Here is a 264629-nt window from a genome sequence, read left to right as displayed (position 1 = left end):
AAAAAAAAGTCTAATCAACAAAAGGAACACACAAAAAAAAAATCTAGATTCATGGAACATTGTTGAGCATATACATGTAACCAAGCTGTGTCAACCACACGAGCAGATATACAGTAGTAAGCAGACACCCATGGACAGTTCAAGCTATACAAAACAGAAATGCAGGTGAGGTAAAGAATATAGCTAAAGCTGATGCCCTATAGAGAAGCCTTATTTGACACATGGAGACCCAGCAAAGACAAACACTCTCCTAAGGGAAATAGATAGATGTTTTTATTATATACACACACAACTGGACAAATATGTAACACTATGCTTACCATCCAAATGTCTCTTAGCTAACAATATGCATATGCATAGTTTTGGCAAAAAAATGCCTGAGGATATCTTGGGTATCCTCTTTTTTTAAGACACTATATTTAAACACCCAAAGCCACGGAATCCTCAAGGTTCTGTCTTGCAATCCTGTAACTATGAAGGCCAGAAAACAAAATATGTACATGATCAAGCTGGTCAGCCTATTAAAACTAGATACAGATGATCCATGATGGTTTCATTTGAGTAGTTTTACAGTCAGAGCCACCTCTCCTGCTGTAAGTTCTTAATTATACTACAACATACATTGTACGGCCTTTGTGAACTAATCAGGGGTATCAATTTAAATGAGAAAACATTAAATACACAAGGAAATAATTTACACAGGAAAAATATTCAAGTATAAATAGTGCTAAGTAGTTCAAATCGTTAACAAAATAATTAAACTGACTATCTGCATTGACCGTTTTTGCACCAACTTTGATTCATCACATTTATTATCTATCTTGTTGCCTAGTCACTTTATTCCTAGTTATATGTACATATCTACCTCAATTGCCTCGTACCCCTGCACTTCGACTCGGTACTGGTACCCTGTGTACATAGCAAATTTATCGTTAATCACTGTGTACTTATTATTACTTTTCTTTTTTTTCCTCTTCATTGTTGGGAAGAGCCTGTAAGTAAGCTGTTAGTCTACACCTGTTGTTTATGAAGCATGCAATAACATTTTATTTATTACCCAGAGAAATGGCTGCAAAGTTTAAAAAAATAATTTTCTGCATCAACCAACCTATAATATATATTAGTGAGAGGAAACCAAATAAAATCCTTATAATAAAAACAGCCTCAAGTACTAAATAATGTTAAAAAAAGCCAATCATCTTAAACCATAAAAAAAACTTTTTTTTTTGCACGAGACTTTTGTCACAGCTAAGGCAACAGCACACAATCTCCAGAGAGGACAGTCCATAATGTCCATAGATGTATATTAAGTAATACTAAGGCTATGTTGAGCTTAAAGCTACCCATGAGCTATACGACCTTATATTTTCACTACCTACCTGGTCCATTGTACCCTCAGTCTGTAACTTGCTCCTCTCAGTTATAAAACAAAGTCTCCCTGTGCATAACAATGGTCATCACCATTATATTCACACGTTATTCAAGCACAGCTGAGATCTGGCGCTAACAGCCACAGACTGTCCTACTCTCATCTTCCCTGATTTCATACTGTGGTGTGATTTGTCATATTAACTATTTCTATGGGTCAACTCAACAGGAAAACATCAAAAGGACTAGAAAATAGTAATCCTTCAACCCAAAAGAGGCTTTTTATTTCTCTTGATTCTTTCTCCAACTTTACAGGTCCTGCTGAGTCAACAAAAATCAAACAAGCAAAATCACAAATCAAGTATTTTTTATCAGTGGATAGATAGATATGTATGGGCTAATGGGCATCGCTAGCAAAGCTAGGCTAATATCACATTTCCTCCTCAGGAGGGTAGGTAGCCTTATGACCTTTCACCCTGATCAGAGAGGGTAGAGTTGGCACAGGGGCAGTGCCCAGGACATCATGAAATGATAAGCAGCAGAGGGGCGCTGACTGAGGGGGAATCTTTAGCTCTTAGGAGCTGATCAGTGGTTGGCTGGCATGGCTAAGTGCTTGTGTGATACCCCCCCCCCCCTACTTCCCCCTCAGCAGTCCATCCTTTAATCACTCTCGGTCCAGTCCGAGGGAGTGTCCGTCCCAAAGTAACGGTCCCCGAAATTACCTGGAAGAGGGGAGAAGAGAGAGCCGTCAGTCATATTGTCATTGTGAATACACGAGTTGGACTAGCGTCAGTGAGAATTGTGTGATCAGTGGCAGTGCTGATGGAACATATGGGTTACCCCAGCTATCAACTGGCTCATTTACCCCCCCCCTCTCCCCTGTAACTATTCCCCAGGTTGTTGCTGTAAATGAGAATGTGTTCGCTGTCAACTTATGATAAAAAAAAGGGTTAAATCAAATTAAAAACAGTCAGTCTGGGGTGATTCATAACAAAGCCCATCCACTTGGGTCTGAGTGGCTGTGGCAGCAGCTACAGTGCATTCGGAAACTATTCGGACCTCTACTTTTTCCACTGTTATGTTACAGCCTTATTATACAAATAAGATTTAATAAAGATCCTCAGCAATCTACATGTAATACCCCATAATGACAAAGGGAAAACAGCTTTTTAGAAATGTGTACATATTTATTACAAAGAAAAGAAATACCTTATTTATATAAGTACTCAGACCCTTTGCTATGAGACTCGAAATTGAGCTCAGGTGCATCCTATTTCCATTGGTCGTCTTTGAGGTGTTTCTACAACTTGATTGGAGTCCACCTGTGGTAAATTCAATTAATTGGACATGATTTGGAAAAGCACACACCTGTCTATATAAGGTCCCACTGTTGACAGCGCATGTCAGAGCAAAAACCAAACCATGAGGTCGAAGGAATCGTCCGTAGAGCTCTGAGACGGGATTGTGTTGAGGCACAGATCTCGGGAAGGGGGCCAAAACATTTCTGCAGAATTGAAGATCCCCCAGTGGCCTGGAATAAGTTTGTAACCACCAAGACTCTCAGGGAGGTGACCAAGAACCCAATGGACACTCTCAATCATTCTTAAAATGGAAGAAGTTTGGAACCACCAAGACTCTTCCTAAAGCTGGCCGCCCGGCCAAATTGAGCAATCGGGGGAGAAGGGCCTTGGTCAAGGAGGTGAACAAGAACCTGATGGTCACTCTGACAGAGCTCTAGAGTTCCTCTGTGGAGATAGAACCTTCCAGGACAACCATCTCTGCAGCAGGCTTTTATGGTAGAGTGGCCAGACAAAAGACACTCCTCAGTAAAAGGCACATGACAGCCCGCTTGGAGTTTGCCAAAAGGCACCCAAAGATTCTCTGGTCTGATGAAGCCAAGATTGAACTCATTGGCCTTAATGCCAAGCATCACTACTGGAGGAAACCTGGCACCATCCCTACGGTGAAGGGTTGTGGCAGCATCATGGTGTGGGGATGTTTTTCAGTGGCAGGGCCTGGGAGACTGGTCAGGATTGAGGGAAAGATGAATGGAGCAACGTACAGAGAGAGCCTTGATGAAAACCCGCTGCAGCAATGCTCCCCATCCAACTTGACAGAGGATCTGCAGAGAAGAATGTGTGAAACTCCCCAAATACATAAGTGCCAAGATTACAGCGTCATACCCAAGAAAACTTAAGGCTGCAATCACTGTCAAAGGTGCTTCAACAAAGTACTGAGTAAAGGGTCTGAATACTTATGTAAATGCGAGCAGTTTAATTTTTATAAATGAGCAAAGATTTCTAAACATTTTTTGTTTCATCATTATAGGGTATTGTGTGTATATTGAAGTGGGAAAAAAACTAATACATTTTAGAATTAGGCTGTAACCTAACAAAATGTGGAAAAAGTCAAGGGGTCTGAATACTTTGCGAAGGCACAATCTGACAACCTGGATGTTTCTATCTTTTGACGGTCATATCACTAATGATCATTCACACCACAAACAGCAGACTCACTAGATCTGCATTAGGACACCACTTTGAAGGGAAACCCACATTAAGAGAGATTGACTGAGAACAATGTGTGTGAGAGAGCGAGACAGACCGACCCACCAATGCCAGGAATGATGTGAAACTCGTTGTTGACCTTCTTATCGACGGCGGTGGTGATAATGCGGACCTTAGGGAAGGCGTAGGCCACAGAGTGGACGCCCATCTCAGCCATCAGTAGAGACAACAGGAAGATTTTATCCTCCTGGACATCATGGTCCTACAAAAGGTGACAGACATACGCAAATGGTGGCCTTCAATCACGATTGAAGAAAGAGTGGTGGTTAGTGGGGAGTTTCTGTGACAGTAGCACAATATGTAAGGAGAGCGAGGCAGCCACTTCCAGACCGGTGGGGATCTCAAGCTCTTCCCATTCCCACTGCTACCTGTCAAAAGGGACTCCTTCGTCTGATAGGTCTTCTGCACTCATCACATACTTTAACCAATGCTTCCAGTAAAAACACACACCCCCGTGACGATCTGTTTAAAGCTACAATCCTTATTCGAAACATTAACAAAGCGGTCACCCCAACCTCTGTTTCGGTAAGAAGCGGAGGGATGGACCTGGAGAAATGTAACCATTCAAATCCAGAGACTGAGCTACGGATGCGAAGACTGACCAGCCATGATATAAATTGTAGTTTTAACCATGTTGTGAGGCTTTACAGTGTTTGTTTACGTTTACATTGTTTACAAACATTGGTGTAAAACAGGCTTATATATTTTGGGTTATGATGGGGTACGACAGTTGAACTAAACTCATTAGGCATTTATAGAAGTTAAATTCTTCAAGAATCAATGGGTATGTATAACTACTTTATAAGCCCAAAAATGTATGCAGTAACTAAGGACTCTAGTTTTAAAAAGAGATAGTCATGGAGGCAGTAAAGTTTGCTTTTGGAGGACAAACAAAAACCATAGTGGCGATAATTCTCCCCAGATGTTTACATTTCACAAGGGGCGAAGGCTAAAAGCACAGGACCTGTACATTTAGACCTCTAGTCTTATCACAATGAGGAAAAAGGACCTCAAACTCGCTGGACTCAAACTGTGTTTTATGACGGCAAACAAGCATCCCGATCTCTCCTGCTGCTCTGCCATCTCAACCACCAACTCTGCCATCTCAACCACCAACTCTGCCATCTCAACCACCAACCCTGCCATCTCAACCACCAACTCTGCCATCTCAACCACCAACCCTGCCACCTCAACCACCAACCCTGCCACCTCAACCACCAACCCTGCCACCTCAACCACCTCAACCACCAACCCTGCCACCTCAACCACCAACCCTGCCACCTCAACCACCAACCCTGCCACCTCAACCACCAACTCTGCCACCTCAACCACCAACTCTGCCACCTCAACCACCAACTCTGCCACCTCAACCACCAACTCTGCCACCTCAACCACCAACTCTGCCACCTCAACCACCAACTCTGCCACCTCAACCACCAACTCTGCCACCTCAACCACCAACTCTGCCACCTCAACCACCAACTCTGCCACCTCAACCACCAACTCTGCCACCTCAACCACCACCAACTCTGCCACCTCAACCACCACCAACTCTGCCACCTCAACCACCACCAACTCTGCCACCTCAACCACCACCAACTCTGCCACCTCAACCACCACCAACTCTGCCACCTCAACCACCACCAACTCTGCCACCTCAACCACCACCAACTCTGCCACCTCAACCACCACCAACTCTGCCATCTCAACCACCACCAACTCTGCCATCTCAACCACCACCAACTCTGCCATCTCAACCACCACCAACTCTGCCATCTCAACCACCACCAACTCTGCCATCTCAACCACCACCAACAAGGACAACTCTGCCATCTCAACCACCACCAACAAGGACAACTCTGCCATCTCAACCACCACCAACAAGGACAACTCTGCCATCTCAACCACCACCAACAAGGACAACTCTGCCATCTCAACCACCACCAACAAGGACAACTCTGCCATCTCAACCACCACCAACAAGGACAACTCTGCCATCTCAACCACCAACAAGGACAACTCTGCCATCTGTCATGTTCAGCCATGTCTCAGGGGTAAACAACATTATCTGGATGCAGAACCATAGATAAACCCCCCAAGCCCGAACGTCTCATCAGCATAGGTGTGTGGTGGAGAAGACAAACATGAGAATATTAGACTTCTACTAGAAACTACTATTATATTTCGATTGAACTATAATACCCAACTAATACTGAATAGACTAGACCAGAGGAGTAGAATGAGGTAGAACTGACCAGCAGCACTCGGACGGCCATGAGAGCAGCAGCCCCAGTGGACACAGTGCTGTCCATCAAGATGACATAGTCCTCACTGATGTCCTTAGGCAGACGCAGGTAGTGGAGCTGGACAGGGGCGATAGGAAATGTTAAATACAATGGGACGTTTTATACAATGGTTTTCATTTGGGCATTTCATGAACTTAAAATGTCACATTTTGAGCATAGCTTGAAGGCTACAGCTGACATAGACATCACACACACAGTATATCTCCCAAGTATGGCTGGTCTGCGATTCTGATGAGGCAGTGAACCTGAGGTCAATGAGGCCAGTGTGTATCAGTTAGCCCAGAGACTGACACCTTGCCTTGAATGAAGTCACTAAGCAAAAAAAGATGACCCCATCCACTCCTTGTTGATGATCTTCGCGTTGAAGAGTTCATGTCTGGGTGTGTATGCAGCCTTTCGGATAAGAGGGCCAAACACACACAGAATACTTTTTGAACCACATGACTGGTTTCTGTGTGTTACCTCAGGCTCTCCAGTGTCATGGTTGGTCTGGATGAGGATCTTCCCCAGCCTAATGTCTTTACACACATGCATCAGCGCCTGCTCCATGGTCTCCCCTGCTCTCAGTATGGACACACCTGTGATCTACACACACACACACACACACACACACACACACACACACACACACACACACACACACACACACACACACACACACACACACACACACACACACACACACACACACACACACACACACACACTCCTTCACAGTTTAGTTTATAAGTAAACTTCCATTGAGCAACCTGAAGGACCAGCATAGTGAGAGCTCAATGTTACCGAGCCTGATGGTAGGAGATATGACTCTATTACTCTACTGCAGATGTCTAACAACCCTGCTGCCTAACAGAGCTGCTCCCACTGAGAGCCACTCAAACACATCACCATAAAAAGACTGGAATGAACGATTCTCTCAGGCCTATCCACACACTTTATGACTCGAGGGTTTTCACTGCAGGCGTCTAGTAAAACGAATGTTAACAATGCCTATAGTGCTTTATGTATGGTGATGAATAAAAGGACTGGAGAGATAAACTAGTCTAATCACTGTACAATCTTCAGCCAATAGTTACAAGTAGCAATCAGAGTAATTGTGACAATGTAGCTGCAATGTAGTATCGGGGATGACATTGATACTTTATTGCAGTTTAGGGCCCAAAACCCTCTGTGAAAGTGGAGAGGTATCTGCATAGAGCCTTACCCTTTTACCACTGAGTCTCTTCCCTTCATAGATGGAACCTTGGGGAGTCTCCACTTGCACAGGCTAGAGAGGATGAGAGGAAAGGACGAGAGAAGAGACCAGTGTTCGTGTATGATTGTGCACAGGGCGTAGAAGGCAGTATAATATTGGTCATGCGTCTGCAGGCATGCAGGGCCACTCACCTTGAGGGGCAGAAAGGAGAGGGCATGTTCTATCAGGAGCCTCATTAACCTCTTAGAGTAGAAGATGAACTCATCACGATTAGTGTCCTTATTCCTGCAGGCAGGCAGGCAGGCACACACACCAGGATTAGGGGACAGGGAATGAGTGTGAGGTGTGTGTGTGTGTGTGTGTGTGTGTGTGTGTGTGTGTGTGTGTGTGTGTGTGTGTGTGTGTGTGTGTGTGTGTGTGTGTGTGTGTGTGTGTGTGTGTGTGTGTGTGTGTGTGTGTGTGTGTGTGTGTGTGTATATTCATTATAAACTTGTGGCAGTGCAGAGTCAGTGTTGAGAGGGTGAGAGACCGGCCCCCAGCGGTCAACCAGAGCTCTACGACCTTACCTGATGATGGTGTGCATGCCGCGGACCTGTGGGGTGCTCTCCAAGACGCTGAGGGTCTTGGGTAGGGGCTGTCCCTGGTGGGCCGAGGCCAGAGCAGACCTACACAACAGAGAGACAGTCAGACCACTGTCCACTGCTGGAGTGACCACAGTACAACAGACAACACTGCCCCCTGCTGGAGGGACCACAGTACAACAACACAGACATCACATCAAACCAGTGGGACAAAGGTAAGATACCACTGGGATATTTTACGTTCCTCCTCGTAAACATGTATTGCAGTATGGTGGTCACAGATGCACAGCCAGGCAAAGTTGGGTGGGGGAATAGTGTACAGGTACTGGCAACAGCAATGCTTTAACAGGCTCCTCTCGCACTGTCTGGAGCATATGGTGCTATACCGGCAGACAATTCAACGTGACATCACTAGGACCATTTCCAATCTAGAAAATAACTATTACATTGTACTGTTCTAAACAGTGGTTCTGTTGATAAATAGAAATGCCATAAAGCAATTGAGCATGTTGCTATGTGTTCTGCTTTGTTGTTGCCAATACTCAAAGCCAAGACAACTCACTCTCTAAATACTGTAGTACTGCACTGAAATTAGCCTTTTGAACATATATATCTGGTACCAAAATACAGGATAGTTAAGACTGTAGAAATCATAGCAAAAACTGAAAGAATCAGGCAAATTGGTTAAGAGGTAAATGAAAAACAATATCTTGGAAAAATAGCAATGACAGCAAACAAAGGTTGTTAGCTTTTTTTGTCAGGAGGCTATGTTACTAAATCATAAAAGAGGAGCAGATGAGAGGGGTGATAAAACTTAAGAGAAGGAGGAAGATGCAGGAGTTTATCCTCACATATCCCAGCGGAGCTTCCTCTGGAGAAGGTGACAAATATTCATTTTGCGAGAACAAGAGTGATGACAAAGAGGAAAGAAAGAGGAAAAGAAAGAAAATACATCCCAATTAGACAGCAACAGGACAGAGTAGGGGCCCTATGATATCTGTGGAGGAGAAGCTGAGAGGTGTGACGGCCAGGGGCCAGGCTGAGAGGGGCCCCTGTGAGGGGGAGGAGGGTCAGGGCCCCTGTTCAGCTCAGCGAGGGAACGGCTTCAAGACCAGACGACATCACCATGGTTATGAACTCTGACTGGGCGTAGTTAAAAAATAATCATCTTTGCAACGGCCTTAGCGAGAGGTCCTATGATAAACATGTAGGGCTAAACTCAAGGTCATACTCTGTCCTTGGTTAATGTGACGTCAGCTTTCTGATCTTTCGGTAAAAAGGAATTCATGACATCAGCGACTCCCAGCTGTCTTCTTTTTTTTTTTAGGCCTTAACCAGAGCTCAGTGGAACCATAGCGATGTCATCCTTCTGGTGTTAGCGATAGCTTTCATGACTGACGGTGTGGAAGAAAGAGAAAAGGAGCTGCACAGCCTCATTTAGCTTTACACAAAACATTTTCCTGGGCACCTTGATTAGTTGATCATGTCAACATCAGTGGGGGGAAAAAAAAAAAAGCCAAAATGGTCAAATAAATAGTAACATGAGTATTCTGTCAGACTGGGCATATCTCCTTTTGTCCTTCCTGTGCTCTCTGAGCTTCTGCTGAGAGGAAACAGAATGAAAAAGACAGAGGCAGCACACGACAGAGATCGGTAGAGATATGAGGGGTGTGGCAGTCATACCTCACTGTGATTTCACGCTGAGACGGTTAGAGTGCATTATTCGGTCAGGGTTTAGCAAGTATTTGATTACAAACACACACACAGGGAGGAGAGAAATAAAAACAAAACTCATGAAATGAGACAAGCCATTCCAACCCCCCAAACAGAGCCAAATGTCCCCAGTCCCCACCGCCCTTTTAAATAAACACAAACACCAGGCAATGATATACATTCCCCTCCATTTTGCCATGAATCAGACAGACAGTGTTCCATTAGATAAGCTCAGTGCCTAAACCGGTACCTCTTTCTCTGTACAGGTTCTACTCCTGCATTACATCAGGCTAAATTATGGTGCTCTGATCTCACAACAAGACCCAGTGCACAGCATGGGAATTTAATTTGAAATGTGAATTTTATGGGCAATAAAAATAAAATAAATAAAGTCAAGTGTTCTGCTCCTTTTCCATATGGAAACCCCATGGAGGTGCATCATATTTGATTTACTCGTTGTATCCATTAGTCTGATAAACTAAATCGTTCCCACATAGTATCTAGTCCATATCAAACAGAATGCCCCAAAGCTAATGGCAAAGTGTGGCATCCTAACCAAACCAGGGGGTTTCCTAACCAGAAGTACTATAGTGGGCCCTGTGGTAGTAATCTTGCCATATGGAGGGTGCGATGGTTCATTAGGCTACAACAGGCCCTGTCCTCATCAGTCACTCACTCTATGGAGGACGAGCTGCCGCTGTCTCCTCCCACTCGACACCATTCATTACTTGATCCACACAATGGCCTTTTATTAGAGATCCCTTAATCCACAAATCCTCACACACTATCTGCTTTTGCACACGCGGTGGCCTCTCTCAATCTCTCACACACACACCCCGACGGGTGAGACTCTGAACGGGAATGGCGTACCCTTTAGACAGAAGTCATATGATCACGTGTCACTCCCCACACAACCCTCTCCAAAAGAAATCAAAGTACAGCGAGTCTGTTAAATAGAGTGTAACTGAGCACCTTTGAGCTCGTCTTTGAAACCTTCCAACGTATCTCTCTCTGTGACAGATGGTTTGTCACATTACAGTGATGATGGATCAGGACACCACAGGGCCACACACACTGAGTGGGACAAACATGAAGAACACCTGCTCTTCCCATGACAGACCGACCAGGTCAATCCGGCTGAGCGCTATGATCCCTTATTGATGTCATTTGTTAAACCACTTCAAAATCAGTGTAGATGAAGGGGAGGAGACGGGTTAAAGAATTATTTTTAAGCCTCGAGACAATTGATACATGGATTGTGTATGTGTGCCATTCAGAGGGAGAATGGGCAAGGCAAAATATTTAAGTGCCATTGAGCGGGGTATGGTAGTAGGTGCCAGGCGCACCGGTGTCTGTCAAGAACTGCAACCCTGCTGGGGTTCAACAGTGTCCCGTATGTATCAAGACTGGTCCACCACCCAAAGGACATCCAGCCAACTTGATACAACTGTTGGAAGCATTGGAATCAACATGACACACTGGACACCGTGTAGAGTCTATGCCCTGACAAATTGAGAGTGTTCTGAGGGAAGAAAGGAGGCGGGGGGGGAGGTGCAACTCAATATTAAAAGGTGTACTTAATGTTTGGTGTACTCAGTGTAGATCATGATTTGTAGGGACTTAAAGGGGCCATCTGACAACAGAAAGCACAGTGTTAACGATGCCAGTGACAGATAGGTTGGGTGTCCTTGACGCATGCATGTCCACACACAGGTGTGCCTTTCAGTTATAAATCCTTTCTTGTTACACTCCCTTGGTGTACAGAGGGATGGGTTCAGCCTGATACCAGAGACAGGCAATGTACATGTCAAATTCATAACCTATGGTGCTAAATCCCAGCCACTAGATGGGAGAAGTGAGGTGGGCAACTGGTTGGGTCAACTTCTACGTGGAGACTAGGAATTCAGGATTACCTTGGAACTACCAGATTGAAACAGTGTAGATAAGATCAGCAGACTCCTATAGCTGTCCTAATAGGACATATAGTCTCGAGAGAACCTATGAGAATGAGACTCGTCGTTGATCATTAATCCAGTACTGACCCACCCATGTTGAGAGATAGGACAGGGTTCAGAGGTCATGGGTTCGGTCAGGAGTTTTTCCTGGTAGGGAAGGTGGTCAGGAAAAACTCCTGGCCCAAATCATGGGTCATGCGAAAACTGAGCATGGTGTGTGCCGAAGAGACGACACCATGTACAGAGATAGGTACATGCTTTTAGGTTAGGGTCTATGGGCAGAGGTATAGGAGATAAAAGCCTATTATTTACACATACCTTCTCAAGCTGACTGTGAACATGCTGCACAATCAGATCCAAGGCAACAAAGTTCTCGCCCCCTAAAATAATCAAACACACACATATCTTTTATAGCAGAATCACTACAGATATCATTTGTAAAAAGTTTTTAAATGTTCTGAATTGAATCTAAAGACATAGAAGCAGTGTTTCTAACACACTGGTAGTATGCATCTACCTACAAGCCACTCACCCCTGGGGACCACAATATCCGCCACCTGCACGGTGGGTTCGATGTACTGCTCAAAGGACGGCTTGACAAACTTGTTGTACTGCTTGATGACCCCGTTGATGTCCCGGCCGCGGTCCGATATGTCCCTCTTCAGCCGCCTGACCAGACGGATGTCCGAGTCGGTGTCCACAAACACCTTCATGTCCAGCAGCTGGGGGAGGAAGATGGACAGAGAGGGAAAGACAAAAGGGTTAAGAGAGGTCATGTACATAACCAATGGCAGAAGTTCTCAACATGACAGATCTGACTTTTAATTGGGCAGTATTTCCCGAAGATCATTTCAAGGACAGGGTGCTGGGTAAATGCCCCCACAGCAACATTCAGGGTGGTCCACCTACACTCAACGGAACAACTTGATTAGTGTAGTGTCAGCAACGCAGCCACTGCCAGCTAGCCTACAAAGTCAACAACGCAGCCACTGCCAGCTAGCCTACTTCAGCAGTACTGTATCATTTTAATCATTTTAGTCAATAAGATTCTTGCTACGTAAGCTTAACTTTCTGAACATTCGAGATGTGTAGTCCACTTGTCATTCATCTCCTTTGCATTAGCGTAGCCTCTTCTGTAGCCTGTCAACTATGTGTCTGTCTATCCCCGTTCTCTCTCTGCACAGACCATACAAACGCTCCACACCGAGTGGCCGCGGCCACCCTAATCTGGTGGTCCCAGCGCGCACGACCCACGTGGAGTTCCAGGTCTCCGGTAGCCTCTGGAACTGCCGATCTGCGGCCAACAAGGCAGTGTTCATCTCAGCCTATGCCTCCCTCCAGTCCCTCGACTTCTTGGCACTGACGGAAACATGGATCACCACAGATAACACTGCCACTCCTACTGCTCTCTCTTCGTCTGCCCACGTGCTCTCGCACACCCCGAGAGCTCCTCATCTCTCCCAAGTGGTCATTCTCTCTTTCTCCCCTTACCCATCTGTCTATCGCCTCCTTTGAATTCCATGCTGTCACAGTTACCAGCCCTTTCAAGCTTAACATCCTTATCATTTATCGCCCTCCAGGTTCCCTCGGAGAGTTCATCAATGAGCTTGATGCCTTGATAAGCTCCTTTCCTGAGGACGGCTCACCTCTCACAGTTCTGGGCGACTTTAACCTCCCCACGTCTACCTTTGACTCATTCCTCTCTGCCTCCTCCTTTCCACTCCTCTCCTCTTTTGACCTCACCCTCTCACCTTCCCCCCCTACTCACAAGGCAGGCAATACGCTCGACCTCATCTTTACTAGATGCTGTTCTTCCACTAACCTCATTGCAACTCCCCTCCAAGTCTCCGACCACTACCTTGTATCCTTTTCCCTCTCGCTCTCATCCAACACCTCCCACACTGACCCTACTCGGATGGTATCGCGCCGTCCCAACCTTCGCTCTCTCTCCCCCGCTACTCTCTCCTCTTCCATCCTATCATCTCTTCCCTCTGCTCAAACCTATCTCCTGATTCTGCCTCCTCAACCATCCTCTCCTCCCTTTCTGCATCCTTTGACTCTCTATGCCCCCTATCCTCCAGGCCGGCTCGGTCCTCCCCTCCCGCTCCGTGGCTCGACGACTCATTGCGAGCTCACAGAACAGGGCTCCGGGCAGCCGAGCGGAAATGGAGGAAAACTCGCCTCCCTGCGGACCTGGCATCCTTTCGCTCCCTCCTCTCTACATTTTCCTCTTCTGTCTCTGCTGCTAAAGCCACTTTCTACCACTCTAAATTCCAAGCTTCTGCCTCTAACCCTAGGAAGCTCTTTGCCACCTTCTCCTCCCTCCGGAACCCCCCTCCTCCCTCTCTGCAGATGACTTCGTCAACCATTTTGAAAAGAAGGTCGACGACATCCGATCCTCGTTTGCTAAGTCAAACGACACCGCTGGTTCTGCTCACACTGCCCTACCCTGTGCTCTGACCTCGTTCTCCCCTCTCTCTCCAGATGAAATCTCGCGTCTTGTGACGGCCGGCCGCCCAACAACCTGCCCGCTTGACCCTATCCCCTCTCTTCTCCAGACCATTTCCGGAGACCTTCTCCCTTACCTCACCTCGCTCATCAACTCATCCCTGACCACTGGCTACATCCCTTCCGTCTTCAAGAGAGCGAGAGTTGCACCCCTTCTGAAAAAACCTACACTCGATCCCTCCGATGTCAACAACTACAGACCAGTATCCCTTCTTTCTTTTCTCTCCAAAACTCTTGAACGTGCCGTCCTTGGCCAGCTCTCCCGCTATCTCTCTCAGAATGACCTTCTTGATCCAAATCAGTCAGGTTTCAAGACTAGTCATTCAACTGAGACTGCTCTTCTCTGTATCACGGAGGCGCTCCGCACCGCTAAAGCTAACTCTCTCTCCTCTGCTCTCATCCTTCTAGACCTATCGGCTGCCTTTGATACTGTGAACCATCAGATCCTCCTCTCCACCCTCTCCGAGTTGGGCATCTCCGGCGCGGCCCACGCTTGGATTGCGTCCTACCCGACAGGTCGCTCCTACCAGGTGGCGTGGCGAGAATCTGTCTCCTCACCACGCGCTCTCACCACTGGTGTCCCCCAGGGCTCTGTTCTAGGCCCTCTCCTATTCTCGCTATACACCAAGTCACTTGGCTCTGTCATAATCTCACATGGTCTCTCCTATCATTGCTATGCAGACGACACACAATTAATCTTCTCCTTTCCCCCTTCTGATGACCAGGTGGCGAATCGCATCTCTGCATGTCTGGCAGACATATCAGTGTGGATGACGGATCACCACCTCAAGCTGAACCTCGGCAAGACGGAGCTGCTCTTCCTCCCGGGGAAGGACTGCCCATTCCATGATCTCGCCATCACGGTTGACAACTCCATTGTGTCCTCCTCCCAGAGCGCTAAGAACCTTGGCGTGATCCTGGACAACACCCTGTCGTTCTCAACTAACATCAAGGCGGTGGCCCGTTCCTGTAGGTTCATGCTCTACAACATCCGCAGAGTACGATCCTGCCTCACACAGGAAGCAGCGCAGGTCCTAATCCAGGCACTTGTCATCTCCCGTCTGAATTACTGCAACTCGCTGTTGGCTGGGCTCCCTGCCTGTGCCATTAAACCCCTACAACTCATCCAGAACGCCGCAGCCCGTCTGGTGTTCAACCTTCCCAAGTTCTCTCACGTCACCCCGCTCCTCCGCTCTCTCCACTGGCTTCCAGTTGATGCTCGCATCCGCTACAAGACCATGGTGCTTGCCTACGGAGCTGTGAGGGAAACGGCACCTCAGTACCTCCAGGCTCTGATCAGGCCCTACACCCAAACAAGGGCACTGCGTTCATCCACCTCTGGCCTGCTCGCCTCCCTACCACTGAGGAAGTACAGTTCCCGCTCAGCCCAGTCAAAACTGTTCGCTGCTCTGGCCCCCCAATGGTGGAACAAACTCCCTCACGACGCCAGGACAGCGGAGTCAATCACCACCTTCCGGAGACACCTGAAACCCCACCTCTTTAAGGAATACCTAGGATAGGATAAGTAATCCTTCTCACCCCCCCCCCTTTAAGATTTAGATGCACTATTGTAAAGTGACTGTTCCACTGGATGTCATAAGGTGAATGCACCAATTTGTAAGTCGCTCTGGATAAGAGCGTCTGCTAAATGACTTAAATGTAAATGTAAATGAATCAATGTCCTAGGATCAAAATAAGTTCAATGGCAATCTGACGGCCTATTGGGTCTTTGAAGCTCTTTTCCTGAACACACATCAACAGAGATACAGCTAGCCAGCCAGTCAGGGGAAACTAAAGCAAGAACTCAAAGCTCTAACCTCAGCAAAAACTAAAGTGAGGAGGATTAATGGTCAAGCAGCACCACTGTATGTGACGGAAACACAAGAATAGGCAACAACTCAAAAACAAGAGCTATTGATGACTATCTGGCCATTGAGTGTTGGGAGCGTAAACTCAGAGAACCAATGAGACTGTCAGTCATTGGAAAAGTACATCTGCTTCCTGACCAACCGGGCCATCACAGCTGTCACCCTATAGGAGGAGGGGATGAGGAGTGGGGCTCCAGCCGCTCCCTATGATCAGACTCAGCCTTCCCCTTTATCGCTCTCTCTCTTACTGGAACCTCTGTCAGTGTGGGGAAAAACTAGAGCAGGGCAGTTTAGCAACGTTTTACACCACTGCAGCTTAAAGATGGCAGGTCATTGCCGTGCCAGAGAGGACCTGACTCTTGGTGCAGCCAGCACGGTAATGTTTGTTGGAGTCACGACAAAGGGTTGAGAGGGAGCCAATTTATAGGAAAGTAAATCAACCGGTGATAAGAACATTTAGTACTAAGTGAGCCAATGTTACAACAAAAATAATATGACACTTCTATTGAAAGAATGAAATTGAAAGTACATCCAATTACCTGCATTGTTTGTTTGGCTTATCATCCTAGCCCAGCCTCTCTGTATAATAGCCGAATTGATAAATCACCTTCCTGCAACACAAACTCAAAAAAGTTCTGGGAGTATAAGAATACCTCCTCCCAGCTGCCCACTGCACCGAGGATAGGAAACTGTCACCACCGATAAATCCACTATAATTGAGAATTTCAATAAGCATTTTTCTACGGCTGGCCATGCATTCCACCTGGCTACCCCTACCTCGGTCAACAGCACTGCACCCCCCAAAGCAACTCGCCCAAGCCTTCCCCTTCTCCCAAATCCAGTCAGCTGATGTTCTGAAAGAGCTGCAAAATCTGGACCCCTACAAATCAGACGGGTAAGACAATCTGGACCATTTATTTTTTAAACTATCAGCTGAAAATGTTGCAACCCCTATTTACTAGCCTGTTCAACCTCTCGTGTCGTCTGAGATTCCCAAAGATTGGAAAGCAGCCGCGGTCATCCCCCTCTTCAAAGGGGGGGGACACTCTAGACCCAAACTGATATAGGTCTGTATCTATCCTACCCTGCCTTTCTAAGGTGTTTATACTTCCGGCCATTCTTTGGACACTGTGTTAACAACCCTCCAGGCAAGCTTCAATGCCATACAACTCTCCTTCCGTGGCCTCCAATTTCTCTTAAATACAAGTAAAACTAAATGCATGCTCTTCAACCGATCGCTACCTGCACCTACCCGCCTGTCCAACATCACTACTCTGGACAGCTCTGACTTAGAATACGTGGACAACTACAAATACTTAGGTGTCTGGTTAGACTGTAAACTCTCCTTCCAGACCCATATCAAACATCTCCAATCCAAAGTTAAATCTAGAATTGGCTTCCTATTTCGCAACAAAGCATCCTTCACTCATGCTGCCAAACATACCCTTGTAAAACTGACCATCCTACCAATCCTCGACCTTGGCGATGTCATTTACAAAATAGCCTCTAATACCCTACTCAACAAATTGGATGCAGTCTATCACAGTGCTATCTGTTTTGTCACCAAAGCCTCATATACTACCCACCACTGCGACCTGTACGCTCTAGTTGGCTGGCCCTCGCTTCACTCGTCACCAAACCCACTGGCTCCAGGTCACATACAAGACCCTGCTAGGTAAAGTCCCCCCTTATCTCTGCTCGCTTGTCACCATAGCAGCACCCACCTGGTGCTCCAGCAGGTATATCTCTCTGGCCACCCCCAAAACCAATTCCTCCTTTGGCTGCCTCTCCTTCCAGTTCTCTGTTGCCAATGACTGGAACGAACTACAAAAATCTCTGAAACACGTATCTCCCTCACTAGCTTTAAGCACCAGCTGTCAGAGCAGCTCACAGATTACTGCACCTGTACATAGCCCATCTATAATTTAAGCCAAACAACTACCTCTCCCCCTAATGTATTTATTTTGCTCCTTTGCACGCCATTATCTCTACCTTGCACATTCTTCCACTGCAAATCTACCATTCCAGTGTTTTACTTGCTATATTGTATTTACTTCGCCACCATGGCCTTTTTTTGTTTGTTGCCTTTAACTCCCATTTATCACCTCATTTGCTCACATTGTATATAGACTTGTTTTTCTTCTGTATTATTGACTGTATGTTTGTTTTACTCCATGTGTAACTCTGTGTTGTTGTATGTGTCGAACTGCTTTGCTTTATCTTGGCCAGGTCGCAATTGTAAATGAGAACTTGTTCTCAACTTACCTACCTGGTTAAATAAAGGTGAAATAAAATAAAATAATAAATCACCCGGAACAGAAGTGCTTTCAACACGATTCTTAGTTGCTGATACTATATGCATTGCGATTCGATGTTCCAAACATATTGCTCACCATATGTCTGCTGCAGAGAGCCATGAGAAAACGAGTTTGCCAAAAACTAAATGGTCTCCCTATGTAAAAAGATGGAGAACAAGCTATGAAAGAAAAATACTGGAGTGTTGGTTCAGGTACAGCCAACTCACGCAAAAATAATATTGCGACATTGTCAAAGAGATACATCGGCAAAAATAATATCCTGATGTGTAACTATCGTTTTTTTTACCCCATCACTACCAGACACACACCCTCTAGTTCAGGGGTCTCCAACAGGTCCACCTATGAGTTGCTTGCCAAACAATTCAGAAAGTATATGTAATTTTTCCATTGCATGTGTTCGATTGCAAACTGTCATAAACAAATCTCACAAGTATCAGACACCGCAAGCTCCAAAGTACTATGTAATCAACGCAACATAGACATTATACCAACCCTGGTTAACCACTATTGGCTTAAAATGCCAAACCTAACAATATCTCCCAATTAATTTCCAGCAATATTGCCCGTCTGTCTGTGTGGTGCACCCGTTTGTCTATTGCTCCATGTAGCCGTTGATATGATAACAGTCTTCTGGGTATGATAACAGTCTTCTGGGTTGACAGAAATGCTTTCCTCAAATCCTTCATTTAAATGTTAACTGCAAAGTAGGCTTACCTGGCAGAAGTCTATCATGAGTAAGTATACTGTATCATTTGCATCTATTATTTGCTAACTTTTCCATGAAATGAGCAGCAGCAGTACAAAACCGTCGCTAGACCGAGATATTAGACACATTCCTTGCGCTCTAGATGTGCAATTAAAAGGGGGAATTACACTCAAATCAATTTGTTTTCCATTTTCCAAATTGTCTTCTGATGGGATTTAACCATTGACATGGACCCAAAACATCTAATGTGGTTGTTTCCTTATGAACAATTGTAATTTTGATAGTGAAAAACTAAAAAGAAATGAAATTATGAAAAATAAAAATGAGAAAATATAATTTTGGAATATATGCAAATATTTTATATACCCCCCTTTATTAACCATTATTTTACCAGGTATATTGACACAAAACATAGTATAGATAAAGTAGTGCACGGTGGACCTGGGGAAGAGTTGCAGGGAAGAGAAGAATGTACCTATTTGAAAGCTAGAATATATATTTTTTTAATTGTGCTTAGCTACTTTAAAAAAAAGCTAAGTCCCACTCATGCTAGAGAAGGTTGGAAACCCCCTGCTCTAGTTATAATGAAGAGGCAAGGAGAGTCCAAGGCAGGCCACAAGTTCAGGACAAATGTGATTGGGTCTATCTGGTCACCTCATGGGATCATACTTGTCTAGATAGTTCATTAGATGAGCCAACATGGTCTTTGTGAAAAGTTGTTTACCTACGTTGTAATAAAGAGGACCAAGATAATCAAAGCTGACAAGGGCTACCTGAAGAACTGCCTACTACAACAGTACTAGTAGTATTGTTGCTTTGTTCTAAAGATAAATGATTCATGCATTCTTCTCTGAAGAGCTGGGCTTCAGGTTAGTTATGTTTTACTCTAGCCAAGACTGCTGCAGCACTGGGTTCCCAACAACACCCCACCCCCCAGCCCCTCCATTTCTATCAGTCATTCTCCAGCCCAGTCACCCATAGCCAGCCCCTGCCTGAAACCTAATCATAGCAGATAGCTGTGAGCAGGGGAAAGTAGAACAGTGAATACAGAGCCATCCAGCAGAGAGAATCCATCTAATTTCCCTGAATCTGCTTCAGGATGGCAGCGGCACTCCATTAATCAGCCTGGCTGACATCTCTGCAGCATGGCAGAGTAATTCATCAGGTCTGCTTGGCTGGTGGGGTAAGAGGGAGGGAGAAGAGAGGAGCAGGAAAAAGAGAGCAGGGAGCAGGGGATGACTGGAGACCAGAGAGAAGACCAAGTACTGTAGAAAGGAAAAGTGGGCATTTCATCTTCTTACACTCACCTTAAAAGCAGGTTAAAATAACACAGCCTCACCTTCAAAAGCTCCTTGTTGGCAAACGCCAGAATCCCCTCAAATATGACAACATTGGCACCGTAGACAGTTTTCTGAAGAAGAAAAAAGAACACCATAAAAAAAAAGAGTTTCTCACCACACAAAGCGGATTATTATGGACAGTGTACATAATTAGACAGACAGACAGACAGCATATGGCAGAACGGGGACTGGGCCTTATGATAGATGTGCCCACCAGGTGTGCCAGGTAAATGTGTGGGCAAATGTCTGGCAGAGGGAGACCGGTGGGTTGACGAGGTGTGAGGGGCACAGCGCCTTGGCAGCACCCGTCTGCTGTCCTGTCAGCACCACATTCACAGCTAATCTAAAACGTTTGTGCGCCGCTCCAAACCCCCCCTCCCATTCCTCCGGCCTATCCCCCTCTGATTAACAGCCCTTTGTGTGCTGTAATTACCACTGCAGCTATCTGATGTGATTTTGTTTTTTGCACCACAGAAAGTAGTCCCCGAGGTGGCAGAGCAGAGCAGGTCCAACTGACTCGTCAAGATCTGATGTTAAAAATTAAGATGTCCAAAACAAGAGATGGACTGTCAGTGACTCAAAAGGCCCAGATTTAACCGTGTGTGTGTGTCGGATACGGAGCATAGACATGTATCACTCAGGTAGTACTGCCTAGTCAGGGAGCTACAGACTGTCACGATCCCATTCCAGGAGTCTGACGAGTTCGGAGCTGCAGTGAATGACCAGGCTACGTCTGTATTGATCAGAGAAAGAGGATCTCATACAGAGAGAGAGGTTTAGTGTTCATGTTTCATTCATGTATCACATTATTACCCCCTGGTGATAAAAAAAACTGTTTTTATATTACAAGTAATGTTATTGTTTTCCTGGATAGATGTACTTCTTTCAGGCGTGAAATTACATTGAGTCTTGAAAGTAAACATTAAAAAGCAAAATGTAATTCTCATAACAACATACTCATTGTTGATAGTCAATACATGCAGTGGTTTAAAATTCATACAAGCATTTTCTTTGAGATTACTGCCGAGACACAAAAGACAATCATTGAAAGTGTCTTGACACACCTACTCATTCCAGGGTTTCTCTTTATTTAAAAAAAACTATTTTCCACATTGTAGAATAATAGTGAAGACATCAAAACTATGAAATAACACATATGGAATCATGTAGTAACCAAAAAACAAATCTAAATATATGTTATATTTGAGATTCTTCAAAGTAGCCACCCTTTGCCTTGATGATAGCTTTGCACTATTGGCATTCTCACAACCAGCTTCATGAGGTAGTCCACTGGAAATGCATTTTAATTAACTGGTGTGGCTTGTTAAAAGTTCATTTGTGGAATGTCTTTCCTTCTTAATGCCATTGAGCCAATCAGTTGTGTTGTGACAAGGTAGGGGTGGTAAACAGAAGATAGCCCTATGTGGTAAAAGACAAAGTGCATATTATGGCAAGAACAGCTCAAATAAGCAAAGAGAAATTACAGTCCATCATTACTTTACGACATGAAGGTCAGTCAATGAGGAACATTTCAAAAACTTTCTTCAAAAATTTTCTTCAAGTGCATCGCAAAAACCATCAAGCGCTATGATGTAACTGGCTCATGAGGACCGCCACGGGGAAGCAAGACCCAGAGTTACCTCTGAGGATAAGTTCATTGGAATAATCAGCCTCAGAAATTGCAGTCCAAATAAATGCTTCAGAGTTCAAGTAACAGACACATCAACTGTTCAGAGGAGACTGCGTGAATCAGGCCTTCATGGTTGAATTGCTGCAAAGAAACCACTAATAAAGAACAGCAATAAGAGACTTGCGTAGGCCAAGAAACACGAGCAATGGACATTAGACCGGTGGAAATCTGTCTTTTGAGATCAAATGTAAGATTTCTGGTTCCAACCGCTGTGTCTTTGTGAGACGCAGAGTAGGTGAACAGATGATCTCTGCATGTGTGGTTCTACCGTGAAGCATAGAGTAGGAGGTGATGGTGCTTTTGCTGGTGACACTGTCAGTGATTTATTCTGTAGCAATACACCTCCAGACTGTGTAAGGGCTATTTTATCAAGGAGAGTGATGGAGTGCTGCATCAGATAACCTGGCCTCCACAATATCCCGACCTCAACCCAATTGAGATGGTTTGAGATGAGCTGGACCGCAGAGTGAGGGAAAAGCAGCCAACAAGTGCTCAGCATATGCGGGGACTCCTTCAAGACTGTTGGAAAAGCATTCCTCATGAAGCTGGTTGTGAGAATGCCAAGAGTGTGCAAAGCTGTGATCAAGGAAAAGGGGGGCTACTTTGAAGAACCTAAAATATATTTTGATTTGTTTAACACTTTTATTTTTTTACTCCAGCAAGAGCACAGAATTGAACCCCATCGAACATCTCTGGAGAGTCCTGAAAAAAGCTGTGCAGCAACGCTTCCCATCCAACCTGAGAGTTGGAGAATCTGCGGAGAAGAATGGGAGAATCTCCCCAAATACGGGTGTGCCAAACTTGTAGAGTCATACCCAACTCAATTTAGTAATCGCTGCCAAAGGTGCTTCAACAAAGTACTGGGTCTGAAAACTTAAATAAATGCGATTTCATTTTTTTATTATTAGTAATTCATTTGCAAAAATGTATAAAAACCTGTTTTTGCTTTGTCATTATGGGGTATAGTGTTTAGATTGATGAGGGAAAAAATAATTTAATCAATGTTATAATAACGCTGTAATGTAACGAAATGTGGGAAAAGTCAAGGGGTCTGAATACTTTCCGAAGGCACTGTATTGCATAGCAATGTCTGAATGCACACAGACAAATAGCAGGATCAACTTGGTGAGATTGTAGACTCCTACATTGATAGTGCAGTTTGTTTAGGCTATTTTACAGCTAGCCAGCTACTTCATATGCTGATATTGACTTTGGCATTATTGTGTGTAGCTACTTTTGCTAGCTACTTAGCTAGCCAGCCAGCCCAGAGAGAGAGCATTGCATTGTGGCTTTTGTAGTCAACTTGAGTATCAATAGATTTCCAGTGGCGTAAAGTACTTAAGTAAAAATACTTTAAAGTACTACTTAAGTAGTTTTTGGGGGTATCTGTACTTTATTTTATTACATTCCTAAAGAAAATAATGTACTTTTCACTCGACATTTCCCCCCCGACAAAAAGCACTTGTTACGTTTTGACAGGAAAATTGTCAAATTCACACACTTCTCAAAATAACATCCCTGGTCATCCCTACTGCTTCTGATTTGATGGACTTAAACACAAACGCTTCATTTGTAAATTGTGTTGGAGTGTGCCGCTGGCAATCAGTCAATAAAAAATGTTTAAAAAATTGTGCCACCTGGTTTGCTTAATATAAGCAAATTGAACTGATGTATACTTTTACTTTCGATACTTAAGTACATTTGATCAATTCCATTTACTTTTGATACTTATGTATATTTAAAACCAAACACTTTGACTTTTACTCAAGTAGTATATTATTGGGTGACGCACTTTTACTTGAGTAAAAGTAAAGATACCTAAATAGAAAATGACTCAAGTATGACAATTGACTACTTATCCACCAATGTAGACTTCCACAACGTTTTTCACATTGCTAGCAAGGTTGTTATAACAACAAAATGAAATATTTGTTCCCAAAAAAATATTGTTCTCACATATTACAGTTATTTAACACTGTAAATCATAAGAATCATAAGTCATAAGTCATAGACCGTTCTACCTGCTACCGCATGGCAAGGTACCGGAGCGCAAAGTCTAGGTCTAAAAGGCTTCTTAACAGCTTCTACCCCCCAAGCCATATGATGCGTGAAAAGCTAATCAAATGGCTACCCAGACTATACTGCTGCTACTCTCTGTTTATTAGCCATGCATAGTCACTTTACCTCTACCTACATGTTAACTCGACTACCCGGTGCCCCTACACATTGACTCTGTACCGGTACCCCCTGTATATAGCATCACTACTGTTATTTTTTTGTTGCTCCTTAATTATTTGTCATTTTATTTACTTTCTCTCTTAAAACTGCATTGTTGGTTAAGGACTTGTAAGTAAGCATTTCACTGCAAGCTTATATTCTGCGCATTTGACAAATAACATTTGATTTGAATGCTTCGTTTTGGGTGGATTATTGCTTTAAGACAATTTACTGAGTCTGCCTTACCCACTCCTTGCGACGGCAGTGAGAAGTGAAGTCGTAGACGGGTACTTTGATGCTCTTGCCCTTCTTCAGCTTCCTCAGAACAGTCACCAGCAACTCAAAGTCAAAGGCCTCTGGGTGATCAAAGTTATACTCATTCTTAGCTGCCAGCTCCTGCTCATCTTTGGTCAAAACCTGGGGGGAAAACAAGGTCACAATTCAGGAATTCAATTACACTCTTGCCTGACCTGCACTTGTGTAGATCTGAGAGGATTGGATTGGTTGAAACAATATGGAAAACATTCCACCTAGCCTATCAAAGGGCAAGATGGAGCTATTTAAATACTCCTACTGTCCATGCCTTTGCGATGTGCACAGGTACCTAGGTGTGGGGGCCTATTTGGGCAACGAAGCATGAGTTGTTAGAGCCATTCCCTTGTCACATAAAAAAAAACATGGCCGCTACAGTAAAACGTACTTAAAAGCCATCGACTTTTGTTTCCAACACAGCTAGGGACATAATTGACATGAATGATTCCATTAGTTCCCTTATTGGTTAGGGGTTTAAAGCTAAATAAAAGCTAAAATCAGGGTTAATTACTGACCGTTTGGAGGGTTGAGGACAGAGCAGGGTACACACAACCACCAGGCTGTTGGTCTGCTTCACTGATCAAGTTAAGCAGAGGCAACTTTCTTTAACAACAGGGAACCAATTCAATCAATCTATTAGAGCAGCTGCAGTGGTCTCAGAATGCGATTGAGTTGAGTGGTTCTGTCTGGGTAGACTGAGGATGCCTCTAGAGGGTACTGATAGTTCTGTGCTCCCTAGGTGTTGCTGCCTCTATACTAAATCAGAGGGGGAGCCAATAAGGCATTCAGCATGAAGCGGGTCATGAAATGACATTCATTGGCTAGTTTACCTTCAACAGAAGGCCTTATAAGTATACCCAGGAGTTATTCCTGAACCTGTGACCTCACCAATGATAAACTCCAGGCCATACTTATAAATATAGCTTATTGTGCAAGTTTACCTTATAGAACGAGCCCTATAGTTTACCTTATAGAAAGAGTCCATGGAGAGGAGGACCACCCAGGGAACATCTAGAGCCTCGATGATCTTATTGGCCACCGTGGTTTTTCCAGAAGCACTTCCTCCACAGAGGCCTCCAGGAAGAAACATGAGGGGGTAAGACAGGGCTCCTGACAAACGTACACTAGGAACCCAAAACAACAACCCTGGGAGTAAATCCAACAATACATGCTGTGGTTGTGAAAATCTGAATGCAGTGCTTGTCGTGTTTGCTCCTGCACAAGCAGTGGAACCCCTATCATAATGTACTGAATACATAAACCAGAGAGGTGCACATAACACAGGTGTGCAGTTCAAAACTGCAGAGTTAGGCTATAAACTTGCACAGACAAAATATTCAAGATAACAAAATGGAACTGAAAACTGTCTGGATAAGCTGTTTTTCAAAATATTTTACTTCGAATTGAGCCATGTTGACACAACAAATGAAACTCGGTCATCAGACTAACTGAACAGAACATGAAGCAACCCATCCAGCAAATTAAATTAAATCCGTCTGGAATTGTTGCCTAGAGACAATAACAAACAGCTCTGGCTCTGATGATTCAGGGCTCCTTTTATGTCCTTACCATCTCTCCTCTCCCTCAGACCTCTGAGGCAGGTTGGTTATTCTACATGAGCAGACTTTCTAACCTTCAATCAACAGAAGCAGAGTGCTGGCCAGAGCAGAACAGCAGGATGGCCTTTTTACAGGAATCATCAACCAAAGCACATCCATGTGTGAAACGTAACCAGTCAAGTCCGGCTCATTGAAAGTAACAGATTGCGTATTGAAGATAGCCTTGTCTCGGTCAGCAGCACTCAAGCCAATCAGATGTGTTTAAACAAAGTATGGTTCGGCTGGGTAATTCATACACATGGTTCATTTCATTATGGTGTGTAAAGCGTACAGGGGTGCCTTACTGGGATGACCAGAAGGACCCCGGCCAAATGTAGAATATAAGCTACAACCTAAGCTAGCGTGGAGGTTGCCCTGAGCACTGATGATGAGATCCTATTATTTTAGGATTTCTGAAAACCTTTTTCAAAATGTCTCTTCAATTTCCACACTGCCTATCAACTCTCTAGGACAATGTCTGGTGACTGACCATTGCCGTGCATGTCATTTATGTTCATTAAGTTGAGTTTGAGGTTGCAGGTAATGAGTCATGACAATTAGAGCCCTGCACAGACATGAATTTTCAGCAACTACAGTACTACCCATGCCTACCACTTTCAGGCTCTGCCCTACCTAAGCCTGATTTCTTCTGTTAAATTTTAGGCCCTAGCCAAAACAACTTTCTCCATTTGTAAAACCATTAACTGCTCCTCTCTGTCTGTCACTTGCTCCATGTGCAGGCAGCTCGCTCTTCATGCGCACTGCAAATGGAGGCACTGAGTCTGAGTAACCATAGCAATGGATGCTTGGGCTGCTCTGCCAGAGATATTAGAGAAAGGAGATATGAATCCCATTGGGCAATGTATGGAGAAACGTATAACACCACACCCAGCAGACTGTCAACCAATCGTGTTCACGGTGCCATGTGGTTGTTAAGCTAATCGTCACGCAACCCCTTCTCAAAGTTAGGGTATGAGTCAAGAAACCTGCCTACTTTCCTCAAAAGTACGTAATGTCACAATTCGAAAGCTCACAGATAAGTTACTTCTCACACTTCGGAAAAGATTTCTAATGTTGTACTTACTGTTGACAAAATTCATGCTAATATTGGGTTATCCTTGAGAGCTCTCCTTGTCCCAGAGTCACCTAGAATGCACCGTGCAGCCCATTGCCGTACCATGGGCAACGTACACAATGGGCGTTGATACGATTTCAATGGAGTTTCCCCATCTCCTCAAAAGTATCTCTGGCTCATGGCGCAGTGGTCTAAGGCACTGCTATCTGTGCCACTAGAGATCCTGGCCGCACAATTGGCCCAGCGTCGTCCGGGTTGGGGGAGGGTTTGGCCGGCAGGAATGTCCTTGACCCATCGCACACTAGCAACTTCTGTGCTGACACGGTCGCCAGGTGTACGATGTTTCCTCTGACACGTCGGTGTGGCTGGCTTCCGGGTTAAGTGGGCATTGTGTCAAGAAGCAGTTGGGTTGAGTTTTGGAGGACGCACGGCTCTCGACCTTCGTACGGGAGTTGCAGCGATAAGACTAGACTGTAACTACCAATTGGATACCATGAAATTGGGTAAAAAATAGTATATATTATTATATATATATAAAAAGATATATATATAAAAATAATATATATATAATTTTATTTTTTAAGTATCTCTGGCTCTGCTCAACAATCAAAGAGATTTGATTTAGCTGTTAGCTTCTTTTGGTCACTCTAAACTCCGACAAAACTCAAGGAACATTATAATTTGAAAAAAAGAATTTATCCTGTCTTATCTTTGACGAGATTGAAGCACTTCCGACACCATGTTATGATCTTAGTCATATAGGACTGTAATGCGCAAGAGCAAATGGCTCAGCTTCAAAATGTTAGTGATCAATTTAGTGATACCCGAGCCCTACATATACCCTGGTTATTGTTGAAAAGAAAAACAGGCCCTACCCGACCCTAACTCAAAGTATAATGTTGGGGCCTTCCGGGCTCGGGTAGCCGAGCACTAATAACAATGTCAAATGACAGCTCTCTTACCAATAACGAAAGCCTCTTTGAAGGTGGTCCCAGTGACATTGTACCAGGGGGGCCTTCCTGCAGTGTAGATTGTCCTCTTGTTGGTCCTCAAGAGAGGTGGCTCAGTCTTGCTCTGGCTGGTGGTCCGTTTCCGTGGAGACAGTGAGGGGGTCAGAGGGCAGCGGGGGTGTTTCGGAAGACTGCCCAGAGAATCATCTCCACTGCCACTGGTGAACAACAATAACACAAGGGACAAAAAGGTTAGTTCCGCTCAAATTCTGCCTAGTCATTATTTAGCGCTCTTCACTGGATAACCCATAACCCAGATTTTCCATTGAAGAGGATTGTATTATAGCTATTAACTTTGATTAATCTGTGACATGAATCACTTCAAACATCCACTCATAGAAGCCATCATATCCATATATACCATCAGAGATGCCGTTTAAGCTCATAGCTGCCCCATGATTATGATCAGGACAATGATCTGGGCAATTTGATTACAATGCGTCTGTCCTGTGGAGAGAAAAGAGAGGGGGTCCATACACTCAAGGAACCCTCATCAGTAGCGCTCCGCAGTTCTGTACTGTCTGTGTAGGTGAGGGAGAATGGGGGAAAACTTGACCACCCTCTCCAGGAAATCACACAGTTGCTGGGGGGCATGGGGCAGGCACTCGCATGAGTAAGGCTGTCATCATTTGGACAAAGAGAGTAGAAAATCGAAATGTGTGACAACAGCTGGACTGTATGTCTAAAAGTGATTTCCTTACCTACTTTTCCTCTTCACCTGCAGTGATCTGAAAACACAGGACAAGTGAAAAAATGTTGGTAATTCAAATAGGCAAAAGAGAGAAATACACTGTTGCTACTCTGTTATAAAGCCAACCCGGCATCTGAGATCTGAATCATTGCACCCACATTCACTGCCACGTCTATGTGACTGTGCATTAGCTAACGTTTGCTAATGTAGCATTAATGAAGCGTTATTCTAGCCGGCTTGCTAGCTAATTCATTGAGTACATACACCATAACTAAGCAACATACTTAGCTTGCTTCCATCGTTGTAGCTGAGATATTGAGTATAAGCTACCAGAAATAATTTATTTCAAATAAATATTAGCTTTGCCTGGCTAATGATAGCTGACTGGTTAGCATGCCAACCCACACGGCACACTCTGTATTGCTATCTTTGTTAGCCTGAAACATATAAATTATTTATACATACCTGTCAGATCTAGACATCGACCGGTCTTCTTCTTTCTCCCCCTCTTCTTGTTGTGGCATCTGGACATCGTTTTGGTTAATTTTCATTGCCATGTTTCCATCTCGTACACACCGGAGACGCGCGTAAACAAACACCGGATGAAGCGTCCTGACGTCACCTTTTGTGTACATGTGCGTGCGTGGAGTGCGCTCCATCCTCACTTCACCGTGGTAAAACCAGCTTCTAGTTAGATATTCGCGCATTCAAACCTCAATAGCTTTCAAACCACTTGATTTGTAGTTTTACATCTCTACTTTGACGCTAAATAGCATTTTCGAATATGAGAGTAAATAGAGCCAAGACACCTTGTCCGAGAGAGATTTACATGGTTATCAAAACGTCACATCAGGGCAAGCCTACACGAAACACAGCCCTTATTTGAAGTTTTTCTAAAATACCTTTTGGAAAAAACTATTGGGACAGTTTCCCTGTTTGACTGCTAGGTTTTATGGGTATTATGACACCTACACTGTGGGGCTCTGTCGTCTGTTTGTGTTGTTGGTCTTGGCTAGTTTAATATTCCTGTTGGTTGTTGCAAACCTGTCGCTCAAATTGCGTGTATACAGTGCAGAAATACTTTTCAAACATCCTGGAATACACACGCCAAAGTCACATTTCACGTGCCCATAGTACTCCCCACCCACTACAACAGGATAGTAAAAAGCCTGTCTAAACTGCATTGGGGACGTCGATGCCCAAACAAAGATTTTACAGAGGAGTTCCGAAATTTAACGAAGACTGGATTACTATCAAGGTAAAGTTAGCCTAGCACAAACGAGCAAATGCTTAATTTACAGTTTATCTCCCTATATGTTCACTATTTGAATTGCAGCATGAGTTGAACGTTTCTCAAAATGTTTCACTGGTTCCGCTTGGTTACAACTTTATTTACCAATAGAAAGCAGATCAGCTAAAATTAACGAGGAAAAACATGAAATAATGGCAATAGGATAAATAACTCATGATCTACAGCAATTCTTTAAGTGGACCACAAAAAAGAAATACTTAGGCAGCTTAATAAGTGACAAAAAATACAGTTGAAGTCAGAAGTTTACATACACCTTAGCCAAATACATTTCCTGACATAATCCTAGTAAAAGTTCCCTGTTTTAGGTCAGTTAGGATCACCACTTTATTTTAAGAATGTGAAATGTCAATAATAGTAGAGTGATTTTATTTCATCTTTTATTTCTTTCATCACATTCCCAGTGGGTCAGAAGTTTACATAAACAATTCTACCAAATACTAGTTGAGTGTAACTTGGGTCAAACGTTTTGGGTAGCTTTCCACAAGCTTCCCACAATAAGTTGCGTGAATTTTGGCCCATTCTTCCTGACAGAGCTGGTGTAACCAAGTCAGGTTTGTAGGCCTCCTCGCTCGCACATGCTTTTTCAGTTCTGCCCATACATTTTTATATAGGAATTAGGTCAGGGGTTTGTGATGGCCACTCCAATACCTGGACTTTGTTGTCCTGAAGCCATTTTGCCACAACTTTGGAAGTATGCTTGGGGTCATTGTCCATTTGAAAGACCCATTTGCGACCAAGCTTTAACTTCCTGACTGATGTCTTCAGATGTTGCTTCAATATATCCACATAATTTTCCTACCTCATGATGCCATCTATTTTGTGAAGTGCACCAGTCCATACTGCAGCAAAGCACACCCAAAACATGATGCTGCCACCCCCGTGCTTCACGGTTGGGATGGTGTTCTTCGGCTTGCAAGCTTCCCCCTTTTCCTCCAAACATAACGATGGTCATTATGGCCAAACGGTTCTATTTTTGTTTCATCAGACCAGAGGACATTTCTCCAAAAAGTACGATCTTTGTCCCCATGTGCAGTTGCAAACCGTAGTCTGGCTTTTTTTGGCGGTTTTGGAGCAGTGGCTTCTTCCTTGCTGAGCGGCCTTTCAGGTTATGTCGATATAGGACTTGTTTTACTGTGGATATAGATACTTTTGTACCTGTTTCCTCCAGCATCTTCACAAGGTCCTTTGCTGCTGTTCTGTGATTGATTTGCACTTTTCGCACCAAAGTACATTCATCTCTAGGAGACAGAACGCATCTCCTTCCTGAGCGGTATGACTGCTAAGTGGTCCCATGGTGTTTATACTTGCGTGCTATTGTTTGTAGAGATGAACGTGGTACCTTCAGTTATTTGGAAATTACTCCCAAGGATGAACCAGAGTTGTGGAGGTCTACAATTTTTTTCTGAGGTCTTAACTGATTTCTTTTGATTTTCCCATGATGTCAAGCAAAGAGGCACTGCATTTGAAGGTAGGCCTTGAAATACATCCACAGGTACACCTCCAATTGACTCAAATGATGGCAATTAGCCTATCAGAAGCTTCTATAGCCATGACATAATTTTCTGGAATTTTCCAAGTTGTTTAAAGGCACAGTCAACATAGTCTATTCAACTTCTGACCCACTGGAATGTGATACAATGAATTATAAGTGAAATAATCTGTCTGTAAACAATTGTTGGATGACATTACTTGTCATGCACAAAGTAGATGTCCTAACTGACTTGCCAAAACTATAGTTTGTTAAGAAGAAATTTGTGGAGTGGTTGAAAAACGACTTTGAATGACTCCAACCTAAGTGTACGTAAACTTGTGACTTCAATTGTATTTTGAAAAGTTGATTCTTCTTGGCTTGACTATATGTCCTTTCAACTTGCCATAGACCAGCTGGGAGAGACAACTCTACCAATGGCCCAAGTAGCCTATGGCAATATTTTTTTATTAGAAAAAAATCTTTATCGAAGTAGGCAAGTTGGAACAAATTCTTATTTACAATGACGGCCTACCAAAAGGCTAAAGTCCTTCTGCGGGGATGTGGCCCTGGGATTAATTTATTTTTATTTTTAAATACAATATAAATATAGGACAAAACACACATTGCAACAAGAGAGACACAACACTACATAAAGAGGGACCTAAGACAACAACATGCCAGAAATACTCATCATAAACTTTGATGAAAGATACAAGTGATATGCAAAGAATTAAAGATAAACTTCTCCTTAAAGCAACCGCTGTGTCAGATTTTTAAAAAGCTTTACAGCGAAAGCACACCATACAATAATCTGAGTACAGTGCTCAGCCACCAAAACAAGCCATACAGATACCTGCCATGTTGTGGAGTCAATAAAAGTCAGACATAGCATCATAAATATCCACGTACCTTTGATTTTCATCGGAATGCACTCCCAGGAATCCCAGTTCCACAATAAAGGTTTGTTTTGTTCGATAAAGTTAATCTTTATGTCCAAATACCTCCTTTTTGTTTGCGCATTAGGTTCACCAATCCAAATGCACATGGCGCAGGCACTAAGTCCAGTCGAAAAGTTTCACTGTAAGTTCCATTACAGTTCGTAGAAACATGTCAAACGATGTATATGTAGCTCCCTCCAGTAACCACAAGCACAACCGTTCCTTGATTTTAACTGGCGGAATTATTCTGTAGATTTAGTCAGAATTATCACCTTCCGTGAGAACTATAAAGTAAATTAAAATACAGTTAAGCACACTCTTACAACCTTATCTTACGAGTGACTTATTAGCTTGGTATAACTCTGAAGTGCTTACATACATGAACAGTTTAGCCGGCGCTATAACAGTATCAAATTAAACGCATGAATAAAGGAAAAATACCTCATTGGCTGCTTATTACAGAAGGGAGGAAATCAAACTTCACACTTATTATTCCTGGCATGAATTCACACTTCATCCTTAATTATTATAACTTTACCATCCTAACATACACACTTCAACCTTTACGAACTACACCCGATGACATGAAAACTTAGCTAACACAGCGCGGGATTGCCTTCCCTCCAAAAGTGTGTTGCTACAATAAGGATCCCCGTTACAACAGTTATCAGCTACGTAGTTCCGCTTGTCTTATCATTTCCCCCGTACATCAAACACGTAAACAATTTCAAAAAACAACAACGACATAGACTTACAGGTTAACTGTCAGTTACAGTATACAATCAATCTTTAGGATATTTTTATCATAAATCTTCAATAATATTCCAACCGGACCATTCCTTTGTCCGGTTGGAACGGAGCTCGTGCTCACGGCCGCACGCGATAAACAACTCAAGGCTTTCTGCCAGATCCCTGGTTCAAACAGCTCTCGTTCGCTCCCCTTTCACAGTAGAAGCCTCAAACAACATTCTAAAGACTGTTTACATCGAGTGTTTTCTATCCAAATCTACTAATATTATGCATATCCTACCTTCTGAGTAGCAGGCAGTTTACTCTGGGCACGCTTTTCATCCGGATGTGATAAATACTGCCCCCTATCCCAATGAAGTTGTTTAACAGAATGTGACTGGCAGAACGGGTGTTGTATGTGGAGAATGAGGGCTGCAGTAGATATCTCAGATAGGGGGGAGTGAGGCCTAAGAGGGGTTTATAAATAAGCATCAACCAGTGGGTCTTGTGACGGGAATACAGAAATGACAAGTTTACAGAAGAGCATAGAGTGCAGTGATGTGTCCTATTTTTTTTTATTTTTTTTTCACCTTTATTTATCCAGGTAGGCAAGTTGAGAACAAGTTCTCATTTACAATTGCGACCTGGCAATTAGGGAGCATTAGTGGCAAATCTGATGGCCGAATGGTAAAGAACATCTAGATTTAGATTTAACTTTAGCCTACAGCTTTGATATGTGCTGAGAGAAGGACAGTGTACTGTCTAACCACATTCCCAAGTACTTGTATGAGGTGACTACCTCAAGCTTTAAACCGTCCGAGGTAGTAATAACACCTGAGAAGAGGGGCATTATTCTTACCAAACCACATGACCTTTGTTTTGGATGTGTTCAGAACAAGGTTAAGGGTAGAGAACTTGTTGGACACTAAGAAAGTTTTGTTGTAGAGCATATAAGACACACAATCCGGGGAGGGGCCAGCTGAGTATAAGACTATCGTCTGCATATAAATGGATGAGAGAGATTCATACTGCCTGAGCTATGTTGTTGATGTAAATTGAGAAGAGCGTGGGGCCCAAGATTGAGCTTTGGGGTACTCCCTTGGTGACAGGCAGTGGCTGAGAGAGCAGATTTTCTGACTTTATACACTGAACTCTTTGAGAGAGGTAGTTAGCAAACCAGGCCAAAGACACCTCAGAGACACCAATACTCCTTAGCCGCCCCACAAGAATGGAAAGGTCTACCGTATTAAAAGCTTTGGCCAAGTCAATAAAAATAGCAGCACAATATTGCTTAGAATCAAGGGCAATGGTACATAATTGAAGACCTTTAAGGTTGCAGTGACACATCCATAACCTGAGCGGAAACCAGATTGCATACCTGAAAGAATACTATATTCATCAAGAAAGCCAGTCAGTTGATTTCAGACAAGTTTTTCCAACACTTTTGATAAACAGGGCACAATAGAAATAGGCCTATAACAGTTAGGATCAGCCTGATCTCCCCCTTTAAATAAAGGACGAACTGTGGCTGCCTTCCAAGCAATTGGGAACCTCCCCAGAAAGGAGAGACAGGCTTTGTGATGATAGGGGCAGGAACCTTAAAGAAGAAAGGGTCTAAACCATCTGACCCAGATGTTTTTAGGGTCAAGTTTAAGATGCTCCTTTATTGACTGCCTGCAGGGAGGAACTTTGTAGCGGAGCAGGGGGAAAAGAGGGAGAAGCATCGGGGATAGTCACATTAGAAGGGGTGGGACATGAGGAAATGTTGGACGGGCAAGGAGGCATAGCTGAGTCAAATAGGAATCTGCCCAAGGACCAGGTTAGAAGAACCTCATGGTTTAAGGCTATTATGCCACACTGGTGGAATCTCCAGGTTTGCATAAATATCCAAATGCAGAAGAATATCATAGCTGTTATTTGGACGGACACAGCTCACTAGTCCTTACTACAAGCGAACTAGCAAGCTTTGTGCAATATACATAACTAGCGACTTACCGGTGATGAAGTGCTTAAAATACACAAATATATTGAGTAACCAGAGCCCACAGCTTTCAGTGCTGCTCAATAGCCTGAAACCATGAGGTTCTTCTAACCTGGTCCTTGGGCAGTTGATTACACTTAATTTGGTGGTATTTTTCTCCTACCATTGTTACAACAAAATGGTACACAACAACAAATCGGCATCTTAAAAGCAGGGTTAGCTAGCTAGCTAGTTAAGAAAGTCAGTTGGAATCGTCTTTTTGGCTGATAATCTTGCGGAACATTCTGTACAACCGTCTATCTGTTCATGCAAACATTTTTACGTTTAGAATTTGTGTTTTTAAGTATGATGTTATTTGTTGTTAAGACAGCATAGAAGTATGTTAAAAATGTCCAAGCAAGTATATCTAAAATATTTATAGAATGATTTTTTTTTAAATACAGCCATTGTCGGTTATGAGTAAAGTAGGCAATTTAACATAAGAGTAACGAGAGTACCCTACTTTGGGGCATGGTCACGTTAAGCCCTGCTTTGCCAAGCCCTGCTTCTCTTCTTCCAAGATGGCATAGCAGTCAGATGTCTTTGTCTTCGTCTTGTCGTGTCCCCATGCATATATCTTTTTATATATTTTTTCTTCACATATATTTAAAAATATATATATATTTTTTCTTAACCTCAACTTCAACATATTCTCCTGCAATCCACCTCACCCATTGTGCTTATGGATCTGTTATTTTCTTTACTTTTTAACCAGAACCCCCAACAGAAGCCAGTCTGCACAGCGCGATTCAAACCAGAGCATATCGGACTTATTTATCTCCAAATTTTTCTTCTGATTCCTTACCACATGCTCTGAACAGTTTCACCTGGATCATAGCAGCTAGCTAGCTGCTATCTGAGTGGCCACTCCTGGCTAACATCTATGTCCCGAAGCAAGAACCAATTAGCCTGGAGCTAGCCTTTGCTAGGCCCATCTCCCGGATAGCCGAAGAGGTCCATCAGCCACTACTTGGGATACAATACCTATTTTTCCAATTGGACTGGACCTCTTTAACTGCCGAGACGGAGCCCCGCCGATCCATCACGACTGGTCTACCGAAGTAATCTGCCCGAGGGGGTTTTTCAACTGGCTCCTCCATCGTGATGTCCCTTGAATGCCCATCTACTTGCCTGCTAGCCGTCTAGAGCATATCAGATTGTTAGCTGAAAAGGCCCATCGGACAATTCCTTTGGCCACTATACCTATTTTGCCAATTGGCCTGGACCCTTTTACCACACGTAGCCCTGCTGATCCATCACGACTGGTCTGCCGACGTAACCGAACGAGGGGCTACAACAGCCTTCTTCTGTCATGACGTTCCTTTAAGGCCCTTTTGCTAGCCCCGGCCTGCTAGCTGTCTGAATCGCTGTGTCTCCAGCCCGCCGAGCTACTCACTGGATTCCTATGATCACTCGGCTACGCATGCCTCTCCCTAATGTCAATATGCCTTGTCCATTGCTGTTTTGGTTAGTGATTATTGCCTTATTTCCCCGTAGAGCCTCTAGCCCTGCTCAATACACCTTAGCTAACCCCTTAGTTTCACCTCCCACACATGCAGTAACCTCAGCTGGTTTAAATGATGTTTCTAGAGAAAATATATCTCTCATTGTCACTCAATGCATATGTTTACCTCCACTGTATTCACATCCTACCATACCTTGTCTGTACATTATGCCTTGAATCTATTATACCGTGCCCAGAAACCTTCTCCTTTTACTCTCTGCTCTGAACGTACTAGACTACCAGTTCTTATAGTCTTTAGCCATACCCTTACCCTACTCCTCCTCTGTTTCTCTGGTGATGTAGAGGTTAATCCAGGCCCTGCGGTGCCTAGCTCCACTCCCATTCCCCAGGCACTCTCATTTGTTGACTTCTGTAACTGAAAAAGCCTTAGTTTCATGCATGTTAACATTAGAAGCCTCCTCCCTAAATTTGTTTTATTCACTGCTTTAGCACACTCTGCCAACCCGGATGTTGTAGCCGTGTCTGATTCCTTGATTAGGAAGACCACCAAAAACCCTGAAATTTCCATCCCTAACTATAAAATGTTCTGACAAGATAGAACTGCCAAAGGGGGCAGAGTTGCAATCTACTGCAGAGAAAGCTTGCAGAGTTCTGTCCTACTATCCAGGTCTGTGCCCAAACAATTCGAGCTTCTACTTTTAAAAATCCACCTTTCCAGAAACAAGTCTCTCACTGTTTATCATTACAAACATTACAGACAAACAACATGAAGAACTACAAGTAATCTAGTAAAAACCATAGAATTCACAAGAGTATAACAAAATCAAAAGCAGCTAATTTAAAAACATTGACAGGTCAGGGAATCAGTCTCAAGATCATTCATCAGTGATTTAAAAATACCAATCGGGACAAGTTCTTCCAGTTGAAAAGTATTTTGTAAGACGTTCCAAGATGATGGTGCAGAGTACATAAAAGCCATTTTACCACATTCAATTCGGACATTTGGAACAGTTAGCAGGATAAAGTCCAGCGAACGAAGAGAGTACCCACCACATTTCTGAACAATAAAAATGCCCAAAATAAAAAGGTAGTAAACCCAAAATGGCTTTAAAAATAAAAGTATACCAGTGCCTGAGCCTACGAGTGACTAGAGAAGGCCAGCCAACCCATGGTAAAGGGTGTCAATTGATCTCAAACACTGAGCGGAATCATTCATATATAAAATATCCCCATAGTCTAGTAAAGGTATAAATATAGCTGATACTAGCCTCCTGGTTTCAAAAGAAAAACAGGCCTTATTCCTAAAATAAAATCCCAATTTCAGCTAAAATCCCAATTTCAGTTTCAATTTTGTAAGTTGTTGAATATGCAATTTAAGAGAGGCAGTCATCAATTAAAATTCCAATATATTTATATTTATGAGATAACATTCTTATCGGCAGACTTAACAGCCTTGGTTTCTCAAATGACTGCCTCGGCCGGTTCACCAACTACTTCTCAGACAGAGTTCAGTGTGTCAAATCGGAGGGGCCTGTTGTCCGGACCTCTGGCAGTCCCTATGGGGGTGCCACAGGGTTCAATTCTCAGGCTGACTCTTTTCTCTGTATACATCAATGATGTCGTTCTTGCTGCTGGTGATTCTCTGATCCACCTCTAAGCAGACGACACCATTCTGTATACTTCTGGCCCTTCTTTGGACACTGTGTTAACTAACCTCCAGACAAGTTTCAATGCCATACAACTCTCCTTCTGTGGCCTCCAACTGCTCTTACATGCTAGTAAAACTAAATGCATGCTCTTCAACCAATCACTGCCCACACCTACCCGCCCGTCCAGCATCACTACTCTGGACGGTTCTGACTTAGAATATGTGGACAACTAAAAATACCTAGGTGTCTGGTTAGACTGTAAACTCTCCTTCCCAACTCACATTAAGCATCTCCAATCCAAAATTAAATCTAGAATTGTCTTCCTATTTCACAACAAAGCATCCTTCACTCATGCTGCCAAACATACCCTCATAAAACGGACTATCCTACCGATCCTTGACTTCGGCGATGTCATTTACAAAATAGCCTCCAACACTCTACTCAGATAATTGGATGCAATCTATCACAGTGCCCTCCGTTGTGTCACCAAAACCCCATATACTACCCATCACTGCGACCTGTACGCTCTCGTTGGCTGGCCCTCGCTTCAAATTCGTTGCCAAACTCGCTGGCTCCAGGTCATCTATAAGTCTTTGCTAGGTAAAGCCCTGCCTTATCTCAGCTCACTGGTCACCATAGCAGCACCCACCTGTAGTACGCACTCCATCAGGTATATTTCACTGGTCACCCCCAAAGCCAATTCCTACTTTGGCCACCTTTCCCTTCCAGTTCTCTGCTGCCAATGACTGGAACGTACTGCAAAAATCACTGAAGCTGGAGACTCATATCTCCCTCACTAACTTTAAGCACCAGCTGAAAGAGCAGCTCACAGATCACTGCACCTGTACATAGCCCATCTGTATAATAGCCCATCCAACTACCTCATCCCCATACTGTTATTTACTTGATTTATTTTGCTCCTTTGCACCCCAGTATCTCTACTTGCACATTCATCTTCTGCACATCTATCACTCCAATGTTTAATTGCTATATTGTAATTATTTCACCACTATGGCCTATTTATTGCCTTACCTCCCTTATCCTTCGTCATTTGCACACACTGTAAATACACTTTTTCTATTGTATTATTGACTGTATGTTTGTTTATTCCATGTGTAACTCTGTGTTGTTGTTTGTGTCGCTTTGCTTTATCTAGGCCAGGTCACAGTTGTAAATGAAAACTTGTTTTAAATGAGCCTACCTGGTTAAAGAAAGGTGAAATATTTTTTTTATTAAAAACGTGTATCTCTACCAACTCTGTTTATCCTCACTGCTTGATGTGCGCCAAAGTTATAGTGGATATGACCAATGACGTATATAAACCCTGGATTGCTGATGCTATGTATTTGCCATTGAGAGGCTTTGAAGTCCCAGTCCAGCCATATTGGCACTCCCTAGTAGGAGCAATCCTCCATAGGAATTAATTGAATTCTACAGTATTTCAATTAAATGTAATACAAAAACAAACATTAGTGCTTTCAACAACAACAAAAATACTTCAATCTCTATGGGACGGTTGTTGCTAACACGCTGATGTGACTAGAGTGACATTGTATACAACAGCCAACTTTCTGGGACATAGACATGTCTTATTTGGGCAAAAGCTTAAATTCCGGTTAATCTAACTGCAGTGTCCAATTTACAGTAGCTATTACAGTGAAAAAAATACCATGCTATTGTTTGAGGAGAGTGCACAACACAACTTTTATTGACAACTGGTTTGATACATTCAGCTCTGAATGTCAGCTCTCAGGTCCTGAGCTACAGGCAGTTACATTTGGGTATGTCATTTTAGGCGAAAATTGGAGAGAAAAAAGGGTACGATCCTCGATGGAAAATGTTTTTTATTTTTTATTTGTATGTTTAGCTCACATAATATAATTAAAAACTATGCATTAAGGTGTATGTAATAGAATAAACGTGTCAAAAACGAATGCAGACATTAACAAATGCATTTCTATAGCTTCCAACATACAATTGAGGAGTACCAAGGTGGCTGCGTGGTGGCTTCAATACAGCGCCACTTGTCAGTCATCCAGAGTTTATACACGTCATTGGATATGACTCAGAATCATTTTCTGGACACAGCATTAGAAGAAAATGTCGCATGGTTTTACTGTGGTGTGCTCCTGTCACTGGCCTAGTTGCAACTTGAAATTGAATTATCCTTTGAATGTCTTATGCTATTTGCATGTCATGACAATGTCGTTTAATTTGGAAATCGTTGTTGAATAAACTATAGGCTATGGTCAATATCCACGACGTTAATTGAGCTTTCAATAATAGGTAGCCTACTTGTAGCTACAGGCCGTTGCACCGCACCGAAGGACCCAATCACAATTCTGAACGTGCTGTTCCTCTCAATTAGCATAGTCTAGCTGCAGAAACATCTTGAACATTTTTTGACGTCGACACGTGCTGTCGATACCTTTATGGGCTTGGCTGTTTCCAGACAGCTGTTACTTGTAGCTGCACCAAAGCAAAGCCTGCACATTCAAAGCCAAGTTTATCATAGCCTATACTACAGCAGTAGAATTGAGAGCAGACTACTTACTAGTCCGTATCGGATTCCACATTTGCAAACGGTGATACTTATTGCCATGAATAATTTAATTCGTTTTATTAGCACAGTTGGAATGGTTTGGACGAATTTTATCCGTGTCATTTAAGGTAAAGTAAGACTGATCTCCCTGAAACTCGTGCGCATCTTCAGATTCTGTTTCATTTGCCAGATACAACCGTGACAAGACACAGCCATGGATACCACTGTGAATTCAGAAATAAATTCAGAGAAGTCTCACCTCGTTAGCGAGAAGAATGGCAAAATGTATTCACTGAAAAGGTAATGCAATTTTTTTCCCATGTTTGAGCAGTGATCATTTTATATCAAACTAAATAATCTTCAGTAGATGTTATATCTTATAGGTTTTAGGTTTATTGTAGATGACATGCTGATAGGTTGTGCATTCTATCAGCATTCTTCAGAGGGAGTATTTCATTTTAATTTATAAATACAATTATACAGCCATAATTGTGTAGACCTCTCTCTATATATTTTTAAAATGCAGACAAGGGTTTATTAAACTGAAAGCATGTATAGGCTAAGGTGTAGGGCAGTTGGTGTAAACTATGTATCTTGTGCTGCTAGTGAAGCGTTTTGTAATTGTTGTAGATCTATATGTAGGCTACCAAAATCAAACCGATAGAATGAGTACATAGAATGAAACAATCGGTATTGCAACGAAAATGTATCTTACCATGAAGTAACATGCTGGGCAAAGCTCATGCAAATAGAAGACATTCACATAACCTACAATTTCCAAGGACTCATAATTTAACTGTATATATCTATAGTAGCCTAACGTTGCTTTATTCACGCCGAGTCTTTTATTATGGTGTCCGTGTGTGGAATGTTTTATGGGAATGAACAAATGCATTTCCATGCTTGGCTTCGTTTTGGACAGTAGGCTATTTGACGGATGGCCCGAGGGAAGTTCATTGAGCACTGGCAAAAACTCATCTTTCATTACGAGATCTGATGGGGGGAATGGTGAAACACCCCTGAATAGCTACAGACTATTTTATTGGCTATATTATTCGAATGAAAAAACGCATAGGCATTACCATGTGCTGCCAAAGAGAACATAAACTTGATTTAAGAACGTCAAGTTTAAAAAATAAATAAATGTTAATTGTAATACTACTTATCTAATTATCTAATCGTCTTTTCATATTTATTTAATGGGAGGAAAAGTCCGGTGTAGTTAGTTATATTCAACATTTAGGCCTATATTGAAAATAACAAAGCACCATACATTACATTAGCTATTATTATTATTATTTATTATATTACTATTATAATGAGTCACATTTGTTTAATTTAATCTAAAACTACCAGTCTATTCTTTGAGTATATCGTGTTTGATAATCGATTCCCTAAATCAAGGCAAATTAATTGTAAAGGCGAAAACACAAATGAGTGAAGGGTATTCGATTTCGGCATGGACAGGGAAGAAGAACATTTCTTTGACAAATGCTCGTGTTTTGTGGCACTCAAGTTCACTATTTTACGTGAAATTAAAAAATGCACCCCTGTCACAGCAAGTCATATAGAATCCTTGATGTTTTATTGATTTTGGAAATGTATTACAATACAATGAATACTAACATTAGGCGTACGTTATGGAAGTTCATGTGGCACCCGGATCATCACAAGGGTTATTACGGACTATCCTGGATTGGGCGAGACCTGACTATGTCCAATTAGATGTGTTAAACACTAGCCAAAATAGATATCTTAATCATATCATAAATATCTTAAATGCCCCCGATATTAATATATTTTCCTTGTGTGAATGCTGTGTAGCCTACATAGTTAAATTGCAGTAAAGAATGGCAATATGCCTGCGCTTAATTAACCCCGTAGATGCACCCATCATGTTCTCGCCTACAGTATTTCATTTCCAATAATGTAAAAATAGCCAATAATAGCCTTATAGTCCTAGGTCGCAGATTTGATATAACCTAATAACGATTTCAATGTCTGCAATTACTTCAAAATACGTGTAATGACCCGAGACCGAAACTATTTGGAAATACGACATTTTAATAACATGAATTTCATTTTAATTGTTTTAATGGTCAAAGTTATTGATTTCGACCCTCCATATGCACCAGCACATGTGCCATTCTGCTCGCTCTTACTAAACAAGTGTCAAAAACTGTGCAGATGATTATACTAATTGGGTCCTGTTAGGAAAACTACCAGTGAGCGCAGTGTGCATTCAACATTGACAAGAGGACTTTGAAACAATCTTTCTGAGCTTTGATTCAATTATTTGCAAGACAGGAGCACAAATTAAAGTTAGGTTGTTTGTCAACGCAATGCATGCCATGTCTGATGTAATAGCTATGAGAGAGACTGATGATTCAGGAACCAACAACCCCTGGAAAGCATTGCAGCATGAACTGGAGAATGTTTATGGCATGTTTGAGTGTGCAGACCCTATCATCTCATTCTAGTTATTTGGTGCAGACATTATGTGGGGTGGGATGGGTTTGTTGCAGTGTCACCATGACTTCATGCCAGATCAGCAAAGCAGGATGGTCGGTCTACAGCCACAGAGCCACCCATGCATTGGAAATCATTGCTGCAAGCTGTGCATGTAGTCTATTCTTGAAACCAAGAAGACCATTTGGAAGAGGATGGAACTGGAGTCAATAATCTGTTTTTAAATGGACGAATTAACACGATATTCGAATAAATCGAATTAGGAGAGAACAATTTTAGCCTATAAAATGTTGAAATCAACAGCAGATGCTTGTTGCAGTGAAGGCTATACTGGCTGGGATCCAGCATCAGACTCGGGTTTGTAGGCAGGCTGAACCGGGCAGTATTGTGTGTGAGAAATGGTAGATTATAACTATTCTTGATTAATCACTCATGAAAATGGGCCTCGCTAGTCTGTCTAACAGTAATGCTAATTGGCCTTATGATGATAGACCTATTTCGAACATCCCTCTCAATAGAAGGCACTACGGTTACATGAAGCCTATATAGAGGGCTGGTTAGGTTACTTTTGAAATGTAATCCGTTACTAGTTACCTGTCTAAAATTGTAATAGTAACGCTACTTTTTGAATAGCTAAACTCAGTAACGTAATCTAGTTACTTTTGGATTACTTCACCGTAAAACACAAAAGAGGAAAAAGGATAATTACTAATTTAACAACATTTATTGCACGACACATCACAAAACATTACGACAAAAATGTATTTAAGCCCTGTATACAGTACCTGCCTCTAACATGCGTCCTTCATCCCGATCTGGTCCATTTACACCTATAAGATCTGATCACAGTCAGACCTTTGGCTCCCAAGGCACTGCATCTCAGTGCTAGATGTGTCACTACAGAACCTGGTTCGATTCCAGGCTGAATAGGAGTCCCATAGGGCGGTGCACAATTGGCCCAGTGTCGATCGGGGTAGGGTTTGGCCTGGGTAGACTGTCATTGTAAATAAGAATTTGTTCTTAACTGACTTGCCAAGTTAAATAAAGGTGAAATATATATATTTATGTCAGATATGTGTTTACATCCCAATATTCATAATCATAATATACATTATGAAACGTATAACATGAGACCTGAAGAGGGCGATTTGGTCACTTGACTGCAGGAAATGGGGTACTCCTATTCTGACCACCACTGTGAACAACACGGCACCATCTGATATATTACACAATGTAGTAGATCACATTTATTGATTTAATAAAACATGTATATTCCCTAACCTAACCTATATTCCCTAACCTGTGATGTGCCAAAGCATCTAGTGTCGTTGATCTAGTGGCAACAGCTCTCCAGAATGAACAAAGCAAACATAATTTTGTTAATTATCCAGCTGATTAAACGTTTGCTAACTAATAATCTAAACAAGTAAAAACGGTTTGTCTTATAGTCTGTTGTAAATGTATTTAGTTCATTGTGCTCACATGATCTTAACGCATTTGGTAGGGTGTCCACCCACTCTGCCCAGACTAGTGAAAACCCTCCTTTGGTGATGACATTTCAAATAAAAAGTTTTAAGTACGTTGACATTTCACAGATATACTCCTGTTTTTGTGAACATTATTTGAAAAAGAACAGGAACTTCCCATTAATATGAAAACCATATACTAAAATACTACATGTATTGTGTCACAATCATTATGTATATATCTAATCTCCATAGCGTTTTATGAGAAGAAAGATGACGAATTGTAAAACCTGTCCGGAGCTTTAATTCTCTCACAGCATCCAGCCTAGATTACGAGATGCTATTTTCCTGATTTATGACAAAACATTTTTGTCTGGCCTCCATGGATTTAGTCGCTCTAATTTTGACCAACCTACAAAGGTAAAAACTCAATCCAATTCATGAACGGATTATGATAGAGACATGAGGTTTGGACCATTGGTTGTTTTTAGAGGATTACACAATGAACATATTATTAACCCATTGGTAAATATAAAAATTTAAAAAAGATGCGTTTTTGATTAGACATCCTCATTTTTTGGACTTATTTATTTCACCTGTATTTAACCAGGTTTATTTGGCTGAATAAATTATAATGAAAGTCAACATAAATATTTTTTCCTTGCTCATAGCCAATTGCCAACTCTGTAATAATGTAATGTTTTTGAAGAATGCTCATACATTAAGGATAATTTCATGCACTGCGGAGTCTCCTCAGGCAGGCCCTTTAGTCTGCTTGTCTTGAGCACAGAAACCTGGAGATACATTTGCTCACGTTATTCTACACCAAATACATAATATTTTTATCTTTACTTAAAAAACTATTGCATGATGATTTAAAGGAGCAAGAACATTTATTGAATTGAGCCAGGGAACGTTTATGTAGAACTCTATACAGTGTGAAAGTTACTATTTAAGAGGAACAAGATACCAATGTTGTACAAGACATTGCTTTATAACCCTTGAGGACTACATTGAACCCACTTGCATTCATTCTAAATCTTTGTTATAAAATGGTTCCAGATAGGACAAGATGTAAATATTGATTGTGTATATAAGACCATCCACGTTTTAAACAGTAATGAGCCAGTGATGCTGATTTGTCAAATGTTTATTTTCTTTGTAGGACAAAGCGGTTTTGTAAATGGACGAGTTCACATGGCTGTGAAAATGGACAGGTCTCATAGGATTTATCCTGATTTACGTAAACCGTTTTATTTATGACCTGGGCAAGGACACGCCAACTGATTGAAATTGGAAAGGTTTAACCTGACATAGATCCCTTCTTTGAGAACTGCTGTATAGAAATTCCCAAAACATATTCATTCAAGACAAGCCCTCCATTTGTTCAATTGAATGGAGTCGATCCTGAGGTTAACCAATCATGTTTGCTCTGCAGTGTTAGGCTATGTGTTGATGTAATGTGTGTGTGTGTATGTTCACAGCGAGGGTTTATGTTATGTTTGTATATATTCTCTCTCTGTGTGTGTGTGTGTGTGTGTGTGTGACAGACGGACATTTTGAATAGCCCCTGCGTTGGGTTAGGATGGGGGGGGGGGGGGGGGGAGGGGGTGTATTTGCTCTCGTCTCCCCATGGTGTGATTAAACAGAAGCAGTTTTCCACTCGGCCGACTCCTTTCAGCCTTCGTGTCCCTGGGCTCTGGACTGATGGAGTCGCGGCCCAAAGCTGGGTTATCTCCTAGAAGCCAAAATTGCGTTTTTTTCCACCTCATTAGTCTCATCATCCTGCTTATCCTCATTACACATGGCGAGAGAGAGCGAGAGAGAGAGAGAGAGAGAGAGGGGGGGGGGGGGGGGGCTACCCTACCCAGCATTTGTTATACTGGTTTAATTTGAATCTGATCTCTTACGGTGACGTGGGAGTGTGCTATTTATGTAATTCTCAGGTGATACAAACACAGTTGGGGAATATCAAACCTACTTCATAAAAAACGTTATGTTGATGAATTTATTCATACTGTAATGACCCGACTAGATCATAAAGGAACAATTGTCCAGACAGAGGCTTGAGTTTACGAATCGACGGTTTATTACACCAACTTTACACAGGCTACTGTTTGGGCCGTAGCACACGCCAAATAGATGACACAAGCCAATCGTGACCTTCTCTTGTGAAGCCCAGACGTAAGAGAGAGAGAACAAAAGCTGAACCTGGTCTTAACTTCCAATGCTCCACCCCCCTGCCCAACCCCCCTCCACGCCACTCCGCCAACCACCAGGATGCCCGGCATCAGAACATTCCAGGCATTCCCGTGATTGGCAGATAGCAGGTTGATTGACAGGTTGGACCCCGCGAACACCGGGTACTGGTCAGTACAACACAACCACCTCCTAGCCTAACACATAACACACAGCTGTCTGTGCGGGTCGCTACAATACTATTTCATCCTTCCACAACATACAGTCCCGACACAAGTCTAGGGTTGCTACCCAAGTCGCCTGGTCGTTCGCTCTATCGGTTCTGACAGAGACAGGACCCATTAGTTCAGTCTTTTTGTTCTGTATCTATGGACGCGACCCAATCGTTCGTTCAAAATGTTCCATTGCCATACTGGCTGACAACGTTATTATCCCTTTCTTGCTAGCCAACCACGGCTAACTTAGTCATGTCAAAAAGTGCAGCCAAAATAATAGCAAAGTAGCAGCATTTGTTTAAGCTGTTTTCTAGTGACATTTATTTGGATACATCCATAACAATAAGTTAATGAGGTTCGATTTCGCCTTGCATAGAAAATGCCTCACTCTTCAGGACACTGTTGTTCAGAGGAGCTAGCCAACAACGCAGCTAACACAATCACTTCAAACTGAAGCTGGAAAGACTGCAAACTAGCTGCACTTCGTTGCGTTTGACCTTTTTTCACTTGCCATTTCTTTTGTATATATCCATGAAAATGATGACAACTGATTCATGATTTCAACTGTCTGAGAAACGCTGCCTGCTTGTCTGTCTCGTCCCAACTCGTTCATTACTATGGGGCAGTTGGAGATTGAATTTGAATATTTAAACAATGTTGCAAATGTTGGCAGACAATAAGGTTTATACAAATCTCCACTGTTGAAAACAAAATGTTAGTCTAAAAGAAATGTAAGATAATGTCTAGATGCTTTTTATAGTGGAGATGAGGTGTATAAATTGTCTGGCTGGGCTGATGAGACAGTGAATTGCACAGTCAGATGGAGGAGAGTAAATAGACGTTTTAACATAATTGATTTAGCTGGTGGTAATTAGTGAAGTAGACACCAGCTGGAAGATTTTTAACCAATCACCATTCAGGATTAGACCCACCCATTGTATAATACATATATATTAAAAAAGCCAGTTCCACTGCAAGTCCATTCTATAGCGTATAGTCTACATGTTGTTATGCAGCATCATCTTTTATGAAAATAGGATTCTATGACGGGGCAGTAGACTTACTGTAAGTATGCTATATAAATGCTATATACAGTGCATTCGGAAAGTATTCAGACGCCTTGACTTTTTCCACATTCTGTTATGTTACAGCCTTATTCTAAAATGTATGACATTTGTTTTTCATCTTCAATCTACAAACAATACCCCAAAGCGAAAACTGGGTTTTAGACATTTTGCAAACGTGTTACAAATAAAAAACTTAAATAAATTATTTACAAAAGTAATCAGACCCTTTGCTATGAGACTTGAAATTGAGCTCAGGTGCATCCTGTTTCCATTGATCATCCTTGAGATATTTCTACAACTTGATTGGAGTCCACCTGTTGTAAATTCAATTGATTGGACATGATTTGGAAAGGCACACACCTGTCTATATAAGGTCCACAGTTGACAGTGAATGTCAGAGCAAAAACCAAGCCATGAGGTCGAAGGAACTGTCCATAGAGCTCCGAGACAGGATTGTGTCGAGGCACAGATCTGGGGAAGGGTACCAAAACATTTCTGCATCATTGAAGGTCCCCAAGAACAATGGCCTACGTCATTCTTAAATGGAAGAAGTTTGGAACCACGAGACTCTTTCTAGAACTGGCCGCTCGGCCAAACCAAGCAATCGGGGGAGAAGGGCCCTGGTCAGGGAGGTGACCAAGAACCCGATGGTCACTCTGACAGAGCTCCAGAGTTCTTTTGTGGAGATGGGAGAACATTCCAGAAGGACAACCATCTCTGCAGCACTCCACCAATCAGGCCTTTATGGTAGAGTGGCCAGATGTAAGCCACTCCTCAGTAAAAGGCACATGACAGCCCACTTGGAGTTTGCCAAAAGGCACCTAAAGGACTCTCAGACCATGAGAAAAAAAATTATCTGGTCTGATGAAACCAATATTGAACTCTAGCCTGAATGCCAAGTGTCACCCTTGGAGCAAACCTGGCACCATCCGTATGGTGGTGGCAGCATCATGCTGTTGGGATGATTTTCAGAGGCAGGGACTGGGAGATTAGTCAGGATCGAGGGAAAGATGAACAGAGCAATGTACAGAAAGAACATTGATGAAAACCTGCTCCAGAGCGCTCAGGACCTCAGACTGGGGCGAAGGTTCACCTTCCAACAGGACAAAGACCCTAAGCACACAGCCAAGATAACGCAGGAGTGGCTTCAGGACAAGTCTTTGAATGTCCTTCAGTGGCCCAGCCAGAGTCCGGACTTGAACCCGAACAAACATCTCTGGAGAGACCTGGAAATAGCTGTGCAGCAACTCTCCCTATCCAACCTGACAGAGCTTGAGAGGATCTGCAGAGAAGAATGGGAGAAACTACCCAAATACAGGTGTGCCAAGCGTCTAGCGTCATACCCAAGAAGACTTGAGGCTGTAATCGCTGCCGAAGGTGCTTTATCAAAGTACTGAGTAAAGGGTCTGAATACTTATGTAAATGTGATATTCATTTTAAAAAATTGTAAATTTCTTAAAACCTTTCCTACGAGTATTATTTATTGACTGACCAATGCTTTCCAAATCACCCAACACTGCTATTTGTAAGGTTCATTTTAAGTGCACGTTGTGATTTTATAAAATCATTCCTGAACCTGTGACCAGAAACAAGCTACATAGGGGCAATACCAGAATAAATTATCTATTGATTCTGTTTCATCGCAAACAAAATCTACAGAGCTGAGATTGTTGTATGCCCCATATATATATATATATATATATATCTATCACTACGTTGGTGGCAAGAATGTTATATAATAATTTAAATTGAAAAACTCTTTTGAATCAAGTGTAGTTTTTTGTACCAGTTCATAAACCATGTGCCATGCAATTGGTACATCGAAAATCTCCCATTTATTTTGCAACCTGTATGGCACAGCTGTCAACATTTTTGTTCTCAGAGGAAACTGGTATATTTTTCTTCAAGTTCCTTTCAGCCAATTTGTATCTTTAATATATGGCAGGCAAACAAGTTCCCAACCTTCTCCCTTTTCCACTTGCCTCCTCTATTTTGTGGTTGTGCTGCAATCAGTTGGTTGTAAATTTGTATTGAGCAGATATTACCATATATTTTCAATAACTGCATATGTGACAACTCCTCAATTTCTATCCATAAAATCATTAAGAAATATAATACAATTTTAATAAATTTTTTTCCATAAAGAATGTTTTTATTTATTTTTATGAATCAGTATATTTGAATTTAACTATAGAACAAATGTTATCTTTTCTGGAGGATAAAACGGAAATTGTAACTGCTGTGTATGGCTTGTTTAAGAAAGGGCGAAACTTTAAACAAATGTTCAATTAGTCGGAAATGAGAAGTTGTCATCTGTATAAAGGCAATTTTTGAACATTTCTTTAACTAGGCAAGTCAGTTAAGAACAAATTCTTATTTACAATGACGGCCTAGGAACAGTGGGTTAACTGCCTTGTTCAGGGACAGAACGATCGATTTTTACCTTGTCAGCTCAGGGAGTCTATCTAGCAACCTTTCAGTTACTGGCCCAATGCTCTAACCACTAGGCTAACACTAGGCAACCTACTGGAGAACCAGTTTGGGATTAAGTATAACTTATGAGTGAAGCTTTTAGTGAGAGGTTTAAAGCTTTAATATTTAATAATTTTAGCCCCTGAAACTCCTATTCAATATATAAATAGGCACGTTTAATTTCGCCTGGCTTAGCATTCCAAATAAAATGATATATGATTTAAAAACGAGTTATCTGGTGTAGGCAGTGCCATTAGTAAGTACAGTGCCTTGCGAAAGTATTCGGCCTTCTTGAACTTTGCGACCTTTTGCCACATTTCAGGCTTCAAACATAAAGATATAAAACTGTATTTTTTTTGTGAAGAATCAACAACAAGTGGGACACAATCATGAAGTCGAACGACATTGGATATTTCAAACTTTTTTAACAAATCAAAAACTGAAAAATTGGGCGTGCAAAATTATTCAGCCCCTTTACCTTCAGTGCAGCAAACTCTCTCCAGAAGTTCAATGAGGATCTTTGAATGATCCAATCTTGACCTAAATGACTAATGATGATAAATACAATCCCCCTGTGTGTAATCAAGTCTCCGTATAAATGCACCTGCACTGTGATAGTCTCAGAGGTCCGTTAAATACTTTTGAATACTTTTGCAAGGCACTGTAAGTAGACTGTGATAGGACCAAAGAGTTAATCAATGTAATTTTTCCATAAATAGACAAGTATTTTTCTCTCCGTGGTTGCAGAATCACATCTATTTTTGCTAACTTTCTATGGAAATTAATTGTCATAAATTCATTTAGATTTTTTGAGATGTGAATACCAAGTATGTCTACTTCGTCATCCGCCCATTTTATTGGTAAACTACAAGGTACTGTAAACACTGTATTATTTTAGCGATCCAATACATACTATAGTACACATGTCATAATTAGATTTTAATCCAGAGAGGCTAGAAAAGTGATCAAGATATTCGACGAGACTGCATGGTTCCAGTTTGCAGATTTAAGAGAACTAGAGTCATCAGCATACATTGACCCTTTTATTTTTGTCCCCTGGATTTCTAACCCCTTGATCTTCTTGTTGGATCTCATTTTAATAGCTAACATTTCAATGGCCATAATAAATAGGTGTGGAGACAACGGACAGCCTTGTTTTACTCCTCTTAAAAGCTCAATAGTTTCTGAGAAGTAACCACTATTTACTATTTTACATCTGGGGTTGCTGTACATAACCTTAACCCGTTATTGTATAAGAGATTCACCAAAATGTTAAGTAATCCAGGCATTTATAAATAAATTCTAGTCGTACTTTATCAAATGCCTTTTCAAAATCTGCTATGAAGACTAGACATCTTCGATGTTTCATAATGTTAAATTGTTTCAAGTAATTGTCATATATTATCTCCAATCCATGTTTTTAAAAATGGTCTGATCAGGATGAACAATATCTGGTAAAACCTTTTTTATTCTATGTGCTATGTGATGTTAAAATCCTGGCGAAATACAACATTGAAGTGTTAGAGGCCTCCAGTTTTTTTAAAAGACTGGATATTTATACTTATCACCTGGGTCCTGTTTTAGTTGTAATGAAATCAGACCTTCCTGTTGAGTACCTGAGTCTACTAGTTGTATAATAGTAATTAAAACATGCTAATAATGTATCTTTGAGTACATAAAAAGGTCTGATATACCTCTACTGGTATACCATTAAGCCCTGGTGTTTTTGCAGACTGAAAATATTTTATTGCCTTAAAGTCCCTCTTCTGTAAGTTGGCCTTCGCACAGGTCTTTTTGTAAATGTGTTAATTTTGCATTATTATTATTATTATTATTATTATTATTATTATTAGGAAAGAAATCCTTACAATTAACATAATTCTGTGGAAATGGAGGAGACTGAGAAAAAAACACATGCTTAAAATATTTTGCTTCCTATTTCAAACTATTATTTGGTGAATCATGGATAACTCCTTTTGTAATGAGGTTCTGTCAATTATTTTTGGTAGAATTTCTATGTTGAAGATTCAAGAAACATTTTGTGCATTTTTTACAATTTTCCATTCAATTCGTTTTATTTTTGTCATACATTACACTTAATCGTCCTTGAATAAGTACCTCCATTTCTTTTTGTTTTTCCTCTAACCTATTTTGTGCCTCTATAGTACAGTTTCCAATACCATCTCCCTGCATTACATTACATTTACATTTAAGTAATTTAGCAAACGCTTACTTCCTCTATTTCCTTTATTAGTCTCTCTTTAGACCTAAACTACTTTAGTTTTAATGATGAGCATTGTATTGAATGGTCTCTCTAAAAGTACATTTGAAAATGTCCCATACAATAAGGGGATCTACTGTACCTATGTTGTACAAAAAAAGTAAATGATGAATTATTTCATCTTAGTTAAGAACAAATTATCATCCAATAGGTTTAGATTAAATTTCCTATATTCCCGTCCACGTGGAAATTCTGTAAGAGTTATATGGAGGCCAATTAGATGGTGGTCCGATCGCATTCAGTCTCCTATGAATACTTTTTATACTTTTGATGCCAGCAAGAACGAGACTAGGAAGTAATCAAGACGGCTAGCTTGGTTAAGCCTCATCTATGTAGATCTCACTAGGTCAGGGTTTTTCAACCTCGATATATACACTAGTTCTGATGTATTCATAATCTTTGATCTTTTTCAGTTCCTTTCCAGACTCCAAAGAAGACTATCCCAACTTTCCGTTTGAAAACGGAGATGCGACTGGTGCCACCAAGCTGAAGAAGCAGCCTGTTGGTGCCCATTGTCATGGTAACAAAGCAGTGAGTGAGGAGAACCATGACAAGCTTCTGGCTAAGAAGAAGCTGTACGTCGCCTCCATTGTGTGCCTCATCTTCATGATTGGAGAGGTCATAGGTAAGGCTGGAAGATAGAATTTTAGACTGATTAATACTATTTCATACCTAGGGCCAGGAGCTTTTCCTGACCATGTGACGTGGCCACCAACTATAAATTGAAATAATGTATATACAAATATAGAAAGCATTTAATGAGAACTTAGAGGTGTGCAACATGAAAATATTGTCTCATTTACATTCCGCAATTTATTGACAACCCCTAACTAACCCTGGAGATAGGAAATCCAAAGCCAAACCAATTTTGCCATAGTCACCAGCCAGTTAATTTACGAACACACAAGACACCAACATCAAGCCACCAAACCAACTCACGTTTGAATTCAGACATGGTCGCTAGCATTTCTTAATGAAATAAATGTAAAATTAGGCCAAATCAGGAAGTTCAGCCGCCCTTTAAGTGAAATTCTATTTAGCTGTCATTGTAATCAAAATATAATAAGTTAGTTGTTCAAAAACACAGTCTGTATTTTCCATTCATGAGACCTAGTCATCATCAATAGCATCTAAAACATGGACCTGATGTGTGCCTGCCTCTGAGACATCTTCATTGTTTCAATATGTCTATAGGTGGCTACCTGGCCCACAGTTTGGCGATCATGACAGATGCAGCTCACCTCCTGACTGACTTTGGCAGCATGATGGTCAGTCTCTTCTCCCTGTGGATCTCCTCCAGACCGCCCACCAAAACCATGACCTTTGGATGGCACCGCTCAGGTTAGGCCCATGACATATCACCTTAAAACATCTGTGAATGTACTTTCTCTTTTACCATTTAAACTCCAGATTACATGGCAAATGTTGAAATAGCTGAATGATAATAGCCACGGTCACAATGCTCTAAAATAACCTTTCCAGGGGTCATTGGATGTGTGATACTGATCGCCACCTTCTCCAACCCCCACAGAGATCCTAGGAGCCCTGGTGTCAGTGATGTCCATCTGGATAGTGACTGGGGTGCTGGTGTACCTGGCCATCGAGAGGATAGTCAAGAACGACTATGAGATCAACAGTCAAGCGATGCTCATCACCTCCGGCTGTGCCGTCATAGTAAACATCATGTGAGGGGTTCATTATCACGGCTTGATCTGGAAAAACTACACAAAGTGATGCAAATAACAGCTGAAGTCAGACATATATTGCATTCAACTATGCTGTCTTTTCGCCCCCAAAGCATATGAATTTAAGAAAAACTAAAAGGAGGAACTTTAGACTATTGACATGTAGCATTCTCTATTCCCTCTGTCCTGTAGCATGGCGTACATCCTCCACCACTCTACCACCTTCCACGCCCAAGGCTCAGGCTACCAGCAGATAGACGAGAACGGGCAGAGCCCTGTGGGTCACAGCCACTCCCATATGAGTCACAGCCACTCCCATGTGGGTCACGGCCACTCCCATGCTCTTCTGGGTCATGGCCATGGCAACACCAGTGTGAGAGCAGCCTTCATTCACGTGTTGGGAGACCTCCTACAGAGTGTTGGGGTCCTAGTGGCTGCCATCGTCATCTTCTTCAGGGTCAGTAACAAATACTAGTGTTTATATACATCTTACAGTACAAATTACATTATGGCATATTGTTATACTGTATTTATTTACAGTGCAACAAGTGTATCCCTTATATATTTATATTTACAGTCTCAATAGGAAGGGGTTTAACTCATCTCATCACCCTGCTGGGTAAGACAGAATTGGCTGGGTATATATTGCTCTTCTGTTAAAAACCCTCCCTGTGATCTGACTGGCCTAATGTGTTATGACATCAGTAGAGCAGCACCCCATCACCACCTGATACCACTCCCCTCTGCTCTCCTCATACTCTCTCCTGTGGACCTTCTATTGCAGCCTGAATACAAAGTAGCAGATCCCATTTGTACCTTCCTCTTCTCCGTGTTTGTCCTGGGGACCACGATCACCATCCTCAGGGATGTCTTCAGGGTACTCATGGAAGGTAAACTCAACTCAACAGCCTTTTCTGTTTCTCTTGCTCTGACCTGAGTCCAGGTGAATTCAAACAATAAAATGTTTACCCAGACATTTTCCTCAGTTTGTAAAAATCATTTATTTAAGGAGAAATACATCAGTAGAACATGCCCGTGAGTTCCATGAAGTGAATGAACTATTGATGCAATACTCATCTGTCCTCAAATCTTTTACAGGGGCTCCTAGGGGAATAGAGTTTGACTCCGTGAAGGAGGTGTTGCTGTCTCTGAAGATGGTGAAGTCTATGCACAACCTGCGCGTGTGGGCCCTGACCGCAGGACAGACCCTGGTCTCTGTCCACGTAGCCATTGGTCAGAAACCAACTTTACTCAATCTGGCACATCCATTTAGATTGTGCACATACAGTCTAGCATGTTCATTCACACACATTGCCAAAATAAATAAAAATATCATACATAACTTCACAGTTAGACATTACGGTATGGGGCAGCAGGTAGCCTAGTGGTTAGAGCGTTGGGCCAGTAACTGAAAGGTTGCTGGATCGAATCTCTGAGCTGGTAAGGTAAAAAAAAAATTTGTCGTTTTGCCCCTGAACAAGGCAGTTAACTCACCGTTCCTAGGCTGTCATTGTAAATAAGAATATGTTCTTCACTGACTTGCCTAGTTAAATAAAGGTTAAATAAAATAGATGATTGTTGACATCTGTTTTGGTCATTGTTGTTTTCCAGAGAAGAATGCTGATCCCCAGAGTGTCCTTAAGGAGGCTACAGAGATCCTCCAAACCAAGTTTGGTTTCTATAGCACCACCATCCAGGTGGAGTTGTACTGTGACGACATGGCCTACTGCACACACTGCCAGGACCCTATGGGCTAAGACACACACAGTCACCATGGGGACAGGAGAGTTTGAAAGGGAGTGGGCCGGGTTTGGCTTCTCGAAAACGTTGCCAGTCAATATAAAGAACATACAGCACACATACACAAGCATCATTGAGGACGTAAGGAATGGAAACACTGTGGAAAAGCCTCACCATGAAACCAAGAAACACTTTTGATCCATCGTCAGCTTTAAAGGACCCAAACAAATGTACGACTGTACCGTGTGTATATTTACCATATCATGCCAAAGATTCCCACATTAACACCATTCATTCAGAAGATATTGATACTTAAAAAAAGTTTCCATGCCCTAAGAGGGCTGCCAATTATCATAAAACTATCACAAGAAACTGCATTTTAGGGAGACAGACAGACATGAAAATACAATGGTACATGTATCAGGACATGTTTTTAGTACTGTATTCAACCACTTCACCAGTTGGTGCTGATGTACTGCAATGTTCGACAGCCGTTTGGCTTTGTTTGACTTTAACACTCCCTCACTGGCACTGTGCATTAGGGCAGCAGCACCGTGTAATGGCTTGTCTTTGGCGTAATACATTGATATTGACGTGAGAACCTTAAAACCAATTCTGTCTTACCCAGCCTTTTATATGTGCTTCAGCGAGGGTGTCTGCCAAATGGAAGCATTGTATTGTTCACAACTGAAAAGAGTTCGGGTGCAAATAATGGATTATGTCAGTGTGAGAAAGCATCCTACAAGCTCACTCATCTCACTCAGAGGAAGCCTCAAGACAGGCCAATTTACAAAAGGAGTTGGTCGATTAATTTCAGCATTGTGGGCTGTATTAATCTATGCCCCATGATATGCCCTAAGCGGAGCTGGCAGATAGACTGGCTAAGACTCAGACAGTGCTCTGTCCCTAATTTGAAACTCACTGACGATAGGCTATAGTGGAACGTGTTGTTAAGTTACGCTTCGAGTCATAGGCCCAGGCCGGACGTTTTCTTGCACTGTTATGGGTTTTCAGAAGAGAGAGGTCAGATAAATGAACCCCCTCTCTATACTCTCACCTATCCACACTCTCCAAAAGCACATCCATACACCCTCCTCACCCACTCCCACGCTGTCATAGGCCTACATGCCGTGGAGCTTTGCACAGGGTTTCTGTTTGTTGTACCAGTAGTTTGTTAGTTCCATCCAGTTCCTCCACACGGCCTCCAAACAACCTTCCTAAATTCTGGGGAGGCTCAGTCGGTCAGCTTTCTACTCCATAACTGTCCCCCAACACCACACGCATGCTCACACACCTGTCAGCTTCATCAAAAGAAATGCACCAACAAATAAATGTAGTGGAAAATCTCCTCAAATGTATAGTGATAAGTGTATTGTACAAAAAAAAGTCAGTGTGAGATGCTGACACAATGAAATCTAAAAGGCACTCGTCCTGCTTGTCGTACTTTGATGCCTACAGTGAAGTCTCAATGTTGTAACCTGCACAGAGAATGAGCCGAAATTGACACATTCTTTATCAAACACTTGCATGAGTATTGTTTATAATTCAGATGACGTAATAAGGATATCTTCATATGCTGCCAATACAAATATTTGAGACGAATTCTACTTCATAATGTCACCAAAATCCTCATTTAAACAAATCTATATTTTGATCACTTTTGATAACTTTGGAAAGTATATATTAAATGTAAATATATTGTCATTTGTAAACCATATGGAAATTGAACAAAGAAAGATCCCACTGTAAGGACTTAAAATAACAGGAATGTTACAGCCAATGTATTACAGGCAAGAGTCTACTCAAATTTTTGTTCACCAGCTAAGTGTAGTGTTTCAGAGTGCTGTCTTGTACTGTATGAAAATTGTAAATATGCCAAATATCAGTATTTCCTGTAGATTTTGTGTAAACGTGTAAATACATTTGATTTATTGTATAAAATAAGTAAAGTGTGTAAATGTTTGTTTGATATTTAATTTCTACGTATGGTACGTTTTTTGTAAAACTGAAATAAAAGTATGCAGATAACTGGTGGATTATTTAATTATTTTCAGAGGTCTAAACTTGTACAATATTTCAAGGCTTTGCGTTGAAATCTCGCTTTACCAATAATACTCAATTCTCAGTGATTCCAGATAATGCAGAGACAATCTCATGGGCTGTTAATCTCCAGTCCCAATCAGAGAGAACTAATTACAGCCGCAGTAGTGCACAAGGCAGCAGCAGGAAATATGGCACAACAGTTCTAGGGCACATCCATTTGACTGCAAAAATGATCAGCAACCACAAAAAACGGATAAAGCCAAGTAATGTAGGTGCAAAGTATTCGGAAAGTATTCAGACACCTTCACATCTTCACATTTTGTTACGTTACAGCCTTATTCTAAAATGGATTCAATTGTTTTCCCCCCTCATACACAGTGTAAAAAATACAAAATTATCACATTTACATAAGTATTCAGACCCTTTACTCAGTACTTTGATGAAGCCCCTTTGGCAGCGATTACAGCCTCGAGTCTTCTTGGGTATGACGCTACAAACTTGGCAATCCTGTATTTGGGTAGTTTCTCCCATTCTTCTTTGCAGATCCTCTCAAGCGCTGTCAGTTTGGATGGGGAACATCGCTGCAAAGCTATTTCAGGTCTTTCCAGAGATGCCTGATCGGGTTCAAGTCCGGGCTCTGGCTGGGCCACCCAAGGACATTCAGAGACTTGGATGGTGCCAGGTAGGGATGGTGCCAGGTTTCCTCCAGGCGTGACGCTTGGCTTTCAGGCCAAAGAGATCAATCCTGTATCCCCAAATACAGGATTGCCAACTCTTGTTTCTCAAGGTCTGAGAGTCCTTTAGGTGCCATTTGGCAAACAAGCGGGCTGTCATGTGCCTTTTACTGAGGAGTGGCTTCCGTCTGGCCACTCTACCAAAAACGGCTTGATTGGTGGAGTGCTGCAGAGATGGTTGTCCTTCTGAAAGGTTCTCCCATTTCCATAGAGGATATCTGGAGCTCTGCAGAGTGACCATCAGGTTCTTGGTCACCTCCCTGACCAAGGACCTTCTCCTCGATTGCTCAGTTTGGCCGGGCGGCCAGTACTAGGAAGAATCTTGGTGGTTCCAAAATTCTTTCACAGTAGAGGTCACTGTGTTCTTGGGGACCTTCAATGCTGCAGAAATGTTTTGGTATCCTTCCCCAGCTCTGTGCCGCGACACAATCCTGTCTTGGAGCTCTACGGACAATTCCTTCGACCTCATGGCTTGGTTTTTGCTCTGCCAAATGTGAGACCTTAAATAGACAGGTGTGTGCCTTTTCATGGCCAATCAAGTTGTAGAAACATCTCAAGGATGATCAATGGAAACAGGATGCACCGGAGCTCAATTTCGAGTCTCATAGCAAAAGGGTCTGAATACTTATATAAATGTACGTAATACATTTGCAAAAATTTCCTGATCGTTGGTGCCAGATCCAGTATCTTAAAAACCATCCGCCTTCCTGGGCTTCACACACAAGTGTCTAGGGTTTACTGAGAATGGTGCAACAAACAAAAAACATCGTATCAGTGGCAGTCCTGTGGGTGAAAACGGAGAATGGCAAGACTCATGCAAGCTAACAGGCGGGCCACAAACAGACAAATAACGACCCAGTACAACAGGGGTGTGCAGAATGGCATTTCAGAATGCACAACTCGTCAATCCTTGTCACAGATGGGCTATTGCAGCAGATGACCACACGGAATCACATTCCACAATCAGATAAAAACAAGAAGTGGCTCCAGTGGGCATGCGATCACCAACACTGAACTAATGAGGACTGGAAAAACACTGCCTGGTCCGACAAATCCCAGGATTTGGCGTAAGCAGCATGAGTCCATGGAACCATCCTGCCTGGTACAGGCTGGTGGCGGTGGTATAATGTTGTGGGGAATGTTTTTTCTGGCACACGTTAGGTCCCTTCATACCAATCGAGCAAAACAAACTTTTCTCTCACCTTGTAGAATCCATGCCCCGGAGGATTCAGGCTGTTTTGGAGGCAAAGACGGAGTTCGAGCCGGTACTAGATGGATGTACCTAAAAAACTGACTGGTGAGTGTATCTATGAATAACCATACAAAATGTGGTGAATGCAGATGATTCTGAAGCTAAAAAAATGAGTTGGCGTGTGGGAAGTGACTTTCAGGAAATGGCAATTAAAGACAGAATTTAGACCACCAAATGCCAATTTATACCCAATCACCATCTCTCCAAAGAAAGTTACTAAATATAGTTCAGTTTGTAGCTTCATGAAATGGGTTTTTCAATTGTAATTCATGTAGTGACTTTGAAATCATTGATGCAGGTCCACTTTAAAAGTGGTCAAATTCATCAACATTTTCACAACACTAGTATGGTAAACTAAAGAACATTGAGTCTCCATTCTATCCGCTGAGAACAGATCAATGCTTCACCGCTGCTATGCTGCAGTCGATAAGGCAGTACTGCTAATAGTCTTTTACTGCTGCTGCTTTCTTACCGCCGGGTCCCATCCTCTCTGGACTATTTTCCACCATCATCAGCTCTTAAATAAGGTATAAGTCACATAGAATGGAGCCTCTATCACACAGGGATGGATCACCGCAGCGATAACCCACGATTAGTTACACACATCAGGCTTTTATCACAGGAACCAAGTCCACGCTTAACAGACTTTCAGTACATTTACTAACTACAGGAGGCCTTGAGACTTGGGGGGAAAAAAAACAGGGAATATGAGATTTAGAAAAGACTGAAATTATAATTTTAATAAACAGACATTGACAGACAAAATACTTAGAGACTCATTGGCTCAGAGACAAATACATCTAAAACATGGTTTATACCTGATATACAGAAGTCATGGACCTGAAAGTGTGTGATAGAAAAGGAACAGCGCCAAGAAAGGCAGAATATAATCAGAATGAATGAACAGAAAAACCCTAAAGTGCTATAGCTTTGCAATGACGCCAAGTCTGGGTTCTATAAGAACCCTTCAAGTCAGTCCTCAGTTCACAATGTATTCACACCAACAACAACAAAAATGTTTATATCAAAATAATAGTGAAACATTTACAAGTTCTAGCAAAATAGCATGGATTTTTTCCGTCTTGAAATAAGTTAAATATAAAAACATTGTGGTCTTGCAGAAGATAAAAACACAGTGGGCTTACTGTCCAAACAAAGCAGCCAATCACATTCCTTGGGGCTGGATCCTACCATGACATCCACTCCTGTAACTCAAACTTCCATGAAAATCTCATTTTGACATAGATGTTCTATGGGTGGATCCAAAGTTAGAACAAAGCCCTAATTTGAGTCTTTAGGAAGTTGGGAGTGGTGTACACTGCAGTACACTGAGGGAGCGCTACAGGGAGCAGACCTCCAGGAACCTACACCTACAGCTTTTCTGTGGTGTGTCTGACGGCACTGGCATCCACCTGGCTGTCTGTCGTGTCCTGGGGGAACATGGTGCTGAACTGGGCCTGGCTCTCCTGCACCATCTTGTTAATGTGAGAGCTGTTCATGGCCCTGAGGCAGTGGGCTCTTACCAGGCCCGCCTGGCCCCCAGACAACACCCAGCTCTGGGCACACAGGTTGGGGTTGAAACGGACCTACAAAGAAGAGTAGGAGAACAAGGTGGGAACAGTCAGAGAACACAGATGATGGTTTAGGATTATTTACAGATGGCTCAGATGTTTGAAGCATGGTGTTTGAGACACCAGACATAGGTTTGATTCCTGCATGTGCAACTAACTGGATACAAATGAACATGTTTATGTTTTATGTTCATGTCCTCAACTCAACAGTCACACATCCAAAACTAGAAACATCCCTTTCCCAATAAAACATACATGACATGATTAAAGGGAATCGGCAAGGATGAGGGAATAAGGTGAGCCTGTCAACCAATAAATAACAGTGCTTGTACTTGAGACAGTGGAGATTGAGCCTGTCAACCAATAAATAACCGTGCTTGTACTTGAGACAGTGGAGATTGAGCCTGTCAACCAATAAATAACAGTGCTTGTACTTGAGACAGTGGAGATTGAGCCTGTCAACCAATAAATAACAGTGCTTGTACTTGAGACAGTGGAGATTGAGCCTGTCAACCAATAAATAACCGTGCTTGTACTTGAGACAGTGGAGATTGAGCCTGTCAACCAATAAATAACCGTGCTTGTACTTGAGACAGTGGAGATTGAGCCTGTCAACCAATAAATAACCGTGCTTGTACTTGAGACAGTGGAGATTGAGCCTGTCAACCAATAAATAACAGTGCTTGTACTTGAGACAGTGGAGATTGAGCCTGTCAACCAATAAATAACAGTGCTTGTACTTGAGACAGTGGAGATTGAGCCTGTCAACCAATAAATAACCGTGCTTGTACTTGAGACAGTGGAGATTGAGCCTGTCAACCAATAAATAACAGTGCTTGTACTTGAGACAGTGGAGATTGAGCCTGTCAACCAATAAATAACCGTGCTTGTACTTGAGACAGTGGAGATTGAGCCTGTCAACCAATAAATAACAGTGCTTGTACTTGAGACAGTGGAGATTGAGCCTGTCAACCAATAAATAACAGTGCTTGTACTAGAGACAGTGGAGATTGAGCCTGTCAACCAATAAATAACCGTGCTTGTACTTGAGACAGTGGAGATTGAGCCTGTCAACCAATAAATAACAGTGCTTGTACTTGAGACAGTGGAGATTGAGCCTGTCAACCAATAAATAACCGTGCTTGTACTTGAGACAGTGGAGATTGAGCCTGTCAACCAATAAATAACCGTGCTTGTACTTGAGACAGTGGAGATTGAGCCTGTCAACCAATAAATAACCGTGCTTGTACTTGAGACAGTGGAGATTGAGCCTGTCAACCAATAAATAACCGTGCTTGTACTTGAGACAGTGGAGATTGAGCCTGTCAACCAATAAATAACAGTGCTTGTACTTGAGACAGTGGAGATTGAGCCTGTCAACCAATAAATAACCGTGCTTGTACTTGAGACAGTGGAGATTGAGCCTGTCAACCAATAAATAACAGTGCTTGTACTTGAGACAGTGGAGATTGAGCCTGTCAACCAATAAATAACAGTGCTTGTACTAGAGACAGTGGAGATTGAGCCTGTCAACCAATAAATAACCGTGCTTGTACTTGAGACAGTGGAGATTGAGCCTGTCAACCAATAAATAACAGTGCTTGTACTTGAGACAGTGGAGATTGAGCCTGTCAACCAATAAATAACCGTGCTTGTACTTGAGACAGTGGAGATTGAGCCTGTCAACCAATAAATAACCGTGCTTGTACTTGAGACAGTGGAGATTGAGCCTGTCAACCAATAAATAACAGTGCTTGTACTTGAGACAGTGGAGATTGAGCCTGTCAACCAATAAATAACCGTGCTTGTACTTGAGACAGTGGAGATTGAGCCTGTCAACTAATAAATAACAGTGCTTGTACTTGAGACAGTGGAGATTGAGCCTGTCAACCAATAAATAACCGTGCTTGTACTTGAGACAGTGGAGATTGAGCCTGTCAACCAATAAATAACAGTGCTTGTACTTGAGACAGTGGAGATTGAGCCTGTCAACCAATAAATAACCGTGCTTGTACTTGAGACAGTGGAGATTGAGCCTGTCAACCAATAAATAACCGTGCTTGTACTTGAGACAGTGGAGATTGAGCCTGTCAACCAATAAATAACCGTGCTTGTACTTGAGACAGTGGAGATTGAGCCTGTCAACCAATAAATAACCGTGCTTGTACTTGAGACAGTGGAGATTGAGCCTGTCAACCAATAAATAACCGTGCTTGTACTTGAGACAGTGGAGATTGAGCCTGTCAACCAATAAATAACCGTGCTTGTACTTGAGACAGTGGAGATTGAGTAAGTCTGCTGTTAAAACAACTGTCCAGTGAAAAACTGTCCAGTGAAAATCTGTCCAGTGAAAATTGTCATACTGTGTTAACTCATACCCATATTATGTTGTGGACTCATCCTATGCTGTTTTTGTAGCCCATAAATTGGAGTACACTTGACAAATTAAAAAACACCTCAAAATTAGGATATCATCCTACTGAGGAGAATGAGCTGGCCAATCAGCGGTATACTCATTAATATTTCTTTATGACCAGTATACGCACACACCATTCCAACACAGAAAGTATGCTTTTTAACATACTTATTAATCACAATTTTGGGAATGGAAAACTATTTAACTCATAAAGTAATTAAATTATAGGTTATATTTCATAGAAATCAGAGACACTGGACAGCTACTTTAACTCGACCAAATCCACAGCTCTGCTCTCTGAAGCCATGGCTGCCATTACTTACTTAACTAAGCAAGTCAGTGAAGAACAAATTCTTATTTTACAATGACGGCCTACCCTGGCCAAACCCTCCCCTAACCCGGACGACGCCCGGGATCGAACCAGGATCTGTAATGACACCTCTGGCACCGAGATGCAGCGCCTTAGATCGCAGCGCTATTCAGGAGCCCTGTTAAGAGAGGGCTAATGTTAAGACAGGGCTAATGCACTCTGACACCAGCGTTGAGCTCCAATGCAACTCTTTACCCAGCTAATCAATTCCCAAAACAGGAGATCTGCTCAATCCACAGCTTAATCCTGCCTGGCCAGCATCATTAGACTAGATAACAACACTACTGATATTTCTATTAGCACTAATCTAGAGTCACTGCCTGGCTCCATGACCAATCCATGGGTTGCTATCACTGTTATAGCATAGTGCCTCAATTGGAAATGTTTGTCAACGAGTCCCTGTGGCCCTCGAAAAGCGATTTCTGTGAATAACCAATGAGCTCTGCAATAGTTCTAAGTTCAAATAGTTGCCTAAAACTTTTACTTTACTGAACATACAAGAAAGGCACAAGAAAATGCATTTGAAATAAGACTAAAGGCTCAGTGGTACAACAGGCTGGTTTAAGAAGTGACTTTGCCATGATGAATAGTGGCCTCCGGTTCTCCTCCGTGTCACCTGGGAGAATCCCACCCGTTTCCATCACTCCATAGTGAGACGACAGATCATCCCTATGGCACTCTTCTCCTAGCATCCCTCCTATCAAACCCGGGGTGACACATTCCTCATTTTACAGCTCATTACTTTCTGTCTTTATCGCTGCCTGGCCATCAGAGTCTCTCCCTCTATCCCAGCTGGGCCTAATCTCAGCTTGGCTGCTCCAGCAAGTAAAAACATTAACTATGGAAGAGCTGTTGAAGGTGGAATGCAGTCAGAGAATCATGTTTTTTTACTCTTAGACATACCTTAGTTAGTGAAGCCAAAGGCATTAGGTCCAGACACGGTCCCCCTTTGGCCTCTGCAACCTGCATGTGCTTCCACGGAGCTCGGCTCTGGGCATTCTTAAACGTTCTCTGGAAGAGAAAGAGTTCAATCGTCTGATTACAAGCTAAAACACCACAAAACGGGCACACCCAAATACAGAGCTATCAAGCAATAGTCACTGTATCACAAATTAAGATGAATTTAGAAATGCATTTTTTTTTGGACCATTTCTTCTATCTCTGGGTTGATGTTCTTTTTATACGAAACATTAATGTGTTGAAAATCCCAAATTGTTTGCATAGTCACTTACACACAGCTCTGACACACACACTTACCCCACCAGACATGCCACCAGGGGTCTTTTCTCAGTCCCCAAATCCAGAACAAAATCAAGAAAGCGTACAGTATTATATAGAGCCCTTATTGCATGGAACTCCCAACTCATATGGATCAAATGACCAGCAAACCTGGTTTCAAAAAACAGATAAAGTAACACCTCGTGGCACAACGCCTATCCCCTATTGGACCTAGATAGTTTGTGTGTATGCATTGATATGTAGGCTAAGTGTGCCTTTACATTTTTTTTTATGTAGTTCTGTCCTTGTCTATTGATGTTCTGTATTATGTCATTCTGTATTATGTTTCATGTTTTGTGTGGAACCCAGGAAGAGTAGCTGCTGCTTTTGCAACAGCCAATGGGGATCCTAATAAAATACCAAATGCTCCTCATCTCTACTGACCTATGCTGTAGCAGTGGCCCATGGTAAAATGCCACAGCCCTCTGAACCCTCAAAGAGTCAACCCTAGCATGTTGTTTCCCACACTGGACAGCCGGGGAGACAGATTGAGGCCAAGAGAGCGCTTCTCTCAGGGGTCGAGTAAGTGGAGCGTTATGTCAAGCAGCAAGAATAAACTCCACTGCCCTGGCCATGACATCCCCCGCCCCTCCCTCCCTAACAAAAGGCCCTAGTCAGGTGACATACTTCAAAGGTAAGTGGGGCGTGGCGCGATGGGTTGTGGGTAATGGACGTGCTTAGGCCACGGCGACTCGGGGTGGTGTGTGCAGGGCAGTGACAGGGCCGGTGGAGCGGAAGGCAGGGGAACAGATGGAGAAGCCCTAGAGAGGAGCGGTGGCGAGGGAGGGGGAAGGAGGGTGCGGTATAAATTAATGAAGGGTGCAACACTTAATCAAGTCCTAACCCAAGAGTCGGCCGTCGCTAAGGGCCACGGCTAGGTGCACTTCTGGGTTGTTGTGGAAACCGACGGCACCAGCGTGTGAGCAGGGATGGCGTTTTGCAGATGCGCCCTGGGCCCTTCGGTTCCCCCAGGTGTGTCAGATACAACTCATCTAGTAAATATATTGGGTCTAGCAGACCACATGTGCTCTGTGCATAAACACACCGGGCAGGTTTATGTCATCAGCTGCTCATAGACTGCAGTCTGGTCCTGACACACAAACACACAATCCCCTACAATGCAGAGCTCAGGCAGTCTTGTGCTTAGAGAGAGCACAACCGGTATCCCATAATTTAACACACACTCAAACAGCCGAATGTGTTTGTGCGTAGACATCTCCTTCCTCTGTATTAACCCTAACCCACCATGTCCATGTCGTGGTAGTGGAGGTAGTACTTCTGGGCTGTCTCTCTGTAGGTCTGAGGTGTATGATGGGATGTTCCGTTACTGGTGGAACCACTTCCTTCCTCTCCAACTCCTCCCTCATTCTCCTCAACTTCTTCTTTCAATTGGACCATTTCGGTTCTGAACACCGGCTGAAAGAATAGAACAAATGTGATTGAAGAGAAAAGATGGACCCATTTAACATTCATACTGCATTCTTTAATGTGTAAGTCAATGTCATGAAATATGTGTATAATTAAGTAATACGGCACCTCGGGGTTTACGGTGTATGACCAATATACTATGGCACGACATAACGCGGAATGCCTGATACAGCCCATAGACCCCCGAGGTGCCTTATTGCTATTATAAACTGGTTACCAACGTAATTAGAACAGTAAAAATATATGTTTGGTCATACCTGTGGTATGTATACTGTCTGATATAAAACGGCTTTCAGCCAATCAGCATTCAGGGCTAGAACAACCCGGTTGGAAATGGCAACTTTAGAATTTCTAATTTTGGAGATATCTGTGTGTGGTGCGAGGCCGGCCTGGACAGGGTACTCACGAATCTGCGATCGATGGATCGTTTGAGGTAGCAGGGGTTGTTGAACAGGTTGGGTATTAGGACCATGATTACGTCTCCCACCGAGTCCGCCGTCACAGCTGTGTTCAGCCAATCAGAGATCGACAGGCTCTGCAGAAATACCAAGATGGACCAATCAACACAAGGAAGGGGGTTGGACCAAGAAATGGTGTGCAGCCCAAAATCAGCTCAACCCCTCGTCCCTCTACACTAAAACAGATATGGAAGGATTTGAGAGGTATCAGCAGTCTACAGAAGTGAATAGTGGTAGGGACTACAGTGGAATTGGTAGTGTTTCTGTCCCAGTTTCCCCACCTACCCACATGGTCCCTTTCCGTGGCACCAGAAAGAGTGGCTTGAAGCCCAGATATCCTGAGTCAAAGTAATTGAGTCCATGTTGGCCAAACCTGAAGGAGGACACGAAAAATTAAACAGGTCCCCTGACAAAACAGACCGAGAACAAAGCGCGATACAATAGAACACCCTTCACAAGCACAAGGTATCGATTACACAAGACACACGGAGGGGAATGAGGGGTGGGAGACGACAATGGAGAGGTAAGATGTCGATTGAATTGGAAGGAGGAGAGGAGAGAGGGACTCACGTGGCGTAGGTGCTCTCCTGAGAGATGAAGACCCCAGCCCAGTGCAGGGGCCAGGCCGCCTCGGTGGAGAGGAAGCGCTTGAAGGACTGGCAGGGCTCCCAGGTCCTCCTCAGGTCCCACATCTTCACCAGCCTGTCATCACCCGCCGTCACCATGAGGTCTCTAGGAGGAGAAAGGGCAGAGGAGAGGGAGGAGAGAGGAGACGAGATGAGAGGAGGGGATAAGGAGAGGAAAGAACAGCAGGAGGGAGGACAGGGAAGACAGCGGAGCTGATGGAGAGTAGAAAAGGCAGAGAGAAGATGGCAGACAGTCTCACCACAAAAGAGAGGGAAATGGAGGTGGAAGAAACGTGGGAGGGGACAGCTCCAGTCAGCCAGCCCAGTGTCCTGTACAGTAGCTCTTCATTATCCCTCATTAAAACCCAGCCAGCCGGCCAGATAAGATGGATGCCTGCAGTCTGTCCCCTACCAAACAACCCAGCGGGGCCCCCCCGAGTGTCTCCATAACGCCAGCCCATAGACTGGAGAATAACCCGCTGCTACGGTTGCACTCTAACCCGTGACTCATGATACTGCTGCAGATCTTTACAGCTTTCTAATAAACCTGGTTTAGAAGCCGCTGGTGGTTTTTCAGTATGCAGCCGACTGAGGAGTGAAATAAGAGGAGGAATACCTTGCCTTCATACTCTACTAGCTAGCCAATTTGATTTCTCTGCTCTGTTACACAGGAGATGCATGGCCTGGGAGGCTACGCTTCTTCTACACCTTACTACAGGGCGGTGCTAATGAGAGGGAGGGGTAGGCACTGCGCACTAGCCAGTAAACTGAGTGGTATTGTTTGGGACCAGACCAGGGGTAGATCCCATCCCTTTCGTCCATGATAGGTGTGAAACTTCCAGAGGCTGTCTTGTATGGCGGATTTCTGGAGCTCAGTTTGTGTGCTGCCACTGCCTTCATGAGACTATATGACCAGGATGGTAGGCCCCTGGCCAAAAGGACGTACCCTCTAGAGTCTGTACCCGACAGAGCATCTGGAGTGGGGCAGGATTGACAGCTGTGTGCCCCTCTCCCCTCCCTACCTCCACCCTCACACGTCGACATGTTTACACGAGTCGCGACATCACAGAGCGTAACATCTTCCTTCCCCTCCTCTCTGCCCGCAGATCCACCATCTGTGTACCTCTCCGCTCCCCCTCCATCCTCCAATAATGGGAATGTGTTTTAGCATTAGTTTATTAGAAATCCGGAGAGGTAGCGAGATGCGACGTGAGCTTTCTACTTGGCTTCATCCACCACCCACTGTTCCTGCTCTCCCTTCCTCTCTCCCCCTCTGACCCAGCCAGCTAGGAAAACCAACTTTGCTGCTTACCTTCCAGAGGACTCAGGCAGCCGCATGGCGCAGCGCGGAGCTCACTGCCAAAAGGTCACTGCTTATTACATCCTACATGCTCAGAATGGTAATGGTGGCTCTGGTCTCTGAGCTTGATGCAGTCTCATACTACGGATTGAAGTCATACTGCATGGTGTTTTTTCCTATAGCTTTGGTGCAATTGGTCGTGATGCTGGGCAGGCTTTCAGAACCTAGTGGTTGGAGACGGGCCCTTGAATCCTCCGCTCTGATCGGCTGCTTACCTGGATGCGTGGCAGAAACTGAGGGCGCGGGTGGCGTTGTCGTGGGCGATGAAGCAGTGGTAGGGGTAGAGGGTGAAGGAGCGGTCTGGAGCACGCACCCGCTGCAGAATAGACTTACTGGACAGGTTCCACAGGGCCACCGTACCTGCAGGGGGAAGACAGCAGGACATGGATACGAGTCTGTAGGCTCAAGAACAAGGGCAACGGTGACAGTCACACCACAGGTCGCCCGTTTCACAGGTGACACCTCATTGGCATCCTGGACTATGATGTGTTGTCGTCATACCGTCATAGAAGCCAGCAGCCAGGATATTGTGAGGTTTGACAGGCAGCCAGTCCATGGAGAGAACCTGGTTATTCTTTTCATCGTGGTTGGTCTTGAAGGAGCCCCGCTTCAGAGTGATCACACCCTGTACCTACACACACACACACACGGACAAATGACAATTAGATTTGTACACACCAGCAGGACAAGCATCTCAAAAGAGTTCAAATAAAACATTTTGTGTGTGGACAGTGATTTTTTTCTCTTTCTTTCTCATAATTGCTGAGAGTTGAAGATGACACTTTGGCTAAATTAAAAACGCACGAAGAGGTGAGATCAGATATTAGCCTACCTGGCAGATCATCAGTGTTGGGCAGGCTCCACCTATTGGGAAACACATGAATATTATTTATAAACTCTATGATTATTAATGGAACTCAATACATGAACACAGATTTATGTATTTATTATTTATTTATTAGATTGTAATTTAACAAACTGGGCTGTGGAGTGTGAACACACACTTAAATCAACCAGCTCATTCACCCTGCGATCAGTGCAGTCAGACAACACAGACAGAGACAAGGAGGTGAGCAATCACAGTCCCTCTCCAAAGACAGTCTGGTGTTAAAAACTGTCTAGCCGTCAGAATCCCAGGCCATGTCTATCTGCTCTGCGAGATTTATTTGACCTTTATTTAACTAGGCAAGTCAGTTAAGAACAAATTCTTATTTTCAATGACAGCCTAGGAACAGTGGGTGTTCAGTGGCAGAACGACAGATTTGTACCTTGTCAGCTCAGGGATATGAACTTGCAACCTTTCAGTTACTAGTCCAATGCTCTAACCACCCTGCCGCCCCAGGTGGATGTGTCCCGGGGCCATTCAATCACTGACTGGACATGGCACTGTCTGTCCATCTGACTACTGTTTTTCAATAGAAGCAGTCACTCAAGAGTGTGAACCTTCTTCTCCTGGCATTACACCAGATCTGACTGGCCACTCTGCTGGCCCAGACCCAGAGAACCAGTCTCCTTCCCTGGATGTGTCCAGAGATCTGGCTACTGTTAGGATCCTGCGTCTGTCGGTCTATTAGCTTTATTTATTTATTACAAAAGGGTGTAATAACAACATGGCGTTGGAATATGTACAATACTGGAATGTTCACGACACTTTATATCTAACAGGAGGCATACAGCAAAGGTTGGGTGTCTGACAGAGTAGTGTTAGTCTGTGGAGGATTTCAGATCCAGCTACCTCTCCTGTGGTCTCATCCCTCTCTACCCCACCTCTTCCACCCCCTACAGGCCGATGGGGGTCGATACAGCATCACGCCTCACTGCCCCTCCACCCAAACACAGCAGCCTCCCTTCCCCATAGGCTGATTGAGGCCTGTGTGAGTGACAGGTTTGGGGGAGAAAGGTGTCGGGTACTAGGCTGAAATTCATGGCTTCCAACACTAACAACTGCGTAGCGATGCATCTTCTTTGTCATTTCAATTATAGATCCTTGTCTGATGGAACGAGCTAGTAAATTATCTTCATTGAGCAAGGAGGAGATAGGCCCTTCTTGTTTTACCCGGCAGGTTTTTTACAGGCACTCTCACGCACACCAAAAGCTATTTGTAATTATCTGCCCCAAACAGTCTCGCAGATAGTGAGCGCACACGCACAAGCATCTGATCCCTTAACCCTGTCACTTCTGAACAGAGACTAGGCTGGCTCACATTAATGCTAAATTACAGCGACGGCATTACAGAATGGATATTTGATGATCTAATTTGCATTTCATCCAGCCGATGTGGCGCGTTTTCTATCAGTCCCATCTCTCTAGCTCCATGGCTAAATGTAGACAACTCACTACATTCCCTCTCCTAGCCTCACACCTGGCCCTCCAGAAAGGCAGCACAAGGTGCCCTAAATGTCACTCGTCACAGGTGTGGCTGTCCCGTCCTGCTGTGACTCTGAGGGTTTCATAGGTCAGTGTAGTGACCCAGCTCTCCCAGACTAGCTCTTGGCAGGACATGAAGGACGACTAGCCAGGGCCCAGCGTTCCCTCTCAACAGTCCAAAAAACGAAATGTAACTTCTCAGGGCACTGACCATAAACTGTAACCTTTCATCCCCCAGCTCGGAAACCTGGGGGATGGGGAGAGGCTGCTGTGGAACTGTGTACAATGGGGCATGACAACAATTAACTGATAGAAAGGGCACTAAAAGAGGAAAAGAACAGTCAGTGATTTTGGGCACGAAAAAAAAAAAAAACCTATGCTGCATCCACAAACTGCTCAAAAGGAGCACCGTAAAATTTGGCACCAACCTGATATACTGAAGGGAGCATTCTGACCTTATAGTGAATGACTACAGCTTTCTGAACTGCCTGTATAGGACCGACAGACACTTACAAGCTGTGACTCTATAAATATAAAACCTTTGAGGCAGAGTGATAAATTAAGACCGGTGCTATAGAAAGAACAAGGCTAAAAATGCAAGGTCCTGACGCTATACAGGTCCATGAATCAGACCCTCTCTGCAGTGCTGCTCTTATCTCCTGGAGTGAGCCCTGCCTTGCCTGGCTGGCTACCCTGTGTCATATATATATATATAAATATTCAAGTTAACTTCAAATTGGCACAACTATGAGGGATGCAGCAGGTATTTTCTAGTGTAAATGATGGATGGGCCAGATAAACATCATCAACCTAATGACCATAGTCTTTATCACATCACCCCCAAGGCTGTTGAGCCTCATAGCGGAGGAGACTGTATGGCAGGTAGCCAAGTGGTTAGAGAAGCAAGTCAGCAACTGGAGGGTAGCCAGTTCGAATCCCGGGTCACATGGGAAAACTCTGTTGGGGAATGAGCTGTCGACCGGAGGGTTGCTGCTATCAAATCATGACAGTGCCCAGCATGGCAGCCTCCCGCACCTCTCCAAAACAACTTGTATCTGTATGCATGTGCATTTGACCAATGTTGTGAGCTTAATCTTAACAGGACAGTGCAGTGTCATCTGTAAGAGATACAGCAAAACACTCAGCGACATTTACCTCTCCAATGCTACATCAAGTCACTCCTTACAGTCTATGGTATACAATAAACTGGGTGGCTCGAGCCCTGAATGCTGATTGGCTGACAGCCGTGATATATTAGACTGTATACCACGGGTATGAGAAAACATGTATATTAACTGTTCTAATTACATTGGTAAACAGTTTATAATAGCAAAAAGTTACTGGTCTAATTACATTGTTAAACCATTTAGAATATAAATAAGGCACCTTATCGGCTTATATATATATATATTTTTTTTTAAATTTAACTAGGCAAGTCAGTTAAGAACAAATTCTTATTTACAATGACGGCCTACCAGGGAACAGTGGGTTACCTGCCTTGTTCAGGGGCAGAACGACAGATTTTTACCGTGTCAACTCGGGGATTCGATCCAGCACCCTTTTGGTTACCGGCCCAATGCGCTAACCACTAGGCTACCTGCTGGTTACCGGCCCAATGCTCTAACCACTAGGCTACCTACCTGCTGGTTACTGGCCCAATGCTCTAACCACTAGGCCACCTGCTGGTTACTGGCCCAATGCTCTAACCACTAGGCTACCTGCTGGTTACTGGACCAATGCTCTAACCACTAGGCTACCTGCTGGTTACTGGCCCAATGCTCTAACCACTAGGTTACCTGCCGCCTCTTATGGCCAATATACCACAGCTAAGGGCTGTATCCAGGCACTCCGCCTTGCGTTAGCTGTGGTATATTATTGCTTAGTTATACATTGTAACCATATTATACAGCTGATCTATCGGTATCTGTTGTAACTGCCAAGCGCTCACTGTTGCTACACACTACTAAAACGTCTACAGCTCCAGTCACTGAGGTGTAAAAGTCTTCAGAATTAGAATGTTGTGGGTTAAGTCCTTTCATCTTTAAAACTCTGAATCCATTATGATGGGAGTGGATATCGATGTCTCATTAAAAGTATGCCTCATGATAAACCAGAGAAAGACTGCCTCTCTCATTGAAGCCACGGAAGGTCATGGCAGACCGCAGTACTGCAGGTATTGTTATCAGAAAACAGGATCCCTGTCCTCCCGGGTGGCGCAGTGGTTAAGGGCGCTTGCGGCAGCTGTGCCACTAGAGACTCTGGGTTCGCGCCCAGGCTCTGTCGTAACCGGCCGCGACCGGGAGGTCCGTGGGACGACGCACAATTGGCCTAGCGTCATCCGGGTTAGGGCCGGTAGGGATATCCTTGTCTCATTGCGCACCAGTGACTCCTGTGGCCGGCCGGGCGCGGTGCGCGCTAACCAAGGTTGCCAGGTGCACGGTGTTTCCTCTGACACATTGGTGTGGCTGGCTTCCGGGTTGGATGCGCGCTGTGTTAAGAAGCAGTGCGACTTGGTTGGGTTGTGTATCGGAGGATGCATGACTTTCAACCTTTGTCTCTCCCGAGCCGTACGGGAGTTGTAGCATTGAGACAAGATAGTAGCTACTAAAAACAATTGGATACCATGAAATTGGGGAGTCAAATTCAACAAAAGATATTTAAAAAAATGTAAAGAAAACAAGATCCCCTAGCTTTAGGACACAACATTGGGAGTCTGTGTATTGGTTGGGCATTGTTCTGGTGGTTGGCGACGGAAAAGAACCATATAGCCGGCTTCACATACAAAAAACGTTTCCTACAAATAAAAGCACATGTGGAACGTCAGAATACAACTTTTGTCTGAACCGCAACATATTGCTGCTAAATTAGACAGCTGGCTGCTATTAGAACACGCACTTCAAGCGAGACTTCCTACAACGAAATCTACCACTGTTTACACAGAAGGACTATGGTGTGCCCCCCACATTTAAGCAAACGAGAAAAGTGCCATTTTTATGCTGAATCTTCGTGTAAATAAAACAATAATCGTACAGTTCAAATGGCAGCCTGCAGTACCCCAGTCAACTCAAGTTACTCAATGAGGGGGCATCCCTGAGCTAGCCTGCCACGTCACTTCCTGGAGTTCAAACTGCCTGGATTTCGTTTGGCTTTAATTCGCTATGGAGTCTTCACAATGAATGGTGTCACGTGATCCATGGCTTTGTCCATTCATATATAGGTTACTGTGATAAACGCACTGTAATGCAGAGTTTGATACTGCTATGTCGATGGCACGTTGGAGTGCATTACCTTGTAGACAGATTTGTACACTCCAGTAAAATGTGAAAGAGGGGGAAATGGGAGCACTAACTGCCAGACTGTAAGAGAGCTGAATCCGTGAAGGATGACTCCAGGCAAGCAACTCTCTCTTTTTTCTCTCACCCTCTGTCTGCCCCTATACACCCTACCATCTCCTCCATTCCTTTTATCACCTCCCTCCATCTCTCTCTCTCTCTCTCTCTCTCAACCTACTGCAGAGATGAATAGAAGGATGAGCACACGCTCACACAAACATACGGAAGCAAAAGGACACACAGTGTTAGTTGTCTGAGGACGCAGTGTTCGTGGTGTGGACAGTCCATGCATCAGCAGAACAATGGGAGAATAATGCAGTGTGTGTGTGTGTGTGGGGGAGGGACTATTAACAGAGGGACTATTAACTTGGTCAAAGATCATGTGATCCCAAGGGAGATTTGGAGAGGCAGGAAGAGGGGGACAGAAATGTGTAGGGCCATACAAGGAAAATTAAAACATGCACACAGACACGAAAACATATACACACACACGCACACTTATTACGGAAGATGTCAATAGATTTTTATGGTAAATATCCTAAGGCATATGATTTAATAATAACATGATGTTTATGTGCCCTTACATAAAAAAATATAAAAAAAGAAGTGAATATGTACTTATGTGACTTGGCAACAAAATAAATGGCCACTTCAATGAGCAGCATGAAAACAGATTTTATGAAGACTTTTCTGCAGGACCAAGTTCAGGCTGTTGAATGACAATACTGCTCCCTTCTGGAACAGCACATACAACCACAACACCAGAGTAGGTTCGATTCCGACACGGATTACTGTTATAATATATCTATCACAAATCACTAGTATATGTCTTAATTGTCAGTTGCTTTGGTCCTATCGTGTGTTCATGTGGAACTGACAGCGTTTTAGCAACATTTTCACATTTTCATAGAATGTTTGGGAATGACAGAGTAAGTCATTAGTGAAAAATCTATAGCAATATATATATATATATATATATATATATATATATATATATATATATATATATATATATATAGTGACTATGGATAGATAATAAACAGCGAGTAGCAGCAGTGTGGAAACAAAGGGGGGGGTCAATGTAAATAGTCTGGGTAGCCATTTGGTTAAATGTTCAGGAGTCTTACGGCTTGGGGATAGAACCTGTTAAGGAGCCTTTTGGACCTCGACTTGGAGCTCCGGTACCGCTTGCCGCGTGGTAGTAGAGAGAGCAGTCTATGACTTGGGTGACTGGAGTCGTTGACTCATTTTTGGGCCTTCCTCTGACAACGCCTAGTATATACAGTACCAGTCAAAAGTTTGGACACACCTACTCATTCAAGGGTTTTTCATTAGTGTTAAACAAATCAAAATATATTTTAGATTCTTCAAAGTAGCCACCCTTTGCCTTGATGACAGCTTTGCACGTTCCGTGCCAAATCTTTTCAGTCTCCTGAGGGGGAAAAGGTGTTGGCGTGCCCTCTTCATGACTGTCTTGGTATGTTTGGACCATGATAGTTTGTTGGTGATGTGGACATCAAAGAACTTGAAACTCTCAACTCACTCCACTACAGCCCGTAGATGTTAATGGGGCATGTTCAGCCCTCCTTTTCCTGTAGTCCACAATCAGCTCCTTTGTCTTGTTCACATTGAACGAGAGGTTGTTGTCATGGCACCACACTGCCAGGTCTCTGACCTCCTCCCTATAGGCTGTCTCATCGTTGTCGGTGATCAGGCCTACCACTGTTGTGTCGTCTGCAAACTTAATGATGGTGTTGGAGTCATGCTTGGCCACACAGTCAGACTAAACAAACACCCCTAAGGGGCAAGAATACGCATGGCAGATGTGTTGTGCCTACCCTTACCACCTGGGGTGGCCCATCAGGAAGTCCAGGATCCAGTTGCAGAGGGAGGTGTTTAGTCCCAGGGTCCTTAGCTTAATGATGAGCTTTGTGGGTACTATGGTATTGAACACTGAGCTGTAGTCAAAGAACAGCATTCTCACATAGGTGTTCCTTTTGTGCAGGTGGGAAAGGGAAGTGTGGAGTGCGATTAAGATTGCGTCATCTGTGGATCTGTTGGGGTGGTATGTGAATTTGAGTGGGTCTAGGGTTTACAGGATGATGGTGTTGATGTGAGTCATGACCAGCCTTTAAAAACACTTCATGGCTACAGATTTAGGCAGGTTAACTTCGCTTTCTTGGGCACAGGGACTATGGTGGTCTGCATAAAACATTTGGTATTACAGACTCGGTCAAGGAGAGGTTGAAAATGTCAGTGAAGACACTTGCCAGCTGGTCTGCACATGCTCAGTACACGTCCTGGTAATCTGTCTGGCCCCGTGGCCTTGTGAATGTTGACCTGTTTAAAGGTCATGCTCACATCGGCTATGGAGAGCTTGATCACACAATCGTCCAGAGTGGGAAAGCAGACATGCGTTTGGACAAATTAGTAGACACTGAAGTATATAAAAACCTAAGAAAAACATGACCGGACTCTACACAGACCGGTGCACCATAGCCAATCAGAGCTACAGTAGGCCTTTATGCCAATAAGCCATTTGCCACAAGGCAGTGTTGCCAAAAATATTTTGTGAGTATTCAGACTCTTCCAGTGACTTTTTTGGTAAACGATTCTAGTGACAAATTCAGCTGCTTACACAGGCCCCACTGTGTGTTTACAGGCACCGTGCTTCACCGTAGGGATAGAAAGCATTTTCCAAAAGGCACAAATAAAACTGAATGCAAATATTTAAATACCGTGTTTTGGGAACTTTACAGTCCTATTGATCAAATCCAAGTTTATTTGTCACATGTGTCGAATACAACAGGTATAACAGGTACACCTTACAGTGAAATGCTTACTTACAGACTCTAACCAATAGTGCAAAAAAGGTATTAGGTAAACAATAGGTAAGTAAAGAAATAAAACAACAGTAAAAAGACAGGCTATATATAGTAGCGATGCTATAAAAGTAGCAAGACTACATACAGACACCGGTTAGTCAGGCTGATTGAGGTAGTATGTACATGTAGATATGGTTAAAGTGACTATGCATATATGATGAACAGAGATTAGCAGTACCGTAAAGGGGGACACACACAATGCAAATAGTCCGGGTAGCCATTTGATTACCTGTTCAGGAGTCTTATGGCTTGGGGGTAAAAGCTGTTGAGAAGCCTTTTTGTCCTAGACTTGGCACTCCGGTACCGCTTGCCATGCGGTAGTAGAGAGAACAGTCTATGACTGGGGTGGCTGGGGTCTTTGACAATTTTTAGGGCCTTCCTCTGACACCGCCTGGTGTAGTGGTCCTGGATGGCAGGCAGCTTAGCTCCAGTGATGTACTGGGCCGTACGCACTACCCTTCTGTAGTGCCTTGCAGTCGGAGGCCAAGCTATTGCTGTACCAGGCAGTGAAGCAACCAGTCAGGATGCTCTCGATGTTGGAGCTGTAAAACCTTTTGTGGATCTGAGGACCCATGCCAAATATTTTTAGTTTCCTGAGGGGGAATGGCCCTCTTCACGACTGTCTTGGTGTGTTTGGACCATGCTAGTTTGTTGGTGATGTGGACATCAAGGAACTTGAAGCTCTCAATTACAGCCCCGTCGATGAGAATGGGGGCGTACTCAGTCCTCCTTTTCCTGTAGTCCACAATCATATCCTTAGTCTTGGTTACTTTAAGGGATAGGTTGTTATTCTGGTACCACCCGGCCAGGCCTCTGACCTCCTGCCTATAGGCTGTCTCTTCGTTGTCAGTGATCAGGCCTACCACTGTTGTGTCATCTGCAAACTTAATGATGGTGTTGGAGTCGTGCCTGGTCATGCAGTCGTGGGTGAACAGGGTGTACAGGAGGGCACGGAGCACGCAGCCCTGGGGGGCTCCAGTGTTGAGGATCAGCGTGGCAGATATGTTGCTACCTACCCTCACCACCTGGGGGCGACCTGTCAGGAAGTCCAGGATCCAGTTGCAGAGGGAGGTGTTTAGTTCCAGGATCCTTAGCTTAGTGATGAGCTTTGAGGGTACTATGGTGTTGTACACTGAGCTGTAGTCAATGAATAGCATTCTTACATAAGTGTTCCTTTTTTCCAGGTGGGAAAGGGCAGTGTGGAGTGCAATAGAGATTGCATCATCTGTTGATCTGTTTGGGCGGTATGCAAATTGGAGTGGGTCTAAGGGTTTCTGGGATAATGGTGTCGATGTGAGCCATTACCAGCCTTTCAAAGCACTTCATGGCTACGGACGTGAGTGCTACGGGTCTGTTGACATTTAGGCAGGTTGCCATTGTGTTCTTAGGCACAGGGACTATGGTGGTCTGCTTTAAACATGTTGGTATTACATACTAAATCAGGGACATGTTGAAAATGTCAGTGAAGACACCTGCCAGTTGGTCAGCACATGCCCGGAGCACACGTCCTGGTAATCCGTCTGGCCCTGCAGCCTTGTGTATGTTGACCTGTTTCAAGGTCTTACTCACGTCGGCTACAGAGAGCGTGATCCCAAAGTCGTTCGGAACAGCGGATGCTCTCATGCATGCCTCAGTGTTGCTTGCCTCGAAGTGAGCATAGAAGTGATTTAGTTCGTGCTGTGCTTCCCTTTGTAGTCTGTAATAGTTTGCAAGCCCTGCCACATAAGACAGGCGTCGGAGCCGGTGTAGTATGACTCAATCTTAGCCCTGTATTGACGCTTTGCTTGTTTGATGGTTCGTCGCAGGCATAGACAACCATGAAAAGGTAGGCTCTCTCCCTCAGTTGCCTATGCACAAGATCAACAACTAATGCTAACCAGAGCGAGATGAGCTAAAATCTAACAAGGGAACAGTAGATGAACCCTCAAACATTTTCAGCTTGTAGTTGGTCGTACAAATTCCACTGATAAACGATGGGGAGTAGTATCCTGCTCGTCCTTCTGCAGCTTGCCTGCCAATGCATGCTTGTCCCAACCCACGTTTTGACAACTGAATGGGAACTTGCCTGCCTGTCCACCCATTTGATCGATGCCAAATAGAATAAACTGGGAATTTGATATTTTTTAAAACTTATAGTATGATTGTCTGTTTGTTTCATATCTGCAAAGTAGTTAAAACGCTGTCAGTTCCACTTTAAACGAGCATGCTAACCTTTAGCGGTGTGTTTCCTGCGGGCCATTAGTGTGTCGGGGTGAGGCAGGCTGTAGATAGTGATGTGACCATCTGATGTGGATGCAGCCAGGAGACCCAGTCTGGGCATATGAGGGGCCTGCCAGAGAGAGAGAGAGGAGACAGAGGGAAAGAGAGAGACAAAGAGAGAGGGACAGAGGGAGTCGTACATTTTTCTATTTTTTTTGCATGTGTTTTATACAGTTCTCTTTTACAGTCATGTGGAGCCATTATGCATTACTGACATTACTGATGTTGATTTAACACATCAGTTCTTTGTGTATTTCTGTGTGCTGCTGTTCCTACCTTCCTGTTAGTGGTGGGCAGCTCCCAGGCTCCTCCTGGACACCACTTCAGGTTCCACACAAAGCCTTTATCCTGGGCAATACCATAGGCCACCCGTGGAGAGGACTGGGGACTGGGGAGAGATGAGGAGGGTGAGAGTGAAGGGATGGAGCAGAGAGATGTTGGGGGGGAAATAGCCCAGAGAAAGGTAGAAAGATCAAGACGATTGTAGCAGTAGATAGAGAACGACTGATATTACACTGATCCCCATTAGCTGGCCATTGCCATGGTTCCTACCTGGTGTTGTACTGGAGTTGTCCCAGGTCCCAAATCTGGATGAGTCCAGGTTTGGTGTACAACTCGTTCATCCTGTGTTGGTCGTCCAGGTTCCTGTGGCAGTAGATGGCAGCGTACTGGCTGGCAGGGGCGCCATCGGGGGAGGGGCACCAGTCCATGGCCCACACTGGGCCGCCCGTATAGAATAGCATGTCCCAGCGCTCAGGGTGGGGTGGCAGGCACTCAAACCTGGACAATAAACAACAGTAAGATACTTATATATATATATATCTCAAGGCCTTGATCAAGACCTTGGTGTTGCAAGCACAATTGCTAATTGCGCTACAAAGGATCTACCTCTTCATTCTGTGCAGAGGAGTCTCCTCCCTGATGCCCTCTCTTGAGAAGGTGAAGGCTGTTGACATCATCTCCTGCGGTAGATACTTCTCAGCCTCACTGGGAGGGGAAACGCATAGCAAACATTTGATGTATTCCTGGGTTACTCGGTATGTGAGATGCATGTAATATTTTCCCCTGGGAGATCAAGTATAATGTAATACTCAAATTTGTAATGATATTTCTACCTGTCCGACAAGCAATGCCAATCCTTCTCTGAAGGCATCCACTCAGCAAAGACCCATTCGTTACAGTGTTCATCACGGCTGTCAAACACACAGAAAGAGCCAGGACCAAAGACCCAGGAGTGAATAATGTAATGCATTGAGCACCCCCTACTGGCAGTGAGCAGTAAAACATATATTTTTGTTTTATTGCTACATAGAAGACAGGTGAGCAACTTACAAGGTCTTGGTGGTTTTGGTGCACATCCAGATGGGTCCCATCATGTTATTGGACAGTCCATTAGGGGAATTACCATGGTATCGAACTTGACTTGACTGAGTGACAAAAAATAGAACATGACAACAGTAATACAAAAGTCTTCATTTAGCTTGTCATTGGTCTCAGCCTGTGGTCGCCTAGTGGGCAAAATCCCTCACAATATCTCTCTGTCTGCTAGTCCATTTATCACAATCTACTGTAAAAAAATAAAAATAAAAAATGCCACTCACAAGACCTCTGGAAATGCGTCTGGATCTAAGGTCTTTCAGTGGTGTGTGCCTCTTCTCCAAGTCTAAGTCTTCTTGAGTATCTTCAGCCTCACTTTCCTCCTCAGTGTCTTGATTTTCTGGAACAAAGTCCACATCCTCTGCGGCATTGTCACTGTCCAAATCAGGGGCCTTCCTCTTCTTGCCCTTGCCTCTGGTTCGTTTCTGGGGCTGGGTTGAGCTAGGGCTGGGGACTGGTCTAGACTCCCAGTCGTTCTTAGTACCATTGTCAGGTTGGTTGTATACCTCCTTGGCCAGGGTATGGAGGTACTGCAATGCACTGAGATGGAACAGAAACATACAACAATGGGTCAATTGAGCATGACCTTTTCCAAACTGAAATTGTCTTTGATGTGAAGAGATAAAGTTTGATTTGATGGCCATTTCTGATTGTTTTATAATCATGACAATCAAACGTGAATGAGATATTGAAAAAGCATAGGGAGTCAAAGGTAGCTGTATAAAACACAGGCCAAACAAGAATAATACTACTGCTCATTCACTTAAATCCCCACTAATAGGCATACTGTATAGGATCATCTCGTTACCATCAAAGACTGCTTACTTCCTGTAACAGAATCAAAATGATGGGGGACTAGATGATGTCACATACGCTTTTGCTGCCCTCCGCTTGGGTCTGCCACTAGGGGTGGTTTCAGGCTCCTCTGGGGTCTCCCTCAGTTCCGGGACTGCAGGGGCGGGCGTGGAGTTGACCTGTGGTGTTTCCTTTTGTATCTTCATGGCAGAGGTCTTCTTGGCAGGGGTCTGTTTGATAAGCCCCTTGTCACTGTCTATGCTCGAGACCACTGGCTTTTTCTGTGGTGCCTTTTTCTGTGGTGTCTTTTTGGCAGGTGTCTTTTTGGGGGTTTTTGGGGTCTTTTTGTCAGGCTCCTGCTGGTCAGTTTCTGTGTTAGAGACTATGGATATTTTCAGGCCCATCTTTTTCCTTGGCTTTTTTGTTGAGTCAGGACATTTTACTATGCAGAAAGAAATTACCAAAATATAAAATCAGAGCAACAAAAGAGGCAAGTTGGTTTACGCTATCATCTAGGCATATATTAGGCTACTGCTAGTACACAATATTAATAACCAGTTTATTTAAGTTCAGACACTCACGGTTGGTCGTGTCTGGTTCTCTCTGATATTTTGGATTAGGGACTCTTTTTCTCTGTAGACGATTTCCCGGGGTGGAAGATGGTACAGGAAGCTCTTCTGGAGGCACATCCTGGCCTGCGGAAAACATAGGAACATGGTGGGGTCTGTACTCCACTACATGTAGTATGGAATGCAAAATTCCCTAAAAACACACCACTTCGATACAAATATGACAGGAAGTGACTGTTTTTGTAGTAGGTTAGGAGAATTTGCACAGCAGGTTCGGTGGATTATCGTTGCAGGTTAAGAGAATTAGGTCAAGGTTAGTTAAAGGGTTAGTGAAACGTCACTTCTGCTCATAGCTGTATTGAAGTGGCATGTTTTTAGGGAGTCCTGGGACACTTCACTTTATTAAACAGTGTCACTCTCTCTCTGCTGCTTACCTTGTTCAGATGAAACACCGACAGCCTCCCCATTGGTGTCCTGAGGTTTTTCATGTGGATTGGTCTGCGCCTCTGCCTGAGGTTTTTCGTGTGGATCAGTCTGCTGATCTGTCTCCTCTCCATGGGGTAAGCCCATGGATTCGCTACCCTGTTTGCCCAACTTCTGGGCAATGGTTGCCATCAACAGCCTAGACAACCTTACTGAGCAACGCTTTTGCGTCACAGGCAGAGTAGATAACTTTACTGAGCACCACTTTGTCACAGGTAGCCTACACAACCTTACGGAGCACCAATTATCTGTCACAAGAAGCCTTGACAGCCTTACTGAGCACCTCTTCTTTATCACAGAAAGCCTAGACAAGTTTACTAAGCAACTCTTCTTGGTGAGAGGCAGCTTCAACAGCCTAACTGTGCAACTCTCTGTCACAGGCATACGTCCTACAGTATACCTGAGAGAGAGAGAGAGAGGGAGGGAGAGAGACTTCACCAGTTGAAACATGTGACAGTAGATACCGTAGTTTATTTGCAAATTTCACAGAATGACTGCAGTGTATATTGCATGATACAATTTCTTGCTAGTTAGCTAAACTGGCTATTGGCTAGTTAATCACACCACTCATATTTGGCAGATGACTCGAGGGCACATGTAGTAGCCAACTAGCCTACCCAAATGTGGGAAAATGGGCCACTGACTGATTTGCATTGACTGATTGATTCAAACCGATAATCGACTAAAAGTAGTAAAAAAACGGACAAATTGTTAGTGATGACAAAGCTAACGTTAGCGAACTGGACTCTTATGGCATAACTAGCTACAGTTGCTACTTACACACTTGCTACAGCAAGTTTATGTAGGAAGTGTCCGGCGTTAGCTAGTTAGCTAGCTAATGTCAATATGCTACACGATAGCTAGCTATGTAGCTACCTACTGTACATAGATTTTCTTGAGACGTCTGTCATAATACCGACTAAAACAGCGTCTGTGGTAAAAATGAGCTAACCGCGCAGACTCATACAACACAAAAGACATCGGACATTTCTTCCAAGGGTCTATACTATCCCGTGGCTCATGGTTTGTAGACCTCGTTTCCCAGTTGGCCTGACTCGCGCCTCTACTCTAACCCCCGGTTCGAATCCCCATGTCCGTGCCAATATGGTTAGGTTACGATGGAATACAGATATACGGTGACATAAATTAGAAACTATAGTTACCGATTAAACCTTCTTCAAAGTCCTTATCGCCGCTAACAGCAATAATAACGTATTTCATCTGTAATATTCTCAATCCGTATTCTGTAGAGCGTGGATCTAGCTGGAGACCGCCTTATTTGTTGTGACGATATTGGCCGGTAGACTGCTGCCCCCTTCTGTTCGAAACTAAATATTGCCTTAGTGCATGGCTGCGGTACACCTTTCCTGCCACAGGTGGGGCCCGAAGTGGATACAACCAGAGCTCATTCAACACATGCAGGCATTAGTAGAACACTGTTTACTGTGTAAGGCAAGAAGGGCGAAAATGAGTAGCATTATGTTAATATTTTATTTCACCTGTTGATATAGCGAACACTCCTGGTAGTTAAAAATAGCAGCGAATTAGGCCTACAGTACTTCTAAAAAAAAAGTATAATGCATTTTGTTTTCTAAAACTTGAAACAATAGATTTTCCATGAATAAAAATGTACACAAATGTGGAATTGAAGTGTAATACTTTTCATTTTTTGACAAACAACAGTTGGTTCAAAACAGTGAAGACTGAACACAATATTGGCCGGTAGACTCAAGAAGCAGTCTAATGCCAGACAACAAATTAGGGCACACTTGTCACCCTTCACAAGGTTGGGTTATGGGAATGCCTATCGTTCAACTGAGCACTTAATTTCATTCAATATAAAAGTGCATGCGTAATGCCTCTTGTTTTGGTCACAGGAATCATGGACCTGAGCAGAGCCTTTGAACGTCTTACGTCGATTTGAAAAGGCATCAAATAGATAAAACCTATCGTTAACATCATGTGTTAGGGATCACTTAAAATGTCCATGGGCCAGTTCATTATTCAATACTAAATAAAATAGAAATGAATCTACTCAAAACCTAACTTGAACAGAAGTGCGTGCACTGACAGAAATATCAACAGAAGAATAAACTAAATACATTCATACATCTGCAGAAACAGTACAGGGCCACACAGGAAGTAAATGAAATGACAACTGCACCTATTTCCATCTGGACTGTGTACATCAACAAACAATGCAGTGTTAAAAACATCACGGACAACTATAACCGACAACCACTGTATCTCAAATGTATCCTGTGTTATCATATCACTATCCAATATATAAAATACACACTACATTAACACCACATGCTATTGGTTAAATATGCATTGTAAAGAAGAGGTCTGATAACAAGTAAGGTATAATAAAGGAGTCGTATGAAATAATAGATCCATACACTAGGCACAGTCTGAATCGAGGAGCACAAGCCAACACATAAGCACTTGTCAAAATAGGGGTTAAAAGATTAGTCTAAGTAAGCATGTCAGAAAACAAAGAGTTATCAAACTTATTAAAATAATAAAACACATTAAACGTTGGCTAAGATGACCTCATAGTTACAGTTGAAACACAGACTACACATCCCAGGACCAATGCACTTCTATCTGAATGTTCTGTAACGTTGCACCCTCCTGACCAGACCCCTGATCTGAAGTCAGGTGATTGGACGAACTAGGGGTTGCTTCTGTGTTGCTTGGCGACATCGGGGTGGGTCTCGATGATACTGGGTCTCTGCAGTGCCCATTGGTCAACGTCGTGTCTCTGGCCATCAAGCTCCTCTGTCTCTGAATCGCTGCTGGAGCTGCCGCTGCTGCTACTGCTGGAGTGGTCACTGCCAGTGAAGTCATAGCAGTCCTTCTCCTTCCCTCTCCCCTTCCCCCTCCTCTTTCCTTCTGCTGCCTCAGGGTTGGTCTGCAGGGCTGGCTCGGGCACCGCTGGTGGAGGTCCAATCGGCATGTCCTGCCAGGGCTCCAGGACAGGGGTGAAGACATGGAGGGTCTGGTGCTGAACAATGGGGTCGTCCACGGTGCTGTTCTCCTTGGTCTTGGCCTTCAGAACCTTAAAGTTCTTGGATTTTGAGGTCACCGCAAACCAGTCCTAAGAAAACACAGGACAAAGGAAATGAGCATTGTGTGCCACCAAAACTCACTACAATGTATTTGTGCAATACTGTATTCATATGGCAAGCAATTATAAATTCATAAGATAGAGTAGGTCATCAAGGTGGTGAAAAGTCCTAAATACATTTCTGACCTGGGAGTGGACAGAGTTGATGTGGTACTTCACCCCACTCTCAGAGTTAAACTCTTTCTTACAGATCAGGCATTTATATTTCCCTGCTTCAAAGTCCCCCTGCATTGAGAGAGACAACATTTGGTTGAATTAGATGCTTAATAATGGGTTACATTTCTGCTAAAATTAGGTTTGAATGCTAAAATAAAATGTTTCAGCTGAATAATTTTCACAGTATTCTGGATACGTTGCAGTACTTGGAAGTGAAAGAGAGGGGAGCAGTGTGGGGAAATCTATTCCGTTACCCTTCCGCAGAGCCCAAGGTGAGCCTTCAGTCCAGACACGCTGGTGTACACCGAGCCACAGCCCTGAGGGAAACCAGAAAGCTTCCCAGTCACAATATAAGCAAAGTATAGTACAGAGAGTAAAATCTCTACTGTAGGCAATATGGGATGAAAGATCATTTAGAGACGTATGGTTCGTACCAGGTTTGGGCACTGCACTTTCTTTTGCAGCTTCACTTCATTTTTCCACTTTCGAAGGACCTCCTGACTGAAGGCAGGCAGCCCTGGGCGTGCATATCTCAGCTGTGGAACCCAACAGAAATAATGGTTAATCTGGAGGTCAATGTTCACACAGGAATAGATACATGAGCACAGCTCTAAGACCATCTTAGTGTTGAAGATCCCTCGCCTTCTTATCGTCGGGGACCAGGTCCCCGATGACCTTCCTCTTGGGCCACTCCTTGGCCAGCTCGTCATTAGCAATCTCTTGTAGGTGGAAAACAGCCACCTGGGCTGACATGCGTTTGACCCGGCCGCTGGGTGTCCTCTCAGGGTTGGGCTCTCTCTGGGCCTTCACCTCATCCTCCTCCACATTCTGGGGCACCTGCGGGGGAGAAGGAGACAACTGTCTATCATCTCCCACTCAAGCAAAGTTCAAATAAATGAGACTAAAAAGAGACTCAAAGGAATGGGGTCTTCTGGGAGAATGAGAGGGTGGATATACTGAGAAAAATGTGTGACATTGAAGTTGCAAGGATGTAACTGCTACAGATTGTATGCACAATGGCATGTTGTGTGATGGAACGTCTCCCAGTGAATTGTAACCTTGAAAGACCAGCTGTCTTACTAGTGGAGAAGTGTATACTGTAAACGCAGTGCAATGGAAACTCACTGGTGCGTGCTCTGACTTGAGGTGGTACTCCAGGCCTGCCTTAGACTTGTAGACCTTGCCACAGTGTTGGCAGTTGAGAAGCAGCTTCTCCAGCTCAGACTCCTCCTTCCCACACTTCTTCATGTGGTACAGGTAACCCATGATGCTGGTGAAACTACCAGTACAGCCCTGTAATGTAACATACAGTCTTTAGAATGGAACAAAATCTTTAGTTCCCCTGCACCAACAATGTAGTCTCAGAAATCCCTGGCCTGTCAGAACATTGCGGGAGGCAACCCATCTGCCTAGGAAGACTACAAACAATGGGTTAAGGTGAAATCTGTACTACAATTTCAGATACAGATGCCAGCAAGGAATCATACCTCTTTCGAGCATTTTAATTTGCCCATCCGTTTCAGCACCTTCCTCAGTTTTTCCTTCATGGATTGGTCATCCAGGCCATTTATGTCATCTGGCGAGGGCTGGAAAAACAAGACAGTTAACACCAATGTCAACATGAAACACACCAAAACCAGCTTCAGATGGGAGAATGGCCTTACCAGGTTATTGTGGTCTGCCATGATGTGGTACTTCATTCCAGTGGAAGATTTCAGTTGTTTCCCGCATTGCTGACACGTGAAGGGATTCTACAAAAAACATATTAGTTTAGTTTTTGAAATTCAGTTGAACCAATGTGAGTGCAACATGAGAGGCTGTTATTGTGAGGATGGTGCAGATTCACCACTCGGCAGTTCTCCATATGTTTCTTCAGTCCCTCCACAGTCTTCCTGCTCACACTTTTACACTTGGGGCACGTGACTCGCCCTTTCCCCAGGATCATCAGCTGCCACCTCTCCTCTTGACTTCCTGTTCCACACAGGAAGTAGTTTAAAAAAATAAATAAACATAGGATAAGGAACAATCCCTACTCCATTACTATGCAATTCTCAAAGAAAAACGTAACATCATGCTAAAACAAAATTTTTACTAGAGTAATTACAGTGTTATTACACAAGCATATGATCAACAACTAAAGTGTTGCCAGAGATTATATCTATGGTGACATTGCATTTGCTAATCCTTTGTCCTCTCACCTGGGGGGTAGACAGGAGGTTCTTTCTTGGTTGTGAAGGTGAAGACTTTAGATTTCTCTTCCTCGGACGGCTCTGCTGGGTGACTGTGACTGCTCTGGATAGCTACACCTCCAATAGAGTGACTGCTATGGACATGTCCACCTACAACAGAGTAACTGCTCTGGACAAGTCCACCTCCAATAGGGTAACTGCTCTGGAGATGTCCACATCCAATTGAGTGATTGCACTGGACATGTCCACCTCCAATCGAGTGACCGCTTTGGACATGTCCACCTCCAACCGAGTGATCGCTTTGGACATAGCTATGGACATGTCCACCTCCATGCAAGTGACCGCTGTGGATGTGGCTATGGACATGTCCACCTCCAACCGAGTGACCACTTTGGACATGGCTATGGACATGTCCACCTCCATGCAAGTGACCACTTTGGATATGGCTATGGACATGTCCACCTCCAACAGAGTGACCACTTTGAACATGGCTATGGACATGTCCACCTCCAACCGAGTGACCACTTTGGACATGGCTATGGACATGTCCACCTCCGACTGAGTGACCACTTTGGACATGGCTATGGACATGTCCACCTCCGACTGAGTGACCGCTATGGACATGGCTATGGACATGTCCACCTCCAACAGGAACTGGAACTGCATCAAAGGAAACATTCAGCATGAACTAAAACTTGAATACCTGTATGTAAGAGAAAGAGTCATAAAAGAAGAGATTGATGGTTGCAAGATACAATAACTACCTGTGTGTCTCACTTCCGGAGGGAAATTTGTAACAGAAGGTGCTCCGTTGTCCACCTCCACTCTCCGCATTTTCTTCATGGCAAAATCGGAGGGTGGAGGTGGTTCCTGACCCCGGCCCTGGGCCCTGCCTGTGTCTGGAGCCTGGTTGGGCCAACAGTCTTTAGCCACCAGCCTGTGAGGCAGTCTGGCAGAGGGAGGTGGAGGGGGAGGCAGCTCCCCGTTGGCTACAGCCAGGCTGGAAGACACCACGGAGCAGCAGGACGTCTCGCTGGTTGAATCCTCCACACCAGAGCCCAGGGAGACATTCTGCAGATCCTCGTACCTAGAGGATTGAAAAGGTAGGAGTTGATTTCATTACACTGATGGGTGTGACAATTGATAGAAATGGACAATAAAAAATAAAAAAGGAAACTCATTTACCTTTTTCTGCCATATGTTCTTTTCATTTTTTGAGCCACCTGGGCATGGGGGTCATCATTCTAGAATATTCAATTAGAGAACTGTAAAGCAGATACCCAGTGTCCTACAGTACCTTACATGGTTGTATTGTGAAAACTGCAATAAGGACCATCGTACTGGAAATTAATGTAGAAGTGCTTAAAGCTCAATCATTTGTCGATCATCATATGATTGTCGTTATTTCAGTTTCATATTGAGGACTGGAATAGTGCACCCATTCTTTGGCCAGAACACCCATAATGGCCAAGTAGAACTGAAACAAAATACTGTATTATCCTAGTCAAAAAAATCCTACAGGGTTCCAATAAATAAATCCTTTTAGAATCCAATAGAAAATACTATCAGATTTTGGAACGAATCCTATAGGATTTCAATAGGACTGGTTCCAAAATCTGATAGGATTTATTTATTGGAACCCTGTAGGATTGTTTGACTAGGGTACATTTTTTATTTTATTATTATTTTTATAGGACAGATGCATGTACATATATGGAGATAGATATAGAGAGGGGTAGAGAGTGGTTGAGGACACAGTCGACGGAGGACATAATCCTATAGGAGTTCAATAGAACTGGTTCCAACATCTGATAGGATTTTTCTATTAGATTCTAATTTGATCCTTGCATTAGAATCCTATAGGATATAAATGTTTTTGTCTCCTATAGGATTTCTATACATTTTGTAGAAGGAATTGTATAGATATGTACATTACATTCTAAAGGATTATCCTCAAAACTTGGCTATATATTTGATTTACACTATAGCTAACTTGGCTGCTTAACATATGGAGCACCGACCCTCCAACTCATTCATAGCTTGTTCTCCATCTTCCTTTTAAATAGGGAGCCAATTTGTTTTCAGCACTTTTATTTCCATGACTGATCTAAACTCATTTTCTCATGGCTCGGTCTCTCTGCAGCAGACATATGGTGAGCAATATATTGGGACTATGGAGTCGCAATAAAAGGTACAACCCTGGGAGCGAAGGAGTTGGGGGGGGGGGGGGGTCCCCTTTAATGTTGGTTCTTCTTTTCATTTCCCAACATAAAGATGTCAAGGGAACATTCTCTGTTTTGTATGCATAGCTGACTATTATATATCAAAGTAAAGAAATGCTCATATATTTGTGCCCCGTGTAAAGCGTGGCACTTGCAAAGCCAGGGTTGTGGGTTTGATTCCCACGAGGTACCAGTATAACTACTGTAAGTCACTCTGGATAAGAGCGTCTGCTAAATGACTAAAATGTAAATGTTACTGTACCTAAAAATGTATTTTCCTTCTACTTTTTAATTGCATATAAGCAATGTAAAGATGCTGTGCATTCTAAGGGGGAAACTCCCTAAAATCTTGTGTTATTGTAAAACTGTATATAGCATTGTATGTCATATTGTAATGTCAAATTCAAAGACAGGAAGTTGAATGAATAAGTGTGAGTTATGAGTTTTTTTTTTTAAGGTGTACTTTACTGGTGGTCTTACTGCAAATGAACACGCAACCTTGAATCACTCCCATATTGTGGTGGTGAATAAAACCAAAATGAATATAGAATTGCTGTTTCCGATCAACGAAAATGTTGTACTTAATGTTGTAGTATAGTACTGGAACAAATTACATCAAACTATAATTTAATGGGTTCAATTAAGATTTTTTTTAAAATAATAGGCTTCTGATTGGGTTGACAAAACCCTACAATACTCATCAAAAACCTATAGGATCATATATGATTGATTTTGTTTTCCAAAAGGGAAAAAGTAGTCCAATTACATTCTGATAGAGGGGACACAAAATCCTATAGGATTCTGTTGGAAAAATGACTCATCCAAAAGGATTTTTTGACTAGGGTATTTATTCTTACCTTAGGTGGAGCACCAATCATACTCATCACACTCATATCTGACATCCTCTGGATAGCTGTTGGATGGGCACATTTTCATTAGTTAATCTCTTTTCAGACAAAACACTATTAAAAAGAGAGTTTCCGAGACAATTTGCATGGAATACATAAATGGAGACTACACAGGCAATAATAATCTAGATTAAAGACATTTGAAATTGCAACTGGCCAGAGACAGACTTGGACAGAATGTCATTTAGCATGTCATTTAGCTCTAAAGTTTGCTCAGTAAACTGACAATTTGTCAAACATCTAGTGATAATTTGGTGACATTTACCTGGTAGTGGAACACCACTTTTTTGTTTTGGCTGTGAAGCCTTCCTCTTCCTTGGAACATATGATGGTGACATGCTTCCCTGTGTGTGATGATGAAGTTGATGATGATGATGGTGATGATGATGATCATCCATAATTGCAGCAGACCTCGCCGATCAGTACTGCAACACATAACACAACACCAGGCCTGAATTATTCAGACATATAGTGCATGCAAAATGCATCATCCCTATCACATCATTGTCAAAAGGGCTTCAATATTATTTAGTCTGGAGAACATCTATTCTGGTAGTAGGCCACTGTATTTTGACGTGCATAGAATAAAAAAAATGACGTGGCATACCAACCCTTATGAACACAGGATTAGCCCGTGTGTTAATCCAAAGGTAATATGAGCTCCTTGATTCTGTTTGATTCAGCTCAGCAGTGCAACATTGTAGCCTACTCGAGCAGTGTAGCAGTAACAGTGTGTGATCGGAGTCCCAGCCACCATCATTGTCCACCACGGATAGCCACACAAAAAAAGGGAAACGCTTGCCTTGCAGCAAATCTACACTCTGGATGCTGATACAATGTAAGCATTATAACCGTGCACTAAATGCGCACAAACAACTTGGCTACAATGGCTTGCTACTGATTTTGTTTGATACACTCACATTGTGAAATGTCTACCCGTACAGTACACTCCCATTAGCAAGGTTAGCTGCCATTCCTCCCTGTTTTAGTCCCCCCCTGTCATTTTCCCCGACAACGACCCGCCTAACAAGTCTTTGCATCGACTCGGTTATTCGAATAGATGGCTATGCTGAAAATTTCAATAGGCTATCTACTTGTGAAAAATATTGACTAGACAAACAGTACAGTATCAATTATCTATATTCCATACCCTACACGAGATTACTTCATTCCCGAAACGCCCTCTTTGCGGAGACAACAAATGAGATTCCCATCTTATTCACCACGACTGGAGCAAAGATTTTTTTTATAACTAACCCAAGATAGACCACAGCCTGTCGTTTCCACCGGGAGCAAATTGATCATAGTGGGTAGAACAAGCAATGAGGTGGGCAGTGACAAGCACGAGCTAGCGAGATCCTATTGGCGCGTTTTAGCACGTGGTTGCATATTTCCGTTAGGGAACATTTGTTATTTGAAGTGCGCATGTGCAATACGTTAACTCGCCCTTGCACTCCGAAACAAAGCATTTTAAAAAACTTTGACAAAGGGTCGAGTCTACAAAACTTTGTCCATTCTGTTCGTAAGGGATTCTAGTTTTGAAAACAGAAAACTGTATTGAAGAATACTGTATTGAGATAAAATGTTTCATCAATGAGAAAATGAGCTAAATCCATCTCGCTCCATCTTCTCCCACTGCCGGCTACTGAGCTTCCTCTTATCACCATATTTGGTGATGAGTGGAAACGCCAACCGGATGCTTCAGCATTATATATAAAATTAAACATCTGGCTCATTGTTATGTCTGTGACTATAGCCTCTGCGGAGTCGGGCCGAGTCCACAACAACCGTATGTTCCGGTTTTCAGGGGAAATGGAAAGAAAGCCTGTGACGCGACTTCCGGGTTTGGACGTCTTTGAGAGGCTCAAAACCCCAATGTATCATGTGTAAATTGTGACTGACTGACTGATCTACAAATAATAAAGAGTCTTTATTTATGATGCTAGGTGATTTGTATATCAGTCAGTCAGCAGTTGCCTGCAGTTGATTTTATTCTCTCGAACACGACCAAGGCAACATCCATCTTAAATCCTCCTCCACATTTACTGGATTGGTTGAACAGCCAGAAGAGAACCTCCCCCAGCATTTCCCCCTTCTCATCAAGTCCAGTATCTCTAAGACATGGTTCCCCAACTGGCGACCTGCAGGACGAATTTGGCCCAGGGGCAGTGGCGACCTGTCATTCAGGGCAGGTGCAGCAGAGCCCCACATTTTTTGCTTGCCTGTTTTGCATGTTATTTTGGCATTAAACGTGTCACATATCACTTTGCAAACAATGTAAAAAAAATATATATAACTGAGTTAATAAAGTTGAATACAAACATGGTCTCTTTTTTGTTTTCTTGAGTAAGGGAGCTCCAAAATGCAGATGTTACAGCCTAGCTCACATTTCTGTGGTGGTGGGGCAAGCCAGCAGAGAATACGGAGCGTTGCGCCGTGATCGGCTCAGTGTTCTGTTACTCATGGGGACACTACGTCAATGCCAAGTCTAATGGTAGAGCTCGAAGATTCAAGCCCCCTGGGTGCTGCCATAGGTTTACATTAGAAGTGCCCATCCAAGAAGGCTCAAGGTCAATGGCCACAGATAAAATTACATCAAATCACGTTATATCTACAGTAGCTTTGATTGGACTGATCATGTCAACATCATACTTTCAAAATCATAGGTAGCAGTCATCATCATGAATAAAGTTGACAATCTACTGGCAAATCCTTTTAAATCCTTGTTATATGAAGAGAAATAATGAAGAGAAATTCTAGATAAAACGTATCAGTGCTCATCTGCCATTGAACATAAACATTACAAGTTGGAAATCGCAAATTCAACAATTTGGGCTCCTGAGTGGCATAGCGGTCTAAGGCACTGCATCTCGGTGCAAGAGGCGACACTATAGTACCTAATTTGAAACCAGGCTGTATCACATCTGGCCATGATTGGGAGTCCCATAAGGCAGTGCACAATTGGCCCAGCGTTGTCTGGGTTTGACCGGAGTAGGCCGTCAAATGTAAATAAGAATTTGTTCTGAACAGACTTGCTTAGTTAAATAAATAAAAAATATATAATTAAAACAATGAGTGGTTTGGAAGGAATCATTGGCTAACTGCAAACATTGAAGGAAATCATTCAGTGGAGTGGCTGTGCAGTCCCAAGTCTATAATTAAGGGTCTCTTTTCCTAGTTTAAAATGATAAACATTCAACATTGGCCATGCAGTCAGTGAAGCATGATTTGTGCCGCGCTCAAAACAACTGTTAACTTGGAACGGCAAAATCTGACTTTAGTGAGTTTAAGACAACTGGGAACTCGGGAAAAATGAGTTACAACTCGGAAAATATGTTTTGAACTTTCATCCTACTTTAAATTGTAAATCGGGAACTCAGGCCTCTTTCTAAAGCTACGACCTGAAGATCACTGACGTCATCATGATTCAACTTTTTTTTCAGAGTGCCCAGTTGTCTTGAATGCACCATAAATTCAGGGAATGCCAGACTTTGATGAGAAAGTTTGATGACACAATTTTTCAACGAAGGACCGCCACGCCACCTTCCTGTTAAATTGAGGTGAGTCCAAAAATGTCTTGTATGCTGCTGCATAAATGATGTAATATTGCAGGGAGATATGTATTCTGTAGCTAAGAAAGTAATACTAAGTGTATGTTGTGTAGTAAGCTGTTAGTAGCCCATGTGCCTCACCCTAATAATTTGATCCATTTTCACCTCTTATTAATTTCACCTACTGTTCATGTAGCCTATAACCTGTTTTTTAAATTTAATTTAATTTCACCTTTATTTAACCAGGGAGGCCAGTTGAGAACACGTTCTCATTTACAACTGCGACCTGGCCAAGATAAAGCAAAGCAATGTAACACAAACAACAATACAGAGTTGCATATGGAATAAACAAATGTACAGTCAATAACACAATATAAAAAGTCTATATACAGTGTGTCCAAATGGCGTAAGGGGGTAAGCAATAAATAGGCCATAGCAGCATAGTAATTACAAGTTAGCAAATTAACACTGGGGTGATAGATGTGCAGATGATGATGTGCAAGTAGAAATACTGGTGTGCAAAAGAGCAAAAAGTAAATAAAAACAATATGGTGATGAGGTAGGTAGTTGGATGGGCTATTGACAGATGGGCTGTGTACTGCTGCAGCGATCAGTAAACTGCTCAGATAGCTGATGCTTAAAGTCAGCGATTTTTGCAATTCATTCCAGTCATTGGCAGCAGAGAACTGGAAGGAAAGGCGGCAAAAGAGGAGTTGGCTTTGGGGATGACCAGTGAGATATACCTTCTAGAGCGCGTGCTACGGATGGGTGTTGTTATGGTGACCAGTGAGCTGAGATAAGGCAGAGCTTTACCTAGCAAAGACTTATAGATGACCTGGAGATAGTGAGTCTGGCGACAAATAAGTAGCGAGGGCCAGCCAACGAGAGCATACAGGTCGCAGTGGTGGGTGGTATATGGGGCTTTGGTGACAAAACGGATGGCACTGTGATAGACTGCATCCAGTTTGCTGAGTAGAGTGTTGGAGGCTTTTGTAAAGGACATCGCCAAAGTTTTACGAGGGTATTTTTGGCAGCATGAGTGAAGGATGCATTGTTGCGAAATAGGAAGCTGATTCTGGATTTAATTTTGGAACGATGTTTAATATGAGTCTGGAAGGAGAGTTTACAGTCTATCCAAACACCTAGGTATTTGTAGTTGTCCACATATTCTAAGTCAGAACCATCCAGAGTGATGCTAGTTGGGTGGGCGGGTGCGGGCAGCGATCGGTTGAAGAGCATGCATTTAGTTTTACTAGCGTTTAAGAGCGGGGCGAGGCAGTCATTTGAGAAACCAAGGCTGTTGAGTCTACCGACAAGAATACGGTGATTGACAGTGTCGAAAGCCTTGGCCGGGTCGATGAATACAGCTGCACAGTACTGTCTTTTATCGATGGCGGTTATGATATTATTTAGTACCTTGAGCGTGGCTGAGGTGCACCCGTGACGAGCTCGGAAACCGGATTGCACAGCGTAAAGGTACGGTGGGATTCAAAATGGTCAGTGATCTGTTTGTTAACTTGGCTTTCGAAGACTTTAGAAAGGCAGGGCAGGATGGATATAAGTCTGTAACAGTTTGGGTCTAGAGTGTCACCCCCTCTTCCGCGGTAGCTTTCCAATCTTTAGGAATCTCGGACATACGAAAGAGAGGTTGAACAGACTGGTAATAGGGGTTGCAACAATGGCGGCAGATCATTTTAGAAATAGAGGGTCCAGATTGTCTAGCCCAGCTGATTTGTACGTGTCCAGGGTTTGCAGCTCTTTCAGAACATCTGCTATCTGTATTTGGGTGAAGGAGAAGCTGGGGAGGCTTGGGCAGGAAATTGCAGGGCAAGTAGCTACAGGGGGTGCGGAGCTGTTGGCCGAGGTTGGGCTAGCCAGGAGGAAAGCATGGCCAGCCGTAGAAAAATGCTTATTGAAATTCTGGATTATCGTGGATTTATCGGTGGTGACAGTGTTTCCTAGCCTCATTGCAGTGGGCAGCTGGGAGGAGGCGCTCTTATTCTCCATGGACTTTACAGTGTCCCAAAACCTTTTGGAGTTAGAGCTACAAGAGGCAAATTTCTGTTTGAAAAAGCTAGCCTTTGCTTTCCTAACTGACTTTGTGTATTGGTTCCTGACTTCCCTGAAAAGTTGCATATCGCGGGGACTAATCGATGCTAGTGCAGTCTGCCACAGGATGTTTTTGTGCTGGTCGAGGGCAGTCAGGTCTGAAGTGAATCAAGGGCTCTATCTGTTCTTAGTCCTACATTTTTTGAAAGGGGCATGCTTATTTAAGATGGTGAGGAAATTACTTTTAAAGAACAACCAGGCAACCTCTACTGACGGGATGAGGTCAATATCCTTCCAGGATACCCGGGCCAGGTCGATTAGGAAGGCCTGCTCACAGAAGTGTTTTAGGGAACGTTTGACAGTGATGAGGGGTGGTCATTTGACCGCGGACCCATAGCGGCTGCAGGCAATGAGGCAGTGACCACAGAGATCCTGATTGAAAACAGCAGAGGTGAATTTGGAGGGCAGGTTGGTCAGGATAATATCTATGAGGGTGCCAATGTTTATGGATTTAGGGTTGTACCTGGAGTGTTCCTTGATCATTTGTGTGAGATTGAGGGAATCTATCTTAGATTGTAGGACTGCCGGGGTGTTATATCCCAGTTTAGGTCACCTAACAGAACAAACTGAACATAGATGGGGGGCGATCAATTCACATATGGTGTCCAGGGCACAGCTGGGAGCTGAGTGGGGTCTGTAACAGTTGGCAACAGTGAGAGACTTATTTCTGGAGAGATTCATTTTTAAAATTAGAAACTCTAACTGTTTGGGCATAGACCTGGAAAATATGACAGAACTTTGCAGGCTCTCTCTGCAGTAGATTGCAACTCCTCCCCCTTTGGCAGTTCTATCTTGACGGAAAAATGTTGTAGTCGGGGATGGAAGTCTCAACAGTTTTGGTGGCCTTCCAAAGTCAGGATTCAGACACGGCTAGGACATTAGGGTTGGCGGAGTGTGCTAAAGCAGTGAGTAAAACAAACTTCGGGAGGAGGTTTCTGATGTTAACGTCTGTCCAAGGCTTTTACGGTTACAGAAGTCACAAATGAGAGCACCTTGGGACACACAGGGCCTGGGTTAACCTCTACATCACCTGAGGAACAGAGGAGGAGTAGGATGAGGGTATGGCTAAAGGCTATTAAATCTGGTCGTCTAGTGCGTTGGAGACAGAGAATAAAAGGAGCAGATTTCTGGGCATGGTAGATTCATGGCATAATGTACAGACATGGGTATGGTAGGGTGCGGGTACAGTGGAGATAAACCCATGCATTGAGTGACAATAAGAGAGGTTGCATCTCTGGACGCACTACACTAGTTATGCTGGGTGAGGTCACCACATGTGTGGGAGGTGGGACAAAATAGGAATCTGAGGCATGTTGAGTGGGACTACGGGCTCCACAGTAAACTAAAACAATGATAGCTATCCTAAACAACAGTATGTAAGGCACATTGACATTAGAGTCATAACGCCAGGCATAAACCAATCACAGGTGTTGATTGGAAGAGCTAGCTAAGACAACATCGGGTAAGACAACAACAGCTAATCAGCTAAGACAACAACAACAGGTAAAATGGCGATGAATGGGCAGAGGGTCAGTTAACTTCACACAGGGCCTGAGTTCGAGGCTGGGGCCGACAGATAAACAAAATAAACAAAATGGAGTACAGTGATTCATTTACAGTCCAGCAGGCATCAGCTATGTAGCCAAGTGATCATAGGGTCGAGCGAACAGCAATATATGAAACAGGGAAGCCGCTAGGTAGTCATTACTATGCTAGTAAGCGGGAGAAATGGCGTTCAAGAAAGTTAGCAGGCCGGGGCTAGTAGAAGTGTCTTCACTGAGGTCCGGCTAAGGCCGGTTGAGGGCACAACAGATGGGGTTATGTTGGCAGATCATTCGTGATGGAATCGGCGGGTCTCCGTGTCGACAAAGGGACCAGGCCAGTTGGTAAAAGAGGTATTGTAGCTTGAGTCATTTTGTTTGATAGCCGGGAGATGTGCCGGTCAACTAGCTAGCTGCGATGATCCAGAGTAATGGTCCAGGGCTTACGGCAGGTATCCTGTGTTGTAGTGGAGAAAAACCAGGCAGAAATTGGCAGTAGTCTGTGCTAAAGGTAAAGGCCGCTAGCAGTGGCTAACAATGACTAAATAGCTGGTATCTAGTTAGCTTCTGATGGCTAGCTTTTGATGTTCTGGCTATAAGGTCTAAAAATATCAGATCCATATCACGTTGGGTGACGGTGGGTGTACATGGGAGAACGACAAACAACGTCTGCACTGCTATGCCATTTTGGATTTTATTTTATTTTGAGAAATGTTGTAATCATCAAATATTGTACGAGCTTTCATTGTCTGCTTATATGCCCCCTTTATTTATTATACGGTTCTGACTTGGTGTACAGGGAGAACACTGTAACAACGGCCCCTGTTCTGAATTCTGTCACTGTACAGTGCAGAACAAATAGTCATATTGACTACGTCTGTCCTAGCTCGCTCATTAATATCTTAATCAAAATTACGGGTTGCCTCTTATCGTCCCCTTATGCCATAGTTTGTACATCTTAATTGTCAGTAGAAACCACATTTGTTTAAGCAAGTCAGCAATATCAGCTATGTTTTTTAAAAGGCAGTAAATGAGGCTGAATTAATAGTTTTGCTGCCAGACAAGGCTCCGCTGGTAGCCAGGTGTAGCAATGGTAAGATATTGGGACTGCTGTTGGGACAGTTTTATGTAGGCACTAACAGTTTAAGGGCACCGTTTGTCAACATTATAGTGCAATTAATGTATTGTTTAGTGTTGTGTTGTGTAGTGGCTTTGCTGGCATGCATCGCACCTGTAATTTGTTTTGCTCCACCAAGATTTACATGCTAAAGTTGCTGCTGCCCAGGGGTATATATAAAAAATTTGTTGGACATAAAAGACTGTAAAAACACCAGCAAATCAGCTCCCAGTGATTCTAATTTTGGAAAACTGTTCCAAAGTAATCCCAAGCATAATAGAGAGATTTATCCGTAACCAAATGTAGGCAAGGTTTGAAATGATTATGTTTTAGTCAAATATTATATATGTTTGGGCTTCTTATGGTCAATTTGCAGTCTACAAATCATTTGTAATTATGCTATGGCCCCCTGACCATTCAGTTAATAAAAAATTGGCCTGAGTGAGAGTGACTAACAAAGTCAATGGGAGCGCACCCGGTCGGTATTTTGACCATGATTACTACATGTTTAGATAGCTGGCCATTAGACTAACTTACCAATCAAACATTTATTTGCTGACATGGGCTAATTGAGTGACTATCAGTGACTGACATAACAAGAGAAAAACTGCTGATGGACAACCACATTTCAAAATTGCACCTTGTGTATTCTACTATTCTATTCAGAAAAGAGTTGACTGGGAAATTTCCCAACTGACTGAGAAATTCAACCAAGGGCCTTTAAAAGGGGGGCCAGATGCCAATCCCATATATACAGCTTATGTTCAATATCTACGGTACGTGTGGCAGGAAATCTAGCAGTTAGAAAGGCGAGTTCGAATCCCGGGTCTGATTGGGAAAAAATCAATCAAACCTGCCTGCCATTGTGCCCTTGAACAAGGCCCTTAACCCCCCCCCCCCCCACACACACAGCAATGTTACCCAGTGTGGCAGCCCCAGGCACCTCTCCAAGAATCTGTGTTCAGTACCAGTCAACATTTTGGACACACCTTCAAGGGCTTTTCTTTCTTTTGACTATTTGCTACACTGTAGCTATGAACTGTGAAATAACAAATATGGAATCATATAGTAACCAAAGAAAAGTGTTAAAAACATATCAATATATATTTATATTCTTCAAAGTAGCTACCCTGTGCCTTGATAAAAGCTTTGCACACTCTTGGCATTCTCTCAATCAGATTCAAGAGGCAGTCACTTGGAAGGCATTTCAATTAACAGGTGTACCTTGTTAATAGTTAGTTTGTGGAATTTCTTTCCTTCTGAATGCGTTTTAGCCAGTCAGTTGTGTGCAATTGACCAATGAAGGGATTTTAATCTTAATCTACATGCTCTTAAAATTGAATAAAACTGTTATAGGGGATCAATGTTGATGCTTCTAAGAAAAACACACTGTAAACAGAATATGTGTAAGCAGACTTTGACTTCAGTTGCAAAACCACATCAACCCCTTTCTCATTTCAAAAACTATTATGATATTACAAACACATGTTTTATTTACTTACTAAAGTCATAAAATACCCTCAGAAGTCTGTGGTAGAGTGAGCACTTATGGCCTTCTCTCCGCCTCCAGTGCCATTCGAAAGCAAATGGCAGGCTCCTTCTGGATAAGAGTTTGGGTTTCAATGATTTGGCAATGGCTAAAAAGCATAACCTGGTGAAAATAAGTAAGTTGTGGGTGGAAATATGTACACTATATATACATTATATATACAATAATATGTGGACACCCCTTCAAATTAGTGGATTCGGGCTCTTTTAGCCACAACCGTTGCTGATAGGTGTATAAAATCGAGCCCCCAGCCATGCAATCTTCATAGACAAACATTGGCACTAGAATGGCCTTACTGAAGAGCTCAGTGACTTTCAACATGGCACCGTCATAGGATGCCACCTTTCCAACAAGTCAGTTTGTCATATTTTTGCCCTGCTAGAGGTGCCCTGGTCAACTTTAAGGGCTGTTATTGTGAAGTGGAAACGTCTAGGAGCAACAACTGCTAAGCCGCGAAGTGGTAGGCCACACAAGCTCACAGAACGGGACTGCCAGTGCTGAAGTGCGTAAAAATAGTTTCTTCTCGCGCCCAGGCTCTGTCGTAACCGGCCGCGACCGGGAGGTCCGTGGGGCTATGCACAATTGGCCTAGCGTCGTCCGGGTTAGGGAGGGCTTGGCCAGTAGGGATGTCCTTGTCCCATCGCGCACCAGCGACTCCTGTGGCGGGCCGGGCGGCACGGTGTTTCCTCCGACACATTGGTGCGGCTGGCTTCCCGGTTGGATGCGTACTGTGGTTAAGAAGCAGTGCGGCTTGGTTGGGTTGTGTATCGGAGGACGCATGACTTTCAACCTTCGTCTCTCCCAAGCCCGTTGTAGCAATGAGAGAAGATAGTAGCTACTAAAACAGTTCGATACCACGAAATTAGGGAGAAAAAGGGGTAAACAAAAGGAACATATCAACTCCTAAGTTAGACAAAATACAGAAATAAAATGTTACAGCTCGACATCAGCAAATTCTTTACACGCAAATTGACTTCAAGTGCTACTTCAGTAAAGGTTTGGTCAGAGGAATACAAAGAGCTGTAATGGGTTCAGGGTTGTTTATATGAGTGACAGGTGTAGTGGACAACTAGCTGAACCAGCAAGGATGATGAGGAAAACTATGGCCTTTTTGTTTATCACCTTCTATCTACAAAGATCTATTATTGTGCAGCACTTCCCTTCTTTTTCACACAATAAAATCTCTTGCATAGTGGTTAAGAGTCATTTCGGGTTACAATCTCTATTCAGTCATCTCAAGTAATCATTTAATTGGACATTGGAAAATGTATCAATAACAAGATAGAATGAGACAAAGACAATTAATTTACAACTACTAATTTCAAATTTAAAGTCCACTGCCTTGGCCAGTATGTCTTCCAGTTGTTTGATTCCAAAAGATGGCGGTAACTTGATGGTCAACTCATGTCCCAGACATCTAATGATGATGGTTCCCTCCTGAAAAGAACAGTAGGGGAACCAACCCGTGGCACCAGATTCATCTAACAGGGAAGAGCGAGAGATCTTGGCATGGGACACCTAGTTAGTTGCACATTCAACTGAAATGTGTCTTCTGCATTTAACCCAACCCCTCTGAATCAGAGAGGTGCGGGAGGCTGCGGTAATCAACGTCCATGTCATCAGCACCCGGGGGTGCAATTACTGCACCTGTACATAGCCCACCTATAATTTAGCCCAAACAACTACCTCTTTCCCTACTGTATTTAATTTATTTATTTATTTTGCTCCTTTGCACCCCATTATTTTTATTTCTACTTTACACATGATTCCATTGCAAATCTACCATTCCAGTGTTTTACTTGCTATATCGTATTTACTTTGCCACCATGACCTTTTTTGCCTTTACCTCCCTTATCTCACCTCATTTGCTCACATCGTATATAGACTTGTTTATACTGTATTATTGACTGTATGTTTGTTTTACTCCATGTGTAACTCTGTTTCGTTGTATGTGTCGAACTGCTTTGCTTTATCTTGGCCAGGTCGCAATTGTAAATGAGAACTTGTTCTCAACTTGCCTACCTGGTTAAATAGTGAAGGTGAAATAAAAAATAAATAAAAAATAATTGGGGGTTAACTGCCTTGCCCAAGGGCAGAACAGCAGATTTTTCTACCTTGCTGGCTTCAGGATTTGAACCGGTGACCTTTCAGTTACTGGGCCAACACTCTTACCCACTAGGCTACCTATCGCCATACATACTGTATAAATCAAACGTTATGTACTACATTACAGGGAACACTAAACAACAAATGTACATTTAGTCTGTAATCTATTGATTGTGTATACATTTCTCTGCTGTTTGCTATTGTGAGAAAGGAAAAAACTTTAAACATATCAAATTGAGAATTGAAGACATCCTTAACCTCCTGAATTTGATCTGCTCAGCTCCTCCAACCCTCCTCTGGTCCAGTTGTGTTCACACCTATGAACATTTAAAAGAACATGGTGCAGAATGACATGCAACATAACATACATTAGAACAAGTATAAGCACCCACATTATTATTGGCATGTATGGAAAATATGCTTAGGAAAACAAGCAACACAGCAACCACATGGTCTTGCCAACATCTTGTGAAACATGCATTACAATGACTGGCTTGTAATATGCTTTACAATAACACTTTACCTGTTCTTTACCTAAACTGTTGCACTCCACTAGTGGCCAGATGCTGCACCTGCTTGTCTTCGCCATGTTTCTTCAAGATGTGGACAACAGCCTCCACCCCAGATCCTCGAATATTTGACAACTTAATAGGAAATGTATTAAACTACATAAGTAGGAACCAAACATTATTTATTTTATAATAAATAGTAAATTGTACACTTTTTATACTGAAAACAAATTACTAACATCTGTAACACATAATAATTCTGTCTAACTCATCTCTGAACCTTTATTTTACTATTCTCTTCTTTCATCCTTCCTGCCTTACCCCATGGGAATTTGTAAAACTTACACTTTATTTAAGCCCACACTTATCAGGCACTAATCTGTAGCCATAAGAGCAAGATCACTGGTTCAATCCCCGGCTGCCAGGCAATGGCAGGAGGGTTGCTGAATACATAACAAGGGTCCAATTAACTACCTATGAAACACTTATAAACTCAAAAGTAGTGCCTAAAAAGTGTGGGCTAAAATATAGTGTTCGGCTGCCATCCTAGCATCTGTTACTCTGACCTGGGCTTTCAATGACTTTATGTAGTCATCAACTCTTCTTGCCCTAACGCCTTCAGTCATCTGTCCTTTAACCCGTGACTCTCTGAACTCCTCAGCCATCTTCAGGAATCTCCTCCTCGCCATCTCACCTAAACTCCCCCAACTGCCACTGAGGGTTGTCAGGTCACCTGAGATGACAATATTGTATACTGATGTCAACCATAAAAGAGGATATTGTCGTGGTGACAAGTGTCGTGAGCTATTGGCTTACTTGATCAATACAGGATCACATTCAAACTGCTCATGCTCACCTGCAAAGCAGTCAATGGACTGGCGCCCACACGCCTTACACCTCCTGCACCCCTACATTCCGACCTGCTCACTGTACTCCTCTGACAATGGTCTCCTCAGCATCCGTTTCACCAGGCTCCACTCTATGGGAGACCGAGCTTTTAGCCGTGCAAGCCCCCCAAAATAGCACACAACAAGTAATATAAATTGTCAGATACTTTTAAGCGGCTTAGAAGATGCCCAGAAGATTCCCATTATTTGCTAAAGTTGGCATGGCTCGAGAGGACAAGAGCAGTGAATGTTCCTTATACCAGATTTCCAGTAATGGCAGCCTATAAGTGGAATCGTAAGTATGGCAAAAGTATGATGTCCAGCCAGGAACAGCTCTCGTTCTTCCTGGGCTCGTCTTCCTAAAGCTATGCACTTTGTATGTATTGCTGTTTCTATTTGAGACTGAATGGTAATACCTATATTGTGGCAATAGGGTCATTGTATGAGCGCTGAAGATTGTGTGATATTATTGCTGAGCGCTCCAATGGTGATTATTAATTTGTGAATCTCAAATAGTGGCATTGAAAAATATTGGTGCTTCAGAAAATAAATCAGCTCTACCTCTCCACCAAACCTACCACTCCCTCATCAGCTGCCTTCATGACATCCAGAGCTGAATGAGCATGAACATCCTCAAACTCAACAAGACAGAGGTCATGCTCATTGGCTCCAAATGCACTCCCTCCAAACAGCACAACCTCAGCATTATCATAGATGGTTTCCCAGTCCTTCTGTCAAGACAAGTCAAAAGCCTCGGTGTCAACCTGGACAGTTCCCTCTCATAAAAACCAGCACCCGGACAGCATTCTTCTACCTACGGAATATCTCCAGGCTCCGCCCCTTACTGTCACACTCCAGCACCGAAACCCTGATCCATGCCTTCGTCACTTCCAGACTTGACTAATGTAAGACTCATCAGATCCCCACAACTCATCAATAGATTCCAACTGGTCCAGAACCGTGCTGCCAGAATCCTCCCCTGCACCAGATCAACTGAACACATCACACCAATCCTCCTCAATCTACTCAATCTACACTGGCTCCCTGTGCAATCCCCTATTAACTTTAAGATACTGCTCCCCACCTAGAAAGCCCTCCACAACTTGGCCCCCACCTACCTCTCTGACTATGCCCCCTCACACTCCCCCTCTGCTGGTCTCCATATCACCCCTCATTCTGCCTCGTCACCATAGGTGCCCAGGCTTTTAGCTGCTTGGCACACAGGCTCTGGAATGCACTCCCCCCATACATACGACACCTTCTCACTCAAAAACCTGAAAACACACCTCTTCCAGGAAGCCTCAGTTTGGTGGTCCTAGTAGGCATACTCATAGGCATACTGTTCCCAGAATGCCTACGATCTATCCTATGTGTCCCCCCCAACCCAAACCCGGGTCTGTATCCTATTCCCAACCCCCTAAACAAAACCCTTACCCTAAACCCGGGTTTGTATCCTCTTTTTATCTGTCCTGTTTTGTCTGGTTCTTTTTATTTGTGATCGTTTAGATTTTTGCACTGTTGATTAATGCACTTGATTTTACTTTTAATGTAAGATGTCCTTCAGTGTCCTGAAAAGTGTCAGTCAACAAAACATGTTATAAGTTATAATTCAAGCAGGCTTTTATAAGAATCATGCTAAGACGTAATACTACAAAAATAGACTATACTTGCCAATGCCATATTTAAGTTGTTAGAATAACTTTCCTGGCCTGTAAATAGAACACGGTACACCGCCGATCAAAAGCTCAAAAATCTCTGCAGAAACACAGGAATTTGAACTAAAACCTCATGTGAAATACACTGCTCAAAAAGATAAAGGGAACACTAAAATAACACAACCTAGATCTGAATGAATTAAATATTCTTATTAAATACTTTTTTCTTTACATAGTTGAATGTGCTGACAACAAAATCATACAAAAATGATCAATGGAAATCTAATTTATCAACCCATGGAGGTCTGGATTTGAAGTCACACTCAAAATTAAAGTGGACAACCACACTACAGGCTGATCCAACTTTGATGTAATGTCCTTAAAACAAGTCCAAATGAGGCTCAGTAGTGTGTGTGGCCTCCACGTGCCTGTATGATCTCCCTACAACGCCTGGGCATGCTCCTGATGAGGTGACGGATGGTCTCCTGAAGGATCTCCTCCCAGACCTGGACTAAAGCATCCGCCAACTCCTGGACAGTCTGTGGTGCAATGTGGCGTTGGTGGATGGAGCGAGACATGATGTCCCAGATGTGCTCAATTGGATTCAGGTCTGGGGAACGGGCGGTCCATAGCATCAATGCCTTCCTCTTGTAGGAACTGCTGACACACTCCAGCCACATGAGGTCTAGCATTGTCTTGCATTAGGAGGAACCCAGGGCCAACCGCACCAGCATATGGTCTCACAAGGGGTCTGCAGGATCTCATCTCGGTACCTAATGGCAATCAGGCTCCCTCTGGCGAGCACATGGAGGGTTGTGCGGCCCCCCAAAGAAATGCCACCCCACACCATGACTGACCCACCCTCATGGGGCCCTCATACCACCCTCATGGAGTCTGTTTCTGACCGTTTGAGCAGACACATGCACATTTGTGGCCTGCTGGAGGTCATTTTGCAGGGCTCTGGCAGTGCTCCTCCTTGCACAAAGGCGGAGGTAGCGGTCCTGCAGCGGTCCTGCTGCTGTGTTGTTGCCCTCCTACGACCTCCTCCACGTCTCCTGATGTACTGGCCTGTCTCCTGGTAGCGCCTCCATGCTCTGGACACTACACTGACATACACAGCAAACCTTCTTGCCACAGCTCGCATTGATGTCTCATCCTGGATGAGCTGCACTACCTGAGCCACTTGTGTGGGTTGTAGACTCTGTCTCATGCTACCACTAGAGTGAAAGCACCGCCAGCATTCAAAAGTGACCAAAACATCAGCCAGGAAGCATAGGAACTGAGAAGTGGTCTGTGGTCACCACCTGCAGAACCACTCCTTAATTAATTGCTAATTGCCTATAATTTCCACCTGTTGTTCCATTTCAAATCAAATCAAATTGTATTTGTCACATACACATGGTTAGCAGATGTTAATGCGAGTGTAGCGAAATGCTTGTGCTTCTAGTTCCGACAATGCAGTAATAACCAACAAGTAATCTAACTAACAATTCCAAAACTACTGTCTTATACACAGTGTAAGGGGATAAAGAATATGTACATAAGGATATATGAATGAGTGATGGTACAGGGCAGCATACAGTAGATGGTATCGAGTACAGTATATACATATGAGATGAGTATGTAGACAAAGTAAACAAAATGGCATAGTTAAAGTGGCTAGTGATACATGTATTACATAAGGATGCAGTCGATGATATAGAGTACAGTATATACGTATGCATATGAGATTAATAATGTAGGGTAAGTAACATTATATAAGGTAGCATTGTTTAAAGTGGCTAGTGATATATTTACATCAATTCCCATCAATTCCCATTATTAAAGTGGCTGGAGTTGGGTCAGTGTCAATGTCAGTGTGTTGGCAGCAGCCACTCAATGTTAGTGGTGGCTGTTTAACAGTCTGATGGCCTTGGGATAGAAGCTGTTTTTCAGTCTCTCGGTCCCAGCTTTGATGCACCTGTACTGACCTTGCCTTCTGGATGATATCGGGGTGAACAGGCAGTGGCTCGGGTGGTTGATGTCCTTGATGATCTTTATGGCCTTCCTGTAACATCGGGTGGTGTAGGTGTCCTGGAGGGCAGGTAGTTTGCCCCCGGTGATGCGTTGTGCAGACCTCACTACCCTTTGGAGAGCCTTACGGTTGAGGGCGGAGCAGTTGCCGTACCAGGCAGTGATACAGCCCGCCAGGATGCTCTCGATTGTGCATCTGTAGAAGTTTGTGAGTGCTTTTGGTGACAAGCCGAATTTCTTCAGCCTCCTGAGGTTGAAGCATGTGAAATTTATTGTCAATCAGTGTTGCTTCCTCAGTGTTGCTTCCTAAGTGGACAGTTTGATTTCACAGAAGTGTGATTGACTTGGAGTTACATTGTGTTGTTTAAGTGTTCCCTTTATTTTTTTGAGCAGTGTATTTTGGTTTTGGCTTCTATGGTGAACATGCGCACTCAGTAAAAAAAAAATCACAGTATGGTGTGTGGTTCAGAATCGCCATTCAAAATGAATGACGTGCCATATATGCGGTGAGAGGAAGACCACACATATGAATGGTTTGATTGGTAAAATTATTTCCACCTTTTAATGGGTTGATTGTAGTCTAATCGTGTGTTTGAGATTACTCCGAATGCAATGAAATCAACGTCGCCCCGGCTACTCAGCTCCTCCCTCCTCACTCACGCTTGCTGTTGGTTTCGCTTATTATCAAACAGATCAACTGGCAAGAACAGCTGCAAGGCAAGTGATGTTCATTTTCTCAAACACTCCGCCAATTTATATTTAGCTAAGTGATTAATATAAAAGTTACAGCAATTATTAAACATTAGGCTGTGTCTATGGTTGTTGGCTGGTTATCCTGGCCCGGGAAATATCGATTCAATTAGACTATGGTTCAATTTTTATACATTTTTTTTAGCGGGTGGACATCCTTCCAACATTCATTTTTTTATTCGTGGAACTGTTCTATAAATTAAGCATTTGTAAAGAAGTAATGTTGAAGGTTGGCGTTGAAATATAAATACATTAATTCCTAGATAAGAGGCTAAATTGGATCTAAACTGATATTGCTTTTACGATTAGTCCTAAAAGTGAAAGTGAAAGATTCTAGTTGGAAACAGTCACACAGAAACAATCACTGGTTGTTATGCAAAAACGAACACTTTATTTCTATTTGTTTATTTTTCCCTACACGACCACAATGAAACAGAGGTAATTTAACAGTATATCATTTAATGTAATAATTCAGTCATTTATACTACTAACCAATACCGTTGAAGTCAGAAGTTTACATACACCTTAGCCAAATACATTTAAACTCAGTTTCACAATTCCTGACAATTAATCCTAGTAAAAATACCCTGTCCTAGGTCAGTTAGGATCACCACTTTATTTTAAGTATGTGACAGAATAATAGTAGAGAGAATTATCAGTTTTTCTTTCTTTCATCACATTCCCAGTGGGTCAGAAGTTTACATATACCAATTCAGTGTTTGGTAGCATTGCCTTTAAATTGTTTAACTTGGGTCAAACGATTTGGGGAGCCTTCCACAAGCTTCCCACAATGAGTTGGGTGAATTTTGGCCCATTCCTTCTGACCGAGCTGGTGTAACCAAGTCAGGTTTGTAGGCCTCCTTGCTCGCACACGCTTTTTCAGTTCTGCCCACAAATGTTCTATAGGATTGAGGTCAGGGCTTTGTGATGGCCACTCCAATACCTTGACTTTGTTGTCCTTAAGCCATTTTGCCACAACTTTGAAAGTATGCTTGTGGTCATTGTCCATTTGGAAGACCCATTTGCAACCAAGTTTATCTTCCTGACTGATATCTTGATGTTGCTTCAGTATATCCACACAATTTTCCATCCTCATGATGCCAGTGATTTTGTGAAGTGCACCAGTCCCTCCTGCAGCAAAGCAACCCCACAACATGATGCTGCCACCCCTGTGCTTCACGGTTGGGATGGTGTTCTTCAGCTTACAAGCTTCCCCCCTTTTTCCTCTAAACAACAATGGTCATTATGGCCAAACCGTTATATTTTTGTTTTATCAGACCAGAGGACATTTCTCCAAAAAGTACGATCTTTGTCACCATGTGCAGTTGCAAACCGTAGTCTGGCTTTTTATGTTGGTTTTGGAGCAGTGGCTTCTTCCTTGCTGAGCGGCCTTTCAGGTTGTGTCGATATAGGACTTGTTTTACTGTGGATATAGATACTTTTGCACCTGTTTCCTTCAACATCTTCACAAGGTCCTTTGCTGTTGTTCTGGGATTGATTTGCACTTTTCGCACCAAAGTATGTTCATGTCTAGGAGACAGAATGCTTCTCCTTCCTGAGCGGTATGACGGCTGTGCGGTCCTATGGTGTTTCTACTTGCGTATCATTGTTTGTACAGATGAACGTGGTACCTTCAGGCATTTGGAAATTGCTCCCAAGGATGAACCAGACTTGTGGAGGTCTACAATTGTTTTCTGCGGTCTTGGCTGATTTCTTTTGATTTTCCTGTGATGTCAAGCAAAGAGGCACTGAGTTTGAAAGTAGGCCTTGAAATACATCCACAGGTACACCTTCAATAGGCTAATTAACATAATTTGAGTCAATCAGAAGCTTCTAAAGACATGACAATTTTCTAGAATTTTCCAAGCTGTATAAAGGAATAGTCAATATAGTATGTAAACTTCTCACCCACTGGAATTATGATACAGTGAATAAGTGAAATGATCTGTCTAAACAATTGTTGGAAAAATTACTTGCGTCATGAACCAAGTAGATGGCCTAACCGACTTGCCAAAACTATAGTTTGTTAACAAGAAATTTGTGGAGTGGTTGAAAAATGAGTTTTAATGACTCCAACCTAAGTGTATGTAAACTTCCGTCTTCAACTGTACGTGTAATAGTATTGTAATGACCCAGTGTAATGAAACGGGTAGAGAACCCTCCACCTTCTGGCCTGTGGCCCCGTGGAAATCAACAGTGCCACCAAAGCATGCTCCAGTGGCAGATTCTATCTCCCCTCTTATAAACCAGGCCCGCTACAGTATGTAACATGTAGTACGTTGCCTAATGTTTGAGGTCAATGCCCAAGATAGTCTAACTAGGAAACAGATGGCTCGAATGTTATCTAAATATGTTTATTATAAAATCTGCACATCCCTTCTCATGCGGTATTGGTCAAGAAAGAACAGTATAATAATACCAGTTCAATGGCCTGCTACTCAAATACATAGTTTTTTAAAATTACATTAAAGTAGCCTATCAAGTGGGGTGTTCAGGAAACAAATCAAGAAAACAGAAATCATGTAACGTCTTTATCGTGATAGCCTAAGATAACCTTGCCAGATGTCCAAGCCTTATCTATGGGTGCTTCTCAACCTTTTTTTGCACCAGGGATCAGCTATGTTGTGGCTTCCCCCCCCCCCCAAAATTTCAACAATTTAAGGCAATGCTACGAAATACTAATTGAGTGTATGTCAACTTCTGACCCACTGGGAATGCGATGAAAGAAATAAAAACTGAAATAAATCATTCTGTCTACTCTTATTCTGACATTTCACATTAAAATAAAGCTGTGTTCCTAACTGACCTAAGACAGGGATTTTTTTACTAGGATTAAATGTCAGGAATTGTGAAACTGAGTTTAAATGTATTTGGCTAAGGTGTATGTAAACTTCAGAATTCAACTGTACATGTAGGTAGAGTTAACTTCTTGCGGATCAGTGGGACACGTCCCACCTGGCCAACATCCGGTGAAATTGCAGAGCACCAAATTCAAATTAAATTACTAGAAATATTAAACTTTCATGAAATCACAAGTGCAAAACATCAAAATAAAGCTTAACTTGATGTTAATCCAGCCGCCGTGTCAGATTTCAACAAGGCTTTATGGCGAAAGCAAGCCATGCGATTATCTGAGGACAGCGCCCAGCACACACATGCATAACAAATCATTTTCAACCAGGGAGTTGCGACACGAAAGTCAGAAATAGCTATATAATATATGCCTTAACTTTGAAGATCTTCTTCTGTTGGCACTCCAAAAGGTCCCAGTTACCTTACAAATGGTCCTTTTGTTCGATAAACTCCTCCTTTATATCCATAAAAACAAAGTTTAGCTGGCGCGCTTCAGTCAATAATCCACTCGTTTTACCTCCTTCAAAATGCATACAAAATGAATCCCAAACGTTACCAATAAACTTATCCAAACAAGTCAATCAACGTTTATAATCAAACCTTAGGTACCCTAATACGGAAATAAACAATAAAATTTAAGATGGAGAATCGTTGTCTTTACCGGAGAAAAATACCAGAGAATGCGCTCTCATTGACGCGCTTGGAAACACTACAACCAAAATGGGAGCCACATAGAAAAACTACAAATTTTGGCTCATTTTTCCAAAAACCAGCCCGACACTCTTTCTAAAGACTGTTGACATCTAGTGGAAGCCCTAGGAACTGCAATCGGGCACGAATTCGCCCTATTCTAAAAGTGCCAGCCATTGAAAGTGGTAGGATGGTAGGATTTTTTGGGGATGGTTTGTCTTTGGGATTTCGCCAGCCATTTCAGTTCTGTTATACTCACAGAGATTATTTTAATAGTTTTAGAAACTTTACAGTGTTCTATCCAAATCTACCAATTATATGTGTATCCTAGCTTCTGGACCTGAGTAGCAGGCAGTTTACTTTGGGCACACTTTTCATCCGGATGTCAAAATACCGTCCCCTATCCCAAAGAAGTTTTAATGTGACTGACTATGCATAGAGAATAAATAGAGAGTAGCAGCAACGTATCTAATGTTGTTATGGTCTAATGTTGTTATGGTCTAATGGTCTAATGTTGTTATGGTCTAATGGTCTAATGTTCTAATGGTCTAATGTTCTAATGGTCTAATGTTGTTATGTTCTAATGTTGTTATGTTCTAATGTTGTTATGGTCTAATGGTCTAATGTTGTTATGGTCTAATGTTATGGTCTAATGGTCTAATGTTGTTATGGTCTAATGTTGTTATGGTCTAATGTTGTTATGGTCTAATGGTCTAATGTTGTTATGGTCTAATGGTCTAATGTTGTTATGATCTAATGGTCTAATGTTGTTATGGTCTAATGGTCTAATGTTGTTATGGTCTAATGGTCTAATGTTGTTATGGTCTAATGGTCTAATGTTGTTATGGTCTAATGGTCTAATGTTGTTATGGTCTAATGGTCTAATGTTGTTATGGTCTAATGTTGTTATGGTCTAATGTTGTTATGGTCTAATGTTATGTTCTAATGTTGTTATGATCTAATGTTGTTATGGTCTAATGGTCTAATGTTGTTATGGTCTAATGGTCTAATGTTGTTATGGTCTAATGGTCTAATGTTGTTATGGTCTAATGTTGTTATGGTCTAATGGTCTAATGTTGTTATGGTCTAATGGTCTAATGTTGTTATGTTCTAATGTTGTTATGGTCTAATGGTCTAATGTTGTTATGGTCTAATGTTGTTATGATCTAATGGTCTAATGGTCTAATGTTGTTATGGTCTAATGTTGTTATGGTCTAATGTTGTTATGTTCTAATGTTGTTATGGTCTAATGGTCTAATGTTGTTATGATCTAATGGTCTAATGTTGTTATGATCTAATGGTCTAATGTTGTTATGGTCTAATGGTCTAATGTTGTTATGGTCTAATGGTCTAATGTTGTTATGGTCTAATGGTCTAATGTTGTTATGGTCTAATGGTCTAATGTTGTTATGGTCTAATGTTGTTATGATCTAATGGTCTAATGTTGTTATGGTCTAATGGTCTAATGTTGTTATGGTCTAATGGTCTAATGGTGTTATGGTCTAATGTTGTTATGGTCTAATGTTGTTATGGTCTAATGTTGTTATGGTCTAATGTTGTTATGGTCTAATGTTGTTATGATCTAATGTTGTTATGGTCTAATGGTCTAATGTTGTTATGATCTAATGTTGTTATGGTCTAATGGTCTAATGTTGTTATGGTCTAATGTTGTTATGGTCTAATGCTGTTATGATCTAATGGTCTAATGTTGTTATGATCTAATGTTGTTACGATCTAATGTTGTTATGATCTAATTGTCTAATGTTGTTATGGTCTAATGGTCTAATGTTGTTATGGTCTAATGTTGTTATGATCTAATGGTCTAATGTTGTTATGGTCTAATGTTGTTATGGTCTAATGTTGTTATGGTCTAATGTTGTTATGGTCTAATGTTGTTATGGTCTAATGTTGTTATGGTCTAATGTTGTTATGGTCTAATGGTCTAATGTTGTTATGATCTAATGTTGTTATGGTCTAATGGTCTAATGTTGTTATGGTCTAATGTTGTTATGATCTAATGGTCTAATGTTGTTATGGTCTAATGTTGTTATGGTCTAATGTTGTTATGGTCTAATGTTATGTTCTAATGTTGTTATGATCTAATGTTGTTATGGTCTAATGGTCTAATGTTGTTATGGTCTAATGGTCTAATGTTGTTATGGTCTAATGTTGTTATGGTCTAATGGTCTAATGTTGTTATGTTCTAATGTTGTTATGGTGTTATGGTCTAATGTTGTTATGATCTAATGGTCTAATGGTCTAATGTTGTTATGGTCTAATGTTGTTATGTTCTAATGTTGTTATGGTCTAATGGTCTAATGTTGTTATGATCTAATGGTCTAATGTTGTTATGGTCTAATGGTCTAATGTTGTTATGGTCTAATGGTCTAATGTTGTTATGGTCTAATGGTCTAATGTTGTTATGGTCTAATGGTCTAATGTTGTTATGGTCTAATGTTGTTATGATCTAATGGTCTAATGTTGTTATGGTCTAATGGTCTAATGTTGTTATGGTCTAATGGTCTAATGGTGTTATGGTCTAATGTTGTTATGGTCTAATGTTGTTATGGTCTAATGTTGTTATGGTCTAATGTTGTTATGATCTAATGTTGTTATGGTCTAATGTTGTTATGATCTAATGTTGTTATGGTCTAATGTTGTTATGGTCTAATGGTCTAATGTTGTTATGGTCTAATGTTGTTATGGTCTAATGTTGTTATGGTCTAATGGTCTAATGCTGTTATGATCTAATGGTCTAATGTTGTTATGGTCTAATGGTCTAATGTTGTTATGGTCTAATGGTCTAATGGTGTTATGGTCTAATGTTGTTATGGTCTAATGTTGTTATGGTCTAATGTTGTTATGGTCTAATGTTGTTATGGTCTAATGTTGTTATGATCTAATGTTGTTATGGTCTAATGGTCTAATGTTGTTATGATCTAATGTTGTTATGGTCTAATGGTCTAATGTTGTTATGGTCTAATGTTGTTATGGTCTAATGCTGTTATGATCTAATGGTCTAATGTTGTTATGATCTAATGTTGTTACGATCTAATGTTGTTATGATCTAATTGTCTAATGTTGTTATGGTCTAATGGTCTAATGTTGTTATGGTCTAATGTTGTTATGATCTAATGGTCTAATGTTGTTATGGTCTAATGTTGTTATGGTCTAATGTTGTTATGGTCTAATGTTGTTATGGTCTAATGTTGTTATGGTCTAATGTTGTTATGGTCTAATGTTGTTATGGTCTAATGGTCTAATGTTGTTATGATCTAATGTTGTTATGGTCTAATGGTCTAATGTTGTTATGGTCTAATGTTGTTATGATCTAATGGTCTAATGTTGTTATGGTCTAATGTTGTTATGGTCTAATGTTGTTATGGTCTAATGTTATGTTCTAATGTTGTTATGATCTAATGTTGTTATGGTCTAATGGTCTAATGTTGTTATGGTCTAATGGTCTAATGTTGTTATGGTCTAATGTTGTTATGGTCTAATGGTCTAATGTTGTTATGTTCTAATGTTGTTATGGTGTTATGGTCTAATGTTGTTATGATCTAATGGTCTAATGGTCTAATGTTGTTATGGTCTAATGTTGTTATGTTCTAATGTTGTTATGGTCTAATGGTCTAATGTTGTTATGATCTAATGGTCTAATGTTGTTATGGTCTAATGGTCTAATGTTGTTATGGTCTAATGGTCTAATGTTGTTATGGTCTAATGGTCTAATGTTGTTATGGTCTAATGGTCTAATGTTGTTATGGTCTAATGTTGTTATGATCTAATGGTCTAATGTTGTTATGGTCTAATGGTCTAATGTTGTTATGGTCTAATGGTCTAATGGTGTTATGGTCTAATGTTGTTATGGTCTAATGTTGTTATGGTCTAATGTTGTTATGGTCTAATGTTGTTATGATCTAATGTTGTTATGGTCTAATGTTGTTATGATCTAATGTTGTTATGGTCTAATGTTGTTATGGTCTAATGGTCTAATGTTGTTATGGTCTAATGTTGTTATGGTCTAATGTTGTTATGGTCTAATGGTCTAATGCTGTTATGATCTAATGGTCTAATGTTGTTATGATCTAATGTTGTTACGATCTAATGTTGTTATGATCTAATTGTCTAATGTTGTTATGGTCTAATGGTCTAATGTTGTTATGGTCTAATGTTGTTATGATCTAATGGTCTAATGTTGTTATGGTCTAATGTTGTTATGGTCTAATGTTGTTATGGTCTAATGTTGTTATGGTCTAATGTTGTTATGGTCTAATGTTGTTATGGTCTAATGTTGTTATGATCTAATGTTGTTATGGTCTAATGGTCTAATGTTGTTATGATCTAATGTTGTTATGGTCTAATGTTGTTATGGTCTAATGGTCTAATGTTGTTATGGTCTAATGTTGTTATGGTCTAATGGTCTAATGTTGTTATGGTCTAATGTTGTTATGGTCTAATGCTGTTATGATCTAATGGTCTAATGCTGTTATGATCTAATGTTGTTACGATCTAATGTTGTTATGATCTAATTGTCTAATGTTGTTATGGTCTAATGGTCTAATGTTGTTATGGTCTAATGTTGTTATGATCTAATGGTCTAATGTTGTTATGATCTAATGTTGTTATGATCTAATGGTCTAATGCTGTTATGGTCTAATGGTCTAATGTTGTTATGGTCTAATGTTGTTATGGTCTAATGGTCTAATGTTGTTATCGTAGAATGTATGCACACATGACTGTAAGTCGCTTTGGATAAAAGCGTCTGCTAAATGGCATATATTATTATTATTATTATTATTATTAAAAGATGGGGGGTGGTTGGACAATGCAAATAGTCTGGGTAGTCATTTTATCAGCTGTTCAGGAGTCTTATGGCTTGCGGGTAGAAGCTGTTCAGAAGCCATTTGGATCTAGACTTGGCGCTCCGGTGCTGCTTTCCGTGCGGTAGCAGAGAGAACAGTCACCGACTGTAGTCTGACAATTTTTAGGGCCTTCCTCTGACATGCCTAGTGTAGAGGTCCTGCGTGGCAGGAAGCTTGGTCCCATGGATGTACTGGTCCTTACGCACTACCCTCTGTAGTGCCTTGCGGACAGAGGCCGAGCAGTTGTAGAACTTTTTGAGGATCTGAGGACCCATTTCAAATAGGCTTTGTTGTGCCCTCTTCACGAGATTGTTAGTTTGTTGGTGATGTGGACACCAAAGAACTTGAAGCTCTCAACCTGCTCCACTACGGCCCCGTTGATGAGAATGGGGGCATGCTCTGTCCTCCTTTCCCCGTAGTCCACAATCATCTCCTTTGTCTTGATCACGTTGAGGGAGAGGTTATTATCCTGGCACCTCATGGCCAGGTCTCTGACCTCCCTGTAGGCTCTCTCATTGTTGTCGGTGAACACTATTGTGTCATCGGCAAACTTAATGATGGTGTTGGAGTCGTGCCTGGTCATGCAGTCATGAGTGAACAGCGAGTACAGGAGGGGACTGTGCACGCACCCCTGAGGGGGCCCCGTGTTGAGGATCAGCGTGGCGGATGTGTTGTCATCTACCCTTACCACCTGGGGACGGCCCGTCAGGAAGTTCAGGATCCAGTTGTTTAGTCCCAGGGTCCTTAGCTTAGTGATGAGCTTTGTGGGTACTATGGTGTTGAACGCTAGCTGTAGTCAATGAACAGCATTCTCACATAGGTGTGGGAAAGGGCAGTGTGGAGTGCAGTAGAGACTGCATCATCTGTGGCTCTGTTGAGGCGGTATGCAAATTGTAGTGGGTCTAGGGTTTCTGGGATAATGGTGTTGATGTGAGCCCTGACCAGCTTTTCAAATCACTTCATGGTTACAAATGTAAGTGCTATGGGTCGGTAGTCATTTAAGCAGGTTACCTTAATGTTCTTGGGCACAGGGACTATGGTGGTCTGCTTGAAACATGTTACTGTGAGGATCGACGCTGGAGACGAGAAACCGGTACAGGGAGTGAACATTTAATGAAACATGACAGGAACGGCATCTGGACAGGGGAAAAATAACGACATCATGCTGACACAGGGATCAAACGGGGGAGCAGACAGTAATAGATGGGGGCATACAACAAAGGGAAGGAGTCCAGGTGAGTCGAATGATGGCGACAGGTGTGCGTAATGAAGGGCAGCCTGGCACCAGCGAGGGAGAGCGGGAGTAGTTGTGAAAGTTCGTATTACAGACTCAGTCAGGGACAGGTTGAAAATGTCAGTGAAGACACTTGCCAGTTGGTCAGCACATGCTCGGAGTACACGTCCTGGTAATCCATCTGGCGCTGTAGCCTTGTGAATGTTGACTTGTTTAAAGGTCTTACTCACATCAGCTATGGAGAGCGCGATCACACAGTCGTCTGGAACAGCAGGTGTAGTACGATTCAATCTTAGCCCTGTATTGACGCTTTGTCTGTTGGATGGTTCGTCAGAGGGCATAGCGGGACTTCTTATAAGCTTCCGGGTTAGAGTCCCTCTCCTTGAAAGCGTCAGCTCTACCCTTTAGCTCAGTGCAGATGTGTCCTGTAATCCATGGCTTCTGGTAGGGGTTTGTACGTACAGTCACTGTGGGGACGACGTCATCGATGCACTTATTGATGAAGCCTGTGACTGATGTGGTGTACTCCTCAATGCCATCGGGAGAATCCCGTAACATATTCCAGTCTGCTAGCAAAACAGTCCTGCAGCTTAGCATCTGCGTCATCTGACCACTTCTTTATTGACAGAGTCACTGGTGCTTCCTGCTTTAGTTTTTGCTTGTAAGCACGAATCAGAAGGATAGAATTATGGTCAGATTTGCCAGATGGAAGGTGAGGGAGAGCTTTGTACACATCTCTGTGTGTGGAGTAAAGGTGGTCTAGTGTTTTTTCCCCCCTCTGGTTGCACATTTAACATGTTTTTCGAAATTAGGTAAAACTTATTTATTTCCATGCATTAAAGTCCCCGGCCTCTGGATGAGCGTTTTCCTGTTTGCTTATGGCTGTATACAGCTTATTGTGTGTGGTCTTAGTGCCAGCATTGGTTTGTGGTGGTAAATAGACAGCTAGAAACTCTTGGTAAATAGTGGTTTACAGCTTATCATGAGATACTCTACCTCAGGCAAGCAAAACCTCAAGACTTCCTTACTATTAGATTTCGTGCACCAGCTGTTGTTTACAAATATACACAGACCGCCACCCCTTGTCTTACCGGAGGCAGCTGTTCTATCATGCCAATGCAGCGTAAAACCTGCCAGCTGTATGTTATCCATGTCGTCATTCAGTCACGACTCGGTGAAACATAAGATATTACAGTTAACGTCCTGTTGGTAGGATATACGTGAAATTATTTCCAATTCAAAAGACAAAATCTCTAACCACAGTTACCGCTAGCTAGCTATAAAGTTGTGGTTCCACATGTTTTCTATCAAAACAGGCAGTTAGTATTCATAAAATGTTCAACCAAAATCTTGGACCAGGATTATGGAAAACTCAGAGTTAGAGATATGGCTGGGGCTAGAGTTCACGGGCCTGCCCACCAGCTCCAATACAACTGCATTAGTTTTGCATTTATATGCAAGAATGAAAGTTGCGTTATTGGTCTGAATGACTCGAGGAATCTTGCATAGTCAAACATAATTGTTTTTTCTCTTTACAATAACTTTGTTATTGCATAGTAATGGAGTTGAGGGGTTTATGTTGTTAAACAAGTGGCGTAAGGAACAATACTTGTGTAAGAACTCCCTTACAATGCAATTACTAAAGTACTAGTTATGTAACAACATAATACACTGTGAGGTCTTTAATTTCACTTTCTATGTGATTATACTTTTGAAATGTATACATTTGTTACCCAAGTTGACAAAAGTAATACAATTAGACAATTCAATACATGGCTTTGTGTGAGTGTCAGAGCTATAACGTTGCTATCGAGGGTCCCCGCCCCAAAATATCCAGTCTATGTTCATATTAGCTACTGAGCTAAAATATGGACATTTCCTTTATTTCTGTTGAACCAAGGATGAAGAAATTCTTCTCTGTTGTGACTGGGAATACCCTGGGGTCTCATGAGAAATTAATTCATCGTCTCGCTTCCAAAAGACACTTAACCGAAGTGACGTCACTAGAGGAGAGTGATGTCATCCTGGCTTTCTGTCCCATTGTCTCTCGTGCTGGGACTGATATTGAAGCAGCACTGCAGCAGATTTCAGGTAATCAATATCCACGAAGAACATTGTCAAAACGTTAATGATTCATTAATCAGGTATGTTTACGTGATTATTGTTACTGTTATCCCCTTTCTCTTGACAGCTGGTAAACCTGTCATTCTGGTAGTGCTGCATCATACCTTCGATCCAGACTACACTGTACCTAACAGTAGCAGACTAGTGACCAGAGGTGATGTCATACTCACAGTGGACTGTCTCTTCCATGAGAGCAAAGGGCTACTGGAGTGTCAACGCAATAGGAAAGCAATCAAAAAGATTCAAGAGAGGCTAAACAAATGGCCAAAGGTATTTTACTCTTAGTTTAATTATCATGTTTGGTCATAAATGTCGAGGCGGCAGGGTAGCCTAGTGGTTAGAGCATTGGACTAGTAACTGAAAGGTTGCAAGTTCAAATCCCCAAGCTGACAAGGTACAAAATCTGTCGTTCTGCCCCTGAACAGACAGTTAACCCACTGTTCCTAGGCTGTCATTGAAAATAAGAATTTGTTCTTAACTGACTTGCCTAGTAAAATAAAGTTTAAAAAAAATACATGCCTACAGTTGAAGTTAGTCTGTTTTGTCAACACAGAATGGAAACACTTATGGAAGCCCTATGTTTAACAGTCATACATGGCTGTGTTTTTATTCAAAATGCATTCACAGGTGAATGTCAAAAATGACAATATATGTATTTATATTTTACAACTTTACTTCTTATCAATCTGATGAGATGACCAACAATTCTACAATATCTACAGTGATAATTGGCATCTAAAGACTGGACCTCCATATGAACTTTCAATAGATTCTCTTATGAGCATGCTTTTTAGTCCAGAAGGCTTAATCTGGATGTGGGAAAACAGCCCGAAGGGTTTTTAATAACTTTCATAGGTAAATGATACCATGGAAACGGCTGAGCCAAGGACTTTTGGGATGGTACAGATGTAGGATCTTAATTTGAGCCAGTTTGCTACAGCAGGAAAATGATCCTGCAGCAACAGGAAATGTGAATTATTATTTGGATTATAATTAATGGACATTTTTGTAGGGGTTGATATGTTTTTTGTAAGGGAAAGTCTGAAAGCCTTTTTAAACCTAAAATACACTACACGTTCTCCTAGAACATGGTGATCCAATTAAGATCCTACATGTATGTGTATTCTCATTTTATATGGTTTACTTTAAATATACATAAATAATTGACTTCTTCTGGGCTTTGCAAAAAGAGACCGTGTAATCAACTAATATATATTTTTTGGTAGGAGACTGAAGGCGTACATGAGTGACATGACAGAATAGTCATGTACTATTAGTGTTTGTCAAAGTTGATTTCTGTTGGTCAATGAATGCTTTCCAAATAAGGTTGACCTATATCCTCTCTTCTAAGGTGAGACAAGAAACAGAGGGGAAGGTCAGTTGCTGCAGCATTTGCTGATGAAAGGCCCAAGAAACGAGGCAGTGCACACTCACACCTGAAGATGAAAAGAAGACGAGACCAACCTGTCTTTAGAAGTGTGTGATACAGTGTGATCAGCAGTAATACATTAACACCACTGTAATCATTGTATGATGCAATAATTCACACATTGGCTTTTTGGAAGAGATTCTGAATGAAATCAATGGTAGGAAGTACATTTTCCAGTAATTTCTTGTTTGAATGCATATTACTTTGTCTATGAACATATTAATCTCAAATAGCAGAAATTACCACAGTGATATTTTCCCAAGTTGTTTACTTTCAAGTAGTTTACTCACCGACGAAGCATTTATTAGACACATAATTTAATAAATGAGAGATGTACTGCGCCCTGGAGGTGACATTGACCGAGATGTTTTTTTTTAAACAAGCTCACAAATGATAAAATGTGCTCATGATTTATAAAACGAGCTCACAAATTATAAACCATGCTCACAAATTATGAATTGATATAAAACATCTGGGGAAGGGTATCAAAGAATTTATGCAGCATTGAAAGTCCCCAAGAACACATTGGACTCCATAGTTCTTAAATAAAATTAAGAAGTTAATAACCACCAAGGCTCTTCCTAGAGCTGGCCGCTCGGCCAAACTGAGCAATCGGGGGAGAAGGGCCTTGGTCAGGGAGGTGACCAAGAACCTGACGGTCACTCTGAGAGCTCTAAAGTTCCTCTGTAGTGATGGAAGAAACTTCCAGAAGGACAACCATATCTGCAGCACTCCACCAACCAGGTGTAACAGTGGTAAGGTGTTGGGACTGCTGTTGGGACACTGCTGTTGGGGCAGCTTTATGTAGGCTTGAACAGTTTGTGGGCACCATTTTTTAAAACCTTTTATAGTCCAATGAATGTATTGTTTAGTGTTGTGCAGTGTAGTGGCTTTGCTGGCATGCATCTAAAACATTTTTTTTTAAGTTTGCCCCACCAAGATTTACATGCTAAAATAGCCACTGTTGAGTTGTCTAGTGCTATTCAACTGGTAATTTTCCATGGCTGTCTTGTGTTCCTCTTCTCAGGGCGCACAAAGGAGTTATTTGGTGCAGGCTCCTTATCTCTTCGGGCACCAGAGGCCTAGCTCAAGGTTGAAATCTTCTTCCAGCTAAATAACTTTTTAGGAACTCATACCCCTTTCTTAGGCATATAGTCTGTGAGAACTGGTGTACAATGCTTTAAGGAAGTGGAGCCAAGTATCCATTATCTCTCATGTAAGCTTGCCACCCATTTAGGAGAAGCAAGCAGCTCTTTGTGTAAGAAGAAGTATATAATGACTGTGTACGACTCAAACTTTGAGTTTCCTCTCCGATTTATCCCGAGTGTGATCTCCCTTGCAATTGCTTGAACAAACTCTTATTAACTGGATAATGAGCTCTGCCTGGTCCTTGATACAAGATTTTCTCAACAATGTTTACTATGTTACGCCTGGTCTATGAGACCAGGCTGATTCATTTGTTCTACTAAGTTGAGTGTGGCAGCGCTGGCCCCTTTCCATCCTTCCCTGCTCCTTCAGTAATCAAGGTACAGGCCTAGTCCTACAAGCTAGCCACCTTGCTTTGTTTTGTGGTTGTGTCCAATGTGTGGCTCTCACTAACTCTGTTGTATCAAAGAAAATAAACATGTTATTGGTCACATGCACACATTTAGCAGATGCTATTGTGGGTGTAGAAAAATGCTTGTGTTCCTAGTTTCAACAGAGCAGTAGTATCTAACAATACAGAAACATCTAAAAGTAAAGGAAAATATAAGACATATATTAATATTAGATTGAGCAATGTTGGAGTGGCATTGACTAAAATACAGTAGAAAAGAATACAGTGTTAACATGAGATGAGTAAAGCAGTATGTAAACATTATTAAAGTGACTAGTATTCCATTATAAAAGTGGTCAGTGATTCCATGTCTATGTATATGGGGCAGGGTTGTGTATCCTGCTCCATCACTAGCCAATGCCGGTTAGTGATGGCTATTTAACAGTCGGATGGCCTTGAGATAGAAGCTATTTTTCAGTCTCTCGGTCCCAGCTTTCATGCACCTGTACTGACCTCGCCTTCTGGATGATAGTGTTTCCCAACTCCAGTTCTCAAGTATCCCCAACAGCACACATTTTTGGTGAAGCACCAGACAAACTCACTTGATTCAACACATTGAGGGCTTGATGATCAGTTGATCAGTTGAGTCAGGTGTGCTTGTCCGAGGAAACAAGAATGTGTGCTGTTGGGGGTACTGGAGGACTGGAGTTGGGCTGTTGTGAGTACTGGAGGACTGGAGTTGTTCTGTTCGGGATACTGGAGGACTGGAGTTGGGCTGTTGTGAGTACTGGAGGACTGGAGTTGGGCTGTTGTGAGTACTGGAGGACTGGAGTTGGGAGTCACTGCTCTAACATGAGAGGTTAGTCAAATAAATCAGTGATGTGACTGACGGGGAGTAGAAATTATTAATCTGGTCCGAAATATTTCCCCTGAGGGGCAAGAAGTTATGGCAACAAAGAGGAGAGATACCTTCCACTGTTCTGTTCTAGCCACAACATGCTCTTCCACACACATACACTCTCACACACATTCCTTGCTGCTGCAGACCTTAGCCTGACTCCCAGTCGGTTTGTGCCACCCTGCCAACTCCTTGTCACTCATGGTGATGCCAACGGTTTGGCTTGACCCAACTCACACTGCATTACGAACACACACATTAACTGCACTACGCCCCCCCCCCACCCCCCCTAAAATTGTCCACTCCTGATTAAGTTGTGTCGAGTTGGCTGGTGCACCATTCTCGATACACACAGGAAACTGTTGAGTGTGAAAAACCCAGAAGCGTTGCAGTTCTTGACACAAACCGGTGCACCTGGCACCTACTACCATACCCCGTTCACTTTATTTAAAACTATTTCAGGATCGGTGGCTCCCCATGTGATGGTTGAGCTAACGTAGGCTAATGTGATTAGCACGAGGTTGTAAGTAACAAGAACATTTCCCAGGACATAGACATATCTGAAATTATTGTTAATCTAACTGCACTGTCGAATTTATAGTAGCTATTAGAGTTGCCTCTGATCTGGCAAACTCAAACACATATTTTGTTTGTAAATGATGTCTGAGTGTTGGAGCGTGCCCTTGGCTATCTATAAATAAAACAAATAAGAACATGGTGCCGTTTGGTTTGCTTAATATAAGGAATTTTAATTGATTTATACTTTCACTTTTGATACTTAAGTATATTTTAGCAATTACATTTACTTTTGATACTTAAGTATATTTAAAACCAAATTCTTTTAGACTTTGACTCATGTAGGATTTTACTGTGTGACTTTCACTTATACTTGAGTCAATTTCTATTAATGTCTCTTTATTTTTGCTCAAGTATGACAATTGGGTACTTTTTTCAATACTGCACTTAGTTCCAGTAAAGGGAAATCGTAACGCTACAACATACAATGACATTCTAGACGATTCTGAGCTTCCAACTTTGTGGCAACAATTTGGGGAAGGCCCTTTCCTGTTTCAGCATGACAATGCCCCTGTGCACGAAGCGAAGTCCATACAGAAATGGTTTGTCAAGATCTGTGTGGGAGAACTTGACTGGCCCAAAGTTGTTCAACCCCATCGAACACCTTTGGGATGAAATGGAACACCAACTGCGAACCAGGTCTAATCGCCCAACATCAGGGCCCGACCTCACTAATACTCTTGTGGCTAAAGTGAAGAGTGTTCCCGCAGCAATGTTCCAACGTCTAGTGGAATCCTTCCCAGAAGAGTGGAGGCTGTTATTACAGTGTAGGGGGGGCGGGGGGACCAACTCCATATTAATGTCCATGATTTTGGAATGAGATGTTTGACGAGCAGGTGTCCACATACTTTTAGTAATGTAGTATATTTCAGCTTTAAATCTTTTGTCTTGCCCATTCACTCTCTGAATGGCACACACACAATCCATGTCTCAAGGATTAAAAATCCTTCTTTAACCTGTTTCCTCCCATTCATCTACACTGATTGAAGTAGTTTAACAAGTGACATCAATAAGGGATCATAGCTGTCACCTGGATTCCCCTAGTGAGTCTATGTCATGGAAAGAGCAGGTGTTTTTAAAGTGTAGTTCGATATGGCAAAAGTTTGCCAAAGGAGAGCTAAACTACCACTTCAACCCAGGCTCCAACAAGGAGCTTCACTGCAGTAAAACAAACACTGGCCAGACTCCAGCCTGGCATTGGCTGGACTTCTAACCAGTCCTGCAGGTCTCTAACTTCTCTGTGTACCATGATCCCTGGTGCTCTCTTAGTAATGATCTCATACACAGTGACTCTGTTCCTTGGCCAGTCAGTGTATAATGGCTAATCCCATACACACGCACAAAGAAACACCAATCCCAGGTAGCCATTTCCAATAATACAAAATCACTGACAAAGTGGCGTAATACTGGCAACATAATGTAATATATATTGAAATGGACTGGATTTATGTCTCTTTCTTCTGAGAGTGGGGGACTGCCGTACCTGAGTTGGAGATAGGGCCCCAGTAAGGAGAGTCAAACTCGTATTCATCCTTCAGAATCTGCTCAAAGAGCTTGTCGTCGTTCTTGTCATAGAATGGAGGGCATCCACACAAACTGTGGTAGGGCAAGAGCACAGAGGCATCCTATGAGATGTGACATGTGTTTGAATTATTTTGTACAAAATTAATCCCATCATTCTCCTTTTTGTTATGTAATCACTGATCTGACATGAGTTTACTGGTGGGTTTACTGGTGTAAGCCATGAAATGTACACCTTGCTCTGACCCTATCCAATTATGTTATATAGTACATACAGTACCAGTCAAAAGTTTGGACACACCTACTCGTTTTTCTTTCTTTTTACAATTTTCAATAAAATAATCCAAACCCAATGTATCGCTGCTTGGATTCAAGTGACACTGACAGAAGATCAACTAGGGGTATTTAATTGCCACTGGTTTAGACCTGCTGACACATTGGCTAAAATGACTGCTGACTACTGTAGTTTTACTGCAACATTTATGGACTATTGTAGTTTTACCTCCCTAATTTGTCTCTTTTTCCAAATGTTGCAATTGACTGGTTGGTATCTCTGCTTGGATTCAAACGTCCTGCTACAAACGGTTGAGATATGAAGGAGGGTATTGCACTGATGTGTATTTGTATTTTATTGACAGGCCAGGGCTGATCCATAGATCAGGACAGGGTGATAAATAATTGCCTACTCGACATCCTGCTCTGTAACATCATTGAAAACAACCCCCAACTAAGCAAAAAGAAAAATAAGCGACAGGGTAAATATAATGATATATGTAGGCTTACATTTAAATTATTCGACTGTGGGCTACTGCTTATTATTGTAGTTGCACATAGTAACAACGTAGTTGCACATAGTAACAACATACTTATACTGTACATGATACAGTATAAGTATTACTCTGAAATTCTTCACTGTAACGACTGGGAATACTGGGACGTCTCATGAGGACTTTACAGGGTCTCTCACTACAGGAAGAGGTTTAACTGAAGTGACGAAGGAAGAGAATGATGTTATCCTGGCTTTCTGTTCCATCGTCTGTCGTGCTGGGACTGATATTGAAGTAGCACTGCAGCAGATTCCAGGATTTCAATATGAATGCTTGCCCTAGATTTAAGGAGCTGATACTTACTGCAACCTACACTCCTTTCAAACCACATGTACTGCACTCCTTACCACAAACATTCTGTACCTTAATATATTGTAATTATCTGTTTTCCTGAATGATTTATTGTTCTTGTCTGTCCCTCACTCTCTTGACAGCTGGTAAACCTGTCATTCTGGTAGTGCTGCATCACACCTTCGAACCAGACTACAATGTACCTAACAGTAGCAGACTAGTGACCAGAGGTGATGTCATACTCACAGTGGACTGTCTCTTTCATGAGAGCCAGGGACTACAGGAGTGTCATTGCATTGAAAAGTAGTCAAAAAGATTCTGAAGAGGTTCAACATATAACCAAAGGTAAGCCATTTCACTTGTATTCCACATGATGACGATAGAGTTCAATACTGGTGTATACTTATTGTTGACACAAGAGACACATTCTCATTGTTTTCCATACCAACATTCACATATGTTACCCTCTTTTCAGAAGAATCTGCTGCTCAGCTGCTGTGCCTGTTGATGTTGCTGTTCCACTGACAATGATATAATCACTCGCCTTGTGAATCAAGATGACTGACACTGGATTATACACCAGTTGCGGTCAGAGCTGTTTATGATGAGGGAGGAGGGATTTTTTGTTGTTGTAATGAGCATGGCCTTATTTCTATTACAGCATATTCCATTCATATTCCATTCACCCAGCTCAATCAAATCAAATCAAATTTATTTATATAGCCCTTCGTACATCAGCTGATATCTCAAAGTGCTGTACAGAAACCCAGCCTAAAACCCCAAACAGCAAACAATGCAGGTGTAAAAGCACGGTGGCTAGGAAAAACTCCCTAGAAAGGCCAAAACCTAGGAAGAAACCTAGAGAGGAACCGGGCTATGTGGGGTGGCCAGTCCTCTTCTGGCTGTGCCGGGTAGAGATTATAACAGAACATGACCAAGATGTTCAAATGTTCATAAATGACCAGCATGGTCAAATAATAATAAGGCAGAACAGTTGAAACTGGAGCAGCAGCACAGTCAGATGGACTGGGGACAGCAAGGAGCCATCATGTCAGGTAGTCCTGGGGCACGGTCCTAGGGCTCAGGTCCTCCGAGAGAGAGAAAGAAAGAGAGAATTAGAGAGAGCATATGTGGGGTGGCCAGTCCTCTTCTGGCTGTGCCAGGTGGAGATTATAACAGAACGTGGCCAAGATGTTCAAATGTTCATAAATGACCAGCATGGTTGAATAATAGTAAGGCAGAACAGTTGAAACTGGAGCAGGAGCATGGCCAGGTGGACTGGGGACAGCAAGGAGTCCTCATGTCAGGTAGTCCTGGGACATGGTCCTAGGGCCCAGGCCAGTTGAAACTGGAGCAGCAGCATGGCCAGGTGGACTGGGGACAGCAAGGAGTCATCATGTCAGGTAGTCCTGGGGCATGGTTCTAGGGCTCAGGTCCTCCGAGAGAGAGAAAGAAAGAGAGAAGGAGAGAATTAGAGAACGCACACTTAGATTTACACAGGACACCGAATAGGACAGGAGAAGTACTCCAGATAAACAAACTGACCCTAGCCCCCCGACACATAAACTACTGCAGCATAAATACTGGAGGCTGAGACAGGAGGGGTCAGGAGACACTGTGGCCCCATCCGAGGACACCCCCGGACAGGGCCAAACAGGAAGGATATAACCCCACCCACTTTGCCAAAGCACAGCCCCCACACCACTATGTTACTCAATGTAACTAGGCGACAACATTATCCTCAAATTTTCCATATACCCATCATGAGGTTGTTACAACCAAGCCTGAATGAAAGTTTACAACGTAGCTGCACACAGGTCAAGAGAAAATGTTGAGGTGACAGACAGTGACATATTCAATACCGCCGTGCACACTTTTTCCTGCATCTAGAGTTTTTATTGGACAAATTCAGGTATGTTTATCCCTGTTTCGTTCCATTTGCTTCTGTTTAAGAAGTGTTTTTCAACAGAGTCGGCGGAATGAATACACCCCTAATCACGTGTAAACAGTTCACTCACCTTTTCTCTTAATTTGTACATCGCTAACTAGCTAGCCATTTCACATCCGTTACACCAGTTCATCTTGTTTTGTCAAGCCGACCAGTGGTTTTTCCTCTGTTCCTGTCTCTCGATTCTTCCTGTTTTCTAGTTTTCCCAGTTTTGACCTTTTCTGCCTGCCCTGACCCTGAGACTGCCTGCTGTCCTGTACCTTTGCCCCACCTATCTGGATTACTGACCCCTGCCTGCCCTTGACCTGTCTTTTGCCTGCCCCTGTTGGATCAATAAACTGTTGTTATTTTGATGTTATCTGGGTCTTACGTGAAACGTGATTATTCTGCCCTTGAGTTGCGTTCCCATGCAAAACTAGACAGATAGCTAACAACTGATCTTCAATAAAACTCCCAAGGCGTGACTTTAATTGAATGAATATATTGTAAACGTTTATGTTGTGAAACTGCAAAATACAGAAAAGAATATACTTTAGTATTCAATTCACACCGACACACTGTAGCTGTACATTATACATTTGAAGTTGTATAAATACAAAGCATGTGCTAAGGTACCATGCATCTGGCATGATGTCAAACCATATAGCTAATTGTTACTCATATGGTAATTGGCTCCGTTCATTACTCTAATAATGTACAACCATTTATGTAGAATAACAAGGTATATTACACTAGGAACAGTAACAAAACTACAGTATTGTATATTTTACAATACGTTTGCATGACGCACGAGTCGCTCTGGATAAGAGCGTCTGCTAAATGACTTAAATGTAATGTAAATGTAACGAGCAAAGTAATACAGCTAACGACATACATGAAATGCATTGCAATTTGTGAGTAAATGCAACCAACCAACATTGATATGTAAGCAACTCTATCAATAACAAGATTATCATCATTAGCTAAATGCTTGAATCGAACTTACAAACAAATATTTTCCAAGGCTGAAGCGTGACAAGAAATAACTACATTGAAAGACCTGCACCGTAGCGTTGTTTGTAGCTGCTTCTATGCGTGCAGAACAAATTCTCTACTTCCGGTTTGCGTAGTCTTTCTAAGTACCAGAAACATCCACTAGGGGGGCAAATAACACCATTGAACACACTGAAAATCCAATTTAACCATTGTAATAAAATAATCTGTTACCTTCTAACAGGATGGCAGCACAGTGATACTACATCGTTGTTAGCATATTAGCAAAAGTAACGTCCTAGTCAACATAGCTAATGCAATATCGTTACAGTAATTAAGCAGTATAGCAGTTACACCAGCGGACCCCGGTGGAAATAAATGAATAAAACCAAAAGCTTACCATGACTTGGAAGAGTTCCAGTGTTGTGTTGGATAGCCAGCGAGCTAACCCTCTGTTTGAGCCGGGTGTTTTGAGTAGGCTATGAATTTGTAGTAGGCTATGAATTTGTTCAAAACTGTTCAACTATTGTCTTTCTCTCTTTTTGAGTCAACTACTCACCACATGTTAGCTTATGCTTTCAGTACTAGATTCATTCTCTGCTCCTTTGATTGGGTGGACAACATGTCAGTTCATGTTGCAAGAGCTCTGGTAGGTTGGAGCACGTCCTCCGGAAGTTGTCATAATTACTGTGGAAGTCTATTGAAGGGGGTGAGAACCAAGAGCCACCTTGGTTTTCTATTGAAGTCAATGTATCAAGAGGAGGACGGAAGCTAGCTGTCCTCCGGCTACACCATGCTGCTACCCTGCAGAGTGCTGTTGAGGCTACTGTCAACCTTCATTGCAAAACAGTGTGTTTAAATAAATTATTTGGTGATGGGAATATATTTACTTTCGTTTTCTAAAAAGGATAACTTAAATGTCTGACCATTTAAAAAAAAACGAAATTCACTCGGGAGGATAGTCCTCCCCTTCCTTCTCTGAGGAGCCGCCACTGTATACATATCGTTTACACTACAGTTTGGACTGCAGTTGAACACATACTAAACACTATCCTGACAATGACATATTTCATCGAGCACGACATCGACTGAAGCTATATAATATCAACTGAAATGAAGGAATTTGATATGTATATGATATGTATATTTTGTGACATTGAGACATTAGTGCGGGGAGGGGCGGATTGATGGGCATAAATACTCTAAAATATTTGCATTGACAATCAAATGGCTAGTATAAGCTATTTGAAAGCAACCTGTTTACACATGCACATAGAGGGCATCAGACACCTGTGAATCATTACATAAATTAGGTTAAAAAAAGAGAAATGTTGACATATCAGTTATATTTTTGCAGGGCTCAACCCTCACAACAGGATTGCTCTTAATGTAAGGCAATAGCATTGTAAGGTCAATGACTAAATTAAGCAGTTTTTATTTTGTCACCATGGGAGTTGCTGTGTATACAGCAATATACAATATATATAGAGCAACATAAAACAATCTGTTTTGTCAGAAGCAGTTTGGACTTATCATATTTTATAGAAGTCTGCTGGGTTAGTATAATGTAAATCCACGTGATATACTCACCCTTTTAGTTTCACTTTCTTATTATAAGAATTCAGTGAGTTCAGAGAATATTTCAAGAGTGAAAGTAAATGCTTCGACAGACACGGTGCAGAAGCAGGTTCGTTATTTCATTGAATCTCTTTTCATGAATGCAATGTTCAAATTGTTATTGCTTTGTCTATCTTGGTGGGCTCATTGACATTGACAGCATTTAGAAGTTCAGTATGCACCTTGATGTTCTGCGGTAGTGCACACTGTATCGGACAAACTGTCATTTGAGCGTCTTGCTTGTGTTCTCACGCATCTGCTTTTGTATTACATTGAAGATCAGATGATCTTTGTGAGGCTCTGCAGCGTCAATTAAAATTGAAAATGAGCAACAAGGTAATGAATAGGACAAAAAAAATCTATCATTAATAATAACCAGATAAATGTTAACTTTGAATAATGTTTCGAACCAGCACTTAAAGTAGACCTATGTATTTCTCTTTCCAAGGTAAACTGTCTGCCACCTGCAGATGCAAATGCACCCCAAGGTAAGCTGAAGGACTATGCATGTGACACCTTCACAATCTTACCTTATTAATGCAATGAGGAAATCCAGACACTTGGAGGATAGTGGAAGTTGATAAAAGTGTTTCTTTACTGTTTCAGCACATAGCCTTCCGCAGGGATTTACAGATGGATTTTATATCCTATTTAAAAATGGTTGGCCAATGGGGTGATACTGATGGTTTACTGGCACAGGTGGTTTGTTTACATAGCAGGTTTTAATGACTAAAGTAGCAGGTTAGGAGAATTAACGTGGCAACGGTGGCGGACTTACCATTACATGCTGACCAAAGCTGAGGTGCTCGTGGGTATATGCTCTTAAAAACCAATGAGGAGATGGGAGAGGCCGGACTTGCAGCGGATTGAGCGTCACACATATAACCTACTTCTTCTATCTTAGCGCCTGGCCACACAGATCTCACATGCAGTGTGGGTGCAAGGACTGAATAACATGTTTGTGTACATTTATTTTGCAACGCTCACGCAGAAGAGGCATTTACCTCAGGCTTCACATCATCAATGAGCTGGGCATTGAGTTATAAACATGTTTTTTTTATTTTCAATGACAGCCTCGGAACAGTGGGTTAACTGCCTTGTACAGGGGGAGAACAACAGATTTTGACCTTGTCAGCTCAGGGATTTGAACTTGCAACCTTTCGGTTATTAGTCCAACACTCTAACCACTAGGATACGCTGCTGCCCCATGTCAGCAAAAAGTGTCCACTACTCCAAGAATCCCACTCCACCCACATGCACGTGCACATAGATCAACAGAGTGGAGCTTGTAGTAGCCTTAACCCGAACCCTTTTCCTAACCTTAATCTCATTCTCCTACCTGCTACATTAATTATCCTAACCTGCCACGTTAGTTCTCCTAACCTGCAACGTTAATGATCTTAACCTGCAGTGCTGTCAAACCATCAATATCACCACACCAGCCATCTTGTTATGTATAAAAGGCATACAAGACTGGGGTACTGCTCCCTTATACTTTGCTCCAACAAGTAAGTACTGTTATAAATGTAACATTAATATAATATGTTGCACAATAAATAGGTGTCATAGGGCCTTTTGAAACAGTCATCTACTGTCAAGCAGGGTGTTTCCTTCAAGGAAATCAATATCCATGAAACCATGTTAAAAGTGGTTATCATGGAATAAGCTGAGGGTTCATCCACTGAAGTGAATACTTGTGTGTTGATCAGAGTGAGCAGGGCTTAAAGATCTGACAATCCTCTCTAGTTTACCTCAGACATTTCCTGTATCTCTATAGGGTCGACGATGGACACATTCTTCACGGTTGTGACTGGGAATACTCTGGGGTCTCATAAGGAATTCATTAACCGTCTCGCTGCTAAAAGACACTTAACTGTAGTGACGTCACTAGAGGAGAGTGATGTCATCCTGGCTTTCTGTCCCATTGTCTCTCGTGCTGGGACTGATATTGAAGCAGCACTGCAGCAGATTCCAGGTAATCAATATCCATGAAGAACATTGTCAAAACGTTAATGATTCATTAATCAGGTATGTTTACGTGATTATTGTTACTGTTATCCCCTCTCTCTTGACAGCTGGTAAACCTGTCATCCTGGTAGTGCTGCATCACACTTTCGAACCAGACTACACTGGACCTGACAGTAGCAGACTAGTGACCAGAGGTGATGTAATACTCACAGTGGACTGTCTCTTCCATGAGAACCAGGGACTACTGGAGTGTCCTCGCAATGAAGAAGCAATTGAAAAGATTCTAAAGAGTCTTGACAAAGGTCCTGAGGTAAAGCATCAATGTATCAACTTACTTCTAAAATAAGGGTTCAATAATATAAAAGTAACAATCAATACCTTCATTGTGGAGGATGGAAAATCTGTGTGGGAGGGGTTCAGACGTTTGGGACTCTTCCATAGGTTCCATTATGCAGACCAAGCTAAATGAAGAAGGAAAACAAATAGGAGTTGACATGTGAAAACATGTCCTTTTTGTGTTTGTTTGTTTTTTACAGAACAAAGATCAGTCGGCCAGACTGGTAATGCCAATACTTTGTACATTACACATTTCTAAATAACATATTATACTGTATTGACCCATTTTCATATAACTAACTTTGAGAAATGTGTTCTGTATGTTAATGATTCCTAAAAATGTTTGTACTGAAAGTAAAACTAATATACAGATGTAAGCCTAGATAAGTAGTGCAGATATAAAACTCCATTTATTTGGCATCTTTCTAATACAAGATTTTCTTATCTTTCTCCAGCGGAAGATTCTCTGGATCTGCGGTGTTATTGGTGTAGCCTGGGGCATATACACTTGTTATAGAAGGATTAAAGAAAAATGCTTTCTCTTTTTGCAACAAAACAGTTCCAATGTATTCATGAATCTAAGGTAATTACACAGCTGTAAGAGGAGTGCCAGTTGTATTTCACATCAGATGTGATATCCTTGAAAAAGAATACAGGAAGATAGAGGACCAGCGAATTGCTTTCTGTCATCTCTCCCACCAACACAGACACAAATGATCAAATAAAATAAAATTGTATCAAATAAAATCAAATGTTATTTGTCACATGCACCGAACACAACAGGTGTAGACCTTACAGTGAAATGCTTACTTACAAAGCCCTTAACCAACAACGCAGTTAAAAAAAAAAGAAAAAGGTGTTAAGTTAAAAAATAGATTCAGTTGAAGTCGGAAGTTTACATACACTTAGGTTGGAGTCATTAAAACTCGTTTTTCAACCACTCAACAAATTTCTTGTTAACAAACGATAGTTTTGGCAAGTCAGTTAGGACATCTACTTTGTCAGTGACAACAATTTATTATTTCTATGTTTATTTATTTATTTCACTTAAGATTCACTGTATCACAATTCCAGTGGGTGAGAAGTTTACATACACTAAGCTGACTGTGCCTTTAAACAAATAAAAAAATCCAGAAAATGATTTCATGGCTTTAGAAGCTTCTGATACGCTAACTGACATCATTTGAGTCAATTGGAGGTGTACCTGTGGATGTTTCAAGGCCTACCTTCAAACTCAGTGCCTCTTTGCTTGACATCATGGGAAGATCAAGAAATCAGCTAAAATCTCAGAAAATACAATTGTAGACCTCCACAAGTCTGGTTCATCCTTGGGAGCAATTTCCAAACGCCTGAAGGTACCACGTTCATCTGTACAAACAATAGTACGCAAGTATAAACACCATGGGACCCTGCAGCCGTCATACCGCTCAGAAAGGAGACGCGTTCTGTCTCCTAGAGATGCTTGTACTTTGGTGCGAAAAGTGCGTATCAATCCCAGAACAACAGCAAAGGACCTTGTGAAAATGCTGGAGGAAACAGGTACAAAAGTATCTATATCCACAGTAAATAAAACGAGTCCGATATTTGAAGTAACCTGAAAGGCCGCTCAGCAAGGAAGAAGCCACTGCTCCAAAACCGCCATAAAAAAGCCAGACTACGGTTTGCAACTGCACATGGGGACAAAGATCGTCCTTTTTGGAGAAATGTTCTCTGTTCTGATGAAACACAAATAGAACTGTTTGGCCATAATGACCATCGTTATGTTTGGAGGAAAAAGGGGAGGCTTGCAAGCCGAAGAACACCATCCCAACCGTGATAGCACAGGGGTGGCAGCATCATGTTGTGGGGGTGCTTTGCTGCAGGAGGGACTGGTGCACTTTACAAAATAGATGGCATCATGAGGCAGGAAAATTATATGGATATATTAAAGCAACGTCTCAAGACATCAGTCAGGAAGTTAAAGCTTGGTCGCAAATGGGTCTTCCAAATGGACAATGACCCCAAGCATACTTCCTTCAAAGTTGTGGCAAAATGGACAACAAAGTCAAGGTATTGGAGTGGCCATCAAAGCCCTGACCTCAATCCTATAGAAAATGTGTGGGCAGAAATGAAAAAGCGTGTTCGAGCAAGGAGGCCTACAAACCTGACTCAGTTACACCAGCTCTGTCAGGAGGAATGGGCCAAAGTTCACCCAACTTATTATGGGAAGCTTGTGGGAGGCTACCCAAAACATTTGACCCAAGTTAAACAATTTAATGGCAATGCTACCAAAAACTAATTGAGTGTATATAAACTTCTGACCCACTGGGAATGTGATGAAAGAAATAAAGCTGAAATAAATCATTTTCTACACTATTATTCTGTCCTTTCACATTCTTAAAATAAAGTGGTGATCCTAACTGACCTAAGACAGGGAATTTTTACTCGGATTACATGTCAGGAATTGTGAAAAACTGAGTTTAAATGTATTTGGCTAAGGTGTAAGTAAACTTCCGATTTTAACTGTACATGTAGGTAGAGTTAAGGTGACACTGCATAAAGAATAAATAGAGTGTAGCTGCAGCGTAAAAGACGGGGGGTGGTTGGACAATTCAAATAGTCTGGGTAGCCATTTGATCAGCTGTTCAAGAGTCTTATGGCTTGGGGGTAGAAGCTGTTTGGAAGCCATTTGGATCTAGACTTGGCGCCACTTGCCGTGCGGTAACAGAGAGAACAGTCTATGACTAGGGTGGCTGTAGTCTTTGACATTTTTTAGGGCCTTCCTCTGACATGCCTAGTATAGAGGTCCTAGATGGCAGGAATCTAGGCCCCAATGATGTACTGGGCCGTACGCACTACCCTCTGTAGTGCCTTGCGGCCTCCATAATTCTTAAATTAAATTAAGAAGTTTGGAACCACCAAGGCTCTTCCCTAGAGCTGGCCGAAGGGCCAAACTGAGCAATCGGGGGAGAAGGGCCTTGGTCATGTAACAACGTTTGTCTGTTGTATGAAAAGAGTCAGACCGAAATGCAGCGTGTAGGTTACTCATGACTTTAATGAAGATAAATGCGGTACATGAAATAACTGTATAAGAAAACAACAAACGGAACATGAACTAATTACAGCCTATCTGGTGACTAACACAGAGACAGGTACAATCACCCACAAAATACAACGCGCACTCAGGCTACCTAAATACGGTTCCCAATCCGAGACAACGAGAATCACCTGACTCCAATTGGGAATCGCCTCAGGCAGCCAAGCCTAACTAGACACACCCCTAATCATACACAATCCCAATTAATACAAACCCCAATACGAAATACAACATATAAACCCATGTCACACCCTGGCCTACTCAAACATATAACAAAAACACAAGATACAATGACCAAGGCGTGACAGGTCAGAGAGGTGAAAAAGTTCCTCTGTAGTGATGGAAGAAACTTCCAGAAGGACAACCATATCTGCAGCACTCCACCAATCAGGTGTAACAGTGGTAAGGTGTTGGGACTGCTGTTGGGACACTGCTGTTGGGGCAGCTTTATGTAGGCTCGAACAGTTTGTGGGCACCGTTTTTCAGTGTTGTGCAGTGTAGTGGCTTTTCTGGCATGCATCTAAAACATATGTTTTGAGTTTGCCCCACAAATATTTACATGCTAAAATAGCCACTGTTGAGTTGTCTAGTGCTATTCAACTGGTAATTTTCCATGGCTGTCTTGTGTTCCTCTTCTCAGGGCGCACAAAGGAGTTATTTGGTGCAGGCTCCTTATCTCTTCGGGCACCAGAGGCCTAGCTCAAGGTTGAAATCTTCTTCCAGCTAAATAACTTTTTAGGAACTCATACCCCTTTCTTAGGCATATAGTCTGTGAGAACTGGTGTACAATGCTTTAAGGAAGTGGAGCCAAGTATCCATTATCCCTCATGTAAGCTTGCCACCCATTTAGGAGAAGCAAGCAGCTCTTTGTGTAAGAAGTATATAATGACTGTGTACGACTCAAACTTTGAGTTTCCTCTCCGATTTATCCCGAGTGTGATCTCCCTTGCAATTGCTTGAACAAACTCTTATTAACTGGATAATGAGCTCTGCCTGGTCCTTGAAATGAGATTTCCTCAACAATGCTTATTATGTTACGCCTAGTCTTTGAGACCAGGCTGATTCATTTGTTCTACTAAGTTGAGTGTGGCAGTGCTGGCCCCTTTCCATCCTTCCCTGCTCCTTCAGTAATCAAGGTACAGGCCTAGTCCTACAAGCTAGCCACCTTGCTTTGTTTTGTGGTTGTGTCCAATGTGTGGCTCTCACTAACTCTGTTGTATCAAACAAAATAAACATGTTATTGGTCACATGCACACATTTAGCAGATGCTATTGTGGGTGTAACGAAATGCTTGTGTTCCTAGTTTCAACAGAGCAGTAGTATCTAACAATACAGAAACATCTAAAAGTAAAGGAAAATATAAGACATATATTAATATTAGATTGAGCAATGTTGGAGTGGCATTGACTAAAATACAGTAGAAAAGAATACAGTGTTTACATGAGATGAGTAAAACAGTATGCAAACATTATCCAAACATTATTAAAGTGGTCAGTGATTCCATGTCTATGTATATGGGGCAGGGTTGTGTAACCTGCTCCATCACTAGCCAATGCCGGTTAGTGATGGCTATTTAACAGTCGGATGGCCTTGAGATAGAAGCTATTTTTCAGTCTCTCTGTCCCAGCTTTCATGCACCTGTACTGACCTCGCCTTCTAGTGTTTCCCAACTCCAGTTCTCAAGTATCCCCGACAGCACACATTTTTGGTGAAGCACCAGACAAACTCACTTGATTCAACTCATTGAGGGCTTGATGATCAGTTGATCAGTTGAGTCAGGTGTGCTTGTCCGAGGAAACAAGAATGTGTGCTGTTGGGGGTACTGGAGGACTGGAGTTGGGCTGTTGTGAGTACTGGAGGACTGGAGTTGTGCTGTTGGGGGTACTGGAGGACTGGAGTTGGGCTGTTGTGAGTACTGGAGGACTGGAGTTGGGCTGTTGTGAGTACTGGAGGACTGGAGTTGGGCTGTTGTGAGTACTGGAGGACTGGAGTTGGGCTGTTGTGAGTACTGGAGGACTGGAGTTGTTCTGTTCGGGATACTGGAGTTGGGCTGTTGTGAGGACTGGAGGACTGGAGTTGGGCTGTTGGGGGTACTGGAGGACTGGAGTTGGGCTGTTGTGAGTACTGGAGGACTGGAGTTGGGAGTCACTGCTCTAACATAAGAGGTTAGTCAAATAAATCAGTGATGTGACTGACGGGGAGTAGAAATTATTAATCTGGTCCGAAATATTTCCCCTGAGGGGCAAGAAGTTATGGCAACAAAGAGGAGGAGAGATACCTTCCACTGTTTTGTTCTAGCCACAACATGCTCTTCCACACACATACACTCTCACACACATTCCTTGCTGCTGCAGACCTTAGCCTGACTCCCAGTCGGTTTGTGCCACCCTGCCAACTCCTTGTCACTCATGGTGATGCCAACGGTTTGGCTTGACAATGACAGCAATGGAGTTTGCTACAGACACCTAGCCAACTCACACTGCATTACGAACACACACATTAACTGCACTACACCCCCCCCCGCTAAGATTGTCAACTCCTTGTTTAGTATGTCCAGTCATCAGTCTTTTACATCTTGTTTAAATGCCAGTAGATTACCTAATGACATATACACTGAGTATATGAAACATTAGGAACATCTTCATAATATTGAGTTGCACCCCCTCCCCCCACACCTTTCGCCCTCAGAACAGCCTTAATTCGTCAGCATATGGCCTCTACAAGGTGTCGAAAATGTTCCACAGGGATGCTGGCCCATGTTGACTCCAATGCTTCCCACAGTTGTGTCGATTTGGCTGGTGCACCATTCTCGATACACACAGGAAACTGTTGAGTGTGAAAAACCCAGAAGCGTTGCAGTTCTTGACACAAACCGGTGCACCTGGCACCTACTACCATACCCCGTTCACTTTATTTAAAACTTATATTTATACTGCAACATTTATGGACTACTGTAGTTTTACTGCAACACATAAAACAATGTGTTTTATTCAATTATTTTGAGACGTGAATATATTTAGTTTCGTTTTCTAAAAAGGATGTCTGACCATTTAAAAAAAATGAAATACACTAGGGAGTATAGTCCCCCCCTTCCTTCTCTGGGGAGCCTCCATTGTATACATATACAATTTGGACTGCAGTTGTACACATATTGAACACTAACCTGACAATGACATGTTTCATCGAGCACCACATCGACTGAATTATATAAACTGAAATGAAAAAACAAAAACTCTAAAATATTTGCATTGACAATCAAATAGCTAGTATAAGCTACGAAAGCAACCTGTTTACACATGCACATGGAGGGCATCAGACACCTGTGAATCATTACATAAATTAGGTAAAAAAATGAGAAATGTTGACATATCAGTTATATTCTTGCAGGGCTCAACCCTCACAACAGGATTGCTCTTAATGTAAGGCAATAGCATTGTAAGGTCAATTACTAAATTAAGCAGATTTTTTTGCCACCATGGGAGTTACTGTGTATACAGCAATATACAATATATATAGAGCAACATAAAACAATCTGTTTTGTCAGAAGCAGTTTGGACTTATCATATTTTATAGAAGTCTGCTGGGTTAGTATAATGTAAATCCACGTGATATACTCACCCTTTTAGTTTCACTTTCTTATTATAAGAATTCAGTGAGTTCAGAGAATATTTCAAGAGTGAAAGTAGATGCTTCGACAGACACGGTGCAGAAGCAGGTTCGTTATTTCATTGAATCTCTTTTCATGAATGCAATGTTCAAATTGTTATTGCTTTGTCTATCTTGGTGGGCTCATTGACATTGACAGCATTTAGAAGTTCAGTATGCACCTTGATGTTCTGCGGTAGTGCACACTGTATCGGACAAACTGTCATTTGAGCGTCTTGCTTGTGTTCTCACGCATCTGCTTTTGTATTACATTGAAGATCAGATGATCTTTGTGAGGCTCTGCAGCGAAAATGAGCAACAAGGTAAAGAATAGGACAAAAATATATATTATTAATATTAATATTTTTATTATTTATATCCTATTTAAAAATGGGGGGGGGGCCTCCCGGGTGACACTGTACTGCAGCGCCAGCTGTGCCATCAGAGACCTTGGGTTCGCGCCCAGGCTCTGTCGTAACCGGCCGCGACCGGGAGGTCCGTGGGGCGACGCACAATTGGCCTAGCGTCGTCCGTGTTAGGGAGGGTTTGACCGGTAGGGAAATCCTTGTCTCATCGCACACCAGTGACTCCTGTGGCGGGCCGGGCGCATTGCGCGCAAACCAAGGTTGCCAGGTGTACGGTGTTTCCCCCGACACATTGGTGCGGCTGGCTTCCGGTTTGGATGGCGCTGTGTTAAGAAGCAGTTGGGTTGTGTATCGGAGGACGCATGACTTTCAACCTTCGTCTCTCCTGAGCCCGTACAGGAGTTGTAGCGATGAGACAAGATAGTAGCTACCAAAAAAAAAACAATTGGATACCACGAAATTGGGGAGAAAAGGAGGTGAATTTAAAATATAAAAACATATTAAAAAAAAAAATGGGTGGCCAATGTGGTGTTTACATAGCAGATTATAATGACTAAAGTAGCAGGTTAGGAGAATTAATGTGGTGGCGGACTTACCATTACATGCTGACCAAACCTGAGGTGCTCGTGGGTATATGCTCTTAAAAACCAATGAGGAGACGGGAGAGGCCGGACTTGCAGGGGGTTGAGCCTCCCAAAAATAACCTACTTCTTCTATCTTAGCGCCTGGCCACGCAGACGCTCGCGTTCAGTGTGGGTGCAAGGACTGAATAACTTGTCTGTGTACATTTATTTTGCAACAAACGCGATGTGAGCGGTGTGATCAGCATGTTAGGCAGAAGTGGCATTTGCCTCAGGCTTCACATCATCAGTGGGCCTCATGAGCTGGGAATATTTAAGATACATATTTTTTAAATAAATGTCAGATTTTACTTTTTGTAGCAGGTTAGGAGAATTAACGTAGAATGTTAGGAATACAGACAGAGCCCCCCTGCTGTTTCAAATCCACCTGAAGGTACAGTCAGCACATGGGGATTCATTTTGACACTTTATTTACACTATGCATTGTCTTCCAATCCCTGCTAAATGCTGCGTTTCCTTGTCATTGTCCTTCAGTGCTCACTCACTGCTGTTTTTTTCTATTGTTTTTTAGATGCTGTTAACGATGCTGACGAACGTCCTCCAGGTCTCAATAACTCTGTGATTACAAAGCAACCTAAACAGGTTGGCATGAAGGCTACAGCTATGTCCATTTTCCTCTAGGCATTCTGTTGATATTTGATAACTAATAGTTACCTCATAACATATCGACATTAGAAATCACATTGAATGACACATATGTCTGCTTATGGCAATTATGTTGGACTTTTGAAATGAATATCCCCCCCCCCCCCCAACAATTAACACAGTGTATTTTCTTTTCTTTTAAAGGAAACTAAACTTTTCTTTCTGTTGCAGCAGGACTATCCAACAAGTAAGTACTGTTATAAATTTAACATTAATATAATATGTTGCACAATAAATAGGTGTCATAGGGCCTTTTGAAAAGGTTATCTACTGTCAAGCAGGGTGTTTCCTTCAAGGTAATCAATATCCATGAAACCATGTTAAAAGTGGTTATCATGGAATAAGCTGAGGGTTCATCCACTGAAGTGAATACTTGTGTGTTGATCAGAGTGAGCAGGGCTTAAAGATCTGACAATCCTCTCTAGTTTACCTCAGACATTTCCTGTATCTCTATAGGGTCGACCATGGACAAATTCTTCACTGTTGTGACTGGGAATACTCTGGGGTCTCATGAGAAATTAATTAATCGTCTCGCTTCCAAAAGACACTTAACTGAAGTGACGTCAATAGAGGAGAGCGATGTCATCCTGGCTTTCTGTTCCATTGTCTCTCGTGCTGGGACTGATGTTGAAGTAGCACTGCAGCAGATTCCAGGTAATCAATATCCACGAAGAACATTGTCAAAACGTTAATGATTCATTAATCAGGTATGTTTATGTGATTGTTACTGTTATCCCCTTTCTCTTGACAGCTGGTAAACCTGTCATCCTGGTAGTGCTGCATCACACCTTCGATCCAGACTACACTGTACCTGACAGTAGCAGACTAGTGACCAGAGGTGATGTAATACTCCCAGTGGACTGTCTCTTCCATGAGAACAATGGACTACTGGAGTGTCCTCGCAATGAAGCAGCAGTCAAAGAGATTTTGAAGAAGCTTGACATATGTTCTGAGGTATTGTATCATTTAAAAGAAAATTGTTAAGTGTTTTAATTCAATACTGTATCACTTTGTAGATAATGTACCAGATAATCTAATATTATTATTTTTTAAGACTAAAAATGAGGCAGGAGCCAATAGGGCTCAGGAGAGGCAAACTGTACAGCCAATGGTAGTTTATTCTATATTCTACATTCACTCTACACTTGTATGTTTATTAGTAATATGAAGATGATATTTTTCAAGCTATAAACTAGAAATCAAATCAAATATTTGTGTTACTCTAAACAAATATCTAATTCTTTCCAAATGAAGTTGAGATGCAGTATGTTAATCTCTTCTCAGGAGACAGGCCTTTGGGACAGTTTCCTCAACTTCTGTTGCTGTTTTCGACCCTCAAGATTATGTCCTACAGAGGGCCAGAACACTCTCCTTATCCAAGATGAGAGGACAGGGGCCTATCATACAATTGAAAAGGTATAAGATAAAGAAGCGTATGAACAGTATTGCATAAATACTGACATTGCATAAATACTGATTGATTCTGATTACGTTCCATGTTTCACTGAGCACCACATACATTGTGTGATCCTTTTGTAATGCATCCAATGACTATGACTGTAATCAATTGCAGGAAGTACATTTTCTGATGATGATTCTTTTTTTTTTTACATTTTAGGGGGAATAGACACATGAATCTCAATCATCACTATAACATGTCGTGGTATATGCTCTTTCCAAGCCGTGTTCCTGTATATTTACTTTATGTGTAGGCCACGGATACAGCATCAAACAAAAACAAGAAATGTGTGCTTAAAATACCATTTATACATTGATAATGACTGAGATGGTTATACCTGTGATAAAACAATATATTCAATAGTATAAACTGGGTAGTTTGGCTCCTGGATGAAGATTAGCTGAAAACTGTTGTATATGAGACATTTGTGCCACGTTCACGTGCTGGTCGGAATTCAGAAATGTCCGTTTGCTAACTGGTTGAATGCGGCACGTGTACAACCAGTTAGCATGTCGAAAATGTCCAAGTTTCTTAGTTCTGACTAGCACATGAACACTGCCTATAAACCTGGTAGTCTGGGTCCTGGAGGCTGATTTGTTGAAAGCTGCGGTATATCAGACAATATACCATGGGTATGACATTGAATTACTTGTTTACTGTTCTAATTATGTCGGTAACCAGTTTATAATGGCAATATTGCACCTTGAGGGTTTGTGGTATATGGCCAATATACCACGGCTAAGGGCTGTATCCAGGCACTCCACTTTGCTCTGTGCATAAAAACAGCCCTCATGCTTTGTTCGTGAACAAGTTGGGATTGACCACATATGACTGGGAAAAATCCACCTGAACGGCCCTCCAACTGGTCATTACTAGTGGGAAACTCGTCCATCATCCTGATCTCCCACTTCTCCCACATGCTGACCTCTGACATCACCTATTCAGGAAATTACCTCTGTAACAGCATTTTCAACAGTTCAATGCAAAAAAACAAAAACAATTCATAAAAGCTTAACAGTAACATGTTTTTAAACTATAATTTGTTTACAAGCATGATAGCTGTACTTTTAGTTGATGGTTTACGCAGATTGTTGGCCATAAGCCAATCAGCGTTTCTAAACGAGTTCAAAGCGCGTGAATGTGTCCACTGGTAAATTCCCACCTCCCACTTGGTTATGAAGGCAGCATCAGCTGTGGTATACTGGCCACATACCACACCCTCTTGGGCTTTATTGCTTAAATATTATACTGTACATGCCTTAAACATTACTATGCCTAATATATGAGCCGCTTATTATTTTTTTCTTTAACCAATCAATATTAACAATGCTATTTGACCTTTATTTTATCAGAAAATGGTGTATTGTTGTGAAAATAATGACCTTTTGTGCAAGAAACTAATAAAAACGAATAGATAAAGGAGGCTATTTATTTTGGTAGAGCCAAAGAGATGGTCACTGATTGTGAGATGAATGTTATCCCCGACCAACCAACGGGCTGTGATAGCCTACTGCCACTTACTAGAAATCAGGAGGACGTTTCAAGAGTGAAAATACCGACACAGAAGTGTTTACATAAATTAAGATAATGTTACTTTTGATCTGGTATTTGACGACCCTCTTGGCCAACCCTGATTGGGACTAGTTTGTTTATCTGTGTTGGTTGATGCCGTGACAATATTCTGCGGTAAGTAGACCACGGATTGGTCATCTTAATTTGTGTATATTTTCCTAGTTTGGACAGCCGATCGATCTAGTGCCCATGCACTATCGTCTGTCAAGGCTTGATATGCATTTTGTCAAGGTGTGTCAGGCAGGATAAAGAAAGTACATGTTGTGGAGGATATTATATATAAATATAGAGAGAGGGATGCTCGGACAGAGAGGAACTGGTCTGCATCATTACAGCTCACTCAGTGCCAGAAATGGTTTGTGCAGCTAAAACAGAATAATAAAAGACAATAATGCCATTTTGATACAGGTGCAACATGTAGTGAGTAGGAGAGTGAAATAGAATATCACCAAATACCCCACTACAGGCAAGTAACACACAATTGAAGCTGTAATCAGGAGAGCTAATTTGATAAATGGGGTGAAATCACACAGACTGTGTCATTAAGGGGGTTAAGCACAAGCTAGTCTTTGAAGTTGTTAAGTCTGACTTAAACCCACGACTCTCTGGTTCTACATGTGAGCACTTAGGACTAACAACTGTCACAATTCCAGCCGGGCTAAACAAAGTGGAGCAGTGTCCCAAATACAGTTGAATTCAGAAGTTTACATACACCTTAGACAAATACATTTAAACTCAGTTTTTCACCAATTTCTGACATTTAATCCTAGTAAGAATTCCCTGTCTTAGGTCAGTTAGGATCACCACTTTATTTTAAGAATGTGAAATGTCAGAATAATAGTAGAGAGAATTATTTATTTAAGCTTTTATTTGTTTCATCACATTCCCAGTGGGTCAGAAGTTTACATACACTCAATTAGTATTTGGTAGCATTGCCTTTAAATGGTTTAACCTTGGTCAAACGTTTCGTGTAGCCTTCCACCCATTCCTCCTGACAGAGCTGGTGTATCTGAGTCAGGTTTTTAGGCCTCCTTCCTCGAACACACCTTTTCAGTTCTGCCCACAAATTTTCTATGGGATTGAGGTCAGGGCTTTGTGATGCCACTCCAATACCTTGACTTTGTTGTCCTTAAGCCATTTTGCCACAACAAGTATGCTTGGGTTCATTGTCCATTTCGAAGACCCATTTGCAACCAAGCTTTAACTTCCTGACTGATGTTTTGAGATGTTGCTTCAATATATCCACATAATTTTCTATCCTCATGATGCCATCTATTTTGTAAAGTGCACCAGTCCCTCCTGCAGTAAAGCAACCCCACAACATGATGCTTCCTCCAGAATCTTTACAAGATCCTTTGCAATTGTTCTGGGATTGACTTGCACTTTTCGCACCAAAGTACATTCATCTCTAGGAAACAGAATGTGTCTCCTTGCTGTGTGGTATGATGGCTGTTTGGTCCCATGGTGTTTATACTTGCGTACTATTGTTTGTACAGATGAATGTGGTACCTTCAGGCGTTTGAAAATTGCTCCCAAGGATGAACCAGACTTGGGTGGAGGTTCCGGTTGGAGCGAGTGGTCGCATCTGCACGTCGCTCCAACGGGTAGTATAACTTTTTCATTATATTTCATTATATCACAACGGTTTGATTTGTCTTATCTTAGCAATTTCTTCTCAGCTAGCTACATAGCCGTCTTTGTATCAAAGATAATTGCGTAATTATCGTATTTCGCCGTCCTAACGTAGTCTTCACTAGCCAGCTAGCTAACGTCCACTGATTAGCTGCACTGAGAAACTTTTACACTCAACTGAACGACTTGATTAGTTTAGTGTTAGCTACCTACATAGCTGTCTTTGCTGTCTTCGTATCATCGTATCATCGTATCCAAGATAATTGTGTTGTTTAGGTTTAGAGTGTGTAGTCTTAGAGTGATTATCTTAATTTACCGAGGTTAGCTAGCCAGCTATTTGTCGTCCTTAACGTAGGTGACTCTGCTAGCTAGCCAACAGCTAGCCAACGCTAGCCAACGTCTTCTGTATAGAACTCAACTACCCGGTCGCATTCACAGGTTGTATCACATTTTCACTTCATTTCATTACAGTACAACGGTTTGATTTGTCTTATCTTAGCAATTTCTTCTCAGCTAGCTACATAGCCGTCTTTGTATCAAAGATAATTGCGTAATTATCGTATTTCGCCGTCCTAACGTAGTCTTCACTAGCCAGCTAGCTAACGTCCACTGATTAGCTGCACTGAGAAACTTTTACACTCAACTGAACGACTTGATTAGTTTAGTGTTAGCTACCTACATAGCTGTCTTTGCTGTCTTCGTATCATCGTATCATCGTATCCAAGATAATTGTGTTGTTTAGGTTTAGAGTGTGTAGTCTTAGAGTGATTATCTTAATTTACCGAGGTTAGCTAGCCAGCTATTTGTCGTCCTTAACGTAGGTGACTCTGCTAGCTAGCCAACAGCTAGCCAACGCTAGCCAACGTCTTCTGTATAGAACTCAACTACCCGGTCGCATTCACAGGTTGTATCACATTTTCACTTCATTTCATTACAGTACAACGGTTTGATTTGTTTGATCGTAGCTAGCTACTTAGCTAGCTACATAGCCGTCTTTGTATCAAAGATAATTGTGTAGTCTAGAGCGATTTTCTAGGTTCGCTAGCCATCTATTGTCGTTCTTTTAACGCAACGTAACGTAAACAACACTGCTAGCTAGCCTGCTAGCCCCGAATAGCAACACTGCAGAAACTATTACACTCAACGGAATGACTTGATTAGTGTAGTGTCAACAACGCACCCACTGCCAGCTGGCCTACTTCAGCAGTACTGTATCATTTTAATCATTTTAGTCAATAAGATTCTTGCTACGTAGCTTAACTTTCTGAACATTCGAGACGTGTAGTCCACTTGTCATTCCAATCTCCTTTGCATTAGCGTAGCCTCTTCTGTAGCCTGTCAACTATGTGTCTGTTTATCCCTGTTCTCTCCTCTCTGCACAGACCATACAAACGCTCCTCACCGCGTGGCCGCGGCCACCCTACTCTGGTGGTCCCAGCGCGCACGACCCACGTGGAGTTCCAGGTCTCCGGTAGCCTCTGGAACTGCCAATCTGCGGTCAACAAGGCAGAGTTCATCTCAGCCTATGCCTCCCTCCAGTCCCTCGACTTCTTGGCACTGACGGAAACATGGATCACCACAGACAACACTGCTACTCCTACTGCTCTCTCTTCGTCCGCCCACGTGTTCTCGCACACCCCGAGAGCATCTGGTCAGCGGGTGGTGGCACCGGGATCCTCATCTCTCCCAAGTGGTCATTCTCTCTTTCTCCCCTTACCCATCTGTCTATCGCCTCCTTTGAATTCCATGCTGTCACAGTTACTAGCCCTTTCAAGCTTAACATCCTTATCATTTATCGCCCTCCAGGTTCCCTCGGAGAGTTCATCAATGAGCTTGATGCCTTGATAAGCTCCTTTCCTGAGGACGGCTCACCTCTCTCACAGTTCTGGGCGACTTTAACCTCCCCACGTCTACCTTTGACTCTTTCCTCTCTGCCTCCTTCTTTCCACTCCTCTCCTCTTTTGACCTCACCCTCTCACCTTCCCCCCTACTCACAAGGCAGGCAATACGCTCGACCTCATCTTTACTAGATGCTGTTCTTCCACTAACCTCACTGCAACTCCCCTCCAAGTCTCCGACCACTGCCTTGTATCCTTTTCCCTCTCGCTCTCATCCAACACCTCCCACACTGCCCCTACTCGGATGGTATCGCGCCGTCCCAACCTTCGCTCTCTCTCCCCCGCTACTCTCTCCTCTTCCATCCTATCATCTCTTCCCTCCGCTCAAACCTTCTCCCACCTATCTCCTGATTCTGCCTCCTCAACCCTCCTCTCCTCCCTCTCTGCATCCCTTGACTCTCTATGTCCCCTATCCTCCAGGCCGGCTCGGTCCTCCCCTCCCGCTCCGTGGCTCGATGACTCATTGCGAGCTCACAGAACAGGGCTCCGGGCAGCCGAGCGGAAATGGAGGAAAACTCGCCTCCCTGCGGACCTGGCATCCTTTCACTCCCTCCTCTCTACATTTTCCTCCTCTGTCTCTGCTGCTAAAGCCACTTTCTACCACGCTAAATTCCAAGCATCTGCCTCTAACCCTAGGAAGCTCTTTGCCACCTTCTCCTCCCTCCTGAATCCTCCGCCCCCTCCCCCCTCCTCCCTCTCTGCAGATGACTTCGTCAACCATTTTGAAAAGAAGGTCGACGACATCCGATCCTCGTTTGCTAAGTCAAACGACACCGCTGGTTCTGCTCACACTGCCCTACCCTGTGCTCTGACCTCTTTCTCCCCTCTCTCTCCAGATGAAATCTCGCGTCTTGTGACGGCCGGCCGCCCAACAACCTGCCCGCTTGACCCTATCCCCTCCTCTCTTCTCCAGACCATTTCCGGAGACCTTCTCCCTTACCTCACCTCGCTCATCAACTCATCCCTGACCGTTGGCTACGTCCCTTCCGTCTTCAAGAGAGCGAGAGTTGCACCCCTTCTGAAAAAACCTACACTCGATCCCTCCGATGTCAACAATTACAGACCAGTATCCCTTCTTTCTTTTCTCTCCAAAACTCTTGAACGTGCCGTCCTTGGCCAGCTCTCCCGCTATCTCTCTCTGAATGACCTTCTTGATCCAAATCAGTCAGGTTTCAAGACTAGTCATTCAACTGAGACTGCTCTCCTCTGTATCACGGAGGCGCTCCGCACTGCTAAAGCTAACTCTCTCTCCTCTGCTCTCATCCTTCTAGATCTATCGGCTGCCTTCGATACTGTGAACCATCAGATCCTCCTCTCCACCCTCTCCGAGTTGGGCATCTCCGGCGCGGCCCACGCTTGGATTGCGTCCTACCTGACAGGTCGCTCCTACCAGGTGGCGTGGCGAGAATCTGTCTCCTCACCACGCGCTCTCACCACTGGTGTCCCCCAGGGCTCTGTTCTTGGCCCTCTCCTATTCTCGCTATACACCAAGTCACTTGGCTCTGTCATAACCTCACATGGTCTCTCTTATCATTGCTATGCAGACGACACACAATTAATCTTCTCCTTTCCCCCTTCTGATGACCAGGTGGCGAATCGCATCTCTGCATGTCTGGCAGACATATCAGTGTGGATGACGGATCACCACCTCAAGCTGAACCTCGGCAAGACGGAGCTGCTCTTCCTCCCGGGGAAGGACTGCCCGTTCCATGATCTCGCCATCACGGTCGACAACTCCATTGTGTCCTCCTCCCAGAGCGCCAAGAACCTTGGCGTGATCCTGGACAACACCCTGTCGTTCTCAACTAACATCAAGGCGGTGGCCCGTTCCTGTAGGTTCATGCTCTACAACATCCGCAGAGTACGACCCTGCCTCACACAGGAAGCGGCGCAGGTCCTAATCCAGGCACTTGTCATCTCCCGTCTGGATTACTGCAACTCGCTGTTGGCTGGGCTCCCTGCCTGTGCCATTAAACCCCTTCAACTCATCCAGAACGCCGCAGCCCGTCTGGTGTTCAACCTTCCCAAGTTCTCTCACGTCACCCCGCTCCTCCGTTCTCTCCACTGGCTTCCAGTTGAAGCTCGCATCCGCTACAAGACCATGGTGCTTGCCTACGGAGCTGTGAGGGGAACGGCACCTCAGTACCTCCAGGCTCTGATCAGGCCCTACACCCAAACAAGGGCACTGCGTTCATCCACCTCTGGCCTGCTCGCCTCCCTACCACTGAGGAAGTACAGCTCCCGCTCAGCCCAGTCAAAACTGTTCGCTGCCCTGGCCCCCCCAATGGTGGAACAAACTCCCTCACGACGCCAGGACAGCGGAGTCAATCACCACCTTCCGGAGACACCTGAAACCCCACCTCTTTAAGGAATACCTAGGATAGGTTAAGTAATCCCTCTCACCCCACCCCCCCCCTAAGTTTTAGATGCACTATTGTTAAGTGACTGTCCCACTGGATGTCATAAGGTGATTGCACCAATTTGTAAGTCGCTCTGGATAAGAGCGTCTGCTAAATGACTTAAATGTAATGTAAATGTAGTAACTCAAAGGCTGCAAGTTCAAATCTCATCAGGGACAACTTTAGTATTTTAGCAACTTTTCAACTACTTACTACTTTTTAGCTATTTCGCAACTCCTTAGCATGTTAGCTAACCATCTCCTAACCATAACCATAACCCTTTAACCTGACTCCTATATTTAACCCTAACCTTAACCCTAACCCCTAGCCTAGCTAACGTTAGCCAACTAGGTAAAGTTGTCCACCTAGCTAGAATTCGTAACGTATCATGTGATTTTCAAATTCAGAACATAGTATGTGTAGTGGCTTCCTTTCGTCTTTACCATAGCCACTGCCCAAGCCTGAAGCGGGGTTGTTTGGTACGCATACAGTCCACACTCAAGGTTTACAAACGGCCAAACATTCAATGACATCCAGGGATATGGTGCAAAATGTTTATTCTTCTTATATCTAACAAATAAATGATTCTCCAATCAACTTAAAGCATAGATGACTTTATATGAAAAATACATATTATGACCTGTCTGTATGTCTGTATGGTCAAAAAACTATACCGCTCCCGCATCTTGCAAGGACTCTCCCCCTCCCGAAGGCCCAACTTCCTGCCTTTATCCTAACACACTTACCACAATACAATGAATAGGCTCAAATGCAGCCCCTCATGATTTTTTTGCCCATCGCTGCTCAAAGTTGCCCATCGCTGCTCTAGGTGGTTACAATACGCATTTCTTTAGTTCAAAGACAGGTGCTGTTGATAAATCTGCCATTGTCATCGAGACAGAGGACATGTATGTATAACGCTTGTATCTGATGCTGTCTGGTCAAAAAATATTATGGCATGTCATACTCTTTTTGACCAGACAGCATCAGATACATGGGCTAAATATAGTAAGAATGAGGGGCGCTGTTTCACTCACTTGGATGCTTTCTTCTGTGATAGTCACTTGCGAATTGAAGGAATGATTTTGGATGAACGGGTAACCTGCATTTCTTTAGGTAAAAGTAAAGTAAATTATGACGTTCTATATTTAGCTGATATGTGAGTGAATACAGCATATCTAATTAGGATAATGTTGTAGGTTACACTGGCAAGTATGAGAATACTTGTCAGGGCATATTATTTAATTATAAAACTGAATATTCCTGTTATGCAGGTGAATGAGGACCCAAAAGCGACTTGGCGAAAACAGAGTCTTTAATCCAGTTTAAGGAAATAGCAATACTCCTAGACAAATCGGAGCGGTAAATAAAGCATACAAACAATTTCACTCGTAATCACGAGAACTGACTGGAGACTTGATAATAAACTGCAGGTTGCCTCGGGAAGGCACTTGACCGTAGCAGACTCAGACACCTGCTCACCACGCAGCATCTGAGGGAAACACGACACGACAGGGCGATACAAAGACACAGCACGGTGAACAATAGACAAGGATCCGACAGGACAGAAACGGAAAACAAGGGGAGAAATAGGGACTCTAATCAGGGGAAAAGATAGGGAACAGGTGTGGGAAGACTAAATGATTGATTAGGGGAATAGGAACAGCTGGGAGCAGGAACGGAACGATAGAGAGAAGAGAGAGAGAGAGGGAGAGAGAAAAAGGGGAACGAACCTAAAAAGACCAGCAGGGGGAAAACGAACAGAAGGAAAAGCAAAATGACAAGACAATATAAGACAAAACATGACAATTCCACATGGAGATGTGAGAAGCTAAAAGCTAGCTAGCTTGCAGTGTTATTCACTTGCTAGCATGGGAAGACAAAAAAAGAGACTCTTCTTTTTCTTTCACCACAAATTGTTAAGGGTTGCGTCAATCGAATCTGGTATCAGGATAAATATGACATTGAGTCACCGATTGTATACTATGTACTTTTTATTAGCTATGCAATAAGTGGTAAATGCGATTTTCGTATATACGGGTTCGCTGTAACACCACGCAGGGTAAAACAGAGAACTAGCCAACACATTAACGGTATCTTCTTTAATACTCTGACAGAAGTAGTTCCTGCTTCCGAGCCAGCCTGTCAGAGTAGAGACTGGGCGTTGATTGTTGGCGCACGAGCCAGTGCCAGCGCCCTAGGCGCTTCAGCGTTCAGTCATGGTAGTTGTGTAGAATATCTATGCGCTCATACACTCGATACAGTTATCACACACCTGGCTCCTGTTATCTAACAAAAGACCGTTTGTTCCTTCCACTACGTTCTGTATGTGTCCCCCGCAACTCATTGCACCGTCCCTGTTTTTATGTTATTCTGTATTTTTCCATCATGAGAAAGGCCCATGGCCCTGAAACTTGACAATGTCTCAAGTCAGCTATGTTGCATAACACATACACCCACACAAGCCAACAGCAAATAATATTCAATCACATATGATATGGTAACGGGCTATAGCGCATAACACAGAACCTCACAAAATGAGAAGAAAACAAGAAAACCCAATAATCCACCCAAAAAGGTATTTAGTTTAGAAGTAACACCTGATTACAGGTGTCATAGGACCTTTTGAAACGGTTATCTACTGTCAAACAGGGTGTTCCCTTCAAGGTAATCAATATCCATGAAACCATGTTAAAAGTGGTTATCATGGAATAAGCTGAGGGTTCATCCACTGAAGTGAATACTTGTGTGTTGATCAGAGTGAGCAGGGCTTAAAGATCTGACAGTCCTCTCTAATTTACCTCAGACATTTCCTGTATCTCTATAGGGTCGACGATGGACAAATTCTTCACTGTTGTGACTGGGAATACTCTGGGGTCTCATGAGGAATTAATTAAACGTCTCTCTGCTAAAAGACACTTAACTGAAGTGACTTCACTAGAGGAGAGTGATGTCATCCTGGCTTTCTGTCCCATTGTCTCTCGTGCTGGGACTGATATTGAAGCAGCACTGCAGCAGATTCCAGGTAATCAATATCCACGAAGAACATTGTCAAAACGTTATTCATTAATCAGGTATGTTTACGTGATTATTGTTACTGTTATCCCCTTTCTCTTGACAGCTGATAAACCTGTCATTCTGGTAGTGCTGCATCATACCTTCAATCCAGACTACACTGTACCTGACAGTAACAAACTAGTGACCAGAGGTGATGTCATACTCACAGTGGACTGTCTCTTCCATGAGAGCAAAGGACTACTGAAGTGTCCTCGCAATGAAGACGCAATTAGAAAGATTCTGGACAGGCCAGAAATACAGCCAAAGGTAGTTTCTGCTTCTTGACAGCAAACAACTTATTATTAAATACAATACACATTCAAAAGCAGAGATTTGACACCAAAAACATTTTATTTTTAAATGTGCTATTGTCTTTAATAATATGAATAATTTAAAACTAGTATTTGAATAAATTATAATAAATGATTCATTGTTTTGGATGAATGAGTAACAACCTCTCCTTCTAGACAAGTAATCCTGCTGCTCCAGAGAAGACCAGACAGAGACCCCCTGCTGTTTCAAATCCACTTGAAGGTACAGTCAGCACATGGGGATTCATTTTGACACTTTATTTACACTATGCATTGTCCTTCAGTGCTCACTCACTGCTGTTTTTTCTATTGCTTTTCAGATGCTGTTAACGATGCTGACGAACGTCCTCTAGGTCTCAAGAACTCTGTGATTACAAAGCAACCTAAACAGGTTGGCATGAAGGCTACAGCTATGTCCATTTTCCTCTAGGCATTCTGTTGATATTTGATAACTAATAGAGTTACCTCATAACATATCGACATTAGAAATCACATTGAATGACACATAACAGTCTGCTTATGGTAATTATGTTGGGCTTTTGAAATGAACATTTTCCCACCAACAATTAACACAGGGTATTTTCTATTATTTTTTAAAAGGAAACGAAACTTTTCTTTCTGTTGCAGCAGGACTATCCAACAAGTAAGTACTGTTATAAATGTAACATTAATATAATATGTTGTACAATAAATAGGTGTCTTAGGGCCTTTTGAAACGGTTATCTACTGTCAAGCAGGGTGTTCCCTTCAAGGTAATCAATATCCATGAAACCATGTTAAAAGTGGTTATCATGGAATAAGCTGAGGGTTCATCCACTGAAGTGAATACTTGTGTGTTGATCAGAGTGAGCAGGGCTTAAAGATCTGACAATCCTCTCTAGTTTACCTCAGACATTTCCTGTATCTCTATAGGGTCGACGATGGACAAATTCTTCACTGTTGTGACTGGGGATACTCTGGGGTCTCATGAGGAATTAATCAACCGTCTCGCTGCTAAAAGACACTTAACTGAAGTGACTTCACTAGAGGAGAGTGATGTCATCCTGGCTTTCTGTCCAATTGTCTCTCGTGCTGGGACTGATGTTGAAGTAGCACTGCAGCAGATTCCAGGTAATCAATATCCATGAAGAATATTGTCAAAATGTTAATGATTCATTAATCAGGTATGTTTACGTGATTATTGTTACTGTTATCCCCTTTCTCTTGACAGCTGGTAAACCTGTCATTCTGGTAGTGCTGCATCACACCTTCGATCCAGACTACACTGTACCTGACAGTAGCAGACTAGTGACCAGAGGTGATGTAATACTCACAGTGGACTGTCTCTTCCATGAGAGCAAAGGACTACTGGAGTGTCCTCGCAATGAATCAGTGTTCAAAGACATTTTGAAGAAGCTTGACATACTTCCTGAGGTATTGTATGATTTAAAATCACAAGTTTAAGTGTTTTAATTCAGTACTGTGTCACTTTGTAGATAATGTACCAGAAAAACTAATACAGTATATCTTTTTTTTCAGACTAAAATGAAAGCAAGAGCCAATAGGGCTCAGGAGAGGCAAACTGTACAGCCAATGGTAGTTTATTCTATATTCTACATTCACTCTACACTTGTATGTTTATTAGTAATATGAAGATGATATTTTTCAAGCTATAAACTAGAAATCAAATCAAATATTTGTGTTACTCTAAACAGATATCTAATTCTTTCCAAATGAAGTTGAAATGCAGTATGTTAATCTCTTCTCAGGAGACAAGCTGTTGTGACATTTTCTTCAACAACTTCTGTTGCTGTATTCTACCCTCAAGATTATGTCCTACAGAGGGCCAGAACACTCTCCTTATCCAAGATGAGAGGACAGGGGCCTATCATACAATTGAAAAGGTATAAGATAAAGAAGCATATGAACAGTATTGCATAAATACTGACATTGCATAAATACTGATTGATTCTGATACTTTCCATGTTTCACTGAGCACCACATACATTGTGTGATCCTTTTGTAATGCATCCAATGACTATGACTGTAATCAATTGCAGGAAGTACATTTTCTGATGATTTTTCTTTTTACATTTTAGGGGGAATAGACAAATGAATCTCAATCATCACTATAACATGTAGTGGTATATGCTCTTTCCAAGAAAAACAAGAAATGTGTGCTTAAAATACCATTTATACATTGATAATGACTGAGATGGTTATACCTGTGATAAAACAATATATTCAATAGTATAAACTGGGTAGTTTGGCTCCTGGATGAAGATTAGCTGAAAGCTGTTGTATATGAGACATTTGTGTCACGATCACGTGCTGGTCGGAACTCAGAAATGTCTGTTTGCTAACTGGTTGAATGCGGCACGTGTACAACCAGTTAGCAAGTCGAAAATGTCCAAGTTTCTTAGTTCCGACTAGCACATGAACACTGCCTATAAACCTGGTAGTCTGGGTCCTGAATGCTGATTTGTTGAAAGCTGCGGTATATCAGACAATATACCATGGGTATGACATAGAATTACTTGTTTAGTGTTCTAATTATGTTGGTAACCAGTTTATAATATTTGTAAGTCGCTCTGGATAAGAGCGTCTGCTAAATGACTTAAATGTAAATGTAAATAATGGCAATATTGCCCCTTGGGGCTTTGTGGTATGTGGCCAATATACCACAGCTAAGGGCTGTATCCAGGCACTCCACTTTGCTCTTTGCCTAAAAACAGCACTCATGCTGCGTTCATGACCAAGTTGGAAATTACCACATACAACTGGGAAAAATCCACCTGAACGGCCCTCCAACTGGTCATTACTAGTGTGAAAATCATCCATCATCCTGATCTCCCACTTTCTCCCACATGCTGACCTCTGACATCACCTACTAAATAAATGACTGCAAAAAGTTATATGCAAAAACAAAACAATTTATTTATAGTAATATGTTTATGAGCATGATAGCTGTACTTTTAGTTGATAGGTTACACAGCTCGTTGGCCATTAGCCAATCAGCGTTTCTAAACGAGTTCAAAGCACGTGAATGCATCACCGGTAAATTCCCACCTCCATCTTGGTTATGAAGGCAGCATCAGTTGTGGTGTATTGGCCACATACCACACCCCCCCCCCCCCCAGCCCTTATTGTTTAAATAATATACTGAACATGCCTTAGACATGCCTTAAACATTACTTTGTCTAATATACGAGCCAATGAACTCACAAATTCATGTAGATTATTTTTGTTAAACGAATTAATACTTGCATTGTGTCAAGCTATTTAACCTTTACTTTGTCAGAAAATGGTGTATTGTTGTGACAATAATGACCTGCTGTGCAAGAAACTAATAAAAACGAATATTTATATATTTATCTATATATTTATTTATATATTTATTTTGTCAGAGCCATAGAGACGCTTGGCTGATTGTGAATTCAACGTTATCCCCCACCAACCAACGGGCTGGGCTGTTATAGCCTGACACTTTCACTTTCTGATTACTAGAAATCAGGAGGATGTTTCAAGAGTGAAAATACCGACACAGATGTGTTTACATAAATTAAGATTATATTACTTTTGATCTGGTATTTGACGAACCTCTCGTCCAAAAGTGATTGTGACTAGTTTGTTTATTATCTGTGTTGGTTGACGTCGTGACAGTATTATGCGGTAAGTAGACTACGAATTGGTCATCTTAATTTGTGTATATTTTTTTCTAGTTTGGGCAGCCGATAGTGCATGGGTGCTAGATCTGCACTATAGTCTGTCTAGGCTTGATATGCATTTTGTCAATGGTTTGTGCAGCTAAAACAGAATATTACAAGACAATAATGCCAGTTTGATACAGGTGCAACATGTAGTGAGTAGGAGAGTGAAAGAGAATATCACCAAATACCCCACTACAGGCAAGTAACACACAACTGAAGCTGTACTCAGGAGAGCTAATTTGATAAATGGGGTGAAATAACACAGACTGTGTCATTAAGGGGGTTAAGCACAAGCTAGTCTTTGAAGTTGTGGAGTTGGATCAAAACCCACTACTCTCTGGTTTTACGTGTGAGCACTTAGGACTCGTAACTCACAATTCCAGCCGAGCTAAACAAAGTGGAGCAGTGCCCCAAAGAGCTGCTGAGCGAATATCATGACGTGTTCAATGATCTAGTGGAGTCTGTGCTTGGAGATGTCCACTTCTAGTCTGGTCTCATAGACTAGACATAACATCGTAAACGTACATCTTGGAGACTCAAATTAGTAATGTTACGTTTGGTATGGTTACATAAAACAGATGGCTACTTAGGGTGGTGTGTCGGGGTCGAACGTATAAGGCGAATGTCTAACAACTCAAACGTTGCGATTTGGAATCTCATCACGGACAACTGTAGCTAATTAACAGCTTTTCATCTACTTACTACTTTTTAGCTACTCTGCAACTCATTAGCATGTTAGCTAACCCTTCTTCTAACCCTGATTCCGGAAATGTTGAGCCGAATAAATGCAAGACACACTGGCGGGGAGGCACGCTATAGACAGGCAAGGGACAAACTTTTCTGGTCGAACATGAGAGAGGAATTAAGGACATGTATCCAACTGCTCAGCCTGTAATGAATATGCACAGCACAACGAATCAATGATTTCACATAACATCCCAGAGTGCCCATGGCAAACAGTGAGCATGGACCTTTTTACATATATAGGAAAGGACTTCCTGATTATTGTTTATCATTACGCAGATTACTGGGAGGTGGAGCTACTGCCAGACGTGTCAGCTGACATGGTCGTCACATTCTGCAAAGTGGGGAGGAGGGGGGCTATGAGGCAGAGCCAGCTGCTAAGAGAGTGAAAGACCTATGCAAGAGGGCAAAGCTAGACAGTATGGATGTATGGGCAGCTATACTGCAGTGGTGCAACATGCCACGGAGGGGATGGACAGTAGACACGCACAGCGTCTCAAGTCATTGCTGCCGGTGACACCCAACCTGCTGAAGACCTCTTAGGTTTTGGTTGTCACCAGTAGCTATGTGTGGGTAAAATCACTGGGACGCAGTATTTGAGGCGTCACTACAGATGTGGGTTCGATCCCAGGCTGTGTCACAACCGGCCGTGACCGGGAGTCCCATAGGGTGGCACACAATTGGCCCAGCGTCGTTCAGGTTAGGGGAGGGTTTGGCTGGGGTGGCTTTACTTGGCTCATTGTGCTCTAGCGACTCCTTGTGGTGGGCCGGGCACCTGCAGGCTGACTTCGATTGTATGTTGAATGGTGCTTCCTCCCACACATTAGTGCTGCTTGCTTCTGGGTTAAGCGGGCGGGTGTTAAGAAGCGCGGTTTGGCGGGTCATGTTTCGGAGGACGCATTACTTGACCTTCACCTCCCGAACCTGTTGGGGAGTTGCAGTAATGAGACAAGATCGCATATCACTAAATGGGGGTAAAAATATATAGAGATATTTTTCAGATCTGTGTTTCATAATTTTCCTTCAATTTAAAAAAAAAAATGTTTTTTTAAATTTCACCTTTATTTAACCAGGTAGGCAAGTTGAGAACAAGTTCTCATTTACAATTGCGACCTGGCCAAGATAAAACAAAGCAGTTCGACACATACAACGACACAGAGTTACACATGGAGTAAAACAAACATACAGTATGAACAAGCCTATATACGATGTGAGCAAATGAGGTGAGATAAGGTAGATAAAGGCAAAAAAAAGGCCATGGTGGCAAAGTAAATAAAATATAGCAAGTTAAACACTGGAATGGTAGATTTGCAGTGGAAGAATGTGCAAAGTAGAAATAACAATAATGTGGTGTAAAGGAGCAACATAAATAAATTCATTAATTAAATACAGTAGGGAAAGAGGTAGTTGTTTGGGCTAAATTATAGGTGGGCTATGTGCAGATGCAGTAATCTGTGAGCTGCTCTGACAGTTGGTGCTTAAAGCTAGTGAGGGAGAGAAGTGTTTCCAGTTTCAGAGATTTTTGTAGTTCGTTCCAGTCATTGGCAGCAGAGAACTGGAAGGAGAGGCGGCCAAAGAAATAATTGATTTTGGGGGTGACTAGAGAGATATACCTGCTGGAGTGTGTGCTACAGATGGGAGATGCTATGGTGACCAGCGAGCTGAGATAAGGGGGGGCTTTACCTAGCATGGTCTTGTAGATTCGCAAGAGGGTGAATGTATTTCACCAGAAAAAGTATCAGAGAGAGCGAAACAAAAATGTGCTAATCAGCATTGAGCTAATCTGAGTGAGTTCAACTGTGAATGGTCCTGGCGAAAAAATCTAAGTCTAAAGGGAAGCCTGCTTGGATTTGGCGTCTCTCCTATCAAATCGCTTTGAGAGCATACGTCATTAACAGGAACAACTGGAATTGTTGCATCTCTTTGTGTTGTTGTCCACCTGTGGCTAAAATTGTCTCTTTCCTAAATTAGCCATGGATGGATATAGGGATTTGGACGTGTGGTTTTACTTAATTCTCCATACTGGCCAATGATTTTAAGAGCGATTCTGATCCAAACATTTCTCTACGAGTTGGGTGAGTCAGCATGTGTTTCTACTTTCACGAAGGCACACGCACGCACACACGCAAACAAAAATCAGAACCATGGACAGCCACATCATATTAAGCTTATGTTGATTGGACTTAATTGTTTTGGGTATCATTCAGTTGTCACTGTATTAGGCTAAGCAGAGGTGATTTGACGATGTTGAAGTTAAGTTGAAATGGTGCTGGAATAGTGGAGGCATCTCCTGTTTTCTTTTTGACTTGCGGTAACTCTCTGTGGTTTTAAATCAACAGTTGTTTATTGGTCTGAAAATGTTAGAAACATTGACTTCCTTAACCATGCTGTAGGTCATGTAGGTCTGTAGGTCTGTTACATGCAATATGCGTCATGGATTTCCCCAGTCAGAGGTTGCTGTTTTGTGATAAAGCTAAGGTTTTGTTAATAATGTATTCTGCCACTGTGTCTTCTTATTGTCTCGGCCTTTAGGCTTATATATATCACGCTCGCAAGGCATATGAATTAACAGCAAACAACGCAATTATCACAGCACATACAGTGTAGGATGTAATATGGCTTTTCTGGAGAGGGGGTGGCTTGGCTTCCCCAGTGGACTTATCCACACACCGCTACTGTTAATTCATATGCCTTGCGACCGTGATACCTGGTGTGCATCTGCGTAGTGGTTGTCTGTCACGACCAACTAAAAGCACTATTTTATACTGTTTTTTAAACTTTTGTTTCTTCCTTCTCATCGTTAAAGCTAGTATAGGAGGGAAATGATGCCACAATCTATGTCATTAAGTGTTTCAGTAACAGGCAATTCTTTGTGTCTCTGCAGTGTCAGTATTTGATGTCCCTCTCAGCCAACACTCATCTAAACAGTGACCGTTTCTCCGTGGGTCTTACCTGGCAGCGTAATAAAGGTTGATAAACAGCAGCAGGTGAGATTATATTTGTAATTTTTGCATCCACTCATGGCCTAATCAGTGAATTTGTTATTTGATTGCCCAGGCTTATTGAATTATGACATTTTTTGATAAATGTACCTTTTACAGCAAAGAAAATGTATTCTCTGGGCACAATGTATTTTCTATCTGAAAGTGTTGTAACATTGTATCAGAATAGGCCTACCCGTCCTGAATCTGTTATCTTTTCAAGATCAGAGCAGAGGACAGCAAATCCTGTTTCCCTACAGCAGCATCAGTGTGACAAGTATGAGTCTGGTAACTACAATGAAATGATACAGTTAGCAGCTGTGTAAGCCTGTGAACAATGTTTTGTACTAATAAATAGTCTACAATTCTCTTCCTCCTAGGCAAGGACAATGAGTTTCGAAAAGCCAAACAGGAGCCTCTCACCAGATGCAGCATATGCCCTTACAAGTAAGCAAAGATTTACATGATCTGGGTCCCAATTAACTTGTGGTAACCACCTGTTGTAGGATATCAAAGAGCCTGAGAGCAGTAGGCTATTGCAATAATCTTATATTTATTTAACACATCTACATTTCAAGGGAAGGGGAACAATGGGCATCTTGGCAAAAAGGAAGTGTCTGAAAAGGTTAGGTCGACTAGCTATCAGTTTTCAATGGTCGTGGTGCTGTCCATTGTGCTAAATGTTTGCGCGCCGGTATAGAGAGCAATCGTAATGGCGTCTTTTTGTAGACATTAACTCCGCCATCGTTCGTTGGACAAAGCTTATTGGGAAATAAATTTAGTTTTTGTAGGCATTTAGAATAAAAGCTGAAATAAGGTATGTGGTAAACACAGGCCCAGGAGATCTTCTACATTTATACAAAAGATCTCAAGACCATGGTGCTTGCCTACGGAGCTGTGAGGGGAACGGCACCTCAGTACCTCCAGGCTCTGATCAGGCCCTACACCCAAACAAGGGCACTGCGTTCATCCACCTCTGGCCTGCTCGCCTCCCTACCACTGAGGAAGTACAGCTCCCGCTCAGCCCAGTCAAAACTGTTCGCTGCCCTGGCCCCCCAATGGTGGAACAAACTCCCTCACGACGCCAGGACAGCGGAGTCAATCACCACCTTCCGGAGACACCTGAAACCCCACCTCTTTAAGGAATACCTAGGATAGGTTAAGTAATCCCTCTCACCCCACCCCCCCTAAGTTTTAGATGCACTATTGTTAAGTGACTGTCCCACTGGATGTCATAAGGTGAATGCACCAATTTGTAAGTCGCTCTGGATAAGAGCGTCTGCTAAATGACTTAAATGTAATGTAAATGTTAACCTCAGACTTTGTTTACGGCGTTTATCCCAAACCCTATTCTTTCCCCATGAATTTACCTGTTAGGAATGGCTGAACGAACCAGAGGTAACTCATTTCAGTATTTTAGGACTTCAAGCGGGCAAGCTCTATATTCCTGTAGTTTGCGCTGTTGTGGTGCTGAACATTTGTGCATCAGTAGAATAGTGTCCATAATTGGTCAATTTCACCACAATATCACCAGGAATTAAGAGTTCCGTTATCTCCATCTTTTTGCATCGCTCTGTTCGCCAAACTTATCTATCATTTTGGCGTGATCCACTTTCCTTTCATTGAAAATGAATGGGCGACTCCCGGGTGGCGCAGTGGTTAAGGGTGCAGCGCCAGCTGTGCCATCAGAGTCCCTGGGTTCGTGCCCAGGCTCTGTCAGCCGCGACCGGGAGGTCCGTGGGGCGACACACAATTGGAATTGGCCTAGCGTCGTCCGGGTTAGGGAGGGCTTGGTCGGTAGGGATGTCCTTGTCTCATCGCGCACCAGCGACTCCTGGGGCGGGCCGAGCGCAGTGTGCGCTAACCAAGGTTGCCAGGTGCACGGTGTTTCCTCCGACACATTGGTGCGGCTGGCTTCCGGGTTGGATGCGCGCTGTGTTAAGAAGTAGTACGGCTGGTTGGGTTGTGTATCGGCGGACGCATGACTTTCAACCTTCGTCTCTCCCGAGCCCGTACGGGAGTTGTAGCGATGAGACAAGATAGTAGCTACTACAACAATTGGATACCACAAAATTGGGGAGAAAAAGGGGTAGAAAAAAAGAAAATGAATGGGCTCCGTCATGTTGTCAGTGCACGTCCATGTTAGTGGACATTGCCTGTAAGGGATAATGGGATAAGGGATTCAAACAGGCTAGTTAGATGTCTTTATTGTAGCTGCGACTTCTACAGTACAATTTAAGTTCGCCTACAACACTGCCATTTATGGACCAGGCTAGCTGTAAGACACTTTTGAATATGCTAATGTTGTAACTGAGGTGTCACAGTTGCTTAACCCTATACTTAAATCACATGTTTATTATTCTATAGAGTGGAGGACGGCGACATTCTTCACCATTCTGACTGGGAATACTCTGCGGTCTCATGAGGAAATCAATCACTGTCTCACTGCAAAAGGTTTAACTGAGGTGACGTCACTAGAGGAGAGTGATGTCATCCTGGCTTTCTGTCCCATTGTCTCTCGTGCTGGGACTGATGTTGAAGCAGCACTGCAGAAGATTCCAGGTAATCAATATCCATGAAGAACATTGTCAAAACGTTAATGATTCATTAATCAGGTATGTTTACGTGATTATTGTTACTGTTATCCCCTCTCTCTTGACAGCTGGTAAACCTGTCATCCTGGTAGTGCTGCATCACACCTTCGATCCAGACTACACTGTACCTAACAGTAGCAGACTAGTGACCAGAGGTGATGTGATACTCACAGTGGACTGTCTCTTCCATGAGAACCAGGGACTACTGGAGTGTCCTCGCAATGAAGAAGCAATTCTAAAGATTCTGGACAGGACAAAAATACAGCCAAAGGTAGTTCACCTTTATTCAAAATGATAATTTAGATAAAGAGGAACATTGTGTCCCCAATGAATACAAATGGGAAAAAGTGAGCTTGAGTTGAGATTAGTAACGTCTAGGGAAATAACACGTAGTTGTAATACTCCTCATGCACACTGACTTGTATGTGTACTGTGTATTTTAACTCTGGTGCAGAATGATGAGGTCTGGGAACTAATCGGAGAAGAAGAAGCCAGTGATGCCCCTGAGCAGGAAAACCTAGAGGTATGTCGTCTCATTTCAGACTTTGCCACTTGGTCAAAATACGAATGACAGGTCAGAGCAGAGGGAGGTGGTCAGAGCAGAGGGGATCAAATCCTGTTTCCTTACAGCAGCATCGGTGTGACAATACAAATATGTTTAACAATTAAATGATACAGTTAGCAGCTGTATAAGCCTGTGAACAGTAATAAATAGCCTATCAATCTCTTCCTCTTAGGCAAGGACAATGAGTTTGGAAGAGCAAATCAGGGGCCTCTCACCAGTTGCAGCATCTGCCCGTGCAAGTAAGTTATCTCCCTGAGCTTTATGCAGTTGTTGTTAACTGTCCTCCTAATATCATATTTGTTTTCAGGAGCTGGAATTAAAGAGGACATTGATATTCAAGAGTTAACAAGAGATGATCTGAAGGAACTTCTGCCAGGCCTTGAGCATTTCAAACTTAGGAAGAAGATCAGTGAACTTCTAACCCAATCTAAACAGGTTGGTATAGTTCCAAAAGCTTCTATGGTTACTGTACCACTTTGTGGGATCATTCGGTATAGTTATAGAATGAAGGTTTTTGATTCATTGTACATTTACATTGTATGTTCTAATCCCCCCATGTTTTGTTATTTTTGTTTCTTAGGACACAGCTAAACCTATCGATTTCATTCTTAACGAGTTTAGGGAATTCCTTCCAGCTGTTGTCATGAAGAGTAAGTCCCTTTTCAAGGACTTTCAGCATAGCTGTCACCCAATACATTTGTGGTGTCTCTTTGGTTGTAATTGTATGGACTGGTCACTTTCTCCTTACAGATGCACTTGTTCCTGGGGGAGTGTTACATGGCTACGTCACTATTCTTAAAGATTTGAAGAAGCAGCTGGCCAAAGCCGTGCACTTAATTCAGGAACACATTGAACTGCTTGAGAGCTACAATAAAGAAGAGCCCATGGAGGCTGAAGGCAATGCTGTGTCCCCATCAGCTGACTCTGCTACAGCAGGAAAACAGCTATCCAATGTTGCAGGTAAATGACATAACTGCTGTCTGTGTTGGTTCCAGTACAGTGGGTCTTATCCCTCATGAATCAAAAGACATAGATAATGGTATACAAAATGTGGAGAAATTAAACAATCAAGACATTCACTATTGGGACTTTAATGGAGCTCGAACAGTCTTTTCTTAGCCTAAAATTACTCTTTTAACAGCCGAAATGTACATTATTTCCAGTACATAAGCAATCTGTTGAAGGCGCTTCAGAACGACCAGGTAACTCAACCTTAAACAATGCATGTTTTTCTCAAAACATAAGAATTCTATAATGTTAAACCCTTTTACAGCTGGCAAAGCCAACCACAATGACTTGCACAGACTCACAACAAAAACACTGGACTTGAATTCATAGTACTTTGTTGTCCTCAGCCTTAGGTGCTGTAGAGGTCCACCCCAAACGACCAAGAACAGATCTGTCCACCAGTGGTAAGTGGCAAAACTTCAAGGAACCCCCACCTCATACTTCAGGAGCAGCTGGAATAACATATGCTCCTCCAAGTACCAGTGGTAGTGTGCAGTTCAGGTTGCGAGGCAAGCTGGAGACCTCAAAATCATGCTCTACGTACACTTCAGGAGCAGCTGATATTGAGCCATCTGCAACATCCTACAAAGGCCATTATCAAAGCCTAAACACTGTTCAATGTCATTAAATCCTTTAAAATATAACTCATTTATAAATCAAAAATTGATGTATCAATCACAGATAGCCCCTTTAAGGAATTGGAAACAATGTGTTGAGAATTTGATTTCAATTGCTACTTGGCATAAATACCTCCTTACCTCTCCACTCTGATAGCTGATGTGTGATGAGCTTTCTAGTGTGAAATTTCTGCAATGGAAATCCACCACTTTGCTTTTGTTTGTTGTTTGCAACATCTTGGGGATATACTGTATGTAGTGGTCATTTAATTATGTTTTGTTTCAAGAAGTTAAAGTCTATTCCCAAGTGTGTGGAAAAACCCTGAACGCTCACCTTGCACTCATGAAACAAGTGGAGGATCTGGGACTTAAACGAAAGGAGACCAGTGTAGAGGACTGCCAAGTCATAATGGTCTTCTGTCCTGTTACATCTCGTGTGGGAACTGACATTGAGGCTGCCATGAGCCAAGTTCCAGGTAGGAAAGCCTTTTGGGATTACACCATGAAAGCAAAAGATTTCTAGACCGAATACAATTGTCAATACTACTTCTATCATGGGATTTCATTTTACTCAACAGGATGTATTGGTCCATGTTGTAAAACAACCTTTTGTCCAATGAGTTTTTGGGTGGAAGTACTTTTCTAAAGCTTGCATCATTTTGTCTCAACAGGTAACACAGATGCCATTCTAGTTGTGATGCACCATACTTTTGATCGCTACTTTGTCACAGACCAGAGATCTGCATCTCACTACAAAAGCGTAGAGAAAGTTAATGTTCTCTTCCATGACTCTGTGGGACTTCTGCATTGTAAAACAAATGATATTGCAGTGACTCTCATACATAAGGCCTTACTGAAATACAACAGCAGTTCTTACAGACATTAAGTGCCCCATTGTGGCAACACAAAGAAAGTGTTTGAAGTCTGTAACAAGATTACAACGCCACCAACATTATTTAAAAACCTACATTTCTACAACTTCCACCCAGGGCATTGGTGACTCATTCTAGTTTAGAAGAAAGCTTATCACAATTTGTGTAGTGAGCCAAATTAATATCTTGATTCTCAATAAGTACAAAACTAGACTTCTCTGTAGAACCTCGGAGTGAATCTTTGAAGATACCTCATATGTATTTGTGAATTTCAGCTTGTTCTACTTTTAGTATTAGAAGCACTTATAGTTTGAGGTGTTTTCTACTGTTACATTATGCCTCAATCATGAGAATGTGTTTATGAATGTTTCATCTTATTCTATGAGAATAAATCAAGTACAAGTGTTGCATAAAATATTGAATTAACTTAGTAATAATGATATTGACAAGATGTTCTCAACTCTTCAGATATCAAGACTTACTCATTTGTGTTGAGGAATTTGTCTCTGCAGATAGACTAATCTATTCCAAAGCTAAAATAAAGAGTGCACACGCAACATTGATTGGAACAAGTGTCAAGTCAAATATTTAATATTTATCATAACACTAAGAACGTAATTGATTATAAAAATTCTGCTGATATCAATATAAAAGATGCATAGCGGCATTCATTTCTAAACATCCTCGTAGCAATACTTTTGCATTTATATTCACACAAAGTGATTTAGAATCACTTCTCTCTTGCCTTAAGTCTTTCCATCAAAGACAGGCTTTAATGACAAAACAGCAGTTTTGTCAACTGATGTAAAAACCTGCTGTTAATAAAGGACACCATGATCAAAATGTCATAAGCCCACCAGGCCACAAGAACAACACTTTAGTGTCAAAACACGACCATGGGCCTGTAGCACCAAAATGAAGTAGGTCAGTCAATGAGAATATATGCTCTTATTTCCACTGGAAGTAAGGCCATGTCCCATGATCCATCCATCAACCATCTCCACCTCACAGAAGTAACCGTGTCATGACAGTGCAGATTATTGATAAATATATTATGATATTTCATGTTTCCCAAATGTAATGTGTTTATAGGGACAGGCTTTACAGGAGATTGTCCTCAAATCTTCTCCCTCAACAGGAATTGGTCTGCAACCTGTTAACGTGTACAATATGCTTAAGTGTGAGAAAACATCCTTTTACACTTTGGTATGAATCACATGAGCATTTGTCCTCATAGGACACTAGAACTACTGCCACATGCTGGAAAATATAGGCCATTAACAGTATATCACTGTTCTTTAATATATTTAACTGCTGTCTCATCACCACCACTGGTTTTATGCCCATTAGACAGTATCATATCCCCGCATCACAAGAAACCAACTGTCTTGAATTCACAATAGCTTTACAATTCTCTCTCAGACACACACATCATGGCATTTATCCCAGTTAACTCAACCATCTGATACGTCTTGTGAATATCTTAACTGGACAGCCATGGTTAATATACTCCAAATAACACACACACAAAAATATATACAGTACCAGTCAAAAGTTTGGACACACCTACTCATTCAAGGGTTTTTATTATTTACTATTTTCTACATTGTAGAGTAATAGTGAAAACTGAAAAAACAAATGGAATCATGTAACCAAAATAAACAAATAAAAATATATTTTATGTTTTAGATTCTTCAAAGTAGCCACCCTTTGTCTTGACAGCTTTTCACACTCTTGGCATTCTCACAACTAGCTTAATGAGGTAGTCACCTGGAATGCATTTCAATTAAACAGGCGTGTTTTGTTAAAAGTTAAATTGTGGAATTTTGTGACAAGGTATACAGAAGATCGCCATATTTGGTAGAAGACCAAGTCAAATAAGCAAATAGAAAACAACAGTCCATCTTAACTTTAAGAAATGAAGGTCAGTCAATCTGGAAAAATTCAAGAACTTCGAAAGTTTCTTCAAGTGCAGTCGCAAAAACAATCAAGCGCTATGATGAAACTGACTAATGAGGAATGCCACAGGAAAGGAAGACCCAGAGTTACCTCCGCTGCAGAGGATAAGTTTAGAGTTAACTGAATCTCAGATTGCATTCCAATGCTTCACAGAGTTCAAGTAACAGACACATCTCAACATCAACTGTTCAGAAGAGACTGTCAATCAGGCCTTCATGGTCAAATTGCTGCAAAGAAATCACTACTAAAAGGACACCAATAAGAAGAAGAGACTTGCTTGGGACAAGAAACACGAGCAATGAACATTAGACCGTTGGAAATCTGTCCTTTGGTCTGATGACTCCAAATTTGAGAGTTTTTGTTCCAACCACCGTGTCTTTGTGAGACGCAGTAGGTGAACGGATGATCTCCGCATGTGTAGTTCCCACCGTGAAGCATGGAGGAGTTGTGACGGTGTGGGGGAGACACTGATTAATTTAGAATTCAAGGCACACTTAACCAAGATGGCTTCCATAGCATTCTGCAGCGATATGCCATCCCATCTAATTTGCACTTAGTGGGAGTATCATTTGTTTTTTAACAGGACAATGACCCCAAACACTGTGTAAGGGCTATTTGACCAAGAAGGAGAGTGATGGGAGTGCTGCATCATATGACCTGGATTCCACAATCCCCCGACCTCAATCAAATTGAGATAGTTTGGGATGAGTCGGACCGCAGAGTGAAGGAAAAGCAGCCAACAAGTGCTAAGCATATGTGGGAACTCCTTTTTTAAATGTTACCTTTATTTAACTAGGCAAGTCAGTTAAGAACAAATTCTTATTTTCAATGACTGCCTAGGAATAGTGGGTTAACTGCTTGTTCAGGGGCAGAACGACAGATTTTTACCTTGTCAGCTTAGGGATTTGAACTTGCAACCTTTCAGTTACTAGTCCAACGCTCTAACCACGAGGCTACCCTGCCTCCCCGATCCTTCAAAACGGTTGGAAAACAATTCCAGGTGAAGCTGGTTGAGAGAATGCCAAGAGTGTGCAATGCTGTCATCAAGGCAAAGGGTGGCTACTACTGAAGAATCGAAAACATCAAATATATTTTTATATATATTTTTTGGTTCTACATGATTCCATATGTATTATTTCCTAGTTTTGATGTCTACACTATTTTTCTACAATGTAGAAAATAGTAAAAATAAAGATAAACCCTTGAATGAGTAGATGTTCTAAAACTTTGGACCGGTAATGAATATACACACATATTCTGGTTCGGGGGAGAGACGGGCAAAAAAGTGCCATTCATATACATTAAATTAACAGCAGAGAAAGTCTGGCTAGGGTCAACATCCCTCCCCTTATAGTCCACACCTGATGCTGTAGCCCTGCTATTGGCCCTCTGCAGTGTTTGTCACTGGCTTGGTCGGTTGGGGCGGCCCCTCCAGTAGTTGTTATAGGCCTCCTGGAACATGTTCTTGCAGCCGAGCTTGGCGTCGAGGCGGGAGCAGATGAGGAAGGAGCCGCCCATCTTGCGGTGGAGAGAGTAGGTCTCCTCGGGAGGCGGGGTGAGGCGCTGCTTCAGCATCACGGGGATCAGGTTGTGGATGCGCTCCGTGGTGCTCTGGGCGCCGAAGTTAAAAGGCTCCATAGAGGCAAAGGCCTCGCCCAGGATCATCACCGCGTCCACATGGGCATTCACCATGGACTGAGGGAGGGGACGAACAGAACATACTCAGAGAGAGTAATAACCTGTATGTGTTTGTGTGTTTTTTAGTGGGTTCAGGGGGAGCCATTGTAATTAAGTTATGGGTATTCACTACTCAGTTTATGCCATGGAGTAATGAAGAGCCTTCTCAATTCATTGTCTACGACAAAATAAACTAGTATGTGTCATTGTTGATTCATGTGTTGAGAACGAATGATTGGACTCACCTTTGACTCATAACCTGTGAGGAACTTGAGCTCTACTGATCTTCTCCGAACCCCCTCTCTGTCTCCCTCTGCTGCTGACTTGATGAGCTGATTAAAACAATGAATGTCACACACACACCCGTCAAATAAATCATTTTGATCGGCTATGTTTTGTTGTGGGATAAAGCCTAATAGCTTACCTCGATGTAGATGTCAGTGAAGTCCTCACTAAATCCTCTTGTGGCTCCGAAATCCAACAATGCAACCTATGGATGGAACAGAAGTAATGTTTAGTCATTCTAAGCATTCAACAACATCGTGCTACTGGAGGTGGCTACTGTATAGGCTTGGCAGGCTCTACAGAAGACACCAAGAAGACCCATTTAAACAGACAACCTTTAGGAGGGTCATCAACATTAGTTACAGGACTCTAATGATGAAATTGATAACAAGAGTTAAAACTCACCCTGTGTGTTTGTGGGTCGTAGAAGAAGTTGGACCAGTTGGGGTCAGTCTGCATGTATCTGAACTCAAACAGCTCCCTTAAACAAAGTTTCAGGATATTCTCACAGATCTGACACACACACAGCAAGAAAGAGGCAGAGCGAAAGATACTTTAAGAACACACATTTTTCAGTCTGTAATTTCACCACCAGGGGGCAGTAATACACTGTAGCAGGTGCTTTGGCGGGTGAGGTGACAGAAATGAGTTTTCTGTAGTGGCGTTTGTCTTACACATCAAAACAAGCTTGGGCAAGCAGAAAGCACACATCAAAATCCACAAGTACACAACGTACAATAAGTAAATACCAAAATACATAATGGTGGCCTTTGTTAATGAACACAGGTGCAGCATACAGTGACCTCGTTCTTGAGCTCCTGGGAGAGTTGTTCAGCCTGGTCCAGAGGGAAGCCTGGGACCAGCTCTGTGGTGAGGACGGCGTTGCTGCTCAGCTCGTCTATTACATCTGGCACGTAGAAGAACGGGTGGTCTTTCAGCAGCTCCCTGTACCAATCACATAACCATCGTCAGACCCGGGAACAACACAACACACAGCTTTGAAAACTCAAGCTCTTATGACTAAATGGGAGTATATGTGCAGTATTTATGTCATGACAATTCACAGGATATTTCCAGTGTTTCAGAAATGGCATTATGTTACTGTATGAATTTATAATAACACGGTATGATCTTCTGTTCAAACTCCACAGATGTGTCAGTGAGTGACCTCTGCAACAACTCATCTCCACAATCCCTCAAATAATCCTCCCCTGTCGACACTCTAGCTGTACAAATCACTGTTTAATACTGCATGAACATGTATAGAAGGGAGAGTCCACCGGTCATGGTCAAGGTGAAAAAGCATGTCATCCACAGCTGGTGCGTACTGTATGTAACAGGAGCCTCCTCTCTGGACACAAATCTCATCTCTCACCCTCGCCCTGCCTGCCAACAAACTTGGGGATCATGGAGCGGGGACAGGGGCCATGAGGACAGGGTATGTAGAGGGGGTGCTTGTTGTCTCCTTGTATTATGTCCAGATCGGCTATATTTAAATGCTGGCTGTAGACGAATGATGCACTTTTATATCAAAGTCATCCAACCAACACTCCCCAAAGGCCTGGAGTGGCTATTCGTAGACCCTACAGGCTACAGTACATTTCCTGATCTGGAGTCATACAATAATATGCTGTGTTGTCCTCCCACCACGATCTGGAAAAGTCACTGTGTTTAAGAGATTCATTTACCTTGGCCCCCTTGGGATTTATGGATTTACTAAGTGCTCACTAAAAAGCCACTGCTTGAGTCATCACAAATTCCTATTGCTGGGCTACATCCAAAAGATAAAGCCACATTTCCCCCCTTCATTTCTGGAGCTTGCTGTGACGATTAGATGATGAAAATAGTTACGGGGGAGGTGGTCTTTAAGAGAAAGCTCATCTGGTTGTTTTGATCACTCACTGGAATTTCTTGGCACATTTGGCCTCTCTTATGTAATCACATTCCAGTGCCAGCTCTCTGCTCATCACCTCAATCAGATGCTCAGGGAAGAGACCTGCACAAGATGTTAACAGAGGGAGAAAGAGCGAGAGAGATATAGAGAAACAGATTATGGTTATGGATTATGGTCGACTGAGGCCTAGAGGGATGTGTGCTCGGATCATTCCCAGAGTACAGTGGAGGCCCAGAATGATTGGTATTGGCCACCATCATCGATCATCTGCTGGGTGACTCTCTGCTGTCGATGACTGCGTGGGCTTTATTTTTGGCAGGCGGTAACTGTCAAACGCACATTAGTTAGAAATTGTCATGTAAAAACTGGTGCACTGGCATTTTCCACCCCTTAAGCCAGGTTCGACAATTTACCTGTCTAACATCAGCTCGTTTGTGCTGAGGTGGAGGTGTGGAAATAAAATGTGCGCCAAAATGCCAATTTCAGTCAGCGCAACTAGAAATATTGAAGAAGGACCAAAAGCTGGTCTTAGCGGAAATACAATTGGTTATGGCATTGATTTTGCCAACAAATGTGCACACAGTAGTTTTATGTACATCACCAATGTTTAAAACAGACTGCATAAAGTTTTCCCTCATCTTTAAAAAATATCATGCATCTTGGACCAAACAGTCAAATCGCGGGAATTCCGATCGCTGCCTGTGGGTTACTACATGATTCCATATGGGTTATTTAATAGTTTTGATGTCTTCACTATTACTCTACAATGTAGAAAATAATAAAAATAAAGAAAAACCCTAGAATGAGTAGGTTTGTCCACATATTTGACTGGTACTGCATATCCATACTTAAGCCATGCATATTTAGCAAATATGGGATAGGCCTAGATTTTGTTTCTGTAGGCTATTTAACAAACTAAGCTATAACGGACTAACATTCCAATTGTAGCAGATGATGACATAATACACAAAAGACACAACTTGAACCAACCACATATTTATCAATGGAGCACGTTCTGATTGCCCAGTGAAGAGGGTCAAACCTCAAAATGCCTTCAACTTGTCTATTCATCAAAAACCAGCAATTTCGCACCACCGCCAGCTACTGCGGCCATTATTCTGGTTGCAAAAATAGCAAAAATATTTCTGACACACTCCGAACCTATAGCACTACCGCCTGCTCTTATATTTACCAATGCGTTAGGGTTGTTAAAATAGAGCCCCGTATGTGTGTGAACAGGACCAGAGCAGGATCAGAGTGTGTGTTTACAGGGAGGGGGGCAGTAGATTCCCCACCTTATGTTGTGCTGCATGTGTGATTTACGCTAAGTCATAAATGTGATTACTACATCATGCTACAAATAAAAAACATAAAAAATAAAAATCTAATTCTACAAAACAAATCTGAAATCCGTTCAGGGATCATCACCTTCAGGCAGTGCGTTGCTCATGGTGAGGAGAGTCATCAGGTTGTTGATGTCACTGTCGATGCTTTTAGCCACTCCGGGGTACTGCATGGGACAAACAGAGCAGGAGAAACAGCATGACAAAACAACCATGTTTACAGGTTTGACTCCCTGACACCAAAAACTGTGAAAACACTGCCATGATATGTTGTCCCTTAGTGCCCTCAAAGCTCATATCTAAGCTAAGGACCCTGGGACTAAATACCTCATTCTGCAACTGGATCCTGGACTTCCTGATGGGCCCCCCAGGTGGTAAGGGTAGGGAATAACATATCTGTCACGCTGATCCACAACACGGGGGCCCCTCAGGCATGCATGCTCAGTCCCCTCCTGTACTCCCTGTTCACTCATGACTGCAAGGCCAGGCAAACTCCAACACCATCATCAAGTTTACCGATGACACAACAGCGGTAGGCTGGATCACCGACAACGGTGAGAGAACCTACAGGGAGGTCAGAGACCTGGTCGTGTTGTGCCAGGACAACAACCTCTCAATGTGATCAAGACAAAAGGAGATAATTGTGGACTACAGGAAAAGGAGGACTGAGCACACCCCCATTCTCATCGACAGGGCTGTAGTGGAAAAGGTTGAGAGCTTCAAGTTCCTTGGTGTCCACATCACCAACATGGTCCAAGAACACCAAGACAGTTGTGAGGTGGGCACGACAAAACCTATTCCCCCTCAGGAGACTGAAAAGATTTGGCATGAGTTCTCAGATCCTCAAAAGGTTCTACAGCTGCACCATCGAGAGCATGGTTGCATTACTGCCTGGTTTGGCAACTGCTTAGCCTCTGGCCGCAAGGCACTACAGAGGGTAGTGCGTACGGCCCAGTACATCACTGGGGCCAAGTTTCCTGCCATCCAGGACCTCTATCAGGCGGTGTCAGAGGAAGGTCCTAAAAATTGTCAAAGACTCCAGCCACCCTAGTCATAGACTGTCCTCTCTGCTACCGCACTGAAAGCGGTACCGGAGTGCCAAGTCGAGGTCCAAAAGGCTTCTTAACAGCTTCTACCCCCAAGCCATAAGACTCCTGAAAATCTGATCAAGGGCTACCCAGACCCCTCTTTTACGCTGCTGCTACTCGGTTTATAATCTATGCATAGTCACTAACTTTACCTACATATACATATTACCTCAATTACCCAGTGCCCCCGCACATGGACTCTGTACCGGTACTCCCTGTACATAGCCTCGCTTGTTAATTTACTGCTGCTGTTGAATTATTTGTTAATTTTATATATTTTTTAAACTTCTTAAAGCTTTGTTGGATAAGGGATTGTAATTAAGCATTTCACTGTAAGGTCTACACCCGTTGTATTCGGGGCATGTGACAAATACAATCTGATTTGAAATGCTAATGAGACAGGAATTGAAACTTCTGAAAAGCACTCTAAGAGCCACATCTATATACACGTTTGGAGATACATCTCTACAGTTTATGACAGACAGAGGAGACTAAAGCATTTTAAGGTAAACAATACAGAGTTGACACACAATGTGATTCAAAGGTCATGTTTTATCTTTTCAAGGAAAGAAGAACATTGCCTTAAAAATGGAGCCACGGGAACAGCAGAAAAACAAAACAGATTGTTAATGCTGCTGGTCACTACTGAGACTCATTCAACATCGGTCATTTCTACACTTTGGACGATTACGTCAATGCAGCAGACGAGGCCTTTAAAGTAAAAACAGAGGATATGAAATGCCTATACCGTGATGTAAGGTTCGAGAGGTTTGTTCAGGAGGGTGCAACATCACAGAATGTTCAGATCTAGAAATATACTGGTGTAAAACACAGCATCCTCCTGAATGACTCCCAGGTCGCCATCTCACCTGGATCTTCATGGCCACCTCCCTGCCGTCCTTCATCTTAGCCAGGTGGACCTGTCCGATGGAGGCCGCAGCAAATGGCCGCTCCTCAAACGAATCCAGCTTGTCCCTCCAGTTAGGGCCCAGGTCGTTGTTGATGGACTTCTACCGAGGGAAAGGGACACAGATACCCAATGGCAGCTCCCTCAACAGTATCACTGCAATGGGCTATAGCCTTCAATGATGGTACCTGATTAGAAGACTAATAGGAGGTATCTGTTATTCACTTTCATTGTCTTGTCGTGACTGACTGACTAATTCATGACTCAAAGAGCAGTTTGGCACAATTTGTTTTTCTAGTATTCCCCTTTATAGCCAAGGGTTACAGGGCTAGTGACGAGGGGACTTAAGAGTAGGTTATTAAAAGGTGAGACATTACCGTCATCTGCTTGATGGGCATGAAGTCTGCACTCTGTCTCACACGCTCAAATATCTTGGCCAGCTGGGGGTTGATGAAGGCATCATCTGAAACACAGAAGAGGGGGTTGATGAAGGCATCATCTGAAACACAGAAGAGGGGGTTGATGAAGGCATCATCTGAAACACAGAAGAGGGGGTTGATGAAGGCATCATCTGAAACACAGAAGAGGGGTTTGATGAAGGCATCATCTGAAACACAGAAGAGGGGTTTGATGAAGGCATCATCTGAAACACAGAAGAGGGGGTTGATGAAGGCATCATCTGAAACACAGAAGAGGGGGTTGATGAAGGTATCATCTGAAACACAGAAGAGGGGTTGATGAAGGCATCATCTGAAACACAGAAGAGGGGTTGATGAAGGCATCATCTGAAACACAGAAGAGGGGTTGATGAAGGTATCATCTGAAACACAGAAGAGGGGTTGATGAAGGCATCATCTGAAACACAGAAGAGGGGTTGATGAAGGCATCATCTGAAACACAGAAGAGGGGTTTGATGAAGGCATCATCTGAAACACAGAAGAGGGGTTTGATGAAGGCATCATCTGAAACACAGAAGAGGGGTTTGATGAAGGCATCATCTGAAACACAGAAGAGGGGGTTGATGAAGGCATCATCTGAAACACAGAAGAGGGGGTTGATGAAGGCATCATCTGAAACACAGAAGAGGGGTTGATGAAGGTATCATCTGAAACACAGAAGAGGGGGTTGATGAAGGCATCATCTGAAACACAGAAGAGGGGGTTGATGAAGGCATCATCTGAAACACAGAAGAGGGGGTTGATGAAGGCATCATCTGAAACACAGAAGAGGGGGTTGATGAAGGCATCATCTGAAAACACAGAAGAGGGGGTTGATGAAGGCATCATCTGAAAACACAGAAGAGGGGGTTGATGAAGGCATCATCTGAAAACACAGAAGAGGGGGTTGATGAAGGCATCATCTGAAACACAGAAGAGGGGGTTGATGAAGGCATCATCTGAAACACAGAAGAGGGGGTTGATGAAGGCATCATCTGAAACACAGAAGAGGGGGTTGATGAAGGCATCATCTGAAACACAGAAGAGGGGGTTGATGAAGGCATCATCTGAAACACAGAAGAGGGGGTTGATGAAGGCATCATCTGAAAACACAGAAGAGGGGGTTGATGAAGGCATCATCTGAAACACAGAAGAGGGGGTTGATGAAGGCATCATCTGAAAACACAGAAGTCAGGGAGATGGCAGTGAATGGCTGATTGACGTACAACAGCCAGAACAAAACATGAGACGACAAGCCATCTTGTTGCCGTCTGTCAACCTGTTCATTACACTATGCACCAACACAGGACAGGAAATGACAGGTCTTAATCACAATGCCTTGTTCAGTTAAAAATGACCAACTAATATAAATAAAATCTAAGGCCTTGGTACCTCTGGGCACTTGGACTGAGTTTATCACAATTTACAGGTCCTTGCCAGTGTTCACTAAATGTCTCTGGGAGACCAAGATGTTTGGCACAGCAACCACCTTCACATACCTGAAGCTGGCAGTGCCGTAAAAGGGCCCTTAGATTTGTTATAGCAACAGAGGTGTCTGTGCATGTTAAACAAAACAAAGTGGTGTGAGCCGCGCTGCAGGGCATTGTGGGTAAGATCTACAACAGTACAAACAATCCGACAAGTGGGGAAAAAGCACTGGAGGAGAACAGCAGCAAAACACATGACTGAGGTCAGAGGAAGAGATTCCTGCCAGATCCAGCTGATTGTGAGTGAGGGTGACATTACTCGGTATTTAGGCTTCGTTTGGCAGAACAAAAATCTATTACCTGAATCACATCCATCGGCCTGTTTTCTGAACTGAGAATTACAGAAGTGGTGATTTTACCAGTCTTACTTTAAATTACAGTGATTATTATGGATGTTTATCATGACTTTTATCTGTTTATCATTTATCTGTTATGATCAGACAGCCATTGAGTAAAATCATTAAAGAGATTCTCTGGTGCTCTGGTATACTTTTTAGCCAGTAGTTCTGAAAGTAGGCAAAAGTGGTCCCCTAAAATTGCATACGCGTCACGTATGTGCACCAGGTCATTGTGCTCTCTCTGTGTGTGCATCTTGCTAGCTGTCATTCAAAAGGCGAGGGGCTGAAGCTCATTGGCTAGAACTCAAATTGCTAGGGGGCTGGCCATTGTTGGGGAAAATGGCGCACCACAGCGTATAGAAAAACAGTCACTTTCAAACTAGGGATTTAGTGGCTAAATAAGGTAAGAAAGTAATTCTGCTCATAGACTAAACCTCCAGCCCAAAGCAGAAGGTTTAAGTAAATACTTAGTTGCCGCCAAAGTTCCAGAATATGTCTTTAACCCTTTACACATGTAGAAATGGACTATTATGGACGGGGCCAAATTGAAACGATTCTAACAGAAGAAGTATAAAAAGCATATGCATGACCATGGTAGCAAATGAAAGAGAACACTTTGGAGTTCATGGGGAAATGATCAGGCCGACGGTGAGGACAAAACAGTTCATCTGGCACAAGACTGAATCCAAACACTAAACCGTTGATTTCATGTGCATTTCACATTTACTGTACATTTCCCAGCAATGTATACTCTGGACACATTCAGTAACGTAACAATATTCATGGGAATTTTGGGGTAGGTGCAACAAAATAAGATTACAAGGGTTTGAGTGAGAGGTCTAACTGGTGTCTCCAAGTGGCCACAAACGCACACCTCTCCAAACTGTGCACAGTTCCTAAGTCATTTCAATGCACATTTATGACTCAAAGAAGAGTCTTCAAATATACGGTGTTTTGTTGAGCTCTCCTAGCTTTGTTGTTGGAACACAGCCCTGCGTCCCCACCATCACACAATTACTCTTATTTACACAATGCAAAAATGTACTATTAGGTAGGCATCATTTGAAAGTTTGTCCTATTGCCAACGTGACTAGCTAAGTTATAAAATATGAACTTAGTGTTAGGCTTTCACAAGGCACTTCAGACAGATTGTAATTTTGGTGCACATAGAATGGAGTCAAAACACAATGTAAATTATATGAGTTTTCAATTATGGAAATGTGAAAACGCACATTTGTACTCATGGGTGTGTGGTTTCCTGTAGGGCGTCAAATCTGTATTTATTATAATCCTCAAAGTCTCATCTTTCAGAACACATGGACTCCTCTCGAATTACAGCATTTCCTACACTCCGACAACAAAAAGTGCAGAAGTAACCCAATTAGCAGGAGGGATGGGGCATCTTTTTGTTGCGCTTGCTACACACGTTTAGAATGGCTGTCAGTTGAACCCCATACAGCGCTGTAAAGCGAATAGCCTGAGCTCTGATGTCATATATAGTACGTTACTGTACAGCCACTGCCAATTGAGGCGCTTATCAATTACCAAAATCTGCCATTTTCAATTCGTATACGGGATGACAGGGGCTGTGAGTGTAGGGCTACCCCATCAATTTAATGCCGTTTTACCCTGTCTTACTTGACCTAAATAATAGAAGTAGCAGCAGCATTTCTAGTCAATGTGCTGAAAAGGCTAGGACCCAGCCAAGAGAACCACCAACTTCCAGATAGGACACTGTATACCCAGGTGAACATTACAGTACAACTAGGTGGCCACATATTTGAAGCTGGAATAGTTCATGGTGAAACTGCCACGTCCGTTTGCAATATTACAACAACAAACACTGTTTTTCCTGTTCGGACTTCATTGCAAGCGATAGAAGAGCCAACAACAAAAAAAAGCTGTGAAACGCACGGGAAACTGTTGAGCGTGAAAAACCCAGCAGCGTTGCAGTTCTTGACAGAAACCGGTGCGCCTGGCACCTACTACCGTACACCTTTCAAAGGCACTTAAATCTTGTCTTGCCGATACACCCTCTGAATGGCACACACACAATCCATGTCTCAGGGCTTAAAAATCCTTCTTCAACCTGCATCCTCCCCTTCATCTACACTGATTGAAGTGGAATTCAACAAAATCTATCAATAAGGGATCATAGCTTTCACTTGGTCAGTCCATGTCATGGAAAGCACAGGTGTTCATAATGTTTTGTACACTCCCGTGTACGTCACAGGTTGATAACAAGAACTGAAATTCTACGACTAAATCTATTACTAAGATTCTGCATACAGTTAAGAGCTACCCGTATGCAACACCTTCCTAGAGTACCAAGCCAGTTTGAAAACCAGTTGTGTCTGCTGTTTTTAGAGGACACTTGCTTAGTCACCTCTGTTCACATAGGGAGATATCAGCGGTTTTCTAACAAGCAGCGATTCTGGAGCTTTGGTAGAGACCGGCCACTTCAAAACACAAAAGGTTGCAGGTCTAACATGGCTGGTGGCTTATTGTGAGCCCTGGCTATGCCTTAGCTGTTGCTGTCCCACAATGGTACATTTGGTGTGTGTCACACAATTGACATGACAACGGCAGGAGAATGCCTGTGCATCGAGTTGCATTAATCCTATGCTGTGCCCTGTGGCGCTGTTTACCAGCTAGCTGGAGCAGTTGGGAATTAAAGATGGGCATGTGTTGTTGTGAGCCGACCTGAGGTGAACTGGGCGATGCAGGAAGAGATGCCAGAGGGCCAGAAATAACTCCCGTCTCCGTCACATACTAATCTACAGAGGCTGGATTAAGGCCTCACAGTATCAACCCAGTGGAGGTTATGAAGATGACTCAAGACTGCCCTGACACTAGGGGAAAGGGTCATGAAGCCTGCCATGCTGCAGCACAGTAGACGTCGCTGGTGTGGGCAGTAAAAAGACGGAATGGAAAAGCTACAAACAACTAACCATAGGTCAACAGAGCAGCATAGAGGGGTGACTGGGGTCGTAAATGGAGAGAATGTTTGGAGGAGAGAGAAGGTGCTACTGGAGGTGTGTATTACAATGTAAGCCAGTTGTCACCTTGAATGCTGAGCATCTGGCCCAGTTTCAGTGCGGCTCCGCGGACCTTACACAGCGTCCTGACGATCCGCTCTGCGTTAGCCTCTGACAGGAACGGACTGGAGTCCAGAACGGCCTTCTTGTCAGCTGAGTGGAGAAACAACAGTCAGCTCTATGCTAAACTCTGAGGTTGGCATGGAAAATGTGATTTTCCTGGCGAGAGGTAAACTAAATGTTGAATCTCATGGGTTTAGTGGATAGGTAGTGTATGTGTTCTATATTCCTAAGTGTGTTGGTGTAGTGTAGTCTCTGATGAACTCATTAGGTTCCATGTGTGGAGTCTACACTTAGGATCACCGTACTCCTCCCTCCCCCTGGACGAAGATACACCAGGGCACAGCCTGGAAACAAACCAGCTTAAAGCCTACCCACATTCCAGACATTTAACCAAAAAAGTACTTTTCATAAATGAGGCATTTTCATAAACCAGTGAGCTAAACAATCAGACAAGGAATCTGGTCTCTCTAGGTCAGGGAAGCCCAATTCCGGTCCTCGACAAGTAGTTTTTTTGTTTCTACCTGGTAGTTACAGTAACTGCACACACCTGGTGTCAGGTCTGCATTAGTCTCTGATTTGGAGGGTGACAACCAGAAGTGTGTCGGCCCTCCAGGACCTGATTTGGGCAGCCCTGTTCTAGGTAGTGCTTTGGTAGCAGCACCAGTCGGTCTGGTTTGAAGCCCCCAGACACCCTCCAGCAGAGAAAGAGGACCAAATGCCAGGCAGCCCAGGTGAAGTGGGGGGGTTCAGTGGGCCACACTGATGTCAGCAGTCAGACTAAGGTGTTAGGAGCAGAAGGAGATTTGAAAGACTGTTAATGTATCTTGAACCAAGATGACCTCAGCCACAGTACTGCTACTACGTCATATCCCCCAGGACAGTCTTGATTAGCATAACGTCAGACCCCCAGACTCACTTTGTATTCTGCAGCAATTATGCTCATTTGAGAATGATGTGTACTTGTATACCATCTTTGACTTGATTTGTACTTGACCCTGGTTGTCTCCCTAATTTCGATCTGGTCTCATCGCTCAACTCCCCAACGAGCTCGGGAGGCGAATGTCGAGTCATGTGTCCTCCGAAACATACCCTCCAAACCCGCCCGTTTAACCCAGAAGCACCAAAGTGTCAGAGAAAACACCGGAGTCGCTAGAGTGCAATGAGCCAAGTAAAGCCCCCCTGTCCAAATCTTGCCCTAACCAGGACGATGCTGGGCCAAAAGTTCACTGCCCGGTTGTAATACTTCCAGGGATCGAACCTGGGTCTGTAGTGATGCCTCTAGCACTGTGATGAAGTAGCTTAGATCGCTGCGCCACTCGGGAGGCCCTTATCATTTCTGATCCATGGATTAAAGTTGGAGCTTCATTCACAGCCCTAGATTCAATGTACTGGTCTTTCTCCCAGGGTATTAAAGAGACAATGGCCATGTGAATGGCTGTATAGTCACCCCTGCTCTAGATTGGACTGCCACACCACCTCCAGCGGTCCAGCCGTGGCATGGAGGCAAACTAATTGAAGAGTGCGCTGGAAAGGTCAGCTCAATAAACGGCCCTCTCCAATTCTTCCCCAGACAGCTGCAGAGGGTAATATCACAGAGGGCAGTTTCATTAAGGGCCCTTTGTAAGAGCTAAGACCACCCACACCTCAACTGCACCTAACTATAACAGAGTCAAAGAACTCTAGCCTAGTGTTTTCAGCTACGCTGAATGACGAATGATTGATTTTGAGATGAATTATTATGCCTCTCTGCATGTCTGTATGGGTTCATCATCATATCATGCACTTGTCCATTGCATGCTAATTGAAAGGTTGTCATTCCTAGACAGGTTACATCCTGCAGGGGCATTGTGTGCATGTTACTGCTGGGTTAAGTGTCTAGTATGAGAGTGTGCATGCATGTACACGTAATGTCAAACATAAGCCCGCTTCCAGTTACCGTAGGAAAAACGCTTATGTTAAACAGTTACCGTTATCCTCACTTGGCCTCATACTCTTCTTGGCTACCTCAGCCAGCGCTCCAAAGCCCAGTCCTACAGCCAGACCTGTGAGGACACAACACACCAGCGTTATGACATCCTGTCATAACATGCTGTTAAGCTCTGGGTCGTTCAGTAGGGTACAAGGTTATGGAACGTTCAGATAGAAATACATTGTGTAGAACATACATGGTTCTCTGTCATGAAGCGTATTCTTAAAATATTGCACAGTATAGCCCATTGGGTAAATTGCGTCGCCTAGCCTTTTGCTTTCCCCATGACACAGTCAGGTCAAATCAGTTCCTGATAGCTCTAGGAACAGTAATTTATTCCAGTCTAGTTTATTTAAGACAGACACAGTTCAGTCTTATTTACAGACAGATGTTAATAACAGAACCGACGAGATGGTCTCTGACCATTTTCTATTTTGTCATTTCAATAACCTTGAACCCACCCGTCCCTGCCGAAACAAATAGCGGGGCCTCGAGGAGCCACCAGTCTAATAACAAGAAAAGCCTGGCCTCATCGTACGAATGTAACTTGGTTGTGTTTATAAAAAGGTGTTAGGTAACATTAGAATATGAAATGTATATTTCTGAAAGAACATAACCCTTTCAATAGTTTGTTACTGTGGGCTATATGCAAAAATTGGATATATATTTTTTAAAGGAATTTCAAATATAAAAGCCATTATATTCATGGAGTGCCTTTATTACAACTATGAAACAAAAAACATGTGCATTGAAACACAGTAACAGCATTTTTTTTTAATAATGACTAAACAAATAAAAATACCCACGCAACAGTCAATAAAAGAAAATATCAGCAGCATAAACATCAGCATAACTAGCATAAACATCAGCATAGGCTCCAAGTGTGCTTGTGAATAGTGAAATCTGCACAAAAGCAAGAATGGCATTGAAAAAAGAAAGCCTATTATTGTCAGTTATTGGTCACATTATTTGTGGCCTCACTCGTGCTGCACTATGGTGTGAGTCTTCACGCAACAGTTAGGACAATGCATAACGGCTAAATGAGATCTAACAGTCACCCCAAATCTGTAAACTTCACTTGATCGCAACACTTCCCACAAAACAACAACTCGCTTGCAGCCGAAACAGGTGTCGTAGGTTTTGTTCCGAGTGCATCTGCCCAGCTTGCAGTTTCTCCTCCCCAGGAGCTGTGCGCAAATGTCTCTCACGTAGCCCATGCGCCAGACTCATGATGAAGTCTCTCCTGCTCATGGGGTTGTTCATGCACTGCCTGAACAACACTTGTGCTTTGATAGCAGCCAAGTCAAGCATGTTGTAGAACAGGCCAGCATGTTGGATCGATAGCAGAGAATCACAACACTGACTGGATCAACCCTTCGGGTGTTACTTCTGGCATAGTTCTCTACTTGTGACGATGCAAGAATCTGGGCACAGAAGAGCAATGTGTCACCGTACTGAGAATACGAGGGGCATCCAGATCTGCAGCACAGAATTAAGATCACACCTAAATGGCACATTCCATGGAATGTACAGGAAATGTTATTCAAGCAATGCACCCAAACCAACATTCAATAGTGCCGCACTCGGCACATTTTGGGCCACAAACCGCATGGCACAGAAACAAAAACAAGCTTGATCAGAGAGTACAGCCGTACAGTAGCGTGTTGCATAACTCTACATTTGGAGGAAAAAGTGGGGAAATACTGTTAACTTAATGTGGCCGACGAGCTGTTTGCTCCCTTTGAACCAGTGACCTTAGAAATCCAAAACAAGCCCAGTCTTTTCCCCTCTGTTAGGGACAATTCTAGGTCATATCCTGCCAATGATTAAACTACCAGGCTTTTATGGCGATTTTATGTTCCAAACACATTACTCACTACATGTCTGCTTCAGAGAGACGAGACAGTACGAGAAACGTTTTGCTCAGTCAGGGAAATAAAATAAAGCGCTGAAAACATGTTGGCTCACTACTTTAAAAAATGAAGAACAAGCTACAGGATGAAACAATTTTATGTAGGACCATCCTGTAGCACTCAGTTCTGTAATCATGAAGTGCTTTGAGAGGCTGGTTGTGGCACACATTAACTCCATCTCAGCCACCCTAGAATCACTTCAATTTGCATACCGCCCCAACAGATCCATAGATATTGAGATTGCGTTCTCTCTCCACCTACATAAGAGGAATACCTATGTGAGAATGCTGCTCCTTGATTACAGCTCAGGGTTCAATACCATTGTATTCGTCACCAAGCTTATGACTCTGAACACCTCCCTCAGACACTGGATCCTGGACTTCCTGACGGGCCGACCCCAGGTGGTGAGGGTAGGCAACATCACCTCCACCGCGCTGACCCTTAACACAGGGATGTGTGCCTAGTCCCCTCCTGTATGTCCTGTTCACCCAGGACTGTGTGGCCACGCACGACTCCAAAAACATTATCAAGTTTGCTGACGATAGGACGGCGGTAGACCTGATCACATTAAGTCAGCCTACAGGGAGCAGGTCAGAGACCTGGCAGTGTGGTGCCGGAGTAACAACCTCTCCCTCAATGTCAGTAAGACCAAGGAGCTGATCGTTCACTACAGGAAACAGGGGGGATACCCCAACCAGATTGACGTGGCGACAGTGGAGCAGGTAGACAGCTTCAAGTTCCTCGGTATCCAAATCACTAAAGACTTAAAAATGGTACAACCCACACACACACACACACACGTGAAGAAGGTGTAACAGTGCCTCTTCCCCCTCAGGAGGTTGAAAAAGTTTGGCATGGGCCCTCAAATCCTGAAAAGGTTTTACAGCTGTACCATTGACAGCAATATTGACTGACTGCATCACTGCTTGGTATGGAAATAGCACCACCCTCAATCGCATGGCGCTACATGCGATTGAAGGTTGTGCGGACAGCCCAGTACATCACTGGGGCTGAGCTCCCTGCCAGACCCCAGTCATTTACTATTTTCTCTGCTGCCGCACGGCAAGAAGTACTGATGCATAAAGTCTGACACCAACAGACTCTTGCACAGCTTCTATCCCAAAGAAATACAACTGATAAATAGCTACACGGCCTGAGTTCACCTGGCATCTTCATTGAACATTTATTTCAATATTTGCACTCTATGCACACTCACAGAGCCCTACACACACACACACACACACTCCGTAATTTACTCACGCACACATAAGATGCACATACATTTACACTTACTCAACACACTTTCTCTCACATGCAAGCTGCTGCTACTCGGTTTAACTTCTTTCCTGTTGCCTAGTCACCTTACACCTATGCAAATCTGGTATTGGATCAGATTTGAAAAAATATATTTCCTGTATATAGTATGCTAATTTACTTTGTGAATTTCATATTCCTTGTGAGGGGGGGTTTTGTAATACATTGTTATTTATTATTGCATTGTTGAGTTTAGAGTTTGCAAGAAAGACATTTCACTGTACTTGTGCATGTGACATTAAAACTTGAAACTCAATCCAGATTATAGTGTAAAATAGCTGCCTAACTCTTGGCTTTTGGTCATTGTAGCCTTTCTTTCGCATTTCACTTTTGTCATTTTAATTCAGTCTTCCATTGATTAGATATCCCCTACATTTCTAGTTATACAAGCATGACAAGCATGCCAGGAGTACCGATGTGTCAAAAACCGCAACACTGCTTGGTTCACGCTCAACAGTTTCCTGTGTGTATCAAGAATGGTCCACCACCCAAAACATATTCAGCCAACTTGACAACTGTGGGAAGCATTGGGGTCAACATGGGCCAGTATCCCTGTGGAATGCTTTCGACACCTTGTAGAGTCCACCCCCCCCCCGACGAATTGAGGATGTTCTGAGGACAAATGGGACGGGGTGATGCAACTGAATATTAGGAAGGTGTTCCTAATGTTTGAAACATGACACACACATTCAAGGGTTTTTCTTTATTTGTACCATTTTCTACAGTGAAGAAATAGTGAAGACAACACTATGAAATAGATTGCTCAAAGTTGTCACAATTTGCCTTTGGTGACAGCTTTGCACCCGTTTGGTATTCTCACGACCAGCTTAATGAGGAATGCTTTTCCAACAGTATTGAAAGAGTTCCCACATATGCTGAGCACTTGAAGGCTGCTTTTCCTTCACTCTGCCATCCAACTAATCCCAAACCATCTCAATTGGGTTGAGGTCAGGTGATTGGGGAGGCCAGGTAATCTGATGTAGCACACCATCACTCTCCTTCTTAGTCAAATAGACCTTACACAGCCTGGAGTTGTGTTTTAGGTCATTACCATGTTGAAAAACAAATGATAGTGGGACTAAGCACAAACCAGATAGGTACGGCGTATTGCTGCAGAATGCTGTGGTAGCCATGCTGGTTAAGTGTGCCTTGACGGTAGGAATCACGGTAGGAACCACACATGCAGAGATCATCTGTTCACCTACTCTGCGTCACAAAGACACGGCGGTTGGAACCAAAACGCTCAAATTCAGACCAAAGGACAGATTTCCACCAGTCTAATGTCCATTGATCGTGTTTCTTGGCCCAAGCAAGTCTCTTCTTATTGGTGTCCTTTAGTAGTGGTTTCTTTGCAGCAATTCACCCATGAAGGCCTGATTCACGCAGTCTCATCTGAACAGTTGATGTTGAGATGTGTCACTTAAACTCTGAAGCATATATTTCTGAGGCTGGTAACTCAAAATGTATACTATGCAGCAGAGTTAACTCTGGGTCTTCCTTTCCTGTGGCGGTCCTCATGAGACAGTTCCATCATAGCGCTTGATGGTTTTTGCAACTGCACTTGAAGAAACGTTCAAAGTTCTTGACATTTTCCGGATTTACTGACCTTATCTTATAGTAATGATGGACTGTCATTTCTCTTTGCTTATTTGAGCTGTTCTTGACATAATATGGACTTGGTCCATATTTCCCAAATAGGGCTAGCATCTGTATACCACCCCTACCTTGTCACAACACAACTAGTTGGTTCAAACACATTGAGGAAAGAAATTCCACAAATTCCACACCTGTTAATTCAAAAGCATTCCAGTTGACTATCTCATGAAGCTGGTTGAGAGAATGCCAAGAGTGTGCAAAGATTATAAAATCAAACTGTCACATGTGCCAAATGCTTCCTTACAAGCCCTTAACCAAAAATGCAGTTCAAGAAAGAGTCCAAATAAACTAAAGTAAAAAAGTATAGGCTATATAAAGGGGGTACCGAGTCAATGTGCGGGGGTACAGATTAGCCGTGGCAATTTGTACATTTGGGTAGGGGGGGGGGGGATAAATGCAAATAGTCCAGGTGGCCAGTTGATTAATTGTTCAGCAGTTTTATGGCTTGGGTGTAGAAGCTGTTGGGGAGCGCTTTGGTCCTAGACTTGGCACTCTGGTATCGCTTGCCATGCGGTAGCAGAGAGAACAGTCTATGACTTGATGACAATTGTTTGGGCCTTCCTCTGACACCGCCTAGTATAGAAGTCCTGGATGGCAGGAAGCTTGGCCCCAGTGATGTACTGGGCTGTACGCACTAACCTCTGTAGCGCCTTACGGTCAGATGGCGAGCAGTTGCCATATCAGGCGGTGATGCAAGCGGTCAGGATGCTCTAGATCAGGGGTGTCAAACTCAAATACCCAGTGGGCCAAAATGTAAAACCTGAACAAAGTCACGGGCCAACATTGAACAAATTAACCTTTTAATATGGACCCAAACAAGTTTTAGTTTAACATTGAATATGGAACAAGCATCGCTTATTACCATACAATATATAATTTAATAGTGGAGACATGCAAAATCGAATTTCAAATGAAAAAACATCAATGGCATTCATTTATTAAATAAATAAAATTTAAATAAAAATGGTATGCCTCTTTTCTATTTGCAGCCTTCTGATTTAAATACCAAAATAAACTTTTTCCACTGGCTAATAATTTTACAAAGAAAATGATAATACATCAACCATTCAAGCCCATGCCTTGTAGCAAGAAAAAGTGCATAAAGAAAACATTAATTATTGCACACTGGTCTAATCTGATGTGCCCAAGCCAGATACCTGGCATCTCTTCTTGGATGCTAGTTCATCAATGTCTGGGCTCAAGCTCTGAGCTGAAGAAATCCTCAGTATCGAGCGAAGATGTTCATCAGTCAGACGTCTCCTGTGAGTTGTTTTGGTCATCTTCATCGAGGAGAAAAGTTGCTCGCATAGATAAGTGCTGCCGAACATGGAGAGCATCTGAGTAGCTTGGGTGCGGAGCTGAGGCATTGTGTCAGGGATGAACCGTGGAAACTGTGCGGCGCCCACAGCATCATACTTTGACTTCAGTGTGTCGTTGCACTGGAGTTCAATCAGCTCCATTTGGATGTTGGTTGGTGCATTTTCCACATCAACTGCGAAGGGATTACTAACCAGTTCAAACTTGCATTTCTGGGCATCGAAGTCGCAAATCGCCGGCTAAACTCAGCGGCGAGAACACTGAGTTTTTCAGCAAACTGTGCGCATGGGAACACGGCGGTAGAGATCTGCGCTTTTATGAATTGGCAGCAGGGAAAATGGCAAGGGTTTCCTTGCAGCATCTGAATCTCCCACAGGCACAGTTTAGTTTTGAAGGCCCTCACTGCAGCGTACATGTCTGATGATGCGCCCCCGCCCCTGAAGCTGCAGGTTCAGCGCATCAGATGGCTCGAGATGTCACAGAGAAAGGCCAGCTCACACAGGAACTTTTCCTCCCGGAGCTCTGCTGTATCCTTCCCTTTGTTTTCCAGGAATTGACATATTTCCTCACGCAGCTCGAAACATCTGTTCAGTACTTTTCCTCTGCTTAGCCATCTCACCTCTGTGTGATACGGCACATCTGCGTATTCCGAACCACACTCCTCCAGAAAAGATTTAAACTGCCGGTGATTTAGACCTTTGGCTCTTATAAAGTTAACTACCTGTGTTACTGTGGTCATAACATGTTCCATCTTTAGGGCTTTGGCACACAGTGCTTCCTGATGTATGATGCAGTGGTAAACAGTTAGCTCACCTGCACAGTTCTCTTCCCGCATCTTCTCTCGAACCATGCCCACCAGTCCACTCTTTTTTCCGCACATCGCTGGCGCACCATCTGTCGTTAATCCAACGAGTTTATCCCACGGCAGCTTTATTTCAGTTACACATTTGGAAACCTCAAAGATTTCCTTTCCTGTGGTTGTGCCATGCATTGATTTGAATCCTAATAGCTCCTCCGTAACACACAGATTTGAGTCCACTCCACGGATGAAGACTGACAGCTGAGCAGTATCAGATGCGTCGCAGCTCTCATCCACAGCGAGGGGAGAACGCAACAAAATCTTTTCCCTTTTCCATCAGCTGGTCATACAGATTGGTGGCAAGATCACATGTGCGATCAGCTACTGTGTTCCTGCTCAGGCTCACGTTTGAAAATGCTTGTTTCTGGGCATACGAGGTCACAAACCTTCATCATGCAGTTTTTCATGAACTCTCCCTCATTAAAGGGCCGGGCTGATTTTGCGATCTCTGCTACCACTATATAACTAGCCTTTACAGCAGCCTAGCTTTGTGATGTGGCTTTTTTAAAACATATTCTGTTGTGAAACCAAACTTCTTTTCATCTCCTCTACTTTCTGGCTCCTTTGAGTCATGTCCAGGTCCTTGTATTTGTCATGGTGTTTCGTTTCATAGTGTCGTCTAATGTTCTACTCCTTACTTACAGCCACGTTGACTCCACAAACAGGTTTGTCTTTTACATATGTAAACAGATATTCTGCCTCCCACTTGTCCAGAAAGCTCCTGTTTTCTGCCTTTCTTTTCGCCATTTTTGGGAAGGGTTAGCTCGCTGACAGTTGTAGCGTCTATGTTGCTAAGACTACTGTCACAGAGGAGAGAGCGTTTCTGGGTCCTGTCCTGATTGGCGCTTGAAAACAGCAGAGCATTATGGGATTCGTAGTATTAGTGGTGAATGCGCTGTATAATACCAGCGGGCCAGCTCTAGTAGTAATTTGGTATCGTCTCGCGGGCCAAATATAATTACCCCGCGGGCCAAATTTGGCCCACGGGCCAGAGTTTGACCCCCATGCTCTAGATGGTGCAGCTGTACAACTTTGAGGATCTGGGGACCCATGCAAAATATCTTGACCCGCTCCACTTCAGCCCCGTTGATGTTAAATGGGGGCTTGTTCAGCCAGCCTTATCCTGTAGTCCGCAATCAGCTCCTTTGTCTTGCTCACATTGAGGGAGTTGTTGGCCTGGCACAACTCTGCCAGGTCTCTGACCTCCTCCCTATACGCCGTCTCAGAGTTGTCGGTAATCAGGCCTACCATTGTGTCATCAGCACACTTCATGGTGTCAGAGTCATGTTTGGCCACACAGTTGTAGGTGAACAGGGAGTACAGGAGGAGGGGACTAAGCATGCACCCCTGAGGGGCCCCAGTGTTGAGGATCAGCATGGCAGAATTGTTGCCTACCCTTACCACCTGGGGGTGGCCTGTCAGAAAGTCCAGCATCTAGTTGGTGAGGGAGATGTTTAGTCCCAGGGTCCTTAGCTTAGTGATGAGCTTTGTGGGCACTATGGTGTTGAACACTGAGCTGTAGTCAATGAACAGCATTCTAACATTGGTGTTCCCTTTGTCCAGGTGGGAAAGGGCAGTGTGGAGTGCGATTGTGTCATCTGTGGATCTGTTGGGCCGGTATGTGAATTGGAGTGGGTCTAGGGTATCCGGGATGATGCTGTTGATGTGAGCCACGACCAGCCTTTCAAAGCACTTGACGTGACTGCTACGGGGCAGTAATCATTTAGGCAGGTTACCTTCACTTCCTTCCAAAGGCACTATGGTGGTCTGCTTGAAACATGTAGGTATTACAGACTCGGTCAGGGAGAGGTTGAAAATGTCAGTGAAGATAATTGCTAGTTGGTCCGCTCATGCTTTTGAGTACATGTCCTGGTAATCCGTCTGGACCTGCAGCTTTGTGAATGTTGACTTGTTTAAAGGTCTTGCTCACGTCGGCTACCGAGAGTGTTATCACAGTCTTCCAGAACCTCTGGTGCTCTAATGCATGCTTCAGTGTTGCTTGCCTCGAAGCGAGTATAAACGGTATTTAGCTCGTCTGGTAGACTCGCGTCACTGGGCAGCACGTGGCTGAGTATCCTTTTGTAGTCTGTAATAGTTTTCGGTGTAGTAGGATTCAAACTTAATCCTGTATTGACTCTACCTGTTTGATGGTTCGTCTGATTTCTTATAAGCGTCCAGATTAGTGGCCCACTCCTTGAAAGCGGCAGCTATGGCCTTTAGCTCAATGCGGATATTGCCTGTAACCCATGGCTTCTGGTTGGGATATGTACGTACGGTCCCTGTGGGGACGACGTCGTCGATGCACTGATTGATGAAGCCGATGACTGAGGTGGTATACTCAATGCCACACACACACAGTTTGGGTTCACTTAGAAATGTCCTTGCTTTCCATGAAAACATACATGAAATTAGTTGCAAAATTAATAGGAAATGTAGTCAAGCCGTTGACATGGTTAAAGAATCATTTTTTTTTTTTAATTGAAATAATTGTGTCCAAACTTTGCTTTCGTCAAATAATCCTCCATTTGCAGCAATTACAGCCTTGCAGACCTTTGGCTCTAGATGTCAATTTGTTGAGGTATCTGAAGAGATTTCACCCCATGCTTCCCAAGCACCTCCCACAAGTTGGATTGGCTTGATGAGCCCCCAGAACCCCCAGACCATCACATTGCCTCCACCATGCTTGACAGATGGCGTCAAGCACTCTTCCAGCATCTTTTCATTTGTTCTGCATCTCACGAATGTTCTTCTTTGTGATCTGAACACCTAATTCCACTGTCCAATGTCTGTGTACTTTTGCCCATCTTATTTTTTTTTATTTTTAATTGAACAGTATGAGATATGGCTCTCTTTGCACCTCTGAGATTGGGGTTTTGCGGGCACCATTTAATGAAGCTGCCAATCGAGGACTTGTGGGGCGTCTTTGAGAAATGAAGTTTTATTGCTTCTGGCCAAGTTTATTGTTTCTGGCCATTTTGAGCCTGTAATCAAATGCACAAATGCTGATGCTCCAGATACTCAACTAGTCTAAAAATCAGCACAAAAGTTTTCAGCTGTGCTAACATAATTTCAAGAGGGTTTTCTAATGATCAATTAGCCTTTTTAAAATGATAAACTTGGATTAGCTAACACAACGTGCCATTGGAAAACAGGAGTGATGGCTGCTGATTATGGGCCTCCATACAGCTAGATATTCAATTAAAGAACAGCCGTTTCCAGCTAAAATAGTCAATTAGAACATTAATCTCTGCACCGTATTTCTGATCAATTTGATGTTATTTTAATGGACAAAACATGTGCTTTTCTTTAAAAAATAAGGACATTTCTAAGTGACTCCAAACTTTTGAACAGTAGTATATGTTCACACACACCACTTTTATGTGTAGTTTACAAATAGATAGTCAAATATCAATATTTAAAATAAAATAAAATGAAAAATAATTTGCAAAATGTAACTAGCGATTTCCACCCCACCATCACTAGTGAGATCCCAAAGGGTTGTTCACAGGACAATTAGCAGGGTGCATATCAATCAATCAAATGTATCTAAAAAGAACTTTTTATGTCAGCCGATGTCACACAATGTATAGACACTAGGTACTAAATAAACCAAATCTGGTTTTAGATCATTTTTAACTCTGAAAAGTGTTTAGTAATTGATTTCTTCACTAACTTTACATTGCCCTCTAAATAAATATTCAAGCTAAAACAACACATTCAAAAAGCTTCACCATCCATGATATGTGGATATTTGTTTTTTTACACCCATTTGAACCCCTCAGTATTAAGCCTTCCTGGTTAAACAGCATCCAAATCAATGATTTCTACACTTCATGAGCAGTAGCTGACTAAGTCCTTCTGCCAGCCAAGTCTCAGTGAAGGCAACCTTCAGTGAAGGTTATACCTCTGTCATCTCCAGACACTGTCACACACAGCACTCACTGCTTCACACCCCCAAGTTAGGTTAGGACAAAGCAGCGGGACACACCATACCAGGAAGCTGCTGGCTCACCTAGATATCAACTTACAGAAATAGGGAATTGTGTTTATGGGGCGGGAAAAAAAAGAGATGGCTTGTTTTGGAAATGACAATAATACGAGGGATTTTCATAAAAAGACAACCGGTTAGACACATTCTGAACTTCATGGTATGCTAACTTCCGTGGTAAGACTACAACAAACAGCTCTACATGGAAGCATGTGTACCTGTCAAAGGGAACTGAACCCCCAGAGAGCATGGTGTTAACTTATGTATCCATGTTCCAACCCAGAGAGAGCAGAACAGGAAACATGCATGGCTAGGCATTCCCTCGCATCGGTACACCGACATCAGGAACTGGATAGCCTGTCAGCAACTCGATCTCAACGTGAGACTAATTTATGTTCAATCCTCAGGGGACAGCACATCACTTTTCCCCTGTAGGAGAGGGCCCTGGGGGGGGGCTACTAGGTATCCCCCTGAGCCATGTTGGGGAGGGAGAGCAAACCAATAGGGTCCCAGGGTGCTGGACCGGCAGGTGTCTGTCGAGACTCACATTACTCCAATGCCACCAAACCTGGCAACCCTAACTTCCAGCTGAAGGACGGTACTGTCCTCACCCCAAACCTCCCATGAAAGAGAGAGAATGCCGGAGCTGGCCCTGTAATATATAAAGATGGTGTCAGGGACATGTATAAACCCAAGGTAAACAGGTTCTCCTTAGTGGCTTTGATCTCACTTGTGTATCAGCTCGCTGCGCGGATCTGATAACCTTTCAAAACAGTGAAAAAATATACAGCATGCTGACAGCAACAGGTGGCCCATGCTGGGGCAGGGCCGGGCCAGGCCGTCCATCAGTCCAGGTCCCAGAGAACAGCAGGACCAGATATCAGACTGTCTCTTTTACCAAGACGCTGCCTCCGTAAACTCAGCCTGTGTTTCTCTGAGACTGCAGCAGTTGACTGGCTTTCCTAGTTAAGAACTCCAAAGTAGCTAAATCTGTAGTCTGCTCTGCAGGCCTACTACTGGTCAAAGTGCAGATTAACCTCCAGGACTCAATCTGACCATGTGGCCGTCAAGGGGAGAGGAGATCTCACTCACGGGATGAAGACACACGGGCCACCTTTCACCCACTGGCCTGCAATTTACAGGCAGTAGATATATCAAGTTGAGGATAAACAGACACTAGGCTTGTGTTAGGCAGACACTGACAGGTAACATGGGGGCATGTGGGTGGGACACTTTGGTACACGGGTGGCTTGAGAAGGGGCCATAATAGGGTAATAAATAAATAACACAGGCCGAAACACAGGCTCTATTTCGAGATATTGACACTGGTTACAGCAATAGTTGTCGCTGAAAGTTTTGGCAGAAGAGTAGGTTTGCCTTGTGTGGATCAGTGGCATACGACTTCCCATTTAATGTAATGTGGATGAAATGGGGGATTAAAAAGGTGAGCTCAAGCCAGAAACAGTAGAATAGAGCGCTGTGTGTTCGAGCCTGATGTTGAGGACACCACATCAATATTCCCAAGTTAAAAAGGATCAAGTTCTTGATACTTATCGCAATGTAATAAAGGAGGGATCTTACTGATCCAATCACACTTTCAGTACTTTCCCGACACGAACATAAACAATATAATACATTTGTAATGGTAGCCTTTTGTGCACTTCAACGTCATAGACAAAGCAATAATAAAACAACATATTAGAAACCAAAATAATGTACAGCCTTACCTCCAAAATTAGCCAGTCTCCCTAACCGGGACACGGGTACCTTTCTCTCTCGTGCCCTCTCACTGAGCTACAACAGAGAGAGAACAGTATAATGGTAGACAAGATACACCCACAGCACATCTCTGAGCCACAGGTACCAGTGAGAGAATATGTGTAGACGTACCATTTGCTTGTGTGGTTTCTCATTCCTCTTGGCTTCTCTGGCCTTCTCTATGTCCTCGGCCGTGAGGCCCCCAACCCCCGAGCCGTCCTGGTGATAGGAGCGGTAGGAGCTATAGGATAGGTAGGAACGGATCTGTCCTGAGAACTGGCTGCTGGGGTCCTTGTATCCCTCAAACAGCTTGGATTTGACTGAGGTCTGGACGTTGTATGTCCCACAGGTCGTGCTGTCTGTGGTCCCCATCCCCTCTGAGGAGACGCCTTGTCCCTCTTCTCTGAACCCTGGCTCTATGTGTTCCCCACTGTCCATGCTGCTCCCCTCTGCTTTGGAGAAGTCATACTTACTGTCTATGTCTGCTGGGAAGTCATCAGACATGCTTTGCTGCTGCCCACCAAACTCCTGGAACAGATATACAGATGTGGAAGGTCAATGAGGAGCTGGGGTTTCACTTGACCGTCCGAACCAGGAAAAACTCATGGTCCGAGATATTTTCCATGTCAGGTCATGCTGTCAAAAAATAAAAAAAACTCTTGGCCCTAACCGAGGGCCACCTTATTGATCCGCCTCAAGTCAAACTGTATTTACATCCACAGCAGGCCACTCTTAGTGGCAGCTTTGTTGTCTACTATTGGACTATTCCTACGCTGTGAAAACAAATAGGAGCCAGCTGTACATACTGTAACTCAGCCATGATAAGAACACAAAGCTCTATGAATCAATCTTTTGTTGAGCTCACACAAAATTAGATTAGGCAAAAAGAAAGGCGAGGAAGCTATTTGACATCGAAGCTCCGACACCCATTTTACATCTGGCAATTGGTGGTGGTGTTGTCTGACAATGAAAAATACAATCTTTGCCACTACCCCCATAGAAGAGCCCCGTTCATCTCTCGCTTTACCCACCTGCATCTTCTGCATGGCTACTCCCAGGCTCTGCTCTGCAGTCATCTGCATGCTCTGGGCCATGGCCTGGGCTCCTCCAATACGCAGTGTGCTGGCCTGAGTGTCTATTACCGCCTGGCTCAGCTTAGCCAAGCCACGCATCACCAACATCATGTCGCCTGCCATGTTGGGTCTCCCTCACACCTAGAACACAGATGTGGAAAGAAATCATATTTTTGAGGGTTCGGAATTACATACCAAAGTTGACATACAACATAGCCGGAGGATAGATGTACTGAAAGTAGGCCTAGTCGTGCTGTAACTGTGTATAATCTAAGAAACCTTCAAAAGAATGCATGTCATTTCAATAGTGAACATAAGTGTGACAAAGGGAAAGGACATGAATCATACTGGTGAAATAAGAATTGTCTACAGTCACCAACAGCCTATTGGAGAATTTGAAAGTCACAACACTATAGGCCATTGGCTGAGGTTTAATTCTCGCAGGCTAGTGGCCAGCTATCAACTCAGCACTGCAGTCAGTCAACAACTAGAGAGTACCTGGCCGAGCAGGCAGAAAAACACAGCTGTTATCAAGGATCACCGTGGCCATGACAAGCTCGTAAAGGTTAAACACGTTTTCAATCTGAGACAAACCTTTAAGTAACAGCCGCCAACACACGGGCTACACCGGGAATCAAAAGGTGTTACGTTACAACAAACATGAGCATGTCTCTACTAAACATTCTCTGAAAGGAAAACGGGAAGGCATGGCACGGAAAGTATCCTTGCCTGGCTTTCAATGCAGGACTTTGATAGTATCCACTGCTGGTCAGTTAATTTTTGCTATAATCCTGTGCCATACTCACAAGTTCCTTGCATCAGTAAGTGACCAAGAAAGGCCACTGAAATGTGGCTTTACAACTAGATTATCTGGCCATTTCAAATCTCATCGTTTTAAAATGACATATTGAGTAGCTTGGATGAAAGGTACCCAGAGTAAACGGCCTGTTCCTCAGTCCCAGTTGCTAATATATGCATATAATTATTAGTATTGGATAGAAAACACTGAAGTTTTTAAAAGTGTTTGAATGATGTCTGTGAGTATAACAGAACTCATATGGCAGGCAAAAACTTGAAAAAATCCAAACAGGAAGTGAGAAATCTGAGGTTGGTCAATTTTCAACCCAGGCCCTATTGAATTCACAGTGGGATATGGATGAAGTTGCACTTCCTAGGGCTTCCACTAGATGTCAACCGTCTTTAGAAACTTGAATGAGGCTTCTGTGTTATGGGGCTGAATAAGAGCTGAATGAGTCAGGTTACTTGCAGAGAGCCATTTCCTGGTCACGGGAAATATAACTTTTTGATGTTTTTGCCCGAAGTTATGCTGGACCTGCGTGAGCGTTTGGGTGTGTACCTAACGCCCTAACAAAAGTAGCTACTTGGACATAAATAAATGGACATTATCGAACAAAGCAATCATTTATTGTGGAACTACGATTACTGGGAGCATTCTGATGAAGATCAAAGGTAAGGGAATATTTATAATGTGTTTTCTGGTTTCTGTTGACTCCAAAATGGCGGATAATTTTATTTATTTTCTGAGCGTCTCAGATTATTGCATGGTTTGCTTTTTCCGTAAAGTTTTTTTGAAATCTGACAGCGGTAGCATTAAAGAGAGGGAATTGTAGATATACATGTATATAAAACTTGTATTATCATCATTTATGAGTATTTCTGTAAAATGATGTGGCTCACTGCAATATCACTGGACGTTTTTGGGTCTAGTGAATGTAACGAGCCAATGTAAACTCAATATTTTTTTATAGAAATATGAACTTTATCAAACAAAACATACATGTATTGTGTAACATTCAGTCATATGATGCTCATCTGATGAAGATCAGAGGTTAGTGATGAATTTTCTCTCTATTTGTGCTTTTTGTGACTCCTCTCTTTGGCTGGGAAAATGGCAGAATTATTCTTGGTGAGTTGGTAGTCATCTAACAATAGTTTGTGGTGCTTTCGCTGTAAAGCCTTTTTGAAATCAGACACTGTGGTAGGATTAATAACAAGATTACCTTTAAAACGGTATTAGATACTTGTATGTTTGAGGGATTTTAAATGAGATCTCTTGTTTTGAATTTGGCACCCTGCACTTTCACTGGCTGTCGTCATATCATCCTATTAACGGGATTGCAGCCCTAAGAAGTTAACCAAACCCAATCAAAATACCTCTACCAGGTAATACCAGGACATAATTCTAGGATTTCAGTCATATTGATCAATGGAATGGGTCTAAAATTCTAGACTGAACTGGGACACTCAGTCCAGTCCTGTGATTCACTTTCCCTGGCTGGTGATGAGGGGACAGTGGACGCTGAGTAAGGGCAGAATCACATAGGATTTCAAATGAACAGAGGAGTTAAGCTAGTCAAAAGGATGGATTGTTTGTGCTTGGTGACAGCTTGGCCATCCTGGGACTCAAGAGGGCTTTAGAATTAGCCTGTGTTCTGAAGTAGAACCAAGCAGGCTGCAACGATATCTTGCGCATAGCCTTCTTCCCAGACACCATTTATGGGTCTGATCTTCTCTTTACAAACCAGGGCGCATAGAAATCAGTAAATTGTGTCACAGAGCCATGGATCAAATGGTTCTTCATATATTAGAGAAAACACTAACTTAAAGGACGTCCTCGCTTGAAACAAGGTCACCGTAACGTCGTCTCAATTATTTGGCAACAAAGTAACAACTGCATACTAGCCAGCCAGACTACCCCTGTATTCACACCACACATAGTGCCTTCAGAAAGCATTCATAGCCCTTGACTTATTCCACATTGTTGTGTTACAGTCCGAATTCAAAATCCCCCCCCACCCCATCTACACACAATAGCCCATAATAAAGTGAAAACATGTGAAGTCATTTTTGCAAAGTTATATAAAATGAAGTACAGAAATATCTAATTCACATACATTACCATTCAAAAGTTGACACACCTACTCATTCCCAGGTTCTTTATTTTTTTAAACTATTTTCTTCATTGTAGAATAATAGTGAAGAGATCATAGGAAATTACTGTAACCAAAGTAACAAACATTAAAGATGAAGAATTAACAGTAAATCTACTACAAGTGATATGTAAAGGGGAATTAATATACACTAACAATCAAACAATCCGTTCTAGGGAGTTTTTCCTAGCCACCGTGCTTCTACACCTGCATTGCTTGCTGTTTGGGGTTTTAGGCTGGGTTTCTGTACAGCACTTTGAGATATCAGCTGATGTACGAAGGGCTATATAAATACATTTAATTTGAAACGCAAACAATTCACACAATGAAGTTATGAAACACTGACTGTGCACAAATTGGCAGGAGAGCGCCCATTCTGGAGAGATTAGCGAATTGTCATCTGGGCCCATGGTCAATCCGACTTCGATTTGGCCTCTGCGTGCCCCACAATTGCTTCACACCCTCCATATGGAGCCTCGGACCACATTTTCAGATCAAGCATACATTGGCTTTTAGTCAATGGATTAGTTCACTGAGATGGGCGCAAAATCGATCTATCAATTACTGCTCGACTAAAACAATCTTGGTCGACCAACAGCCTAACGACCAAACAAACGACCAGTTGGCTAATTGGGGTCAGTCATAGAAGAAACTACAAGCTGTTTTGCCAAAATCTGTAATGACTGAAGGAATTTCAAGAGTTACCATACTCTGTCACAGTGATGGCTCTCGTACTTCTATAGGTTAGTATCAATGTTCAGTAGTACAATGTAGAAGGTTTTATAGAAGGGCTTTGTAAACAGTACTCAACAGAATGCAATGATTTGACATACGCAACATCAGAGAGTGCCTGACTATTTTCTGATAGAGAATTCAGGGAGAGTGCAAAACCTGTCGCCCGTAATAAAACGAAGTGTGCTGTGGTAAAATGCAGCCAACGGCTTTAATGCAGTGGCAGCTGCATTCGTGTAGATGTTGCCATGTTCCTACCGGCTGTGGACTGTCAACTGAATGATCTGCTTTCTATTAAGCGAGAGACTCGTGTTTTTTTAAATAGAAAATGTATTGTCTATCCAAATGCCCAGGTATTTGTAAGCAGGGACACAATCAATTTGGGCACTATCCAAGGTAAAGATGCCTAAATCTTTAGCCATTCAATGTTCATTTAAGGTCAATTACTGTTTTTTGTAAGACAATGAAAGCAGTCTGTAGGTCAGACAGAGCCTGATCCACATGCACTTTGGTATTCAGAGAAGGATTTGTTTGGGTCAATGGGCGATACCATGCCAGCGTAGATGAAAAATGTGTGTCGGATCTCAGATTGGTTATGGTAATTCTCACAGAAACTTCATTGAGAGGAAGGATGTTTGAAATGCTTCAAGTTTGTATCTCAAATAGTTTTCTTAAAAATCTTAAAGTGCCCATTTTTTAGACCTATATGCACCTCCTGTAAATCACTATGATCCGTGAATGATACACACAATATCTTGGTGTCATACTTCATAGTGTACTCTTAACAGTATATTTAGATTCTGAAATACAATCTCACGGGAATTGATTCAACATTAATATGAATATTAAAAATTACTTGTTCATTTTAAGACGTAACAATTAGTGATGCAATGATATTACATTTTTGGCCGATATCCGATATTTTCCTTGCCCCCCCCAAAATTGACACTGATAACCGATATTTCAAATTTTAGTGGCCTTTGAAGTATTCTAGTTCAGTTAAATAGGTAACATACACAAGGACGCAGCGGTCTAAGGCACCGCATCTCAGTGAGAGTCACTACTTTCCCTGGTTCGAATCCAGACTATCACATCCAGCCGTGATTGGGACTCCCATAGGGCGGCGGACAATTGGCCCAGCGTCGTCCGGGTTTGGCCATCATTGTAAATAAGAATTTGTTCTAAACTGACTTACCTAGTTAAATAAAGGTTACACACACACACAAAAAGTTATTTTCTTGGCATTTACATGTCCCCATTACCATTCAAACATATTCAAAGCCTATTTCTTTCACTTACTTGCTGTGCTGTTTTGTTGTTCATTTGTTCAGTCGTTTCATTCTCAACCAGGATTTCTATGGAATGCCATGGGTCTTTACGTGTTAAAAGAATATACTATTTGACGTGTCAATTAAGCTTGTTGACCAATCAGGACCTGAATATGACTGCACGTCACATAATTTAACACGTTCATAAAATGTTTACGTAGTTATTACACAATCACTCGTATTTCATATGTCACGATTCATCGATACGTATGATGCTGGTAAAGTTGTCTCGTGCACCTACAATGCCAGTCATTACAGAAAGCTAGCTAGCTCATGGATGCAAACAATGTTCTTCCCCCAAAAACATAGCAAAACGACAATCTGTTTCAGTTAGCTAGCTAAGTAGCTATGTGTCATCATCGAAAATAACCCTAATTTATAAGACCGTTCTTATTTGATTCATGGTGGTCGGACCCATCTATGTAAAGCAAGCAACAATACGGATTAGCCATAACAATGGACTTAGCCTTCAAAATAAAAATATGGCATAATTCTACTATTGGTATTATTTTGCATCACTGCATACTTTTACTTTGAAGGCAAACCGCAAATTCCACTATTGTGCCTAGCTTCACAACACATTACTCAGTCCGGTCGAGCCTCTCTAGCCAGATGAAGCTAGCTGGCTGCTTATAACGTTAGCTTTGGCCAACAGGGTTAAGTAGCTGGCTAGTTATTGATTTTCATGAACTGAAGTTTCAATAGGCGAACAACAAGTGGTAACCTAGCTAATACTTACTCATAAGGATTCCTAAATCACTGCTAAGAATAATGAAAATGACTGCAGTTTATATTGGTCATTGTTTTCATTGGTGCTAGCTAGGTACCAAGCTAAAGCTAACTACCCCAGAAGTTGGGGTCGAACAAATGCTTTATTACCAACGCGGTATTGAAAACCCATCGTTTCTGGCCTGTGTTGGCAGACTTCATTATACAGCTTTGACAGTGCTAAATCGGTATCGGTGTTGAAAAATCATAATCGGTCGACCTCTACCTTCTTGGCAGAGTTGCAAAGAAAAAGCCATCTGACTGGCCAATAAAAATAAAAGATTAAGATTGGAAAAACACAGTGGACAGAGGAACTCTGCCTAGTTGGCCAGCATCCCGGAGTTGCCTCTTCACAGTTGACATGGAGACTGGTGTTTTGCAGGTACTAATTAATGAAGCTGCCAGTTGAGGACCTGGGGAGGCATCTGTTTCTCAAACTAGACACTAATGTACTTGTCTGCTTGCTCAGTTGTGCGCCGGGGCCTCCCACTCCTCTTTCTATTCTGATTAGAGACAGTTTTTACTGTTCTGTGAAGGGAGTAGTACAGAGCGTTGTAAGAGATCTTCAGTTTCGTGGCAATTTCTCGCATGGAATAGCCTTCATTTCTCAGAACAAGAATAGACTGATGAGTTTCAGAAGAAAGTGCTTCGTTTCTGGCCATTTAGAGCCTGTAACCGAACCCACAAATGCTGTTGCTCCAGATACTCATCTAGTCTGAAGGCCAGTTTTATTGCTTCTTTAATCAGGACAACAGTCTTCAGCTGTGCTAAAATAATTGCAAAAGGGTTTTCTAATGATCAATTAGACTTTTAAAAGTATACTCTTGGATTAGCTAACAACGTAAAATTGGAACACAGGTGATGGTTGCTGATAATGGGCCTCTGTACGCCTATGTAGATCTTCCATTAAATCTTCCGTTTCCAGCTACGATAGTTATTTACAACATTAACAATGTCTACACTGTTTTTCTGATCAATTTGATGTCATTTTAAAATGGACAATGTTTTTGCTTTTCTTTCAAAAACAGTGTATACCAAAACGGTATGTGTTATATAGGTATGCACATCAGCTTTGACATTGGTTTTGCACATTTACCGATACCGATGTTGGCATTTTTATCTAATATCCGCCGATTCAGATACGTTCACCAATATACCATGCATCCCTAGTAACAATATACTCTACAAGTACCTACAATTTCCAGTGGGCTTGCTGCTATTTCTGAAGTTCTGATAAATTTTATGAGCACCCACAATACAGTGAATGGGAAAACGGATTCAAAGCAAACCGCCTCTGCTGATTTGCTGAATGCGCAATCCAAAAAGGAGGGCTGTGATTGGTTAATGACCCATAATGTCAATTTCTATGTATAAAATGGGTCCTAGTTTGAAGAGTATATTTTCAGACCCTTTGTGTTCACTGACATTCGGATAAGCTGTCCAGCTACTCTGATAAAACGTAGCTAATGTCGTCTAGCTATGTCACGTTTCAAGGCAGCAGAGTTTACTCAACTCCCCTTTATAGCTATACATCCTGTATGGAAGATATCCATATTACAGGGAACTAAACTATATATATATTTTTTAGATATCCAAACGTCTAAAGAGGCCAAATAAAAAAAGGTTCATTTTGAGATATTAATATATCATGTTGAATAAATGAATGTGAATAGATTCTGAAATACAACTTGACATACTCAATTTTTTGGGAGCACACAATAAGAGTATAATGACACCAAGATGTCTGTATCATGTACAGATCATAGGGTTTTACAGGAGGCATGAAGGCTTATAGGTCTAAACATGTCCACTTCCATCATAATTTTCTCAAAAATGGTTTGTGACACAAATGTAAAAAGTATGTATGTCAAATATCCTTCCACCAAATGAAGTTCCTATGTGAGAATTGCCAGAACAACCGGATACCAAATATATTCAGTCTACGCTGGTGTATAATTGCTCCAATCTCTTGCAAAACATTAGAATATTACCAAGGTACAGTTTATTATAAAATAGAAGAGCTAATCTAACTGAAAATATTTTTTCACAGTAGAAAAAGTTATTCTCCATGTGTGCAGTTCATATTCACCTGCACTAATATCCAAAATTACAGTGCATTTGGAAATTATTCAGACCCCTTTCCACATATTAATATGTTGCAGCCTTATCCGATAACTGTTTAATTATTTAAAAATAATATATTTACATAACTACTGAATAACATTTTACTCAGTACTTTGTTGAAGCATCTCTGGCAGCGATTACAGCCTAGAGTCTTCCTGGGTATGATGCTACAAGCTTGGCACACCTACATTAGGGGAGTTTCTCCCATTCTTTTCTGCAGATCCTCTCAAACTCTGTCAGGTTCGATGGGGAGCGTCACTGCACAGGTATTTTCAGGTCTCTCCAGATATGTTCAATCGGGTTCAAGTCCGGGCTCTGGCTGGGCCACTCAAGGACATTGAGACTTGTCCCGAAGTCAATCCTGTGTCGTCTTGGCTGTGTTCTTAGGGTCATTTTCCTGTTGGAAGGTGAACCTTTGCCCCAGTCTGAGGTCCTGAGCGCTCTAGAGCAGATTTTCATCAAGAATCTCTCTGTACATTGCACCGTTCATCTTTCCCTCAATCCTGACTCGTCTCCCAGTCCCTGCCACTGAAAAAACATCCCCACAGCATGATCCTGCCACCACCATGCTTCACTGTATAAATGGTGCCAGGCCTCCTCCAGATGTGACACTTGGCAATTAGGTCAAAGAGTTCCATCTTGGTTTCATCAGACCAGAGAATCTTGTTTCTCATGGTCAGAGTCATTTAGATGCCTTTTGGCAAACTCCAAGTGGGCTGTCATGTGCCTTTTACTGAGGAGTGGCCACTACCATAAAGGCCTGAACGGTGGAGTGCTGTAGAGATGGTTGTCCTTCTGGAAGGTTCTCTCATCTCCACAGAGGAGTTCGTGGTCACCTCCCTAACCAAGGCCCTTCTCCCGATTGCTCAGTTTAGCCAGCGGCTTCCTCTAGGAAGGGTCTTGGTGGCTCCAAACTTATTCCATTTAAGAATGATGGAGTCCACTAATTACATTTTTTCATACCCTTCCCCAGATCTGTGCCTCGACACAATCCTGTCTCTGAACTCTACAGACAATTCCTTCGACCTCATGGCTTGGTTTTTGCTCTGACATGAACTGACAACTGGGGGACCTTCAGGTAGACTCCAATCAAGTTGTAGAAACATCTCAAGGATGTTCAATGGAAACAGGATGCACCTGAGCTCAATTTCCAGTCTCAAAGGGTCAGAATACTTATGTAAATAAGGTATCTGTTTATTATACATTTAACTTTGTCATTATGGGGTATTTGTGTGAAATGATGAAAATAATTTAATCCATTTTAGAACAAAGCTGTAATGTAACAAAATGTGGAAAAAGCCAACGGGTCTGATTTTTTTCCGAATGCACTGTAACTCACCACAATTTTCCTATTGTTCCTGCCAATCTAGGAACCCACGTAGTGCCTAGCTCTGCACATCAACAATGGCCTCTTCACCAAAATCAACGTGAGACATTTCCTCTGCAGCTATGACTGGATATGATTGCACTAGGTCACTGCTTGCTCTATTTGTCACATTGATAAAAGCAACAGTTGATAAAAATACTTGCCAGAAAAGTTTACAAACCATTAAAATAATGCAGAAGTTAACAACCCAATCAAGCAAACTGTTTGCAGTACGCAATTTACAGCCTGTAACGTTACTGTACGATTCAATGTCTTATCATTAAAGTCATGCAGCCACAAAACTGTCAAGTATAGGACTTGAACAACTTTCAGCTGAAAAGCTAACTGCAGGCCATAAACAGAGCCTCACACTGTACAGAGTAATTGCATAGCAGCCTATCTACTTCATTTCAGTAACACAGTAAAGGACAAACTGTAATAATACAAATAATAAGGTAAAGCAGCCCATTAGCAGACACACTTGTAGGTACCCTCCACTTTGAAAATAACCAGGCATGTGGTGTGCATGTGTCACAGCTGTCGCTGGTACAGAATTGTGTTTACGGGCCAGCAAGCGCCTCTTCTAGCCCTTCCTGACCGTTGAGAGCTGTCCTTCAGGTAGAACTACCAACACAGTGGAAACGATTCTTCTTCATGTTCACTTTGCCCATTTACTTTCTCAAAATACAGACGTCATTCACTTCTACAAGCTGATTTAAATATACGCGGAAATTAGCATTTATGAATTACCTATCGTTGGCTAAATGTCACGCCAGATAGCAGATCATGCATCCACGTGAAAGTTTGATGCCTGTAGTTACAGGTTGTAATTGCTTCAATTTTTTGTAAGATTTATACTGCATCATGAGTTAAAAAATTTGGATTTCATCAGATTTGCATTCAATCTCGGTACAATGTCAGTAAACTACACTTTTCAGACATGCTGTATTCACTGACATTCGGATAGCTATCCAGCTAGTTACTCTGATAACTTTAACGTTAGCCATAGTTTAGCTAGGTCACGCTAAGGCAGATGAGACGCATCGTTTTTTCACCAATGCACTGCCCAAATTGTCAAACTAGGAAGAAGCAATATGTATTAATTCCATTATTCCAAGCACCATACTTGTCATAAAAGAAAAAACCCACTTACCGCCAGTAATTACGAATGTCTGGATTTATTTTCAATGCTATGCAGCCTCGTCCCCTAACAGTGTGTCGTCTTCCACCATGAGGTCAACGCTGTTTACCAACTCAGAACCGTGATTGTCAAAGGCATTTTACCCCGCCTCTGAACATCTTCTATTGGTCGTGTCCTGATCGAGGCGGTCTGTTTTGGAGAGGTGGTGGCTGAATCCTGATCTCTCATTGGTCAATTGTCAAAGAAAAGGTTGTACTCTCCAATGAAAAGTCAGATTCCTGTTATAAGGGCGGTTTTAGCTGTGGTTTCCACTAGCTCGCACAGCCAGAACCTCGAAATGGGCGATATCTTGAAAATGTATGAAAAAAAGAGACCAGGGTTGGGCATAAGGTTAGCAGTGTGGTTAAAGTTAGATTTAAAATAAATGTTTAAGAACAGAAAGAACAGGGATTATGAGATTGTGGCTGTGGTAACTAGTGACGACCCTTATAAATAAGATACATTGTAAAAATGTACTACATTGTATACATGATAATCCACGACGTAAATAGTGTGATATTTAAAACAATAGCTAGACCTGCTCTATCATGTGTCAAAAAGTCCCAGTTCACAAACTAAATGTGGCTAATAGAGAGTAACAAGTCAAATATGATCAGTTACTCTTATTAGTTATATTACAGAAATATCGTAGTAGAGCATAAAATTATATACCCGGTTGGTTAGTGATTTTTAAAAATAATTTTAAAAAGACGTGTTTTATGTGAATTTTTACTGCCACTTAATAGTATTTTTTTTCAAAGGTTTTCCTCTTATAAAAACGTTTACACATTTGCTGTACCAATATCAGTCACGCGATGGCGTACGTGACTGGCAAATTACATCACCTGTGGAAAATATAGGCTAGCGAGAAAGGACTTGAATAATTTATGAAAGTGGATTACACTTTTTCATTTGTTTGACCTCACTTCTCATTCAGTTCATATTTGTATGTAGTATATTTATAGTGTTGCATCATCTGTATCTTTTTTTATGCAGTAGCCATAACAGTTGATTGATAACCATATTAATAACCAACATGTTGATTGATAACCATATTGATCATAGGAAATTATATCAGTCAGGTAGTTGAGAAATGAATTCACAGTCCCTCTCCTGGCATCTAATTTCTTTTTAGATCATTCACAGGATAAAGTCACCCTCCATGACATATATTGATAAAAGTAGACTTAAATGAGAGACCATGTACATTGCACTTTACTTGACATTTGACAAATGTATAACCACCAACATCTGCATAGGTCAGGGATGGATATAGATTTTTCTTACTACCTCAGTAAACAACAGATCTGGGTAGTGCCTCGCAGCCATAGTTTTTCCATGTGATTGGTCTTTATTGACACACAGGGCTAGTATCTCAAAGTTCACCTCAGGATTTCCCTCCTTATGGGGTCTAGAAAGTATTCATGATGTTGATGTCCGTGTATGACAGACACACCCATTATACAGTTAATTTCTGACTACTTGTAAGGTAAACATGACACAGACTCAGTTGTAGGGAACACTGAGGTTACACACACACGCACACACACACACACACACACACACACACACACACACACACACACACACACACACACACACACACACACACACACACACACACACACACACACACACACACACACACACACACACACACACACACACACACACCAACAGGTACATATGCAAACATTCACCCCCTCCTTTTGTTTTACTATCCTTGTGGTGGACCAATCAATTGATTCCCATTCAAATCTTATTTTCCTTACCCCTAACCCTAAACCTAAACCTAATTGTGACCCTAACCTTAAACCTAACCCCTAAGCCTAAAATATCCTTTTTCCTTGTGGGAACTGTTGAAATGTCCTCACTTGTCCAAATGTTTTCTTGTTCTACTATCCTTGTGAGGACTTTTTGACTCAAGGATAGTAAAACCACACACACACACACACACACACACACACACACACACACACACACACACACACACACACACACACACACACACACACACACACACACACACACACACACACACACACACACACACACACACACACACACACACACACACACACACACACACACACGCACACACATATGCAAACATTCACCCCCCCCTCCCCCCAAATGATCCAGTGTTTATATGCTGTGTTTTAATACAATCTTTCTGTCTTAGCAACAGAGACTACTATTATTAAACTGTTTCACTGAAGTAAACACCACGGTAGATCTGTGACTATGTGTCTAAAGCTTGTGTAAATCTTCCCCCTTTATTAACTTCATAAAAGTGTCTGAGTTGTGTGGGGCTGCACGCTGGACATTGTGCATTAACAGACATGGTTAAATGCTGATAACACTAAAATGGTCAAACATGAGGCAATCATTTTAATTTGAGGGCCACAATGACCTAACCTGGTCTGAAATCTCAAGGGACTGGAAAGTTAATTTTCATACCAACTATCAGGGAACCAGGCTCATTCAAATCAGAAAGGCCACTAGCATTTTCCATCCAGTTTAGTATGCCAGCTGACACACTTCCCTCCCTTCTACTAAATGGTCATTGGTCATTGGTTTGTCCTCTGAGCTACACAATCATGAGCTAGACTTTTAATGGGTGAGTAATGACTGCTTTACAGCAAATGACTGATTGAATTTACGAAATAGATAAGTTAGTATGTGAATTTCACAGAGATCTGTTTCACACTCATTCTGCACAATGCTGTTTGAAGGGTCATACAGAGGCTTCCAAAAAGGTTCAAATGGTTATTGATATCACATTGACTAACATAAATTATAAATTAATTATAAATTATTCAAATAACAATTGTGAGAAAAATGTTTTACAACTTGCCTACAAGACAGCAATGTATAATTATTAATGTATGGTCTGATTTGGTTGATAAGGGCCATTAGGGAAATTAACACTTTCCCCTAGAGCCATGTAAATAGCAATATGCTAAAGATATGCTAAGAGCAGGGGCAGGAAGTGATATTCTCAAGTTTAAAAAAAGGCAAATATTTACTGTAGGTAGTCCTATAATATTATATAATATTTTTTCAATAAAACGTTTGCTTTAAAATCTAGAATAAAGTAAATAAAACACTGTTTGATTGAACAGTGATCAATTCTCCATAAAGTTATAAAATGTCGTTGTAGTGACAGGTAGCATTTCACCTTTTGCACGGTTTGTGGCTATACAATGTAGAACAAACATGCAGAATGTGATGTGACTATAATACCAGATCACTAATATTACTAAAATGTTATATTGTTTTACATTATCGTTCATTATTATGATCCTGGGTTTATTGAATAAATTTCACTCCAATTAAGTTTTATTATGTGATGACCCAATCCAGATGCACTAGCCCAGCCAAAAACACAACCCAAAACAACGTCGGTTACGTCTCAACCTAGGGCTGTGTGCGTATCAAGCTTTTTTCTTCCCTGCTAGGCAATTGGGAGAAAAGCTGTTTGTTGCGTAGTAATGACTGTCTGTGTCTACTTCCTTCCTGCTTTTTGTAGTAGCCTACACTAAGCAAACAACAGCCTAGTAGCCTACTACGCCGAAGCGAGGTGTTGAAGAACTCAAAGGGTCATAAGAGCAAGTATTTTGGACACGCAGCGGGAGAAAAAGTTAATTTCTGGGAGAACTGGCCTTTCTTTTTTGCCTGTCCGGAAATAAGAAGATTGCGTGTTGTGTGAAGTTCGCTCAACAGGTATTGAATGTTCTGAGACGCGCTGGATAGCACTCTGTGCTGAACACATTCTCATCGGCTTTGCGGGTTGGTCGGACAGCCACCCGTTCGATATTTCAGAACTCATAGAGCGGTTTCTATTAGGACGAGGTGTCTGTTAGTACAAGGTAAGACACTCATCTCCAATGAGTCTGTTTGGAGTCTTTTTTAAACTTTCCAATCAAATTGTCGGAATGAATTGAATGGCGTTGGTAAAAGCTATTTAGATAAAACGTTCTTTATATAACAGCTTTTTAGCCTTTATTTACAACCACGCTGCTCACCAAGATAGAAATGTGAAAAATTAACAAGTGATATGAGGTACTGTTGTATTTAGCTATTGACAACAAGGGAAAAAGCAAACCGTTTTTGTTGTTACAATGTATCAACAATTTTGGAACTCTGTTACAACAACTGTAAGGATATAGCCCAGATACTGCTGATGATAATGATCATAATAATATCAATAATAACAATAATACATATATTTATTATTATTGCTATTGTATCAAAGAAGGTCAGAGAAAATATTACTAATGATAGTTGAGGCTTATAAACTACTGCACTTTTTCTCTTGGTTTCTTCTTGTTATTAGATGAGCTAAACTATTGATGTGGATTTTCTAAAGAATGTCATGATGGTTATGATCCAAACCCAGTAAGCATTTTATAACAATGGCAAGTTGAGCTTGCAGTAAAGCTCACATGCAGCTATAGATTACCACGTGTTTGACAGAGATATGTAGTTATTGTACTGGAGAGAATCTGCTTTATGTCATATGAACCAATTATTGTCAAAGTTAAACAATATATATAAATTAAACAAAACAAACTTGTAAATCGTTGAATATTAGTTCAATCAAGTCCCAAATGAAATACAGCCACCGCAGTCCATTTATTGTACGGACTCGATTTATCTTTGGCAAATCCTCATGTTTTTTTTCTTTTATTTGCGATGTTTGCATATGTATTATTTTTTGTTGCCCGGTCATACAAAGAGAGACAATAATTTGAGTTAGTCAATGCTGACTAAGTCCCAGGGAGGTGATGGAGAGTTCATGGGAACCATCACAGGTTCTACTCCCTCTATAGAGGCTGGAAGTGCTACTTTGCCTCTGAGAGGTGTGGGTCTGACTGGGAGAGAAAGGCGGAAAGTAGTTGGTCAGAATTTGACCTGTCCCCAGGCACCTGGCCAGGCACAGGGGTGTCCCTGTGAATGCCTGTTAAATAAATGTAACCTTTATTTCTCTAGGCAAGTAAGTTAAAAACAAATTCTTATTTACAATGACGGCCTGCCGGGGAACAGTGGGTTAACTGCCATGTTCAGGGGCAGAACAACAGGTTTTGACCTTGTCAGCTTGGGGAGTCAATCCAGCAACCTTTCGGTTACTGGCCCAACACTCCAACCACTAGGCTACCTGGCTGACATCTCCTGCCTGGCTCTCCTCCTCCTCTCTGCCTCCAGATGGTGGGGACTGGGGAGGCTTGTGTGGGGAGCCACACTGCAGCTGTAATTCAAGCATTATGCCACATGTTAACCAACATTTCAGTTTGAGGTGAACAGTAGTATTTTCTGTAAGGTAATGAATTGTTGTTCCATGGTGTGCCAGTGTAACAATATAGATCTACTGTGGGCTTGTGCAGAATATAGACAAGTGTGCCATTTTCAAAGCAACTAAAACTCATTTAGAACCATTCATAGGAAAATCCAATGCCCAACTCTGTCTGGTAAAGTATACAGGGAATCATTTTGAATGTCTTGTTTGTGTAACATACATTCAGCAGGGATGATGATTTTCTGGGTTCTGATCCAGGGTGCCCTTTAAACAATACTTCTTAAATGTCTTGCATCAGCTCTTTTCCCTTAAAAGGGAATACTTGATGTGTTCTTCTCTCCCTGCCCCCTGAAACACTAATCTTGCAGTATTTCATATAAATGTAGCTTATACTTCATCTTTCCTTCTGTCTTTTATGTTTATTATGATTCACATATTTTCCAGAGACTCTAGTCACTGCAGTTAACCTACAGTAACAGTATCCCACTAGACAAACACTGGTTGAATCAATGTTGTTTCCACGTCATTTCTATGTAATTACGTTGAACCAACGTGGAATAGACGTTGAATTGACATCTATGCCCAGTGGGATACTTGTTTCTAGATCCCTACATTTGAGCTCAGTCAGGATATGCTTACTCACTCTCAAAATAGCCTACAAGCCTTGTTATGGGATTATTTGTTTTGACTGTTTTGTGTCACAGGTTAACTAAACCAACGTTATGTGATATAAAGATTCAGGAATGCAGTCAAAGTATTACGCTATTAATCACATTTCTGTCTCACTGAAGCATAGACATACATGGCCGTGCAGAAGTTCTCCTTCAGAAGCATATGTTTTAGGTATTTGGAATACACTTTGTATTTTGTCCAGCAGAAGACTTAAAACTGTATTTCCTCAAACGCTGCTGGACCTCATTCGCAGACAAAATGTGGGGGCTGCCCTAGATTAAAAAGAAAACTGAGTAGACAAGCACGTCATAAAAGAGCAAGGCCAAATAGCCGTATCATTCCATTTCAGGAACATATAGTTTACGGTAGAGAGCTACAGTGAATCTCTCTCTAAGACTAATGGCAACAAGTAAATCTATTCTTGTGTCTCATTACCTACAGTACATTTTAAGTAACAAAAGTTAAACTCTGGGTATTTTCTTAGCTAGAGAAAAAGCAAACACATTAGTATTTCATGCAACATTGATTTGTTTCTTGTATAGGCAAGTAATCCGCCTTGCCTTGGGAAGGAATGCTACCTTTGTGAGGGATTTGCTGGGTCATATTTGTAGAACAAAATGAACGCTACACACTCATTAGTCCACACTCCACAGTGTGGGAAATAAGCTTTATTCTCATTAAAATGCACGTCATATAATTTCAGCCTTTATTGAAGCTTTCACTGACTATGTTTTGTTTTTCCTCTCCAACAACTCTCCTCCATAGAAGATTCAGCAGGAAATCCCACCTCTCTTTTCACATACCCCATCAAATGCTATGGTGGTGTGTAGATGCCAGAGCACCAACCAGGACTAGAGCTAGATGGGAGAACATACTGACAGTACGAGTCTGATACTATGGCTGCTTATGCCCTGAGCAGTCTGATTATGATGAATAGCAACAATCTGAAGAGTGAGAGCAGCCCTCGGACTGGGAGGCCTGTGCTCCCTGTGCCAGACCGCTCCACCTACTGCAAACTCCTGGTGACAGGGGGCCCCTACAGCCCTGGCAGCCTGAGTCCTGGCTCCCCTGGGGGCTCCTTCGTCTTTCCCCCCTCTCCAGGCCCCAGCAGCCCCAGGGCCCGCTCCCCTTGCCGCCACCCTGATACCCTGGGGGTGATTGTGGGCAACCGTGTCCGCCGACTCAGCAGCAACGGAGATGATGAGGCCCCAAACGGGGAGGTGAAGCGCACAGTGCAGCTCCTGCAGATCCACCGGGAGCTCCTGAATGTGGAGGTCAACAAGAAGGTGGGTCTGTTCGAGGCCCAGATCTCTGGCCTGCGTACCCAGGTTCAGAACGCTGAGATCCAGCGCAGTCCTAGGGCCCCGCGCAGAACCGGCCCTGCCTCCCAGGCCAGTCAGCCCACACAGGTGCCCACACTCAACTCCCCACAGAGAGACTGCTCTCCAAGCATTCCCAAGGAACTCCAGAATGGGAAATTGTGTCTCCGCTCGGAGCAGGGAGTAACTGGGAATGGCAGAATAGAAAATAGCACGGCTGACCCAAATACAGAACAGGGAAGTCTGCTTGTGAAGAAATCAGCAGGAACCTGGTCCCAAGCTGACAGTTCAGCAAGCAGTCACTCCCCAAGTTCACTGAGGATTGGCAGCTTCTTGGCAGGCAGTGACAGTGAGCACCCTGTGGAGAGGGCCCAGACCTGCCTGACAAAGGCAGGAACGGAGCCAATGGAAACCCAGCTGCAAGCAGCCTCGGCATGGGCTGACAGAGAGGGGAGCTGCCCAGAGGTGGGGACCACCATCCCAGCCGTCATAGTAACAGACCACGGGATGGAGGCCCAGGGAGAAGGCTGTGATCTGAGCAGCGAGCCCCAGCACAGCCCCAGATCATCCCGAGCCCTGAGGAAGCTGTCCTCCTCCTCAGCCTCTTCCACAGGCTTCTCCTCCTCCTGGGAGGAATCAGAGGACGACATCTCCAGCGACCCGGAGAGAGCCGAGGGACTGTCACCTGCCCTCCTTAACACCCAGCAGAAAGCTGTGAGTAACTCATTTTTATTAAGGAACAAACTCATTCATTATTTAGTCTGTCACTAATCAATGTATCTTCTCTTTCACATTGAATGGGTAGATAGATAGAAATCTAATTTTACCCAAAACATTTGGTTTATTGTTCAATGAAATAGGGACTGAAGTTAATAATTCAAGTTTTAAGAAAGCTTTTTAGGTAATTGGGAAATTCTGTTTCGACACATTTAAGTGGCATATGTAGGTCCGTGACACTCCCATCTCTAAATTAACTTGTAAGTTCGCTAGAGGGCCTCTCTTCCTCAAGTTCTTTGTCACACGGCGCTCTTGCAACAAACCGATCCGCTTCCTCCCTGAATAACGGTTGACATTCTCACTAACAAAGGTACTTCTGTGTCCCGTTGTCAACCTCAGAGACTATGACTCTGACCGCTGTTGGACGTTCTTCAAAGAGAAGGCTTCTGGCGTGGTTTATATATGAGGGGATGTGTATACAGGTGTAGGATCTTCATATGACCAGTTTCTCACAGCAGGAAAATAATCCTGCAGCAACAGGAAATGCAAATGATTGTGTGGATTATAATTAATGGCCATTTTTGTGGGTGTTGACACATTTTCAGTTAGGGCAAATAAAGTCTGAAATATTTAGGGGAAATTACAAACTTTAAAAGCATTTTAAACCTAAAATACATTACAAGTTGGCATTTCCTACTGTTCAGGAAATTTCTTGCAACAACAGGATGATCCATTTAAGATCTTACATCTGTACGTTAAGGGAAGAGTTTGCTTTAAAACAATGCACCAGGATTTGCTTACCATAAGTGTTAGGACCAATAAATGTCATTAGTGGTGAGTGTGCTGCTGCTGGGTGGTCTGAGATATTAATTACAATATACCTCGGAAATCGTCTGTGAGAATTTGTCATCTCATTAAATCCTCCTTGGCCTGTCTACGTCTGACTCTGACCTTATGTCTGAGATGCGTCACTGATTACAGCCATCACAGTGTTGTATTGCTGGGTTGCAGCTGGAGCACACACACAGACACAGGCCTCCAGTGGCAGACTAAAGTGGCAGGATGAGGATAATGTGCTCCACATGCTGTACGGGACGTGTGCCAGGAGATCCATGTGATGTCTTGTCTGGGATAAACAAGTAAATCAGAGGGAGAAAACACTTCATTGTGCCCATCTGGGCTGACCATAACAAACAAAATAAATACATGAATGCAGAGCACAGCCGCAAGGCCTAGATGGCCCAGATAGCCTTGAAGTTAAGTGAATGGAACTGTGCTGGTTTTGTGAAGGCTGTTTACACTGTAATTGATTTGCTTTGGAGAGGAATGTGTTGCTTTGATGTATCCATGACAGGGAGGCAGTCCTCTTTTACTGGCCTATGTCTGAGGAAAGTGTGAATCCCAGAAAAAGAGAAAATACATTTAGCAAGCTACTTGATGATGATAGATGGCAGAACCATTACCCAGGAGACCTCTGCTTATTATTGAGCGATATTATCTTGACCTTAATGATACACTGATCTGTAATTGATATATTGCAGTGAACTCAGATTGGTGGTTAAGGTGTTTGGAGTGAAGACAGGAGAAATTGACCCAGCTGGAAAGGGCATATTTTATTTTATAATGCCATTTTTTGCTACCTTCCAATTAGTTCAAGTTAACTGGGTATAAATAGTAGGTTTCTGGGGTCTATTGGCTATAGTTTATACTTACTTTTCACACTATTCTCTTATAAGGAATTAGTTATATGTGGGTCGTTTCACCAATTAGGTGCCTTTGGAGTAGTGTAACTTGTTGAGATTATTTTTGTTGCTTTATTTCACCTCATTTTAACATTCAGTCATAAAAAACATGTTCCCATCTCAAGAGGTCAAAAAATATATACTATAGTAACTGCCTATTAAGTGCCAATTAAAGGTGACCATAACAGGTTTGACTAGTTCCTCTTAAATCATCCATAAATCCCCTTGTGACAGGGGAAATGGAAGCTTATTTCGTGCAACAGGGATGGGCAATTGAATGCAAGCGTCACAACAAAATGTTGATCGTTAAAACATTTCTAGCCTTTCTTATCTATGGGTAACAGGATTACTGTGTTATGTTCAAACCGCTCAGGTTTCTACCACAAAACACCAGAAAATGTCCAAAAAGAGTAGAACCAGCTCACCTGCTTTCATACTGTGATTTGACTATTAGATGTTTAACGTTTCTTTTGAAAAACAAATATTTCAAAAGGAATAGTTTCACCATATTAAAACGAGAGTTCAGTTCATGTAACAAGGTTGACCTTGGAATGAGGGACAGTTTTTTTCAACTTTAAAATCAATCAGTAATAACATTAAATATTAATCATCTTTGGAAATGACTTTGTTAAAGCAGCAAAATAACTAGGGCTTTACAGTAATGGTGAAAACTTGGATAAATGTTGGGGTCAAGATCATAAAGTCACAGAGGATGCAGAGTGAATGTCAAAATGCTGCATTTTGGAACTCCAGCAAGTCTATTCATATAGAAAATCTGACTTATTGAATTGACCATGTGGTCTATATTAAATGTAGACTCCGCGAAATGACGTTCCCATATGTGCAGCACCGAAGATATTGAGATGAGCGAGACGGAAGACTTTGCTCTCACACATTGTATCTGCACATGTGTATGGGTTCTCTTCACATTGTTCCAGCGTGGTAGCCACGGAGACGGTAAACCTCGCGCTTCAACACCTTAAGTTATTGTGGAAATTGACATTATGAATGTCCCTAGGCAGGTAGTGTTGTTTACACACAGACTGAAAACCTTCTAAGCACTTCAACATGTTCTAGCATCTGCCCCCTTCCTTTCTTAGTCGTAGAATGTATGCACACATGACTGTAAGTCGCTTTGGATAAAAGCGTCTGCTAAATGGCATATATTATTAGTCACAGCAGTAGATTACACCAAAGTGATGGCAAATACCTTAAGTACAATACCAAACCATAGCCATGGGAAGTAGGGTGCTGATTGTGCTGCAGAATCCCCAGAATTTTTAATTTGTATATATATATATATATATATATATTATATATATATATATATATATATATATTATATATAGCATGTCCTGCATTGCATATAATCGATGAGGTGCGCATTCACAAAAAAGGACTATTGCTCCAACGTGTACCTAACCATAAACATCAATGCCTTTCTTAAAATCAATACACAAGTATATATTTTTAAACCTGCATATTTAGTTAATATTGCCTGCTAACATGAATTTCTTTTAACTAGGTAAATTGTGTCACTTCTCTTGCAACAGAGTCAGGGTATATGCAGCAGTTTGGGCCGCCTGGCTTGTTGTGAACTGTGTGAAGACTATTTCTTCCTTAACAAAGACAGCCAACTTCGTCAAACGGGGGATGATTTAACAAAAGCGAATTTGCGGGAAAAAAAGCACAATCGTTGCACGACTGTACCTAACCATAAACATCAATGCCTTTCTTAAAATCAATACACAGAAGTATATATTTTTAAACCTGCATATTTAGCTAAAAGAAATCCAGGTTAGCAGGCAATATTAACCAGGTGAAATTGTGTCACTTCTCTTGCGTTCATTGCACGCTGAGTCAGGGTATTTGCAACAGTTTGGGCCGCCTGGCTCGTTGCGAACTAATTAATTATGACATAACATCGAAGGAACAGCAATATTTAGACTTAGGGATGCCACCCGTTAGATAAAATACGGAACGGTTCCGTATTTCACTGAAATAATAAACATTTTGTTTTCGAAATGATAGTTTCTGGATTCGACCATATTAATGACCAAAGGCTCATATTTCTGTGTGTTATTATGTTATAATTAAGTCTATGATTTGATATTTGAAAGAGCAGCCTGACTGAGAGATGGTAGGCAGCAGCAGGCTCATAAGCATTTAGTCAAACAGCCAGCAGTTCTTCGCAATGCTTCAAGCATTGATCTGTTTATGACTTCAAGCCTATCAACTCCTGAGATTAGGCTGGTGTAACCGATGTGAAATGGCTAGCTAGTTAGCGGGGTGTGCGCTAATAGCGTTTCAAACGTCACTCGCTCTGAGACTTGGAGTAGTTGTTCCCCTTGCTCTGCATAGGTAACGCTGCTTTGAAGGTGGCTGTTGTCGATGTGTTCATGGTTTGAGCCCAGGTAGGCGTGAGGAGAGGGACGGAGGCTATACTGTTACACTGGCAATACTAAAGTGCCTATAAGAACATCCAATAGTCAAAGGTATATGAAATACAAATCGTATAGAGAGAAATAGTCCTATAAACACAATATTAACTACAACCTAAAACCTATATTGAAGTCTCATGTTTAAAGGAACCACCAGCTTTCATATGTTCTCATGTTCTGAGCAAGGAACTTAAACGTTAGCTTTTTTTATATGGGACATATTGTACTTTTACTTTCTTCTCCAACACTTAACGAGCATTATTTTAACCAAATTGAACATGTTTAATTATTTATTTGAGGCTAAATTGATTTTATTGATGTATTATATTAAGTTAAAATACGTTTTCATTCAGTAATGTTGTAATTGTCATAATTACACATTTAATAAAAAAATTGTCCGATTAATCGGTATCAGCTTTTTTTGGGGGGGGGGGGTCCCCCAATAATCGGTATCGGCATTGAAAAATCATAATCGGTCGACCTCTAGTACGGTTGCATTTTGGCTTTGTTTAGATGGATGAAACCAGTGGGCAGCATAGAGACACCACCGGCTACAGACCTACCTTAGATCTTACTTGCAGTGGTGTAGTTCTATTTGTTTAGATGATGGAGCGCAAAATATATGTAAATGACGTCATCATTTCCTCAATCAACGTTTGTACCGACAGCCTATTGAATAACCTATCACGGCTCCTCAACCCTGTTCCTGGCGTGCTAACGTCCTGTAGAATTTCACTCCAACCCCAGTTGGAACTAACCCGATTCATTTGATAAACCAGCTAATTATTAGAATCAGGTGCGCTAGATTAGGGTTGGAATGAAAACCTACAGGATGGTAGCTCTCCAGGAACAGGGTTGGAGAGCCCTGTAGAAAACATGTATAAAATTCATCCTCCAAATTGCAACGTCTGCCAATGCTCACACATATTGTCTCAAGAAAATGTTATACAGTGCATAGCAAAACATTCTAAAAACCTGTTTTGCTTTGTCATTATGGGGTAGTGTGTGTAGATTTCTGAGGGAAAATGTATTTAATCCATTTTAGGATACGGCTGTAATGTAACAAAACTTGGAAAAAGTCAAGGGGTGTGAATACTTTCCGAAGGCACAGTGTTTTTAGTACCCTCCAACAGGAAGTTAGGCATACCTCATTTCAAAATAGGCCATCATCACTGTCAATCATGAATGATAATGATTTACATTTTACCGGTGAAACTGCATCTGCATGCCAATAATTTGTTTGATCTCAATCAGTTTCATGCATTTCGATCTTCTTGAATTGCTGTTTCATGAGCGAATTAGAGCAGATGATGTTAACACACTATTAAGCGTTCTTGTATTTTGTTTCAATCAAAGCATAATGTATATCCTGCATAGTGGCTCTGAGTTTTGGCACGTGGTCATTTTTTGGGGACAATTCAGCTTCAGCTAACCATCCTAAAATGTCATTAGAAATTGGGTGTTTTGGTGGAACAGTAATGTTATAGGCCTGCTATGCTGTTCGGTTCTGTTATATTACATTCTAATTCATCGTAATGTGATCTTGCGAGACATTGCTTCAGCTTTGATCTAACTTTACTAAACGAGCACCATTGTGATAATAATAATGATAAGTGATGAGGGCTATTAGGTGGAGGCAACAGATCTTGATGAGTGTTATTTTACACGATTGGAGCACCCATCGTGGTTCTAAAAGGACTGTATTGTATAAACTTTGATTTGATTAGCTTGAACACATGGTTACAATATACCCGATTACAGAATAAAAGAAAACAGAGGGCTGAACTATGAATTCATATAATTTATATTCAGATATTTAATCAGCAAATCAATGGATGAACATAAGTATTGACCATAAATCATTACTACGTAGAATTGCAAGAAAATTTGTTTTAAAACAGCCATAAAATGTAAAGACCGCAGCCGGACAGGAGAAGCAGGTACGGGGAGTCAAACGTTTATTCAGGAACAGATAAAGAACATGACAGGAGCAGCGTCAGCACACGGGTAAACAAGGACATATGACAAACATCAATCCCAAAGCAGGGAACAGAGCTAGGGAACAGACAGATATAGGGAAGGCTATAACACAAGTAATAGAGTTCAGCTAACTCCAATGAGCGCAGATGTGCGTGACGGGGAAAGGCAGGTGTGCATACTGATGGTGGCTTGATTGCGTAATCCTGGGGAGCCTGGCGCCCTCGAGTGTCAGGGGGAGGAAGAGCGGAAACAGGCGTGACAGTACCCCACCCCCCTAGCGTCCCACCTGGGGGAGCCGGCCCGAGACATGGGCGCTGGGCGAGCCGGCTGGGGGTAAACTCCCGACGAACTGGCAGGGGTGTGGGAGCCTGGCGAGTTGGCTGAGGCATGGGAGCCTGACGATCCGACTGAGACATGAACGCCTGTCGATCCCTCTGCAACGTGGAAGCCCGATGATCCGACGGAGACGTGACAGTCTGACGAGCCGGCTGGGCGAACAAGACCTGGCGATCCGGCTGAGGCCCGACGTGAGAGGGGCACCTTCCGAGCCAACCGGAGCAAGGAAACCTCTCGAGCCAGCTAGTGCGTAGAAGCCCGACGAGCTGGCTGGGCACCCCTGGTTCCATCTGCGGCGACCCAGAACCAACGCCTCCACCAACCGGAACACCAGTACTCCCCGATGCTTCGTGTGATGGCTTTGGGATTCTGTAAGGACCGATGCCGGACAGGAGATGCAGGTACGGGGAGTCAAACATTTATTCAGGAACCTGGCAAAGAACACGACAGGAGCAGCATCAGTACACGGGTAAGACAAACATCAATCCCGAAGCAGGGAACAGAGCTAGGGAACAGACAGATATAGGGAAGGCAATAACACAAGTAATAGAGCTGAGTCCGATGAGTGCAGATGCCCATGACAGGGATAGGCAGGTGTGCGTACTGATGGTGAGTCGATTGCGTAATCCTCGGGAGCCTGGTGCCCTCGAGCGCCAGGGGGAGGAAGAGCGGGAACAGGCATGACAATAAAATCAAGCTTTTGGTGTGGTGTATTCATGCATCTCAATAAACTAGAACCTAAATGCATTATTACCTCCAACTTGGCCCAATTCATATATTTTAAATTTCCCACCCTGACATAGCCTACCTTAACGGGCCCTGCGTCTCAACCAATAGTCAATATAGGTTAAAGATCCAAAGCAGGGCTACAGCAACTTGGGCTTTACAGTGGCCACTCTGGTTTGTGTGTCCTCTGCAGAATGGTGCAGCTGTAACCAAATGGTCACATATCGTTCTGTGTTCCACTGCGCAAGAGCAGATCGGTGGAGTTTTATAAACATCAAGGCAGACAGGTGATTTTTCTCTTCTTTTTTCTATACGTTCTGAAGTTGTCAAGTCTCCAATGGGCCTCTACATTGCACACATGTAGCCTACAGTTATTCATAATTCACCATAGGAAAGGGAAGAAACCACTATTCACCTACCTCTAGGCTGCTGTAGTCTACATATTTATTTAGTTTGTCATTATCGTTTTTCATGAAATTTGTGGTAATTAAATATAATTGATTTAGAATTTATCCCCCAAAGATGTCATGCTCTCTCCCCCAGCACTACGTATCTGATTACTTGTGAAGCTAAGGCAGCTGCACTGCACTATTTCATCAATAAAAATATATATTTTGGGGGGAGAAAATTATTTGTCGCGAGCCCCCTTCCCCCCTCCCCCGCAAATAAAATCGCAGTACCCCCGACCCCGAACTACTTCCCGTGGCTATGCACCAAACCTATTGTAAGATGCCTCTTTAGTCAGGAGCTGTCTGCTCTGCCTCCAATGAGGTTTCCCAATCCCAACAACAAAAATAAAGCAAGTTTATCACTAAACAGTATCAGTCAAAAGTTTGGACATACCTCGTACTCATTCCAGGGTTTGTCTTTATTTTTTACTATTTTCTACTTTGTAGAATAATAGTGAAGACATCAAAACTATGAAATAACATGTATGTAAAATTTGGTAACGAAAAAAGTGTAAAATAAATCAAAATATATTTTAGATTTTAGATTCTTCTAAGTAGCCACCCTTTGCCTTGATATAGTTTGTCCAAACTTTTGACTGGTACCGTATATATGGCCTATTATATATTTGTTACTAAATAGTCATTATAGCTCTATTGTTTATATTATCAAGCATTCAGATGGCTTTTTATAGTCTGGATGCAAATCTAATGCTTTAGCCAAGTTCTTTGTCATGGGTTATTGAGCTTATTTAGGAAGGGGTTCTCTGGGCTGCGGGCACTGTGACACCCATCTGGAACCATGTCACGGTGGTGTCTCCTTTTCCTGTGTCGACCAGAGGAGGGAAGAGCCCTGCGCGCTACAGCACAGTGTAGCCTTGCTAGAACTGCAGTGCAGATGATGTAGGCTTGCGGTTGCCTGTTGCAACAGGCACAATAACAAGTGCCCAGGGGAGCTGCTGTCTTCAATGTGGTGCAGTCAGGTGTTTCTCTAGCGTTGTCAAAAAGTTGTGCGGTGGTTCAATAACATTAGTCATTAGTTGGACTGACTGTTGCAGTCCAACTAGCTCCCTGTTGTCCGAATTATCTATCTAGAATATTATTACTCACGTGATAGAATATATACATATTTGAATGATATCTTTGTCTTGGGCTGTGGCCAGTTGTTTTTTTCTAACATCCGGCTTTATATTTTTCTGTGAATTGAAGTTCACGTCAAGTCCAGGGATAGTCCTGCATGGCCAGACTCAGGAAGACTGAAGATCCAGGGGTTCTCCATTGGAAACCCCATGGAGCGTTATCTGTTGTTTTTGCAGTTTGTTGTTGTTCTTGTTGTTGATGATGCATGGGATGGCAGTTTAAAGGGCTGGGTAGCTAATAATGCTGCATTTAGTGATGGCAGCTTCCTGTCTCCAACAGGAAGGATGAAGGGGGCTTATCACAACCACATGGCTGGACATGCTGTTGTGGTGCCTGGGCAACAGGATGTGATGTGTTATGGTGCAGAATGGTGACACTCACTCAACACAGCTGGGTAAAACTTCAGACGAGTTCTAATGAGAGAGATTGACAGCTTTTTTTATATTATTGTTGTTGTGCTTTCCCTTGAACTCAGTGAGAGGGACGTCAGCAGTGATGTGGACCAAATACGCTCACACACATTTCACACACACACATATACCCCAAAAGCTAACTTTAATTTAGGTGAAGGTTCTTGAGGGTTCAGAGCAATGGAAAAAGTAACACCCCTGTGGTAGCCTGTTGCCTGGGAGACCATGTGACGTCAAGCGAGGCCTGCTTCAAACAGCTGGGTTCTGTGTGCGTGTGCGTGTATGTGTGCGTGTGTGTGTGTGTGCGTGTGAGAGAGAGAGAGAGAGAAGTGCTGCTAGGAGGGAGGGACCCGCTTTCTTATGCATGAGACAGGAAGTGCAACAATTTTTACATTCCCCCTCTTTTAGGTTGTATGAGGCTGACCCTAATACTCCATGGCAGAGTAGAGAGCTTAGCCTGGCTGGTTGGGTACCCACTAAAGGGAAAGTATCAGTGGACTCCTAATCAGTGTTTTTGTTTGCTATCTCACTCTGTCGAGATAGAAAGACAATTGCATTTCTCAAGTGGCGTGTTGGTGGTTGTACTCTACTTATAGTAGTGGAGATTCCTTACTAGTTCTATATCTATGCCCGTTGTGTTATGAATGGTTTGTGAGCAATTGCCACTCAATCAACAACCTTGTGTTTAGAATTGCTAAACCTGTTGGATCCCCTTGTATAGCTGATGCTGCCTGCCACACAATTACCTACAGTGACATGTTGAACTCTAGTAAATAAGCAGAGAGGTGTTGCTTTGATGCTCTCTGCATAGATGTCTTCCTTTAAGGTGATTCATAGAAGTTGATTCACAGCCTCTCCTTGACTTTTATGTCTATAAACCACCTCCCATCTTACTAGCACAGTATACTATACAGATACAGGATCTTAATTTGACCGGTTTCTCGTAGCAGCAACAGGAAATGTGGATTATTGTGTGGTTTATAATCAATGGACATTTTTAAAGGGATTGCTACATTTTTTGTCTGAAATGTTGAAGTGGAAATTACAAACTTTATAAACCTTTTTAAAATCGTGAATACACTACAAGTTAGCCTTTCCTGACAACAAGGTGATCAAATTAAGATCCTACATCTGTAGGTATAGTAGATTAATCTTATCCCTGGTGCTAGCTCACTGGAATGTCTAAATCTCACTGTTATTGAAGGAACAGCAATGGTGTGCATCAAACAACTCTCATTACATTGAAGCAAGTCATTTACCCAGCATGGGACCAAAGTAGGACATTGAGTTCCTCTAGTCTAGTCTATTGTGAGCGTGTATTCACTGCAGGATTGTTATTTACACGTTTCCACATGTCTACATGTCTCAGGGTATCAGCATAATAAAGAGAAGGCATGATGTCAGAAGAGGCCTGTTAAAGGATTCCCTTGTTTATGGCCCATTGCCAGTAGCTAGGTCTCTGTCTGTCTGTGTAGCTAGGTCTCTGTCCGTCTGTCTGTCCTGCTTCTGTATGGTTACTGCTGTGATGCTGCTGTGGGAAGACTAAAGCTGGATGAGCTTAGGTCACATTCTCAGGCTTTGCACATGGTTAGTATATAGGATGTAGAGTTATAACACGTTCACTGTTATTACATTCTTCAGAACCTTTCACCTGAGGATTAGAGATGAAAGTATACTTAAGTGAATTCGTTCCTCATTTAGTAGAAGAGTGGTGAGATCAATACCATGCAGTAATATGACAGAATCCTTTTGCGTGTTTGAAGAGTGGCTGGATGGACCTGAACTTTTCTCAGATAAAGGTCAGACAGACATATACATAGATCTTATTGGCCAGTGGAAAGTGTCTTCTTATCTTCACAAGATCTATCTTTTTTTGTCACTCGATAATTTTCTTTGTCGCAGATGTGGAAAATACTGTCGCCACCAACAAGCCCCCACCACTTTCCTGTCTCTCTGACAGAGGTTCCTCTTCAGGGGTTAAAAACCACTTCCTCCCTGTGCTCGGCGCTGTGCTCAGTGGAAACTTTAACAACACCAATGAGGTGGAGGAGTCGCTGAAGAGCGGCATCCCTTTCCTCCTGCTCAATATAGAACACTGCCTGGGTCTATTTTATCAGAACAATAGCACGACGCAATGAGGTTACGTGCTCTCCCCACGATTACGGTTCTGCCTCTTCCGGTCCCCAACTAACAAACCCGCTGGGGCTTTTGATAACATGCTTGTAGAATGGCTGGAATGGAGATAGAGGGATGGACGGATGAGAGAGGGGTAGAGAAAGAGAGTGATCTTCTGGCACATGGCTGTCCTGAGAAGAGTAGCTGAAGATGTTTCACACCCAAAACAATTTAGTCAGGGCCCCTGTATACACTGGATGCCAAAACATGGGTTAATTCACTACAAATAAATGTCTTGCATGCATAACAGGGTGTATGACATGTATTCACTGGGGACATATATTCACTGGGATGGACTATGTTGAGAACGGCCGTAAACAAATCCCATCCCGTCATGGCTGTGGTTTATTCACAGTAGGATGGCACAGTCATACAGGATTAAGGGGAGAAGGGAGGATCTGTGGGCCTTTTATGATGGATGAAGACTGTGGGAAGTTTGTTGAGAGGTGATACTGAGAATGTGCCCGTGGCCTCTGCCCTGCTGTGTTGTTTGTTTTGTTATGTTCTATTTTGACTATTTACCTCCAGCACTGGCCATGTGATTCTCATCACTGAGCCAGTCCATTATATTACTGTGACTGATGCATTGAGGAGCACTTCATATCCCAATTAAAGTGATAAGATCCAAATGCCATGAGCTCGACTACAAATCACCAGATCTTTCTGTACTGAGGATGTGATTGAGGAACAAAGGGCACAGTGTATGTATTTGGAAGCACAAAGTCAAAGGCCCTGAACGAAATGAGCAAAATCTACTTTTGAACAACAACTATCTACATCTACTATCTCCCGAACAAAATGAATGCTGCTTGCCTGCTGTACTAGGATGAGGGTTGCAAAGCTACCGGTAATTTACTCAAGTTACCGGAATCTTCTGTAATTTTGGTAATTAACAGAAAAATCTATAGCATTATATCGTAATTTATACTTGAATAACTTAACTTTTTAAAAAAAAGACTCATAAATAGTATTTTATTTTTTATCTGTGTCCATATTGTCCTTGAGTTTCTAGTAGATAGACCATATGGTTCAAGAGAAAATAGCCTAATTGATGATGAAAACATCTAATCAACACTGACATAATTTTAAATAAACTCTTCCACTACTGACTTTTTTCACAACTGCCACCAGTTTGAAGCCAAGACATTGATAACAAATACATTTTGACAGGGGCGCAACTTTGGTTTTAGAAGTGGGGAGGGCATTTTTTAAATGATTTTTTATTTAACCTTTATTTAACTAGATACAGTGCATTCGGAAAGTATTCAGACCGCTTGACTTTTTCCATATTTGGTTACATTACAGCCTTATTCTAAAATTGATTGAACAATAACCCATAATGACAAAGCGAAAACAGGTTTTTATAAATTGTTGCAAATGTATTAAATATAAAAAAACAGATCAGATTTACATAAGTATTCAGACCTTTTACTCATTACCTGAAGGACCTTTGGCAGTGATCACAGCCTCGAGTCTTCTTGGGTATTGTTGGGGGAATCTAAAGCTTGTTCCTGCATTTCTACACAATCCAATATGACCCATGGCCCTTCTAGCCGTCTCTATTTAGAACAACAAAAAGTAAGTAAAAATTCCCCCAGTCACCAAGCTAGGTAAGAGATCATTGTTAAATATGTTTCTTGTGGGAAGCTCCTACAGACCACCAAGTGCTAACAGTCAGTAGCTGGATAATGTGTGAAATGCTTATGTTAATATATGTGATCTATGTGGTATACTTTCTGGGTGATTTAAATATTGAATGCCTTTCATCAAGCTGCCCACTCAAGAAAGCTTCAAACTGTAAGCAGTGCCTGCAACCTGGTTCAGGCTATCAGTCAACCTACCAGTGTAGTTACAAACAGCATATTAATTAAATCATCAACATGTATTGATCACATCTTTACTATTGCTTCAGAAATTTGCTTTAAAGTAGTATCCAAATCCATCGGATGTAGGAAAACTAAAGTTCCAAAGGCTGGGCCTAATATAATGTATAAGAGGTATGTTATGTAGTGATTCCTATGTTGCTAATGTAAATAATATTTGTTGGTTTGTGGTGTGTAATGAGGAGCAACCAGATGCTCCACTTGACACGTTTATGAAATTGCTTATTCCAGTTACTAATAAGCATGCACCCATTAATGACTGTAAAAACTGTTAAATTCCCATGTATTGATGAGGAATTGAAAAAAAAGATGGCTGCACAACCGATTGGCAAACGGACTGCAAATTGATAAAACATGTGACTAAACTGAATAAAAAGAAGAAGAATCTATACTATGAAAAATGTATAAATTATATAAAGAATGGCAGTACAAAGCTTTGGAGCACCTTAAATTAAATTTAGGGAAAAAGGCAATCTCAGCTCCATCATTCATTGAATCAGATGGCTCATTCATCACAAATCCCACTGATGTTGTCAATTATTTTAATTATTTTTTCATTGGCAAGATTATCAAATGTAGGCATGAATGGCCTACATTCACGCTGACACTACACATCCACTGGAATTGGAATTGAAATTGATGATAAAAAGATTGTGGGAGCTGTTTTGTTAGACTTCAGTCCAGCTTTTGACATGATCGATCATAATGCAGGAAAAACTTATGTGTTATGGATTTACACTCCCTGCTATATTGTGGATAAAGAGTTACCTTGTCTCGCCTGCTCCCGCTCTCCCTCCCTGGCACTTGAGGGAACCGGCTACCCTTCTTTACACGCACCTGTCGCCATCATTATGTGCAGCAGCGCTCATTGGACTCACCTGGACTCCTTCACTTTGTTGATTACCCCCTGTCTGATCCTCTAGGGTCTTCCTGCGTCCGCATTAATTGTTGTTATGTGTTCCTGTCCAGACGCTGTTCCTGTTCCGTTTCATGTCCGTCAGCTATTAAACCTTCACTCCCTATATCTGCTTCTCATCTCCTGCATCAATCCTTACATACCTGTCTAACAGAACACATAGGGTGTTCTTTAATGGAAGCCTTTCCAACATAATCCAGTTAGAATCAGGAATTCCCCAGGGCAGTTGTCTAGGCCCTTTTTTCAATCTTTAATTTTGAGTAAAGCCAGTGTGTCTATGTATGCGGATGACTAAACACTATATACATCAGTTACTACAGTGAGTGAAATCACTGAAACACTAGTTTCAGAATGGGTGTCAAGAAATTAGTTAGTTCTAAATATTTCAAAAACTTAAAGCATTGTGTTTGGGACAAATCATTCACTAAATCCTAAATCTCAGCTAAATATTTTAATATATAATGTGGAAATTGAGCAAGTTGAGGTGACTAAACTGCTTGGAGTAACCCTGGATTGTAAACTGTCAAGGTCAAAACATTTTGATACATTAGTGGCTAAGATGGGGAGAAGTATGTCCGTAATAAAGCGCCGCTCTGCCTTTTTTTTCACAAGCCCCAAGTCAAGAACAGACGATGGGATATGCACAGTACTACATAGAGCCATGGCTACATGGAACTCTATTCCACAACAGGTAACTGACACAGGTAACTGATAAAAAACAGATACAAATACACTTTATGGAACAGCAGAGACACACACAGACATATGCTTACACACACACACATGATAAGACACATACTCTGCACACACGTACACATTGAGTTTGTATTGTAGTGGCCTGAGGGAACACACTTAATGTGTTGTGAAAAGTGTTATGAAATGTAATGTCATGTAGTATTTTATTTTTTATATATAACTGACTTAATGTTGCTGGAACCCAAATAAAAATAAGAACGAACAAGATCAAAGCTAATTCAATAATCGATATTGTGTTGCACCTTTAACAAATACCCTAACAAATGAACAAATCAAGTACAAAGACTTTTGATTGTCTTTATTAGTAAGACATCCTCTATATCAAATTTCCACCAGACCTCCCAGACAGCCTGAGCTGCCTGCATACCCAACCCCCGCCAATCTAATCAATACCTCAACTCTCTCTCAACAAACCCCCCCCACCTTTTTTAAAAGTATTCCCAAGGGAAAGGTTTGGAAACAAAAGTAAAAAAAAAATAACACATACACCTACACATTAACACACACAATTAATATCATAGGCCTAGTAGTATTGTAGAGCTCTTTTTACTTGCACACAATATAGCTGGGTCGCCCCGTCCTACCCCTAAGGGTCCACCATCCTGCACTGCCCCAAACCCAACACACCCACTCAGCTGTAGGATCTTAGTGAAACATTCATTATTGGTTTTGGGTGTGTTATGCCAAGGCCAGAGTGACAACCCACAGGACGGCAGACCCCCAGGGCCAGGACCAAGCAGCCCAGCAGCTAGGGATTGCCTAAATAGGTATCTCCCCTGACGTGGGCATGTTTTTAATACAGACTCCTTTTGTCGTACTGTTATTCCATATAAGGCATCCAGACCTTTAGAAAGTTGCCCAGTATACCCCTAATCTTGTAATAAATCAAATCTACCGATACATAACTTGACATTTCTGCCATCCTTTGTGACATTGTGGGAGGATAACCAATCTTCCAATTAATGGCAATGCATTTCTTAGATGCTTGGTTACACTGTTTCGTTTGATAACAGTCTCCAGTATCAACATTTCAAGCAAACAAAAAACAGGGAGAAGGGAGAATCTGTAGACATGCTGAGGTAAAATACATACTCTGACAGAATTCAGCCAGCCTTCACAAGACCATAACATATGCAAATATGTCCCCTTTTGTGTTTTACACCTCCAGTAGAGAAAGTACATTTCTGAGTGCATGTTATTCAGATACACTGGCATATAGTATGTTCTATGGAGGGTCTTAAACTGCAGTCATTTATGTCTGAGATGATATGAACATGACCGGGCATTCAAACATATCTGTATCCATTCATCATCATCAATAGCTTCTACCAGGTCTTCCTCACATTTTTGTTTTACATGCTTTGTGTCATCGGAAAAGCATCTCTCAACCCTTGATACCGTTTGGAAATCAATTTGAGGTTTTTCAGACTGCCTTAAAATGGTTTCAATCTTTGAAACATCTGGCTTGTAAAGTGTTTGCTGCACAGAGAGAATAAAGTGCATCTGCAAAAATTCCCCTCAGCTTCGTCACAGACTCGTCTTCCCTGGCTGCCTGACCCTGCCTGACCCTGCTGAGACTCGTCACCATCTGGTCCTCCTAAGATGAGGCATGACAAAGAATGAATAGTTGTATCATTTAAATGACCATTATTACCAGATCCAAGACTGTAGCTTTAAGCTACTGTACTGTAGCTAGTGTGGGGTCTACCAATCAACTCAAGATGGTTGTTTGTATCATTCACTGATTGTTAATATACTGCAGAATTCAACTGAGCTCTGTAGATTTGTCTTCCCTGGCTGTCTGATCCTGCTGGGACACCTGTCACCATCTGATCCTGCTAAGACATGAAGATCATAGTGTTGTGTACCGGCGGTGCACCATGACAGTGAAGCCTGTAGAGTTGTTGATTACAGTGTCAGTGTGAAAAGTAGGCAATTAGCTAGGGAAACTGACAAATCAATAACTTTACATTGCTATACTGACTCTAATAAATTCACATTGTACAAAAAAATAATTATCGGTCTTCAATCATTTGGCCGCTGGATTCAACGTTTGATTCAGGTCTAGTATGAATGAGGCAAAAATAATAACGTTACCTACTTTTGGCCAGCTCACTCTCTAACGGTACATCAACTGGCGAAAGCTAGCTAAGTTAATTTACTTCTGTTGAAATGGGACAGAAAGGCTACAAAATATTTCCATACAAACAACAGCTGTTAGATAGCAATAATAGCCACCTCATATCATTATCTGACAGGCTAGAGCTGAACTGGCTGTGGTAGCTACTAGCTAGCTAATTCACCTCAGTCAAGAGGGGATGAAACATTAGTAAGCTAATGTTACATGTCAGTTACACGTCTAGCTCAGCACTGAGAATAAACACTAGTTGATTTTTTCCCCCTGTTAAGTTAATTAAACAGTGGTTTCCTTGCCAGCTACATCAGTCAACTAAAGAATAGCCAGTTTCTGCTCTGCTTGCTTTTAAAACTCTGAGAAAAGCGCAACACATACACACAGACATCAGCTGCCTCTGTTCATCTCTCCCATGCTGGTCTTATGCGCCAGCCTGTCTGCACGCTGTGTGGTGTCCGAGCGGTCCTAAATCCAGCCTCCAAACAGTCTACCCAACCGCTCTAAGGTGCCCACATGGTCCTAAAACACACCGACACCGTGTTTAGTATAACAGTGCAATGATAAAATAGAGCGGGGCCATTTCTGAATGTGCATGGGGTGTGGGGTATGTCCCCAGTGAAAGTTGCGCCCCTGCATATTGACATAGTAAAAAAAGAAGGATATTTAATGCTGAAACCTTCATATTAAACACCAATGGTATTCACTAAGTTGATGATTTATATTTAGGAGAATGTTTTACAGCTTTGTCATTCTTTAAAAAAAAATGTTTAATCATCTTATTTAATTATGTGATAATGCCACACAGAGGGCCAGAGATAATTACAGGCACCTGTGATAGTTTGAAGTACCACTGGATGTCTTGTGATCGAGTCCTTGAAAGTTACCAAAATGCTGGTAGTTCACTGGTAAACTTTGAAAGTTTCCAGTAATATACTCTCGCTTTGCAACCTTAACTAGGATACAATGGCAACTTGCTTATACCTCTATTTACGCCTGGCACTAGGTGAGGGATTGTTTACCCAGGGTGCATTGCTGCAGCGTGGTGGATATGGTAGTAGGAAAGTATTGTGGTTTCACATGGTGCTAGCTGTGCTGTACTGCACTGAGCAGACTCTTACCTGTTATCTGACTCTGAGGTTGGCTCCAATGTTTGTCCTGTCTGTGAAATGAAGAGTTTAGATGTACAGACAGAAACTTGGGCTCATCAAATCATTCCAACCACATCACCGGGAGCCACGATCTGGAAGTGAATGTTGTGTGTAACATTTCTGCTTTGAGAGCACAAAGCAGGTTGAGAAAATAGAGAGAATGTATGCATAGGAGTTGCAAATGAGTTGAAGGACAATTTGCCCATAACCTTAACATTTAACTAACTTAGTTTGATTATGACCAATGCCCACAACTGTGACGTTGTCAAAGATACCCAATCATGTAGACTCAACTCATCTGAATACCTGGTGTTTGGCCTGGTACGACCTTATGTCTTTAACTAAAGAAATCTATTCAACCTCTGTCGAATTTAGTAGATCATTTGCGTATGTAAAACCGCCTCAATAACGTAATTGAAACAGATTGATACAGCAGAAACTACTCCTCAGTAGTATAGTCATGTAAATCTGTCTCTGCATGCAAATACCTGATTATCATGTGGTACAGATCAAACCTTTTTCAGCTCTGCCTAATGACAGAGAGTGCATGGCCTCTAATGTCTGTGGACACAATGGTTCATTATGTAATGCAAATAATACACAAGTATTCCATCAAAGATTACATTTTGCTAGAAAGTAAACGATATATTCCACAAACAGGCCACAATATGCTATGATGGAAGTTGTTCCAATAAAGAAATTCCAGATTTCACTTGAATTGACAATTCTGTCAGATTTTGCCTCAAAACACTGCTCTCCAGTGCTTGGCTTGGCTGCCAGAGTGGGTATAAGGAGAGGTATATTATGTTCTTACTACATTTGATCTTAGAGGAGATAATTATTTAGTCCAGAGAGGAGCAGTAGAGTTGGGGGAATCCATCATTCCAGGAATACAGGAAAAGGAAGTCTCACAGGGACAACTCACCCAAAATACGTCACACCACCGCAGTGACCTTAGATCCTCTCTGAAGACAACCCCAGAGACTACTCAGGAAAGGAGGTTATGTAAATAGCCTATATATTATGGACTGCATTTGTCCTCACTCTCTCTCTCTCTCTCTCTCTCTCTCTCTCTCAAAATGTATTCTAGTACTGTAGTTAGCTAAACCATACGCTGTATCTGGATTATAAGAGCCTTGCTAACAGAATCACTGTGTGTTTTATTGATTTAATGGCAGTTATAATATCTGGATATGAAAATAAACAACGATAACACAGCTCTTTTACTACCAAGTGTTTGCCAAGTATAAATACACTGACATTGGACAGAGCTGTGATTCTGTATGCTCACTGTGAGTTGTTGAGTGTTGGTCGGGGTGTTTGTCTGTCCGTCTGTTTGTCTCACCCTGTCCTGATGTGTGTCTAACATGCTGCAACCTGAGCAAACTCGTGTCTATGCCGTTCCCACATGTTTGTGATTTGTGTGTTTGAGGAACTGGTGATTTGCATGGGCGAGCAGGACACACAGACTTAGCCCGGCCACAGGCAGCAGGGCCGTGTGGACGGACGCCGGGCGGCCTCTCAAGTGCTCACTCTCAAAGTCATACCAGCTCATTTGCATGGCCCTGATTTTGTTTTTCCAAGGTGGCTTTGTGAAACAAATGAGCCATAAGCCTGGTTGTCCTGCCCCTGTGAAGACTCTGATCATAGCAGGCAGCTATATCTGGAGAAACAGAGTGCAGCATCCATCCATCTGTCACCATGTCGTCTTTTGTCTCTCACATGTGGAGCCTGATTGTCCCTATGATGGGTGTTGTCTCAGCATCTATCCTCCTCTTCCTCAGACAGCTGCAGGTACTGTAACAAAAACATGCTTTGGCTTTAGAGGTTAGATTCTACTGAAGTTATAGCGGTTTCCTGCTACTGTATAAAGAGTTGTTATTCTCATTTATTAAACCATTACCATTACAATGATGTCTTCTATATGGGTCTTATCTCTGTCCTGATAAAACTTTATCATGGTGTGAAAGTTATGTTGAGTGGTCATTGTAAAAGGAATTCAGTGACAAGTACCTCAAATTTGAATTGTAAAGTGCTTTTAGATATGAAGAAATTGGTTATGACTGCTTATATTTATATTTAAATCCGCTATGCATTGTTGTGCATGCGCTCTCATTTATTCAGCATGGAAAATATTGAATGAATAAATGCATAACAATTATCTGTCACAAACTTCCATTCATTCTTTTGACCACCCATCTTGACTTGACCTCCTCCCTCCTCATCCTCCCTCTTCCTTCCCTCCATCCCTCCATAGCAGTCACTCCAGTCAGTTCCTGTCTCCCAGACTCTTCCTACATCCTCTGTTTCCCAAGTCTCCACCTCATCTCCATGGCTCCACTGCTTCCTCCAGACTCTTGACTTGTTTTAATCCGTCTCTCCAGTCTGTGAGGGGACTTTCGGTCTACTTTCTCTCCCCGCTCCTCTCCCCCTTCCCCTGCACCCTTCATGTTGGCTCGGTGCTGTGGCCCAGTACCTGTCGGTCTGTGATAATAAATACAATTAAAATAAAATATATATATATATTTTATATACTGTATGTATATTTATTAAGGTCCTTCCCAGTTTTCATATTTCACATTTCAAGCCATTACACATTTCATAATTCACAATTTTAGACAATTTCAGACAAGCTCATGGATATTTTTACACTGCTCAGAGGCAGTGCTTCTCAATCCCGGTCCCGGAGACCCAAAGGGTCACTAAACACTAATCTGTTTTTAATAACTCCCAACCATACCCCAAGCCACCGCGGCCTGGTCGGTTCTGTTTCCCATCATCCACCTTGATACAGACCAGAACCCTCAGTGTCTGAGCTGAGCTGTGAGAAATGTAGATGAGTCACTCACTCTCCTTTCATCTGAACACACATAAATATGACAGAACACAGAGATACTTTCTCTTTTAAACCGTTAACTCAAAGGGCGAATGGTTTCACAATTTTCCAACACTAATGATGGATTGGGTTTTTTAAGGGATATCTTTTGAACAGAACTAGGTGGAGCCGTTATATTGTAGTCGCAACTTACTGTAGCTACACTACTTTCTCACTATGGATGGAGTAGCACCAGGAAAGCAAGTGCTTATCTGATTATATGTCGGATGTGTGTATACATGTGCATGAAAAAGATGACGCTCCTGTGGATAGCAGACATTTTACAGGCTCCTGACCAATTCTGCTATTTTGTGTGTTTTTTTTTATGCTGATCTTTTTTTGTACATAATGTCTCCGCCATCATTTCCTATGACCGAAAACAGCTTCCGAACATCAGAACAGTGATCACTAACCTCAATTTGGATGGAAATTTCTACTTCATTGAGTTTGCCAGCTCTGGATGTTCTGCTGACTACGGACCAGGCCACAATCCCCGGGACTCAAATGAGGATGCTACGGAGAAAGAGAGGCAAACGAGCGGGCATTCTGATAAGACTTTGTTGGCGAGCAAATAAACCGCCTCTACCCTTCGTTCTATTGACAAGCGTACAATCACTAGAGAACAAACTAGAAGAGTTTTTTTAATGAGTCGTGGCTGAACAAGGACATGGACAATATACACTGAGTGTACAAAACATTAAGAACTCTGCTCTTTCCATGACATAGACGGACCAGGTGAATCCCGGTGAAAGCTATGATCCCTTATTGATGTCACTTGTTATTTTTCGTAGCTGTCTATTTACCACCACAAACCGATGCTGACACTAAGACCGCACTCAAGGAGCTGTATAGGGCCATAAGCAAACAAGAAAATGCACATCTGGAGGCATCGCTTCCCATGGCCGGTGGTTTTAATGCAGGGAAACTGAAATCCACATTTTTACCAGAATGTCACCTGTGCAACTAGAGGCGACAAAACTCTTCATTACCTTTACTCCACACACAGAAACGCATACAAGACTCTCCCTCGCCCCCTCGCTTTGGAAAATCTGACCATAACTCTATCCTCCTGATTCCTGCCTACAAGCAAAATCTCAAACAGGAAGTACTAGTGTCGCTCTCCGATGAAACGGATGCTATGCTACTGGACTGTTTCGCTAGCACAGACTAGAATATGTTCCAGGGTTCATCTGATAACATTGAGGAGTTTACAACATCAGTCACTGGTTTGATTAATAAGTATATTGACAATGTCACCCCAACAGTGGCAGCACTTATGTACATATCCCATCCAAAAGCCATGGATTACATTCAAGAAGCGGGACACTAATCCACTCTTATAAGAAATCCTGCTACAACTGTCAATTAGCCATCAAACAGCCAAAGCATCAATATAGGACTAGTATCGAATTCTACTATGCCGGCTCTGATGCTCATCGGATGTGGCATGGTTTACAAACTATCACAGATTGCAAAGGGAAATCTAGCCGCGAGCTGCCCAGTGATGCAAGCCTACCAGACAAGCTAAATGCCTTCTATGCTTGCTTCAAGGCAAGCAACACTGAACCATGCATGAGAGCACCAGCTGTTCCAGACGGCTGTGTGATCTCACTCTCCGCAACTGATGTACATTCACAAGGCCACGGGGCCAGAGGGATTACCAGGACTTGTACTCAGAGTATGTGCTGTCCATCTGGCAACATGTCTTCACTGACATTTTAAACCTCTCCCTGACCTGGTCTGTAATATCTACATGTTTCAAGCAGACCACCATAGTTCCTGTGCCCAATAACGCCAAGGTAACCTGTCTAAAAGACTATCGCTCACAACTATAGCCATGAAATGCTTTGAAAGGCTGGTCATGGCTCACATCAACACCATCATGCCAGACACCCTGGACCCACTCCAATTTGCATATCGCCCAACAGATCCCCACATGACACAATCTCTATTGCATTCCACCCTGCCCTCTCCCTCCTGGACAAGAGGAACACCTATGTGATAATGCTGTTCATTGACTATAGCTTAGCGTGCAACACCATATTGTCCTCCAAGCTCGTCACTAAACTTAGGACCCTGGGACTGAACACCTCCCTCTGCAACTGGATGCTGGACTTCCTGACGGGCAAACCTCAGGTGGTGAGGTTAGGCAACAACACATCCACCACTCTGACCCTCAAGATGGGGGCGGATCGAGAACTTCATGTTCCTCTGTGTCCACCTCACAAAGGAATGGTCCACACTAGGGCTGACCCCATATAGCAGTCGACTGTTCGATTTTTTTGTGGTCGATAGGCGGTTGGTTGATCGAAATAGATTTGTTTTTATGTCACACGAGACACCTGTCTGATTTGGCATCTGTCTCAGTGGGCAGTCCAAGAAGAAGGGGAGTGTGGTTAAGATGCACAAGGTGTGTCTCTCTCCAGAAAGCACTCTCTCCTGCCACTTTGTGCACATTCATTGTTTCATAACTTCATTGTGTGAATTGTTTTTGTCATTTGATTGTTAGTGTCTATCAATTCCCCATTACATTTATCATCAGTAGTATGTTTATCGTTAATCCCCATCATTTCTAATCTACAATGTTTGTTTGGTTACGGTAATTTCTGTGAATGCATCCAGTATATTATTATTACATTCGTTTACCGTTCTCATTGTCGGGGTGGACATGTTGTTTGCAAGGCTCACAACCTATGCTACACTTGTGAGAAACAAGTTTTGGTTTATCTCATTCCATTTATTCACTGCATTTGGTTTGGAGTGCTCCTGTCTATTGTGAGTAAGGACACACCTGATTACACATAGAAGTTGGCCTAGGCTACCTGGCCTGCGCGCAAATGTATAAATGTATTTGAAAAACATTTGCAGGTCTCTCCCTTTCGATTACCATCGAGCATCGGCATGAACAGTAAAAATGTGATGCTCTAATCCAGTGGAAATGTCATAAAATACATTATTACTATTATTATCCCTTGCATTAATACAGCTGTGTCTGTCCGGAGCTCACTGGTCAAAATTCTGAGGGCCCAGAATTCTGAGGGCCCAGTTGATACAAGGTTTCTAGTTTGCTAGCTTGACCTTCAGGTCGGACCCCCGTTGATAGTTGATACAATGTTTCTAGTTTGCTAGCTTGAGCTTCGGGTCGGACCCAGTTGATAGTTGATACAAGGTTTCTAGTTTGCTAGCTTGAGCTTCGGGTCAGACCCTGTTGATAGCTGATACAATGTTTCAAGTTCATTGCAGACATGCCAAGCGTTGCCAATGTGATTTATAGGATATTCCTTTGTGTCAGGGGATGTTCTACCTGCAATGTTTTTATTTGTTGGCCGGGGGGGCTTAACTTGGGTCTGGCGACCCCTTGTGACGGGCCGGGAGCCTGCAGGCTTACTTTGGTCATCAGTTGAACAGTGTTTCTTTAGACACATTGGTGCCACTGGCCTCCGGTTTAAGCTGGTGGGTGTTAAGGAGCGCTGTTTGGCGGGTCATGTTCGGAAGGACGCATAACTCGACCTTCGCCTCTCCAGAGCTCATTGCGGAGTTGCAGCGATGAGACATTATTATAAGGTCTAGAATTATTATTATAAAAATGGTTTCTACAGCTGCACCATTGAGAGCATCTTTACTGGCTGCATCACCGCTTGGTATGGCAACTGCTTGGCATCCGACTGCAAGGCGCTACAGAGGGTAGTGCATATGGCCCAGTACATCACCGAGCTCCCTGCCATCCAGGACCTCTATACCAGGCGGTGTCAGAGGAAGTCCCTTAAAATGGTCAAAGAATCCAGCCACCAAAGTCATAGACTATCTGCATTGACCCCTTTTTGCACGAATTATTTTTGATTCATCACATATGCTGCTACTGCTTATTAAGTCACTTACCTATATGTACATATCTACCTCAATTACCTCATACCCATGCACATCGACTCAGTACTGGTGCCCCGTGCATATAGCCAAGTTATTGTTACTCATTGTGTATTTATTCCTTGTGTTATTATTTTTCTATTCTTTTTTGTTGGGAAGGGCTCATAAGTAAGTATTTCACTGTTAGTCTATACCTGTTATTTACGAAGCATGTGACAAATAAAATGACATTTAGATTTTACTGCATTTATGAGTACAGTTGATAGTTGATACAAGGTTATATCTGGTGTGTGGTATCCTCTGTGGAAATGGGTGTGATGATATTACTACATAATAATACTTGCACTGCTTACTTTTTTTTAGACAGAGTAGCGTCAGGAAAGCATTAAAGCATGTGGTCATCTAATTGTGTCATTGATGTATGTATTCTTGTAGGCTGTTGGCGTGTGATTGGGCTGTATCTCTAATGTTTGTCATGTGAGGGTGTGGTTGTTTTGCTTTTATGATCGTGGGTAGCATACAAACACATAAACAGGCCTAAAGGGAAAGCTCACACTCAGTCCTGTCCCTGGTGCTGCTGTTATCTGATGGTCTGGCTCTGCCTCTCCCTGAGCGCCACCGCTACGCAGCTGACCCCTGGTTCAGTCAGTTTCCACCACGAGAAACAGTGTGTGTGTGTGTGTGTGTGTGTGTGTGTGTGTGTGTGTGTGTGTGTGTGTGTGTGTGTGTGTGTGTGTGTGTGTGTGTGTGTGTGTGTGTGTGTGTGTGTGTGTGTGTGTGTGTGTGTGTGTGAGAGAGAGAAAAGAGCACTCACATTTGTGTGGTCACGCACTCATGTGCATATGTGTGTGAACCAACCGCTAGCCTCCCTGATATTCTCTTACATCTACTGTGAAGAGCAGTATGAGTGGATCCCCCCACCATTGGAGCACAGCTCAAGTGATGGAAAAAACTCCAGTGCCTTTTATAAACTTCTTAATGTAACTTAATCTACTTACTGAAAACAGATATTTACATCTGGGTGCAGGTGCACTGTTCAAAGATAGTCATATACCTTGTCATCACATCTAGATATACATTGTTCCATGGATGGGAAGTTGCTTTGTCATTGTTTTTTCAAAGTCAGACGAAAGGATTTAAACATGGCAAGTATAGCCAGTCAGCTGAGAGAAAATAAACCAAATATCTCTTAATTATGTGGAGTAAGATTTCCCAGCAATTATTCAAGTGCTGAAGTGCGTTTTAATGATCTTAACTCTTAAGAGCTGCTCTTAAACATCTCACTGTGTTTGCCAGAACGGCTGTTGTTTGTGCGTTCGTCCTTGCTTTTGTATGTGTGTGTGTGTGTGTTTGAGTCACTGAGTTCAAAGTGCACCCTGGCTCAGTGTGGGAGAGCACCCTGAATGATGTGTGTTAGCTCAAAATGTGTCTTGGCGAGCACTCTGGTGCTTGGGGGTAAAGACTTCCCTGGCCTTGGGCCGAGAGAGACCAGAGTGCTGTTGTCGGTTGGTGGCTAAGGGAAACCCCACATCCATCCGAGGTGGAGATCAGCTAGCGGAGTGAAGAATGCACTGGCCATGCCAAAACGGAAAATTAAAGAGAGCTCTCTCAGGGACGTCCAGTGAGGGGGGAATAACATCATGTTACCCATCGGCAGAGCACAGCGACTAGGCTGGAACTCATCCTGAAAAACACACTCTGCCGTTAACTGTTATACGTGGGGCTCATAATGCCTTGGCGCCGACCCTTTGCATTTAGTTAGATTGAGACCATCCTAATGATTTGGCAGCAGCAGACTCCTTAAACCTCTTCTCTGTACATTTTTAACCATGTTGTGACCTTCGAGTCCTTTGTGAACAAGGCATGCGACACACAAGAAGGTTGTCTTTTACCAACACCAGATAGCATATAAGCAGGTCATAAGCAATGGCAAACTGCAACATTTTCTCTCATCTTCATGGCAAAATGTGAAGAATAGCAGGAGATGAGCTATAAAACAGCACATTTTTTATTTCTGCCCCATGGCAAAATGTGTTGAATTGCAGGAAGTTAGCTTTAAAACTGCAAAATGTTCTCACAGTCTCATGGCAAAATGTATAAAATAGCATTACAAATCTGCAAACTTTTCTCTCTGTCCATGGCAAAATGTGTTGAAATGTGGAAGTTAGTGGTTTTCCCCCCAAAATGTTTTTGTTGTGTCACGGCTGTTGAAGGCGGAGGACCAAGGTCCAGCGTTGTGAGCGTACATGTTCTCTTTATTTGGAAAATGACACCGAACAAAACAGTAAACACTACAAAAACAAACCGTGAAGCTAAAGGCTATGTGCCCTAAACAAAGTCAACTAACCACAAACACAGGTGGGAAAAAGGGCAATCTAAGTATGGTTCTCAATCAGACACAACGATAGACAGCTGTCCCTGATTGAGAACCCCACCCGGCCAAAACATAGAACTACACAACATAGAACATAGCATACCCACCCCAACTCACGCCCTGACCAAACCAAAATAGAGACATAAAAAGGATCTCTAAGGTCAGGGCGTGACATGTTGTTGTTGGTTTTTGGGTTGGGGGGCCCCGTGGTGGTAGGTGTTCCCCAGAACACAGCAAGGACAAGGTAACAGGAAGATGGCTTTTAATGCCACATGGTATAAAGACTATTCATGGCTGGAATATTCAGAAAGCCAGGACTCACCAATTGTTTTGTATACAGACACTTTTCACTACCCAATGTCCCTCCATCTGCCTTCAAATGATCCTAGAATCGTCCCTGATTTCAGTGTGCTGCTAAGCCTCACCCAAAGCAGCACTTGCCATGCAGTCAGATGTGTATGTCAGTCCCCTTTAGAGCACAGCCTGGAACCAGTTACATATACCCTCAAGCTTCAGTAGCAGTAAGTGAAATATTACTCCTGGACTAATTTAAAGATTCAATGGAGACTCTCCTGACTCTCTCTTTCTCTCACTAACAGGCATTCATTCAGTCCCCAGTTCAGCTCAGACCACACTGAACCCTGAGGTGTCCCAATGCCATAATATGTACATAGGATATCATCTACTAAATTGATCATATAGTTGAAGTCAGAAGTTTACATAAACTTAGGTTGAAGTCATTAAAACTAGTTTTTCAACCACTCCACAAATTTCTTGTTAACAAACTATAGTTTTGGCAAGTCAGTTGTGTCATGCACAAAGTAGATGTCCTAAGTAATTTTTCCAACAATTGTTTACAGACAGATTATTTCACGTATAATTCTCTGTATCACAATTCCAGTAGGTCAGAAGTTTACATGCACTAAGTATGTCAGTGCCTTTAGCAGCTTGGAAAATTTCAGAATTTTCAGAAAATTTCAGAAAATGATGTCATGGCTTTAGAAGCTTCTGATAGGCTAATTGACATAATTTGAGCCAATTGGAGGTGTACCTGTGGATGTATTTCAAGGCCTACCTTCAAACTCAGTGCTTCTTTGCTTGACATCATGGGAAAATCAAAAGAAATCAGCCAAGACCTCAGAAAAAATTTGTAGACCTCCACAAGTCTGGTTCATCCTTGGGAACATTTTCCAAACGCCTGTAGGTACCACGTTCATCTTTAGAAACAATAGTATGCAAGTATAAACACCAAGGGACCATGCAGCGGTCATACCGCTCAGGAAGGAGACACGCTCTGTCTCCTAGAGATGAACGTACTTTGGTGCGAAAAGTGCAAATCAATCCCAGAACAACAGCAAAGGACCTTGTGAAGATGCTGGAGGAAACAGTTACAAAAGTGTCTATATCCACAGTAAACCGAGTCCTATGTCGACATAACCTGAAAGGCCGCTCAGCAAGGAAGAAGCCACTGCCCCAAAACCGCCATTAAAAAGCCAGACTACGGTTTGTAACTGCACATGGGTACAAAGATTGTACTTTTTGGGGAAATATCCTCTGGTCTGGTGAAACAAAAATAGAACTTGGGTCTTCCAAATGGATAATGACCCCAAGCATACTTCCAAAGTTGTGGCAAAATGGCTTCAGGACAACAAAGTCAAGGTATTGGAGTAGCCATCACCAAGTCCTGACCTCAATCCTATAGAACATTTGTGGGCAGAAACTTATTGTGGGATGGTTGTGGAAGGCTACTCGAAACGTTTGACCCAAGTTAAACAATTTAAAGGCAATGCTACCAAATACATTTACATTACATTTAAGTCATTTAGCAGACGCTCTTATCCAGATACAAATTGAGTATATGTAAACTTTCGACCCACTGGGAATGTGATGAAAGAAATTAAAGCTGAAATAAATCATTCTCCCTTCTATTATTCTGACATTTCACATTCTTAGAATAAAGTGATCCTAACTGACCTAAGACAGGGAATTTTTACTAGGACGAAATGTCAGGAATTGTGAAAAACTGAGTTTAAATGTATTTGGCTAAGGTGTATGTAAACTTCCGACTTCAACTGTACATTGACTATCAACTTTTGTAGTTTTCATAGTTTACAGGTGGAAGACATACACTTGGGGGGCTGAGAAAATATACCTTGCAGTATATTTAGAGTTGTGATATTCAGTCTAACAAACAGCTGTCATTTAAGACCATAGTTAAAAGGTGGCTTTTAGATACTTAACTTATTAAAGGGATATTCAATATTAAAGACATTTTATTGTCAAACTCTAGAATTGCAGGAACTTTTTAATGTAAATATTCATGTGCATCATTATAATAAAACTGTCTTCATCTTTTGTGTCTTGATTTAAATAAATATGTATGTGTGCATCATTATAATAACTCAGTATTTTGTATCTTAATATTTGCCTTGAAATACCTTATTTAATGATGGTGATGACTTATCCTTCCACTTATACTGTGTTTTTAAAACACCCCTCCATATACCCATCAAGAGAGGCATCATAAGTCATGTCAAACTGTGTAGAATTGCAGGAAATGCATTTTAAAATGTCAAAACAAATTCTGGGTAATCCCCGGACACCCCTTCTACTGTTGCCCTTCTCCCCTCCCAGTATCTACACCATATTTTCGCCCTGGCTTTCTATTATTCCTGTGGTCTGTTCAGATGTGCGCCTGCCTGTGACCATCTCGAGAGAAAAATCTCTGTTTTAACCATAAACTGCAAAAATAATACACTCAAATACATTAGTGATTGACAGGAAAAGGAGTCAAATGTTAAAGTGTGTTGGGTTGGATTCTGAATAGATAATAAATTAACAATGACATCCATGCACAACAGAGCACTGTTCTGTTTTTTTTCTCTTGTAATACTACAGTGTTTGCTATGAAAACAGACTGAGTACTGTGTAAGGAACACAACACAGTGTAGGTTTACTCAAAGCATCCTCTGTTTACCATCCATACAGCACAAGTCATGGAAGAAGATCAAGAACATGGTCCACTGGTCTCCGTTCGTCATGTCCTTCAAGAAGAAGTACCCTTGGATCCAGCTGGCAGGTCATGCAGGTAGGCCTTGACAACGCTGCCTCTGGAATGTGGGGATTCTGGGATAAGGCTATGGATGGAATGTGGGGATTCTGGGATAAGGCTATGGATGGAATGTGGGGATTCTGGGATAAGGCTATGGATGGAATGTGGGGATTCTGGGATAAGGCTATGGATGGAATGTGGGGATTCTGGGATAAGGCTATGGAAGGAATGTGGGGATTCTGGGATAAGGCTATGGATGGAATGTGGGGATTCTGGGATAAGGCTATGGATGGAATGTGGGGATTCTGGGATAAGGCTATGGAAGGAATGTGGGGATTCTGGGATAAGGCTATGGATGGAATGTGGGGATTCTGGGATAAGGCTATGGATGGAATGTGGGGATTCTGGGATAAGGCTATGGATGGAATGTGGGGATTCTGGGATAAGGCTATGGAAGGAATGTGGGGATTCTGGGATAAATGGCTGGGATGGATGGAATGTGGGGATTCTGGGATAAGGCTATGGAAGGAATGTGGGGATTCTGGGATAAGGCTATGGATGGAATGTGGGGATTCTGGGATAAGGCTATGGATGGAATGTGGGGATTCTGGGATAAGGCTATGGATGGAATGTGGGGATTCTGGGATAAGGCTATGGAAGGAATGTGGGGATTCTGGGATAAGGCTATGGATGGAATGTGGGGATTCTGGGATAAGGCTATGGAAGGAATGTGGGGATTCTGGGATAAGGCTATGGATGGAATGTGGGGATTCTGGGATAAGGCTATGGATGGAATGTGGGGATTCTGGGATAAGGCTATGGATGGAATGTGGGGATTCTGGGATATGGCTATGGATGGAATGTGGGGATTCTGGGATAAGGCTATGGAAGGAATGTGGGGATTCTGGGATAAGGCTATGGATGGAATGTGGGGATTCTGGGATAAGGCTATGGATGGTATGTGGGGATTCTGGGATAAGGCTATGGATGGAATGTGGGGATTCTGGGATAAGGCTATCGATGGAATGTGTGTTTTGTGTTCCGCTCTCTTTCTCCCGGCTGGATTTGATACGCTACAGTGACCATTGTGTTTGGAATTCAAATATAGTCTCATGCTAAGCATCGGGGATAAACTTGTACATAATATATTCAAAGGCTCAGTACTACAATTCTGGCATAGCTAAGAGTTTCATAATATTAGTATTTACTTTAACTAGGCTACCTGTAATTCAATATTTCACTCAGAATCAGATAAGACTTTTTCTTTAGCAACAGGACCAAGCAATGTAAACCAGGCCTACAACCTCTACTGTAGGTTGTCTAAATGTTTTTATTGCATGTGATGGTTCCTCTCAGGCAGTTTCAAGGCGGGGGCTAACGGGCGGATCCTGAAGAAGCACTGTGACTGTGAGCAGCGCTGCCTAGACTGGCTGATGAATGACGTGTTGCGGCCCTACGTACCGGCCTACCATGGAGACGTGGAGAAGGACGGGGAGAAGTACAACCAGATGGACGACCTGCTCTCTGAGTTCGACCTGCCCTGCGTCATGGACTGCAAGATGGGCGTTAGGTGAGTGTCGGACACTGGAATGACACACTTTCATAGGCAGGTGCATCTCTGCGTTGAAGTTGCAATTAGGCACAGATCTAATCTCAGTTAAACGGCATGGTAACTCTCAGATCTCTTTGTTCCGGTTTGACAGGTTAGGGTAAGGTCCAATATTTAGTCAGGCAGACAACCATTAGGCCTAGCAGCGAGGAATGACCATCACCCTCCCCTACAGTGAAGAGATCGTCCTGTAGCTAGCAGACAGCCAGCTGGCCCCTCTCTCACACCTTGGCTTAAATCAGCCTGTTGGGAAAGTGTTGTGAATCCAATTCCATTCCTTTGGGTTAATTATTTGACTGCTGAACTCCACATATGTGTTACAGTTGTCAAACTCTCCCTTGTTAAGTTTGCATCAGATGTATACCATATATGGGTTATAATTGTTCTCTCCTTAGCCACTTTGTAATGTTATTAGTGACCAGTGAAGTATTGGAGTGTCTTCCGAGCCACTTTAAACTGTATGGTAACAGGTCAGGCCTGTTTTGATACAGTGTCATATATTGCTGAAATGAATAGCTGTGCTGCTCTCTCCCTCTCCTCTCTTTTCCTCTCTAGCACAGCTTTGTGTGCTCATGTGAACATTCTATGGAAGGGCACTGCACTGCAGAGATGGACAGAGTTAGAGATAACCAGATGGCCAGGATATTAGCAAATTATAAACCGGCTTGTCCAAACACAACAATGTGGTGCAGCTCTAACAGGCTAAAGCCTGGCCTGTTATTGAGGTAGCTGGCTGCTGCAGCACGAATCAGAATTTGAATCTGCAATGGAAAGGTTGAGAAAACAGAGGCCCTTATTCAGGGTTGAACTGAGGAAAAGGGAACCCCTCCTGTCTTCTAAAGTATATTATGTGAAATAAAACAGTTGCTCTTCATTCACATGTTGGCTCCTGGGATATGATCACTCACTATAGCCACGACAATACTATCACAACTTTGTCAAACAAGAATTATCGTTATTGTATTGGACAATGTTTGTATTCTAAGATGTAAAGAGTACAAATATCCTTTATATTGTCCCATAAAAGGACATTTATTTTGTTGCTGGACTGGTAACACCATAAAACCATAAAATCCCATTCAACCAGTCAGTACCAAACAGATAGGAATGAGTGAGTAATCTCTTTTGCTTCTCTGTCCACCAAAGGACATACCTGGAAGAGGAGCTGGCCAAGGCCCGTAAAAAGCCCAGTCTAAGGAAGGACATGTACCAGAAGATGGTGGAGGTTGACCCCCTGGCGCCCACACCGGAGGAGCAGGAGCAGCAGGCGGTCACCAAGCCTCGCTACATGAAGTGGAGAGAGACCATCAGCTCCACCGCTACACTAGGCTTCCGCATCGAGGGCATCAAGGTGAGGACAGCTGGACTGCTGTGTGAATGGACACTACAATGCATCGTGATATACAGTAGAGGGATGCATTGTAACGTTTACATTTCAGTCATTTAGCAGACGCGCTTATCCAAAGCAACTTATAGGAGCAATTAGGGTTAAGTGCCTTGGTCAAGGGCATATCGACAGATTTTCACCTTGTCACTCGGGTATTCAAACCAGCGACCTTTCAGTTACCTGCCCCATGCTCTTAACCGCTAGGCTATCTGCCATCATACTCTCGAAAACTCACTTAACAGTCAATTGTTGAGAAAATTAAACACTATAGGGAAGATGACAAAATCCTGCATATGCCAGTCTGTACATTCTGTAGTTACTAGTCAAAATTATAAATGGTGAAAAAAAGATCTCAAAATCTACCCATAAGGAAAAAAGTTATAATGGGAAATCGAATGTGTAATTCTGCTTGTAAGGGCTGGTCATGATGGTCCTGCTTGGTGTGCGTACAGACAACCTGCAGTCGCCCCTTAATAGCATTCCTCATACTAAGGGTTGCCAGGGCCGACGGGGGGGGGATCCCTTCTCTTTAGTCTCAGTGTGTATAGGCTGTGTTGAGTGTTTTTGTCACAAATAGGGCCTGCTTGTGACACTTCTATTGACAGTAACATCAGTTGCTGAAGCATCCCATTGACTCCCACACACCATCAGTCTCCTCCAAGCTGACATGAATAGATTCAGTGCAGCAGACATACAGACAGATGGTCTGATCGTGTGATTCTGCCTCAGTAAAGCTAAGCATACTAATAGTCTTATTTGTAAAAAAGCTGGGAGGAACAACAACAAAAAAGAGCATATCTGCAGCATATCCTTCCTAGGTAATTAGATTACATGAGGGTAGTCTAATACCTCCTAAAGCCAAGAGGGAGACATCCTGGCCATGTTTGGGCCGTAACACCGTCTTCCACAATTTGTCTCCTCTAATGAGGGCCTGTGGTTTGACTCTGGAGGGCTACAGACAGATGTGCTGGATGAATAGTTCAGACTGGACCGGCAGTGTAGGGAGCAGCGGCAGGGCTGTCCGGAGTTTTCCACTCCAACCATGTCCATAGATGGCCTCGGCCCGCGGGGCTCCTCTAGCTCTCTCTGTTGTCGTGACATCAGGGGTTGCCCTCGGAGACTGTGTGTGGAATCAAAAGGCTCTCTGAGTTTTTTGAGTGCACACAGCTGCTATTGTGTCTGTTGGGTCCCAGCTCAATGCCCATATTATTGTCTGCTTGCATATTAGTGTTTGACAGACACTCTTATCCACAGTTACAGTTAGTTCATTCATCTTAAGACATTCATCTTAAGCTAGTTGAGACAACCTCCTACATTATTTATATTTATATATATATATACACAAAAGTCGGTGGACACCCCTTCAAATTAGTGGATTTGGCTATTTCAGCCACACCCGTTGATGACAGGTGTATAAAATAGAGCACACAGCCATGCAATCTTTATTGACAAACATTGGCAGTAGAATGGCCCGTACTGAAGAGCTCAGTGACTTTCAACGTGGCACCGTCATAGGATGCCACCTTTCCAACAAGTCAGTTTGTCAAATTTCTGCCCTGCTAGGGCTGCCCCGGTCAACTGTAAGTGCTGTTATTGTGAAGTGGAAACGCCTAGGAGCAACAAAGTCTCAGCTGCGAAGTGGTAGGCCACACAAGCTCACAGAATGAGACCACTGAGTGCTGAAGCGTGTAGCATGTAAAAATCGTCTGTCCTCTGTTGCAACACTCACTACCAAGTTCCAAACTGCGTCTGGAAGTAACGTCAGCACAATAACTGTTCGTCGGGAGCTTAATGAAATGGGTTTCCATAGTGGAGCTGCCGCACACATGCCTAAGATGACCTTGCACAATGCCAAGCGTCAGCTGGAGTAGTGCAAAGCTCGCCGCCATGGGACTCTGGAGCAGGGGGAACGTTTTTTTTCTGGAGTGATGAATCACGCTTCACCATCTGGCAGTCCAACGGACAAATCTGAGTTTGGCGGATGCCAGGAGAACACTACCTACCCGAATGCATAGTGCCAACTGTAAAGTTTGGTTGAGGAGGATACTGGTCTGGGGCTGTTTTTCATGGTTCGGGCCTATGCCACTTAGTTCCAGTGAATGAAAATCTTAACGCTACAGCATACAATGACATTCTAGACGATTCTGTGCTTCCAACTTTGTGGCAACAGTTTGGGGAAGGCTCTTTCCTGTTTCAGCATGACAATGCCCCCGTGCACAAAGCAAGGTCTATACAGAAATGTTTTGTCGAGATCGGTGTGGAAGAACTTGACTGCCCTGCACAGATCCCTGACCTCAACCCCATTGAACATCTTTGAGATGAATTGGAACGCCGACTGCAATCCAGGCCTAATCGCCCAACATCAGTGCCCGACCTCACTAATGCTCTTGTGCCTGAGTGAAATCAAGTCCCTGCAGCGATGTTCCAACGTCTAGTGGAAAGCCATCCCAGAAGAGTGGAGGCTGTCATAGCAGTAAAGGGGGGACCAACTTCATATTAGTGCCCATGATTTTGGAATGAGATGTTTGACAAGCAGGTGTCCATGGTCATGTAGTGTATCTACTGAGACAGTAAAGCACAGCTTTGTTGTTGTGTTTGAATATGTGCACATTAAGTATGTGAAGACGTGTCCTGCTGTCTAAGCAATATGATGCAAAACATTGGGCCACTTTCCTGTTTTGTTCACCTCTTTCAGCAGGGTTTTCCTGTGTAGAGAAATGCCTACAGTATGTAGAATGTTATAGTAAGTTCCACGTTATGGGTCTGACTTTTGAAGTTATTTTGCCTTCCCTTGAATGATAGAGGTCTCAGACATAATATAATGTTGGAGGCCCCATCCTCAGCTCTTTCTTTCCCTTCCTCTTTTCAGAAGGAAGACGGGACGGTAAACAGAGACTTTAAAAAGACCAGGAGCAGGGAGCAAGTGACAGAGGCATTCACTGACTTTGTCAAAGGAAACCAGAACATCCTGGTGAGTTTGTGTGTGTGTGTGTGTGTGTGTGTGTGTGTGTGTGTGTGTGTGTGTGTGTGTGTGTGTGTGTGTGTGTGTGTGTGTGTGTGTGTGTGTGTGTGTGTGTGTGTGTGTGTGTGTGTGTGTGTGTGTGTGTGTGTGCCTCCATCTATGTGTCTGTGAGCCAGAGCCCCCTACCTCTGTGACAGACCTCCTTCCCACTTCGTCACAGTCTAAAGGCTTCTGGAGGGAGTTCCCATGGACTTCCCCCTCTCTAATGGCCCAGGAAGTGAGGTCATAGCCGGGGAGGCTGTGTGTGATGTGGGCCTCCCAGGGTTCTGGAAACAGGGCAGGGAAAGGGAAAGTAAAGAGAAAAGGGGATACCTAGTCAGTTGTACAACGGAATGCATTCAACTGAAATGTGTCTTCCGCATTTAATCCAACCCGAAACTAAACATTCAAAAAAGATTTCCTCCATTCCATTCAAACAAGATTTCCTCCATTCCATTCCACATTGGTTTGTCATGTGTTTATCTGGCACCACTAGGCTCAAGCCAAGGCTGGCAAGCCCAGCCAAACCCACTATCTCTGTCATCGTGTGGTGGGCCTTGGCCCCACTGTTGTGTACTTAACTGTCACTCATGTGTGGTCTTTATCTCTCTCTGTAATGAGCTGATCTGTTGGCCAATAAGGTTTGCACTATGGAGTTATCAAAATTCACACAATGGTCTGTTTATGAGTAACGTTGTGTAATGAATACAGATTTCAATTCAGTTCAATTTTGTGGTATTTCTAACATAGTTTGTACATGAAATGACACACTTTCACCTTGAGCCTTGAATTAATGAAAGCTTTCCCACATCTCCCTGGATAGATTGAATAATACCTATTTTGTTCTCGCCTGTCTGTTTTCAGAACTGTTATCTGGACAGACTGAAGGAAATCATGAACACTCTGGAAATATCAACCTTCTTCAAGACCCACGAGGTAAACAAAATCTATTTTTGTCCTCCGCTGGTATTTTATCTACAGTTGTAACATTTACTGAGATGAACGCATTTGAGATCCGCCCATATACCACTCAACTGATACAGGAGGCTACAATCTGGGCAGTGGAAATACATGAACAATGGCATCTATACAAACACCAACTAATCACAGGACATTGTTATTCCAATCAGGAAGCGTAGTCAGGCTCAGGCACGTGAACTGATAGGGCTCAACCGATGCCTGAGTACATGCCCTTTGCCCCCCAATGACAAAGTGCCCTTGCAGCTCGGTGGATTTAAGACATTTTATGTATTACTTTTGAAGTACATTTTAAATGTAACGAATTGCACATCAAACTAGCTAATTTCATAAGCTCTCGAATATCAGAAAAGGTCCCCCTCCCCCCGCCCCAAGAGCTCACTCGTCTGACTCGCATGCAGTGGCCAGTGGCCATTGGCACTTGAATACTGGTAGGAGGCTACTTTTGAGTTGGATGTGTCCTATGTGTCTCTGACTGTTAGTGACAAAGAATGGGGCATTTCCGCTGCTTCTTAGTAAGATGCAGATTTCAGCTGCAATTATGTTAAAACAAGTTTGTTTCAATAGTATAGCTGACTATTACATCATCATTCACTCTGATCAGATGATATTTATTTAACTAGGAAAGTCAGTTAAGAACAAATTCTTATTTACAATGATGGCCGACACCGACCAAACCCTAACGACGCTGGGCCAATTGTGCACCACCCTATTGGACTCCCAATCACATCCAGTTGTGATACAGCCTGGAATCAAACCAGGGTCTGTAGTCACGCCTCTAGCACTGAGATGCTGTGCCTTAGACTGCTGCGCCACAAGGGAGGCCAAATAGGTAGACACTCTTCCCGATGTCAATCATCTAGGCCTAGGAGTCACTGGCATTAGCTTGCTTACAATGTGTGATGATGGCTGTTGTTGCAGATAGCCCCTTCTTGGTGCTGTGGCGTTTCAGAGGAAATGTTGAGACACAGGCCCTTGAACAAACCTCCCATGAATAACCTATGTTTGTTAACCCCTCAGATATACCTACTGTATGTGAAACCAGTGGGTCTTTATAGTAACATTTGATCTAACTCAGGAATAGCTGATCAATAAGGTTATTTGGACTCACATCAACATTCTGTCCAGACATACTGTAGTAAGACCATAGAGATTTATAGAGATCGCAACGATGTATCTGTGCCATTATGTTAGTCAATTTTCTTCTTCTTTTGATGTTTGAAAAAAGTGTAAAGCTAATATTGTTGACTTACTGCCACCTGCAGTGCTAGAGTCTTGAATCAAATCTTGTGTTTCATTTGTTGTGACCACGAGATGGCCGTCATAGCTTAAAGCTGTGAAACTAGGCAAACCAATTTGAAGAAGCAGACGAGGCTCTGATCATTGGCTGATAGCTCCCAACCCATAGAAATCCCCACCCAGTTGACTACTTTAAAATGGAGGAAGCCCTCAATGGCTAAAACGGGTTATTTCCAAGTAATGAGCTCTGTACATCTCTATGAGTAAGACACACCTGTAAAATGTAATCATCTGGATTGCACTTGTACAGTATAATGTTTTTTCCCTGTCAATGCCTTAATGAGTATTTAACTACAGAAAGCATAGGATCATTAGATCAAATAAGTATCTGAACCTCCAAGTCATAAGGTAAAGTTTAACAGTAAAAAAATGTGTACGGTGTAAGTACATTGAAGGATGTTGATTTAATGGGCAGTTATTTACTCAATGCCGATAACAACCTTTACATGATTATATATGGCAATATAGACCATACAAAATTCTTCATTAGGCTTCTCCCTCTTTATTCTTAGATGGCTACCATACACACATTTCAACTACATTTTAAAATTATGTCTTAGCCTATTCTAAACAGGGGGAAAAGTTTCATTTTAACTGCTAGTTTATGTATTTGGTGCTGACAGAGATCTCAGTGTTTTGAGGGCTAAGATGGATCCCTCTCTCCCTCTCTTCTTCCCCAGGTGATTGGCAGCTCACTGTTGTTCGTCCACGACAAGCGGGAGCAGGCCAAGGTGTGGATGATAGACTTTGGGAAGACCACCCCTCTGCCTGAGGGACAGGTCCTGAGTCACAGAGCCACCTGGGAGGAAGGCAACCGTGAGGACGGCTATCTCTATGGCCTGGACCACCTTATAGACATTCTCACCCAAATGGTGGTGACCCCAGAGCCAGACTCGCTCTGAGAGGACCGTCCTGTCACCTCTGTCAACCCCTCCCCACCTCGACCCTACCCCCCCTGACAGGACCACCACCTCGCACTACAGTGACGCCTCTGGTGTCCCCAAAAAAGCTACCCCATCTCTCTGTCCCTCCCTTATTCCCCCTCTCCCTGGCCCCAGAAAACAAACTGTAACCACACAAGTGAAATGTGATCACCGTTTTGTGTAAACTTGTAGATTCTGTACATACTGCTGTACAGTGTGTTTCTGTTCTGATGAGATCATGGGTTAGGTTCTTTCTCTGCAGCTAGTCCCGTGACAAGCCTTCTTGAGATTTTAGTTGGTTTTGTTTAATGAGGGTTCTTTAAAAACATTTTTTTAGTGTTAGCTAACATTGTAGAGCACTTCTTGCTTTCATAGAGGATTACATTTCTTATGAGTTACAACTTCTATGGTGCTTGGCCTTGTGGTGAAAGAGAGACCATTGAAATAGTTATATTCAGCAGTCGGGCACTTCCTGTGTTTTTAAACTAACATACAATTTAACATTGACAGAAAATGTTGAGGGTTAATATTACCCTTTTTAGCTGATAGGGTTGCCATATTCCATTTCCTTTATATGACTGTATTTGTGACCCCCTTTCCAGAATTCTCCAATGTTAATAATTAGTTTGTTTCTCATTGTGTTACAAAAGCTATTGTAATAGTGCACTTGAGACTGTGTGCCGTGATGTGCCTGTCTATATTCATTTCAGTGCCTTCAGAGTGAAAGTAGAGAAGGTTGCATGAGTAGATTGCCCTCCGATATGCACTAAAGAACCTATTTTATTAAGGCTAATGTTGACATTCCTGGAATCAACCATTGAGGAGTGACTATCAGCTCAGAGGTAAATGTACATGAAGCAGAGGGAGTAGGCCACTGCCTGGTCTCTAACAGGAAGTGGCCCTTAACCAAGTGAGAATGAGTTTGCATTCTAAATATTCCAAGTTCTTCAGCCATTCAGAACACTTAAAAAGACCAGGTTTTATTCTCTAATTGTCATGATTCCCTTAGTCAGAGGTGGCATCACCTGCGATACTCTGTCATTAACGTATATGGCCTAGCATTGTACACCCATAATAATCACTGCTTTTGAATGAACCCATCCCATCCTGTTTTCCAAGGAACCTGTTCTTGAGGGGAGTTTGTTATTGTGCACAAGGCAGCTTGTGATTGCTGTTTGCATGGCTATTTGCTATTCAAATCTACCATTCCTGCCTCTTGCCCAAACATCCTGAGGTGGCAAACAAAACTAATGGGATTTCTGTCTATTGGCTAGCAGGTTTATAAACAGGGAGACACTGTCATCATTGTCTGATTGTATTGAATTAGCAATAAGTCATGTTTTGGTGACAATCACACACGCATGACATGGACCATAGAAAGAGTGACTGACATTGTATGGTAGGTTTTTTTAATGGCATTTAATACCATTTTTTATATGTTGTTTAGCTTACGTTAATCATTTAATAGTAATTTCCCTTTAATAACCATATTAGATACAATATTCTCAGTTATGAGAGTGAAGTGAGGGTGTCCTTGTTTTGTAATGACTGCTCTCTCACCTTTATCTGAGGGACTGAGAGGGGTGTGGTGTGGTGTGTTAGAATGGCAAACATAATGTCCCAAGGAAACAGGGCTCACTTCTCCAAGGCCTTCAATTGGTTGAGGCAGATGATCCTAGCAGGACAAAATAGACAAATAATTTTGACCAATACTCTAGGTGTCAAACTTGTCTTGTCTCTGAGTGCCATCAAACTACATTACCGATGTAGGATAACCATCAACTTGACACTTAAAAAAAGGAATTCAGTTGGTAAATTGAGAGTGAAACTATAGGCCAACTGCATTAGACCAGAAAGCACAGACATAAAGAGTGGAGTGCCCTCTGCTGTTACTGAATTGTATTACACTGAGCAGCATAAAACAAATGACATGGGTGTATTTTACAGAGACACATTTTGACTTTGATTTAAAAATGTTGCCTTCATTCTCTTACTTCAATATTTCTGGAGTACCTTCTTTCAAATCCCTACTTTGTCATTGTGCTTGTAGCTTTTGTGTAGTCTCTTAGAATGATGTACTCATGACCATATTTATTTCTTTGTGACACTTGCACAAGAACACTAAATGTAGCTAGCTGCATGTGATTTTTTTTTTTTTACAATCCTGTCATTTTGCTTAAACTCAGTCATGATATAATCATTTAGTAGGTCACTGTAACATAGGCCCGACTCACTGCTTCTTACAATGTGTAAATCATACTGTATGTTTTAGAGATGAACAAGAAGTCTGTGTTCTGTGCACTCTACCAGGTGTTCTTTGTGCCTATGATCTGTGAGACCTAGTTTCGGGCTATGCTGGCCACAGAGTGGTTTGTTGACATGGAGATTGTCATAGCAATGTCATCTGTCATCCCGGTCCAGGTTGACATGATTGTGTCCTTCGTCTCCTCGCCTTGTGCTGTGACACTGTGGGGATGTTGTGATTGATATACACACACACTGTGCCTTTAGGTCCTCTGGTCATTGTGCTGTCATTACCCATGGATCTTCTTATGTAAATCATGCCATCATATCAATACTGCAAGCAAAACTTCCCACTGGGCACACACTGGTTGAATCAACTTTGTTTCCACGTCATTTCAATGAAATTACTTTGAACCAACGTGGAATAGACGTTGAATTGACGTCTGCCCAGTGGGTATGCTTGGCTGTACAATTTTACCGTAGTAAATTTGAACGGAGTGGTTTAAATGCTACCACTTGTTTGTGCCTTTTATTTCAATGTACTGCTCTCTGTCTCGGTTACGGCACATGTACATTTAGTTATTCCACATGGACTTCTTGTCAAGCAATTTTCACACAACCCGTTCTTAATGAATCTTTACACTATGTCATGTGTGGGACAAATCTCCCTAGCCCCGTTTATACCTGATTCTAACTTGCGTCCTTTGTCTGGATCTTGTCCACATTCTAAATGTGCGCAAATTTTTAGACAGGTGTGGACAATCGAAAATCACATTGTGATCTGATTATGATCAGATCATCCTGTCCGCCTCCGGAGGTAGTCAGACATGCATTGTGTCTGGATATCTTACAGGTGTAGACAGATCTGGACAGAATCAATATGTGTCTTACATTAAATAAATATAGCATATTTTGAAAGAATAGCAGTGAAATAATCTGCTTAAAGGAAGGGACCAGGACATCTAGTCACAATGCAAACACAGTGGATGGATAGCAGACGCATTTTAACCATATCTAGACACATTTCTGGAAATATGGGCACAATCCGAATGAAGAAAAGAACAGTAGAAAAGGACCAATGTTAGCACCAGGTATAAACAGGGCTCCTGTCTCTTCATCTCTCTGTTCTGCCCGACCAATTTTCATCTAATAAAAGCCTGTTCAGACATTAGGCCACAAGCACAGGAAGATGTAGCCTAGATAAGGTACATGTAAGGATGTACATGGCAGCATGCTTTCAGATCCCCCCCAGAAAGGAGAAGTGCATCATCCCACCCCTAGGCTCTTCGCTGCATGGTGTTTTTGTCTAAGAATATACCTTTTCTATGGCGTGTTAAATACGCAAACAAGATTATGCTCAGAATATAAACGCAACCGTTCACATGACGACTGACAGGCACAGAGTCAACAGCACCCTAGCACCACAACAACAATACATGTTTTAAATGTAACATTTATTTAACTAGGCTAGTCAGTTAAGAACAAATTCTTATTTACAATGACAGCCTACTGGGGAACAGTGGGTTAACTGTCTTGTTCAGGGGCAGAACAACAGATTTTGACCTTGTCAGCTCAGGGATTCAATCCCGAAACCTTTCAGTTACTGGCCCAACACTCTAACCACTACCAATAAAGCATAAAACCACTACCAAGAACCACAACCCTAGATGAGGCAGTCATTTCCAACATGGCATTGTAGCAGATGAAGTATTGTTAGTATGTACTTCTATAGCTACAGTTTGGCCACCAGCATAGATCAAAACACATATAATGTCAACACTCCCAAGCACTGGGAGTATAAATAGAGATGATTCTAATGCTATACATTTAACTAAGCAAGTCAGTTAAGAACAAATTCTTATTTACAATGACAGCCTACCCCAGCCAAACCCTAATGACACTGGGCCAATTGTGTGCTGCCCTATGGGAATCCCAATAAAAGCCAGTTGTGACACAGCCTGGAATTGAACCAGGGTCTGGAGTGATGCCTCTAGCACAGAGATGTAGAGCCTTAGACCACTGTACCACTCAGGAGTCCATTATGCTGAAGAACATCTCCCACACATTCAACCCAAAGTAGCTTACACCACAAAATGCGCCATTGGTCAATTACTGTATAACAATCTGTTGATTTCCTCTGAAATAGTTACATCACCGAAATAGCACTAGGCTCTTTTGTTTTTTAGATGCACCTGTTGCCACCTAGTGGCCAAACTACACAATACCAAGCAGATCTTACACGTAGATGGTAGGTCAGCGGGCATGAGAAACATTTCATTTCCACAAACACAACTCTGAGAGCGCGTCAGAGCTACAGGTCAGTACAAGCACTAGATATATACATATAAAATACCAGTCAAAAGTTTGGACACACCTACTCATTCCAGGGTTTTTCTTTATTTGTACTATTTTCTACATTGTAGAACAATAGTGAAGAAATCAAAACTATGAGATAACACCTACGGAATCATGTAATCAAAAAAGTGTTAAACAAAACAAAATGTATTTTATATTTGAGATTCTTCAAAGGTGCCACCCTTTGTCTTGATGACATGATGCCAGATGTGTTATTTCATAGTTTTGATGTCCACTATTAGTCTACAATGTGGAAAATAGTAAAAATAAAGAAAAACCCTTATATGAGTAGGTGTGTCCAAATGTCTGACTGGTGCTGTATATATGTGTTTGTGTTTTATGCTAAAACATAAAAACTAGAAAATTAAAGTGAGTGTGAGAGGAGGTGGTGTGGCTGAGTGAGAATGATGATGATCTTATTGAGTTGCTTGAATATTTATTCCCCAAAACAGGAGGAGAGGACTTCCTTATTTAGTAACGCTTGGCCTGAGTCAGGCTGCTGGCAGGGAGCCTAAGAAATGTTGTTGGTCTGGAGAGAGGGAGACTTGGAGAGGGGCCATGCGTAAAACCCACCCACACATGTTTACATACTATTTGTATATCTACAGCTGTACAACATTTTGGATAATTTTTTACATTTTGGATCATTGTGTGCTTGTTGACATTTAAAGCATTGATTGAAAGGAACTAGCAACACAGGCATTTCGCTGCACACGCCATAACACCTGCTAAACTGTGTAGGCAACCAATACAATTTCATTTGACATCTTCCTCGCTCTTTCTTGTCTCTTCTTCTCTCCTCCTTTACCCATATTTCCACCTGCACTAGGTGCAACATATTGTAGCCAGTAGCTGACGTGTGTGTAACAGGGTAACCCTTTCTGCCTGTCATCTTGTGAAGTGTCGCTATAACAGGGCTCAGGGCTCATTGTCAGAGACGACAACAGTGACAAGGCAAATCTCAGTCATGGGGCAGGATGGCATGTCAGCTGTCATCAACTGAACTGGATGTAATATGTTTAGAACATTTTTAAAAAACGCTACGTTCTATGAATGTTACAAAACTAGAGTAAAGAAAAGGCTTTGAAGTTGGTTTGCGCATACAGTTTGCTGGGAAGTACAGTTCTGTGAATACACACATCCTTCAACAGAAGTTGGTCATGAATGAACGCAATCTGTCTAGAGAGCTGGCAAGGCTATGTTGTGATGTGTTGTGATGGCTCTCTCCCAGACCTGTGTTTTATTACTGTGGATTTATAACAGCTATGGGGGTGGAGGAAGAGATATGACCCCCTCAGATTGACTGATGACAGGTTTTATGTGGCCCTGGTGATACGTGTTTCACTGGGCTGCCTACAGGAATCAGAAGAGGTTACTGTAAGAGCTTGTATGTGTGTGTGTGTGTGTGTGTGTGGGGGGGGGG

At 42.5% G+C, this 264629-nt stretch overlaps 9 protein-coding genes across 37 annotated transcripts; 5 read left to right on the top strand and 4 right to left on the bottom strand.

Moving 5' to 3' along the window:
• Window positions 1–978: 978 nt before the first annotated feature.
• On the bottom strand, window positions 979–29726 carry si:ch211-243j20.2 (uridine-cytidine kinase-like 1). Of its 2 annotated transcripts, none has more exons than XM_046298493.1 (16): window positions 29484–29726; window positions 29029–29055; window positions 28280–28485; window positions 25612–25718; window positions 24579–24749; window positions 20425–20496; window positions 12218–12407; window positions 12004–12065; window positions 8869–8888; window positions 8003–8101; window positions 7628–7721; window positions 7446–7508; window positions 6704–6826; window positions 6191–6298; window positions 3981–4137; window positions 979–2090 (listed from the first exon to the last, which is right to left on the bottom strand). In XM_046298493.1, the coding sequence occupies exons 1-16, from the start codon at window positions 29723–29725 to the stop codon at window positions 2029–2031; spliced, it is 1803 nt and encodes a 600-aa protein (XP_046154449.1). In that variant the 5' UTR covers window position 29726; the 3' UTR covers window positions 979–2028. The 2 variants fall into 2 exon arrangements, with proteins under 2 accessions (XP_046154449.1, XP_046154450.1); XM_046298494.1 differs by lacking the exon at window positions 8869–8888 and adding an exon at window positions 9701–9717 and having other exon boundaries at window positions 29484–29720.
• Window positions 29727–30056: 330 nt separating this feature from the next.
• Window positions 30057–58654, top strand: LOC123995126 (zinc transporter 2-like). 2 transcript variants are annotated; one of them, XM_046298496.1, is made up of 8 exons: window positions 30057–30276; window positions 53727–53938; window positions 54508–54654; window positions 54845–54998; window positions 55191–55455; window positions 55783–55888; window positions 56097–56231; window positions 56610–58654. In XM_046298496.1, exons 2-8 carry the CDS (start codon window positions 53920–53922, stop codon window positions 56753–56755), a joined length of 972 nt encoding a protein of 323 aa, XP_046154452.1. In that variant the 5' UTR covers window positions 30057–30276; window positions 53727–53919; the 3' UTR covers window positions 56756–58654. The 2 variants fall into 2 exon arrangements, with proteins under 2 accessions (XP_046154452.1, XP_046154451.1); XM_046298495.1 differs by lacking the exon at window positions 30057–30276 and adding an exon at window positions 41082–41444.
• A 3118-nt stretch (window positions 58655–61772) lies between these two features.
• gtf3c2 (general transcription factor IIIC, polypeptide 2, beta) lies at window positions 61773–85641 on the bottom strand. Of its 2 annotated transcripts, none has more exons than XM_046298491.1 (20): window positions 85506–85641; window positions 84294–84742; window positions 83872–83985; window positions 83369–83732; window positions 82720–83035; window positions 82451–82545; window positions 82234–82311; window positions 82007–82105; window positions 81671–81898; window positions 81395–81506; window positions 81071–81188; window positions 71107–71138; window positions 70776–70905; window positions 70490–70634; window positions 68859–69020; window positions 68574–68661; window positions 68237–68365; window positions 67648–67818; window positions 66028–66135; window positions 61773–62353 (listed from the first exon to the last, which is right to left on the bottom strand). In XM_046298491.1, exons 2-20 carry the CDS (start codon window positions 84724–84726, stop codon window positions 62138–62140), a joined length of 3138 nt encoding a protein of 1045 aa, XP_046154447.1. In that variant the 5' UTR covers window positions 84727–84742; window positions 85506–85641; the 3' UTR covers window positions 61773–62137. The 2 variants fall into 2 exon arrangements, with proteins under 2 accessions (XP_046154447.1, XP_046154448.1); XM_046298492.1 differs by lacking the exon at window positions 85506–85641 and adding an exon at window positions 85123–85487.
• A 173-nt stretch (window positions 85642–85814) lies between these two features.
• Window positions 85815–94238, bottom strand: LOC123995122 (zinc finger protein 512-like). 6 transcript variants are annotated; one of them, XM_046298489.1, is made up of 15 exons: window positions 94208–94238; window positions 93216–93375; window positions 92900–92955; window positions 91006–91064; window positions 90585–90907; window positions 89830–90480; window positions 89478–89602; window positions 89296–89382; window positions 89119–89217; window positions 88757–88924; window positions 88274–88468; window positions 88066–88167; window positions 87886–87948; window positions 87602–87700; window positions 85815–87445 (listed from the first exon to the last, which is right to left on the bottom strand). In XM_046298489.1, exons 2-15 carry the CDS (start codon window positions 93346–93348, stop codon window positions 87020–87022), a joined length of 2586 nt encoding a protein of 861 aa, XP_046154445.1. In that variant the 5' UTR covers window positions 93349–93375; window positions 94208–94238; the 3' UTR covers window positions 85815–87019. The 6 variants fall into 6 exon arrangements, with proteins under 6 accessions (XP_046154445.1, XP_046154443.1, XP_046154442.1 ...); XM_046298487.1 differs by having other exon boundaries at window positions 94101–94234; XM_046298486.1 differs by lacking the exon at window positions 94208–94238 and adding an exon at window positions 93558–94189.
• Window positions 94239–134116: 39878 nt separating this feature from the next.
• Window positions 134117–137157, top strand: LOC123995121. Its single transcript, XM_046298483.1, has 7 exons — window positions 134117–134189; window positions 134398–134455; window positions 134568–134607; window positions 135897–136094; window positions 136195–136397; window positions 136624–136647; window positions 136879–137157. Exons 1-7 carry the CDS (start codon window positions 134161–134163, stop codon window positions 137008–137010), a joined length of 684 nt encoding a protein of 227 aa, XP_046154439.1. The 5' UTR covers window positions 134117–134160; the 3' UTR covers window positions 137011–137157.
• A 2603-nt stretch (window positions 137158–139760) lies between these two features.
• LOC123995119 lies at window positions 139761–159687 on the top strand. 9 transcript variants are annotated; one of them, XM_046298482.1, is made up of 13 exons: window positions 139761–139901; window positions 144662–144732; window positions 144970–144982; window positions 156583–156780; window positions 156877–157079; window positions 157280–157346; window positions 157444–157514; window positions 157724–157766; window positions 158036–158233; window positions 158334–158536; window positions 158642–158698; window positions 158872–159006; window positions 159202–159687. In XM_046298482.1, exons 4-13 carry the CDS (start codon window positions 156591–156593, stop codon window positions 159208–159210), a joined length of 1176 nt encoding a protein of 391 aa, XP_046154438.1. In that variant the 5' UTR covers window positions 139761–139901; window positions 144662–144732; window positions 144970–144982; window positions 156583–156590; the 3' UTR covers window positions 159211–159687. The 9 variants fall into 9 exon arrangements, with proteins under 9 accessions (XP_046154438.1, XP_046154437.1, XP_046154435.1 ...); XM_046298481.1 differs by having other exon boundaries at window positions 144967–144982; XM_046298479.1 differs by having other exon boundaries at window positions 144940–144982.
• A 900-nt stretch (window positions 159688–160587) lies between these two features.
• On the top strand, window positions 160588–172187 carry LOC123995117. 9 transcript variants are annotated; one of them, XM_046298467.1, is made up of 15 exons: window positions 160588–160774; window positions 164441–164543; window positions 164761–164814; window positions 164918–164984; window positions 166905–167099; window positions 167200–167402; window positions 167586–167654; window positions 167869–167935; window positions 168004–168131; window positions 168277–168346; window positions 168447–168656; window positions 168860–168898; window positions 169052–169108; window positions 169609–169797; window positions 169993–172187. In XM_046298467.1, exons 4-15 carry the CDS (start codon window positions 164927–164929, stop codon window positions 170205–170207), a joined length of 1500 nt encoding a protein of 499 aa, XP_046154423.1. In that variant the 5' UTR covers window positions 160588–160774; window positions 164441–164543; window positions 164761–164814; window positions 164918–164926; the 3' UTR covers window positions 170208–172187. The 9 variants fall into 9 exon arrangements, with proteins under 9 accessions (XP_046154423.1, XP_046154422.1, XP_046154420.1 ...); XM_046298466.1 differs by having other exon boundaries at window positions 164761–164825; window positions 169612–169797; XM_046298464.1 differs by having other exon boundaries at window positions 164761–164825.
• Window positions 172188–173254: 1067 nt separating this feature from the next.
• On the bottom strand, window positions 173255–211114 carry LOC123995116 (atypical kinase COQ8A, mitochondrial-like). Of its 3 annotated transcripts, none has more exons than XM_046298461.1 (15): window positions 210979–211114; window positions 200515–200697; window positions 199616–200011; window positions 199453–199519; window positions 186677–186751; window positions 184674–184799; window positions 179724–179809; window positions 179309–179449; window positions 177437–177518; window positions 176017–176110; window positions 174912–175059; window positions 174520–174627; window positions 174254–174319; window positions 174075–174161; window positions 173255–173847 (listed from the first exon to the last, which is right to left on the bottom strand). In XM_046298461.1, exons 2-15 carry the CDS (start codon window positions 200677–200679, stop codon window positions 173554–173556), a joined length of 1935 nt encoding a protein of 644 aa, XP_046154417.1. In that variant the 5' UTR covers window positions 200680–200697; window positions 210979–211114; the 3' UTR covers window positions 173255–173553. The 3 variants fall into 3 exon arrangements, with proteins under 3 accessions (XP_046154417.1, XP_046154418.1, XP_046154419.1); XM_046298462.1 differs by having other exon boundaries at window positions 174918–175059; XM_046298463.1 differs by having other exon boundaries at window positions 186689–186751.
• Window positions 211115–214455: 3341 nt separating this feature from the next.
• Window positions 214456–261363, top strand: itpkb (inositol-trisphosphate 3-kinase B). 3 transcript variants are annotated; one of them, XM_046298460.1, is made up of 8 exons: window positions 214456–214731; window positions 217742–219009; window positions 249347–249446; window positions 250767–250980; window positions 252166–252370; window positions 255276–255377; window positions 256272–256343; window positions 258365–261363. In XM_046298460.1, exons 2-8 carry the CDS (start codon window positions 217873–217875, stop codon window positions 258584–258586), a joined length of 2052 nt encoding a protein of 683 aa, XP_046154416.1. In that variant the 5' UTR covers window positions 214456–214731; window positions 217742–217872; the 3' UTR covers window positions 258587–261363. The 3 variants fall into 3 exon arrangements, with proteins under 3 accessions (XP_046154416.1, XP_046154415.1, XP_046154414.1); XM_046298459.1 differs by having other exon boundaries at window positions 214456–214877; window positions 217745–219009; XM_046298458.1 differs by having other exon boundaries at window positions 214456–214877.
• The last annotated feature ends 3266 nt before the right edge of the window (window positions 261364–264629 follow it).

Source organism: Oncorhynchus gorbuscha, linkage group LG14 (genome assembly GCF_021184085.1).
Source record: "Oncorhynchus gorbuscha isolate QuinsamMale2020 ecotype Even-year linkage group LG14, OgorEven_v1.0, whole genome shotgun sequence".
Classification (NCBI taxonomy): domain Eukaryota; kingdom Metazoa; phylum Chordata; class Actinopteri; order Salmoniformes; family Salmonidae; genus Oncorhynchus; species Oncorhynchus gorbuscha.
Note: the sequence above shows the minus strand (reverse complement) of the source record. Positions and strands in the feature narration are given on the sequence as shown.

Coding starts and splice junctions, on each gene's coding strand:
- gtf3c2 (XM_046298491.1), bottom strand. CDS start 84,726: ATGCCTGTGACAGAGAGTTGCACAGTTAGGCTGTTGAAGCTGCCTCTC. Junction 82,312..82,450: donor ACCAAAACCACCAAGACCTT/GTAAGTTGCTCA, acceptor TGTGTTTGACAG/CCGTGATGAACACTGTAACG. Junction 71,139..81,070: donor CAGGAAACACACCGCTAAAG/GTTAGCATGCTC, acceptor GTTTCCCAATAG/GTGGAGCCTGCCCAACACTG.
- si:ch211-243j20.2 (XM_046298493.1), bottom strand. CDS start 29,725: ATGCGCGAATATCTAACTAGAAGCTGGTTTTACCACGGTGAAGTGAGG. Junction 7,509..7,627: donor TCTCCTTTCTGCCCCTCAAG/GTGAGTGGCCCT, acceptor CATCCTCTCTAG/CCTGTGCAAGTGGAGACTCC. Junction 6,299..6,703: donor ATGACACTGGAGAGCCTGAG/GTAACACACAGA, acceptor GCCCCTGTCCAG/CTCCACTACCTGCGTCTGCC.
- LOC123995122 (XM_046298489.1), bottom strand. CDS start 93,348: ATGGATGATCATCATCATCACCATCATCATCATCAACTTCATCATCAC. Junction 91,065..92,899: donor TGATTGGTGCTCCACCTAAG/GTAAGAATAAAT, acceptor TGAATATTCTAG/AATGATGACCCCCATGCCCA. Junction 90,481..90,584: donor TCCGGAAGTGAGACACACAG/GTAGTTATTGTA, acceptor CCTTTGATGCAG/TTCCAGTTCCTGTTGGAGGT.
- LOC123995117 (XM_046298464.1), top strand. Junction 167,403..167,585: donor GGACAAAAATACAGCCAAAG/GTAGTTCACCTT, acceptor ACTCTGGTGCAG/AATGATGAGGTCTGGGAACT. Junction 168,899..169,051: donor AGGCGCTTCAGAACGACCAG/GTAACTCAACCT, acceptor TGTTGTCCTCAG/CCTTAGGTGCTGTAGAGGTC.
- LOC123995121 (XM_046298483.1), top strand. CDS start 134,161: ATGCTTCGACAGACACGGTGCAGAAGCAG. Junction 134,456..134,567: donor AATTGAAAATGAGCAACAAG/GTAATGAATAGG, acceptor TCTCTTTCCAAG/GTAAACTGTCTGCCACCTGC. Junction 136,095..136,194: donor AGCACTGCAGCAGATTCCAG/GTAATCAATATC, acceptor CTCTCTTGACAG/CTGGTAAACCTGTCATCCTG.
- itpkb (XM_046298460.1), top strand. CDS start 217,873: ATGGCTGCTTATGCCCTGAGCAGTCTGATTATGATGAATAGCAACAAT. Junction 252,371..255,275: donor TCCGCATCGAGGGCATCAAG/GTGAGGACAGCT, acceptor TCCTCTTTTCAG/AAGGAAGACGGGACGGTAAA. Junction 256,344..258,364: donor CCTTCTTCAAGACCCACGAG/GTAAACAAAATC, acceptor CTTCTTCCCCAG/GTGATTGGCAGCTCACTGTT.
- LOC123995126 (XM_046298495.1), top strand. CDS start 41,359: ATGGATACCACTGTGAATTCAGAAATAAATTCAGAGAAGTCTCACCTC. Junction 54,655..54,844: donor CTTTGGATGGCACCGCTCAG/GTTAGGCCCATG, acceptor CAACCCCCACAG/AGATCCTAGGAGCCCTGGTG. Junction 56,232..56,609: donor CTCTGTCCACGTAGCCATTG/GTCAGAAACCAA, acceptor GTTGTTTTCCAG/AGAAGAATGCTGATCCCCAG.
- LOC123995119 (XM_046298474.1), top strand. CDS start 143,428: ATGATCTTTGTGAGGCTCTGCAGCGAAAATGAGCAACAAG. Junction 157,080..157,279: donor GGCCAGAAATACAGCCAAAG/GTAGTTTCTGCT, acceptor CTCTCCTTCTAG/ACAAGTAATCCTGCTGCTCC. Junction 158,537..158,641: donor AGCTTGACATACTTCCTGAG/GTATTGTATGAT, acceptor CTTTTTTTTCAG/ACTAAAATGAAAGCAAGAGC.
- LOC123995116 (XM_046298461.1), bottom strand. CDS start 200,679: ATGGCAGGCGACATGATGTTGGTGATGCGTGGCTTGGCTAAGCTGAGC. Junction 184,800..186,676: donor GAGGCCAAGTGAGGATAACG/GTAACTGTTTAA, acceptor TTCTCCACTCAG/CTGACAAGAAGGCCGTTCTG. Junction 179,450..179,723: donor TGCCCATCAAGCAGATGACG/GTAATGTCTCAC, acceptor TTCCCTCGGTAG/AAGTCCATCAACAACGACCT.